At 37.4% G+C, this 253,129-nt stretch overlaps 1 protein-coding gene across 1 annotated transcript; it reads right to left on the reverse strand.

Moving 5' to 3' along the window:
• Positions 1 to 117,255: 117,255 nt before the first annotated feature.
• On the reverse strand, positions 117,256 to 227,835 carry WDR72 (WD repeat domain 72). The gene is made up of 19 exons (XM_086620265.1): positions 227,683 to 227,835; positions 226,471 to 226,577; positions 223,345 to 223,423; positions 220,190 to 220,364; positions 219,539 to 219,615; positions 217,744 to 217,863; positions 215,653 to 215,798; positions 215,197 to 215,293; positions 212,029 to 212,170; positions 211,302 to 211,547; positions 210,547 to 210,767; positions 209,010 to 209,205; positions 192,837 to 193,042; positions 172,201 to 173,021; positions 167,466 to 167,554; positions 165,032 to 165,114; positions 158,507 to 158,618; positions 123,147 to 123,245; positions 117,256 to 117,311 (listed from the first exon to the last, which is right to left on the reverse strand). The coding sequence occupies exons 1-19, from the start codon at positions 227,833 to 227,835 to the stop codon at positions 117,256 to 117,258; spliced, it is 3,225 nt and encodes a 1,074-aa protein (XP_086476391.1).
• Positions 227,836 to 253,129: the final 25,294 nt, after the last annotated feature.

The following is a 253,129-nucleotide window of genomic DNA, read 5'->3' on the forward strand; positions in this document are numbered from 1 at the left end:
ACCAGCCAAAGCTTAAGAAGCTAAATTTGATGAGATTGCACATTTGATGACTCATTTGTTCGATGGTTTTAGTCTTAACAGGTACATGGCTGAACCTGAAAGGATAATTTCAAAATAAATGTATAGCTATTAGCTTCTGGACACCACAAAAGTCATACCAGAATAGCATTGCAAAGTCAAACAAACTAAAAATATTTCGAGACACAGTGACACTGCCAGTGACTGCAGCCAAGAAGCTTTTTATCTGCTTTGGATGGAGTAAGATTTTAGACTTGAAAGCATTTCTTGGCTCCTTCAAATACACCTATTTTTTTTTGTTTTTAAGGCTGCAAGCCTGTAGACACAATGTGTAATGTGCAGCTGCACAGGAATCCATTGCAACGGAGTGTTATTCATAGCCCCCCAGCTGATATGACAGTGCTGTTAATTATGTCACACTCACTAGCTAGAATGGGACCACAGAGATGCTTCATGTAGCAGTGCTTAAAACTGCACATGGGCGTTAAATGAATAAACCATATGCAACACAGATACTACTAAGAATGCACTTCTCTCACACCTTCATGTCGCAAAGGCTCCCCCCTGCCGCATCCTCACCCCTCTATGATAAATAAAAATCTTCATGTTTACTACAGGAAGTGCAAACATATAGAACTTGTCAAGTAGCATTTAGCCCCGCTTATGCTACCACAATTATTTGGTTACCTTCTCCTGTCTGCTTCCTGTCTGCTAAGTGTGATGCTTTTTTTTTCTGCCTAATATCCTGTGAAGGTGCCAATTACCCTGCTGCTTATCAGCTGAAAACTATGCTTTGTGCAAAGGGAGCATCAATTATTTGTGAGCAGAGAGCAAAGCCTGTTTGAATCATAATGATAGGATGCTGGGGCTTCCAGCAAATAGAACATATCAAAAGGTAACATAAATCTAATAAAGTGTAGGTCATAAGGGATCATCTCAGAAATCCACACTTCAATCTTTAATTGTTAAAATTGTGTTAGTTTTGCAGAAGGCAAGTCTATGAATGTACATGAGTTTACTATAGCTTAATAATGGAAAAAAAACACAACAGAAAAAAATATTTTTTTTAAGCAACATTGTCCTTCAGATGCATCATTTCTTCCACTCAATTCATTCGAATCATTAGGCTTTCTACTTCAGTGCTGTTGTTTATGCCTTGATTCTACACTGATAACCATTTTGCAGCAAACCCTCCTTGGTCTCAGCCAGACATAAACATGCTGCAAACCTGTAATCCTCTGCAGATTGCAGAGCGAGGCTGTAAAATGATTTTGTGGGACACTGGTCTCTTTATTTGGTATCAACATCGCCTTTACAAGCTTTCCCCTCCTCCTTTCAATTTCAGGCAAGCTTTTGTACATGGGGCGATATGGGACAGAAAGATTAGGTTATTCCTTGAACTACCTCTGTAAGGTCAACTCTTTATATGCTTTTGAAACCCAATTTGAAGGGCTTGTCCCTACTTTTTCCTCAAGGATTGTGATTCACAAGGGTTACTACAAGAGACCATTATCTTATCGTAACACCTGCTCCAAGAGGTGGGACTGCAGGGTAGCTCCTGCGAACCAGCTTCTTTTCTATTACAAAACTGCTTACCTGCTGACTGACACAGTCTCATTCAAATGATGTACAAGCGCATCCCAAGCCTTTATAGGATTGTCGTGCTCTTCTTTCATGAGGCAAGTACCCACCCCCCACTCTGACTCAGGTCGGAAACCAGGAGATGGTGCTTCTGTGGAAGATCTAACTACTCAGAGTTGTAACACGTAAGGAATAAATATCACACTGGTTTCCATACCTAGAGTGGCATGGGAGTCTTATTTTGGATTATTACCTTGTTACTAGGAAAGCAGCAATGCTGCTTCCTAGAAAACTGTTGAAACCTAAACTATGCAGTGCAGAATACTACTTTTAGGCCACTGAGCCTTAAACAAAAAGCTTCCTAATTCCTAAAAAAATTCCTGCTTCCTAACGAGTGCACAGAATATTGTATTGGTACTGTAGGAGAAAAATAGCGGTGTGTCAGTCTCAAAGGGCTCATCTAAACCACTACAGCATTAACAATACGCACATGCACACAGACATAAAGACCAGCCTCTAGTGAGGGTCATTGTCTGGCAATAGCTGTCACACCATGATCAGAGGTGTGGGAGATGCTTGAAAAACCCAGGGCAGCAGATGCGGCACGAATGGTGTGATGGAGAAAGAAGCAGAACGAGGCAGCTGAGGAACGGCTGCTTTTTCTGCCACATCTCTGCACATCTCAGACCAGCCTACGATGTTCCGTGATCAATTATTATACCTGCAGGTCTGCTTAGGGATCTAAAAAATTCAATACTTTCAGTTGCAGCCTTCTTCCCAGCAATTGCAGGCCTCTGGCTTCCAGAAAATGCACCCCACACACCAGTTTGTAATTGTGTGCCTCTTGCAGCTAAGAAAACGCAGGCACTCTCTGTGCTAGGAGAAAACACTGGTACTGACACTCACTAGTCACTGGAGTTCTTCAAAGGAATGGATGGAACAGTCTCTTCCTCATTTCAGAGAGTAGCCACCATTTTCCATTTCCAGTGGTTACGAGTGAGAGGGGCACATGCTTCCCTGTCAGAGCACAGCAATTTCCCATCATTTGCCCAATACAGCCAGTTGTTCCTCTGGCACAGCACTGGGAGCACAGCCATCGTCACTATTGCCATGCCTTCACCTCTACTCCTCTGTGTTGCCTTTGGAGGAATTTACCAGGACATGGGACTAACTCCTGCTTAAGTCACAGCCTGTACCTTGAGAAAACGGCCCCTCAAGACAAAGTGCGACTTGCACTATAAACCCATGCAGGACAGTAGAACGTGCGAGGCTCCAGCCTCCTGTACCTGCTCCTCACAGTACACAATCCTCGCGTGGCCCCAGAGACCCTCAGCTCTCTCACTTCAGGAAGGATTTGAGAGGCCTGGGCAGAGTCAGGCTGACAAGTGCACGGGATGGGACGTTATTTCCTAGAAGTGAGCATCCATAGAGTCACAGATTCTTTCTGCTGTCCAGTAGACAAAAGATGGGAGGAATTGCATTTCTCTGAGTCATAACTCTCTCTCTGATGTGCCCTGAGGATAGCTCAGGTCCTTAGTTTGCAGCCTGGCTGGGACAGGCAGCTGCAAGCCAGTAACCTGTGTCACAAGGCACCCCAGTCATCAGACAAGCTATCAAAGCCAACGTTTCCAAGGCTGCAGTACCTAAAGTGATATTCGAGCCATTTCCGAGCGGTACACAAATAGTCTGTGGACAGCTGACTGCTTTCTCCTGGCATTTACACAGCTTGGCCTAGGACCAGGACTAGCAGTTATTGTTGCCACAAGTAGGCATAGCCAAGAAAGCTAGTTAATATAAATAATAAAGATACAAATTAATATCAACAGTGAAAACCACAATCTTATCAGAGAAACAATTCTTCAACTTACAGAGCCTTATTCAATTCACAATTTCTGGGAAAGGACAGAAGATTAGACAGACCTTGCCATGACTGTGAAAGTCAGCAAATCTGAGCAAAAGAGGGACTTGTAAGATACAGGGCATCACAGCTATTAAATACGAGCGGTACACAAACACAGCTGGGCAGCCTGGTAGAGTTCAAAGCACCACCTGACCCATACTAAAACCACTTGTAAACAGAGCATCAAAACTTGGACAGCCTTTCCAATCGCAAGTGCGTGGTCTGTTGGCACACCCCCAGATGTGTCCTGTTGTGCCCAGTCTGATATTTTTGCTAACGCCGCACTTAGTTCCGCCTTTAACTAGAAAGCAGGGAAGTAAAACCGCACCACCGAGGGACAATGAAATAGAAGATCTAAATACAAACAGCACCATAATCTCCACATCTCACCTAAAAAGCACGTTGACTACAAGAGCTTCAAAGGAGTCAATCTTTGGGAAGCTTGGCTTGATTTGTGCACTCCACCATGACATTTCAGTAATTCATTTTGGGAAAGGCGAGTTCACTTTGCACACAGGTATAATGATGGGCTATGCCATTACTGTATCCGCTGTGACAACAAGTTTCCTCTCACACCCTGCCCAGGCCCTTCTCTGCTGGTGAAGGCTGAAACTCTGTTGCTTTGGGGACTCTGGTGAAGTCGTGGCAGATCTGACATCAAGCAAAGTGATGTGCCAGAGCAAGCATTATGTGACTCTCCCTGGACGCACACAGGAAAATCTCTCTTGGCCTCATCCTCAGCCTTTGTAGGGACAGCATTCAAAGGGATAAGATAGGAGAGAACCTTTGCTCCTCTGTGGACAGGATTCATTTCCCAAGGATGACGTTAATCAGAAGGGCAAGAATAATTCAAACATTAATCTGCACTGTGGACGGTAGGGGATCATGGAGAGCCAAGTTAAGAAAACAACTGAATTTAGAAGCCTTTGAGATACCTGAAAAAAGTGGCCACACAGAAGATTTTGCCTTATCATCTGCCCTAGTTAATTCTTCAGGTGATTCGGGTAAACCCCTGGAAATGTTGAAGAGACACAAATGAAAGAATGATGTCTTTTCCATCACAGCCCTCCTTTTTTCCACTTGAATCCAGGCAATTTCATTTCAAAGCTCCATCTGCTCTATCACAGAGTTTGAGGATAAACTTAGTCTTCTTGGCTGATGGCTGGTACAATTAGTCCCAGATTGACAGCAAGTGTTTATCAGGCTTGAAGTATTCTGTTTCTGCTATTTCTGAGGTACAGTAATGAAAAGTTTCATATAATTTTTCTTTATCTGAAAGATCATCTAAAGAGAAAGAATATAAAAGGAAAGCAGGATTAACCATTTTCTACCTTTATTCCAGAGCATAAACCTTCCTGGCTACCTGCAAAGAAGATTATAAATCCTTCTCATCAGGTTTACACCTTCCATTCTGCTGACACTCCTTTAAGCAGCCCTGCGGCCCTGGAAAGCCCACCGAGCTAATCCCTTTTTTTACTCTTCCATCACCAGTAAGTGTGGACATACCATTCCTCATGTCTACTAGATGGAGTAAGGAAAAGAAATGCACACACTTGGTTGCATTTCACTCTTCCATACCGTTTTGTGGAGGATGATATCACTGGTTGGAAACAAAGACGGACACCAGAAAGGAAGGGTTGCTTTTGCTGTTCGTCTGAGCTGTCTTAAGATCTCTGCTCTTGCTGACCATCTCTGATCATGTAGTGAGAGAAGAGAGAAGCTCTTCAAGGAATTGAATCAGGTCACATAAACTAGACATTCTCAGACTTGTCCTTTGCAGGAGCCTCTCTATTCCTCTGTAAAAATCTTAGGAGACCGGCCTCATAGCATAGACACTTAAGATAGGTCCCTATGAGGGCTTATATGAAAATCCAAGTGATATTTTCTAATACACGATGCCTTTCAGTTACGACTGATGCTTAATATTACAGCAGTCAAATGGCAGAGAAATACCAGGGAAAATATTTATGTTAATGCAGTGGCTGCTAGCTTGAAATGTAACATGAAGAAAATATTCATACACAAAAGCCAATAAGAAGTTGCCCCTACAAGCAAACCAGCAATGTTCACCCCAAACCCTGGGGCTGCGAGCAACCTCCTTGCTGTCCTGCCACAGAGGAGGAGGAGGTTTGAGCACTCACTCTGTGCCTGCTGAAAACGTCAGAGCTGGAAAAGTCACTACTTATCCCATTTTCCCTCTGCAGTAGTTATATTGAAGTAAATCTGGTCTTCTGAGGAGGAAAGGGCCCTCATTTGATCCACTCTGCCCAGAGGATTATTTTTCAGGAAAGACTCAGAAGTACTCCCTGCCAGCTGGCAGCCACATCAGCGGCACTTGCTTCCAGTTGACACTTTTGAATTCACACATGTGGTTTCTCAAGTTTATAGGAGATTTGGGGTCCCAGATGAAATTGCAACCAGCATTATTAGTGCTGAAACAAAAGCTCAGGCAGAATTAATCTAAAAAAATATATCAAGATGTGTGGGTAGTTTTTTATTTCATCTGCACTGATTTCCCCATCTCAAGTGTTTTGTACGGTGTTTTAAAAACAAAGGTTGAACACATCATAAAATGAGACTCTGGTTAGATTACATTGTCCAGCACTTCCGTTATAACTGTTTACCCTCTCATGAGTTGAAAATTAATTAAAGGAGATTTATAAATAAATATATAACAAGTACGGGTGCTTCAAAATATAATTTATAGCTGTCTCATTACTGCAGGTGCAAGTCTTTCATATAGTGATCCGTAGTACTAATTTCTACATTTTAAGTATTGAACATTTTAAAACGCTAAGATTTGCTTATGTTTAAGAACTCAAGAGTAGATCAAGATAATACATGCGGGTTGGGAAAAGTTATTTTCCTGAGGCACCGTTCTGTCTTTGTCATGGATCCTGGTGACCCTAAGCTAATCACTACTTATAGTAAGAGCAGTATATCTGGCTAGCCAGTGAAAACAGAAACTTTAAACTTTATAGAGTTTGCAGACAGTCCCTGGAGTGTTACAGGACACTAAGGATGAATGCCAAAGAGGAATTTTTTATCTCTCCTTTTTCCCTTCTTCCACTCTGAAACAATCATCAATTACCCTTATCCACTAGCACCATCTCATCTAAGTTCATTTTCAAGATGAAGTTTCCTCGTTGGATGGTGGCTGTCCAATCCTCTTTCTGTCCATCATGGACTGCTTTAGCGCTGTCCCCAGATTGACAGCCTGAGAGCGAATCAATAATAATTATCAGACTGCAACCACAGAGAGCTGTGTAATTCTGTGATGGGATAGCACTGAACAAACAGCCCCACATCTACTGCCACAGCTTTAAATATGTGGTCCAGGGCTGTCCATTTAACTACTCTGATCATGTGGTTAGTAGTAAACTGTTGGCCTTTTTTCATCCCAAACATAAAACCTTTAAAAATTGCAAACTACTCTAAGATGACCATACCATCTCCTTCTTTTTGCTATGTAAAAGCTATTTGCCAGCAAACGTTAAATAAACCCACGAAATAGAGCAACACATAACTGAAAAAGAATAGGCCAGATTTCCTGGATATGAGCACATACACTGCACTATGTTAAAAGGGATACGCATTTTGCATACTGTGTGAATGACAAAGGTCTAAGGGGCTTTTCCAGGTGATGACAGTGTTCCTGGCTCAGCTGGGATACTGCAGTCATCTCAGTCTCACTGGATGTATGTACACACATCAGGTGTTGTCCAACTGTCCTGGCAATGAAGCAGCTGGACTAATGGAGAAACAGGTTCATATTTTCCTGGGGAGAACATCCTAGGAATCTACAACATAAGGAAAGGCATATGCACGTTGTGCAATATAACCTCTAGGAAAAAAGAAGAAATGAGTACATATACATTCAAATTGGTACTGCAACGATTCCCAAGTCAGTTTTGATTCTTAAGAGCAAAACTAATATTATGGAAGCACTACAAGGTATGAAACTCAGGTGTAGGAGAAGGAACAATGTGAAAAAGGCACTGGTCTAAAATGAAGATTTTTTCACCAGATTCAGAGGTATACTAGAAATATAAAGTAGCACAAGATAAGGAGGAAGAATAGCTTTTCTATAACCATCATGTGGAGCAGAGATTGGTAGGCTTTTAGAATGAAGCCCAGATACTGAAGACAGAAGAATTAAAAGGACACAAAAAATAATTATTATAAGAAACACCATCTTTAACCAACTGTAAGAAATGTAAAATTAATAAGAATTCTTTGCAGATAACAAGACAAATTTCCTGACACAAAGAGCATAAAATTCTAAAAATGCACAAATACACGGATAAACACTGTACCATACTGTTAATAAAATGGAATGAGAGATTCTTGATGCAATAGACTCACCATGGTGTTTATAGAAATATAGAGTAAAAGAATTGCAAGTTGATTTTATACTGTATTTCTTCAGGTTTACTTCAGTATAATTCCAGATGTTCCCTGCACTTTCAACAAAAAACTAAGCCAAGGCATTGTAACTTGACAGACCAGTATGAGGACATCCGAAAAGGCTGAGTGCCAAGACCAATCTATATTATTGACCCCACAAATGTTAACACATAGCTGGTTAGAAGTGGAGATCTACTAAAACGTTAGGCAGGAAACAAGACATCTTCTAAAATATATGCGCTTATGAAAGATATTGTATGTTAAATGGAGAAACTTCATCACGAAAGAAGAAATTCAATAAATCTTAGCTAACAACTTGCCTCCTCCAGAACTAGGATGACATGTTGAGTGTGTTTAGGATGTGAACACTGGATGCTGGTAGAGTTAGAAGTTATTAAATGCAAGCCAACAGTTGTGAGGAAAAGAGGACTTCCAAGACAAGCTTTAGAAGCAATTTAAGCATAGCAGCGTGATCCGTATCAAAAGTACAAGACAGACCAAGGTAGGCAGTCTCAGTAGATGACAGATGTTAAAAGAATGTTACAGACTATACTAGAAAACGATCTGAGACTCTCATCAGTATGTTCTTGATCCAGCACCTATTAAAATGGATGCTAAAGCTCCCCGCACCTTCATTCTTACAAGACCAAGGGTACAGTGACATAAACAGAATGTTTTACTAATGGATTGAGAAAAATTACGTTGTGTAAAAAGGGGCCAGTGACAACAAACAGGTCTGAACTTTCAGTATTTGTGATAATTATTATGAATTTATCAAATGGATTATGAAGAGCTCTAGCACATAAGGGTCAATAAATAGCTTAACACAAATAAAACAGGATTCGAACTGCAGTTTGAATCCCCTCTGGTTGGATTTCCGGCTTTATGCCTTGCTGAAATTCCCTGTTTCTATGACCAAGTAAGCAGCTAGTTGAATTATTGCCTGGTTTGCAATCAGAATAAAAACAAAGGCTGAGAAAAAGCTTAGTGCTTCACAAGGACGCAAGGACAGTGAAAAAACGGCCTAGTCAGTCATAGAGCTGAAGGTCAGGATGCGGTCTTGAGCGTTATCTACCATTGCTAGATATTGGAAATCCTTATAAAGAGTCAGAAGGGTGTTGCATATTATGTGAGAGGTTTAACAGCAGTAAAGCTATTATTGCAGGAGCAATTTCTGAAAGCCTAACAGAAAATCTAACTCTTTAGTTCTAAACACAAAACAAGCTTATCATGCTTATCATTGAATTCCCACTGGAAGCTCCCCAAATTCTACCTTCTCTTGTGTTTTTTTTCTTTTTTTTTTCCAGTGACTTTTTTTATTTTTTTCCGAGAAGTGCTTACTGCCTTCAAACATACATAGCTCCTTATTTTCTACTGGCAAGGAAGAAATTAAATGAAACAAAGCCAGAGGCAGGATATTAATGCAGAGTGCATTAGAAGAAAAAAAAATGATGGCATGAACAGGGTAGTGACTGATTTATAAAATCAATCACATACTTTTGGCTTGATGTCATGTTATAAAAAGAAAAATAACCCTGTTTACATGAACAGGATGATTAATCTCTGTTTTCCTACTACTTAAGATAGGTAATTTTTATTTCCTTTTTTCTTTCATATTACTTGTAGGCAGTAACAGTTGTTTTATAATATAAATCTAACAATTGTATTCTGATTATAGTGAATTTAATGCGCTTCTGTAGTTAAAAGGTCTGTCAGCAGCAATTCTGAAACAAACTTTCAGGCATTTCTAAGTAGTCATAAAAATTCAATATTGGATGAAACTTGACTTTTATCAAGTTTTATCAGAGAAACAAATATTACAAACTTGGACATAATATCTGTAGATCACATTCTATAGCATTAGATTTCAAGGGAAGCATTTGGAGCTGGGTTGTTCTGTGGCAGATTTTTTTCCTCTTCACATGCATGGAAACCAACTGGCAAATTTTCAAGTCATTTAAAATGTGACCGCTCAAGGTGCAGCTGTTAATTACAGATTTGAAAAAGTCCATTACTAGTGTAAAAGAGTTCTTTCCATACTTTGCCAGCTCTGATAATTGCAAGATAACACACATTACTGACATTGCAAATCAACACTTTAAGCCATTTTACATTTTGAAAGTCAATAAACGTACAAATTGTCATAACTAACACCTTTACTTCTAAAGACATCTATTTCCTGGGATACATACAAAAGGGAAATTAGAGAAGGAAATACAGAGAAGTACTGTGAAAAATAACGGCCTTAGAAATTTTATCAAGACCATGGGGTGTCCATGCAAAGAGAGTCTGATGTCAGAGTTTTATAGGTCCTACCATACTATTGCTGTAATTAATAGCTGATAGTAGACATAATTCTCACTCTGATCTGAAAATGTATACCTATGTCACCTGCACCAGTAAGGAGGTGTCCAAAGTAAATACGTAAATATTGTAAGTGTGCAGTAGAGATCCTTTGCATACTGCTTAATGTCAAACCTACAAAGGATTATAAACTTCATCTATTGCTTGAAGAAGAGACAGTAGATATGTAAAAAATTCACAAAACCTTGAAAGTAACAATATCTAAGGAAAACTATCAAAACTTCAAAATTAGGTACTGTGGTCTCTTCTTGGGTTTCTTTCCTACTCCCATATCACAAAACTAAACACGCTTGTTTCTTACTGTACAACCTTAACATCCTCTATTTTGCTAAATGTCAGCCTTATATTCTGAGCATTCTTTCACAGGAGGTTTTGTTCTAGGTATACCCTCTTTGAAATATTTTAGGAGACTAGCTCTTACAGGGAGCAGGAATTAGTGAACCAATGCATCTTAGTCTGATGTACTTTGAAACACAAAAAAGATAATCCCTGAGGATCTTATAGATACCCAGGATGAGGACAACCTCCATGAAATCCATTTTGACAAGTAACAAGAAGTGCTGAAGATCCTTCTATGGTTGGTCCAGATAAGAGAAACAGCGACTGAAAGATTAAGAATTGGCTGTGAGAAAGACCTAGAGACCGGACTGCAGGCATGAAGGGGTCTGAAAAGTCAGTCTTTCCTTTTCTTCCCTGGAGAATTCCCAGATGACACTCAAGAAGCATATGAGAACCTCTTAGAGCACATGAAAGAACAAGACTTCAAACCTGCAACTGTAGCAAAGATCCAGCGCACCATCTCTAGTTTCTACACCACAAAGTGATAAGCATTAAGGAATTAGATGAAGCTCCCCAGCAATCCTTGTACCACTGAGAAACAGAGACCCACAGGGTGAGAAAGTCTGCAATAAGTGCAGGAAGATAAGAGCACGTGGACCACAGTACTGTCTGCACTACCTCTTCTGCGGTGCGATGCATGGAGGAAGTTCAGCACTTAAAGGTGAGCTGAGGAGCAGTTCTATCGTCTTATTCTTATGTATGTAGTGTGGAAATATACCTAGAGAGAAATTACTTACAACTGATTCCAACTCCTCCTTTGCATTTTCTAGAATTTCATTTCTTAGGTTGCAAATAACTGTATGGAAGTGCTTGTTCTAAAGGCAATATTCTAAAAGCATTTAAAAATTATTTCACACAATCTGGGAGAAGATCCTGACATAAATGTTGTTAGCAAAAATTATTTTTTTTTTAATTTCAAAGAAGATTAAGTAAGATTTAACAAAATAATCAAGTGGTATGATATTCTAATGAAGAGTGTTATTTTCATAGTGACATCTTCACAGAAATTTTTACCAATCTATGAACTGCTGTCAATCAACAACCAGTATACAGATGTACTTGAACTTCTTGATGGGTTTTAAGAGTCAGATATTTTGAGAGAAAACTCTTAGCTATGTTTCAGAATCACGCACAATTCATTCAGGTGGTAGGACAACAAAGGATTATTTCCTAGTCATGAAGAATACAAAAACTTAATTAAATTCTTGTCAGTGGTGAAAGCACTCTTTTCAAATTAAAGATCATTGACTGCCAGCCTATACTCGCATATTTAAAATTACAGCATATTAAAATAATTTATCAAAATAAGCACACAAATACAATCAAAGTTAACTGATTTAAAGTCCATTGATTAAACACAGGCAAAATGTTGTTAATATAAAGAAGAAACATCACCACTTATAGAAAACCTGTATGTTGCCATTTAGGACATGAGCTTCTGTTGGCAGAGGATTTATATCTTTTATTATCTATTGTTGCCTTTGAAAGCTAGCTTTATGCTATATCTGTAGAAAAAAACATTATGAACCTAATCACCCAGATTTCATTTTATTCTTCAATTTCCTTTAATTTCAAACTTTCAGAGTATACAATTTGCATCCATAACATTACCTCCCTCCCTGTTGCTGATAGTGCCATATTATTAAACAAAAATTATTCTCCTTTTCTATTAGAAATATTCTTCACTTATACTGTTGCTTAGAGTTACCTGCGTATACTGCCAATGCAAATGTTATCAAAAAAGGGGATGATACAAAGCAACTCTCAGATCTAAGAAAATGATACACATGTAATTGTGAGCAAAATCCATTTCCATTTGAATATTGCAGATTCCTGGTCATCTCAGCTTAGATGGCAGAGATGCAGCTAAGGAAACATGAATATCAGTTAAAACTTCCACCTGAGAAAAACAAGCTTCGAGGACCTAATCAACTCCAACAGGTTCCTTTTGATAACATTGACCATGACTTCTGTGGTTAGCATGAAGCATTTGATTTGGTGGTTTCAAAAGGTTTTCTTTCTGTTTGAGGCAGATCTAAAGGGATACCGATCCTCAATTACTTCCAGTGAGATTTGGAGTCATCAGTCAAATACAAGCTCTGCATTCATCAGTTCACAAACTATGAAGTTAGAAAGTCTATGCTCACGCTTTTCTATTCTACTAATATAGAAATCTGAAGTCAGATATCATCATTGACCTTCACTAAATGCTTGCATTGCTTATATGTTATTTCTCTTCCCTATTTCTGGGAATGATCTGCTCCTGGAATAACCTTTGGGACGAGTACAGCTTTATCATTTCATGTGATCAAGCATCATCTTGAAAGACAAGTGCACAAGGTGCAGCTTTGGTTGCATTCTTGCAGATTTCACTTACACGGACACAGTCTTTATGATGCTTCAACTTTACAGTGGTGTATAGCTGAGATGAGTGTGAATAATTTCTCATGATAGCAGCACAGAATTACTCATGGCAAGTATTTCACTATGTTACTTCAGGCTCAATAAAACTGCAAATTATCTTTTTTAAATTCAGGAAAACATCCTAGATTTAACCTAAACTAGGATCTCCTATCAAGAAGCAAGTTGGAAGATCTTATTCAAAGACTTATAAAAAGCAGAAGCTGTTTAGAACTTTCAGGTTGAAGCAGCAGCACAAGATCTGATGTAAACACCATTGCCTCTCTTTCAAAACATGATATTTTATGTATTGTTTCATTTGTTGTCTTGTCTGAATTATTTTTTATGCTCATACCAACTGACAAATAGAAAATGCAGTGAAAAAAGAATAGATGAAATTGTTTGGACAGAAAGAATTCCATTTAAACATAATTCCCCTGATGGCATTAATTTGGTAAAAGCCCTGGTACATGACCCAATCCTAACCTTATATTGAGCAGTCAAAGATAGCAAAAAAATTCATTGTCAATTCCAAGCTGCAATTGCACTTGTTTGCCACCAACAAAGGCACCTTATAGCACGTGTGCAAAGTAACTAATAAGTGCTTGATTGAAGTTTTGACTTCTATTAGTCTAGCCAAGGCCACAGCAATTTTCTGGGTTTGAATGTCCAGGGTTTAGTTAGATTCCCCTGAGGATGAGCAGGAAATACCACTAGACAAAAGATGCTCTGTGCCTGAACTGCTTCTTCTGCATTCAGTGCCGTTGCACTGCTCCAGCTGCTCTGGCCTAGCTACTAATAACATTTCTGTATGTCAGCCCTGGCTCCCAATAAAGACAAGGACATTATTCTTAAATGACATATGAAAGTGTGATAATCAAGAAACCGCATTCAGTCCTGGTGTGTTTTTATGAGGATTTTGATAGTACCACTTCTCCTTATTACATCACAACCTTTTGTTCAGGTGCCACAGTAATCCTTGGAGTGTAATTTGCAAACAGGCAGATGAGGACTAACAAATACCATCTGCGATGCTGTTTTTAATCGTATTTGGGAACCAGTGGAATTATAACCGTGCTAACACAGGATGACTGACAATTCTAGAAACCTTATGCTGATCAGTGAATGCACAAACCACCCACCTGATTCAAAGTCTGTGTAACAAGCACTGACTTCAATAGGGTTTGAACCAGACTTTCCAGGTTTACTATGTTAATTATGAATTGCCTGCACTGCACTGGCATTGAAAAGCACAGTCATTTTCAGCCAACCTTCTCTCTCCTTATACCTTGCAGGGTTTATGCTGTATTGCAGGTTATTACTTGGTTTTATTAAATCCATTTTGAAGCCCAGGGGCTAAATCCTAAAGTCCTTGCCCAGCCCTTCCCTCCTTCCCCCAGACAAACGTCCCCCACTGCCTGCAATGGGAGCCTGAAACCAGTGGAAGTAGAAACGATCCAATCAGCTTAAATTTAACATTAGCTCTTTGTTAACTAGTTTATCATGCAGTCCCTTCCTTTATTCATCGGATAAGCATGCTCTATAGTAGTGTTATCCTGTATGAGCGTTAACAAGGAGGGAAAGGATGATATACGGAACTTTTTTACTTGCTCTGTAAATTTGATCATGAAGTGTTTCCATCAGAGGAGATTTTATTGAAGCTATTACTTATCTGGTGATTCAGTCAGTGCAGACCTATAAGATCTGCAAAGTTTACAAAGCCCTAAACAAACCCCTAACCAACCACATTAAGTGGGATAGATTTCAGGGTATTATTATATGCGATAATGCCATCTACAAAGAATGAGTCCTGAGAGTTCAAAATGGAAGACAATGTTTTATATTTAGCGGGTCAGATAAAATCAGATTTTGCTCTTCCTTCATGGAATCAAAATTGAATAGGAATTGTTTATTAAGGTTTGAAATCCTGGATTAAACAGTAATTCCTCTAAATTTATTTGAAATCATTATTATTAGGCTATTAGCATATGCAGTCCTCCTCTAAGAAAAGGGCTCCAGTTGTAGGGAGTGCTGGAGAAGAAGCTGTTTTCTGTCCCATGCAGGTGCTGTTGGAACCAAATGAGCTAGGACCCTCACATTTTCCACATCTATTACTTTAAAATTATTTCCATTACTAAACTCCTTGCCATTCTGTAGTACTTTAAAACCATCTCCTTTTCATCCATCATAGCCTTGTGTCCACTTCATCAGCACCTCCCTGCATCTGAGTATGTGAAACATCTGAGGACTTATTTTAAAGAGCAACACCCGTGCATGTAAAGCAGGACAGATAGCTCTGCATTTTCTCACCACTGAGGGTGGTGCAAAGAAACTTGGTAACTTATCCCACAGCGCACAGAAAGTTCCTGTCAGCACTAAGGTCTGCATGGGGATCTCCTAGGTCTTTTTGTCATAGGGAGACCATTCTCCTTATGTGGGACCAAGGAAAGTGAGTGACTTGTGCTGCATTTTTTACATAATCTCTTCCACACACAATGGGCAGAAGGCTGCACTGGTGGTCCCAGAGTTGCTGTATGCTGCCATGTGTAGTGTAAGAAGATACACGATCTTAATTGATTGTTTCCCTTGCAAACAGGGGGGGCAATGACACTGAAGGAGGCTGATTTCCATTGGAGAAGATGTTTTCTTATGCTGAACATAGTCACCATTTAAAAAGGGACAAAACTAGGATGAGGAAATTGGCACAAGTCTACTTTGGCTGAAATAACACTCAACTGCAACAGTCACAAAAAAAACACTCCCAACTGAAACAAAACCCCCAGTCTTTTCTGTATTTTAAAAAGAAAATTCTAAGGTATTCTTGAGCCTAAAAAAAAGCTGTTCATATTACCTATCAAAAATTTGCTCCTGGGTATAAGGGAAAGGTAGGACCCTTCATGTTTACAGTCCGTGTTAAATGGAGAGGGAATGAGGGAGGTGAAGTTACTGCATAAACTTCCCTCCATACCTGCTGCAGTTACATCCAAGCTGTAACAAGAGAATGGACACACATTGACTCACAATTACCAACATGTTTTTGATGAATGCCAATACCTTCAGGGAAAATCAGAACATTCTAATAGAGAAAACCCTTTCAAGTCCAGTGTAGTCACTATAGAAGTTCATCACTTGCATGTCTATCACAATGTTGGAAAGCTTTTTAAAGAAGCAGCGATAAGTGAAACCGTGAATAAAATTCGTTAAAATTGAACCTTGTCAATCAGCTGACAGAACAGAAACATGCCAGTTAATTTCCAGAAGCCTTTAGGCATGCATTTATTACTTGATTTCTAATCAAAATTATATACGGAACAGGAAAAAGTGCAATTACTGGTCTGTCGCAATACAAAACAAGTCCAAAAAGCTATGGATAGCTGCAGCTGCACATTTATAAACTAATATACTTACATGCTGCCAAGACTAATATACTTTATTTGATTTCTGGCTGCAAAAACCCAATGATATATGTTAACCTGAATATCTGATTTTCAGCAAGGATACCTAAGTACTATTTAACATTGACAGTTATAGATAGCTTAGCATTTAACTGGAGTCTCCCTTGACCTCAATTACCACATTAAAATATTGTTAACAAATTTAGAGTCAAATTGGCATTTATTACACAAGATTAGGTTCACTCTGAGTAATTTACATATTGTCACTAGGACTGCCAACTGCTTACATCTTCATGTAGCGTGGGGAAAGCAGCCAATGTCGATATTAGTAGGGAGATGCAATGACAAATAATAAAGTTTTACTCCCACGGCAAACTGGAATTTTCCTTTTAACAGCAATGGACAAGAATTTCACCCACAAAAGCTATTATTCTACACACTGCCTACATCCTTTATACGACAATTTAAAGAGTTCATATATACATAGAGGAAAATTTCCATGATTTTTGACCCACGTGAACTGTTTTTCCATAGTTTTAAGTGGTGTATGTAACACTGTACACCTGATGCTTTTGGGGCAGTGGCCGTTTTGTTACGTATTTCAGCATTAGTAACTCATCAACATCGGCACTGCAGATGACATAATACTACATCTGTTTTCCCTGTTTTCGCATGCTTATGTGTTCACGGTGACACATGGAAGATGAGAATGAAAACGTGTGCATATTTAGTCGTGTATGAAATACATGAAAATAAAATACATGTGCATATGTTTCACTTGTGCCTGTAAGATTAACAGCTTCCAATATTTTAGAATTGATGACTGTCTCCTGTTTCAACCTATTTTTGTGCCCTTTAAATTTAGTCATAACGGAATAAGTCACACAGCATTTGTAATCTAACTTTGATCAGCCTTCAGAGTCCCATGAGGAAAAGTCATGAAGCCTCCGGTCAGTTTACAGTCGATCCCTAATCACACAAAATGCCTAATGATTTCAGTAATGATTTTATAAGGACTCCAGGATTTGTCCTACTGTTAAGCTGCAATGCAGAAGAGGAACCATATAGTACTTTCAGTTTGCTCTCAATCTAAAAGGGTATTCAGTGCATTAGGGTAGATCTCATCAGAAATGCTTTCTTAAAGGCAGATTCTGCAGTGGAGGAGATTTCTGAGGTATGTAATCCCTTTAGCAGAAACATCAATTTATCTCAGCATGCTGTAAAAACCATAATAGCAAACAAAACTACAAATCCAGAGATCAGTTTCTGCCTGATATTCAATTACAAGTGGTTTCTGAGACCTGCAGACACTGACATTCTGTGCAATTCTTTGGTTGCTTCTGAAAAAATTATTTAGCTTAGTTTTATTGTAAATCTTTGGAATTGCATGCAACTATATGGCCAGTCCACTCAAACTGCTTATTTTATTGGTTGCATATTTGCAATGCTTTCATTCTAGCTCACCCAACTCTGTAGACCTACCATTTCTTCATCTTGCCTGTATGTCCTTTTTTATTAAAAAAAAAAAGGTTTTAGAGTAAACTAAAGGGAGAAACTTTGTATGGAAGTTCATAGAGGTTGTCAAAGAACTTCATCTGCCTGAAGACATTTTCCACATGAAACAGTCAGAATCTGATGGTCTTTTTGAAGAAGAGTTATCACAGGATTCCCTAAAGACCTTTTTTTCTTTCCTACTTGGAAAAAACATGACACTTCTACTCCTGAACTCCTACCAAAAGACAAAATTAGGCACATTCCAAACTCCAAGTGAGGTTCGGACCCTAAAAGAGACTCTGTAAATAGGATCTTTGGCTTTAGAACGGGAGTCATGTAGGAGTTTTGCATGGGTCAAATCCAAAATACTTCTCACACATAGAAATAGGTCAAAATAACTGTTGTTTTTATTTTTTAAATAAGGAAAACTAATACATTTTGAAATAGTTACTCCTGTACTAGATGTTTAAAATTAGCAACTTTACACAAAAGACAGATTACATGAGTGAAATCAGAAAATTATGCAGACTTATAAAAACAGGTAAAAAACTGGCCTTTTTATTTTAACAGCATATTCTGTTTATAAAGAATCAGAACCCTACAATGACCTCATCTCAAGGGGCTGTTTAAAGTTATGCTGAGGAAAAAAAATCAGAAAAGATTCCAAACAGGGAAACTTAGTTCCTATGCACAACGTTGGTAATTCTTGAGAAATATTTAACTCTCTAGAAATGCCTCAAATACTTCATGTTCATAAACCAAAAGAATTTCAGTCAGAATGAGTCAGACTGTCAGATTGGCCTTATGACTATTTTTTCAGTATTCCTTTATCTGAGCTTTAACTTCAATTGCTAATTTAACACATGACTGCACTTTCTTTGTGTTTTCACTTTCCTCATGCTCTCCTTCATGTTCATTTGTGCAGCCTTAAATTTAAAGCAGGAAACTAGAACATAGGACTCTCACTTTAGATCCAAATTTGTCGGTATTTGCTATGGGCCACTGGAAGTCATTCATTATTATGGAGGTCAGTTTGCTCTTTCGTATTTGTTGTGAATGCCCTCCCATGACAAGGGCAAAATGCACAATCATGTGAGTATGATTTTACTTAGAGATGTTATGAAACAGGTCTTAGATCATGCTAAGTATTATTGCAATGATGGTTTCCAGTGGTTGTAGTGAGGAACAGAGCAAGGCAGGAGCTTAACTAAACATCTGTTGCCTGAAGACCAGACTGGAAATCTCTGCAGATTTCTCACTATTGCATTTACATCCAAGCAGGATGCAAGGGAATTAATGGCTTGTTCCAGCCAGGAATGCCCGGTCTTCTGGAGCCTGGGAGACTCTGATAACTTTGGATAACACGTTCTACATAGCGGCTTTTGTGCAAGTACTGGCCAAAGGCACAAACAAGATATACTTTTGTTTTGAATACCTACAATGAGGTAAATTTATGTATAATATCCAGAATGTACTATCTATGAAAAGTAACATTAAAATCAAATAGCACAATAACTGCTGTCCTGGAAGTATTATATACTGACTAATCACTGGTGACTAGATTGGCATGGTAAATCTAGCAAAATACATATATCCATCCACATTAAGTGTACTCTGGTACTGAAATCCACTCAGTAGACCTTAATGTCACCTTCGCCTGGACTACTAGTGCATTATTAATCCTACTACTAGCTGAAAAAGGGAGACAGCAAATATGACTTGGCAGAAAAATTGCTTCCTATGAGCTGAAATACCAACTATGGCACATTACAAGGATGTGCTGCTCTAAAATACCTTATTGGATGGATCCCCAACAGAAAGCACAAGACCTGACATTTTCAACAGTTGCCATCCTCTCTGCCTAGCAGACAGCTGACTGAGTGCCAAGTTCACAATCTGCAGGTTTCTCTCGCTACAGCCTCATGATTTAAATTCTGTAGAAGTGAGATCCCGTTGGTTTGCCATAGCACTCAAGTAAACTCAGTTTACAGCAGAGTTTGCCAGTGGGTCAGTATTCACCTGCTTTATTCTGGGCCCTCTGCTTCAACTACACATTTTTCACAGATTCTTCATCTTTCTAATCCTCAGGAAAGCAGATGTCCTTATACGCATCTTGAGTTTTTCAGTGGAATGTAACATGCTTGATGAAAATCCTTATAAAAGAGTATAAGTGCCAAGTCACTACAATATGGCTGCAGTAGCATTGCAGTAAGATTTATTGCTTCCCATTTGTAACATGAATGTGTGCCTCCATACAGCCTCTGAGGAACCAGACAGTTCCTACACAATTACAGCGCCATTCTATACACCTCAGAGTCAACCCTCCTATAGATCAGCAACTCTTACTATAAAATGCTAGTAACCTAATAACAGTACATTAGTTTGTGAACCTCCTCTCACTCTTTAAATACATCTTGCAAAAGGAAAAGGATCCTAAAATATGCCCTATAACTTGACCACTTCACGTCAGGGCTAGATGTCAAGCTATTGCAGCAATCTATGGACTGAAAGGAAGACAGCTGATTTTTCTTACCTTTCTATTTAAAAGACTTCTGTGTGCATCACAGAAGCTTTTCAATTTTATTATAAAGCCTCATTACTTCTTTTTATTGCAGACTTAGTGGAGCCTTCTTGTAGAAATTAATCATAAGATTAATTGTGAAATGGTCTTTTAATACTGTATAGACCATATATTGTTAAATGTCCTTCTTGACCCTTTATTTGCAACTTGGGTATTCTCATAGGACAGAAAATAAGAGACAAATCAATGCAATAAGATATTTCATCCAGGGCTTCCTGTCCTAGCCTAAACTCACTTTATTTTAAATCTTATTATTCAAGGAAGGTATGGGATCAAATTCACAACTGTCAGAAACCATTAAAGTCAGTGGAGCTCTACCTGCTTATTTTAACAGGAAATCTGGCCAAGATGATATATTTTTTTCTTGATTACCTTAACACCTTAAACAGGGGAAGTTTTGCAATACAATGGTGACAGAGAAAAGAACCTCTAAGTTAAAGACACCATCCAAGACAAGATGCACAACCTTTGAAGGCAATGAGCCTTCACATAAGGCTGCAGATAGAGGTTATCAAGAGCAGAGATACTCAGAACAGGCAAATGAGGAAAGAAACTCATTGGCTGCATTACCCCAAAGACTTGGGGAGACATTTAATGGAGGTGGAACTCCTATATCTATGTGCGAATCTACAGCTGCACAGAAACAGCTCCTTACATTCAGTTTGCCTTTTAAGCAGTGAAGCTGCTGTTGCCATTTTGGCAGGAAATCCAATCTGCAAATTTGAAATGGAGCAACAAATGCTTCCATCTGCTTGAGTTTTTTAGAATGCTTCCACCACTTATTTCTATTTATCTCTTGGAGGAGTCACAGTGAATGAGCAGGTCCCCTTCCTACATTGCAGCAGCTGCCCCAGGACCCTCTTTCTTTCTCAGTCCTGATCATTATCACAAGGGTTGGAGCATTTGTCAGCCCATTAAGCAAAGCAAATGCCAGTAAAGATGTCTACAACACTCGAGAGCTTTTTTCACAGCTTGAAGTCACAGCACATGAACCGTGCTGTGGAGGCTCCAGGGGCTCTTTGGGAAAGAGATAGCCTTTTTGTTATGTATTTACACTTCATCCTGGGTCCCAGGCAGTGATGCTGCAGCCTTGCCACTGCAGCATCTTCTCTGTGCTTAAGGTAGGCAGATTTCACCTGAGCACCTGAGGCTTGTGGTAACCGAAATTCCCTTAGAATTGCAGTAATGTTCTCAGCCAAGGTGAAACCAGCTCCACTAACCACAGCCTGAGGTTACTTTTCACTGTTTCAGAGGTTGTACAAGAATCTACTTGTTCTGATCTGTAGCTTTGTTTAATGGCCAAAAGCAGCAGTCTATGGGCAAGAAATGAAAGAGTTCTGAGAGCTATTGAATACTTTTCAGACTTTTCCAGTGGGTCAGCACAAGAACTTTTAGGTTTTTAGTGCTTAGTGGTTTAGGTTTCAGTTTTAGACATTTTAAAATAGAAATATTTAGTGAAAGACATACAGGTTGTAATTGTAACTTTAGTTTATGCTGCTGTCTTAAATATTTTAAACAAATATTTATATCCAGCATGTTCATTTGAGGATTTATACTGCCATATTTGAAATATGATTTTTTAACTGATCTTAGTATTTGTAAATATTTGTAGACTAGCCACACTAATCAAAGGTATGCAAGTGCCTGAGAGGGCAGATAGGTGTCTGGTTAGACATTTGTGCCAATCTACCATGGATTTTCTATGACAACTTCTTAAAATGCCTACATTCTTTCGTAAACCTACCCTAGAGACTGGAGTTCATCACTGGTCAGCACTGACTGTGCCTGGAAAAAGTATTTATAAAAATCCTTAATATTTTAAGTTGGCTATCTCTGCTGTTGATGCAATATTTTATTAGAATCTGCTATATGCAAAGATATTTAGGCGTTCCAGAACAGCGTACGGAAAAATCAGCAACACTAACTATTTTACAACCAAATAAAATACAAACTGCTAAATTAAAATACTTCCTGCTAATCCTCTACCACTTGTACATTTTCATAGGACTGCAGGATTAGACAGGACTGAAATGTAGAATTCATAGCGGGTACTGCAGAGAGCTGAGACACCCCCAGAGAGGCTCAGCGCTTGGCAGGAATAACAACAATGTTCAGCATGTGGATAATGGGAAAAAAATTGTTGTCTCGTGAGTGGGATTCTCTTCTCACCACAAGTATAAATCAGGAATAACTCTCTTGAAATCAAGAGAGGTCGATCACAGAGAAAGGAAAATCAGACTTTGATATATCTAAATATAAACCCAACAAGTACTACATTTACCAAAACCTGGCTACCATTACTTCCCCCCCCCCCCCCCCCCCCCCAAGATTGTATCCTTATCTGCAGCTCACCCTAATATCTGTTACATAGAGATGTGAAAGCTGATGCAAGTGAATATGCATAGTCCTGGCAATCTTCTCTAGTTTCTTTTGGTGCACTGCAAGACAGCCCAACATTATCCACTTCAGTATAAACTTGTCTTTTCAGCTATTTCTACAGAGAATGAAGTTTGTGCCCTCTACTGCAGTTCTACTAAAATCCATCTATCATTTTATTGACCTGCTGGGAAAAAAATTCCCCTGTTTTCTAGTTCACAGACTGAGGTTCTTCATGATCACAGAGAAGAAACATTTCTGAGTTTTTAAAAAGCTGTAGATGCTTTCCCTTTGTGTAAACGTGTGATGCAAAAGAAAAAAAAAAGGACAAATAAATGCCCTTACAGTAATTGTGTCTTGCAGAAAAGAGTCACTTGGTTAACAAATCTTGAGTTCAATGATGAAATCCTTACTGTAGATTAAAAAAAAAAAAACCCACATAGAAGGAATCCAGCACTGATGGAGAGCCCAGCATGGGAGCTAAGCAGTATAGGATTTGCCGATCCTTTATTCTAGAGCAGCTGTGCCTGGATCATCCCTGGCATAAGGCACCTTTGGAAGAGCTGCCCCACTCTGTATTTGCCTGGTTTGTCTATGGCCATAGATCCCTGAAGCTCAGATTCACCCCAGCTCTTTCCTGGCTGCTCCCCTCCATCCCAAGTCAGCTCAGACTTTCCTAGGTGAGGCTCTATGGCCAGGGACTCTCCAGGACAGTGCAGGACTTTCTTCTCATGAGAGAGACTCTCCTCTGTGGGTGGAAGGGAAGAGGTAGAAGTCCCATAACTCATATTGTGGCAAGCAGTCCATAATGTGCCTGTAGGTCATGAAGCTCTGCCATGCAGAAGAAATGAGTGATCAGGGGCAGTTCATGGCTTCAGGACATTTAGACATCATATTAATCCAAATCATCTCTTTTATTAATGCAGTATAAGAAATATCAGTTGGATATAGAAGATAAAACCCCTCTTCAGTATAGACCAGTTCATTTACAAAAGCAGACAAGATGTTGCACTTCATTGGCAATACAGACCCTCTTTCAGTTTGCTCTTTGTGCTCTTGCTATCCACACACATTCAGATGCTTGCTCCCTGTTATGAATTCTGCACTACTGATGGTTTCATGAACCGAAACCATACCTCAGCTGTTGAAGTGTTGTCAAGCTACGAATGCCATTTATTCTCCCACTGTCTTCCAAGCTTGGTGATGTAGGTTAAGTTTCTTGCCTATAAGCCAGTTGGCCCTCGCCTGTTTTGTTTGAGAGATGGATAGGGACTCATGACAGAAAGAGCAGAATACAGTTCTTTGATGTTATCATCATTAAACCTGTACCTGTGCTTTCCAGTCATTAAATCCTTTGCCCAAAAGGACACAGCAGCATTTTTCATAAGATATTGGTGAAGGAAGACTGGATATTAGTCTGAGTAAGCTATACCATCACAATTTTGCGTGTGATTGTGTTCACACCAGTTCATTTTTCCATCCACTTTTCCAGACAGCAAATAAGGAAAAATAGCATATCAATACTTCTGAGACCTGGATATTCGTGTTTGTAGAATGTTCAGATATTATTGGAATGAGATAATTTTATTCCTAAGATTGATGAATATCAAATCAAGAAAAGAGCTGGATAGTCAGATTGTCTATACTGATTTTGTTCCTTTTTTCTTGTTATAAAGTCCTGAAATTCCAGCTTGTCTCATGGTATGAAAATGCTGTTCATCTCTTTAAAGCAGAGATCTTACATTAAGCAGCAGTCCTTAAACTTTAATTAAAGACCTTTTACACCTTTTGTTTGATCTCCTCTCATTTGCATTCTCGGTACCCATCTTTGTGCTTTTTTCTAGCAACGTTCCTCTTTTCTGACAGAGAGCAGGTAGCCTACGGCTGGGTGAGGAACTGTACTTCACACAGCAGTTCTTTGTACAGCAGGGAAACCTGAGCTATCTTCTCACTAGTGAGAGAGTGAGAAACCTCAGTTCTGGGTTACACTTCTCTCGCTGTCTTTGCTAGGTTTGCAGTTGAAAGAAAAGTACAATTTGGAACTTAATGATCAATGGTAATTGGTCTTTGTACAAATTCACTTTAAGTGAAAGACTCAATTTCATGTGATATCATACTGACTGAAAACTACTTTTTGCCAGCAAAAAACGTTTCTAGGCATCTCACAAAATCATTCTTAAAGATCTGGATCACAACCATGTTACAGGACAGAAACAGTTCTCTCAATATACACAAAGATTCTGACATTAAAACTTCAGAAAAATTAAAAGTGAAATGTTGATGCAAATGCCCAATCATTCAAAGCTCATTTAGCATCTCTCCTGTTGCAGATTTGTGAAAACAGAACAACAAAAAAATCAAATTGAATTGTTTCAAAATCTTTCCCACTACAGATAAGGTACAGCTGCAACGCAATACATCGTGTAATCTCACTCTGAAAGGAGCAACGGCAGCATCACACACACATCTTTCAAGATAAAAAATGTGTGGCTGGCTGGTGCACGCGCCTACGCGCCACCGCTGCACGAGTCTTCACAACTGCACAACACATCAGGGAGCTGAACACACGAACCTGTCGGCTCAGACTCTGCCTCCTTTGCATTTAGCTGAAGCACAAGCAGAAACCAAACGAATTGCTTTGAACGCAGGCTCTTAGCCAGCATTGTGCTTCTTACAGTCACACTCAAATATTGCCATGCTTTCTAACTATCTATTTGGGATCCTACTTCAAGATCATTTTCCATGTTCTCTGACCTCCTCTGACACTCTTGGTTTGGCTCCACCTTCTCTGAAGTATAAAAGAAAAAACACTTTTTCCTTTCTTATTTACAAGGCACATCCTATTTTCCCTACATCTGCTGACTTTCACTGCCAGAGGTCAGTTCCTGCCTCTCTTCATCTCATCCCATTACCTTCTTTCTGTCTTTTTTAAAAAGAGCGCTTATGTGCTTCTCTTGCATTGTCCCTCTCAGTTCTGTTGGGCTTTCCAGGGACCTCTGGAAATCTACAGAGGGATTTCATCACCCTCACCTAAAAGCCAGTTTAAAAGTCCCGGTCCCTATGATGCCAGCCAACCCTTGATAAAACAAGTTCAGGCCCATGCTTAGCTACTGCCTTGCGTTCTGATCCAAGGTACCTCACAGCTCCCCGTTTCCCTGCCTGCTCCCTGGCAGGGAGCCAAGCACAGGATTTTGGATCAGCAGTCATCTGCCTTATGGTAACACAGTTCATAGTGGTCCAAATTAGCCTCAGACATGCCATTGATTTGGTGATGCTATATAATCTGTGTGGAACTAGAACATAGATCTATCTTCAGTATTTTTTTCCCATACTAGTATTCCTCACTCCTTCAAATGTTTTTTTCCTCTAACTTACAGAATACAGGTTAGGTCAATCTCTCTTTATAAGCCCTACTTTCAAAACCCTAAATCATGCATTTGTTTGCCTTCTGCTGCAGTTTTACAAGCTCAGTCAGCAATGTCCTTCCTATAACACATTGCAGAATTGCAGATATTCCAAATGGAGTGACTAGTGATTTTCAAAGTGGCAGAGTAACTGTAGTAGTAACACAAACTTGCTTGCATTTGTACTTCTGCCAATGTTTTCCGTTCAAGACCGTATTTGAATCTCTGGTTTCCCGGAGCAAGACAGGCACTGATGCATCTCTGAATGCAAAAGCAAACAGCCTAGGCCATAATGGTAGGGGTTCTTTCCATATTTCTCCAAAGGTGAAAAATCCCTTTTGGAGTAATTCACATGTCTAATCCTCTACAAGAAAGCTTAACACACTGAATAGGTCCACAGAAGTAATTGTAGGTGTTGTAAGAAGCATCAATATTAAATCAGTAACATTCATACCCAGTTAATCAAGTAAATGCAGAGCCAAAACCTCAGAGTGACTCTATGGGCTTCCACCCTCTTTGATTTCCTATTATTTGGATGAGATGCACGCCACAATCTCTTTAGCAAAAATCCCTTGGAGAACTTTGCAAAACCCTTTGGTACAATATTCTGGCTCAAATCCATCTCCTACAATTATATTTCACTATCAATAGCCTCTCCCTTTCACAGACTTACCCTTCCATCCTGAAATACAGTCTAATATAAAATGCCTAGGAACTGCTGCATTATATTTTGGAGGGGGCATCATTTTAACACTGACGATATTGATTCCAATTTAAAATTTGTTCAAATGGATGCTTTAAGACAAAAGATACAACATAGAATCACTGCTAATGATCACCACCTCACCCCCAAGATTATCTCTGTTGATGGGTTACTGTTTGGATCCGTCAGAGATTACTTGCTCCCCATAACTCCCAAACCTGATACAACTAGGGGTTCTTCTACGTATGTTTACCTGTTGAGATGGCATGATGCATGGCTGCTCACAAGTTGGTCAGACACTTCCCTTAAGACATAAGTTTCCAGGGAATATGAAAGCTCAGACAGGAGGCCTAGATAATATTTAAGTGCCATCACTTTTACAGGAAATCCTTTCCACTGTGACAGCTCTGCCACACTGGTGTCACATCCCTCTTTACACTTCATCACGCCTGTTCACACTTTGGTGCATTGATGAATCAATTAAAGCATTTTCTTGGCTTTTCCTCTCTCCTTTTTGCATCACTATGGGACAGTTGGCTCACAGCATGACAAACTTTCACATCTAGATTTTCAAACTTTTCCTGGAACCCAGTGGGAATACATGTTCCACATGTAAATCAACCAGTATAGCAGAACAATAGTGGAATACTTCTGACTTTATTTTGTTTTCTTGTGAAATATACAAAATGGTGGCTCTGATCTCCCAGAACCGGTATACTGAAAAGGAGGATCTGGTTTGCTTCTTATGAGTATAGGGCTTGCAATAACTACTACCATCAAAGCTATTATGTTTGGACTGTGTGGACAAATACTATATTCTTGAGGTCTGGCCAAAATTTGGAAATCTTATGTATACACGTTACACTCGGAACCTAATTTGGGTTCCTAACAGAAGTGACTTAAATTTTCAGGAGTGATACATGTCCATGAATCCCATTGCAATTAGAGAGCACTACAGGCACTTGACAGCTTGGAAAATACAGCTTCTTCTACCTAGATGTAGGAATATGGGTTACAACCTACATTTAGGTACCCATGTTTAAACAAGTTTATCTCATTGATGTTACCATGTACACACCAGTGTAATCCATGGGCAGCCTTTTGAATATCAAGTCTACAAAAAGCCTGATTTTCAGAAGTACCTTTTCAGACTTAAAAAATGTAATCACATTCTAAAAGTGTTCAAAGCTGTTTAAACAGAGTAACCCCAGAGAACTCTCCCTATACTTGAAAGTTTGCCCACTTTTCAAATTGTGATATGGAACTTCCTCAAACGGAATCAAAAGAGTTTCAGACCTGCTGCTGCAGTCCTGGCCTCACACACTCTTAGAACTGACTCTAGAATCAGCAGGACATGGAAGAGAAGGCTGCTCTTACGGATTATATCTACATAAATACATACACATAAATGTATATGACTTTATATATATGTACACACATATATGTACACCAGAAAAATAGTGAGGAAAATAGATTTTCTTGAATTATAGTTATGCAAAATATTTCTATGTCCAACCAAGTTTAGGATCATGGAGGTCCACTCAAAACAATTTAAGCCCTTCCCAAAGATTTATCAGTGTCACTCAAAGCTAATAGCAAACTGCACCATTGAGACCATAGTACTCTTTTAAAAAAAATATGCAAAGTAATCAACTTTAATGACTATTTGATTGTGAAGTCTTTTACTAAGTAAAAAAGGAAACTAACACTTGTTCTTTGAAGACAGCTACTTTGTCCATTAAATAAAAAGGATGTTCAAGCTATACTCCCTACCATATGTGAAGTATATGCTCTTCATAAAGATATGATGTTTAATCCCACAGTTTCTTTCTTATGAAAGTTGTCTTTACAATCCACTAGTAATTTTTCTATATAGTGTTTGCATGATGAGTCCAACCTATAAGATACATTTTTATAACATGGATTTTGAGATACAGATTTTATCTTAAGCGTGATTAAAATCACGCTACCCATTAAAATGTTTCTTAACCTGTTGCAGTTGCAAAGAGACATTCTGAGCCTTTCTCACAACACTTTTTCAAGAAGGTAAGGTAAATGAAATTTGTGTTAAAGCTTCTGTAACCTTTAATTCACTGAATTAGGGATTTCCCAATTAGAGAAGAAAGCAGTTTCAGGAAAAGCGACATGTGAGTATTTACTTTCTGTTTAAAGACATTTTTGATTAAAAGATACTGGAACAGATAACACAACAAAATTAGTTTTTGCTGTGATGGCGAGGTTAAGGTTTCTGCTGTTGCTAGGATATACTGCCCTATCACAGCCAATCTTGACGGTGAAAATTGGTGCCTTAATTTCCCAGTGGTCCATGCTACTTCTGACTTAGGTCTCATTCTGGTTAATCATGCTGTCATTCTCACTACAGATTGCCTTTTGACATCTTCATCTGCAAAAAGATTCTACAGTCAAGCCTGACTATGGTAAGTCAATTCAGTGTTTCACTGGTGGTCAAGACTGAAATCATGGTTGAGTTTCTTGTGAAAAGAAGAGCCTCACTAATGGATGAGGAATATAGTAATTGAATAATTATTTTGCTTGGCGTGGACCATGTCTGAGCAAAATGTAATTGGAGCAGTGAGCACATTTGGCTTCTGGAACTGCAGTGTCAGGAGCCATTTACACCATTACCAGAAGAGTCAGAAGACACAGTCTTCCCTTGCTTGTGCTAGTTTAAATAACAAACCAGAATAGAGCTGCTTCTGATTTACACTTGAGAACCGAAGTGTGCATTACACTTGGTATTGTCTTGTCTCAGATGACAGATCCTGTTGAAGACACGTCTTTACACAGTTTAGACAGCTTTTTTCCTAAAAATTGACACTGTTCATACTGTGTAATAGATAGTTCATAATGTGTGATCCATTGGGATAACAAATCATCTGTATTAATTGTCTCACAAAGCTGCAATTCATGCCCTCAGCTACCTACGAATTTGCCCCTTATAAGGTAGTTTCATAGTATAGTGACATATAATATACACCCAACAGAGCATACCCTGTGAAGACTTGGCTGCTGTCAAATGCTGCGTAAAAAGCCTTTCTGAGGATGGGTGACAGGTGTCTGACTACAGACTTTGCCCAAAGAGCAACATAAAAAACCTGTGAGATCCAAACAAGGTGACTTCTAGCAGGCTGAAAAGTGGGCATCTGTCTGAAGAATAAAACTAACCTGTATGCTATACAAGGTAAGAAATTCATTCATTAGAAAATTAAAATAGAGACTGTACTTTAGACAAAATTATAATCCAAACTGCATGCTTTTTTTTCCCCAAACATGTTATTGCTTTCACTGCCATAAGTTTAATGTGTCCACAAACTACATTAGAACCCGATTTCCATCAGAGAATACGTTCAGATGTCAAAGTTATACCAGTAGAGAAATGAAACAAAACACTGTGCTCTTTTGCTATAGGTAGGAACAAACAGGAAGCATTTTAGTATTTTGAATAATTTATTGATGCTTTTGAAAAGCAGATGTGCTCTCATTAACACTGCCTCTCTGACAACTTCTGCCTTTACTACCAAGATTTCTCCTGGTGCCAATCATCTACTGGTTCCCCCCCCCCCCCCCCCTCACAAATACAAAAGCAGACCACTTACTACAGAAAACTATGATGAAACAGTGCAGACAGTCTTGCAGTAGATTTCTCAACAATTAATATTATATTTTATTAGAAAAGAGCAGAAAGATCATCTGGTGCTCTTAGCACTTTCCTTGATACCAGACAGGTATCTCAGCTGTGAATGTATCAACTGAACTAACGAAGAAAAAAATTTCCTTTTTCCTAGTAAATTCAATAAGCTACACTCAGCTACTCTTGCTTACAGTGGCTAATAGTTTCATTAAGGTTATCTAAATTTAAAATGATATTTCTTACCTAAAGAGTAAGCAATACTCAACATAACCTAGTATAAGATTCTGAGGTTTCTAGAAGACAGGATATCCCAAAATGAATCTGGCTAACATAGTAGCTAAATGGAAGTACATACAGCTGCAGGGCACTAGAGCAGGGAAGCAAGCAAGGAGTTGCTTGAAAGTGTGGCTAATGAGGTAACTGAAGTTGTCTGCAGTATATAATCCAAATCAGAAGGAAACTCAAATCTCAATATAAGATTCTGCTTTGCAAATACACAAAACAGCAAATAAAAGGCAGATGTTTCTAACAAAGCATAGAGGTCTGCTTGGACAAATAGTTTCCAGAAAGGGTTTCCAGTTAGTATCATTACAATTCCTCTGCTAATTCATACAATCTTACCAGCAAAGACACTACTTCCCTTTACAGCAAGGCTAAAACCAGTATTATCCCTCATATAAAATAATGACACATACCAGATATGCAGTAGTGACATCATGTACTAAACTCCAAAACCAAGTGATAAATTGCAGTTCTCCAGCACCTCTGACTGCCTCACCTGCACTCTGCCCACTAATCCATCTTTGCCAGGACTACCTCTAACCTTCCAAACCTATCAGCTGCTTGCAGACAACCATCATTTTTTTCAGATAATAACCTGCTAAAAAAAAAATGTTTTCTTCCTCCCTACAAATGAGGATTTTGCCCCCAAAATGTATTGGTCTGAAGTTCAGGGCACTCTTAGAGCACTAAGAAGTTTAAAGTCCAATATCTCAGAACACTTGAAGGTTAGAAATGAGTACTTTACATGAACAGGGAAGAGCTATAGATTCACTCCCCTAATTGATCAATGTAAGCTTTACTAGATGTAAAAGTTTTTATTTTAGTCCTGGTAGATCATAAGATGTCAAATTTCCAAATTGCAGTATTGTGAGGCACAGAAAGTCTCTCAGCTCACACTTAAATGTTCTAAAGTTAATTATTCAGGTTTTGTGCCTTGAAAGACCTGTAAAAGTAACTTCACAACTCTGAGGAAAGTTGGTACAAAGGAAATAAAGAGAAAGGTACACACACACGATCCTTAAAAATTGCAAATTGTATCTACCGCTATGTAGTGTGTGTGTATATATATATATATGCTTTACTAGTCACTTAATTCACGTCAAATCAGCTCCAAGTACAGATGAAGTCCATGCAGTCTGTCATATCCTTGGATTTTTTTTCTTCCATGATGTAAGCAAAACACCAGGAGATGCTGTCAACATTTCCAGTAGCTGGATGCATATATAGAGAACTACTGAAATCAAGGTCTGTGTTCAGCCTCAACAGAAGGCAGACGTGTCTCACTGTGAATTTGGGCTAAGCAGCACATCCCTCCACTGTATGCAGAGAAAACGTTCAACCAAAACACCAGTGAAACCATCTCCTCCCTTCCACCTCTGTGTAACACACTGTGACGGAAGGACATAGGACACTGTAAAGCAACAAACTGCCATTATGTATTCTGAAGCTCTCACGCACACTCCTGAGGAGTCCTCATTTCCCTGATGTACAACTGGCTAGTTAGCATGATCCAGCAAATCGTGAGACCTGGGGAAGAAGCAGACCTTCCCATACAGTGCATACCAGCAGGCTACTTGCCCTTCTTCCTTGTTGCCCTATTGATTGCCCTCTTTCATTTACAAAGAGGGCAGCACTTGGGAAGGAAGACAAATGGCCAAGAGCCTGCCCTGACCACCCCCGCTCCTCCTAAAGTAGCAGGAAGCAGGAGCCTGCAGAACATGACTTTGGGCCAGTGCCAAGCACACCTGCCATCGAAAAGCCACTGGGTGAACCTGCACAGTAACTGAGGGGAAGGGAAATGTGCATGTGCTGTCCCTGCTGATGCAGGTCACTTCACAAGCACCTGACATACTTGTACTTCTGCTTTACCATTTCTTACAAAACTCATGTTTTGTGCAAGTATCACATCTTGTCCTTCTCCATCAAGGGAGCTAGTGTATCCTTCTTCTATCAAGGGAACTGATTTTTTTTTTTTTTTTTTTAAATCTTCATATAGCCAGGGATACTGTTAAACAGAGCAAAATAATCTAGCCACTTCTGCAAGAGTTAGATAACTATGTAAGTTATCTCCTCCAAATAGCTGTGCCATACTGACTGCTATCTGCAAACACATGAGGATTCTTGTTTGAGAATTTCCTAAAAACCCTAACATTTTCCTCCCTCCTTTATGCTTTGGTTTGTGAAAAGTGAAGAAAATTAGTTATTCTTCCTTCTCCTTAGTAATATTTCAAAATGGCTATGATAACACTTCAAATAATTCTATAATCATTATTAACTTATTTGCATTTTAACAACAGTAATCAGAGCGTACCAATGTGGCATTAATGTAATGCTGACAGGTTTCTAAAAAGAATTTTAAAAGATGGAAGATCAAGGAATGATATTAATAGACTAACACTGAAGACTGGAAAGAAATACTATTTTCCATTAAAAAAGTTTCACTGTGACTGAAGTACTTCAGTTAACTTCCATGCAGATTGTTCCTGGCTTTGAAGTAAATACAATTTGTAAGTATCATCTATAATAAAGAAGTGTTATTTTATAATAACTTATGGAGTATGGACAGTCAAAATCCTTGTTTTCCAGTGAATTTCAAAGGGTGCTTCCAGCTAACTGTGTTTGTGACCAGAACCAGGAAATCTCCCATGTGCACTCTCAGGTTTTTAATCCTTGGATTCCTGCAGAACAGTTGTGATTGATTGTTGTTTGTGTTTGTGGTTTTTTTTTTTTTTTTTTTTTAACCATTTGCAAGCTATACATTCCAAAAAGATTTGGAATACGATGATTTGCTAACTGAGTATCCTGGTTTTGGATAGGACAAAGATAGTTTTCTTTTTAGTGGCTAGAATAGTGCTGTGTTTTGGATTTAGTCTGGGATTTGATACAAGAAAAATGTTGATAACCCACTGATGTTTACAGTTGTTGCCAAGACAGCAAGGACTTTTCAGCTTCCCATGTTTTGCCAGCGTGCAGGTGCACTACAAGCTGGGAGGGAGCATAGTTGGACAAAGGACCCACAACTTCTAGTTTAGGATTTGAGCTTAGACTTGGAATTGAGGCCCAAACTGGCTAATGTAATATTGCATATCATGCAACGTTTATGCCCAGTATATAGATGGGGGTTTGGCTGGGAAGTTCTGGGAGGTGCTCTCTCTCTGTTTGCATGATCTCTCTTTTGGGCTCCCATTCTTCTGAGACTGTGGACTTCAGGTTTGGAATTGCTAGCTGGGATGGGTGTGGTGAGCCATTACACTGTGCATCACTTGTTTGTACATTGTTATCATTTTTATATTATCATATATTATAATTATTATTGTTATCTTTATTACTTTTTATTTTATTTCAATTGTTAAATTGTTATCTAAACCCACAAGTCTCCTTCCCTTTTCCCTTTAATTCTCTTCCCTATTTGCCAGGGCTGGCAGAGGGTGAGTGAGCAGCTGTGTGGTGTTTAGTTGCCAGCTGGGTTAAACCATGACAGCAATTCAGAAAAACTTAAGAGAGGTCATGCCTGTTAGGTACCACCACAGATACTGTCCTCAGCGTGCTTTGTTTCAATGATCATAGATTACAAGACTGCAGTATAATATTAGCTCCTGAATTTAGGAACTAGGCTTTGCATGGATGCAGTTCGTAGCACCTTCACCTCAAGAAATTTCCAGAAAGTCTAAGATGGCTGCTTGCCAGGTTCTTCCACACAACCACACTGCTAAGAGCAATACCCCATCACCATTTGTACTTCTGGACTTATGGCCCCACACCTTCCTTTGTGTTACATAGAAAATTTTAACTGAACATGAAAATCATGAAAGCAAAGGTAAGATCCAGCCCTTACATGTACGTAAGCATCAGCTCGTTCACCACTGATGACACAATCCCTTCTGGCAGCTCCTTAGGCCACTGTGACAACAGTAGAAAGGATGAAGCAATTAACACTATTCAAAGACTGAAACATGAAAAAAGCCATTAAGGGCCTGAATCAAGTTCTCATGACAATATTTTAGGTTATACATAGCCAGCATGTTTGAACCATACCTATTTCTACAGAAACGGGTGAGAATAACATACAGATAAATACCTACTGGGCCAATTCTACACCGTTATTTGGTTTTGCATAGAGTTAATTAAGAACTAATGTAAGTCTCAGAAGAACATAAGAGTGTTGGTTGATATGGTTCTCTCCAAAAAGACTTGCACATGGAGCTGAATTCTACAGTCCTCTGTCACTGTGAAAACAAGTTTCCCTTCAACTTTAGTGAGAGCTACATTTCCACAGGACATATGTTTCCATAAGACACTGCACATAGACCTTATTTTATTTATCTTGGAAGGGTGAGCAGTTAACAGAGCTGAGATTCACACCTTGGGATCAAAGGAACCTAGTGTAGTGGAGGGTTTCCCTGCCCATGGCAGGGGGGTTGGAACTAGATGATCTTTGAGGTCCCTTCTAACCCAAACCATTCTATGATTCTATGATGTGAAATCTGATGCTTCTACTACTAAAATATCTTCTCTGGGACATGCTCTATATATTTTCCTGCTTTCCTCTCAACTTACATTCTGTAATAAAAACTTTATATTCTCAAGCTTTCTGAATATCATAAATTTACCAGAAAACTGCATTAAAAGAAAAAATCTAATATGATGAACTTTGGGTGGTACGGATTGACTTTTAACAGCTTGTCCTGGACATCCATGTGATAGCACATTAGGATTAGTCATAGGGACAAAGATACATTTATGCTCTAAAAGAATTAGTAAGTTTTTGTTGGTGGCAGACCTTAAACCGAACAGAAGGAAGAAATAAATAAGAAATAAGTGCCAAAGAAGCATTTTATTTGTTAGTTGTTTAAACAATGATTACCTAAGTTTTAATGGTTTATAAGCTTATAACTACATAAGTTTTAATAGTTTTCTAAAGCAAACTGAACAATTTTTAGCTAACACTTTGCTCTGTTAGAAGTGAAGAGGGTTGTAAACACACCATACTACTATCTGTGCCTTCCTTCATATGTTGTGATTATTGTGTTCAGTAAATAGCATCCAGACTAAAAAGACCTTGTTGTGAAATCAAGCAACATTAACTCATTAAGTCAATAATTCATGGATTCTTTTATCTAAAGTGGCAACATCACACCATCAATTCACAAAACAGCCACTTCTCCGAAGTGTATGTGATGATAATAATGGATTTTCTAACAATACACTCTCAGAGCAAGGTCACTGCGCACAGATGCGGTGGACGCCATGATCTGACCTAGGTCAGCAAAACAAGCTTTATTATTGAACCTAATTATGAACTATCAAGATAATGGCTTAGACTAAACTGTTTCCTAGGGGATATTTAGAATCTAGTCAGCCATTTTAGGTTCAAATCTACTGTACAGCACCACCTTCAAAAGTAGAGCAAACGCTGCTAGTATATACCGTATATGCTAGGTACAGTACTTATACACACATACTACACATCCTTTTTTAAATATCCCTGTAGTTACCAAAGATAACTCACACATGCATAGCAGATCTCCAAACCAAGCTGAACTGCATTTTTTATACGGACAGTCTCGTCAAGGGAAAGCACAAAGAAAAGGGAGGTGTACAAATCTACATGGACATCCACTAAGCGGTAACAATCCAAACTTTGTATTTGGTTTTGCTTAGGTCTACAGATAAAAAACTTCCAATACAATAATAATTTAAGACAGCTTGATCATAATACAATGCTAATAAGTGAAGAGAAATGAAGCAAGAACTGGGATACCATTGGCTGCTTTCAGACCAACCACAATAAAACTCATGACATTCATAATGTATTTCAAATTTATTCCTTAAGAGAGCTCATGTAGGAAAAGTATTTAATGCTTCTTACATTTCTCTGATCAGTTAAAATTAATGCATGAGATCAAAGCTGCCTAGTGTAATTTTTGCTCAGCTGAGGGCATTTTTACTTTTTTCCTCCCCCTAGAAAGATAAAGCTTTTCAGTTGAGTTCACCTCTCCAGCCAGAAAAGTCATTAAAAACTTTCCTTCCCTTATGTGTCTCACACTGTAATTCTCCCAGGTATATAGAACTGACTCATTATTATTTTATATTTCAGCTCATGTAATTATACCCAAGTTTCAGAAAGGAACAGTTCCTTGAGATCAGAGTTCTTGTTGTGTTAGAAGTAAAGCCAGCCTCTGAGTATTCCTGGCAGGCAAAGATTGATTCCCTGTATGATTCCCTCAATTATTTAAAATGATCTTGTTCTTATTTAAGGTTTTGATTCATATGGTAATTAGAGACCTATTTTAGAGATGTTTGTTTTTCTAAGATCAGAGTTCCATTGCTGTGATAAACTTCTCACCTTTAATCTAGCTTCCAGTCCCAGTGAACCAGTCAACCTGTATGAATTAACATGATGTGATTGACCCTGTACCTTGCCTGTGGGTTTGTAATGAGATCCAACCCATGGGAAAATGCGTAAGAAGGGAGGGGGGTGGCTCAGCCTGAAACCTTTCCTTTAACTGGTTGGCCTGTGAACCCACATGAACCGGATCTCCCACAGAAGTTAGGATTTGAAAGTAACCCTTTCAAATCACACTTGGAAAGGTTCACATAGCTCTAGTGCTAATACACTGGGGCAATTTGCAGAAAATTTTGTATTCCTTCACTCCATACTGACAAAGTCTGAAGGTTCACAAGCTTTAGGCCAAAAGAAGCCATAAGGGAAAAGCAGTTTTTCCACTAAAACAAGATAAAAGAATGACTTAGTCATACATTGATGGAAAGAGTCTTTAGGAATAAATGTAAGAGGGAAGAAGGGAAGAAAGCCTACTTTTGCTGGGTGCTGCTGAAAAAGCTATCTTCAAGAAAAAGCTTTCTCCATTTCATGTCTTGAATTAGCCAGGTTGCATTTATTCTGTATTACATCGACTTCTACAGCAAGGCTTCTGATTTTTTGAATAATCATTTAATAAAGTCTGGAGCAAATTAAGAGTTGTTTAGCAGCACCTACTTAGGAAAACAATTCTCAACCATGTAAGTTAAAGGATGTTTTAAAGTATCTTTGAAAAATTTTCTGTAATAATTCATGTACGCTTTCTATTAGTACGTCAAGGAAAAAGAGCGGAAACTTTCCAAATAGAATCAGAGGTGTTGGTAGCAATATTGTCACAAAGCACAGAGTTAGACAGCAGACCTGTATACCATGTACCAACAAAAGCACAGAAAAAATATCAAGCATTTTCTCTAAATCCTAAAGGACCCCAAACCATTATTTTAGAAGGAAAAACAAAAAACAGTTAAAAACCATGAAAAAATACACAGAGAATTGGCACAAAAAAAACCAAACCACACAACAAAAAACCTAAGGCCCTGAAGCCCCAAGGAAGAAGTCTGAAACACCAGCAAAACGCTCAACAACTGAGAACACAAAAGGGCAAAGAACCTTAGCGAGGAAAAGAGGTAAAGTTGCACAGGGTTATGGTATAGTAAAGAAAACACAGATGAAATGAGATCTTTTGAAAGTTTTGAAAAATCTATGAAAAAATACCTAAATATAAGGACCAATTGTTTCTCATCTGGAAATAAGTGAAACTACACCATTTTACAACAAAAAGATCTGGCTCTCAAAAACCCCTCAGCTAAAAGCACATTGTTCTGCTTTAATAGCTCTATAAACACAAAGACTGTCGTGCTATAGTCTTGCTTCTTCCTTTGCAACAGCAGCTCAGATACCTTTCAATGAGAGACTGATAAATTTGAGACTGAAGTCTATCTAGGCCTCCAACCTACAAAATTATTTTTGTACATGCTGTACATTTCCAGTTCTCATGGATGTTGGGGAAGCAGGGAGCTATCAGATGATGTTCATGTTGATATCTAAATATGATTTTAAACATCTAGTGGTAGGCAAATGCAATTTCAAAGTGAACACTCTCTGCAATTCAACCTTCTGGAACAACCCAGCTAAAAGTTCCACCTCTTACTCTCTTGCTTCTGCCCTTCACTTCCCACCTTGCCATCGCAGCACAAGCTGCTGTATTGGCTACGTAGCAAATGACACCTGAAAATGAAGGCAGCAGAAAGCTGGGGAATTGAACAGCAGGGAGCCAAAGGGCCAGTGCTTAAAGTTTTGGGGCACAAAAAATGCTTTGCTTCTATAGGAAATAGAATACCCAAGTTCTGCACTCTTGCTCCTGGAAGCCATCTCAATACCTCAATTTAAGACAAGATGATGACACTCATTCTTTTGCACAGTGTCCTACTTTCAGCAAGCTGCACACCGCTTCCCTGCCACAAGCTGCAGGGAACACAGGCTCTGATCAAAGCGTCACAGAAATTAGCAAGAATCTTCTCATTCATTTAATTGGACTTCAGCGTGTGCTTGTGGAACAACATGAAAACACTGGGTGTGGAAGGCGCATAAGTTACGGCATTGCTAACTAACATTTCAGGAATCTTTCTACAGAAAGCTTTTGAAATTGAGACATCTCTTAAAAGTATCGGGTAGAGCAAATTTCTAAGATTTAAATGACAGTGGGAAACGTTGAGCAGTCTTGTGTAATTTGCAAGCATTTTAGTCAATCTAATAGTCTCTTTTTTTGCATGTGCTGATCTGTTTTTACATACACACCCCCCTTCGGTAAGTAAAATTAACCTTTTCCATAACCTCATGATACATTTGTGCTGAATCAGGCCAACACATTGCTTCATACATAAGTGCAAGCAACAAAATCAATTGTCTGGAGCATTATCTGATGTAGTCAGCCAGTGGACGGCACTTTACATTTTGTTTATGCCTATTCCTGTTCATTGTTTTAAAACAAAGCATCTCAAAATGGTGTTAGGTTTTCACTATAATTCTACTACACTTCTAGATTCCAGACAAGGAAGAAAATGCAGAACAGACATGACTACAAAATTTTAAAAGGCAGGATACTTTAACACATTAAAAACTAAGTGTTATTTAACTGAATTTCAAGGAACATAAAATATCTCTCTCCTAGGTTACCTTGATTTCAGCACTAGAAAAGTAGAGGTAAGATGGAAAGGCATCAGGTCAATCCTTCAACAACAGCAAAGAGAAATTTCTTGGCTGGATTATACTTCTAAAATTGTCTCTAGTTGTTGCCCAGATTCTGGCTAAAATAAACTCTTTTTATCTGATTGTGACTGTAGATAAGCATCGGAGTAGTAGAGTCACTAACTACAATAAGAGGATACACAGCTTTTGTGCTAATAAGCACTTCTTTTTAAATGCTAAGAGCAATTAGTCCTTTTGTGTCAACTATTGATTATGCAGACCGATAGACAAAAATCCCACACAGCCTCATTCTTCTTCCTCCTGGATTTCTAAAGAGCAAAACTGGCTTAAAGCAATTGTAAAGCAGAGTGATGCTCCATCTTTGAAAATCAAGAGAAGCTTAGCTGTTTTACAGAGCAAAAGTGATGGGTCTGATTATGAGTGAGAAAAGCAATTTCTGGTGGGTTTCTTTTTTCAGCACTATTTTGTGAAAATATCCATTTTTAATATTTGCTTTCTAGACCAAGTATGAAGAAGGTTCTTTCATAAAGTTTTAACTATGAATAATTAAAAGTTTTTTTTAAAATTGACTTTTTGCACAGTTAATCTACATGCATTCAATTTAAAGTTTGCTTTCTAAAGAATAAACACAGTTTTAAGTTTGTGCATTTAGAATCATCTTCTGACTCAGTTATGTAGCTCCGGCATGACAATATCCCTAACTGCCATAATCCATGCCCACGTGCTTATGGGGTACACTACATGTCAAACTGCTTAGTTTACTCAAAGCTTCTAGCTTCAATAAAATGACTTTAGAGTGTCCTTTATACAATAAGTTTAAATCATAAATAACTGGTATATTGCAACAGCACAAATGCACATTCTTTCTAAAATGTAAAAATGCTCCTGTATATTTATGAAAAGATACTTCTCCAAAACAACATTTGATTCTTATCATGACATCTTACTTACAGAGACAGTGCTAAATCATCACCAGGTTCTTAACACATTTAAGCTAGATAGCAGAAATAGTGAAAGAGTAATTACCTGGCGTAATTGTCACCTAATTTTCACTGGTAGCAGCAACATGTAAAGTCAAGAGTTACAGCAGGTGTTACAAGTCTATTATAGTATTAAGTGACTTCAAGGGCTTAATAGTCCTATGATTATTCCTTTAGGCATATTTTCATCAATATGGGAATCCTTGAAATCCCAGAGCAAGAAAAAGGTGGAATTCAGTATCTCCAAATTTTCAGCAATATGTTGAGGCTTTCTTTTCAAGACAGAAATATGTTTTCATATGTAGATTAAAAGAAAAGCATAACCTTTTATAATTTCATGTCAAAAGCAGCAAGGCATTTAATTTTGTATGCAACTGCAGCTGCATTTTCTTAGTTTTTCTATCACTACACTGCTGCTTCGCACAAGTGGCTGTGAAGCTATTTCATGAACTACTCATTGATCTCTATGAATTTATTACAAACGCTCTGGACCTTATTATAACAGCATCCTTGAAAGAGAAGCATTTTGAATGTCACAAGGAGATGTTGCTGTAATAAAGGAGAATGTAATAGGCCTTCATGCACAGTATTTGAAAGCCAGAAAATTTTCAAAGAGAATAAGTGAGTGACTTATAAGGAAGGTGGATCCTATACATATTGCAGTTTGAAGATTTCTTGATATAGCACACTAAATCCATAGAAGGATTCTATTTTCAGACATACACATGAACATACTAGTCTATATCATATTCACGCTTTGGAGATAGTACACAATTTGCCAAGACAATTAATACACTTTTATTACTATTTTCCTTCCATACAGACGAACACAGAAAAATGAAAATCATGTACACCAAAACTGATGATATCATTAAGTTCATGTTAATGTATTATAAAAATAGTACAAATTGATAATAATTTATATTTCAGGGGTAATTGTTTGATATTTCTGCTGCTAGACCTGTTTAGGACCTCTGTTCTAAATACAATCTTAGGTGCCTAAAATCTCTGACTGCCAGCATCTGGGCCCATATCACAAGTATTCATGCAAAGAAATTACAAGCCTAAGAGCCAAACATCTATCCAGCTAACGCATAAACGTCTTCAAGGTCATGGGTATTTGACACATGCAAAAGCATTGCAGTGTATTTTGGTGAGTGCCTATTATCACATTCATTTATGAAGTCTGAATGTTTAGTATTGGGTTATTAATATCTGCATTTAGAAACTAAGTAAAGTATTTATATGAATCTGCCTTATCTGATTAACGCTTCGTTTTGCTAGGATTCCTTCAGCTTGAAAATACTTTCCCTCTTGTTTCGCCTTCCATGAGCACTGTTGATCCCATTATTGAAATCTCTACTCAACCATTAGGTTACTTTTTCTAAGTGCATGCATTGCTTTTGAAAGCTGTTGAACTTCCAGATTTATGACACTGAAAATCTAAGCCATTGATCCACCGTGCAAATACATTACGGAGAACGCTCACGGTATACAGTAGCTACTTCACTGAAGAGCTATTTCTACATGCTTCAGCCCTGACCTGGGGCCCATCTCTAGAAGGGCAAAAAGTTAAGTCTTCTTAAGTCATTGAACTTCTTGGACAGAAACGGAAAATGTACAACTAGCATCTATTGCTATGGTGATGTTGACATTACTGAAAGCGTAGCATAGTTCTGTCTGTACCAGTCCTTCTGTTTCATGTCTATGATCTATGGAAGAGAAGCTCTACACCTCTTCTGAACTTCACTACAAGCTTACAGCCTTTATAAAACAACTAGCAGCCTAAGCATCACTTAAATGACTAAAATGCCGTACAAGTCTATTGCTCAAGACTTCTGAATTTCAGAATAAGGGGATCTATAAAATTTATTTTAAAAATCTAAAAATAAAATCTAAAAAAATCTGATTAAGGAAATGTTTGTAATCACGCCATGTAGCTGGTCCTGCAATTTTTAAAAAAATGGCCAATTTCAACAAAAACTGATAAGGCAGTAGAAATCTGAAAAATATTAAGTTACTAGCAATTCTTTGAAAGTAAGTGAGCAGATAGAGGAAAGAAACCTGTATTAGTGCTGCACACCAGAGAGGAGACATTCACTATCCTGTTCTAATTTCTAGCCTGAGGAACAGCAAGCACTTGGCTAATCCCCATACATACACACTGGCTTTTTTAATCAATATGTATGTGTGCAATTCTGAATCAGATGTAACAATAGCTTCCAACAGCCAAACAGGGAGAGAAAGCTGGGACTGGGGGGATACCCAGCATTGAGAGATGGATGGGACTAAACTTCACAAGAATCCAATCTTCACTAGTTTCACCACTAATAGAAAAGCAGTTCTTGCTTCCTTACAGAACACAATTATTTTCAATGATTAAACAATACCTCATATATGTTAATGCTTCTTCACAGCTCACAGACTTGGGTTTCTGAAAATAATGTATTAGTGCAAAATAAGTCTTAAATTTGAGTCCAGGTTCTAGTTTTTAGATGAGGTGCAGATAGAAAGGAATGTACTTATGTGACTTTTTTAAACTGGTAACTTGTGGGTTCACTTTTAAGCTGACAGAGAACAGTTTAAGAAATCACAGAGCATGTTTACCCTTTTTCTACATTGTAAGTTACTTGAAAATATACCTCATTTAACAAAACAACAAATACCCCACTTAGGCATGTAAAACTGAGCCTGAAAACAAAAATCGTGATAGCAAGAGTCACTGAACACCAAGTAAGAAGGCTGGATACTGCAACCTGCTTGAAAACTCACATCAGGCTTTTTTGTTTAATTGAAAAAATGAAAGAGTTGAAACAAAATTTTAGATCATTCCACTTTTTCTTCTGTCTATTCATCTGCATTAGATATTGTTTGTCTCAGAAGCACATGTCAATCAAATACAGTAATTCTTGCTGAACAATGATTTCTATGCACCCTGTAAAGTCCTGTTTCCTTTAGCTTCATTGCTCCATTTTAGAGGTCTCCTAAGTGACACGTTCAAACATCAAGCCAGAGTCTAGTGTTCGGTATAAGATCATGACAGCTCCTCACTGGCCACAAAGCACATTGTTCTGGTCCATTTATGTTGTTTGTCCTAAGAAACCAGCTGAACTGACCAACTCCAGAGGCCAATCTGAGCTGAAACACTTACACCTTTCTTCTTATAACAATTATTTATTTTCCCCATAAAAAAAGTATGTTAGTAGCAACATTCCTTTGGATTTAAAGCAAATGTTAAAAAAGTTGATATGTAGAACATAGCCTCATACACCATGTTTATAGCATAATCGTAGTTGTATAAAATTGGAGAGAAAACTTTAGCCTTAAGTGGAGCCGAGATACGTTTAGATGAAAACGTTTAACTGCAGAAACACCACCAGCACAGACTTCCCAGAACCTGAACTTCACTTCCTAATGCCTTTAATCAACACTTTAGTATTAGTCTGACAATCAAATTCTGAAAACAGCAGCAGTGTACTCAGCTCATTATTAAGAAGCCTGGTTAGATCTCAGCATTTGATGCAGCCAAGGCATGAAGACTACATTTGCAAGATGTATACATTCAAAACACTGGACTTTAATTGGAAACATAGAAGTCCTTTTGTTGAAGATACACCACGTATAGTCAGTCACTTAAGCAAGCTTTTAAATAACGCACTACTGGGGCACAATTCTGAAATCATACTATTTCTGAAACAGATGCTGAATGGGACTGCCTAAAACAAGTACTTATCCTTCAAGGACAACAAATATGGTGGCTTTTGAAAAGCTTGGTGTCAGAAGCAACGACATAACATAAGACAATTTAGATAAGTCAGTCTTGACCCCACTGTTACTTTTCAGTGACATTACTGCTTAGATGAACAGTAATCTGGAATGCAACAGTTAGCTGAGCAGCAAATATTCATTAACTGAAATATGAAGGTTTCCAAACAGATCCTAAAAGATACAGAGAAAATTAGATACATCTCTTGAGTTTTATTAGTCCTTCATATTTTACTTAATGCATAATGGTTCCTGAAGGATACTTACCTGTCAAGCTTATTTTTATTCAGCTGCAACTGAGTGTTCAGGAAGGTACACGTTCATATCTAAAGGGAAGATTCTTTCCCAAGCATAAGTACTGTAGCAAAAGGTATTGCATTAGACAACAGAACAAACTACACTTAGTTGAATATACCTCGGGGTAGGAATGACACTTGTCAAGCAACCTGCTTGAAAACTCACATCAGGCTTCTTTTGTTGGCAGCGTCAACTACATTTGATGTAGGGAAACAATTTCTGCTGGTGCAGAATTGTCTTGATGTTCTACAATAGATGTGTGTGCTTGCATAAGCATATCCTGCATGAAGAGATGATAGCCAAGAAATTACTCTAAGTCAAAGACACAGGAGAAAAGCAGAAACTTTACTCCTAAATTATTCAGCTTCTCCAAAGAACTACACAATTGAGAAAAAGGCATGTACCTGTTTCTTTCTATTCAGGCAAATCAAGCTAGAAAGGGTTTGGACAAAGGATGAGATACAGACATGAAGCATATTTCTGATCATCTGGGAAGGGAATCAGACCGAAAACTTAACTGCAGATGGACTTTTCAATATGGGTTCAGTTTACCAGTGTGTTCAGGAAAACATGAAGTACAAGCCAGATGACTGCTAAGAGCAGACTTACAGTACAATTTATGAAAGGAAGTAAGAATATTCACATGGCAAATTTTGGAAGACAAATGCCATGAGATACCTGTTTCTCAGGACAGTGGTTCTTCAAGAAGAAGAAACCTTCCGAGAATGAAAGTGGTTTTTTAAACCAAAAAACTCCTAATCACATATAAAACAGTTAAAACGGTATTTAACAAAAATGTATTTGCAGTGGATACTTGTATTATTTTCATGTCCTAGCAGTTGGAATGTGGTCAGAAAGAGGCAAGATATAACATTTAAATTAAATTTGCCACTTGAAAGAGATGCGTATAAACATTTAGAAAGAAATATGCATTTCTTATTTAATATTAGATAGGAATACACTAACAATTTCCTGTAAACTCAGTAATCAGAATGAATAACCGCTATTGTGGCAAACAGATAAATTTATAACTAGGATTAGATTATTCTCAGAATGGGGATATTTTTTTTTTCCTGTGAAATTTCTTAAATACCTGGAATTAGGTGTTGGCATTTTTGATGGGTGGTTGTTTGTGGTTTTTTTTTTTTTTCCATTTAATGCAAGTGTTCTCTTGGTTTATGCAATTGGTTTACTAAAGAAAATAGTAGCTTCTATATAATGTAATTTAGAATAAATTAGAAACTTTGAAATATGCTTTTCTGTTGTGCAAAACATCTTAATCAATGTTTACCACTAATATATTGACAATAATAATGTCTGAAATGTTTTCCTGGAATGAAAGACAAAAATTCTCATTTTGATAATGTATCATGCAACAAAAAAAGATTTAATTGTGCTACCACTTCTGACCATTACAGTTATTGTAGTGACTTCTGGAGAAAGTTGTCTACATTCATCAGCTTTCTAGAGGCCATAGTTCCTGGTCTCAGTAACGATTTCAGTCCTGTTGCTGTGAGAAGGCTGATGAAGGAGTGTTATGGAGCTCACCTGGAAGTGCTTAGAGCCCCGTCCCTGTCCTGCCACCACATGCAGAGCCACTTGCACACTCTGAGTTTATAAGCACGTGCTTTCAGAAAACCTTGTTCAACTTTTCAAATTGGTACAATTTATGAAAGTAAGTTTCTACTCAAGGGCAGAAGAGGCACTGAGTAGCTGTCTAGCTCAATCCTCAGAGCAACTTTTTTCCTTAGGAATTAATTAACTTAAAACATTGTTCCTGCAGCCAAAACTTGATACATTGATGCAGAAAGATTAATACAGCTAAGCATCATAGAGATGAAGAATTTCCTTCTAATTAAAACTTTCTGGCAAGATAACTGAATTGCCCTTGTATTAAAGATTAATGCTTTTGATAGGTTTGATGGCTCAATATCCCCTGTAAATCATAACGGAAAGATGCTTAAAGAATTGATTCAAGCTTATTAATTGCAAAAAAAAAAATAAATATCACATCATCTGCAGCAACTATAAAAAGCTAAGTACTAATAACTGCTAAGTTAAATTTATTTATTTATTTTTATACACTGCATTAGTGGAATAACTAAAGCATTGCTGCCTCAAGGCTGCATTTTGCAGCTTCCCTTTAGGTATTAGACAAACAGCCATTGGCCCATGAGGCATTATAGAAATGCTACCTTTACAAGAATAAGCTTCTTCCTTTCCCTTTGGCTGGCCTGCAGCTGGACATTAACCTGTCCTTATCCAGTGCCACTCCGAGAGGGTACCTGCCAACTGGAAAATCAGCTTCCACTGGGTGATGACACAGAACCTCTCCAAGGTTAGGCCCCCAGGATTTCCTTGTCCTCTCATTTCAGACTTTACCCCTTGCCTCTGTTTATTTGGCATTTATGGGCTTTTCTGCCACTTAACCAATAAAAGCAAACCCTTACTCCACATAAAGACCTCTTCATTTCAATGTGAGCAATATAATTTATCTCAACATGAATTCAGACATTGTTAGTTTTATACACTGCTCTGCCAAAAGTCCCATGTTAGAAGCGCTTGAGTTTGTGTTTATGTTGTTTTTGACAATATTGACCTTGAACTCCAAGCGTCTGTTGACTGGAAAATATCACACACTTAGATATTCTTTTATTTTTATTCTTCAGAGGATGAATGACAAATCAGATGAAGATCTGAGCATATCAAAATTCAAGCTAGAACTTGTTTAAAATAGTATATTGGTCCTTTCTAATTACCTGCCTTTGGACAGACTTAGATTAAGAATGAATAGAAGGTGGAGAGGTATCATCTACTTAGGCATGTTTCCAGTTCACAGCCATTAAGAAGCTTCCTAGAATTCAAATCTGTTCAACAGAACTAGTAGAAGCTTTGTCCTCCTGAGGCAGGTGGTGTAGAACACTTCCAGCCTTTCACAAGTGCCACTTGCTAAAAGTTTTTAGCAATTGAAATTTAACAGGAAAAATCTTGGTAGTCCCTCATACCTCCCATATTTAAGTCTGCTCATGGAAAATTTACAGAGGCAATGCCAAAAATACAATAAAACCAGTCCATATTTCATTATTAAAACACTGCCTGGAGATAAATTTTTTTTAACCAAACTGCTTTCTCTTTATTCAGACTTATTTTAGTATTCATTTTCTATTCCAGTGTGCTATATGCTTGTAATATTTTATATTACTCAGCTTTAGAGGTAAAATAGAGCAAAATTTAATTATGTGTGCTAAAGAACAGTACAAGAGGCATCGCAAAGTTCATTTTCTCCTGCAGGATCTGGAGAAGTGATAGCAGCTTGTGCGCATCAAGCCAAATTCTGATTCCACGATTCATAAGAAAACTAAAGTTGATTGCATGTACAAGAACTAGCCCATCATTTTTACTTGTAGAAAGCCTTACTAGTTTTTATTACTGTTTCTCCAGTTAAATCAACACAAAAATATCTCATTTACTTGTCTGAAGAGCTAGTTGCTTTGTTTTGAAACTAATCAGTAATACAGAAGATAGAAAGAATTCTTGGAGTCAATTTTCTGGTCTCGTTAAGAGACTTGGCGGCCTGAGATAAAGGAAACCAATGAAAGTCTTCAAAGTTGAACCCAGTAACAGGGACTGATATTTATTTATACTTTTATTTGAGCACTCCATGTTCACAATCATTTCCACATCAGCTATTATAAGCTTGAATTCGAAGGCTGTCTGTATTTAATTGCAGAAGGTACAATAACCTATAGCTTGAGCCAATACAGGTGACATTTGCCCTGTTCACTAGGGAGCATGTCTTTAGTGTTTGAAGGAGCAACTGCCTACCAAACTAATTTAATGATTGCTTTGGAATAAATCTGTAGATATAGTTATGTCCACCCTGGTGCAGGAAAGAAAAAAATCAAAAGGGGTTAACACTAAACACTGCATTTGTCATCGTGAAGCTGGTGTGAATGGCTCCCTAAAAGCTGTGCTATAACACTGTCTCTGCAAACAACTTGTTTTAAACACATAAGCACAAAAAAATTGTTTTAACATTTCAATTTTCATCTGAAAAGGGAGACTCCAAACACATGCATTTAAATAGAATGTTTTCTTACTTTTTTTTTTTCTCAAATACAGATAGGATTCAGCACAGGCCACTTTAATAATAAAACCCCAACACATTTTTTTTTAATTTTTTATTTTTTTTTAATTTCAATATTTGCTTTCATATACAGGTATCCCCAGGCACTTCAAAGATGCTAGAGCAACAGGCTACATAATTTAACTTAAAGTGAATTAAACACCACTGAAAGAATTCAGGAGTACTGTCTTTAGCTTTTTAAGTTTATAGTAGGCTTACCACAGCCCTTAGGGATTCAGATTCTGCACTCATTGAGCTGATTGGAAAAGACTATTTCCTCAGTGGGGGCTGTGTACGCTTAAAAATTGTGGCAAATGCTACTCCAAGAGTCCACCTTGCAGGATAGTTCTTATTCTAATAAGAATTTCATCATCCTATTGCATATTTTAAAACTGATTTTTTCCTGTTTCAGGTGTGACGATACCACTATTACAGAGCACATCTGAAAGCACATTAGAAGTCAATGGAGTAACTCCTATTGCATTCACTAGGCTTTGAAATCAATTTCTTCACACTGATTTCAAATGGAGCTGAAAAAGGACTTGTGTGTGCTTATGAGGTTGGAAGAGAGGAAAAAATACTGTATTTCCCCTTATGATAAATAAGCTCAACAAAATGAAAATCACGTCATTTTTGCAGCCAATAGCTCTGACAGGATAGTATCAACAGAGATTTACTTATTTGAAATTGAGGTTAACAATGAGCATGTTTAGATACCTGAAATTCTATATCCCAAGCAAATACATGCAAAGGAGAAATGGAGATGAACTTCACTGTTAATCTTTTTATCAGTACAGTATTTTAATTCATTGCAAGAGTTGAAAATTGTGCTTACGAAGCAAGGCTTCTTGAGAACAAACTTGGTAGGACCTTGCAGTGTGACTGGGGCTTTTGTCCTTGTAGAATTCTCTCTCCTGGGAGATGTTACATGGATACACAGCATCCACTAAGAAGCAGGGAGATCATTGGAGCCAAAGACATACAAGGTACCAGGTCTGCCCATGTACCTGTCTAAATTTTTGCTTCTCCCACAGTGTGTTCTAAAGCAACACCTGCCCTACAGACTTTCTTAATTGGGTTAGTCCTTCTCGGGTTCAGACACTTCTGTATTTTAGACATTGTCACCCTTGTCTCTTTACAAACTCTCTTTACAATGGGACATCATTTTCTGAAACTACAAAATTAAAAAAGGGACTATGTAATTGTGCTGGGTTTGGCTAGGATAGTTATTTTTTTTTTTTCCACAGTAGCAAGTATGGTGCTGTGTTTTGGATTTGTGCTGAAAACAGCCTCGATAACACCGGGATGTTTTCACTGCTGCTGAGCAGTGCTTACACAGAGTCAAGGGCTTTGCTGCTTCTCACCCCACCCCACCAGTGAGGAGGCTGGTGGTGCACAAGAAGTCAGGAGGGCACACAGCTGGGACAGCTGACTAAAGGGATATTACATACCATATGACATCACGCTCAGCAGTAAAACTAGGGGGAGAAGGATGTGATGGATCTTCAGAGTGATGGTGTTTGTCTACCCGAGTAAATATTACATGTGATGGAGCCCTGCTTTCCTGAAGATGGATGAACACCTGCCTGCCGATGGGAAACAGTGAAGGAATTCCTTGATTTGTTTTGCTTGCATGTGTGGCTTTTGCTTTACCTGTTACTCAACCTATGAGTTCTCTTTTTTACTCTCCAATTCTCTCCCTCATCCCACTGAGGGGAGCAGGAGCAAGTGGCTGTGTGGTGCTTAGTTGCTGGCTGTGGTTAAACCATGACAGTAACCACTGCATTTCCTGATTGAGAGGGGTTTATCACTGTCGAGGAAGGTGATAAAAACAGATGAAGGAGTCACACCTTGAAAAATGAAGATAGTTATAATATCTCATCTGTCTTCTAGTAAGGTGATCATTAAAGAGGGAAAGAATACTCCTTGCTTAGTGCTTTGAATCATGCAGAAGACATCCCTGGCCTACCCATGAGGCTGGAGATTATGACAGGGAGGATATGAGCTCAGCTAGGGTGCAGAGCTCAAACAGCAGGCATGATGAAGGCTCTCATTATGCTGGCTTTCCAGGGGCAGAGAGCTTTCTGGAGAAGTGAAACAGTTCTGTTAGCAACTATGTACATTTCTCAAGCTACCAGAAAAAGGTAGAAAAACACAGTTTTAATTTTAACAAAGTGAAACAATCAAGCATCCCAAACTTCTTTATAATTCACAAATAGGACATTAAACAAAAATATTTTCAGCAAAGTATTCCAATCGGTTGTAGGAACAGCATCTATCAAACAGCAGATTCAAATAGCCAGCACCCTCAGAACCAGAGAACTGTCCCAAAAAAGTATTTTAGCACACTAAGAACCAAACAAACAAACAAACAAAAAAAAAATCACAAAAGTTAGTACTGCTGCCTTTTATAGAAATACCATAGAATGGTAAATATCCAAGTGAAGCTAACACACTAGGCTGACAATCTGTGTTCTTCTGAAAAATAGGTTACTCAGTCTGTAAGAATAATCCCCAGAAACTATATTCTTTTGAGGCAGAAGGATTATTATTGTTTCATCTTTATTTCTTTCTAGGAAGAGGCAATTCCTCTGCAGCCAAAATTAAAATAGTGGGGGAAAGTGTTCTATGTCTAAAGTAACAAGCCTAGTAAGGCAAACAGTAATCCTTACAATAAAAGTGAACTTTCGCAGGCCATAGACATGAAAGCCTTCAAGGTCTCCAGTCAGGTAAAGCCCTGAAGACAAGTGGCTTTAGTCCTATGGGGAACCTGGAGAGCTCTAGGGAAGCAGCCAGCTTTGTAGACTGACAGCAGAGCTCTGGGGAAGCATCACTCTCCTCAGACAAGAAACTGGGCCTGAGGGAATCAGCAAGATTCTAACAAAGGCAGAAACTTCCGTAGGCAGCTAACAAAATCATCGAGTGTGTACACATAACAAAATTTAGTCTGTAAAAAAGACTCAATAAAAAAGTAGCATTAGTCAAAAATCTTTGGAATAGGATCTTAGATGCTTAAAAAAAACTTAAGAACTTCCCCTGGAATTCTCTTTCCTCTGTTTTTCTTAGAAACAATTAATTCAAGATCACTTTCTTTAGTTTCTAAAATATTATACCAAAGTTTCCTGAAAATAAAAAGCACTATAGATTGAAATGTTCCATGTCTTCCTATTACGGTGTCTACTGCATGCTGCTTATTTCTATGCTTTGCTAGTATTCAATTACACGCAAAAGTGTAAGGTCTATTCACCCAGTTAAGTATTGTTCAATAATAATACACCACACTCTCCCCAGTGCTGGAGAAGAATTCAGAGGCAGACAGTATCAGGGTTCACCAGACTCCTTGGATCCACTCCATGAATCTTTCTAGCAGGTTACAGTTCAGTTGTAAAAAAAAAAATTTAAAAAAATCAACAATTATGTTCAGGCAAACTTGTTCACTGATTATAAAGCAGGTTCATCTGGATTGAATACAGAGTAAGAAATTCTCATTATTAGCTAGTAATAGGTACACAGGGTTAAAATGCAACAAGGCAAATTCATGGAAGGAAAATCCATTGAGAGCAACAGAACAGAAAAAGGTACGACATAAGTCTCTGTAAGCTACAAATCATAGGATAGGTGCATTTGGTGAAGTATGAATACATGCTTGCCCTGTTCTGGTACTAGTTCTTAGGTATCTGCTTTTGGTTCCTCTTAGAGGCCAGAAAATAGAATCACCTCAAGGCCATCTTGGTATGTCAACTCTTACATTCACCGTGCCTCAGTTAATCTAAATTAAATACACAAGAAAACAGTACATTCTTCACTCACAAATTGCAAATAACCATTTGTTCAGCCCATGGTTGTGCAAATTAACCACTTTTGCTGGTAAAGCGCTAACAAGCTCTTTGGTATTATTCACATGACTACTATCTAAGGTGAATAATTGTGGAATTGGGCCATCTGCCAGCTAAGAAATTCTGTCACTTTTACCGAGTATTACTTTACTTTGCAAGTTGACCTGTAACGAGATTCTGATGGGTATAGATAGAAGCTTGTCAGCCAGCATAATTCAATGATGAAAAATGATAGATATGAAATTGTATTTCCTTCATATCATTCTCCTGCTCCTTCTACTGCATTCTGTAGCTTCTTTTTTTTAAGCTATAGTTAAGGATTATATTACAACTTAGGGTAATATCAAGCAGAAAAAAATGACCATCTGAGCAGTAAGACTTGTGGCACTCAACACAGGAAGATTCCTCTCCAAGCTTTAATAAAACACATTTTCTGAAAGGGCACTGTGCTCCATTGCCCAGTTTCACACAACTCCCTTAACATACCCAAAGCCCTACTTGCTATCACTGCCCAGTGCACAAAGATTAAAGCACACACAATGAAACTCGGGGACTTTTCAGAGAAGAGTATGTGTTGGCTGCTGCTCGCTCTGTTTCTGCTCAAGGTCTGGTGGATCTTCATGTACCCTAGCAACTGACACAGATAAGGATGAGCAACATCAGATCAGTTCAGCACATGCTTCATGTTAGCAAGGAGTCATCTGAATAAGCAGCCTGACACCACCATAGCACTTGCTTTCCTAAGGCACAGCTGACTCAAAGGCCAGCTACATATTTATTGTCAAGGTGGTTTAAAACTGCGGAAGGAGATTAATTTTCAGTCCTACTAAAATGTTAAGTAATGCAGAGGAGAAACGTGATTATCAGCAAGAGGCCAAACTCATTTTCTTCTAACCATTACCAAGCTATAGAAGAAGCTGGCTTTGAAATGAACTGAGGTGAAAATTCTTGGCAGGTAATTTATTTTCAGTTCTCTTCCAAAGCCTAAAATAATTATACACACAAATCAGAAAATTTAATTTCCATAGATCTGAAAACCACAAATTCTATCCTTTTTCTTCTCATATGAAGAGAAAAAAGATGCACCATAGACCATAATATACAGCAGGATATGACCCATCAGTTCTCAGAAAGTCCCTGCCACAATTAGTGGCTTTTCCTGTTTTTCTGGAGTAGTGGCCTGGACACCCTTTCTCCTGGGCACTGTTCTCACTAGTAGAAGCTGACCAGCATACGGAGTCATATACCTTTCTCTTTAGAAGTCAGATTCTAAAATCCACAACAAAAACAAGTGCAAGAATTGAATGTAGCTGGTAAGAGGAAATAGGCAAGATGTTATGGAAAAAGGTTTACTCAGGTTCAATTTTCTGGAAATAAGAATACAGGCAATAGGTCAGCCAAGGTGGGAGCATTTTCATTAATAGTTGTGTAAACAACAGCTACAACTGCCTGGTTGTCAGGTGGGTCATTATTAGCTTTTTGCTTCAGAGCAAAGTGAGGTCTCCAGAAAAAACAGTACAACAGCAGTGTGACCTTTTGTAGGAGGGGGAAAAACAAGGAAGTTTTGGGGAGAAGACAACTTTTTTTTTTTTAAAGCATAGATAGATCATCTTGGGTCCCTTGCTTATTTCAGAGTAGTTCCCCTATTCCATTCTTCGTCCAAAAGGAACACGTTTGGGCTGACTGCCTCTACATCTGTTCATCCTCCGCTCTGCCAAAAGTTAGTTTTGTTCTGTAAGCAATGGACCTCAGAGGAACAGGCTATCAAATAATTGATTTCTCAGAGCTTGTGTGGCCTCTAACAGGTTTAGAGAGTGCTGAAGCAAGACAGAGTTTAAGGCTGTCCCTAATTCTGCAGCTCAAGTCAAGATGAGAGGCAGCTTTATTGGCATTTACTAACATGTGGCTCTGCAAGCAGCCAAATGTGGGGTGGACTCTAGTTGAGGCCTTGAAGAATATACTCAGTATTGTCATTCGCCACTTGTGCTGGAAACAGTTTGTGGCACAACTTGTGCTGTCTGGGCATTTTCTACTTCCTTTCAAAACTGAATAAACAGCAGGAATTCCCTAAAACCTTATTCCTTTGAAAAAGAAAGTCTGGTTTTTAAAATGCTAATACAAAACACATTATCTTTCTGTCTCCAAGACCAATGAGTTCTGTGACTGATTTTCATCGTCTTCAGGAAATCATGACAGCTCTAAAAATTTCTCAATACAGGAAAAAAAAAGAGATGGATTTCCTCACAAAGTAGCTATTTTAAAATTTACCAGTTGATTTAGCAAAGTCCTTCAAAGTGTTCAGTTAAAAGTTTTGCGGCTTAGTTTTCAGAAAAAAAAAAAATCACATTGCCAACACAATGCTGTGTTATTACATGCACTAGCAACACTGCTAGAGGCTGCTCTGACAGCACCGGCACCAGTGACCTAAAGGTACACCAGCTCTCCAGTTTGTCTTTAGCATACCCCCGCCGTGCGGGACAGCAAAGATTCACCTACGGAAGCATTTTTGTGTCTATTGCTCAGAGGCATTTAAGAATATCTCTCTCAGTATCTCTAGGTTCTTTTCCAGCTATTAATGATTTCAGTAAAACATGAAAAAAATCTGCAAGAGCTCAAGGCTCTTGTGATTGATAGAAATTTTGTTAATGTACAAATTAACTATACATGTGGTTTTTAAATTCAATTTAAGCCTGAAAATCTAACCTTGGGGGTTTGAAATAATGGGACATTAACTTCACTGCCTTTTACAAACTACCATGAAACATAAGTAAGTGACAAAAATGAATAAAATCAGAATGATAAATGTTTTATAGTTGGTATTTTTTTTTAAATAATGTTATTGCCATTGAAAACCTAAGTGAAATGAATTCGGTCATTTCAGCTTAGTCCCTGGTGGACAATAGTCCACATTTCAAAAGCATCACACATAATTTGGCAAAATTGGCAGCTTCGGCTCAGATGTGGCTTAGGGCTGAGTAAGCATGCAATTCCCCTAGTGAGAGTGCCCCTTTCCTTCAGGGTTAAGGTCAATGGCTAGTCACTGTGGGGTAGAAAGGCTGATATTGTCTGCTTGCATTCATCTCAACTACAGGACACAGAATTTCAGCTGCTGGTGATGCACAGCCTTCCAGTGTCGCCAAATATATTATGCTCTTCCCTTAAATATACATGCACCTTCACTCTTCCACTCTCCCAGATAAAACACACACCTTCGCTTTTCAGGACAGACAGCCCTTCAGTCAGTTTTACAATCCTTGTCTTCCCCCTCCTCCCTTTCCCATGCCACAGTCATATTTCACCTTATACTAGATTTAAAAGATTGCCCATTCTTGACCCAGAATACAGCTGGGCAATATACTAGTTTAATGGCAGGAAAACAGGGGCATCAATGGAAATTATAGAAAATCAAATTGAACAGATGTCAGGAAGCACATCAAGCATTGTAAATGTGAGGGATGCCCATCAGACAAGGTTATGGAGGTGAAGAAACAGAACACGTTAAAAAAAGCAGAGCAAGAAGAAAACCAGCCCTCCCCCCAGCTGCCAGTGACATGCTTTAACTGATTCATTGGGAAGGTTATTCCGTGCCACCCTTCAAAGTGACAATGAAATCTACTGGATTATGTGATTATAAAATAAGACAAACAAGTGTTACAATAACATACAAATATTACAAAAAATAGTTTTGAGAAAGCCTTAATCTCATTAACAGTTAATGGAGATTTATGTCCAGCCCTGAAAGTATTAAGACATCTTAGATTTCACAGGAATTTTCCACTGATTGTAACCTACAGAAGGCCAGATTTTTTTTAAAGGTATTCAAACCTCTAACACAGTAGATTGTGCCCAGTGGGATTTTGAAAAGAGCCTAGACATCTAATTCCCATCAGTGACAGAGTTTTAAAAAGCCCCCTGTCATCTCATAGGCATTTAAATAACTGTACAGACCTGGCTCAGATCAGAGCTTTTTCTGCCTTTACGGCTACATTTAAGGAAAGTAGTGGAATCAGTTTCAAGGATTAGTAGGACACATGAACTTCTGCCTTCCTTCAGATCAGGTAACTCCATTCATTGAAATGGTATCACACTAGGTCAAGTTTTGCTTCTCTTCATCCTAAGTCAAATTTAACTGGAACAGTAGTCATTTTAGGTCTTGAGAAAGAACAAATAAATCTTGCTCTATCTTTCGAGATAACATATCTTACTGAAAGTAGTATTTAATTCACACGGTGCCTTTTTTTTTCCCCAAGATTGCCAATTCACATATTATTGTATAGAACTTTCTTTTAAAAAGCGTGAAAAGTATTACCAAAGTATGCAATGCACATGAGACTATCTTGTTCAGTTTGTGCCAAGAACTGTATTAATACACATACATAACAGACCAATGATTTTAAAGTTGCTTTAACAAGAGTAAAAAAAATGTCTTGGTCTAGTAGCTTTTAAAACATTCTTCTGTTTGTTCAGATGTTTACTTATTTTTAAAAAAATAAATAAATAAAAATTGCAATGTTTTCCTACTTTGTGCTGGCTATTAAAACCTGAACAAGCTGTTCCCGTAACAGTGGGCCATAAGGGAATGAGAGCACGAGCATATCACTCCACGCAAGACACAGAGTACCCAGCTGGAAGGCAGGTAGACACAGGACCAATGGCCCTGATGAGCTAAGAGCAAGCAGGGCCAGGGCACTCCGCCACCTATATAGGTCAGGGCTGCCTAAATGGATCAGGAAAATCTATGTCTATTTTAGACTATAAATTTGTACCTGGAATCCATAGCACACAACTACCTGTTGCTTGCAATGAAGTTCAGACACAAGAGATTAGAAGGATTCTGTGGCACCGGGCAGAGTAAGACATACTGCTTGAAAGCAATGTCACTTATCTTGCATGTGCTTAAAAGCTCTCAGATCATACTTCTGCCTGGAAGGGTATTGCCTATTATCAACAGCCACTCCAATGTTACTATTGCTGAAAATCATTGCGTAAGGCATTTTAGTTTTTTTCACGTATTGAGCAGCACTGAGTACGTGCTCCTTGTTTCCACTGCATATAGTCAGCTGCCCTTGACCATGACTCAAACAGTTTTAACCAAGACAACAGTTCAACAAAAATGTGTACTTCGCTAGTTTCAGATGTTTCAGAGAAGTGAGAGACAGAAAATTGAAGAAGGAAAAATAACACAAGAAAACTTGGCCAGTAGGCTCTGAAGCTAACAGTTTCAAACTTTTTACTTAAAGTCAAAATGTTTGAAATTACTAATAAAAGTTTCCCTTAATTGAAGATATAAAGTCAAGTAGCATGCAACTCAGACCTCAGCAGGAAGTGATGGTGCAGAGAATATCAGGGTTTAAGTGCACTAAGTTATCCCAGAATATTTCCCACTCTATCTGCCTACAGCAAAAACTAGCTTCTTTCTAGAAATGAGACTTGCCAAAACCAGGCTGTCTGACAGATCTCATCTCAGAGACTAGCACAAGGAAAAGGGTTCTCAGGAGCATAACTTTTTCTCTGTTATCAGGTTCAAAATCTGCAAAAACACCTATTTACCATCACAAAGTTGAATGTTGCTATGAAACCACCTTGCCTATCATATTGTTCATTACTTCCAGTTCTTAATTGCTTGGACCAAGCCAGGCCAGCTCCTCTTTAATTGGAATAAAGAGTTAATCTTTTATACAAAGGACCCAGCTGAGTCTTTGTATGTGTTTGAATGTGTAAAGGGCTTTTGGCAGTTTAGAGTGTGTGTGGTGTTAGCAGGATTTAGCTCATTAGCAAACCACAAAGGCTCTGCTGACACTGTACTCTGGGTAAAATACATGAGGCCAACCTACACCCTGTGGACATGTACAGCATAACTACATAATAAACAGGCATTTATTAATAATTTTATCTGTCACACATGCAGAAGGAGAGGGTGAGAAGTCAAAAGCTGTCATATGTTGCAACTAAAGAGGCATAATTAAAATGATAAGTGTCATGTGATTATAACCCTTGAAGAATTAATCTAGCATGAAACAACAATGGTATAAATACAACAGCATATGTTCCAAAAATTAATTTCACATAATAGGCAGCTGATGTAAGCACTTAGACCCAATTATATATGGTCATACAATAGCAGCTGATGCATGGAAAATCCCTTCTATAATGTACACTAGAATAATCCCATTATAAATGAATGAATAGAAAGACTCCTTTAAAGTCTTTGCACTAGTGCGTATTTACAGACAAATTAGAATTTATGGAAATATTATGTAGCTTTAACTTCTCCACTAACGTGTTTTCAAGGTTTAGCTTTCCAAACCAGATACTGCTTCCTCAGTATCTCAGATCATTAGCTGTTCTGCAGAAGCAGAATTTGTGGTGGCAGAAGTTACAACCTACAGATGTGTTTAACCTCACTTTTAAATGATTTTTAAAGCTAATTGTTTCATTTCATAATTTCCATTTTACTCAAATAGGACTTGGTTCCTAGTATTATTCTATCTTATTCTCCCTCTGAAGTTAAATGAATTAGAATACTGCATACTCCAGAGATCAGAATTGAAGATGTATATCCTGTAACATTCACTGGTTTGTTAATCTGGCTATTTTGGCTTTATTTATATTAACATTCATTTTAATACTCTGATTAATATTTTTCTCATAGTGAAAGTGTGAATAGTTTACATAAAAGTGCAGCATGTTGGTGTTTCAATTTACACTGATCATGTGCACATGAGCTTTGCTGTGTTTGTCTATTGACCTCAACTCTGGTTGCGTGCAAGGCAATGTCACATCCCAAGTTTCAGCTTGAGAGCACAATGTGCATCCAAAATTTTAAACCTGGAAGCACTGATAAGAATTCAGATGCACACAGATTACCTCCTGACAATGACAGAAATAAACTTATTCTAGAGAGAAACTGTATTTATCGATTAAGGTTTGGCCCTGAAATCGCTTCAGATGCTTGTAAGGTCAATCAGAATGACCTACCATATGTTTCAATAGCCTTCAGTTCTCTTTCAAATTATGGAACTTTTAGTTATGAAGCTCTGAACATATCTACTACTATCGCTGACCAATGGCACTTCATATTCTTCTGCTTAGAAAAGCTAGAAGCAAATTTCATTCACTGCGTCTCTAGAGTCAACATAATAAACAAGAGGAAAAGCAATGGAAGTATTACAGCACTGTGACAGGAAAACAATGGTATCTACTCCCTGGAATTAATGTTGAACTGTAAACCAACAGTGTTCTGGGTGCCATGCTAGGTAAAACAAATTTGGAGGTAGAAGCAGACAGAATTACCTATTCAGCTGATCACACAAAAGCGTACCTGACAAAAAACATTTAATGAACAAAGTCTTCAGCAGAGAGAAAAAACGTACGACGTGTCTCAAACTTCACTTGCAATGTATACTAGTAGTTCTTTCTCCTTGGGTACATATTTTATTCTTTCAGTGTGCTGAAAAATGAGAAGGAAAACATATATCTTACTAAACTGATATGGTTTATCAGTTTATGGACTGAAGACACATGTGGACTTCAAGTAGAAACAGCAAGAGGTGGCCAAGATTTTAACAGCAAACAGTATTTGTTTAGCGGACAAACTATATTATGGCAGCAGTTGGCCAATGAAAGAGTTACATGTCTTTTTTAGGAACACAAATTAAGCGTTATCTCTGGAGAACACAATGTTTTGTTGGCATGTAATGAATTTCCAGGTGGAAGCTGCAGCCTGGACCCAGGTGTTCTTTCACCTGTTACCTAAGTAGAGCCAACCCTTCAAATTTCACAAGGAGGAAGCAACAGCCATTGCACTCAGGGGGTGCACTGCACCAGAGAGCAGTGACTTACTAGCTTAGGGACAGGTGGATTGAGACTGAAATGAGCAAAATTAAATAAAACTTTAACAAAGTATCACGTCTTTATTTCAAAACATGATAGACTTCCTATCAGCCAGAAAAGGAATTTTAGAGAGGAATAAACACACTTGAAAGAAAAACAAAATTAGAGAAGGCCAAACACTAATTGCTTACCTGAAATAGGAAAGGAGAGCTTCTGATTAAAGTTAATACATTTACCCAGATTTTGAAATTTCACTTGACATTTAATTCCAGCCATTTGTAAACTACTGAATAAATTAGAGTTCTGAAAACACTGACACACAGGCAAATGAGAGACTACTACTTACAAAACCAACCTTGCTTCCTGAAGGGAACCGTTAGCACTACATTCTTATTGGAAAATACCCTACAAATGCCACTTGCCTCCATTATGAAAGTGTTCCAGCATAACTGCTTCTGACAAACTGTGCAAGTTCCTTTGAGGCAAGAAGCCACACATAAGACAAGGTGTTCACAAAAGTAGCCCTTTAAGGCTTCGTTTCTCTGCAGAGCAGGCTAGACCACCCCAGCCAGTTCAGTCACAGGGCTGGGCTCTGCAACCTCATAAAACACAAGATGAGACAGTGGATTGCTCTAATATATGTAAACTGGACTGGCCTCTTGGGGGAAGGGATTACTGGACTTTGCTAATGTCCTGCCTACTCCTGGACATGCCTTTAAAGAGCAGAGCTCTACAAAGGCTTGTGTACCAATACAGCCTGCAGTCCACCAACTTGTCTTTGCATAGGAATAGGATGTCCCCATGAGTGGAATGAGAAAATTCACTTCAGCCAAGGATCCATCTCAAGTCCTTGAATTTTCAGCTAATTCTAGTTCAATAGACTCAAACCAGTTCATTACCAAAGGGAAATGGGAGTTTTTCCCTATTCTGCCATGTCCTACTCAGCATTTAATGTATGCCATGGTGCACTGGATGGCTGTGTACACATGGTGCATACAAGTGACCTGGCTACTGGCTTGATCATTTAGTGCTTCAGCTACAAAGTTAAGGAGAAACTGCACGTAGGTTTTCCTGAATGAAATCTTATCTTTACCAAACAAGGCCACACATTTGGGCTTGGAAGTAGTAACAGCTGTAGCTAAGCGAATGTTATTAAGAAAGGAAATAACGAATTGGGAAGTATTTGAAGTTCTGACCTTTCACCCCTAGCACTATGATTCAGGCTAACCCTGAAGACCTGACTATGATCTATCAATGATTTCTGGTTTAGATCCCCAATAGTTCATTTGTTTCATGCTGGGAGAAGTTGCTTCGTATGGTTTAAAAAGTAGGCTATTAGGAATGGCACATTACTTATTTGTGCATAATCATGCACATGAGCTTGCCTTAAGAACTGAATAAAACAGTAATATAAACACATATTACAAGATTCTGGAAGCACTAAACTGAAGAATAGATTTGAATTTTGAGAGTATGAGCTATGCTAAATTATTTTCCTCTCAGTACAGAAGTCTTGAGCGAATGAGCAACAGAGTATTACTGGACTTCATGCTATTAAAATGAAAATAAAGTCTGGTGAATTTACAAGTACTGGACACTTCAAAGGTCACTTTATTATATCTTTCAAAAATATTGCTCTATTAGAGATGCATTTCATCAGGTAGAAGGGTGACATTACTCAGTATTAATGAAATATTGCAGACACCTGAGGATGTACATATCTAATTTTAAATGAAATAATTTTTTATGTTTTCATGGATAATAAAGAACATTCCCTCTGAGTGGGGAAAAATGCTAAGGAGCCAGAGGTTACAGGAGGATCATCCAGTGATGTTGTAAAATCCTGGCAGCACGAAAGTGATACTAAGTAATACATGTTCCGTTCTTTCTTAATAATTGTAGAAAGGCCACACACCAGAGCTTTATTCATGCAGTTCACTTGATCTGCGTTCAAATTGAACAGATTTTCTTCCTTGCTTTTGCTCCAATTTTGGAGTCAAGTAAATATTTAAACTTTTCTTCGGCTATGTCATACAAAACTTACAAAAGATCTAAATACAGTAGCAAAAATGAAGGGATAATGTTTTATCAGCAGTTTTCCCTCTTTTAACTGTTGTTTGAGAACAATCCTGAGATAAAAAGGAAAGGTTATTACACTCGGACAACCTTAATTCTTCAGGGAAAGATGCACAGTTTAATAACAGCAGTCAGCCATCTGCTGCTCCCAAGGTCTGCATGCAGATGGAGCAGCCTTGCAATTGTATCACCCCCTGTGCCAGTTCAGAGGCAGAAGATATCCTTTCTAGGGCTGTGAAAAAACCCTGCCAGAACATAATCCCTTCTCACCAGCAGCATGGATCAAGCAGCAGTTGGACGCTGAGCGCCACTGCTGCAAACCCCTAGTGTTCAATTCACTAGTGTGGCTTCATCCAGGCTGTAATCTCCCATTTTAAAAGACCGAATAGGTTGGATTTTCTTTTTCATGCCATGAGTTTAAAGATAAGTTAACAGATTAAAGGTTCTTATTACATGCTTAAGTTTAGCAAGTAAGTGTCCACGTAGCTGAGCGCATGACAGCTGTGAAGAGAATGTTACAGAAGACACAGGTACCTGTTTTCCTACAATTTATGAGTTGCTACAAGGAAAGGAGGTGGCAGGCTGGAAGCCCAATGATGTACAGGCAGATATTGGCCAAGTGTCCAGGAAATGTCAAGTTAACACAGTGGAGATACATGGACATACTGAGATAGTTCAAGGAAGGGCCATGAAGATGATTGAGGGATTAGCGCATCTCCTCTATGAGGAAAGGCTGAGAGAGCTGGGATTGTTTAGCCTAGAGAAGGGAACGCTCAGGGATGATCTTATCAATCTATATAAATACTCGAAGGGAGGGTGCAAATAGGACTGAGCCAGCCTCTTTCCAGTGGTGCTCAGTGACAGGACAAGAGGCAATGGACACAAACTGATACACAAGAAGTTCTGTCTGAACATCAGGAAACGCTTTTTCACTGTGAGGGTAAAAAAGCACTGGCATAGATTGCCCAGGAAGGCTATGGAGTCTCCAGTCTTGGAGATGTTCAAAAGCCACCTGGACATTTTCCTGGGCAACTAGCTCTAGGTGGCCCTGATTGAGCAGGTGGGTTGGACCAGATGATGCTCAGAGTTCCCTTCTAACCCCAACCATTCTATGATTCTCAGAGTAATATATCAAATTGTTATACAAGTTTAAAGTTTATATTCATTAGGAAATCAATTCTCAGGAACTGAATCTTACGCACTGGATATCATATTAAGAAATTGCTTATCCAGTGAGGAATTTCAAGTTTACCCATACAACCTCCCAGAGATTTCAATACCAACATTGCCAGCCTGAGTACACACAGCAAAAAGATCATATGCACTCTGTAGCCAATAAGTAGAAAAAAAGGTTTAATTGTGGTTTTCCTGAAAGCTCTCAACTGGAATCAGTACATATTTCTGAGAACATAAGAGCTAAGGGTCACAGCCTTGCTCTATTTCCGCTTCCTACAGATTTCCCACAGACATACTGGAAACATTTTCTTGTCAGGTTTATACATGGTGTGAACTCTGCCAGTGCATCAGTTGAAATGACCAGTGCAGTGCGGGAAAGTGGAGCAAAGTCTATTCCTTTGCTTATGGAGCTGACACAACAGCTGTTTTATTCACTAGCAGCAACACTGTTGAGGATGGTAAGGGAGTAAGAAGTTGTTTTCTGTTTTCTTACATTTGTGCTCAGTACGTATTACCCTGCATACTTTATCATTCAAAGGCAAAGAAACTCAGGAACATCAAAATTCTGTAAACAACTCAAAGGAAAGGGGAGAATATAAGCTATTCTCATCCTTTAAGGTTTTTTCCTAGCTAACATCAAATAGAGGTTACCACAACAATGCCGAATTTGGATCCGAATTGACTGAGGTAACAATAAGAAGCTGTGGTACTTGTGTTTTCCTGAGGTTTGCTCTAACTCTGACACATGTTTTGTAAAAAGGATTTGGAACATGCTACTGTATTCTCATTTGCTGTTTGAAACAAAAAGGCATAAGTGAACCTCCCTTTCTATAGAATCACAGAATGAGTTGGAAGGGACCTTAAAGATCATCTAGTTCCAATCTCCCTGCCATGGGCAGGGACACCTTCCACTAGACCAGGTTGCCTAAAGCCTCATCCAGCCTGCTCTTGAACACTCCCAGGGATGGGGCATCGATAGCTTCTCTGGGCAATCTGTTCCAGTGCCTCACCATCCTCAGAGTGAAGAATTTCTTCCTTAGATCTAATCTAAATCTCCCCTCTTTCAGTTTAAATCTATTCCCCCTTGTCCTATCACTACACACCCTTGCAAAAAGTCCCTCTTCAGCTTTCTTGTAGACTCCCTTTAGTTACTGGAAGGCTGCTATAAAGTCTCCCTGGAGCCTTCTCTTCTCCAGAGTGAACAACCCCAACTCTCTCAGTCTGTCTTCATAGGAGAGGTGCTTCAGCCCTTGGATCATCTTCATGGCCCTCCTCTGGACCTGCTTAAACAGGCCCCTGTCCTTCTTATGTTGGGGGCCCCAGAGCCAAATGCACTACTCCAGGTGGGGTCTCAAGACGGCAGAGTAGAGGGCCAGAATCACCTACCTTGACCTGCCGGCCATGCTTCTTTTGATGCAGCCCAGGATATGGTGGGCTTCCTGGGCTGCAAGAGCGCATTGTCGGCTCACATTGAGCTTCTCATCAACCAACACTCCCAACTTTTTGAGATATGGATGCCAATATGAAATGTCACATTGCAACAGATTAAAAACCAATTGCTGCATAAACACCAGATAGTCAGTTATCTGTGAATATTGGGTCAGAAACTGTGAGCCTAGCCACTTATAGAATAGCAAGCACAGGGGTCCAAGTAGTAACAGAGGCTAGGGAAAAGTTGTAATTAAGTGCTTCTTTAAACCTATGACAAAGCACTGGAACACCATCTTCCTTTAGATTCAGGAAAGGACCAAATAAAGCCTCCCTTTATTTTGTGCTGTTGCTCTGCTATAAAGTGCTGATGATTACCATTGTCTCCTGTAGACCGGAGCGGTATGAACTTCATCTGACATTCTGAGCTAGTTTTCTAAGTCAATATTACCATTGAATGGGACCCATTGATCAACCAAGTGAAGCAGTAAAAAAAATGGATTCCAGCTTGAGAAAAAATTCACTTGAGAAGCTGCAAGTCTGGTTTGACCTGGCTTGGCAAAGCTAAATTCTTTGTGCTTTGACTGGGTTATAACTGCAGCCTGCACAGCCAAATAAACCCCAGACAATTACAGCCTAGATTTAGCAGCATGCTGCAGTTGAAATAGCTTCCAGACCAAGATTTCACTTAGTGAGGTCAGTAGATGAAGCTTGACCTGGCTTGAGTAGACCAAGCCAATGACATGGTTTGATATAGTTATGCGGTCAAACAAAACCCTACTTAATTACAGCCTTGCCAGGCTTTAGTTTCTAATGAGAGGCTGGTTGTAGCATTACTGTTTCCCTAACCTCTCCTGCCTTTTGGTTTATCACACTTTAGCAGAAAAAAATAATAGATGAGAAGGAAGGATGGGAACAGGTGTGAAGCGAAGGATGGGACTACATCCCAGCTGGTCCAGCAGAGCTCACAGTGGTAGAAGTATGTCCTAAAACAAGAGCTGCTCTTCATAATAACTGTCTAGATCTGCCTTTCAGACAACACTGTAAACCTTTTTATCATACCTTTATGGTACACAGATGGCTTGTTTTTTCAAGCAGCAGGGAAAAAGGTCTATAATAAATCATCACACAGGGCTCCTTTAAGGTGAGTATGTGATAAGTATGGTGAACTACAGCTGAATTCTGGATAATGGTGGCAAGCTGGGAAATAGAAATAGTTACATAGCTCAAATTATTGCATCCCTTTCTGTAGCTGAAAGGGCACTATAATAATTCATTAGGAACATGTATATTCCTTTTTATTGTTTTCCTGCTGCAACTAACTTTGACAATGACTACTAATGACCAAGAACTGTTCTCAGGTGAAGCTATTCATTAATATCCCACTGAAAAGCATTGTAGGCCATTTATTATAAGTTAATCAAAGGAGCTTTTCAAAACCATCTGTAATTTTATCCCTAACTAAAAAAAAAAAAAAAGACCCACACCAAAAAACCACAAACCCCAAAGTGTTCTATTTTCAGCTTTCATTTGAGTTTGCTGTACAGCAGAAGGAGATTTCAAGCATTATCAATACTGTAGGTCCCTAGCTATAACAAATAACTACCACTAAAAAAACAGACACTGGACTAGAGATGTTTTTTCCATTTTGTATAGCCTACTATATTGCCTTCATTACTCTAACATGTTAATGAAAATTGCCAAGATGCTAAGTGACACTCCTAACTTGCCACACGCAGCTAGCTCCTCTAAGCATCTCCCAGAAGAAAACCGTATATTCAACACGTGTATGCAACATGACTTTTTCTGGGTAACAATTTTCTGTTAGTCTGCATTCAAAAATATTCATAATAAAGTATTTTATCAAGATTTCATCTCATTAAAATCTCTGCTTTAGCAACACACTGAAAATTCAACCACATTTTTCAATTGTGCCCACTGTTTTAAAGATATTACCCCAAAATTTAACTGGCTCCTCTAGAGTCAGCCAAGGTGTCCTAGATTCATCTTTAGATGTTTCTTGTACTGAAATAACTGCAGTAACAATCCCTACAGATAAGGGTGTGTAATTCACATCTACAGGCTGTTCAAACACTGCCAGCATTAGATAAAAGACAGCGCGTGCTCGCGGCTGTACAGGAGCCCCAGCCCTACGTAAGGGGCCCAAGTCCCACAGTCTGATTTGGCTTCGAGTCAAAGCACTGCTGCACTGACTTCATCCAGGAAAATATTTAAAACACACATTTCAATTTTGGGCACTTTATTCAAATTTGAAGGAAACTACTGACAGAAGCACCCTAGAAGATTGATACGGTTTGAAGCATGTTATGTATGGCTTTGCTGTTCAACTTGCAAGTAATTTGTAAAGCGGGTCTGTCCTGACTATGAAACATTGTATCAGTGTGATTGGAATCAATAGTTCCTGCACTGTCATTTGTCACATATTTACAAGCCTGAAAAATAGTTCATTTTGTCCTGATCCTATAACTCAAAAGATTGAATCAGAACCCTGGAGGGATCTTCGAGTGCGACACATTCATTACTGGTCACTAGTCTTTGGTGACGCTACGATCGCCACCGCACCAAGACAGGAACGCGACTTCAAATCAAAACAGGGGTATCCCTGTATGTGTTTTCTGCTCAAATATATTTAAAATCTGCTGGTAAGTTGTATCTGTACTGATTTATTGTAGTTAACTTAAAAATCTTATTTGTATTGTAATTTGCTTTTCATTTTTAATTGCCCTTTTCAGAGGACCTTTCATATGCCTCAGCTTTTTAACATATTCCAACTACCGTAACAGTTTTAAGGAACAAACCTGAGCCATGGAATAGTCAAACTTATTTACATTTTCTCTTTAAGCTTTCCTTTCCCCCTTCAAATCAACTTTTGTGGAAAAAAATTAGTTTAAAACCTTCCTTCCTGAAAGATTTTTTTCTGCAAATTGTACATCTCCCCCTAATACTGTACTCTGAAAGCATGGCCCAGCAGTTGAACTTCCTGTTACCTCTCCAAGACCAAAAGTCATTTATAGCCTTAAAGCAGACCACAGTCCAAGTTAGCAACTCATTGCCATAAGGTAACACTTGCTTTCTCAGAGGAACAACCTTAGATTCCCTTTCACAGACCATCTCCGTGCTCTACCAACTGTCAGGATCTCTACATAGTAACTCTGAACAGCAGGCAGAGACGTTCTGTACCAACCCTAGGTTAAAGGGTGAAGACCGATACCCTCTGAGATGTCTTGTCCTCCTCCTGCTGCTGCTCAGTCTGGAAGCCACCCTCTGCCCTCCTCTAGCCCCCAGAGCAGGAGGGATCAGTAAGTCCTGCCCGTTACAGATGGGGACACAGCTTCCCACAAGGTCCCACATTTATCCAGCTAAACCAGCCAGCACAGAGGAAGTAGGACTCCATTTCCCCCAGTCCTCTCTCACACCGCATAATTGGCCAAATATTGCTTATTTGGCAAAAAAAGCCCTTAGCATATTCAATAATGCAAATACCAATGTTATCAAAGTATGAAAGGCAATACTGAGAGGCTCAGTGCTCAGTCACTGGCTACACACGGTCTGCATATGCACATATGGCCTAGGGTGAAAGCTCTTCACTGTTACATGTTCTGGTAAGCCACATTTTCTGATAAAATGGTAATTACTTTTAAAACATTCAATGAAATTTAGTAACTTGAGTATAATGCAGCAAGCCAAAGCATCATATATACCTAGGCAAAACACAGGCTATTAGTTGTCAGATCAGACCTAAAATAAGAGTTCAATTCATTTTATCAACAAAGAATCCAGTCACCATTTCAGCAAAAAGTTCCCTTGAAACCATCATCTCTGCAAATTAACAAAAGCATCAGAGTTACTTTCCAGGTTATGCAGCTTAAGACTGTATAAGAAACTCAGTTACAATAGTTTTCTTTCTCAGCTAATGTGTCACACAAGCATGAAAAGAGGTAATACCTGAAGAAGCCGCATTAACAGAACCAAAAATACAGTTTCAGGAGGGAAAAAAAAAGGAAAGCATTACTTCACTACTTAGTCATGACCGACAGTCTACAAATAAAGAAGCAACATTTCCAATGGCATCCCAGGAGAAAATCTCTGATCAGCACTGTGAGCCAGGACTCCCTGACAGCCACTGCTGGGGCCCTGCTCAAGTTAGGTTACACCACAGGATAAACCAGCCCTCGTTGCCTTAAAAAGGTTTGTGAATTCAGTTGTAACAATCTCCCTGGTTTTCAATTTTTATTTGTTGTAATCAAGGGGTACATAAGGCTGTATAACATTTTTACAGCATACTATATCCCTGTAGTAGTATTTTGAGTGCAAAAAGGGAAAAGCAAGCAGAAGTGAAACCTAGACAAACAAGAGGACAACACCTCCGACTGCTCACACAAATTTAATTCACTTTGCACTTTCACAGACACAAAAGGACACTTCAGGGATGGGGGCAGGGGGGGCACTGAGCAAAAGTAGTCAGAAGAAACAAGCTTATGACTAGCGAAAGGGTGGAAAGAAGCCTGTGCGACCCTTGGGCCCTTATCAAGAAGGGCAGACTATCTAGCCTTGGAAAGGAGAAGAAAAGAAAGCATCAGGAAAACCAGGTTTGTCATTTTACTCCTCTTTCCCTTCCATGAGGATAGGAGAGGGTGCACTCCCCATTTCCTACGCAGCATTTCACCCTGCCTTGGCATTGTTTATTCTCCTACCAAAATATCCCTCTCCATTGGATTTCAGTATTTTTCATACAATAGCCCAGAATTTACTGCATGCTCAGCCCTGCCACGGGGCTGCCCCCTTTCCCTCTTCTCAGCAAGATTGCTAGACCAATGCCAGCACTACAATGGCACCAGCACCTTCCCACTTTCCTCACAATAGTTACCAGCTCACTACTTGCAGCTGCCTTTTTCTCTTACCTTTACAGCCTTCATCTCCAGGCTTGGTGGGTGGTAGATGAAATTCCTCTTGCCACATACATTATATCTCTCTCTTTTATTTCAGGCTTTTTATCTCCAAGCACATATACTTGCCCAAATTTCAGAAACTCCTTTCTCTTACAACCTCTTCCATTTTTTGGTCAAATTTCAAACAAGGTCCTCTTAGCATCTCCCTGCCACCCTCTGTCATCATCTGTATGGTTGAGTCTTCTGCTTTTTCTTTCTCCAGAGGTGATAGAGCAGGTCTCAGAAAAAGGTGGGAAGACTGTTACCAAATATTAGTTGTAGGAGTTCTCAGATGCTAAGATGCTTCTAGATGAATAGGCAAGAGTGCTATTTTCAAACACAGAAATCCTTATATTTCTCTTAGTTCTGTAAAACTTCTGCCATACTTTTATGTTTTACACTGACAACACCGATTTCTTAAAAAACACATTATGTCCACCTTGTAAGTCCTTTTTATCCAAGCTGAAGTAAGAACAAAGTGCCAGGACATGGCACTTATTCAGAAGCCAGACAACGCAGGTTTACCTTTCAAGTTTGACTTTATGCAGTTTTAGGCTACCAGGTAATACCCTACAGGCCACAGAGTGCTTCTCAACACTGTGCAACCAGCAGTAGACATATAATGAGCAAATTCAGAGCTAATAGGTCACAGGAAGAGAAGAGGATAGATGAAGGGCATCTACAGAACTAGGAGTTTGTCAGTTAATTTTATTCCTGTAATGATGTTCATGGCCCAAAATCCAGCCAAGCAGTCCTCGCTCTGCCTGTTTCCATGCCCCTTCAAACCACATTTACACATATCCTTCTTGTATCACTTGTCATTTGTCAGAAACATTAATAGGGTTTAGAGTTTGTAAGCTTTTCTTAATCATCACTCGTGTTAATCTGCACACTTCCTAATTCTTCATCTGTTATCCTGAAACATCTAATGCAGTTTAAGTAAATCTCCACCATCTTCATTTGTAAAACCAGATGCAAAACAGTTAATATCTCTGCTGTTTAATATCTTAACCCTTAATCTGTACTATAGCATCAACCCCTAAGAAGATCAGTTTTTTTTAATATTTGCCTCCCGACTTTGCAGTGAACAAGAACTCTAGCAACAGGTGAAATGCCTTACTTTAATTCTGCCCCATTGCTTCCGAGTTTCCTAGCCTTTGATTTCACAAGCCAAAACCCCAGAAAGCAAAACAAAGAAACCAAAGCATGAGAACGGTACTGGACCTAGACATGTGGTAACAAAGTCCTGACCCCTGTATTTCTGCTACGTTCTCTGTGTTTGTAAATATTTTCTGTCATCTTTTGCCTCGCTGCTTACAGCTTTTCACCATGGAGTTGCACATCCTTCAAACCAGGGGGTTCAGAACAGGATTACGTGAACCAAAGCAGAGGCAAGTGCCCGCAGCACCCAACGGGTCTCTTACCTGTGTCTCGACTGCTCTCTTCAGACAGCCCAGCAGGAACTGCGCACCACTCCAGCTTTCAAGAGTCCTTTGGAGTCTGCCATGGAAAGGCATAAGATGCCTTTTATCTGTCCTCTTTTGTCAGTGCAGCTCCTTGAAGTATTTCTTTTTCTGTCCCAGAGTCATTACAGCCACTATTGCAAGCTCATAAGTTACACGGAGAATGCTCTTTCTGCAGGACGCAGGAGACAAGAGGCTGCTGTTCACTTCAGTCACGATGGCCTCACAGGGAGATGAATAACCCAGGCCATCACAGGGCCCTGCAGGAGCAAGCAGGAGAAGCCGGGTTTGCCCAGCCCTCCGGAGCAAGCCCTGGAGCTTACTCATGTATGGGCACAATGGCCACCCCTCACCCTGGGAGCCACCAAGGGCAGGATCCTCACGGAAGCAGCAGCAGCCGACCTAAAGCACAAGGCTGCTGTGTGCTGTGAACACAAGTTGTTTTTCCATGGCACAAACCAGCTCCTCGAGGCCACCATCAGCCATCCTCCGGCAGCACAGCAACACCTTCCCTCTCACAGGCTTTGGCAACCTCAGGAGCACACAGCTCTGCTCTCCTCAGCCCACCACCATGCTGCAGCCCCAGGCCCCCGACGGGGCTCCTCCTTGTAGCCTCCCTCAGGTGCTCAGGAGGAGACCTGATGAGACCCATTAGCTCGTTAGCATTTTCCAACATCTTTTGCAGAAGCAGGATATTATCCCACAGCCACTTGAGGGAAAGAAATTCCTGTCCCTGAGAACGTTTGGGGTTTTCTGTCACGGTTCAGACAGGATTTGCTGCTGTGCTCCTGTAATCTTTCTCAAAACCAGCAGCTGGAGCAAGCCTGGCTGGCCCCGGTGTTTGGATTTAGAGTACCTTTTCTCCCACCTCCACAGCCGAGGCCGTTGGCCACCTGTGCAACGCCTGTGCCTGGCAGAAACCAGATCCATGCGCTTCACTGCAGCGGGTTGAAAGTGTTGTCCCGCTGAGGGCAGGCTGTGGCGATGGGGCAGCTGAGGCTGAGGGGGCTGGCGGCCCCGGGGCGGCAGGCTGGGCTGGGCTGGGCGGGAGCCCCGCAGGGCTGAGGCAGCGCCAGGCTGGTGGGCATCCATGGCCCCTGGTCAGCGTGTGGGGAAGCTGTTCAGGGGCTCATGGCATGTTCTGGGGTGAGCCGGGTCTCGGTCGTGTCCCCTCAGTAAGCTGTTGTAGCAGCATCTTTGTATCAGCTACTGATATCACACATAAGCTCTGTCTTAGATGAAGCGGAGATTTCATGAAATTAACACCGTTCATTCAGCAGGGAAATGTTTTCGTACCTAATAGTGACAACAGATTTAGCTAACTTTAATAATCACATTTTTTTTTTTAAATTTTGCTTTCAAGTAATGAACCTTTGCAAAATATTTGAAAGGTAGAAGTGTGTTAATGGAGGGGCTCTGGCTGCGCCTACAGATGAGGCCAATGAGCACTGAGTAAGTGCTGGCTGTCTCAGCAAGGCATACTTTATTCTGTACGTAGCTTTCACAATATAAAATTTTCTGTTCCACCTTCCTTGAGAGTGTGAATATTTTTAAGGCATCATTTGTCATCACTATAGGACTATATGAGCAGCTGTTGCAAAACCATTATAAAAATTGCTGAAGATGGCTGCTAATATTCTCTTCGCACATTCAGAAATAATTTCCTCGTTCATAAACTCTTGTCTCTTATTTGGGATCACTCAACTAAACTAAGCAAGTAGAAAAGAACATTAGATTTGTCTGAAATTGTCAAGAAATCTGGAAGTTCTTGACATGAGAAGTAGCCTAATAGAGATTCATGCATACCCACACACACTCCCCACAGAAGAATGTCATCAATTCTTGACACAGGAAAGGAAATACTGTTGACTACAAATAGCTTCTCAGACTTACTACAGACATAGAAATCACCTAAGACATTTTTTTTTCCCAACTGAAATGTGTTTTCACTAATGTCTGATCTGGTGTTTTGGACAGGAGATGCTTGCACCAAAGGAACATCCTAGCAGCTATGTTCCATAGCACTGATGTATCTGCATAAAACTTCATTTTACAAAAAAGCAGAGCACTCACATAATTCATCAAATCACAAATAGTTGACAGGTCTTAACAACGGCAATCATATAGCCAGACAGCCAGAAAGTCTACATCCCCAAGCAAGCTAACACCAACCTGTGAGTAAGATGTATTACTTATATCAGTGCTTTCTCTCTGCGTGAACCATTTTCTTTTACTAGCTCTAATTATGATTTCCTGTTCTTCACATCTGTGGAAGATTTTATAGAATATTAAATGATACCAGAAGCAGTGGCATTGCTGTCCCCTTCCCATGCTCAGTCTGGGAGGAGAAGGAGGCTTTGACTAGGCTGGGATGATGGGAGGAGGTTGTGACCACTCCTTCATCGGTCCACTGCAGTCCTTCCTGACTTTAGATTCTGGTCACAAGCAGCCCCTCAAGGGTGCCAGCAAGGGGTATTTTGTTTGCGCTTACTGAACCTCCATTATTTTCTTGTGACCACAGTGATAAAGCCATGATCACTGTCATCATGGTGTAATTACAAGTGGCATGATACATGCTATGGGATGTCTAGTATTTGCAGAGGTAAAGAAAAGGTTTTCTTGAGATGACCAGATAGGCTAAAACCAGTCAGGTATTTTTTCTTTCTTTGCAACATGAATAAAAACAGAGCCAATGAGACTCAAAAGCTAAATTTTGTCACATGTCCTAATTGAATGATATGTTTTAATGGGTAAAGGTCATTTTCAGTAACAAAGGTCAATGTGATTGAGTGGCCTATGGCCACATGGGTAGCGCGGTCAAGGGCCATTGCCACAGTGCTAGATGTTAAGATAGACCTTGAGGTTTGGAAAAAGAGATGGGCAGCTTTAAGGCTGTGTCCACCTAAGGTCAGAATATGCTATAGAGCTCTCAGTTCAACCAGTCTACAGAGGAGTGGTACCTGCTGAACTACGAGGTGCATTTTCTACATTTATCTGCCTTCCAGACAAGACCACGCATCATGGCAGACCCTCACACTCTATATTGCATTAGCACTAAACAAATTCCCAATCACTGCTTCCAAACTGTGGATTTAGTTAGAGAATACAAGAAGTCCAATGGAGGGGGCATTCGCTCTTGGGTTTTGGCAGCAGGAGAGGAGGTGCCTGAGTGGATGAATGTCAGGACTCAGAAAGCAATTTTTCTTCATATGTAGTAAACCAGAGGGGGAAAAAAAAAAAGCAGAAAACAAAAGAAGGAACAGTGTACTCCACAGCAAGAACACATTTTATGAGGAGGAGCCCATAACACAGTGGAAACCAAAACAGGTATGCCACTTTCTGATCATCACTCACAAATACAGTGTGTAAAACAGGTGATTGACATAAGCCAACAGGATGCTGATTGCTGGTAGAGAAAGGAAAAGATGAGTCTACCACAGAGAGGGCACAGCAGAGAACTTCCCAGGTTGTTTTTGAGACTGGTGTGTATATAAGCCCATTCAGCTTCCATTTACCTATTAGTAAACCAGAGGTTTCCAGAGCTTAAACAGCTAGTTCTTAGAAAGGTTTTTTATATGAAAAGCTCTCCAAAGGAGGTAAGCAGAAAATAGAAAAAGATATGAAGAAAAAGGGGTTCATTCCAAGCCACATTACAGGAGCTGAATGAAAGCTGGAAAAAAATTTGCCAACTGTAAGAACTATTCCTACTCTTGCAGCCATCATTCTTGTATTATCTAAGCATTGCTACATTGCAACTTGAAGCGGGAAAAAGTAACTCTCTGTAGTGGGTAGGTTTATTAACTCCAAGACCTCAGGAGTAAGTTGTGACAGAGCCAGCATTCGCATCAAGGCTTGCTTAGCTCCCAGGCAATGGCTTTTTCTCAAGATTATGTTTCTAATGTCAGTGGAGGAAGCAAACTTGATACTTATCTTCCTGTTTCCCTCTGCTTTGCAGCTTTCTTTGGGAGTTTGCATTTCCCTTGCATATCACTTGCACAGTAGCTTGCATTTTACACAGCAGGGAGAGATTCAAACTCTTTTTACAGTGCTGGCAGTCTGTTAGTCAAACTGCCTCTTTGAGTCAGAACTTTGGAAATGGTGTCTGCTGATGATGGGACACTCTTTTCACCACCACCAGGTTGATGACGAAGGTGAGAGAGATCCTTGGATTGTAAAGTTAGTAATGTGAAAGAAGTTGTTTATGGATTAGTTTTCATGTAGAGCTCAAGCATCTGCAATACTGAGGTGTTCGTTAGTAACACACATTATTAGGTTTCTCCTGAGTAAATAACATAAGGGAGAGGTCAGGAGTATCTTCCCCTCCATGAGGGATATCTTCCCCCTACACTCCAGTTAACATTCTCCAAACACATTCACAAGGGCCTAACACTCCTGTTTATACACAGTTCCCCACTTTAATATTTGTCACTTGACTATTCACAGTGGGGATTTTGATACAAATAGCGATGCTAAACAACACACGTGTTTTAAATAGACATGTGCTCCCAACAGAGTTGCAGCTAGGAAACTGCAGAGAGCATGTTAACTGAATTTTTATAAGCACATATCTCAGCTGAACAAAAAATACAAGGTCAGTTATCTACTGTTTCTGAATGTCCTCAGTCTTCAAGTTAACCATTTACTGTTCAGATCACAAATGCAGTTCCAGCATCTGTATGCACTGTAGCTATTTCTCTCCTCATGTGTATCAGACTTCAGCACACTGATACTCAGACAACTATATCTTTCCGCATGAAAGCGGACTAAACATTCTAATTAAAACATTTTTTTCCTCCAAAACGTGTGAAGTGTTTCATAAATTTATAACAATTTTAGCAAATTAATTGGAAAGAAAAAAAGATAGTTTTTGTAAAAATGAAAGTATTAAAAAACCTGAAAGCTAAATATTTCCATTTAGATCAAAAAAGAAATCTTAAACATGCAGAGAAGTGGCAAAGCCTGCAAATCTGAATAAAAAAGTGCTTCCATATTTTCACTGGAAAAAAAAAATATCTGAACCAGTATATCTTTTTCATCTCAATTCTTATTTTGTTGTCTTCAGTCTGCAATGATGTAACGGTTCAGTGTACCAGCTCAGTCCTGGGCCTTTCCTAATAGGAACTGCCAAATATGCCAAATAGTGGCCATTACATGATGGCTTTGTGATGTGGACCATTGCCCATTAGGGACTCATCTTTGACAACCAAACTGATTTAACTTAGGACCTGAGGATGGATTACACAGAGCTTCCCAATACAAAGGCCTCTGCTGTTAACACAGTTTAATTGCTACTATAAACATAAATACAGGCTTAAAATTGGTTATATCTTCCTCAGGACTCAAAACACACAGGACTCAAAACATCTTGAGTATCATGACTGCTGGCTTAAACTTGAAAAAAAATCCCACTGACTCTAAATGTTAAAATCTAAAAATATTAAATGAGCAAGATATTTACTACTTGCCCTCTTTATTCAACTTTTATTAAAACTATAGACTTCTCACTTCCAAAACTCCTGAACATCTCAGAACTCAGCCATGGACTGCTAGACTGATGTTCCTCACAGAATGCACCCTGGGTTTTCTAGTTGTCGCATATGTTTAATTTAATTACAATTAATGAGTTACAATTTACCCTAAGGGAAAACTAGCTTCTGTTGACAAAGAGGTGTTTAGTGAATGGCATTCAAATTCATGACCTAGACCTCAAATTAACAGGCTGTCCATTAAGAATGCATGAGTAGCTTTAAAGACTGCATTTATCTGTCATGCTCCTTTAAGTTCTCTGTGATGTCTTAAAAAAGACAATCAAAACTGTGCAATACTAAGAAAAAAGATTCAAATATTACTTTTGATGGTACTTCTTTCAGTGTGAAATATTATTGATATTCTGCAGGATTATAGTCCATAAAGAGACCACAATGAATTAAGGTCTTACTTTTAAACCCTGTTCTGCTTCTAGTACAGCACACCTAAATACTGATGCCACTTTCCTTCACACAAGAAATAAAACGCTCAGACTCCAACAAAGTAAATTATCAGACACACTCGTCCCTGTCACCTAAGCAGTAGGGAACTACACTGATGTATTCGGAAGTGTGGGCTCAAGTGTGATAAAAAGGTGAGTCAAATTTCACAGCTAAGTTAAGCAAACAATTAAAATAACATGTCCTTGGAGACTTTCATTTTAACAACTGTACCACAAAACTACTTTCAAATCTATTTTTTTAGATGTTAATTGGGTATAAAAGTTTACCAATTCCAAATGAACTGGGAAAATGTTTTTTACAGTATTTCAGAAACCTATATGATTAAATAACAATGTCTGAGAGTCTTTATATGATGCAGTAGAAGATACAGTCTAGTTTTGAGAGTTCAGCTTACATTTAGCTAACCAACACCTGTGTCATTCACGTATTATTCTCTTATTTCAGGACTGGGTGAGACAACCTTTAGGATCACATTCAGCAAGCATAGCTGGAGGTACCCTAAGACTGAGTAGCTAACTTTCCAAATTCTTTGGATTAAACTGTTAAGATTATTAAATTGTAGTTTTATATGGCTTAACAGTAACTGCAAAATCAGTTCAAAATGGCCAGCCATGTGCCATTGGTGTTTTTATCCCTCTAACCTATGTCCAGGGCTGGTGTATACTGTTAAGTTTCTCAGAAACACTTCTATGTTTCTGATTTTATTTTTAAATATTAGTTCATTAGCTTGTATTATTCAGTGGTTTCTCAGAGCCAGAATTTCTGACAGATTTCTGCTTCATTCCGCATTTTATTTCTCAGTTGAATACAGTAGTAAAATATAAAAATAAAAATAATCATTAACACAGCAGGAACACCCACATAGAGTCAAGCTAATGTACTATGGCAAATTAATATTTCAAAGAGTTGCTGAATTTGTCCAAATTTGGTTGAATTTCCCTGAGAGAATATCCTAGACCCTGCTGATGAGGTTCTCTGTGTTTGATTGTTAGAAAACTAAAAAGTTAATTATTGTCACGAGGAAAGGCTTGCAGGGAACAGCCATGGAGTGTTTTTACCACAAGTGGGAAGCACCTCTTTCCTATCGCATGCTATGCAACTGCCACAAGAACAGATCCCACCTGGTTGAACTGAGAGTGGCCTTTGCTTTTTGATTCTACTCGTTCAAAGGATTCAAGTTTATCTGATGCTGGGCACTTGTGTGTGCATGCTGGCTAGGACAGGTGTGAGCAGCGGTGAGGGCAGTAGGCATCGCAAGGAGCTGGTGTGCTGAAATCTCTTCTCGCAGAGTGGTGCTCTGAATGGGCACTGCCCTTGCTACAATTTATCATCTGGACAGAGATTATCACAGAGTCTTGACGTGCAAGTTATTTATTCAGTCTGGATCAAGGGTTTTACTGGAACTCTGTGACAGTAGATGTACATGTGACACAACACACTTGATTGTGCCAGGTATAAAGTTGATCCTATGTTTTCAGAAAAAAAAAAAAAACCCACTTTGGGAAGCAGATGGATCTTTTCACTAGTATTGAAGTTCCTTTCAACTTGACTACTTTCTGAGAGTTTCACAATTTTAAAAGTTAATATTACTAAAACCAAAGTTAATCGTGAAACTCAGATATATTCAAGTCAAACTAATAAATAAGGAAGTCTGAGATGCTTCTACATCAAGTGCTCAACATAAGGTATTTTTGCCCTGATATTTATCCCTAAGTGTAAATAATTTTCCTTTACTTTGAAATTACTGTAAATTAACAGCATTAACTGTAAGTTAGTTTTTGGTAGTAAAAATTAGGCTAATGATGGATGAAAGTAAGAATCACAACAAAACAACAAAAACTGAGACATTTTTTGACACTTTTGTCAAAGCGTAAACACTTAAGAGTACAACACAGATCTTCTATCAATATGTAGACCAACAAGTACTTTGTGAAGCCGGTATGAATGGCGAGTAATAATAATACAGGAAAATGGCATTATAATCACCCTGGGCTAACTGGAAAGAGCTAGGCAAGAAAACAGAGCAAATTCTGATGCACGGGATCCAGGAATCTATGTTCATCAAACTGCTATACCTAAGATATGTCAAATCTTTCCCACTTTTTGTTTCCCCCTGGAAATTATCTCAGTTTTTATTGACTTGTTAAAATACATTCTCTGATTTGGATATTGCAGAGTATTAAAGAGGTCTATGGAATAAAATTCCATCAGTTCACTCATATTTCCTTCCTAATCTTGCTTAGAGGACTACAAATTAAAAAACTATAGTTCAGAAATTGTTCAGTATGAATTTAACAATCTTTAAGAGTGCACTTTGTTTTAAGCTTGCACATGTACAAAGCTGCTGTCTATACTGGGGAACCATTCCAAGAAAGCTCAGGTTAACTGTTCTCTCAAGATATTCACTAAGAATCTGTAAGTGTCTGAATGGAAGCCCTTTGCTATTTAGATAGCAAGAGATAAGATTTATTCTTTAAATATTAGCTGTCAAACTGTGTTATGTCTTATTATGTTTCATCAGATTGGCATTCAGCATGATGAGGTTTAACAGCACATGCTGATAACGCACAAATTGTGTAACATAACTTAGGAATAAAATTAAAGGGCAGTAGACTATTTTCAGCTCAAATACCTGCTTATCAATGTTTTGAGAGAGAACACAATTCAACCACAACAGGAAATGTAATTCATGTTCACAAAACTGGCAAGGTGTTCTTTTCACCAGCTAGTTAAATTACAACGGCAGCTATTTGGACTGCAGTGGGGTTTATGACTATTTTCAATCACCAGAATATTTGCACAGTACATTCAAAGTATGTCTGTTTTGTAGTTCCAAGAAGAAAAAACTGCCATTTGAGAAGGATTCTTTAGGTTCTATGTTTTGGATGAGTACATAAGGGACATGTGTTCTGTGTCCAGTACAAATAATATCTGCTTGAGAAGCAGCAAAGGGCAGTTTCTAAACAGTGCAAACAGCCTACAGAGTCTCTCTCTTATTAAACATGCTGAGCTCATTCTATGCAACACAGATTATATACCTTTAAACTCCTTTCATCAAGAAGAAAGGTTAGCACTCCACTGAGATAACTTTTGAAACTGAAAAAAAGACTCACTGCTGATTTTAATAGGTTACTCAAGTCTGTAGCCAAATTCTCTCATCTAAACTTGGGTTTCAGAATTGTAAGATCTCAGCTGGACTCAATTTTTAGTACACTTCTTCCATGCAAAGTTTTATTTTCTCCTAATTTTGACTGCTAATGTATTAATGTCAGATAATTTTTTATCTCCCTCCCTTTCTTCCCTAGACCTCAATTACAGATTGCATTCTAAAAGATGAATATTTGTGCGTGGTTGGGAATTAAAATGCTGACCTTCAGTAGACTTTTTTTTCCTCAGTGTTTTTCCGACTATCTGCTCTGTACCTGACAAATGAGGCAGTGAGGTCCCTCCATATTCTGTTTGGGGTCTATTGGCTGAGGAACTCTTGGTCATCCTACCTGCCTGACGTCTAGGATCATGATGAATTGTCTCCAACTCTAGCCTCAGATTGTTTTTTAACATTTAATTTAGTTTCTTCCTGTGCTTGGATGAACATGGCCATGTTATGGATTTCTGCTCTAATGTACACCAGCAGGTTGGAAGAACAAGCCTCAGCAAGCTGTGGAAATAAGAGAGGCTGGATCAATAGTCAAGGTCACGACCCTGGCTCTGATTTTGTACACTGTCCTGAGATTTTCTCCCCTTAAAAGCCTCCGACTGCTTCTAATGTGGATCCAAGTGCATATCGAGAGAGAAATTCTTAACAATCAACCCCCCAAAAGGGAAGGTGTAGCTGGATCCTCTTACTTTTTGCATCTCACATACAGAGCTTACAAGGAATGTGCCTCTCTGCATTTGGTCTAAAAAAATAACTTATTTTAAATGTTGTCCTAGGCAATCTTTTTGATAAAGAGACAGGACATGGTAAATTTTATCATCTGGTGCTGAAACACATTCATTCCTTCATTCATTTATTTAGAGTAATTCAGACACTACTAGAAAAAATTTCAGATAGATATTAACTGCAATATGCCATTTTAATGAAGATGTTTAATTGTTATATAAGCTAAAGAGCAAAAAATATTCATTTCACAAGTATACCTTGATTATAACAAGTGGAAAATGCTGCCATAAAGTGTTGTGATAAAGGAACAAAGATGCTAAGTCATTTGTTGAGCTTGCCTTTGTGCTGCAGAAAGGCTTTGAGTTTTCAAATATATGACCGTAATGCAACAAGGCACATTTCTGAATGGGTGGTAATTTTCCACTGCAGGGTACAGTCATGCTGAGATTTAGTGCTTAAAAAAAAGAAAGAAAGAAAAAAAAAATGATTGCAAAGGTATTTAATGTATCAAAACAGCCCCCCAATCCTTGATACAGATAAATTGTCGTATCTGTTTAAAACCCAGCCCACAATGATGTACAGTCAATACAACAAACAATTCAGTCTCCAGTAGAGATGAGCAAAAGAATTTCTCACATAAAGAAGCAACCTTTTTGTTGTTTCTGCAAAAGAGTGAAAAAAATCACTTTTCACTTGGCCCCTGTTTCTGACTTTCACTTAGCAGAACAGAAAGCTGTATACGACAACGGAGGGAGAGGGCTGAAGGTCAGTCAAGAAATTCAGCTTGTTGCATCATGCTATCTTGATCTGAACCTGATCCGCATGCTCAGCAGCGGGATGGCTGCAGAGAACTGCAATGAGTATTAAAAGCAAAAGAAAGCATTGCTTACAAAGGTTTCCCATAATAGCTGAAAATTGTCCACATGTAAAACTGGCCTTCTAATCAAGGGAACAGGAATTTGTAGTGTTTCATACGGTAAAAATCAGGAGTTTGCACAATGTGAGAAGGAGGAAGATAAGTGAGCTTTATAAATTGACACAGTAAGGTTGTCCAGAGGTATTTAGGTGTCTCACGGGATCTTCAGTCAATGTAAATTAGATGTGTAGTGGTTTTGAAAAATCTCACTCTATGCTTATTGCATGTTGAGGTGCCAAATCACTTCTAATAATAGTCACTGAGCCCTGTTACCCATTAAAAAGCAAAGGTACAGGATTTTGCCTCAGCTTTGGAATTGCCCTTTTGGTTCCAACCTCTGGCTTTGAATTTAGGTATTTCTCTCCTGTATGGTGAAGACCAAGTAATCAGACTCCTCTTTTGTACAAAAATTTGTACCTACATACTTGATGGTAGGACCACCACTCTAAGGTCCTGAAGCAATAGTTTGACATTTTACTTGCCCCAAATACACCATTTCTATTTGCTATCTGTAGGAAAAATATGCAATAATATTTCGCCAAATCTGATGCTACAGAATTATGAGATATGGCTGGATGAGATGACTGAGGAGAAACAGAGAGGAATCAGTTAAAAATCATGAAAGAAATAAAGCCTTATTCCTATAAAATGTACCAAATTCTGCACTGTTTAAAACAGATAAACAAGAAAGTATACAGTCTGTACTACTACAGCAGGATACAGAGACATAGGTATAACGTTATTACTGCTATGGGGTTAAATTTTCTCTTCCATTATGTCCCATTTACACTGCTCCATCAGCAGAACGGGCTTAGTAACCTAATAGATACGATCAGCTGCGACAGAAAGGAAATAATGTACATGGATGTGCAACGCAGTCTACTGCATTGGTCCACACTTACTCTATAGCCCCATGATGTTCCAGGACTTCCAACAGAAGGATGAGAGGGAGAGGACTTGTGTCACAGATGGAGTACTCTACTGCAGTAAAGCACACCTCTGCGAGATCTGGAAAGAGCTTTGCCTTAGTCTATCAAGTATTTTCTGATGGTTTTTCCTGATTCTTACCTTGGCTGTGCCAACCATTTCCTCACCATGGTTCAGGGTAGCTGTTGCGTTGCCTGATGGTTTGTTTCTTATTGGCCAATGTATTTTGTCTCAGTCATTCACGTGGCTACTAAAAGAAATAATATTTTCTGGTAACATTATCCCATGCTCGCAAACTGCCCACTAAGAAATATATCTGGAAGAATGAAGCATAAAACAGGGAACTGAGAAATTCTGTTTCTTGATTCTGGCTTGGATGATCTATGTTTTAGTCAGAATCAAACTTTCAGAAGCAACCTTGTTGGGTGGGGCTTATTTTTGCATCTGCTATGCTAAATTTTCAGGACTTATTTCCGAAAGGAGAGAATGCCTTGGCAACAGCCACAGTTACATATCTGGAAATGATACACTGCTCTCTTTCTCTAAATATACTATTTTTTTTTAATGTAAGTTTAATTTAGGGAAGTAAGCCTTGCAAATAAAAAGACCTTGGGAAAAAAATTCTGTCATACCAGCTGAAATTCTTATTGTATGTCCCTGAAGATCTATGCAATTTGAAAAACAATGATCTAATACACAAAACTTTCATGTTATCAAATTTACATGATAAAAGAGTGGTTTTTACTAATTGCTTTGTTTATGATTAACCCTCACTTATCATACCTTTCTGGGTAAAATCCACCTCTATACGGAGAACTGCAAGACCCCAAGAACTCCTTGCATCCCAAATAGAATTGTTACTATTTGGTGTGCTGTCTAGCTAAGTTTTTAGTGAAAAGCAGTTAAGATCTGCCGTTTTCCAAAACTTGAAAATCTCTGCAGATGTTACTAAGGCAATTATCAGCTGTATCTGCTCATGGGATTCTCAAACTATCACCATGTAGATGTGGATTTGATCCGTAATAAATATCATTTTTTGTTTTGTTTTGATGATGGAAAAACGTCTGAGAGAGAAAGTGGGATCTGGGATCTACCAAATTCTAAATCTGTAGAGATCCAGGGAAATATGCAGGAAAGGAAAAGAAAAGGAAGGACAAATAATAACCTTAGCCTAGTAAAAATGATCCAGGATTTAGGAATGGCAAATGTTTTTACTTTCCTTCATGGAGATAGTGTAGGATGTGAACTGAAGTACCGGAAAGCAGCACTTTCACATTTTTTTTTTTTTTTTTTGCATGAGCATGTAGCGAAATGGTTTTTTACTCTTCCAGAATGTCAGTTTCTTACTCTTTGCATTCAGACCTTTTTTTCAGTGCATTGGTCCTATTTTGCCTATAAATACCAGCTATTTATATCACAGTTATATGCAAAGAAACAAGGTCTTTTGTAAAACATTTGCTAGTTGAAATTTTGCTCCTGTGAGGGCTGTTGGAATTTGGCCAGACAAATCTGGGATCTAGGTGAATTAAGGTGGTACATTTGAGCTGAATTAGGAATAACCAATGACCTTATTATTATTTAACATGGTACATATTCATCAGGGGTTTTTTTTGTTTTGTTTTGTTTTGTTTTGTTTCTAAATTTGCCTGCTGGGTGAAACTGGGTAGTCTCCAGTGCTCCAAGGCACCCTGAAGAGTTGCAGTTTGACAACTACATTCCCTATCTTTTGGAAAAATCTCTAGGAAATTGTTTCATGTAGAAATGATCTGTTAAAGAGCCAGAGTCCAATTGGATCACAAACACGTTTATCGATTTCCATATACGAGGCGGTCCAGGTTCCATTCTCAGTTACATATGTATGAGCTCGCTGAAGCAAACAGAATTGCTCGGATGCAGCTGATGGTAGAACCTGGCCTACTCAGTACTGAAACTCATTTCACATTGTACATGATTGGGCTTACACTAGCCCATAATGGTTGTGCATTTACACAAGAAAAGATGCTGCAAGAGTATCCCTTAAAATGTTTGGAGAATAGGAGGATAGAGAGTGTGGCCTATGCATAACCATGTAACCCTAAGATATCCAAGCATCCTTGGCCCTGTGTACTCTTTTTCTGGCTGATTTCAGCATTCCAGCAGACACTGTCAGCTGCCTTTTGCCATCTCATTTCCCATCATCCACTCTCAGCTGTAATGCATGATTGCTCCCAGTGTACCATAAACTCCAATTCACATTTCCAAACAGTTAACAGAGAGTGGCAAAACACAGTCCACGTAAAACACGTTTGTCGGCTCTCCAGGAACATTTCAGTATGTTTGAGTCCTTCCTTTCTCTGAGGGAGGACAGCTAAAGTCATCAATATTGTCACTGCTGGTATCAATGTCACCTCAGAGCCTAACTTTTTCTTTCTTATACTATTTTCTGAAGTAACAGTTAAAAGAAGAGCTCAAGAGTTTGTCTATTCTAGGAAGTAAAGGAAAAGCCTCATTCTAGCATCTGTTTCTGCCTCTCAAGTGCCTTCTTTTTATGCTGTAGAGCTTGCTCTATCTGATGAGACATAACATCTCACTAAACTCATCTACCTCTCTTTTGCTCATTCCACCAGAAAGTAGTTCTTGCTTTTGATTGCACATGCTCTTTCCATTTTATCGGTGACTCTTTCCAAACACTTCTAAACACAGTGCAGAATTCCGTTTGTCCTTAAGATGTACCTCCTTTCACTCTGTATATTCTCCGCTAGTTCAGAACGCAAAAATCATACACAGGGGAACCTGTGTGCTGTACCTCAATAAAAAAGCAAAAATCAGCAGCAACCCAGACAACTAGTCCCATTTGTTCTCTCATACACCATGCAGAGAATACAACACGGAAAAGTCCTCTTACAACTATACCCTCCCAACACTAGCTATGTAAAAGATATGGCCTTTCTTCTTTTTCAGTGCTTGCTGCAATCTAATCCACTGATGTTAAAGAAAATTGTTGAAACAATGATTTTATTAATAAGATACTAATCAAAACGTACCTTCCAAGTCTAAAAGAAAGAATAATTACTTTTCTTGGCTTTGTGAAAATTACTGTCTCAAAAAAAAAATTGTGAACCTTTTTTCTACATTACCCTTGTTTCATGACTTACTGCCTCTTGTTTACGTCCCTGGTGAAATGATCACAACCTACCCATCTGAACTGACCTCTATCTCTCTTCCCTCTGAGTACACATGAAATAAGCAAAGAGATCACAAGATTAACTCTTCTGTCAAGTACACATCATCTGGTTGTGGGGAACAATACATATATAACATGCAAGGACAAGCCAGACTTTCAAACCATCTCTTTAGATGTTAGCAGCACCTCAGCATCTTAATTAACCTTTGCACTCCTTCCTTCCTTATATGCTAGATTCTTGTATATATTGTCCATATCTATAAGCAGAGGAAAGTCTGAAAAATACTGATTTAAAGGATATCAACCTCTTCAATTTCCACTAGCTTTTGAAAACATGGAGTATCATAAATGTATGAAGAAATGCAGCCAAATAAAAACCATCAAGACATCAAACTGAGTAAACTCTGTCTCACTTATATGAAAGCAAGAAAAAACTTCATCTGATACTTTGTTTCAGTCAATATAATAGCTATTCTTTATATCTGGCTCTAGGTACTGGAATTAGATCCAAATCATAGGGAAAGGATGTTCATGCATTTTCTCATGTTCAAACACTTCTTCACTGTAAATTCTGGAAACACAACTTTGATTGGGCACAATTCCCTTGCCACTCCACAAACCAAACTGAGAAGAGGCCAATTGTGGAAATCTTTCATCTTGTAGAAGTGAGGTATCAGAGAGTGTAGTTTTATAAAGACAAAAACTTGTAGTGAGACATTATCATGTGTTACACTCACATATGGGACTATGGACATAAAAGATCTATGTAGAAGAGTACCAAAATGTTAGTTTTCAGGATTTCCTGAATATTCAAGGATTCAGCATGTATTTTGTTCAGATTGTTGAACAAATCCAGTTTAAATGAAAAAAACGCTCCTTGTGGACTGCCAGGTCAACTTCCCAGACCTTCTCTACTTATCAATGTAGAGAGCCAAAGAAGAAACAAACTTTTAAAAACATGTCTATTATATACTTGAAGCCTTAAGTAGCTTTTAGGTAATCTAATAAACATAACTACAGAATTGTTTGAGGATAGAAGAGATCCTTCTTCAGAAAAAAAAAATTGTTTATTTAATTTTCTTTTTTATTGGTGTATTGTGATTATAGACTATTAAGAAATATTTTTTACAATTTTATTCATATAAAAAATTTTCAAAGCTATTGTTTAAAATCATACCAGAAAGTTAGGCAATCATACCTAAAAAGAGGTGATTGATAAGTATGGCTTTAACTATTTTTGAATCATAGAATCATAGATTGGTTAGGATTGGAAAGCACCTTAAAGATCATCTAGTTCCAACGCCCCTGCCATGGGCAGGGAAACCCTTCACTATACCAGGTTGCCCAAAGCCTCATCCAACCTGGCCTTGAACACTTCGAGGGATGGGGCATCCACAACTTCTCTGGGCAACCAGAGAAGGGGAAAGCTTGACTGAAAAAAAAAAAGGGAAAGCTTGAAAAGAGGAAGCTTGACTGAAAACTAATAGAGTCCTAAATTTTCCCTGAGAAAACAAATGTTTGTGTCCAGGAAGAATTTGTAGATTTGCAGAACTTCTTAAAGCAACTTCAGTCTTTCCAAAGCTGTTTTTTGCCTCCTTTCACTCTCCTTTTCTCACTGCCACGTATTCTCCAGAAACACACATACGCACAGAACAGACAGGAGAGATGTTTGCAAAAACTGCAGTTTCCGCAATCAAAAGTACAACGTTTACTATGGCTTTTATCAAAGATTTCAATTCCCTCATCTTAAGGAAAATGACCCTTTTATTTTGTTGTGGACATAAAATTATGGCCCAGGGAAAATTGGAAGCATTTCTGTTGAGGGAAATCAATTTTCTCACTGCCATATATGATCAACATGTCACAGCCATCACCTAGATAATAATAGTAAAGTACAAGTAAAATGGCTGGTAATACTGGCTTCAGGAAAAGAAAAAACCAAAACAAAACAAAACCAAAAAGAGCAAGATAACACCTTTTTTTTTTTTTTTTCCTCAAACATGTTTGCAATAAAAAAAGAAGAAGGAATGCAAAGGTTTCTCCTGTGATCATGGCCTTTCAGAACAAGAGTGTTTTATTTTGTGTATTGATAGTCTGAAGTGTTCATGAAGCTGATGAGAAATTTGGTCTTCCTGGAAAATAATCAGCACTTTGTGTAAGCTGTGCTGGGTCCTTTTCAATCAGCTTGTTAATGGGTGGCTAATAGTAAGGAGATGTGACCAGCCTGAGATTACCCAGGAGTATGTTTATGCAGAGGCAACACTCAGAGCACAGAAGAATCTTCTTAATTTGGATACTACAAACAAAGGAAACATCAAATCTGACCTTGCTGGGGAAACGTTAATGGCTTCCACTCATCCTCCTTCTGCCACTTAGCATCTCTTGTGCCCCACCTTGGGAAGCTTCCCGGCAGAAGTGTGCATTAGCAGAACTCTACCCTTACAAAAGCCTGGCCCAGACAAGGAGAGAACATTACAAGTGATTAAATGGTCTTTTGATGTTCACTTCAACAGACATAATACGTCACCACAGTTAAGGACACCTCCAGTGATGCCATAGTAGTATATACAAGGTAAATCAGAACTCTCTTAAAGAAAAGGAACTGGTTTCGTTTTTCAGGTTAAAATTTAAATAGTGTCAAGTAAAAATGAAGAAACTACAGTTGAAAAGGTTAAGGTCTGCAACACTGGAAACGAGAACAGATATCAATTCTAATTTTAGTTCATTAAAGAAATTTAAATGGAATAGAATCCTTCAAACCCTGGTGGTAACTGATAGTAAATAGTTACTAGGAAATTAGACTATCATCTTCTCCAGCTCTTCTACCTCAGTTGTACTTTGAACTTTACAAAAATTTAAAGAGGAGATGGTGTCATTCATATCATGCTGCAAGAATAGCAGTGGGCTTACAGAACAGGTTGAAAAATGAGGTTTGTCTTAAGACAGAGAGGGGACAATAAGAAAATTTGGGCTGCTCAATCTCTTGTAGATTTTGCTGATGCTTTTGGACTTTGCTACTGTTCCTAACTGCTAAATTCTGAAAGATCATTCTTATTAACCAGTTGCTATAACATCCACACCTTGAAATAACTGTTTTTAGTGTTGCAAACCTAGTAGGTTGTGCATTCCTACGAGCTTATGTGGGACCCAAGAGCAAAATCAGTGGTATCAGATTATCAAATGAGTTAGGCTCTTTGAAGCAAGATGCATCAAAAGCAGATTTTCAGGGCTAGGTGTTTAGAAGCAGTTAAGCACTGTCTGGTATAGCACATGGATGAATAATGACAGAAGATTGTTCTTGGTTGTGCTTGACCCATAACCTCAAACTACCCCCTCTGAATATGTCCAAAGTGGCATGATTATGTGAGGTGTTGTAAACTGGCATGACTGTACAACAGGATATGAAAAAGAAATGAGAGCACCAGATAGTGGTCACTTGAAAGTATAGCTCTCCCTGACATGTTTGTGTCTAAAATTTCTTTTGGAGAAGCCTCTGTCGTTTCTGAAAATGGCATACTATTGTCCAAAAATTAGCAGCGATTTGCAGGCCTGGGGAATAATGCCATCAGTGTAACTCCAAGCACTATATTACCAACAGCCATTCTTTTATAATCTTTATACTTTAAAAAAAAACAAACAACAAACCAAAAAACTTCCATAAAACTAACTCCATGAAGTGACAGGCATTTTATATCTTTGAGCTTCTGTAATACAAGAGTATACTGGAGGTATACAGCCAGTATTAACAAATGCAATGAACAGAACTATCACTTCCTTCTTGCTGTACTACTGAGGTTTCCCCTAGTATAAGAAGTAGAAGCAGATCAACGCTGCAAAAACTCATTCTTCTTTTTTTATCTGTTTAGCTGAAGAGTGATGATTTTTTTAAAGCCTCAAAACTAGCCTCCCCCTGTATAAAACACGCCCATGCTCCACATGCAGAGCACTTCATAGTAACAAGACCCCATACAGAAATACGTAACACAAGTGAAACTGGTGCTTTAACTGTCAGATTCCCATGAGAATTCCTGCAAGAGGTAGTGAGAGAAAGGACCTGGTTTGTGTTCTCATTAATGACAAAAGTGAGGAAGAGTTTCTAGTTAGGTTGTCAGGCAGCAGAAGCATCTAATTTAAACACTCTTGTAGTCACATTCATTAGTAATCTGCCTAAAACAAAGACTATGTTCATATTTTTTACAGGACTCGTGAATTTCATGAATGTCCACTATGTCTTCAGTTTGGCAAAGTATTTAAGAATAAAACTAGTGTGGCTACTAACATGCTTAAAATCAAGCACTTGCTTTGTTAGATGAGGACCTCTATGTAATAATTGAGTAAAGTTAAACATTAAATTCTCCAAGCCTATCTGATCATTCTAAGAATATGCAATGCCATGACATGCTTCAAATTTAAATACAGTCTGGAAGTGTGCTTCTAAGGAGTAAAAAGTACAACTGAAATGTGCTAAAAATGCAGTGAAGACCTTTCAAATCCTTTTTTAGCCTTTAATCCATTATTTAGCACTTCATTCTTTAAAAGAAACCTGCAGAGCTATATCCTCAGAAGCACAACCTTGAAACAAAGTGTTTTTAGACATGCACAGAAAGCATTAGCAGCTTTCATTGCAAAATGACACCTGTGCACCCATATGTCCTGATCCCTGAAGTCATACCTCAGAGTATAGACTTATTCATTCAAAAACACTTAATCTGATTTATATCAAAGTACCTGCTCCTGGCTACACAGACTAAGTAAATGTCCAGCTCAGATAGCAAACACTGTTGTCTTGAAATCTTTCATTCTGGTGTATTATCATGCATTTATCATTATGGTGTTTCATACCCACATACCCATAAATATTTGGTTTTGGTTGTAGGCAGACCTGAGTGTCATGGAAATCTGACCTCCAAGTAAGTAAGAGGAAAAATCTTATCTGTGGCCTTCGAGAAAAGGAGATAAAAATGAAGGGAAAGTTTGAGTAGTGTGAGCAAAACTTTTTTTAAAGCTAAATTAAGTAAATGTCCTGTAGTCAGTTATTAACTTCACATGGTTAATGTGGCTGTTTGGTCTAGAAAGGTTATCTGCTGTAACATTTCTTAACATTTTCATAATGTTATCAAGAATTAAAAAGGTAACATTTATCAAACATTCACAGTATCTGTGAGTCAGAACAAAGAGCAGCTACACAGTTGTGATAACGTCCAAGCTGTCAGTTAGAAGCAAGTCCAAATACCCCGGAGATATTTGCTTTTGGATGATGCATTCTTTGTCACGTAAAAATGTAACTTTTCAAAGTACACATGTTACTGATTAAGTTAAAGTCAGAAAATCTTATTTCCTTCTAATTATTTCTAAAGCCCTATGCAAAAGATGGAGAAGGATAATCAACAGGATGATCCAGATAAAAGAGAGCCTTAACATGAAGAGAAATCAAAGGGCCCAATCCTCCAAATCCTTCTATGATTAGTCTTTAATCTGCAGTGAGATTGCTCATGTGAAACAGAATTTACAGGATGAGATTTTAAATCTCCCAACTGCATTTTTCCTAAGAAAAGAGGTAGATTAAAATCCAGACCTAATGTCTCATTGTGTCTGGCAGTATCAGAGAAACAGTGGCAGCAGCCATTGAGTCTAAAAGACTCATACCATTCCAGTAGGCTTCAATTTCATCAGATAGGACTAATCCTCAAAGCACTGAGTGAAAAATTTTGGTTATAGCACTTTATGTTAGATCCTTTGCTCATGAAGCAAGTGAACCCATACAAGTGACCCTGCTAAAAGCATCTGAGAAGCTAGGATTCCCAAACCTTTCCTCTACACCAAACAGTATAACCTCTTATTGAAAAGCTTACTGTCATTTCAAAATACAAGAACATTTCCAGCAATGGCTATTGTTACTGCCAGGGTGTTAGAAGGGGCTTGGGGCTAAAACATTGTGTTCTGATTTACATTTGAACAATTATACTTATGTGGAGACTACTCCAAGAAACTGCAATGTGCAAGTTAGAAAATGGAGAGGCTTGGAAAACGTGGAACTAAACAGCCTTGACTACAAACCAGATCTGTCTAAGGTTCACCTCCAACCACTCATTCCTCCATTCAGATCTAGGCAGTATCTGGCACTTCTGAATTAACAGCTCTCATCTAAACCTGTTTCTGGTCAATAATAAATAACTTGGGAAGAGTCAATAGGTGAATAGAATTGCTAGTTACAATCTCTAACAAATGAAAAGGCATCAAATCAATATTACGTTTCAGTGGGACTCCACACTTTCCAATTCACTCAATACTTCCTAAAATTATCATTTCACTAGTTAATCAGGGATTATTTAAATTATGTGTTAGCTATGGCTTTGCTGTCAATGTGTCTTCCATTAAGTCTGGTAAATCCTGTATCAGGAAGTGGGACTGGACGGATGAGAGGCACCAGTTTGCATTCCTCTGTGCTGTAGGTACACACAAAGGCTGCAGACTGGTTTCTGCACCTCTCTCCTTGGCTTGCAGCCCCTCTTATGGGAGCAGCGAGCAGACAGGCTGGCTTTGCCTCTGCGTCAATGGGACAGGAGGCACAGACAAAGGGAGGATACGAGAGCTCCTCTTACTTCTAGCTGTAGAGATCCCTAGGACTCACAAATACCCCTATTTCTCAGAAAAGAGAATGTACTTCTGTTCTACATTTTTCTTCTTTCTCAGACTTGCTAATCTCTTAATGTAAAATAGATCAAAATGATAGATGGCTCATTGTCTTCATTCTGCTTTGGAAATCATATTACTTTGCTTTCTGATGTTCTGACTCTTCTGTAGAATATAACAGGTCTTCAAATAAACCTACTAATCAGATCTGTACATATTACTGATTGTGCTTCCCTTCCTGATAAGCATCACACAAATACCTTCTCAAAATATGTTGCGGGTTTTACAGCAAAATGGATTGTTAATTCATTGGGGTTTTTTAATTATGCACTTGAAAATATTTTATGTAATTATTGTGTAGTATTTTGTATTAATTACAACCATTGATGTTCTCCTTCGAGAACTGTGGTTAGAATTACTAAGGCTAGTTCAGGACGAATAACCAATTCCAGGTCAAATTCTGATCCAGATTCTAACCAACAAGTACAGGATGATCTTTTGATTCCAGTGACATTGCTCTAGATTTATTTTAGTCTAACCAAGATCAGAATCAGGCTTTCTTTAAAGACATTGTTTTCTCTGATGCCTTTCCAGATTAATTGGCACAATTACATCCTTCTTTCCCTCCTCCCCCTCAGGTCAATCTATATGTCAGAGGCTTACAAGCTCTCTTGATTCAGACTTGAATGAGTGCTGTAGGGAAACGAGTTACAATGGTCCCCCTCATCTCTAAAGGCCCAAACTCTTTTGGTTTTGATGTAGAAGTCACAAAAATACACTAACCTTTCATTGACTCAGACTTCCTGTTCTTCATTTGAAGAGCAAGAGACACTTCCACAATTCAACGGGCTGTCTCCCTTCACCTGTGAAGCACTTCATGAAACCCTTATATGCACTTACTACTTCTTCAGCTACCACAGTAAAAAGGCTATTGGCATTAACAGTCAGAAAGTAATCTTTCAACTGGAGAATGGCTAAGCCAGAGGGGATAGCTTAGTGATCTAAACATCTAGGATCAAACTAAGCCTTGGTGCAAGAGAAAGCAACTTGGCTGACTTCAATGGAACTGTGCTCATTTACAGCAGAGGTGAACTTGTCCTATAAGACTGCATGGAAACACAGATTCAAATCGCAGCAGCCAGGGACCAGTTAAGAGTGGTTTGTCAACTCAGCAATATGAGAGAAGGTTTCTTATGAATGCTAGGTTAGGAAGGGCTATTGTGAATAAAAACGGAATCTTTATTTTCCTGAAAGATCTGGTACACCCAGAAATGAAGAAAGCTTGGCTGAGAAATGTGCTTGTAAATACATAGCATTTCATACAGAAAAAAAAAAAAAAAAGCCCTGTCCCTTTCTTTTCAAAAATTCTAATTTCTTTACTTATTTCCTCCAAATATTATTTGAAGACAACATTGGTTTTCAAAAATGCTCATCAAGGTACCTTACCAAAATATGCTCAAACAGTTGCTTTCATTAAGCAAAAAATTATTTCATCTAGTAAAAAACCCCAACAACTAAACAACATGAAATATAAGACAAGTTTACAGTTTGCCATGTGTTTACCTAAGATCTGGACAGTAAGATGTTTCTGTTAACTTTTTCCAGAATCTGTTAGTAACGTGCTGGTAACAATAGTGTTTTGTCCTATTCTATTTTATCTTTCAAAATCATTTGCTCAAGTGGCTGACAAATTTTCATCAGAACAGAAAATGCTGCTAAACACGTTTCCATTGGCTATCCCACATGCAGTATGAATAACGTCACTTAAAAATCCATTAAATAAGAATACGCAAATTTTCCCCTCTTTTCTGCACTATTTCTCTGTTCTTGTTTCCATTGTGTAAAAAAAAATAAATTTTTTTCTTTTAGACAATGGGGGAGCAATTAATACTGCATTTTGTTTTTTTTTCACTGCACTTAGACTATATATTTTCATTATTTCATCAAGGCTAAGTAATCAATATTTTCATTTAAAAATAAAGACAAAAATATTATTATTAACAACATAAATGTCATTTTCAGACCTGCTATATTGCACTTTCACAGGGAAAGTGGAAGGGGAAATTGACAGCAGCTTCTGTTCACTCCTCTCCTGTTTAGACTTCCAGGGGAAAAGACTGTGGGTTAGTAGCGTGCAAAGACAATGTTCCAATATTAGAAATCTCCCAACCAGAAAGTTGTATTTTGGGCTTGTGTTCCCCAGACCTCTGCAATAGCAAAGTCCCTAAGTGCTGTTAGATGGCAATTACACCTTAAGCAAAAAGATATTGCAGATCATTGATTCCTGCAAATCTCCTCTCCTTTGAAGTAGCGGCACTTGCTTATGAATGAAGATACACACACTTTCACCTTGAAATCACATGAACCTATTTTCTCTATTTAGTCCTGGAAGCACATGAATTAGATGTTCCAAATTGGATACATCTCATCTTAAGAAAAGAGGTTTGATCCTGAGAACCTCACTTTAAGCAGACAAGATACTTGTGTGAGTAGTCACAGCAATATGAGTGAGACTATTTGAGGAAGTGAGAATTAAGAATATGAAGTTTGCAGACTGCAGTTCCTGTTTGTCTTGGACCTAAATGCCTATAGCTCCACTCACGTGAGTAAGATCCAAGTCATGCCACTGCTTCCTGCCTGAATCTTTCTGTGTGCAAGGATTCCTTCAGGGAGGAAGGCTCCTAGAACTGCGCTGTTTGAAACTACACAGTTGATTGACGGAGAAAAAAATAGTAGAATTAAGCTCTTCTTTGATTTTACGGAACATTGACTTCTGCAAATGTGACCTTAAATTCAAATTGATTTGATCTTAAATGCAGGAGATTTCATCTACCTTCCAGGCAAATATGCTCCATATGTTAAATACCAGTAAATATAGTTAAGTTCTCCATTGTCTATGAATGGAATACAGAACAGCTTTTCTGTAAAGACCAGATTCTCCCTTAGCAGCAGAGGATTTAAAAGGTCAGAACTAGTAATGATCAGCTGAAAACAAGGGCTTGCCTGAAAGCCGTTAGAGCGTTTGCATTTCCAGTAGGTCCTAAAGCCCATTGCTTGACAGTCATTACAGAAAAATTCAGGTGAAATAGCGCCTCATGTTTTTTTCCTGCTGGTGATGCTTCTTTCTGTACCTTCTGGTGATGAACAATAAAACTTGAATGTTATTTTTAGGAAATATATCAAAAGTCAGATAATTCCTCAGAGTTACCCTGTGAAAACTGCCCCCGATTCAGGATTTAAACTGACCACCACTGGGTGCGGTAAGGAAATAACTCATTAGTTACCTCATAATTGCTCACTATAAGGTTTTGTATTTTTCCTTAAGTATATTGTACAGATCACCACCTGAAGAAGATTTCTTCAACAATTTTGGCTACTTATTTTTTATGCAGCCCTTTGATATTGTTCGGGATAGCCTCTATTTTAGTTCGTGGATCGTACATCCTGGGGAAGAAGAGCAATGTTATTCTCTCTCCTAAAGATAGATTGCCCCGAGTGCCAAAAGCTGGCAAAGGAAAAAAACAAAAACAACAGCAAAGTGCTCATGGCAGAAGGCTTGATGGAAGCTTTAGGGGACTAATTCTGATATGTTTACTTTATTTTCTTTTTAATGGGTTGTCAGCTTAGGAGAACAAACAGCTCTTCCTGCATCCAGAAGCATAAGCATTTACTGGTCCAGATAAAGCACAGAGAAGAAGTATTATTCAGAGTGTACTATAAGTCATCACCATGTCTCTTCAGGTAAAATGCCAAAGTATTTCTGCTGTACAGTTTTCGCTGTGCTGCTCTGTGCCACACAGATTGGAAGTGGGATGTACTCCTGGCCATTGGAACAGTGCAAAGTTTAGTCCTGAACATGATCTTAATCTTACCCTGTAATAGCCTCTCAGGTCAAAGTATTTCTGATATCATTAACAGAAAAAGCAGTTCCCTTGGGAAGGATAGGGATGTACTTCAGTAGAAGGGTATACACTTATATGCATGTTCTGAACCCTCCAGAAGCTAGGAGGGGTTTGGTAAGGTTTGAAGAGTTAAGGATTGCAGTGTCCTAACTCTGATAAACATACACCGGGAATCCCTACTGTCTCTATTCTGCTTAACCAGTCCTTCTTCCTGGGCAAAAGGCGCTTGCTGTATTTTCTTCTTCTCAATCCACACCACAAGAAAAGCCTAACTTTTTTACATTGTCACTGGATTAAGTGAATGGTACACATGGAAATCACTTCATAGAATCATAGAATGGCATAGGCTGGAGGCCAGAACCGAAACCTGGGATTTCCCAGGTTTTCAGGATATGGACCTTAGCACAAACATATGGGAACATTTTCAAGTGTCTGGGAAAGGAAAACACATTGATACTGTTCAGATATGTTTCAGAATGTTGTCAACGTAAAGCGTAAAAATACATCTCCCCGTGCTCACACTGGAGTTGGCTGGTAAACGTACTGCTGAGCTGGCATTCAGTGTCCTTGTAATGAATCGAGTCTATGTCTTCACACAAATCAGGGTTTACAGTGGTGTACTCTGGGTTTAACGCACAGAGTGGTCTTACAGATTCACACTTCCTTTATGTATTTCAAATGGTTTTAAACCATAAGCTTTTCTTTGCAAAGATTTCTTTAGAAAGCAAACCTCCTGATCGCCTTGTATGTTCTGGATCAGCTCCTCAAGCTCTCACACTAGATTTCATTATGACTGCATCTGTGTTGCTGTGTAAAACTGCCCAGAGGGAGATCAGAATGGCCAATAAATCTTATTTCCCAAAATGAATACTCTTCTGGTCAGCTTTGGTGTGACTCAGTAGAATTTGGCAGGGAGAGAACTTGCGGGTGCTGGTTCTTTTTATGACCTTCAGTATCCATCTACTTGGCAAGTCAATGAGTCAAACACTCCAAGCAGCCTTTGGCTATCTGATTTGCCTTTGTGGTGACAAAAACATTACCCTCAAAGGCAACCCGAGGACATTCCTAAGATTGTCACTAGTCGAGCAAACAGGTTTTGATGGTAGCCTAAACACAGCTGGTGCCAAGCTCTCAGAAGGAACAACAGGGATGTCAGGTGTCAGCTCTCAGAGGTGCTCTGGAATACAGGGAATTGCTGGACCCCTGTTAGACACAGTGGGAATACAGTCAACAGGTACCAGTGAAACAAAAAAACAGCTGGGTAACTCTTGCATTCCACTGTTTTATGGATATAAGAAAGCTAAGGTTCCCACTTTATCAATAGCATCTCATTTATAAACTGGCAACTTACTCAGTTTAAGCAAATTACTAATGGTATCATTTACACCTTTGAAGAATATGTGCAGCTAGTATACAAATAATTAAAGTCCCAGATTCTGCTCAGGCATAATCATTCATATGTATCAGTTAACGACAATTTAATTGCATATCCTTATCATCATAAATACTGAAATATTTGTATCTAATAATATGTGCTAAAGAACACATTGAATTTCAGTTTGCCATTAATTTCAGTTTACTATTTATATACAGCATATGGATTTCAACTTTTCCCTTGACACTGGCATTGTTGAAACAACCACTTGATCTATTAAATTTTTTGAGTAGCTCTTTAAATTATAAATAGTGCCCAGTTGTTTATTTCAAGTGCTTTCAGTACTCCAAACGTGGTTTAATTGTATTTGAAAACTGCCAAATATCAATGAAGATCAATCCTGTCCCATTGATCTGTTTATGCAGTTAAACATGTAGAATATCAGATTCAGGCTCTAACATATTTAAATACTCCTCTATTGATCAGCCACTGCCATGATCCAGCACAGATGATGGCATAGATGATTACAGGAAACTGCCTGCTCTGGTTTGCTCAAGTGACACCTCCGTCTTTCAAAACGTTTCATGGAAAAACTGATCTACAGCTCAAAACCAGAGGGTGAGTCAGACAGGCACACAAGCTTGCCATACAAAAATGTTCAATCCACGGAAAGACTTTAGCAACTGATGTGGGAAACCACAAAAGCACATACTGAAAACTGTGGGAAAATACATTAAAATCCTGCACCTTACTGCCTGAATGTGGCAAGAGGTGAATTAGGAAGCTCAGACATCTTTGTTCCTTCACAAAAGCAACCAACTACTCTCGAGGGCTGTTTGTCCAGCTAAAGGATAAAGGTCTAAACTTATGACACAGAACTGTCTTCTGTAGAAGATTATGGGACAAAAATGCAGAAATCCCACCAACCTGTGCAATACTATGGTGAAAGCAAAGAACAAATACATATAAATGGCTCTGTGGTGTTGCAGGTGAGTGAAAGCTTGGAATGCAAGCACCCATCATTATTATTATTGCGCTTTGTCAGCTAGTGAAGGTAAGTAAGAAATTGTCAAGTTTTCTTCAAAACTGAACCTTGCTTCAAGCCTTAAGTAAACAGCCTTCTCTGGGAACAGGTGCATGTGGTACAGTCAGTGTTATCACATATGTACATTTTCATGAACTGTACACAAGACGGTGTTTGAACAAAGTCTAACTGTTTTTAAACTTTTCTGCATATGCTAAAATAAGACTAAATCTATAGTTTCAGATAACCTACATACATGTTACGAGGTCTGAGATTAGCTTCTGAGATTAGTTCATATGATACTAGATTAAAGGAAGAAGACTTTTTCTACATTAGTGGTAATTATTGTAACTATTTTGACTTACAATAAGTTTTGAGGAGAATATTGCATCTGTTTTAGACTCAGGACTCACTTTATAGTTGATGACTGTGGCAGGACTTGAAGATTTCAGCAGATGGTAAAAATGAAGTTTGACAGACATATAGTAACAGCATTTTGCACATTAAAAAATATGAAATAAGGACAAGTAAGATTGTGTTGAGTGTAGAAGACTTCCTTCTTAGAAGGAGTCAAGTCTTGCAGGTAATACTCTGCTGGTAACAGCCACTTGAACTAGCTCTCATCGATATTTCTAAATTACTAAGAAGAGCCTAGCTAATCATTAGTTTCTTTACACTTTCAGGCAACCTTGTAAAGATTGCTATGAGTTAATATAAATCCCATAAAGTTCACAAAATGTCCTATGACTACTGGAACTTTGTGGGAAACACTAATTTAATAAACAACTAAGAGGTTACAATACAAAACGTCTGTTGAAGGTACCTTGGTATCTGAGTGAGGCTGACAGTGTGATGAATGATGATTGCTGGGCTAGCTTTGAACAGGCGTTCTTCCTCCAGCAAAGTCAAACAGACCTTGCAGAGGAAGTTACGGAATTCGCTTTTTGTTAAGGAAACTCAGAGATCAAAATCCATATGTCAAATCTTTAAAACCCTGAATCCAACCTCAGGAGTGGATGATTCTTCCCAAAAGATCTCTCTGGAGTGCTCCTGTCATTTCTACACATCGGCTAAAGACTCTGATATCCCTGTGCTTGCAAGAGCAGAGACTTTGCCAGCAAAGCCCAGTGCAGCATTCAGAGGGCAGCGTGCCACCCTGTCCTGTCTGCCAGGCAAATGGCAAAATATCTGTCCAGGATTGGAATAAAGTATATTTATTGCGTGAACTTGGCAGATTCTTTGCAGAGTGCTTCAAAGCAGGCAGAGAGCAGTAAATGTTGTCTTTGTAAGTGTGAATTTGAAAGCCTCTGTTAAACTTCACCATCTACGTTTAAAAGCTTAACATTCACACAATCCCTCTTCTTGTCACAGACAATACACACCATAGCATTCATTCACAAATGCAAACCAGTCTCTCATATAAAGTGGAAAAAATAAGGATGGAAGGGGTAAAATATGCAGGAAGCTATTCTATCCCCATATGGCCTGAAATTTGCTCAGAGTATTATACATGTGATTAGCAACTGTCTGTCAACTAAAGGAAAAAAACTTGGAAAATTTAAGGAGGCTTTTACTGAACATGCAGTAGTCAAATGATAAATATAAAAAGCAGAATTATAAATTTCTGCCTCAAAGATGAAGTCTTTGAAGATAGGGAAAATAAACGGTAAGATTCCTTTATTTTTTGTTTGTTGGCATGTTTGCTAAGACCTGCCTTGTAAGGGGTTAACATTCCAAATGTGGAGCCAAATCTATCAATTGTATTGTTCTGGTCCAATTGTCAGGACCAAAATTAGACCCATTTATCTTTAAAATATCTTTAAGAGTGCTAAACGTGTATATAAAAGTAGAGAAGAGTTTGATGAGGCGGTGTTATTGATTATGAACGGACATGGGCTAATACACGCACAGATCCGTGCGTAATACATACGTGCAGTGGGAAGAGTTAAGCGTTGCCACATCCATTCTTTCTGCGGTGCTACAGCTGACATTCCATAATGTAATTGCAATCATCACATTCACTTTTAAAATAGGACTCAGTATGGAATATACAGTAGAGGACATAAATAAATACATATACGTACACATACATATACACACATATATACAAGACGACTTAAAATACTTTAGAATCAGTGAGCCTGTTTCAGTGGGGTCACAGCAAATAAATGTGCTGGGTTTAGTATAAGTTTACAACCTTAAATTTTAATGCATTTTAAAACCTATTCAACATTTTAATTTAGTATCTCTAATAGGAGATATTTTGCATCCTATACATATATAATTTCGTTTCTCTGGCAGTAGAATTTTTTAGATTTATGTGCAAGATAAACTCTGATAGTGTATTTTCACACCGTGCTTTGTTAAGACACCACTCAGAATATCTCATGGTGGATTCAGAGATATTGCTGTTACTTTACGCTTCACTCTACAGTTTGTCTCTATTTTAAAAGTACAATGAAGCTTCCTGAGAGAAGAAAAATTACATTTAAGCACTTAATACAACGTTTCTCTTACTGTTACAGTAATGAGTGGTTGATAGCATCTAACTCTGATAATTATTTATCTACATACTTACATCACTCCCCTCCGCTATAGTCTCTAACTGATGCACAAACAGTAATGAACTTACAAAGTTCCCATGAAGCTGGAAACTATTCCTCAATTTATGTGAGAGCAGAAACTTACAGAGATTCACATGGCTTGCCCAAGAGCAGATGAGAAGTTTGAACTTGCATCAAACTCAAGTCTTCTAAATTTCAGCTCAGAAGAACAGCATGTCTTTATAAACTGTTCTTATGCTCAGGTTACATTTGAAGTGACTTGCTACAGTATATTACATTCGCTTCAGTTTTGTCCCTTTTATTGCTATATAGCTACCAAGCAAAAGCTGTAATGAAACATGCATAACTTTCTCATCTGTTATTTATATCAACAATAAAAGCTACCTTTACCAAGTTATGCAGCGTGTCCGATCAAACACAGTACTTATGTTTACATACAGAATGAGAACTTACAAGAATCAGTTTACCTGCATTTGCTCTATTAAAAAAACGTAACAGCTTGGTTTAGAAAGGTCAGTAACTTCTTCTGAAACAACACTTTCGACTCTCTTCCTCGTCTGTAGCTGAGGAAGAGCAGAGACCACCATATTCTCAGCGGTAAAATGGTTCTGTCTACTCAGCTAATTTCCCCACGCACTCTGTAGCTCGGTGGTGACAAATGTCCAATGTTTCCCCAGGCTTACAAGGAACTCACATTCTGCCAAAGAACAGCCAAGACTATAGAGGAGATGAAATATAAGATAAAGTAGCAACACTGCAGTGGAATGAACCCATATGGGATCTTGATTTTTTAAAGTGACGCATTACAGACATAAACCTGAGTTGGAGGAATCAAATCTGTATCAGCAGCAAGCGCGAAGCTCTCCAAAACTCAGCAGGGTTCAGATCTCCTGCCTGGGCTTGCTCCCATCCTTCTGTGAGATGAAAATGTAATAGGAAACTCTAGCAAGAACATGTATTTTCAGCTCCATGATTTGATGACATTGGTAGAGCACTTTCAAGATGATTCATACTGCATACCATGTGTTTCTCTTGAAGAGGATTCAATCCACTTTTATACTAACTTTTATCACATCCAGGAATGCACAAATGCTACACTTCACATACACTCTATTATTCTGTACATACCCTATGTTCATATACCTGTAATAGCAAATTAAATGTGCCTAGGACTGTTTTCTGTCCAGTGCTAGAGGAAGACCTGAAACAAATGTTGAGTGAAAAACGTTTCTATCCTCCAGAAGTGCATGGACATGTGCAAATGCTTCCTAGCAGGTATGGTCATCAGGAGTGTATTAGTTGTTGTGGATCAAGAACATAGAGGTTGTTCAATCATTTTATCAGTATTTATGAGCTCCCATGCCTAAGAATGTTCCCTTACTGTAATTTACCAGTACAGACAGAGCACCTGTTTCTACAGTCACCTTACAGTGAGGGCCCAGGCATACATATTATATAAATACATAGACATAGTAATAAGACTGTGAAAAAGAATATAACCACCTCATAATGAAAAACAGATTAGCACTTAATTTCACAGAGTTGGGCTTAAACAGATGAAGGTTGTCAGAGAAGCACAGTTGTAGATCAGCTATGGCCATATTTTTCCTATATACTTTTAAACATTCTATTTTCACTTACTTTCCAAGGATAACTCCAGGCACACAGGCTTACTAGTGTGATTTCATTAGCAGAACTTCATTCATTAGTAGTATTTCAACCGATAGTCATTGCTGGTAAAAGGTAAGATAAGAAAAGTCAAACCTGGGCACTCAGTATATTTGCAGCTGCCCTTCTTGTCATGGGCATGGTGTTCTGAGAACAGAAAGAGAATAGGAGTGTGTTCGCAGGGAAGGAAGTGTATGAGAGCACAGAAGGATGAAGTATCTGCTGGTTTTTGCTCTAGGTGCCAAACCAAAGGTTTAACCACTGTCTGTCACTGAGGATCCTACGATAGGTTTCACAAGAACAGTTCAATGCATTTCACTTAGTTGTCACTTTTTTCAAAAACACCGTTGTGCAATGGCATTGGTGTGGAATAGAAGTTGAATTTCACCATAGAGATAGCTACATTTCAGCGGTGGGTGAAGTGATTCCAGCAGACTTTGTAAAGCACTTTGGGATTCTTACAGATGAAAGGTGCTATATAAATGTCAGGTATTGTTATACACCACTTAGGAGAAATGCTTCCATTTATTCCTCTGGATTTACTGTTGAACATTTAGAGATAATTGTCATTGCTGATAATAACAGTAAGAATAGCATCTTGAACGCTGCAGACTGCGTAGATTATTCTGTGTTCTGCTCGTCTGTAACAGGAGGTCGCATACTGATAAGAAGGAGGAATTTTTTGACAATGCGATTACAGAGAACTAGCTATTTTTCATATTACATGGTCAAAGTGCAACTGTCAGAGTCATTTACATGGCTGCAACATTTACAGCCCAGGATTATTGAAAAGATTCAGCAAAAAGGTAAGCTGCTTTCACGATGATATTCAAAACAGCACAGTACGACAGCTTCCTGTAGGAGCCATTTGTTTTACTGCATTACCTCTCTATATTTGTCTAAGTTCTTCTCATTCATTTTATTAACAGATTTTATTCAAATGCATGACAGATGTTTCTAACAAAGCTTCCCCAAGCATTAGTTACAATTTGTTAAGAGAGATTCCTCTGTTTATCCTAACATGAGTGCCTTTGGATTTTGGTGTTTTGCTTGGGGTTCGGGGAGGAGGGGCACAGATTTTTAGCATAACAGAGTTCCGAACATAGTCCAGTATTGGTTTTAATAGGAGTGTAAAAGCAGACTGTTTTTGCCAGGTAGACGAGTAATTTCAGCTATGGTCTAACACATCAAACGGTCTTTATAATACTGGAAAACAATCCTGCCCCAGCAATTCTCTCAACTGAGTAACACCTGAATATAAAGAGCCTCAAATTGCCCCTTCTTCTTCTGCTTCCCAAGCCTCTCCTCTCACATTTCTGCCTTCCAGTTGGGGTATCTCATTAACCTGCAGGCTCTATCCCTGCCTCATTATCTTCTCCTGAACATCTGAGAGGGGCAGAAGCCAGGCTGGATTAACCCACTGATTGCTGCTGACCAAGTGATGCCCCTGAGCCCTTTTGGAAGCAGCTTTGGCTGAATAAAAGCTGCTGGAGGATGTGGTCCGGGACTGAATACTGGATAAGAAAATACGAGTAATCTACTGCGGGGATTCATTTTGTCAAAACCTTGGCAAAACCTTTGTGTACAAGGCAGCTGAGTCCATCTCTAAGGAAGCCATGCAAGTTTCCCTCTTATTCTCAATGTCTTTTAGTACAGAAGCTGTAAAAGCATTAAAATGTACAGAACTACCTCCTCCCCTCCCTGCTAGCCAATAAGGGCATTTTCCTTGCTAATCCAGAAAGATTATCCCCAGGAAAAAGGGCTAAATGCTTAAGAAAACTTAATGTTTCTTGGATTCATTTTATAGTCCCATCTCCCTTTCAAGAATGCCACATGCAAGCTCAGTGCAGTGGGTGCTGTACCCAATACCTGCAGGATTGTTGTTATGGCTATGTGTCCTATGCAAATTCCCAGAAATTCTCAGTCTTCCTAGAGTATTGACATTTACATCTACTTTTAGCAGCTGTGTTTAGAATTACCATAAAAGATCAGAGTGCATCCTGGAGGTCAGAGTGATCATAATTTGGCCGTACTAGTACATTTACTCTTGCTAATAGAGTTTACTTCTTATTTTTTTTCTATTCCTGCTTTTACCATGTTCTCTCCCTGAGAAGTTTGATCATCGCCTATCACGAGAGGAAGAAAATCAGAATTTTGGGAAGAGTGTGACAGATTTGTCTGACACACGAGGAAGAAAAGAAACAGCCAAACAGCAGAAACATAGACAAGCATCTGTAGATTTAGACATTGCAAAAAAGTGGAGTAACACAGGGTGCTCCATGTTTTGTGGGCTAAGCAAAAAGTTAACACCAATAATATCTGCTTAAAGGACTTAAATAACAGAGAAGGCATTTTTAAATAAAAAATCTAGAATGAAACCAGTGAAGCACTCATGCAGTTAGTTAGAGATGTGACTTAAGACTTGAGGCCAGATGTTTCTGAAAACTTCTATAAAAAAAAAAATTAAAGCTGAAGGTTTACCCCAACAGTATCATAAATTCTCCTCATCCACAGGGTTAGCAGAGCAGAAACCAAAAGCATGAAATGTCTTTCATATATCAATTCTTCTCAAATGACAGAATATTCTTAAGTATTTAGTTGAATAAACATGTAAACATAACAAGACACATGTTCATGATATGATTAATGGTGGATCCACCTAACTCTTCCCAGAGATTTCTTTATGGAAACCACCAAAGAACCTCTGTAATTTAATCACTAGCCACTGCAACTGGCTGACTCCCTGTTAATTGCTCGGACAATACCCAAATTGTCAGACCAAAAGACCACCCAGTGATTCATTGGGCTGTCACTCCATATAACTAAAGCAACAAATACAAGAAACAGTGCCTGGGAATGAGTCTTAGCTTGTGATATCTTCTCTAATGTTTTCCTCAGTATCCAATCCATTAAAATTGTTCATCAATTTCTTTAAAATCTTGAAATCTTATTGCTGCAAAACTCAAGTTCCTAAGGAGCAGTTATACTCCAAGCTGATTCTGAAAAAATATTTCTAAAGAAAGTCATGTTTGGTAGTTCTTGGAGCTTCTGTATCATATTGCTCAGCTAGTTTTGTTGATTCAGCCTAACAAGTGTGAGCAGGGACAACAAAAATCTATCAATCAAGCTTTTTATGATGTAATTTTGATTGTGTATTTTACTTACAAAATGCTGTGACCAACCACATAGCCCTTGCTATATCCTCACAAAACAAGGTGGGGCCTTGCAAGTATTTCCATTCCACAGACAAAATACTAACACAGCAGAAAGTTGTTGTAAGTTTTCAAGAGCTTTTTAAATATGTATTCTTTATAGGTCATGAACAATCAGCATTAATAAGAACCTTGTTTGAATTTAAATGCATTTTTGGTTGCAAGGCACAGAACCCTCCCACAACTACACTACGTATACTACCACTGTGACAGAGGAAAGGTGAAAAGATACTTGTATTACTTAAGCACTGGTATCATTTTGAAAATATAAAAAAATCCCAAACCATATGGATTTGGGAGACCTTGGAGCAACTTTCTGACAAATATCTGCTCACTGGAATGGCATCTAAGATTGATTTAATGGATGCTATGAAGTGGAAAGTAAAAACCATCAAATCTCCAAAACATACCCTATAAGCAGTTAAAATATATTTGCTTTAGGCATATATTTATCTGGAAGAGATTTAAGAAGGGAATTGCTTTTCCCATTAGCACTGTCTGATGTAGCAGCTGTAGCATCATACAGAACAGTATGCAGGAGAGACAAAAGCTGGCTATCCCAGTGTTTTGATGAGACATATATCCTGTTGGCTGCTCTTTTCTCATCATCATTAATTCTACTTTCACCGTTGTCACAACTTTTATCAGCCACAAATCATACCTTCCCTTTGTTAGTCTTTTGCCTGAAGGACTAGCTAAGCAGGAGGAATGCTATCACTCCAGGACACGTATCACGACATCTGTAACAGCTTTTTGGTCATAGCCCCAGTAGGCATTAGTTTGGTCACAGATTGCCCATTGAGGGCAGCTTGGAGCTGTAATGGACTCTCCAGTGTAGAATACTGTCCTCTGAAGATCATCTGCCTGACTGCAAATGGCTGGATGAGATACTGGGCCAAGGGTTTCTACTTCAAACCACATAACAAGGGCATCAGAGGGATAGAAGAACATAGAGAGGAACAGAAAATCAGATTTGATTAACAGATGGCTCAGAGGCTGGTGCCACCGACGGAAATTTGGTTTCTTTGATCATGGGGAGGCTTTCCCTGAACCAGGTCTGATGGTACCGGATGGAACATGCCTTTCTCAGAGGGGAACCAGGGTCTTAGCTCAAAAGCTAGCAGGGCTCATTGGCAGGGCTTTAAACTAGATTTGAAGGGGGATGGGGGGAATATCAAGAATGATAAAGATATGCTGGAAGTACCTGTAGAACAGAAGAAGGGAATTCCAGCCGCTCCAGCCAAGAAGTCAGATTCATACCGCTGTCAGCATGGCACCAGTGCCAGCACCGAGGGTCCAGAGGCTGAGGAAGGATCGCAGGTATGTTCAAACGAACTTACACTGCCATCCAAGAGAACCCCTGTCACTCCAGCCAGCGAGTCGGCTTTGTCGGAGGCCCAGCTGAAGTGTATGTACACCAACGCACGCAGCATGGGAAATAAACAGGATGAGCTGGAGATGCGTGCACATGAGCAGGGCTACGACCTTATTGGCATCACGGAGACGTGGTGGGACGACTCCTATGACTGGAGTGTCAACATGGAGGGGTATAAGCTTTTTAGAAAGGACAGGAAGGGGAGACGAGGAGGGGGTGTCGCTCTCTATGTCAGCAACCGGCTGGAGTGCGTGGAGCTTCGCCTGGGGTCAGAGGAGGAGCTGACAGAGAGCTTATGGGTCAAGATTAGAGGACGGGGACGGATAGGGGATGTTACGGTAGGGGTCTGTTACAGGCCACCTGGCCAGGAGGACAGAGCAGATGAGGCGCTTTATAGCCAGATAGGAGCAGCCTCGCGGTCACAAGCCCTGGTCCTCATGGGGGACTTCAACCACCCTGACATCTGTTGGAGAGACAATACGGCAGGGCACAGGCAGTCCAGGAGGTTCCTGGAATGCGTGGATGACAACTTCCTCCTGCAGGTGATAGAGGAGCCGACAAGGAGGGGTGCCATGCTCGACCTTGTGCTCACCAACAGGGAGGGACTGGTGGGTGATGTGAAACTTAAGGACAGCCTTGGCTGCAGTGACCACGACACGGTGGAGTTCAAGATCCATGGGGCAGCAAGGAAACCATTCAGCAAACTCTGTACCCTAGACTTCAAGAAGGCGGACTTCGGCCTCTTCAAGGACTTGATGGGCAAAGTGCCGTGGGAGGCGGCCCTGGAGGGACGAGGGGACCAGGAAAGTTGGTCCACATTCAAGGAGCACCTCCTCCAAGCTCAGCAGAGGTGCATCTCGATGAAGAACAAGTCGGGCAAAAAGACCAGGAGGCCTGCGTGGATGAGCAAGGAGCTCCTGGACCAACTGAAAATGAAGAGGTTAGCCTACAGAGGGTGGAAGCGGAGACAGATAGCCTGGGAGGAATACAGAGAAGCTGTACAAGTGACCAGGGATCAAGTGAGGAAGGCTAAAGCCCTGAAGGAATTGAATTTGGCAAGGGATATAAAAAGCAATAAGAAATGCTTCTATAGGTATGTAGGGGACAAAAGGAAGTCCAAGGAGAATGTAGGCCCCCTCCGGAAGGATACTGGTGTTCTGGTCACCCGGGATATAGAGAAGGCTGAGGTACTCAATGAATTTTTTGCCTCAGTCTTCACTGATAAAGCCTCTTGTCTTACCACCCAAGCTGTGGAAAGAACTAGCAGGGACTGTGAGGATGAACCACCGCCCACTGTACTTGAAGAGCAGGTTCGGGAACATCTGAGGAACTTGAAGGTGCACAAGTCCATGGGACCTGATGAGATCCATCCACGGGTCCTGAAGGAACTGGCGGATGAAGTTGCCAAGCCACTGGCCATTGTATTTGAGAAGTCGTGGCGGTCTGGCGAGGTCCCCGAAGACTGGAAGAGAGGGAACATAACCCCCATTTTTAAAAAGGGGAACAAGGAGGACCCGGGCAACTACAGGCCGGTCAGCCTCACCTCTGTGCCTGGCAAGGTCATGGAGCAGATTCTCCTGGGAACCATGCTAAGGCACATGGAGAGCAAGGAGGTGGTGGGTGACAGCCAACATGGCTTCACCAAAGGCAGATCGTGCCTGACCAACTTGGTGGCCTTTTATGATGGGGTGACAACATCGGTGGACAAGGGTCGACCAACGGATGTCATCTACCTGGACTTGTGCAAAGCTTTTGACACTGTCCCGCACGACATTCTTCTCTCTAAACTAGAGAGGCATGGGTTTGATGGATGGACCACTCGGTGGATAAGGAATTGGCTCAATGGCCGCACTCAGAGAGTAGTGGTCAACGGCTCGATGTCCAAGTGGAGACCGGTCACGAGTGGCGTCCCTCAGGGGTCCGTGTTGGGCCCGGCCCTCTTCAACATCTTTGTCGGTGACGTGGACAGTGGCATGGAGTGCACCCTCAGCAAGTTCGCCGATGACACCAAGCTGTGTGGTGCCGTCGACACGCTGGAAGGGAGGGATGCCATCCAGAGGGACCTCGACAGGCTGGAGAGGTGGGCCCGTACCAACCTCATGAAGTTTAACCAGGCCAAATGCAAGGTCCTACATCTGGGTCATGGCAATCCCAGGCACAAATACAGACTGGGCGGAGAATGGATCGTAAGCAGCCCTGAGGAGAAGGACTTGGGAGTACTGGTGGACGAGAAGCTCAATATGAGCCGGCAATGTGCTCTTGCGGCCCAGAAGGCCAACCGCGTCCTGGGCTGCATCAAGAGGAGCGTGGACAGCAGGTCGAGGGAGGTGATTCTCCCCCTCTACTCTGCCCTTGTGAGACCTCACTTGGAGTACTGCGTCCAGTTCTGGAGCCCCCAACATAAGAAGGACATGGACCAGTTGGAGAGGGTCCAGAGGAGGGTCACGAAGATGATAAGAGGGCTGGAGCACCTTTCCTATGAGGACAGGCTGAAAGAGTTGGGGCTGTTCAGCCTGGAGAAGAGGAGGCTCCGGGGTGACCTTATAGCGGTCTTCCAGTACCTCAAGGGGGCCTACAGGAAAGATGGGGAGAGGCTGTTCAGGAGGGCCAGTTATGATAGGACAAGGGGTAATGGTTTTAAAATAGAGGGAGGTAGGTTCAGGTTGGATATTAGGAAAAAATTTTTTACTATGAGAGTGGTAGAACACTGGAACAGGTTGCCCAGAGAGGTGGTGGATGCTCCATCCCTGGAGACGTTCAAGGCCAGGTTGGACAAGGCCCTGAGCAACCTGATCTAGTTGGAGATATCCCTGTTCCTTGCAGGGGGGTTGGACTAGATGACCTTTGAAGGTCCCTTCCAGCCCTAACCATTCTATGATTCTATGATTCCCAGAGAGGTGGTGGATGCTCCATCCCTGGAGATGTTCAAGGCCCGGTTGGATGAGGCCCTGAGCAACCTGATCTAGTTGGAGATATCCCTGTTCCTTGCAGGGGGGTTGGACTAGATGACCTTTGAAGGTCCCTTCCAGCCCTAACGATTCTATGATTCTACGATTCTATGATAGTGGCTCCTGTTTCTCTCCCAGCTTCTGTACAAGGCTAGAACAGACTTGTCCAAATCTGCAGCTGTGGCAGTTGGATGAGGATGGTTAAGTGCCACGGTCTGCCCACTTTCGCTGTTACCTTAGCTGATTCCATGATTAAACCTCCCCCAAATGCATTTCCAGCCAGGACCCTACGGAATGAGAAATGCTGTCCATTGGATATTTAATCTCCCTGTTACTTCAGGTGCTACTGGTTAAGAAGTATTGAGGGACTTAGTGCTCATCTACTTCATATGACAGCTTACTAAAACTACCATTTGCCTCCAGCATTTAAACAGTATTTCCTAGTTCAAGGAACTACCATCATCGTGCTTTTTTTGTACTATTTTTCTTCCTCTGTGCACAATCATGTGTGTAACACCTGCTTTTATCTCCCAGGGCCTGGAGATGATCCCACAAAGCCTCCCTGAGGTTTCAGCTGATGCTGCAGAGACTGAGGCTGCCAGACAGCTTTGATTCTGGGTCTCAGCTTTGTTGCTTCTCTTTTAAAACCTCTCTCTTCTTCTTAGCCAAAGTAAATGTCAGAGTGCAGACAATTCCACGCTATGCTAAGCTAAAGGTATTTGGACCTTCAAAATGTTCTTTTCCAGGATAATTCACGATATTTTTCATAAAGCACTATGATTAGTAGAGCCCATAGCACAAAATCCTACACTGCGTATCTCGCTGCCTTTCTCTGTCCTTCCTCTTTGTATCATCGACAAGGATGTCCAGAGTGAACAGCTTTCCTGCCCAAGCACCTGCTAGCTGCTTCTCATTCTGCAAGGAAATACATGTGGGGACTGTCCTAGTAAATCTTAACATTTTTGAACTTTTAGAAACACCGTGTGTGTCCTGAAATCTAGTGCAGTAGAAAAAATACTAGGAATTTAATTTACAGAAAGAAAATACATCCTAATGTAAAAAAAAACCCCAATAGTGGCATCTATATTCATATAGATATGACACACTGTCTTTAAACACTGATATTATGAAGTTTAAAGTAATCATGCTTTCAGTTCATTCTCAACAAGAATATTCTTAAGCATGGTGTTTTGGAATAAACTCAAGAAAAAGCTGAAGCAAATTTCAAGGCTTGAGTGCTGCTGCCATCTACATGGCAGGAAGACTATAAACCAAAACAAACAACAAAAATATGTACGTTGCATTTACTGGGCAGAGCTGTAAGTCTGTTTGCCAGCATGATTATAGAAAATAAAGTCCTGAAACTGAATAGAATCTTTTATTACCCTGAGTTTCTGTGTGGAAGATTCACAACGATTTAGAGTACAATTTCCCCAGGTCCTTATTATCAAGAAGTTTACACATTATTTAGATAAAATTTGAGAATAAATAAGGACAATATTAATATTTTACTAGTGCTGGATATTGTTAATATTTTTCTGCTACTAAGCTTTCAAATTTAAAAAAAATAATAAATTAATAAATCTCTGAGTTGCTGTAAAAACAGAGGGAGTAATGCACTTAATGAAATGACATCTACAACTTACTCCAGTGACGCTATTTTTCACAGCTATCCTAAGAGAGTATTGCCAGAGAAAGCAAAAAAGCTTTTATCCCTATGTTTGCAAGATACAATGTAAATTCAGGCTGCACAACTCCTGTCTTCTTAAGCTAAGGTTTCTAGAAATACATGAAAGAAAAAGGTAAGTGCAATTAAATTTGTATTGTGTAAGAATTTTATCAAATGCACAGTCCACTCTAAAAAACTCTGCAGATGTTTGTTAAATTTCATAATGTTTAATATTGTTTAGCAACTTGCACTGCTTCACCTTGACAGCTATATTTGTACTCACCCATCTTACCATACCCAGGACATTCAGATTCATCGGAAGACGGGGAAGGCAGTCTTTATGTGATGTGCCTCTGTCCTGCAGCACTGCTCTTGGACACACTTTAGACTTTCCAGCAGGTGTCATTCAAGAAACAAACTTCCCATGGTCCCCAGTAAGACAATTCTGGGTTATTGTGTGACTTTTATGTTGCATCCAAGTTCAGTATTGCTTCTTCAAAAATAAGGTTGATGAATTTTCACTTTGGGGATCATAATTCAAATTATAACTCAACTCAAACTCTAGCAATAACTCTAAGAGCTTTGCCTAGCAGCTCAGACTGCATCTCCCATGAGGAAGGAAAAAGGTGAAGACCAGCCCTTGAAATTCATCTGCATCCTTTTCTCATGCAAGAAGAATGGCCTGAAAAATTCAGCAGAAATATCTGTTGTGAGAAGCAGGACTTTGTCTTTACAGATCCCTCATCAGGAACGTGCACGCAATGTGATTCAGCACCGGCACAATGACTTTGAGATTTGTGCTGGAGCTCACTGCCCTAGTCTGCCTTCAGAGTACATGCTCTGTCAAAAGGAGTGAAAACATGGAGAGAGGTAACGTTACTTATTGTATTTGTCCCATTCTTTTCTGAATTCTCAACATTTCAGCTCAGACTTGCAAGACCACTTCCCTTGCTAGATTTCTGGTGTTATTTGGAGCTTGTAGCTCCCATTACATAGTGGTTTTGTTAAAGTGTTTCTTTTTTTAAAGAAGCACTGAATCTCATATATATACATTTCAAGTTCCATGCCAATTTGCTTTCAGAACGTCTTTCATTGGACTGGGAAAGAGCATTGCTCAACAAAATACAACCCAAAAATGAAAGCCGTTGATTTCAATGATCAAATTTAAAATACATAAACAGCACAACAGATTTCAAAATATAATGTTTTGATTTGGAGCCAGAAATCAACAGTTCAAAGTTTAGGGATGTTTCCAGGCAGGAATCTAGATCAGTGACCATTTAGCAAGTATGAATCATTTGGAAAACTCAAAATTCCTCAAATCAGAGAGACGCTAATGAGTTTTGGTTTGGGCTTATACTAAAGGACGAGTAACTTCATACTTCAGATTTTTTAATAATATAATGAATTACGCACATAATGTGAAAAATTCCTATAGGATCTGAAAGCTGAAAATCTATTTTCAAGAAAGACCCCTGCATATAGCATTCTAAACCTCCAATTTTGTGCTGAGATAATGCTGATGCATGTGTGCATTGTCTCACACTTACACGATATCTCTGCCTTCTTCCTACCCTGGCTTGCTTGTTCCTCCTCTGCTCTTTGCACCAAGGCCAGCGCCTGTCTTGACATGGCCTGGTCATACAAGCACTAGTGCAACCATAAGTGAGGAGACATAGAAGCATACGGCTTCCTTCTTCTAAGAAAAAAAAAAAAAAAAAGACCTTGCTCCTTAAGCAGTTTAGGTATTCACGATTTTTTTACCCCATATCTAAAATTTAGACAACTTCTCTAAAACATTATATTACTGCTTTTGGCAGGATTCCTGCAGTGTGACATAATAGAAATATATATTCTTAATTACCTTGCAACTTCGTTGTAAAATTAATCTCCATAAGCATGAAAACAGTGGTACATCAGACTGCATTAGTATAGAAAAGTCTCTTCAGTTACGGCTTACAAGAAACAATTGCAAGAGGTTAATATGTATTTTTGTGCACAGCTCTAAAATTGTCACTCTGATGCAAAAAGATTGTTCTAAGGAAGAGTTCATCTTGAGCATACACTGTAAAGCTGGTTGTTTGAAAGACATCCAGACACATGGGAAATATATTTCCTTTACTGGGACATAAACGTAACTAATAAAAAAAGTTCCTGCCTTACCTTACTGATAGTGTAATTATAATTAGTACAAAGCACGCATAAGCATGTGCCAAACACCCATCATCACCGCACAAACCGTTCCAAAGGGCTGCCTGCATTGGCAGTCTGCTGATGTGCACTGCTTTGCAGAATTAAAGACAAGCAATCAAATATTGTGTTGCACAAATGTAATTGCTACTACAGCAGTCCTGGGTGTTGTGGACAATGCCAATACCTTGAGCTATGAGACCTCTTTGAACACATCAGTTTTAGAAATATCTAGTAGAAATAGTTTTAAGGAGATTTGTTACCCTGGTAGTAATAACAGAGCTGGCCCAAGTGAGCAGATGGTGATGCGAAGCAGTAACGTTTTTTGTGAAGGGAAACGGACTTTTCAATGCCAATGGAAGACTACTGCAGTGAACTAGAGGTGATTGTTGACAAGGAGATGTGGCAAAGCAGATAGCAAGGTCCATCCTTTATCTGCCATTTGTTATACTGTCTGCAAGATTCCTGTACTGTTAGTAAATTCCTGTACTTACATTTGAAATTTGAAACATGAACCTTCTTCCTGTTTGCAACTCTGATTTAACCATAACAGTTAAGAAGAGGATATATGTGTTAAAACCAGTGATTTTTCTGTCATTTTTCTGCATGGTATTTACAATTACTGAAAGATAACATTAAATATCTTTTATCTTTTCTGGATTACAGCCTATTTTAATGTCATATTCTTTAGTTGAATAAAAACTGAAATATTACTTTTCAGAAGGCCCTTCCACTCAGTGTGCTGGAGACCTCGCTGCCATACACTGCACTTACAGATACAGACTCATGGGATATAAAAAAGCAGAAGAAAGAAGGTTTCGTGTCTGTTTCATGTTGAACCAAATTCAAGCCACAGAATCACAACAGAAATCTGGTTTTGTCACTCCTACAGCCATGACATTTTCCCACAAGTAAGAAAGAGATTCATTGCCAGCTGATCTTTCCATACTGAAGAAATCTTCACTCTCCTAGTTAAGGCAGCTTATGGCTAATGTGACAATTAGGAAGGATAACATCAGATCATTATTTCCACCATAACATATAGATCCAGAAAAGCACATCCTCGAGTCCCTTTGACTTCATCAGCACTCTGACTACTGGTAACAGAATCTGAGCGTCCATTCTTTGTCAAACTGGCAAAAATCCCCCAGAACACCAGATGGTAAATGAGTCTAATAAGCTGCAAATATTCTCCAAACATAACAATGTATTTTTTAAAAAGACAAAAATGTATAGTTGGTTTTCCCAATGAGCGCAAACAGAAATTCAGTGACATGTATCATTTCAGAAGAGGATTCCAATGGGCTTCTACAACTTCATACTGGTACTACATTTCTACAGATGATGGCGACAGCAATATTTATAGAAAAGGAAAATTTACACCCTAGGCATGACCAGATTTACAATCAATTTCCCATGTTGTCTTATGCATACAATGGTCTTTATATTTTAGTTGTTTCTAAATATTCCATGTTTAATTCAAAATGTGCATTGTCCTTTAAATTCAAACAAATTTCTAATTATTTCAAATGCATTTAGTTTTGCTCAGTGTTAAAACGTTATTGGTAATAAAAGTCAGAAGCAACGAGAGAGAAAAAATTAAATTTGATGTATGTGAAAGAACATTAAAATTGATGCACATGTTTTATGGTCAAAGTTGTAAGATTTTGGATCACTACATAAACTAGTGAAAAAATCTAAAAATAAAGAGTTGATATTTTCAATGTGAGAACTATCTAAATTTAATCAAATAAATGTAAATCCATCAGTGATGGAAGCGTGAATTGAAGTCAATAAATCAGCAAAAAAGAAGCTGATTTTATGGAAGGTATTTCTTCTGCAAATGAATTGTTAAACGTACACAATAATAAATACGACAAGCCATTTCACGTCCACGCTGCACAGGTCCTGTTTCTTGACTGTTCTTGTGCATCTTCTAATTCTTTCGGCTAAGCAGAGTTTTCTAACACAGTTTACAGGAGCACACCTTAGATATCCAGGGATGTGACTTCATGTCATCTGGAAAAGAAATGCATTCATCTGTCTTAATGATTTTATGGTTTGAGGTACTAGGCAAGATTTTGTTTTTGAAAAATGTGTTATTTTACAATCCTTTTATAGAGTAATAAATGCTATAATTTTTGTAACAGAATGAAAACTTTCAGCACCAACATGCTCATGTTAAAAAATATCACAAATCTACCTCCAGAAGATGGTTTACATTATAATTGCTGTACTACAAGAGGCAATATGGAACACAAAACAGCTCAAGAAAATGCTTGGTGTTCCTCAAAACTTTTCTCATGAACAGCCGCCTTCTTTCTTTTTTGTTTTAAAGGAAAACATTCCAGTGGATCAGCAGAAAGATAATTTGTTTTAAATTAATAGATTGTTTACGCTTCTTCTGCAAATATAATTTTCAAATTACACATATTTCCTTTCAGCAGAACTAATCCTACAATAGCTGTAAACAGAAGTAATAGGAAGTTAAACTAATGAGGCATTATATTTTAATTCTGTCACAGCTTATTAGAATTCCACAGGAAAGCAGTCTCAAATATCAGTTTTTAGTTTAATGATTTCTTCGTATTCAATATATGGTGATATTTACAACCTGAATTTTAAATATTACTTGTAGTAGGAACACTGTTTAAACAGGTACAACACCTTTCACGAGTACACGAACAATGAGAAAGAAGCACATGCTATTCTTTTGCAGTCTTAATGGATATCTTGTGTATTTATCACATTATTTATCATCTTTTTGTCTATCTGTGTCATAGACACAGAGAGATACAGATTTTCTTGATGCCCACTATGTAGTCTTCTGGTTTTACAGTTTGATTTACTATTTAAAAAAACCCAAAACAACAACCTGTGAGTCATGATATTAGTAACCCAGACTGCTGATAGGATGTCACACTACATCTACTACAGCGAAATTCTTATGGATTCATCTGTGCCTCCATTGGAAATTCCAGAAAGAATTCCCAGGCACTAACATTTTATACACAGTCACTGAGCAGTATGGGCTATCAGTGCTTGTGCTCAGTGGGCTGCCCTTATGTTGCATCCTCTTCCTGCTTCATGTATCATCATCATCATCAACAACCTCCAGCACTCCATTCCTGAATTAGTCCTCATTTAGTGCTACATACTTTTCATGATAATGCAAACACAGAAAAAGAAAATCATGCTTTTCTAGGGTGCTTCATGCTTGGAAACTTACTGAATACCTACTTTTACATTCTACTTTTACATTCTGCCTGCGTACTGATCAATAGCCATATAGGTGACACAGTGCTGACTTAAAGAACATACTCTCCAGTGGATGGAACTTGAAGCTGTAAGTGAATATTCAAGAGAGTAATTGTAACTTGCCTGATAACAAGATTGTCACAATTTTAGTGCTGTATTTTTAAGCACACTGTGGCTAATAAGAACCTGTTGCTCTTGAGGCATGTCCTTATTCTCATTTCCATTTACTGCAGATCTGTCTCTCATGGACTGTATTTCAGGGACAGTCAGAGATCTTTCCCATCTCTGTGCCAAGGTCTACCTAGGACAAACAACTAAGCAAGACTGTGAAAACTGCTCAGATTTTCACTATTATCTGCTACACACCCAGAATTACAATCTCTTTCAAAAAAAAGTCAAAAAATGAAGAGGGGGAAAAATTTAATGTGGGTAAAGTTTTTGGAATGAAGGGATGGGAGAGATCATGAGCTGCAGAAGGGACCAGTTGACTCAGGCAGAGACTGGCTACTGAAGGCCATAAGCACAGAGGGTTCATAGTTGGTTTTCATCCAAAAGATAGAAAACACTCTGCAATTTCTGTCTACAGCTTCCAACTCCATCTTCCATTAGGGAGCCTCAATTTCCCTCTACTACCAAGTGAAGTAATAGTCTACTGCCTACTCTACTGCAGTATCTCTGTTGGGTGAAATTAGAGGGAAGGGGCATCTGTGCCTATGTTGTTTCTCATGACTTCAGTTCAAATCTATTCCTTTTTCTCACAAGAGCTGTACTTGCAGAACCGTCCTTAGTGGGACTGCACCACAGATGAAAGCTAAGGCACTTCACATTGTGTCAAGTCCTGCTACATTCCTCATAGATTTTGACTGACAAAATGCAGAGCACTTTCAATCCCCTCAAAATTCATCTCAAGCAACTCCCTTTGGACAAGACGATATGTCCTCTGGAGTTGTCAAATTTCCACTGTTGTTTGTTCAAGAAAACTCAGGTGAATCTAACTTATACATCCATGTTCACTCAGTTTCAGTCTTTTTCTCAGTTTCTCTAAACGTGGAAAATTTCTCTGATAAAATGGAAAACTGCTGGGAGTATTTATTTATATTAAAGAAGCATTCTAAGCAAGAGTGAATTCTTTACAGGTAGGTTTCATATGTTTAAAAGTCAAGTTCTACAAAAAGCTGTTGTACTTCTTATCTGATTATTATGTTCAAGGCCAGAGAAGAGACAAGTTTGAAAAGCCAAGGCTTTGCATGTCAAACAGAAGTAGTCCTCAGCATGTGGGGAAAATGGCAGTGATAAACCTACTATTAGGCATCTGGGAGAGAAGCCCAGCATCTCCTCTGTGTGTGGGCTAAAATAGACACGAGCCACTATCACAGATAATGGCAGCTTGTAGGCACATGAAGGGAGCAACTAAAATCCATTTCACTTAGACAAGAAACTGCAGTCTGATATTTACCTGTGTCCATCACATGTGAAAAGTGTTTGCTGTGAATTATCCAAGAGAAAAATGCAGGTTGAGGGGTTTCATTACCTATCTGAGAGTAGTTCAGATCACACATCGAACACAAGAAATCACAGGTAAATCTCAGATTGGTGTCTTGGGTAGTCAAATGGATTCCTGCTATTCATCTGAGTATATGCCTTTTTCTACAATTGCTGGAGGCCCACATCCAGAGCAGTGAGAACATGTGCAGACACACAGAAAATGTGAAAGTAAAATACGCAGAATAAGCATTATGTGATTTTAGAAAATTAAGATCGCTTTGAAAATAACTCTCGGTCTAATGTCAAGGTTAGGGAGTCCACCTTTCACCATGAGAAAACACAATGCACAGATACGTCTGTTAACGGCTGATTCTGGTAGAAGCTTTAATAAAGAACCCTTTCTAGGAATAGTTGGAATCCCTTACAGGTATATTGTCATATTTTCACCTTTTTCTCATCAGAAGAGATAATAAAAGCAATATATTTATTAACATTACTGTTGCACATATGGCAACATATTCTAAGTGAAGCGCAAGAGACTCTGTAAAACACATATACAGACTTTTAATAAAAATCTATAAATGAAGTTTGTAAGTTTGCCCAGACTTCGAATAAGTGTGAGAGAGATTCTAAAGTCACAGTTTTCAGCAAACCAAATTCTGACCTCCCAGGCACTCTTGAATTCCAAGAGACAATTCAAAGCTAAAGCACCTGAGAAATACTAGAGAAAATCCTAGCCAACTGAATGTCACATCATCGCTTCAATGTTTGCTACTAAAAGTAAGTGGTAAGTTTTAAGTAAATGTATTGTGTTACCAAATCTTTCCTTTCAAACAAGAACTTCTGTCAGAAGTGTCTTAATTTCTTATCACAGAATTTCATCCACACAAGGAGCAATAAATAATTCATGTTCCTCGCTCTTTGTTGTGTGTCCCTGAACTGCACAGAGCTGGAAGGCTGACAGCTGTGTCAGGACAAGCACCGAAGATCTGACATGACAAGTGACTAACAAGTTTCTTTCAGTCTACAGTGAAAGAAGACAATGGCATAAAGTGCAAAAACGAAATCCTGAAACAAAATGAAACTGTTTCTTTCTCTTTACCTAAGTGTTTGCTATGAGCTTATTTCCGACCCATAACCTCTGGTCATTTTATAGTACTGCCCAACCCCCTTTACTCCTCACATTCGCCTGGCCATTTACGCCTGTCCACGGATCAATATGAGCAATTCTTGGAGAAATACGATGTCTCCATGACAACCAAGCCACAAATTCTCAGTGGAAAGCAGTGAGACCAGTAGTGAAATCTCCTGAGGTTTTCAGACCTATAAGACAAGATGTCTTAAAATGCAGGAATGGACAGAAACAAAAGCCAGAGTAATTCATTGTTTATTACTAGTTTAATGATGTCAGATGGACCGAATGGAACTCAGTTTTTAAGTTTAGATGCTTTATCAACATGTATTTTTGCCAGTCAATATTCACCTCCTGACAGGCTTTTATTCTTTCCATTGCTTCATATAGATATGCAGAGTGCAGAATTGGATATTCAAGTTCCCGTCCAAAAGTGTACACTTTGCCACACAGAATTAATTTAAGGTTAAAAGTAACGTTATCTTTAAGGTTTATTAATTCTGACCCAAACATTTTAGTGCCATCTTGTTTTAATTCTTTCTTACTTCAGAACAGATCAGAACTTGGACAATCCACATTTTTGCCCATAATCATCACTGAAGGGACTACAGACAGTTTCTGAAGGAGGTGGCATGCACCACAGATTGCTGGTGCGGTAAGGAATTAAATCGGGCTCCTTCCTGAGTAGATTATCTGTTTCCTTCTAAATTTCACACTGGTTTTTGCTGTACAGCATTGAGTCCAAGCCTATGTAGCTTTAAAATGAATACAGATTTACAATTCATTGGTTTCAATTATTCTGACATATACTGGTGTTCATGTCTGTGGAAAAGATGAAAAGGGAATGTAGTTCAAATCAGGTATATGACAGTGGCTGAACTCCCAAGGAATCTTGGAGGAGTGGAGTGTGCTGAAATATAATCCCCCAGACATGGGTCCTATCTGGGTTCTGAGATGACTTAGGGGACCTGACATGGATTTCAGACTGCACCCTTTGACTGAAAATTAAATCTCAGCAGCGTTCCTTGGGGAAGGATCAGGGGACTGTTGGCAGCTGCCCCCTGTCAGCACAGGCTGCAAGATTTGGAAATCTCTTAACTAAGCTGACAGGCCGCAGAGACGATGAATCAAAAATATGATACACGGATCAGCACACAAAGATGCAAGAGGGTACACAGAAACCAGATAAAGCAGGGAAGGAAAATACCAAGTGAAGAAAGATGTTTAACTCTTTCACTAATGAGGACTACGTGCAGGTTATGTATGCAATGTAAGTGGGTCAAGCTCACAGTTTGCTTAAAAGAATTTAGTATTTAGTCAAACAGAATGTTTTTAATCAGCTGTGACTCGATATATTTTATATTTAATTGTTTCCCTTTGGGGTTCATTTAATAAATTTCATAGATGTTCCATAACGAGAAAGATAATGAAACTACATGAAGATAAATCTTTTAGTCCCCAAAAAGAATGCACTTTATGGATGTTCCTGTATTTAGCTGAATCAATGTTAAGAGCCATTAAAATGAAATAATGATTGTGAGCTGATTTAAAGAAAAGAATCAAGCTATTTAACACTATCAATTTGCTTTCCTCCAGAGATACTGAGTTTGAATGTCCACTGCTACATTCAACTGCACTATGCACAGTTCTTCCAATTTTTCATAATCTCATGGTACCTTCAAAGGGTCAGACATTGTACATATATTAAGTAAGCAGTGTAGTCCAAAACTAATTATAATGAACTAGTAGTGTCAGCTTTCTTTTTGGTCATAAAGCCTTTATCCTTTCTAAGACCTGAATTCTTGATGAAAGAGGAAAGGATAACAGCTCCACACTGTGACCCCTGGAGGTGACCATTAATTTGACATTGCAGCTGCTAAAAAGGAAACAGCATTACAATGTGCTTTTTTTAACAGACCCAAAAGCTGTGTCAGATTTATCACTTGATACTTGGTGACTGTCTTTAAAATGCTTCTCACCTGGACTCTCGGACTCTTCCAAGACACATCTGTCAGGCGTATCCTCCACATCTTGGAAGTTTGCCGAGTTTGAGCTCTTGTCATGCTTCAGCGCGCTGACTGGAGCAATAAAGAATAAAAACAAGGGGAGGGAGAAATGCAATGTATTCAGAAACAAACACTTCCTGATTTTCTGCAGAGCTTTCAATGCTGAAGACATAATTTGTAAACACAAATAATAGATCGAAACAAAACAGAAACTCAAAGTACTTATATGTAATCGTAGCACAGTTAAAAAATCTACAGACAAGAATTCATTCAGGGAGAAGTTTGAGGCGTCAGCTTAAATGGGATCCCTTTGAAGTAAAAACCCCATTTTTTTCCTCACAGAATCCTAAAATAATAAAATAATCTAGAAGCCATAAAAAGTGCTTGTCTGTTTCATCAAAGAAGCCAGTAAACAATATAAAGGATCAATTAGGTGGTTTTGTAATTACTGAAGTCATTCACCAGGGAGAGAAATAGCGTTAGTTTTAGGATGAAAATACGTTCTATATAACAAGTTAGAATGTGTAATAAAATTAGTGATAATTCCAACGTGCAGTAAAAATCAGACTGAGTTGCAGTTTAGAGATCATCAAATTTGATTTCTTCTTTTACTCAATCGCTAAAAACATTTTCATTTCAGAGCAGGAAAATGTTTTCATGGAAATAACTATTTGTCTGTATATGACTTTTTAATTCACTTGGCTTTTGAACAAATCCAACATAAGTTTTCCTGAACAGAAGAGATGTATTTCCCTTGTCAATGTCCCTTTCCTTCTCTTCTGCTCCACATCTCCACATGGACTCACAAATATAGCTTGAAGATAAATACAATTATTAGAATAGCACAGTAGACTAGTCTCAATTTTTCAGTCTCATTAAAATTCTGAGCTGATCCCATTTCCTAGGAAAATAGTGGTGACTAGAAACTATATGATTTTTTCTAATATCTAGAAAACGAAGCAAGGTTCCAAAATTCCATGTGGATAGGCATACCAATGGCTATACACAATCTCAGTGTCGTTTTCAAAACAGGAAATTTCTTCCCTTATAACTTTTGATGGAAGTTTTTTTTTTTTTAAAAAAAACCAAAAGAATATATGCTGAAGGATTACTTAATTTAAACAATCATTAAAATTTTCCAAAATTATGAGTGAACCAATAAGGCCTCAGGACATTATTCAGAGAGGAAGAGCTCAAAAGACACATATTCCACTTCAGTGCTTTGCACTTTCCATCGGTTTGCAGCTATTGATCTCAGGTCACCAAAAGGTTCCATCATTCTTGACTCCTGCATCTACACTGAGTCCCTTTGAAGCAACCAGGACTTCAACACCATTGTGGAATTAGATCCTTGAAAATGCAATATTAAAACATAATGAATAATAAAATCTATGATAGTGATACTGTGCATTTCACCTGAAAAAAGGAGCCAGTAAAGCTTTGGATGGCAGCTAACCAGTATATAAAACCCTGCCCAGGCAGAGTAGGAACACTGGTTAAATTTCTAAGCTCACTAAATGCCAGTAGACTTATTTCGACGGTCAATTTATCCACATGAAGAGGAGTTTTAGTTCTTGTCTCTGCCATGGAAGTGCTGACATGATAATCTGCATGAGGTGAGTTGACACTGAAGAACAACTTACAATAAATAACAAATGTTCTTGTTATGGTATGTGCATGAAAACGCTATGGTATGTGCAGGAAGAAATGTCTTCAAAGATATCTGTGCTTTTCTAGGATTTTCACAATATTTAAATAACTTTCAAATACACTAATTGAAGGCCAGGACTCTCACTTCCAAAAAGAACAACTGGAAAATACAAATGCGTATATGGTATTTTCAAAAAAGTTGTTTCGTGCCAAATTTATTAGAACGTTCTTTCTAAAACAGTACTTCTTGTTAAGCAGCCAGCTCCACTGTGCTGAGTGACAGATAGAGTCATTACAGCCACATGAATTTAAAAGTCAGAACTACTCTGAAGTGGAGCTATAGGACAATTTCCAAAGGAGTATACTGTGATAATATGGAGAAAGCAAAAAGTACAGCTATGCCTTTGCAGAGAAAGAGAAAAATCACGAGAGCTGACCTCTCTTAAAAACATAGCAGTAACCAAAAATTCAGGCTCAGCCTTTTGAAAACAATGGCATATTTTCACCCACTGAAGAACTCTCACAGTGAGCCAAGGAGGGGAGATGTATTCGCAGCATCAAGCATCGGTCCCAGTTAGGAGACGGCAGGTACTTCCCTTGCTGGAAGTCTGTGCTGCAATTGCTCTTGCATGGTACGAGGACAAACCTGTTCAAGTGCCCCTCCTGTGTCCCAGACTGTGTCAGCGTGTAACTGAAACCAACCTGTGTGATTTTACAACGAAGCAGAGCTGAGCAGCATTTTTAGGAACGGCACCAGATCCAGCTGAGAAGTAACTCAGAACATAATGAATAAAAGACAGCTATTTTGAAACACCAGGAGACAAGCTGGGACAGGCTGGATCGGGTCACTAGTGCGAGTGAAGGATGTGTACCTCAGCCTTGTCACTTATTCAGAAGTACACATACCTCCCTAGACAAAACTCAGGCAAATAAACTTCACAATAGCCTAGTTTATGAAGTTACATAACGGGTGTACACAATCAGCAAGAAAAGGACCTAGGCAGAGACCTTCGGATCTTTCTTTTTTAAAACATCACGTTATATGCTCAATTTGAAGAGGAACGTTCCTTAAAAATATCATAAAAGAACAAAGGGAATTGAAAAGTTAAAAATAAGAAAAGAACAGTCTGGCCTAAATAAAGAGTGAAAGTAAAAAAGGGCATTACGCAATCAAGAAAAAAATATAAAAAAATCTTAACACTGCCACCTACTTCACTGTATTTTCCCTTGGAGGAATAAGATTTTACGTTCAAATATCAATAGGGGAAATATTGTTCTGAATTGCTTATACCTAGGATGCTGATGGAATTTAAGTTAAACATGAACAGTATGATCTTTATTTATTCTGAGGATACTCTGTCCTACTTTCGGTTTAAATGGACCTTAAAATTACTTTTGCTTCTGTTCGAAAGCTAATTTATGTAGCCAAAGTGATGTAAATGTCTGGAGTATAAATGAGCCCCAAATCTACAAGTCAGAGAAAAAGTAAAGAAACAACAATTTCTGATACAGTAACTTTTCTTTCTATTCAGTGCAGTAATAATAATTAAATTATTACATGGACAGTAGAAAATACCTTCGTTAGCATGGAAGTAAGGTAAAAGGACAGATTTCATTGAGGCAAATGACCTTGAACTTAGCATATAAAAAATGACATAAATCTTCATTGTACAGGATCAATCTCGAGAATTGCGGTAATTTTTTCTGATACATCTTAATAAGCTCTTAAGAGCTGTTTACTGAACTTGATATCCATTTTCTTACACTATTGAAACAGAAAAAGACATTAAAAAATAAGTATAGAATTTAGAATAGCAAAGAATGCAAAAGAATGTCATAAGATCATAATATTCAATGAAAAATTTATATAAATAGTTTCAAAATATTTCAAATTCCACAAAATAAGCCCAAATTATTTCCAAAAAGAGATCACTGACTGATCCACTATCAGTCCATGAAAGAGTCATCTTTGTGTGAATGAACTGCTTAATGACAAGCTGTTCTTTGTGAATTTACACTAATCATTAATTACAGCAACAACACATCATAATCATTTATTTCTGTTTAAACTCTGAAAAGCCCTGTTCCACTCTGGAAATATCACACACTAAAGTCTAGTTAACCTGCTCTGCATACCAATTTGCAGAGGGCAGACACATTGGAGAAAGACCTTTGCATAACACAGGTGAATAAACCAGGCAGTGTTTTCGGCTAAGATGCCTTTGTTATTGACAAGGTGCATTAGTAACTTAAAGACAGTCTGTCTGTAGAGAAAAGAACTCATTTGTCATTCAAAACTAGTGGATAGGGCAACAAATATTATTTCTCTATCAAAATATTAGGCAAGATAGGCTATAGGTGATAAATATATTTAAAGTCCAATTCAGAACACAAAGCAACTTGAACCTAAATAAAACTGCATGAAAAAAGCTGTAAAGGAAAACAAAATGCTAGTATTTTTTTATTTTCGTAAATGCATGAAACAATCATGCTGCAACCTGTGGGATCTACAGGCACTGACCGTATTGTACCTAAACAGCTTGATGGAGAGAGCTGGGCAATAAATGCTTTGAGTATTATTTTACAAAGCACATTTCACAGATATCATAAAACGTGTAAGAACAGCTGTACCTGCTGAGACCAAACATCAGCACTGTAAGAGTCCAACGACCATAGAGTGACAGTTCACCAGAAATTTCTCCTTAACTCCAGTTTGAAACTTGGGGAATTCCAAAACTTTTTTAATAATAACTCACAGTAGATTTCTGTTTCACAAACGTCTCCAGTTTTTCCTTAAACACGTAGAATTTTTGCATCCTTAACATCCTACACCCTAACTTGCCTTAACATGGGAAGCTCCATTGTTTTACCACACAGGTAGGCATCTCCTGTTGTTTTGTTTGTGCACGTCCCTATTAGCTGAACGTGAAACTTTTGTTACGACAAAAGGCATGTGTTCGAGCCCTGTATACTCTCTCCATGATGCCTGTGATTAAACAGTCCTTTGTTTTATCCTCTTTCAACCATCTGTTTTCCAGGTTGAGGATTACTATCCTACTTAGCTTTTTCCATGTATTTCGATGCCAACCTAAAAGGACATGATTATTTCACTACTATTATAAGAAATGCAGAAAACGGCATGTGAAATATTAGCACACTCACCACAATCATCGAGAAACAGAAAAAGCAGCTAACGAGGTTACACCAGCCTATGTGCAGCACCCATCCTTCCATCACGGAGACGGCACTCCGCACTGAGCCGTGTGCCAGCAGGCAGGGAGTCAGGCAGGACGGTGCTGGGCACATCCCCGGGATTGCTTCGCAGGCTTTATGGAGCCTGCTGTGGTGTTCACCTTTGTCACCGCAGCACCAGCACTGTTGGCTCATGCTCAGCTCGTGATCCAGATTCTTTTCTGAAAAACTGTCACCTTGCTGTTTCTTCCCCATCCTGTCTCTTTGCAGAAGATTAATCCTACCTTAGTCTAGATCCTTGCTCTCTTCTTTATTGAATTGAATCCTATTTTTTTTCCAGATCATTTCTCAGCCCATATAAACCACTAATTCATCTCACTGACAGAAGATATCAGTTGCTGGTCATTTCATAATTTTTAGTGTCATTAAAAAAACCCTGTACTGATGTATGTATTTGTCATTTAATTGAGAATGGCTGATTGTTATCTTCTGATGATTAAACATTCCATTGGCCCAGTTTCCAATACGTTTTAATTTTAAAAAGAGATTAAGAAATTAACCTGGAGAAACACATTATTATTCTAAAGTGAATGCTGCAGCATATGGAAGTTGGAACTGTCCTTGAAATAAGCCAGGAGGGAACAAGTCAAACTGGAAGCCACAGTAATTTAAATCCATTACATTGACTGCAGAAGTAGGACCTAATATCACATCGCAGAGCTCAGTTTGCAGAATTACTAACCCATGCACCTGGGGAAGCCTGAGCTTGCTCTTGCACTCTGAGAAGTCACATGCAAATGAAGCTCATTCCACTCACTAAGAGAATTGCAACTAAAGAACGTTTTTATTTCTGTAAGTGAGAAAGGTTTTTATATATTTTAAATTAAAAAACTCCCGCAACTCTATTTTCCTCCCTCCCCATATCTATGAGGACAGCATTACTCCAGACGGGAAAACTGAAATTTTCAGTGATTCTTTTCCCAATATACCTTGAAGTTTTATTCACCCAGAGGGACTTCCCTACTTCTCTCAACTAAAATATAATGGCATGTAACAAATTATGCTCTCAAAGGACATCCCATTTTTGTTTCATTAGTGCAATGAAACATTCACTCAATTTTAAAGCAGTTGTCTTGATCTTAGTTGTGATTTATACCAGAATCTGTCCATGTATCCTGTGTAGTATATATAATAAAACACCTAACTAGTTAAATTTGTCTCAGTGGGTTCTGCTGCAAGAAATAAAATACTTTCCCATAAAATTCCACACAACATTTACTGCACAGCTCTGAAGTACATGCTTCTGTAAAACTTAAGAGAATCTTAAAAAGGAAAATGTAACCCAAACTGTCTTTAATGAATTCTTCTATCATTACACATTGCTTTTTCTTCTCAATGTCCTCTCTGGCTAGAAAGCCCAAATTTGTTTTTTCCAATTTCCCCAAATGTGTAGTAGTGCATAGTTTAACCAAACATGATGTAAAACTGAATTATTTGATCACATTTGATCAACATTATTTATCCCTCTAATTATTTTTTTAACCAGTAACTGGGAGGCAATAGAAAAACAATTTTTACAGGAATTAGTAAAGAAGGACAAATTTCAGTTCTGGTAGTTACTAGATAATCAGTTTCTTTCTTTTAAAGTATATAGCATCTCCCCACCTGTTCCAATTTTCTAAAAATACATTGCAAAAATCCCCCAGTTTCTGCACATTAGATCAATGGTGTGGGAGAGCACATACTGCAGATATGACTGCCTATCAGTGTATCAATAGCTTCTATAAAAACAACAAACAGATAAAAAAATACTTTGTATTTTTAAAATCGTATTGACAGTATTGACATTATTATTTTCATGACAATAGATTGATTTGTTATTCTAGTCTAAAATCATCCTCAGAGGATTCTGGTTCAGTCTCTTTCTATAGAGGAATTCTAGCTGTAGATTGCCCCGATTTGCTTTTAAAACCAAAATGAAACAAAAGTGTACAGCATATTTACGACACTAACACATCCCTGCGCATAACGTGAATGCTATAGCTTGCGTACTCTTCCCTTCTCTCCATCAAAGCTGTCCAAATAGCTTAATCCATGGGAAAAAAATATACACAGAGCCTCTTTATTAACCTCTTCTGGTCAGATTATTGTTATTATTTTGCATTATGGCCTTGAAGATGTATTACTGATGGGGAGGTAAAGCCAACTGCAGCACAGCATGACTCTGCTGAATGGCTGCTGTAGGAAAGTGGAAGTACTTATTTCCAAGACGTTTCTGTGATGCTCCCCACTGTTAAAATGTTATCTGACTTTAAAAGATTTTCAGTTCAATTGTAAGCAATAAGTAAACTCGGGCAGTACAGTACTGTATACCAAAGAGTTTCACTATTTGGTCAAACAGGCATTATTCCAAGAAACTAATGTTGTATAGGACTGCTTCCTGGTGGTTGAGACCTCTGATTGGCAAAAGACAGTGGACTTTTCAGTCAGCAAGCTAGTTACCCATGGACATGGCTCAGGGCTGACACACAGATTGACTGGTTCACACTAATTTACTTCACACAGATTCCATTTATCTCCTAGAAGATCCCCTGGCAGCAGCTTATAATGGCATATCCTAGGATGCCTGCCTGCATGAGTTTTTAAAGCGGCAGAGCTTGATGAATCTAAGTCCAGAAAACAGTTCACAGATTGAGGACTAGGTGCAATCAAAAACATCAAGTAGCACAGCTGGGACTTGCTAGCTTGCTTGACTGGTTTGAGCAGCTGAGCATTAACTACGCTTGCTTTCCTGCTGGCAGCCCTGTGTCACTAGGACAAATCAGAGCACTACCCGACAGAGGAAAAGAAGAGAGAGAAAAAGAAAAAGAAAAAGAAAAAGAAAAAGAAAAAGAAAAAGAAAAAGAAAAAGAAAAAGAAAAAGAAAAGAAAAAGAAAAAGAAAAAAGAAAAAGAAAAAGAAAAAGAAAAAGAAAAGAAAAAGAAAAAGAAAAAGAAAAAGAAAAAGAAAAAGAAAAAGAAAAAGAAAAAGAAAAAGAAAAAGAAAAAGAAAAAGAAAAAGAAAAAGAAAAGAAAAAGAAAAAGAAAAAAGAGGCAAAGCTAAGTAGAGGAGATTACTGTATTGCATGGATACTATTAACAGATGCAGGAAAAACTCATTAGAACATTTAATCTTTATGCAACTCCAGGATTACTGAACTAAATAATGGTCTGATTAGCAAGTTTTGAGGCTAGGAATCTGGAAAATTTCTTTTGGTCATGCTAATAGTTCTGAAGAAAGAGATCTGAATAAATCTAAAGCTCTTGCCATTTCTTTCCTATTGAAAATAAAACTGTATTCAATCTAGTAATACATGTACAATGAAAAATAGTTACCAATATACTGGGTTTTACGTTTTAACAAGGTGAGGTACAGGTCAATGCAATTCCTCGCCTCCACAGAGAACAACAGACTTCAATAGGTACAAGCTTATAAATTATATTTTTAAAAGGACTGAAAACACAGGCTTACACTACAGCTCTCCAAATTCAGATAGACAGAGACTATTCTTTAAAGTCCTTCTCAGAAAGGAAGCAAAAATTAATATTATTAGATGATAACATTTGACAGCAAATGTATTGTGAGAGATCCAAAGCACATTTAGTACTTAGGAGGTTAAAGACTCGCTGTAGTGCTAGTTGATGAAAAAGTAGGATTAAGGCTTTAGTATGAGTCTTGACATGATCATGTTGTCTGCCTGCTGTCTTAAGCTTCGAAAAACAGCTGGGATCATCTTCTTATAAGCTCCAACTCAAAGATGTTTAAGCAGTTCCCAATCCAATTAAACAGAGGTAAATATAAGGAAGGGCCCTACTGAGCCAAATCATCTTATTTTTTTAATGAAAACCAGCATAATTGCAGGTTACACAACTCCTTAATCTCACTTTAAACCTAACAGACTGCTGCCTTATAGTGCACATGGCAGGCCCAGTTAACCCAAGCATTCTGTATTGGTGTGCTTAATTTTTGATCATTATCCTTTATTATGTTACTTGTAATCCTAAAAGCCTATGATTGTGTCCAGATATTTAGCAGGGATTGTACCTGGATATACAGGGATTCCTCTTCTAAGAGTAATGGATTAATTGGATAGTACTGTATGACTTGGAGATGGTTTGCAGTGAAACTGCTGTGCAGTTTTTAATTTGTGAAGTCCATTTCCTTCTTCTTCTGTTCCTGCCCGTTAAACAAATAACTTTTTTGAATATTAGCAGTGCTGACGTAGTACTCTACCCACTCTCACCACGGCACTATAGAAATAACACTGCCCTACAGCGTGGGCTGCTTACTAAAATCCTCTTCATAAAAATTAATAGAAGATATAGAAATGCTATTTTTCAGATGAAATCGCATGTTCAGTTTAAAAGTGGCTCTCTCACACACAAGATCCAATCATATTATTATTACTTAAAGGCTTAGAGCATTAGGCCACTTATTTTCCATACAGCCAAAAGATTTTCGAGGTGTGTCTATGTGATCATATTGTACCAAGATATGTATGTTTTTAAATGATTACAGTTAATACCATACAAGCAAAAATCCACGTACATAATCCTTCTACATTGTCCTATAAATATGCACAAGGACATTCTCCAAGGATGTAAAAGCAAAATCTCATCAGGGACTACTTCAAATACAGGCTCTTCATGTCTGTAAGAGCAAGAAGGAAATTTAAATGATCTGGAGCGAACTGTTTGCAGTAGCTGTGCTACATTATGCATGATTCTTGACTGCACAGGATTTAATTAACGATTTTCAGTTACATGGTTAAGATTTGTAGTGAACTGGTGTTTAGGGCAGCAAAGTAGCATCTCACAAATTTGTATTTTGTATTTTTTCCCAAACAGCAGCTACTAGGAGTTGCTGTCCCTTTCTTGCGTAGCTGGAAATCTACAGATAATGATTCTGGGCTGCGTTACAGAAGCATAAATCTAGATTAATTTTAAGGCAATTGATACAATTGAGAACAAAATTCAGACTTTGCTATTTTATGAATTAATAAGCAATATTTGTTGATACGTGTAAGCCTCAGAAAGGTGCACTGTTGAACTGATGGATGATACATCATTATACTGTAATGAATGTGGACCATCTGTTTCAGTTACCACAAAGCAGACACAGATTTGGGAAACAGACTCTCCCCTTTAAGCACCACAGGATACATCTCCAGAAAACAAATGCGGCGCTCCCTCAAATGAGCAGATGAGCAAGGAGCTGTGAAGTACTTAATGGGTAAAAGATCCCTGTCTCATACTGCACCTTCACTCCATTCACCTACGCTCAACTTCATTCTTTGGGCCATCAGCAATTTGTATCTGTAAGTCGACAAAAGACCTTGGACACTCCAATTTGAGATGGGTAATAAACAGGTAAGAAAGACACTACAGAGACTTCCACGAAAATGGGCATCTAAGGAGGTGAGTGACAAGTATCTCTGTGGTTCAGAAGCTGTGTGAAACCACACTGGCAAGGAATTAAAAAGCATGGTTCCAGAAAATGCAGACGATCTGCTGTTGATAGATGAAACACGGTACAAGATCATGTTCTTACTGGAGTCAAGCACCACAGGGGAATGAAGAGCCAAGGGGTAACACAAGCGTGAGCTCTTCCATGCTCTCTTTGGTGCATTCCAGTGCTACACGAGAACATGAGGCAGAAACAATCCAGCTGGAGAAGCGGCAGGATTTTTTTAAGATGTCAAATTCATCACACTTCACTTAAATAAAGTTGGTCAAATATATCAGGAGTATGCTGCTCAATGTAGCCAAACTTAAAAAGTTTGCAATGAGTTTTGGTACCGCTCACTTTCAGCATAAGACTCAAGTCTTCAGAAGTATGAAGTTTAAAATAAAAAAAAGTTTTATTTAGGTTCTTTTTCACTTTTTTTTTAAGTGTTTGTCTTTTTGGGTGTTGAGCCTTTATTCCCCAGGAAGATATCATTTTCTCTGGGTTTCTTTTGCTTTTAGTAAAAGTTAATACTTTCATATTATCACTTCACTATAAGGACTAGGACTTTCAAAACAGAAACACAGAAGGTACCCTAAGATTTACCATAAAATTATGAAGGTTGATGAAATAACATTCCATTCACTGGATGTATTATTATGGTTGCCAAGTCGCTGGTTAGAATTTGGTATTTGATTGATGTCTGATCATTAGTTTCTTGCTAATTCTGAAAGCAAAGATTTCTATTGCTTTTTGCAATATACCTAGTCAAAAGTATCTGGAATATCTTTATTTAGGTATTCTGAAATCTATCTGTTCCAGGGTGTTGTTTATTTGTGCACATCTATATTCCAGTTCACACATAGAAAAGGTAGGCATACACTGGCTATTTGGAAGTGATCCAGTCCTCAACACGAAATTCCATATAGAAGCGTCCTACCTGTCTCCTGCAGGTACTCTGCATTTTATTGCTGGTATTCTTCTCTTTTACTGGTTGATTTGTTTCTATCCCTATATATCCTCAACTACCAGCTTGTCTACACAATCAGAGGTGAATCTAAGGACAGTCATATGTATCCCTCTACATATGGAAGGATAAAAACAGATTTAGTGTTTCAGGAAACAAAACCGCTAGTTCAGAAGATCACTAAAGTTGCACTGGTTGCACTCCAGCTTGTAAGATGAGTGAGATGAAAATGCCATAAGAGCTTCTGCACCAAAAAAAGGTACAAATGTGCAGCAGGACCTTGATTGCAATTTCAAAATCACAGTACAATAGCTGTGTAATAAACAGAGAACACAGCATTCTTGTAAAATAAATCACGGAACGCTCACTCCCTGCTCAGGGTGCTGAGTTCATCTCTGTGTTAACTAGCTGCACTTTCATAAAAAGCAATGGAGCTGCTCTTGATTTACCACAACCCAAGTTTGGCCGAGGTGGCTGAGATGAAGCAAGTAGTGCGGAAATTCCAATGGATATGTAAAAAAGATTACAACAGATATTGTAGAAGTAAGTTGACTTTGCATAACTGCATTCAAAAGAGCAGAAGACAAGTTCACTTTCACCAGAATATAACTGGCTCTCTGGAATCTGCCTAATTTTTTCCCAAATAACCCAAATAAATTCCCAGCTCCAAAACAAAGCCTCAGTCTTCTTAGTCCAATGATTTGAGACGCCACAGCTGCAGCACAGCAGTATACTGATTTCAATGATTAACTAAATGCACAAAGCCCACTGACGCTCATAGGCACTCCAGTCTTTGCAGATCCTTTATCACAGTCAAATAACAAATGCAGGTGAGCTCCTAGCTATAAACTGCTCCCATAGCTCAATGCTTTTCCAGAGGGAAACAGCCCACCTCTGCCAAGAGAGCTCCACTTTACATTTGTGCATTGCTACAGAATTACAAGAATTCTTGTTGCAGCATATGCAAGAACATCCACAGTGCATGTGGCCTATTGGACTTGAAGAGTATGAAACAGATTTGCTGTTTGTGTAAGGCATTTATTACCCAGGTTTGTTAATTCACTTAGAGACGTTCTTCGTTCCTAGAAAAACTGCAAGGCTAAAGAACAGCTTAAAATAATTCTATCAATGTGAGGAGTTAAATTCAGATTTACAAAATTGGGATCACAGCAGTATTACCATATTGTACCATTATAAAACACATTATCCGTATCTATCTGACACTTTTATAGTTGCATTCACAGCTGCCACTTCAGGCTCTGTTCCAAGGGAATCTCTCAGTCATTCAGAGCTAAAGGGAAGTGAAAATGTGGCTCAGAAGAACCAATGACTTGGTTTGTTTTAGTTCATGGAGACAGCTGCTGAGTGCAAACAAACAGCCAGGGCTTACTTTCCTTGTCTTATTTTTTGTTCTTACAACGCCATCCACTAAAAAGCAGATTTTTTTAAAACTAGTTTCTTCGGAACTGCACACTCTTTCGGATGTATATACATCTTCTTTCCTTTACTTCTAACTTCTTGTTTCACTTAACGCTCAATGTAAAGACAACAGATGGATTGTCCTTTCTCTCTGTTCATTTATTCTAGCATTTAAACCTACTCAACAATAGGAATAATGATGGATACATGTAAAGATATGTCCATCTCTGAGCAGTCAAATGCTTATTAAACAAGGAAAACTTTTTTCACTAATCTACTTAGTGCTGTTTTCTATACATTTTTCTTTTCATTTGATCTCTGCAGTATTATCGTACAATTGCTTTTGACTTCTAACTAGCAGTCTTAGTTTCTTTCATCTACAGCAACGGCATGCCGTTCTCCACATTTCTCCAACCAAAATTTTAGAATCTTTGAAACATTTTTATGATACTATGAAATGTATCCTCGATCTCTCCTGCACACACACACCTCCTGCAAAGTATCTTTCATGGACATATAACATTCATAATATGCCGAAGGAGGAATGACAAATGCCTTTTTTCACTTCACTGGGATATGTGCTAGGGTGTTTTGCAAGCATTAAGATAGAAGGTGTTTCTCAAACTGTTGCATATGGTGAATATTTATTGTACCGTGATTATAACAGAGTTTGTGTAATAATAAAGGCTGGAGTAGGACCTGGGGTTAACTCACATGTAACAGTACATGGAGATGTCTCTAAAAGATTCAGAAATAATACTGAGAAGTCTCAACACAGCTCGTCTATATTAGAGATAGACTACTTGTTTGGGAGCATGGTGTGTAGTTAAACACAAACAAAAACTATGTATAGAATTACAGAATACCTGCAAGATACAGATATTACTTATGAACAAGAGAAACTCTGCACTTCAAACTCTGCACAGGGCTAAGTACTATCCTGTAATGTTAGCCTCCATTTCAGTAATATTCAATAGCTTTGTTTAATTTTCAATTAAAAAAAAACACAAAAAACTTTGATGTGCCATTAAGACAGCTATAAAGAGTACTAGACTGTTCTTAAAGCTAAGGAATTTGTTAAAAATGACTGCTATACCCCTCATTCCAACCAAAAGTTATGTACACCTTGACATCTTACCAGTACAACAGTATTTTTTCCTGCTACTGGAAATACCAAAAGAGAACAGCTGATTACCTTACTGAATACTGATCTATGACAGAGCTGCACTTACTAAGACAACTGACTACAGGTATTTGAAACACTGAAAATAAACTATTCGGAACAATTTGAGTATCTTTATGAATACAGATGCTCAGGGCTTTTGCATAATTTTGATTTAGTACCTGCTTGTTTAAAGCACTACTCTTAGTTTATATATATGTATAGTTAGCTGCATTTCAGGTATGTATACATTCTGTTACTTAAAGAATATGTATTTTACAGCAATATTTAACAAACCATAAATTTACTACAGGAAATCCATTTCTATGAAAGCTGTATATTCACAATATATCATTGAAGTATATATTGCATTAATACTTCACTGTGCTTATAAACGTTAATATAGGTTATTTGTTTATTACTACATCAAGGTTATTCATCATATGCAGTGTCAGAAAGCACAAGCTGACATCTCATATTGTCTGCTTCAAGGGCAAGACCAATGTGACCTTTGACTTCTTCTTTTAAAAAGGATGAAATCATTCCAGAGGAATAACGCTGAACTGCACAGCTCCCTGTAAGAATCAATCTACCATTTATGGTTTCCAATTTTCCATACTGTAGCACGGCTTGTTAAGATCTGATGGCTAATTTTCTCTTCAAAGTTGAACGTTCCAAAATTCCAAAAATATTTTTCTTGTTGTAGTGTCACCTATGCTTCCTAGTTCTTCACCATAGAATAAAAATTTCAAATCATCAGTTCTCTGTTAATTTTGCCAGGGTCCTTCTCGATTCTGTTTGGGACTGAAATGAGGCTGGCCAGTGATTTCTGGATCTAGATCGCATCTGTAATCAGAATATATTTTTAAAATATTTTGGACTCTCAGTGTTTTTTCTTTCCAGAATCTGTTATAATCTCCAAGAAAACCATCTTTGTATTTATTGGCTTTTCTTCCTTTACAGTTCTTCTAAGTTGTTCTATATTCAAGTGATGCCTGCATGCAGCTGAAGGGGGAGATAGTGTTACTACTGAAAATATATTGAATATGTATATTGAATATATAAATAGCGAAACGGAATCTATTCAGAAGAATGGGAGTGCCAAAAAAGAGGGGTCATCTGCTAACTCTGGAGCTCTGCCTTTAGCTGTCTCAGTACCACAACAGTGGAAAGTAGGTGCACAATTTGCAGCATGAATTAGGTGTGAAGCTACATGTGTTATTTCACAAGGGTGACAAGGTATACACGTGGTCTTCAAGCACACATGCACTTGTGCAGGCAATTCTTCGAACTTCATCAACCTCAAAGTGAGTACATTTTTGGAGAGAGAGGGATGAGATTCACTTGAATTGGTAATTATATTATCTGTGCATGATACTGATTTCACTATAAAATTTGACCAAGGAGAATCAGCATTCTTTGACCTAGCTGATAAAAGGTCAGAAAGCAATTTTGAATAATAAATGAGACCTGCTGACCTCATGACCCAAGTCTGGCAGGGTCAGCAGCAGCCCTCTCACCAGATGCTGATGGCAGATATACAGACGCAGACAGCTCAACTAATGAGCTTCCCGGATAAGGGTTTTAGATCCAGTGACATTTAAGTGCTATGCAGTATATAAAATAAACTTACAAATAATCTGTGCCATAAAAAATTAAAGTGATATTTACAGTGAGGTGTAATATGACATACTTTGTAACCCTCACTACAGCCATCATTTTACTGCTTCTCCTAGATGGCCTTCGACCACAAAATATAATACCTGCCTAACATTTCCTTTAAGGTCTTTCCTCTTCACATTTATATGGTTCCCATTCAGTGGATGTATTTTGAAGAGATATACTTTGATAGTGCATTTGTTTGGCACCTCATTTAATACAAGTCAACAAAAATCACTTTTAAGATAAGTTTAAATTTATATTATTTGAATTTAAGCTAACATATTTCTTCCTCAGCGAGTAAAAAACAAGCCTAGAGCATGCAAGGCCAAGAACAACTTTCTCCTGATCGCTTCATCAACTGTTCTACTCGGCAAGAGTTACAAAGCAGATGGTTCATGAAAAATAAAGAGCAAGTATACTAGAATTCATTCTCAGCCACTGTTAAGATGTCACTCCATTCCAGACCCTGGGAACCCTGAGTTTTGATTTCACCCTGCGTGCTGGGTCTGAGCTCCACAAACTGTCATCTCATTCCTCAGGTGTGCCACAGCTGCTTATATGAATTTGCAGGAATATATCTACCTATTTGCTTATGTTCTGCGTGAATTAGCAATGTAAGGCCAAATTTCTAAATACTGTTGGAAGTTCTTTGAAATCTGGTTTGTAAGGAAAGATAACTGCTTGGCTTCTTCTAGTATTTAAATACTTCACTGTGAATACAATTAGTTACAGGAACTACAAAAGCCATAGGAGCTTTTCTACGTCTTTTTAAAGTCACCATAATTACTTTTATGGAGAATGTCCTTTAGACACTGAAGTCTAGAGACTACATTAAAAACTCGACAGAAAAGTTATTGTGCTCTATTCAATTCTGTATTACTTTGTATAAGCTGATTTTAACTTACATAGCAACTGGTGCGAAAGAACTCAAAAACTTTCATCATTTGGTGGAGACAGAAAAAATGCTGCCCCACTTCACTGAAGAGGAATCTGAGACTAGATCTAGGTATCATGAAGAAACATTTTCTTTTAAGCTTTTTGAACCTTCAGCCTTTCATGTTCTTAAATTATGAGAAAGGATAAAGAAGAATAAGTAGCTGATTTACTTTTGCCAAACAATTTGTAATTCTGTATACTTCTCTAACATTCTTCCATTTATTTCCTCTTTAAACTAACTCGCTTTTAAAATTACACTTATACAGAAGCCTGTTAATTTTTCTCGCCTATCTTTAAGCTCACCTCTATTTATGTCAACTTTTTAGAGAGTCAGCAAAAAAGAACACAACCTCCACAAAAGGCCCCACAATCAATGTACATAATAACTTTGTAATATTTGCAGTGGTATTTACATTCTTCTTACACCTTCACAGTGTATAAGCTCTTTCGAGTGCTACTGTACAACTTTTGACTGAAATGTTACCCCTGACATTTATAGATGGAATTTACCTCCACAGTGGTGACTGGCATACCACTAGGGAGAGAGCATCTGTATCCTTCTGAGCCAGGGGCTGCCAGGAGCCATTTAGATCTTTTTAATCAGTGCTGTTTAAGGCAAGTCAGATGACTACCCTCAAATTTATCACTGCCTCTGAAGACCTTGTAGCAGCCAATAGCTAGGGTACCTAGTGCAAGGGATTGTCTTGACCACACGTCCTCCCTCTGCACTTGTGAGGACTTTGCAAGGGGAATTACACACTGTCTCTACATAATCTATCCCAATTTTTTACTGAGTCAAGTGTGTGCCCAGAATACAATTTTGGGACTTCAGTACTCTGTGTAGATACCAATTAAACTCATTGTTAGTGAACCCAGCTTCTAAATCTTAGTGCATTCATCTAGGGAACCAGTAACAGTAATCAGCTCCTGTGCTCCCAGCTTGCATGGAATTGAAATAAGATTTGATAACTAGATTAGATTATAAAAGTTGCTCAAAAATCTGCCTGTATCTTTGCTTCAAGTATTTAAGACAGTAGTAGCCTGTACAAGGGAAAGAATTTCTTACTGCATCCAATGCATCAGTAAAATGCACTTAGTCTTGGCTTTGATTTCTTCCCTGCCACTAGATAATATGTGTACTTTTGTAAGTCTTCTAGATTTCCTTGAAAACATTACATTCACTCTTCTTTACAATCGACGTGAGCTCTATAGTGGGCAACCAGCGTATAATATACAGTTGTGCTCCTAATTTAACCCCTTCCCTGCTTCCCCTCTCCTGAGCAGTGATTAGGTATTCCAAAGGCACCTCTCTCTTCAAAAGGAATATATCAGGGATATTTGGAAAATATCATAAAAGGAAAAAAAACAGCCAGATCATTTTATGGCTACTCTATTTTACAGAGTACAAGTCATTTTGGAAGTCAACAGAGATGTTCACAAAAGCTTCATATCCATTTTCCCACACAAAACCCTACAAGGTTGTGCACCAGCAGAAGCTTCCACCTAACAGAGTAAATCTTCCATTACATAGATCAGCTGGGCTCACATTAATCATTCGCTGATAAAACAGCGTGAAGCAGAACAGTGCAGTCTGCAATTAGATTCACAGTTTTGAGATACATCTCTTAACCAACATCTGAAAATGCTTTAATCAGACAGAAAGTCAAGAAGCTCAAGAGACTGGCCTAGTGGGATCACCTATAAGCAGAAATTCTATTTGGCTTTGCTCAGCAGGAGGAAAAAATTCGTACTACTGGGTGGATCTCACTATGGGCTTGCATGGGTGTAAGTATAGGAAAGAAGTCAGAAGGGTTACTGTACCCACTGGCACTGTAGTAACAGGAAACAATTCTCTTGTAGAAAATCATCCCAGATAGGTCCTACACGCGAGATTTGTTAAACAAATCTCCTAGCTGTGCTCTGATGTACCCTCTGCCCTGTGCCATTGTAGCAACAGCTAATGCATGGTGAACTGCTGTTTTTCCACCACTTGTCCTGCTTTTCATGCAGTACAACACTACTATTCCATTTTATTTTTATTCTGCATGTTTATGCAGCAACACGGACAATGAGAATTGTCCCAATATATGTATTTTTTTACTACACCCACCGAAGGATCCATTTTTCGTATTACCTCTGTGCTCCAAATGAGGAATGTGTAAATTAGTACTGTCAACTAAAAATCAACATGCTTTCCAGAGTGTACAATATTTATTCTTCTGAACCCGGAATAGCGTATTCCCAAAAGCAATTAACACACCTTGTGCTCTTTCTTCTTCTCCTCCTAAAACCGCTACAGAGAAAAGCAGAAAACTAGTTCTTCATTTTAGTATGTTTTATCTAACTTTGGGACAAATTGAAGTCCTGGATGTCAGGTTTTAGCACAATTATGCTCGATAGGAGTCACATTTGTATATCCCAGAACAGATTCTGCCATCTGTGGCTTTTATTTCTTTTAAGAAGTCATTTCATACACTATTTTCCCCTGAAAAAATTATGTTTTACTTTGATGCTGAATGCATATTACAGTTTTGCAAGTTGCATGAACTAATCAGCTGAGAATTTTCTACGTAGAACTTGCATGTTATCACAGTGACAAACATACTGCAATCATTTTTTTAATTTCAAAGAAACAGTTTCTCTGCTTATAAGCTCCACGATGTTTAACAACCCAAAACAAAAGGTAACTTGCAATCCTTACTAGGACCTTAATGTACTATAACATAATTTTACCTGGTTTTTTTGTGTGTTTTTTTTTTTTGTCAAAATCATTGTACTTTCTCAATCATTAAACTGCACTTAAACTCAGTCTTCTCTTTTGGATTTTGTAAGACTAAGTTATAATATGCTAAGATGTATAAGCTACACAATTGCCTGTGGAGTTTGTGTTCAACTATGAAAACTCTTCTGCCTCCCCATATTTTACATATTTGTCCCCATATCCAGTTTTTAACCTTTACCAACCTTGAAGCCCTTTTTATATTGTATCAGGAGTGAAGCTCATTTGCAGACAGCTGCAATATGAGTTTCCTCACCCTGCCCTGCCATTGACCTACAACCTGATCTAAAAGAATCACGTTCTTTCAGAGAAGTTATTCATTTGCCATAATAGCTCTATTTTGGACCTCCTCAGCAAAAACAGACAATTGTGCCCAAATAGCATGAGGTTTTGTGATACCAACCTTGTTTTATATATAAACTGAAAAAACCCCACAAGAATGTTTCACTTTGGATTGGCTCAGGTAAGAAAATTTAGATTTAAAAATGGGCTTAATACACATATGTACTTTGCTAAAAAAAAGGCACTAGAAATGTATACTACTTGTTCATACAGGTTCACTTTAATTTTATTCTTTAAACTATGCAGCTTATTCACTGAGTAAAATCTAGTTTTCCAGCAGTCCACTTTATGCAGGGCAGCCTTCAAATGTTACCACTGTCAGAGAATAAATGAAAAAGAAATAGTCAGGGACTATGGAATAATAATTGGAAATAAATAAAATGTTTCTAACGAAAACAATTAGTCACAAGCATTACAAGTTGAAATTCAGTTCAGTGTTAAAGAGACAGTTTAGAAGCACATGGTACATTTATCACAGCTCCACAGACAAGTTATTGAGCTGTCTGTGAAAAACAGAGCCAAACAGGAAAGCTTTCAGCAGAAAGCAGTGGTTGAGGTGCTTGATTGATAGAGTTAGATGATGCAAAGCTGTCTGATGGCCTTTCTGCAAAATAAAGTGAAGGAACTCAAGGTCTTTCATGACGATCCCTGACCACAGATGAACAGCTACTTTATTACAGCACAGATTGAGGTTGCACCTTAGTCCATATTCTGCCACTTTTGGATGCACACGGTTAACTTTACCAACAATCCACTGTGTTTAACATAAGTGTCTGCCATCTTTACAGGATTTTAAAAGGAATAGCAGATTGCCGTAGTTGAAAGCTTCGCCTCCTTTCTGTTTCACTGCACTGACTGAAAAAAATATAATCAGTTTTATCACAGGCTGCTTATCACAATGATAGGGCTGATTGTTCAGGAAGATCCTCATTTAAAAGATGCAGAAAACAACCCCTTGTGCGTAACAGCCAAAACCTACCTGCTGTGCTGTTTCCCTCAGAAATGAAGTTATTTACTTTTCCCAAAAAGTAATCTCTGTCTTCCTAATGACTTAGGTGTGGTTCCATTCTTCACTGACATGATGCTACTGATTTCATAGAATACACACTTGCAAAACCTGAGGATTATTACATTGCATTTGCTTTTAGCAGAAACCGAATGCTTATCTCCATGTTTGTGATCTCCAGGAAACATTCCTTTTAAGCAGAGAGCCAACACTGCCTGACAAATATAAAGCCTTTACAGTCACCTAAACAATCCTGACTTGTGGAGCACTTAAATTCAGGTGAGAACAGCAACTTATCTTTACTCTATGAAACAAGGATATTTTGTTCAGATTTTAAAAGGTATTTAGCTGTCCTCTATGGCCCTCTCTCTCCACAAACTTCACTCTGGATACCTCAATCCAGTTTTAGGGGCCGGTTTTGACTTCTACAGGGTACTTTCAAATGAAGATGTTCAGTATGTTCTCACTGTTATCCAAGTCCAGATAGTCAGAAAGAAAGAAAAGATGCGGGGACTACAACTGTTTATCCTGTAGACATTTTCACATTGACTGACACTTCTGATTTTAAAAAGCAAAGAATTCCACCAAGAATTTTGCAGAGTATATGAGTTTGACTCTGATTGTGCCCTACTGTAGTTAAAGTTCCTGTTGCATACCTAGCTCATAAGGGTGCTAAAGCAACTTTCCAGAAGTTGCTCTCATTCACTCTCATCAACTCTCCTTTGAAGAAAAACATGCGTTCAGATATTTAAAGTTCTTTTTCCTTAAGTATAGGTTGGTCTCTCATTGAAGAGGCCAAAACAGTGGCCTGGACTAGACGATCCTTGTAGGCCCCTTCCAGCTGAACTACTCTAGTCTAGTGCATTTTATATTTGAAATGCTTTCATTCATCCTTGCTTTCCTTTGTATACATCAATTTGGGTTACTCTCAGCTCTAGTGCGCTCCAGTGCGAGTGCAAAAGTTTAACTGGGAACATCCTCATATCAGAACAAGTTACAGGAAAGCCCAGTAAACTTATCTCTCCTCAGGAGGCATCTCAGAAAGCAACCAAAGTGTCAGCAACTGCAAAAAGCACAGTTCTAAGATAGACAGGTTCATGTATTCAATGTCTAAAAGAACTGTTTTACTCAGCTAACAATTTCTGCTCTGCGGTTATTTGATGATTCTTAATAATATCAACACATTTCCTCCTCACCTCTTCGATGGCCTTGGTTTTAAAGTCAGTGTTAATCACTGTTCCTCAAACTCTTTTCCTCAGAATAGCTTTTTCCTTCCATTATCTTCGTTTAATATTTACTTTAGAGGCTGCCACCTAAATTGTCTCCGGTTATGGAATGCAGTGCCTCAGCTACCAAAGGACTGACAGAAGGAAGCCTGCCTCGAAATCCTGACTTTGGAGTGGCTCGTTTACAAATGCTTTTTAAACTATATTTACTAGCACTTTTCACTAACTGCACACTTCAAATATAAAAAATGTATTTATTTTGGTGTTCACCTAACTAGGTCCATATAATAACCATGAAACCAGTAACTCATCGAGTAAGGCAAAGAAGTTGAGACAAAATTAAAAAATAACAGTAGAATAGCTGCCAGAATTTAGTGTTCAAAATAAACAGTGTCTGTTACTTCAGGGAAACATTCTATAATTCTATGAACTATTTAATCAAAATGCATGCAGTAGCTATGCTTTTTAATCAGAAAAAGCATACACAAAGATATGTTCATTAATGACAGCCTATATGAGCATTTTACAGAGTTCGAATTCACAGAAGTGCTAAGCTTCTTTTTCATGGTTGATGTGCTAGATACTTTGGCCTATGCAGTCGGCTTTTGACTCAGTTATTTTACAACAAAAAAATACCCATTTATACAATAACATGCACCAGTAGTAGTTTTAAACTATAACATTTTAAATACTTCACTTGATATTATTTGGTTGGATTAATTCTGACCGATGGCATACACGCTGCAAGTCTCGCAGGGTTTTATGCAAAATGAGATTTAGAGTATCATCTAAGATTTTCTTCCTGTATCATATAAAGGACTCCTCATCACAGCACAAACCGACAAAAAGGAAGATGCTCTCATTTGCCTGGGTTAGATACTGGTCCAATGGAATCAGGGAAAATGAAAACATTGACTGCTATCAGTAGAGATAGGCATTGGAAAATAAAGATTTCTGTCTTAAATTGATGTTCTGTGTTTCTAACCACAAAATTTTAAACAAATATCTAAAGCATTTAAAATTATTTCAAAGCAGCATTTCTCTGTGATTAATATCGGGAACACTATGTTTTGACATCCTAAAGGCTGAACGATGAGAAGCATTGCATTATTACATCTTTCTGTTGCGTAAGTTCAATCTTGGAACAGAAACCCTTTAAAAACAAAACACCATGTCTGGTTCATATAAATAAAGGTGTTTTAAAAACCTGTATTGACTTTTCCATGTTATTAAGCTTTTTAGATGAATCCAGTTGTTAAATGGTTGTTCTAGTAACTGGCCTGTCATCTGGAAATGTTCTTAGATTGTTTTTTTGACACAATGTCCCTGCAAAAAGTTGGGCAGTGTGACATAAAGAGCACAGGTTTGCCTATCACGCTGATTACTTGATGTAATAGTAAGCAAGCTTAAGTGAACTGTGTGTCTTCAATCTTTCCAATCACTTAGGGATGGGCACCAGAGGATACCATCCATCATCCATGGCCTGAAACATATGGTGCATCAGCAATCTTAGGCTGACCTAAATGATAGTAAAAGCTGCAATGCTGTTCACAATAAGAAATTGTTGTCCACTGAATTACAGGTTTGTGATTAGATTGCTAACATGGCCAACTTGATGTATAAGTGAAGTGCCCAGGAAAGATATTCCCTAGGATCCTTTGAAGATTAATTTATACCCTTGAAATGTGCACCAATCACAAAATGAAAAAATATGTCAAGATATTTTTCTTGTGAACAAAAAAAGCACTGCAGTGGTAACAGCTATTAATTTATTTTGGCAGTTTTAGCCACAGAATTCAATAAACAAGGTTCTTAAAGGTTTTTGTTTTGTTGCAAAGCTTTTACTGCTTGACTTCTAAAAGCACTGAGTGCTACAACAATATCTTTTACAAGAGGGACAGCTCCCCCTCACATTCTACTCAAATCTCATAATTTCAAATATCACACACAGACAGCTGGAAAAATACTGGGTTTTTTTTAATTATTGTATTCCTATTTAATGGATCTATAAGTGTAATATAATATTAAATATCCACCTTAAAGACAGAAAATATACTGTAACATATCTGACCATTGACTCCAAAATTATCAGTCTTGCTTCTCCATAAAGCAGATTATGCTCATCATGTTATTCATTCCTCCATTTAGGAAAAATGCATCCACATCACACAGTTAAGGTTCAAACTGCAATATCAACTTTGGTGGGACCTGGGAGGCAGGGGGCATGTGGGGCAGGCAGTGAGGGAAGGGGAGGTTGTTATTCCATAGTAGCCCTACCTCTTAAATCCTCTTCAGGTAGCAGAGTGCAAATAGTGAAAGGCACATTTTAAGAAGCACCAAGAGTGAAAATGAACACTGTCTTATAATATCTATGAGCTGTATTAGAGCATAACTAAAAACCAGCATATGTTTATGCTGACCATTCACGATCCTTCACAAACACCAGCTTACTCCAGGCTAAGGGAGATTATTTGCTTATAAGCCATAGAACATTAGAGAAATTGTTTTGCTAATATGGCTGCTACATACTATCATCACGAGAAGATGGGAAACAATGGTTCTCTCTGCCCTGCCCGTCAGCCTATTCTTTTTTGTGACATGCCTTGCTGTCCCTGTACACGTGAGGTAGATCTGCTTGCTATGCCTGTTAGATTAGACCTTCTGTTGATGCTTTATTTCTAGCATGCTTGAAACTGACATAAGTCCTTAACCACATACAAGTCCTATTTTAGAACATTCCTAACCATGCAACTAAACCATTAAATTTCAATACAGAAAGGCACGTTTACCTCACTCATTGCTATTTCTTAATATAGTCTATTTCCAGCAGTATAATTCATATAACATACCATATATCAAACCTCAACATGGATAACAATGGTCACGAGTGAAAGGGGCTCATTTTGAACCTTCCAAGAGGCACATACTAATTAAATAATTCTTTTTTGTGGGTTGAGGATGGCCTTAATCTGCTAAGATCACTTCAGGCACATCTATTTGAAAAATCTGCGTAACTTATATTAAAATGTTACTATTTCCTGAAAACCCAAATTAAAACCAGTGCCTGCTTCATTTACATCAAAATAAAAAAACATTGTCTTTTCACTCAAGACAAAGATTTATGTTCATTGTCAGCATTAAACTTGCCAGTCTAGTGAGATGCAAAACCTTGGCAGCACTCTATTTCCAAAAGAAACAGAAAATTTAACAACAGAACACAATCAGTACATAAAGCTGAGCAGGCACGCTTTACTTACGTCAGATATGTTTTGTTTATTTCTTTTCAAATTTACCTCCAGAGCTTAAGGAAAAAGGAAAGCCAAAACCTATCCTGATATAAGAGTGATAGAGAAGAAAACCTGAACCAGCTATTAATTATTCTACAGAAAATACTTCCTGGATTCAGGTTCCTACTTCACCCTTTTCACTAGGCTATCTGAGCATCTTCGAGTAGTGCAGCAGGTGATGTGACTAACATTCATCATATGAGAACAATACAGGCATCTAGTCTTTAGGGAATCAGTGATAGGTATCTTAAGTGTGATACAAGTTGAATTTTTCTGAAGTGGGGGGGAGGGAATAAAAAAAAATCTGCTGAGATGCTTTGAATTTAAGAAAAAATTTCCTCAGATATACTGGAAAGGTTTCTGTATTCATTAACATTTGAATCACCAACTTTATTAGTAAGTACAGTTGAAGAGCTAAAAATACAATGCTGAAGCAAGATAGGATACTTGGTGGATCTAACTTGGGGCCTTAAAATAAAGCATATGCTGAAATACTAAATATGAACCAGGAATGAGAGGAGAAAATACTGAACAATATACTTACTAAATTTCAGAATTTGGAAGTCATCTTGTGCTGATTACTTCTATGTCCCATCTAAATATGAAATACTAGTTCTATTAATAATGAATATCTGCTTTGAAACAACAATTAGCTCATCTTTATACAAAAAGCAAGCTAGATTCTGGATTACATAGGAGATATGAAATGCAAATGGATGTACTAAGACTTCTAAAAATGTGTGAAGGTGCAGAAGCGCACAGATGAACACATTTTCTGTCCTGAAATTTAACAGTTCTGTTCATGCATTTTCTACATAGTGATGGGTATATATGCATCTTCAACTAGTTCAATATTTTCTTGATAAGTTTGATAGGCAAGAAAGGTTCTTCTGAGTTATTTCATTTTTTGTTTGCTGAGGCAGATGTCTTGCTCTCTTATTATTAGAGACAAGCACTGTTCAGTTGTGTTGCTCTGCTGGGTGAGTATTAGCTAGACTCAACTTCGATACTAATACTGAAGACTTGTATAAATAAAGTAGTTCTACCTTCAGGTGTGTTTTTCACAAAACACACAGTGGAAAAATCTCCATCTTACTGAAAACTATTAGAAAATATCCTTCTCTCTTTCTGCAAGGATTTTTTTTTTTAAAAAAACAACACTATTAAAGCATTTAACTTGTCTTACTGCCAGGTAATTACAGTACTACTGTTCAGTTTAATATGAGAGTTGATTTAATTTTATAATTTCATTTTGTGTAAATTGGAGAAGTCAGATATTTTGAAATTCAAGGACAAGAGCATTTCAAATACAGCTATAGACTAGGTTCAGGAACCAATCCTGTATCTTCTAAAAGATTAAAATATATGATTCAAAATTGGGACGTACGTAGCCACTTGCTTCACATATCCTAAAAAAAAAAACCTAAATAAATGCTATTCTGATCACATAAAAGAAGAGTAAGCAAAGCATGGGAAAAATTGGTAACTGCACACTGCAGACTGGTCTGGCTTCCCAACAGCCCAAGATAATACAAGCCATACCTAACTGCAATCAAAACCTCTCAGCAAGATTCTATAAGAAAATAAAATAAGCAAAAGCCAGGCAACTGAGCCCAAAGAAGGTAAAAATACTGCCAAACTCTTGCAAATCTTTTTCAAGTATGGCAGCCGTATAATTACACAATATGGAGAAGAGAATTCTTCTAACTGGGGATCATTCCCTTTTATCCATCATTTTCTGAACTGCTCCTTCCTCAGAAAGGCATTCAGATTTCCAATCCTTCTAGAGTAGGACCTAATTAAGTCTTTCCTGACCTTTATGTACCCATAACGCTACACATGAACATTGAACAATAAAGAAATTTTATAGGAAGAAATTAAGAAAAATAGTTTCAGGAGATTACAGAACATTGATATTGCCCAGAACAATTCTAGATGGAGTGTTATTATAAACGTGGTATTCTGATATTGTGGTCTTCTGCTCTATTGCTACTAGCACAGGGTTAAGTTTCAGTACTAATAATGGACTATATATAGAAGTCCTTATCCCTCCCCAAGCCTGTTTCTCATAATAAACCCGTAATAGAAAATCTCCAGCTTTACAAGAATTATTAGAACAACAAATTCTAGAGGAAGTGTTACACTTAGAATTAAAGTTGGGGTTTTTTGCTGTTTTGTTCACAAGCTTTTACAGAAGCTGAGTGGAATAAGGAGAAATAAAGAGTGAAGCAGGGAAACACCATTAAAGCCTTTGAGTTACTTAACAGTGTGGAGAATGGACAGGAGAGAATCTGGGCAGTTAAAAGATTGTGAGTATTGCCAAGTTAAAACAGTATAAGGACAAACTTCGAAACATAACCTAACCAGGGTGAAAAACAATAGTTTTTGCTCTCTCTATGTTTCTGGATGAAATTAAGATTGATGTTATACAGATACAGCTTGACAAAAAGTACGACACAAGAAATTAAAGCATTACATCATAATTTACACACTTATTTTCCATAGTATATTTACATCTCTTCCAACTCTAAGGGAACATCAGGAGGCTTATTTGACCCATGGCTCTGTATACTACTAAATCAGTCATAAAAAAAAGCAAGGTTCCAACTAAACTATAAGGATTACAAACTATATGATATTAGCAAGTCTGAACACTGTGTCTGACTAAGAACAATAATATAGGCAAGGAGACATTCAGAATAAGGAAGCAAGATGTGAAGGAGCGTCTCTTCAAAAAACCAGTAGAACACGGAAGAGACTAGTCTTGCTCCCAAAAAGCCGGGGACACTGCTTTAAACATGGAATACTTATAGTTCCTTCCCTTGTTATTTTGAAGGCCCAACTTAGAACTAGCTTTCAGATTTTTGAAAGACTTGTGCTGTAACTTGTCTGTACAAAACCTCCTATATAAACAGTAGAGACTAAAAATGAAACAATGATGATTTTATGTCTCTATTAACAGTCTGAAAAAAAGACAGTGTTTGAAGACCTAAAAAGAAGGTATATTAGAGATTCTTTCCATTCAGTAAACACTGAAAAAGCACATATAAAACAAAATTGTCCAAACTATGTTGTGCACTTGAATTTAGAATACGTCTTTACTGCCTCCTTGACCAGTGAATCCTATCGTTCCTAATGTTTTGAAGGAGTCTGAGATGGCGCCTGCACAATTTGATTTTGTGTAAAAATACACACCAAATCTGATTTCTGCTACATTAAGCAGTTCTCTGGTAAAATATATGACGCATAGAATGAAATAAGCTGTAGGCCTAGAACGAGTCTTTAAGCTTACTTCCTTTAGTACTTGACCACTAATATTAAAGACTACTGGATCAAAATACAGTTTTAATTGGATATGTAGGACATGATACAGTGGTATAGTTAAACCGCAGGTTAGACGCTAAAATACAACATTGATTTGTATTCTTTTACTGGAAATATCTGTAATAAAAGTAGGATATAATACAGTCATTTTTAATGCATATTCAGTACAGAGGAAAGCTACTGCTGTCACCAGCTTATACTCAAAGTCCATTCATCAAAGAAATGCTAGATTAACTGGTTTGCTGTTTCACAGACTAAAATGAGATTACAGATGAATCTAATTCTCATTAATAGTGATGAAATCTTGATTATACAATAATTTCTTTCGCTTCTTATTGCTAATGCACATACACACAAATTTGGTCTGCCAGAGAATTTTTAAAAACAGCCTGAAGTACGTCTAACAGTTTAATGAATTGTTATGTTCACGAACTTGTCCAAGAGCACAAAACTTCAGTTCCATCTAAACTTGCTGTTCTTATTGGTCAAAATGTTTGCCTGCTAAGAACAGAGTGGACAGAGAAAGGAAATTTCATTTTGTAGATAATTTTTAACATTCTTGTTTCTCAGGAAAAAGAGGAAGTGGAAGATGGGAATGTAAAGGAATAAAACAGCCTGGACGAACCCAGGTGGAAGATGTAATGTGCAACAGAAGAGGGTTAAACTGGAAAAATGTGAGAGATGCCAGATGAAGCCGGAAGTCAAACCAGTTGAAAAGTAACAACTGCAAGAAAATATGATTGCAGTGTTTGGTACAGATTTTGCTCTAAAACTCAAGTTTGGAAATACTTCAAAGTACAAAGAGATTACACAGGAAGGGGGACAGTTTTGCTCAATTTCCTCAAGGACTACATGTCACAGGTACCGTGAGGCTCAGAAGGACATTTCAAGTTTATACATTTTGAAGGATCCATAGACGAAAAGAATTCCTGAAGTGTAAAGACTTCATTTCAACATTCTTACTAATTTTTACCAAAACCTATGCTTACCTCATGAAAACAGTGGTCTGGTTTCAGATTTCAGCTTCTATGAACAGGACTGACCTAGCCAGATCATCTCTCACCAAATTTTTGACAGAATTTTGATATAATGTAGAAAGTTTATGCTGGAAAATAATTTATGGTGAGTTCATACAAATGCAATTTCATCACTACTAAGAGCAATCTTAGTCTTTTTACACTTTTTGGCCAGTGGGAACAAGCTCTGGAGACATACTCTAGATCTTCATACGCTAAACTGAAGACACTTAATCTCAATATCCTTGAAAAATTGAACTAGTCTGAGAAATCATCAGGAAGTACTATTGGTTCCTCTAAAGCAATAAAATCTTTAATCATCCTGCATAGGATAAATCACTTTACATTCCTTCAAATATCTACATATTAAAAAAAAAAAAGCAGTAAAATCTGTGAGTTTAACAAATAGGTTATTAAAAACTAACAGAAACTCTTCACTTGCTTTCCTTTGCGATATCTGTCATTATGAAAGATGTTTCTTACTGTCTTTGGTTTTCTTCCAGACAACTGAATTGTCTGTCTGTCATGTGATTTGAATGTGCTAAAAGAGGAGCATTTTCTCTTATGGTCTTCAAAACCCATGCAGAATCCGGGATACGTGGATTCTTAACTGCTTGTCCATTTAGTGATGTCTCTTCTCAATTTCTTTCAATTCAAAATAATGCACACTGTCAAAATTTCCTAATTTCCTAACTCAAACTAAACTCAATAACCTTTATCATACCAGAAATGAGACCAAAATCTATTCTTGAATTTTTTAAATCAGCAACCAGTTTCCTGGTCGTGATTTCCACTGGAAAACTGGGAACTTTATGTACATGTTCACACTGCCATGCTTCTTCTATTATAATTTTTCTTCTCCATTTTCCTACACTTTTTTCTGTTTACCTCCAGATCCTTTGTATCCCATTCTCCTCTTCTCTTCAGCCTTTTCTTCTTTTGTTTATCAGAGATGTTCCTATGAGTTCCCGCCCGGCCCCCTCCACTGACTTGATTCCTGATTTTACAAGTAGTCAATCCAGAAGAGATGAGAGATTTCTCAAGAGCTGCACTAATAGCTTTTCTTTTCTGGTTACGTGCATTTCTAGGACTCCAACGCATTTTGCCTGGACACCTTTATCCAAATTTTGCTTGATTACCTGATTCATGTTGGATACGGAAACCAGCCACAGCAAGACATGCAGTTTCAAAGACTGAACACATGACATACATCACAAGCTCAAATCCAAACTTGAAACTAAGTTTCCTAAACACAGTAAGGGAAATATAAGGCTATGAGGAGAGACGTACATTTATCAATGTAAAACTTTAAGCCAGAAATTGATTCTTCAGATGTTCAAGTTTTCTGGGCATGCAATACTTCACCAGAATACAAACAATACAAATTACATTAACGTGGTTACAGTAAATAAGAGTATCAATGCATTTTACACCCCTAAAAGTTATTTCCTCAGCAATCAGGCTACCAAGGCCAGGCTTTCATTGAAACCCTGCGTAATCTTTGTGGTATCAATGGTCTCCATAGACTAATGCCCAGTCAGGGTTGTCTTTTGGGTCTTTTTTGTTCGTTTAAACACAGAGTCAGAACTTATATTTGGACTAATATGAAAAGGCAGTAGGTTGTAACGAGATGACAATATGAAAGAAAGTATGAGAGAGAACAACCCTACTCCTTATCTACACTTCCTTGACAAAACCTTAAGACTTTTCAGGCAGCAAGAAGCTTCATTTGCTATACAGAAAGGCACTGTGACAGAATAACTTCAAGAGAGTTAACAAAAAAGTTGTCTGCAACTGGACAGATTTCTGAAACCCAGACAATAAAAGTGTTTGAAACCCTCTGCTGCAGGACACTTTTCTAGCGAACAGAAGCTGTTACATCCCACCTTTCATTGATTTACCATTACTGAAAGGATTCCTCATTTTAACAAAACATATTGTTATATTCTAGACAAGTCTTTGACAATTCTTTACACTAACCTATGGAATTCAATTGCCATCATTAATTTCACTCTGGTATTTATCAGCAGAAGCTTTTTTCTGGAAGAACCAATTTATTTAATTGAATAGTTTAAATAGCTCCAAAACCACATACAAAAGATGAGGTTATAGCTAATAGCTTTCAAATACACTTAAAAGCTTGAATCATTAGCAGTTTCTTAAACTAGGATTTTTAAAGTCCAAACCAGAATTTATTGCAAGCTGGTCTTGGTGTGATTTTTCACATGTAAATTTTTCATAAATCTAAGAGACAGTTAAAATAACAGCCTGTATTTAGGAATAAAGACTGTACTTTATGCTTTCCTTTAACTTTTCCAGTTTTTGGTATTCCTCAAATATCACATGCATCAGTTCCTCAATTTAACATCTGACCATGAACATCTTAAACACATCTATCCTCACAATTTTCTTAAAAGGTAAATAAATACAGTTCTTCACATTTTACAAAAAAAAAAAAAGAGGCACACAATTCCAGAAGAACTTGTATGCTATAATGTTGTTTCAGATGAGATAGTTTTGGCTCCCTATGCATTAGAAGAGATGTATCCAAGGAAGGAATATAGGAAAACGCTTCTGTGCAGTAGCTAAAAGGAAATTACAGTCCTACACACAACAGACTTGGAGGTGAGAGAATCTCATTTCTAACTCTTACCTCTTGCAAATACTTTGAGAGTTCCATGAAAAGCGAAAGAATTTCTGCAGATGACTCACTGCAGAATGCCCTGAGGCTAAGCAATGAATTACTGTTGAGGAAGATATGGGTTCAAATCAACTACAGGAGGGACTATCCAATTTCGTTGTATTCAGTCAATGTGAACAGTGGCATTACCACCATTTTTCCTCCAATCAAAGAAGTTCTGCACATGGCTGTGTATGGACTAGGTATGCATATCATAAGATCAAATACTGCAAATGAAAAATGAATGAAGAATGCCAAACTTTGCTCCTCTTAGCTCATGCAAATCAAACTGGATAAATAGATTCTTAAGATTTTAAAATCGCTGCCTCTGACTCACATGGCAGTCGAAAACAATACCACACTGCCAACCTGTTAAACGGTACCATTAACCTGAGATTATCGTATTTAGGAAAAAGGCAAGGGATTAAAGTGCAATATACTTTTCCAGAATTATGATGAATGTAAAAAAAAAAAAGAGGGAAAACCTCAGCTTCTTTGAAGAACTGAAGTAAAGCTTGCAGAAATCAATGGTGAGATGATAGCAATATGTTTGGAATAGGTCCAAAATTATTATCTCTGTCATTAACAAAGCAATTGCAACTGTTTGCGTTTATATTTCCTTTTAGCAAGTATGGGAGAAGGTACTAGGACAGAACGTAGTTAACCCTTTCTCTGGCATGCTTTACATGAAGACCTTTTTTAACTTCTTTATCTTTATTTCTGGAAAAATATATTACTTTTTTAAAAATTCAATTAAAAACCAAGTCTGTCTGTATGGAACCACAGAGAAAAATACAGCATTTTAAATTATTCAGCAAGCGAAGCTCTTATCTAAATGCTATGACCCTTAACATTGAAGAAAGGATGCAAGAGCTTTCTAAGGAGTAAGGAGTTTTCTGAAAAAAGAACTATAATATACTATAAACTTCAAAGATAATAAAAACTTAAGGTCAAATCATGAAAGTTCTATTTGTCTTTTTAACAAAAACTTCTATTGATTTGAGTGGAAATTTGTTGAGTTAAACAAGGTTAAACATCTCCAGATCAAATCTATTAATTCCAATTAAACAAAAATGCAATCCAATCCAACAACGATGGCAGCCAAGATTCAGATACTTTTACTTTGGGTCAAAGTGCATGATCTCAGTCTTGAATCATGACTTAAAAACCTGAAACAATATTTAATCTTTAGGTTGATGGCACGCAAGATGACAGCTATGGTACAACCCATATAGGCAACCCAACCATAAATACAGAGTATTTAATAAGATATAAGACAATATAACTATCTCATGAATGACTAAAACCAGACATAATTACTTTTCTTAGTAATTAGACTGGTTGCGGACTTACTCCTGGATGGATTTTAAATAATTTCTGTGTATTGTTATATGCCATGAATAGTTTTACTCTTTAACATATTAGAAATCACAAAAAAATTTGTTTGATTCTGAATAAATCCATATAGTCTAGTAGAAAAATAAAAACATACAAACCAAAACAAGAATATTTGTGCTATTTACATACTATGATAAATAATGCAACAAGCTAAAACATGAATGAAAATGAGAAAGAAAGCTAATATATTAAATACTCATAGTGTAACATCTCTTTCCCAGTTGTCCTGTATGCTTTCTGTCTATTTCAGAATACGTTCAATTGTTAAACAATGGTACGTCAAAAAATCTATCTACTCTGCTTTGCAGGATATATTTATGTAGTTCAGATCATGAAGATAAAGTCCCAGCCAGTATAAATGCTTATGAATACTGTGCCCATTCTAGCAATTTTCTGGCTATTTGTTGAATAATCTTCAAATAACAGGGTTAAGAACAAAATGACAGTAAAAATCTTTTACTAGACATACAAACAACCAAATCTCCCTTTCAGAGAGTGGAAAGCTGAAGTAACTCCCTGAATTCATAACTTGTGCAAGCCTTAATACTTAATTAGATTTAAACAACAATTGACTTCTAGACTCTTGTAATCATTCCAGCACTTTTTACATAACAGAAGTGTTTTTTCATCTAGTATAAAAGGTTTTGAAACAAACCCAAAGACCTAAACACCTCTGGAGTTTGCAGATATCTGCATTTGCAACTTCCAGTTGGTCCTGGTTTTTTGTAACCCATGTCAAAATACCACATGGAAATACATACTGAAATTCAGGAAATTTGGAATCCAATCTATATATGCACTTCACAGCTGGCGATATTTTAGTTACAATGCATCTTATCCCAAATCACATAAAAATAAAATGATTCAAAGTAATCTTCAGTGTAAGCAAAGTATAAACCTTTATATGACAATTACTCAAAGTGTTTGAGTTTCATTATATTCCAACAGTACAAATTATAGAGATACCATTTTGTTTCGTGTCCTGAAGCAAATATTACTGATCATTTTTAGTACCCTGGAACAAGCAGATCGGTAACAAATTTTCATGACAGACACACACACACTCAATGAGATTATAAATTAGTTTCCCAAGAGAAGGCTCACTAATAAGATTGGATCTAAAATTTAGGTCACTTAATTTTAAGACTCAGCTAATGGGCTAAAAAAAAAAAGAGTATAACTTCATAACATAAATTCAGGTTCAATCTTTTTCACCATAAACATTAGCACCATTGTAAAGCTGAAAAGAGTAAGCTTCTTGTAAAATGAAATGATCTAATTGTAAAATGCATTTGATATCTCCATGCATGGAGGTTATTTCTGAAAGAAAAATAAAATATTCTGTATTACATTATGAAGTTATAAAATTTAAGCAATTAATTTTTAGTGCTGTATAAGTTCTGATGTCATTGAAAAGATAAATTTGTAAAACTTCTTCTCAATATGGTTTACTGACTATTTCAAACACATTGTTTCCTTTATTTGCAAATGTATTTACAATACTAAAGAACTTTCATACAATCAAAGAAACTTTACCTTTTCTTTAATGTTCAGAGATGATGAGACAACGTGAAATCCCTGACAATCATATGAGAAAACTCATAGCCTGATAAGGTCAGAAATAGGCCATTTGGCTTGTCTTACACAGAAATAATTTATTACGAACTCATACTCCTAACTTGTTCTGAGTACTAGAGAAAGTTCTTTTGAAAGAATATACCAATAAATTTTCTACCTACATGGCAAATAAACATTTTTAACATATTGCAAATCCCTCTCAGTCTGGCAGCATCCACAACTTACCATTTCCATTCTCTACTATGGCCAATGGCTCTCTGCAGATTGCTGTCTTTCTCAAGGTATTCATAGTCCTTTGAACTTCTGCCAGCAGCACTGCCTGCATTGCCTCAATAACCTGTCATAAATGCAAATTATTATTGGATGATATCACTACTTCAATTATTTATCTTGGCATTTGACAATTTTAAGACTGTTCCAGCGAATGTCATTAGAAAGTAAACACTTACCAGTATCTTTCAGATGGTGATAATCATGTCTCTACACACATACTGAGAAATAAATGTTAACTGGATAGCAATAAAATGGTGCAAGTTGTCAATCATGACTGCTTCCCACTAATTAAAGATTCATTTTCTTTAATCTCAAAACTAGAAGCAGTTGTTTACTGCCTCCTTGATTTCAAGGGGTCATGACAACATACATTAGTAAAGCACATGGTGAAAACAGCTAATAAGAAATATCTTCATTTCTATGATGTGTGCAAAAATGCTTCATGGACTAAATAAGGACCTTGTAGTTTGGCTTCTTCAGACTTTTTGGTTTCTAGTCTCCCTCTAAAAAGCTTCAAGAATGTTTTGTTACTAGTGGTGATCCTCTATTCCTCTAGCTCAAACATGATAATACTGTATTTTTTTTGTCTACACAAAGAGAAATACCATTCTCCTCAAACACCTCTTATCCAAAAGGAACATCTGCTGGAATTATGAACAGACTATAAATGGCACTTGCAATAGCTGATGCACCACATATGGGTGTTAAGACAACGCAGTGTGGGGACTGTACGACAGAATTATTACTTTCCTTCTCCTTACTTTAGCAGAGAAGGCCTGGGAGTACTGAGAAAGTTTAAAGACCTAAGATGCTTGTAGAGCATATGAAGACCTTATATAATGGAGCCATACTTTTGCAATCCATACTCAGTTAAATTTTGGCATGACGCAGAATGGCAGCATGCATACCTTCTCTTTGTTTGGTATTTCCTTCACAAAAGAAATACAATTTTTCCCCTTCAGGAAGGTATTTTTTCTCAAGTACAAGAAATTTCCTGAAAGACGAAGAGAATCTAAAGTTTCAGGACAGTGCACTCCACCTCAACTTAAATATGAATTTAAATTGAATACAAAAATTTTAAGTTAAATATGTTTACATTATAAACATTTCGTTTATAGGATATTTATATTATAAACTATCTATTAAAATTAAAGTTTAATATGAATTGAGGTTGCTATGCAGGCTCCCTCAAACTGCCTGGAAGAAATACAGTTTTATCTCACTAATCAAGTACAGTGAATTCGTGGGCTGTCCTCAATCACATTTCTAGCTGCCCTTGTAAATTCAAATCATTAAGCAGAACAAAGGCTGTAGGTGTCCTTTGTGACAAAATCCTTTATTGTAGACAAGTATACCGTAGCCAGGTCCACAGTGTGAAAGTTCACAGCAAGTGAACCCAGCCCTATGTGTTTTGACATAGCACAAACCTTCATCTTGTAATAATAGCACTTTATTTTACAGGGGAAACCAAAGGCAGTTTCCAATTCCTCACATCCATACAACCCCGAGCTTTGGGGATTACAGATCCTGACTTTACAGCAGACTCTTACAATATATCTACAATAATTAAGAAAAAGAAGGAAACACAGACATGTCATTGTCCTGGGAAAATTTTTGAAAAAAAATTCTTCAAGTAGTACACAAAAGAATCACATACATTTGTTTTTCATGGTGTTCTGATGTGCTAAGAACCTGGCACTAATCTGGATCAGATATTCATTACCTGTAGCATTGCTGTGTGTGCCAGCCAGGCAGCATTTGTAACATGTAATTTCCTCTAACATCTTAAAACAAAATAAAAAACCCATAGCAAATGGCACAACATGATATGTACATCTCTGCATGCTATTTGTCTATCACTTTGTTGAATCTGCGTTTCCACAGTGCTCAGTATGGTTTTGCATGTTTAGTTTTGTCCTCTCACTGCGTCTTCCCCAAGAATTCATATACCTCATCTATCATTATCACCATGTTTAAAAATCTCTAGAAGCTTTCCCTGTTTCTAATCTACATGAGCACCTTTTGGTTTTATTCTGATAGTTTCTGCTTTATCTTTAGTGTCCTTTTAGATTACGTATATATTAGCTATCTTGTTGGCTACTAACACGTGCTCATTTTTTTTCCCCCATAATTGTATTGTAATCACTGTTGCAAATAGTAGCTGCTTTTTAGCTGGGATTCTGAAATATGACAGAAATGATGCTTTCATGCCTGAGAAAGTATAAATAGCATATGTCCCACTATAAATACAGATATTAAAGAGTAAAAGGTAATTGTTTGACTCTGCAGCAGCAATACTAGAGAAAATTCAAAAAGACAAGCGAACAAAAGTTGAGCTAAGCTGTACTGTTACATCTGTACTAAGTTTTACTGGCTTTCCTTTCTACACTTTATCAATTACTTCCAAGGATTACTATTCTCTTTATAATGAGTGGGTCTAAGGCAAGAAGTCAATAGACATCACTCCTGGTTATTGCTCAGGCCATAACCTCTACAGGGCTGAGCCTTGCAGAAGCTGCCTCCCAGATGCCTCCATAACACAGTCACATCAGGGAGCAAAAAAAACACAGATCAAAACATCAGACTTGTGTTATCCAGTCTGCTTTCCTCTAACTCTGGATAGCAACTGTCAGGAGAGTTATCTAGACACTTATACTGAAGTCAGTTGGCTTCAGGTAGAGTCAAATGCTGTAAAAACAAACGGACTCAGAGCGTGTTAGAGAAGTTACTGTAATCTTCGGTATCAGTAAAAGAAGGTACTAGCTTATTAGCACTACCCTGTGCAATGGCCTTAACATGAAGTGGTTTATGCTTTCAAAGTCAAGTCCTTTGTTTGAGTCCTTTTATTTGAGATTCAACCCACCTTATTTTAGATATTAACGGTAATGTAGAAAGTGAAGTGAAAAAAAATACAGGTGCACTGCAGGAATCAATAAAAAGAGGTAAGAAAGTCTTGAGATCGTTCATTCATCCTAAAAATCTCAGCAGTCCCTCCAGAGCATCTATCTTTTTCCACTGGAGAAAGAGAGAGGCTAAAGCAACTGCATTCCTCGTGCAGACGATTATGTCAGAGATCTAAACTGGCATCAACAGTTTTCCTGACGGGAGACTGTGCTGAGTATCTAGCTGATAAAGAGGATACAAAGTTTCTTGTACAGGAAAGGAATATTGCAACATCAGGATGGCAGTAGAGGACTTCCAAATCAGGACCTAAAGGTTGTACGCTGAAGCTGTATAACTTTTATTTATGATGATGCTCCTGAATTAATAAATCCAAGTTCTAACACAGTCTTATTACTTGGGATTATACAACAGGATCATTTCAACGTTAGTGCCAACTCATGTCCAGGTAACTCAGAACTAGAAGCAAGAGATGCATGACTCCTACTGATGGCAAAGGCATTAGTAATGAACCTGATAAAGCTCAGATATTTCTATACAGGTGTGCCACATCACAGAGCTCTGATACTGCCACACATAACAAAAGCAAACTACTGAAGCTACATAGACTGATGGGCACCGTGTGAGTATGACAGACTGTCTGCGTGTTGTCATGTAACTCAAATCTTTGACCGTAGATGTGATGATGACTGTACGCTTAACATTTTGTTAGGGGAACTACTGACCTAATAAATTTTCATGCAAAACTCACTGCCATGTTTAATATTGAATTTCTTTGCCAAGATTAGCCTTGAAAACAGGAAGGCACCTATGGAGACAGGGTTGTTTACCCCGTTTTAGAAATGGTTGTCCAGCCCAGGGAGTAAGACATATTGGAGAAGGAAGCTTACTTGGTCTATAACCATTTTGTGAAGACATAAAGGACTTCAGTCTTCAGAAAAGTCACCCTAACAAGAACTAACATCACTCAATGATATTTAAAAAGATCTTAGAGCAGGAAAAAAAAAGAAACAAATTACTTATTATTGTATGTTTCCTCTTGAAATGCCTGAATAAAGGTATAGGGAGAAGGCATTTCAACATCATTTGAAGACTAAGAAGCCAGGAAGAACAAGGAAATAATTATCAAAGATATCCTTCTGGTGGAAAAAAATATCCTTATATCTGCTGGAGTCAACAACAGGCAAAATGTTTTGATGGCACTGCAGTTTGACTATTCTGGTAACTTTTTTTAATTGAAAGTTTTATAGTTTTATTTTAATGTTCACCCTTTCAGCCAAAAAGTTTTCATGAAGCTGCAATAATATAGTGTTATTATTAAAAAAAAATATAACTAAACACTTATCACATATAACTGAGGAACTGGCTATTTTAAACACAGAGTAAGGACAAATAAGGGCAGAAATGCAACCACTGTTTCCTCATATTAAATGTTTCAGGATAAGCTTTTTTTTTAAAATCTGAAAAGATGAGGACACTTAAGTAGTTTCCGCACAGGACTGGAGTGTGTCAACAACAAGCTATAATTTACCTGAAAGAACAGCAAAAATGCATGAAGACAACCTTTGCTTTAGAATCATCTGTGAAAAAAAAATCCTAGAAAAAACATTTTTAATATATGCATTTTTAAAATTTAAGACAGAAAAAGACCTCCCTCAGCCCTTCAACAAGTCAGGAGACCCCTGATCAATCATTTGCAGCAGTTTTTTTCAGTTTCCTTGTTTGCACAGAATCTGTTACAGTACTGTAAGGAGATGAGGAATCAATAAATGGCAAGTCCTTTGGGTCATGTCTGAGAGTCAGTATCCTCCACTGAAGACAATAAAAAGTTTTTAAAAGCAGGATAACTAGTGATGGTTTGGGTAAATGTACATGAGTGCTTAATCAGACTGCTGAGGATTAATAAATTTGCCATAAATCTGGGTTTGTATAAAGAAAGGTTTAACAAAGCCTCCCTACTATCAACTAAAACTAAAATTTTGTATAAATAATTGGTTGCTGAATACCTACGCTCATCACCAACACCAAAAATTATTTTGAATATGAAAACGTTTACACCAGTTTGGCTGCAAACGACCCAAAATCTGCACTACAAAGCAGATTAACAAAGCTTATTGCAACTACAAAGGTATGTCTGAAAAACGTTAAAATTTGAGAAGTACTGATAGTCTGGTATCCGCAGTACTTCACAATTTCAGTGTCTTAAAGTCTTTTCAGATGAACAAAGTGTGAGGCAGCTTATTCCACATCATATCTTCCTGCACACTAACCTCCTATGGTAGATAAGACTGTTATCATTGTATAAACGGATCAGTCACTAAATTAATTGGAAATATAAATACTTAGATCTCACGTAATCAGCTATGCTACAAATACAAGTTTCATGGCTATACAACTCCACTCTCTAAAGACTTTCAGTGGCTGACCAGGTCGGCAAGAGATTACATAGCATTCACATGACAACTGCAGTTATTGAAACTGAGGCCCAGTATTTGATTTGTTTTATTAAAAAGATTCAAAAAAGGAAAAAGTCTTATTGTAAGAGAAAGGGGGACAGTTTGTGAGGGAAGAAGAATGCTGAAATAATATGGAAGATGGGCAGACAGAGAGGATAAAATAAACAACTGATAAGCTCAAGATAAAATGCTGAATTCAATTGGATGCGAATATTTTCAGAAACCTTTACTGTCTAACACAACAGGGGTCTATCACTGGAGTATCCCTGCACACCTCAGCTCTGGAAAAAATCCTTTGCATTTGAAATGCACCACAGAGTTGTGTTCGATTTTAAAAGTGACATCATAAAATGAACTTGTAACAGGTATTTCCCTTTTCTGGGGTAAAATCGTTTGTGGTCATAGTATACTGTCTTGAGTTTTGTACTCCTGAACATTAACTCACTCAAGCAACCACACAACTTTATTTAAATGCATATTTCCAAAATGAAAAATGGTCTCTAGATTTCACTGTTCAGACTATTTCAGAGTTACCTGTCAACTCTCAAGAAACAGTAATTTATCTCTCAAGACATCAGACTCTTCACTAACAATAGGCATGAGCTTCTTCTGACCTGGGAACCCATAACTTACTTTTCTAAGTCATTCTTGAAGAATGTTCTAATGAGTAAGGACTCGGGATCAATTCTTTATCCCTTTAAGAAGGCATTTTCTGTTTCTTCTATAATAATACATTCGTATATGATACTTCCCTTATTTTGGGCTTTTTTTTTTCCTGGAGCACAAAATGGCATTCGTAACATGTTATATCTCGCTGTCAGAGAACAGGTAACTCATTTTTTTTAAATGCATGCTATGAACAAGATCACCTAGATTAAAGACTAGTAGGACAGTTACCTTCTCACATCTAAACATGTACTTTAATGGAAAATATTTCATGAATAGCGTATTTCATACTGAAATAATAATCTGCTTTCCATAAATCTGAATGGCACAATTTATGTAATAATTTCACCATAAATGCATAACTACTATATCACATTACAGATTCCAAATTCTAAATTACAGCCAACGTTACTTAAGGATTACATTGAAAGAACTGACACAGGCTATTTCCTACCTTTATAGATTGGTCACTCCAACAACAAATGAGTTTCAGCAACGAAGCACTCCCAAAGTCCGGGGAATTATACCTACTTTTACCTGAAAAATACATACATAATTTATGAACTGACAATATACACAGAAGTACACAAATACAGAGATATTTTCCCACCAGTTTACAACTAATTTCTTTAGTATGAACCTATTGAATTTGCAGTCCAGTTCCCCCTGTGAAGAAATCCTGTGGGACAGAACTAGCTTTCCAAAATCTTGGATGTGAGGAAAGGCTCAAGCAATGCCGATGTGAATTAATAGCTTTTATGGTTCTTACTGACTCAAAAGCTAATCTGAGGCTGCTCTGGTCTAAATACAAAACATTCAGCAAGTGTCCCCATTGATTAAGAATAGTACAGCCAATGCGACCCCTACCATCTAGCTTTGTCCTCTGTTGTGGTACTTCAGTTTCACATCCACATGCACAAAAAAAAAAAGCACTAAAGGCTCCTGTTTTAATTTGGTTTTGTTCCCCTTTCTTTGCACACATGTAAACATATACAGAAAGTTCAGAAATACTAGCAGAATCAAGATTTAACATTGCCCATTCTGCTGTCCAGCATGTCCTTGATGCTAAAGGACTGGTCATTCCTAAAATGTCTGCGAGACCTGCAAGTCTCAGATAAGATTTTAATTTGCAAATCCAAATGATTGGGTGAAGTAGGAGATACGGGATATGAATTAGATTACCTTAGAAGTTTTAGGTCACTTTGTAAAACTATTTTTATGTACACAAACATTTTAGTCATCTATACACCACTTCCATGCCTTTCAACCACTTATTTTCTGCTGTCACTTGATTTTGTTCCATCATTTTCCTCCAACAGGCATTTCTGCTGTCATCACAAGTTCTACAGGTATGGTTCATATAAGAGTCACAGAAAGAAAGGAACACTAAAAAAATATTTTAGATAGGGATATTAAGGCTTATTTAACATAGCAGAGTGTCAAGATTTGACTTGAAAGAATTTGTGTTTTCAGTCTACACAGGATTTAGTCTCTAACAGTGTCCTGGTTTTGACTAAGGCAGAGTCAAATTTTTCTTTTAGTAGTTAGAATAGCTCTGTGTTTTGGATTTAGTATGGGATTTTTTATGAGAAGAACATTGATAGCGCACTGATGCTTATAGTTGGTACTGAGACATCAAGAGCCTTTCAGCTTCCCATGTTTTCCCAGTGTGCAGGAGCACAACAGGCTGAGGGGGAGAACGGCCGGGAGAAAGGGCGCCTAACTCCTAGTTTATAATTTGAGTTTAGATTTAGGAGTGAGGGCCAAATTGGCCAATAAAGTATTCCATATCATGCAATGTCATGTCCGATATATAGATGAGGGCTGACCGGGAAGTTTGGAATTCTCTTCCGAGAACTCTCTTGGAGACCTGGTCTCTTAGAGTTCTTTCTCTCTCTCTCTCTTTTAGGGCCTCTCATTCATCCGGCATTGCAGTGTCAGGACTTACCTGTTTCGGGATCGCATGCCTGGACGGGACGGGTGTCGGTCACCAAGTGGTGAGCAACATTCTGTGCATCACTTGTTTGTATCTATTATTATTATATATATTTATGTATTATTATTTTATCACTATTACTTTTTTATTATTACTACTAAATTTTTCTATCAAATCCATGAGTCTCCTCCTTTTTTTCCCGTTTAGTTCTCTTCTCTATTCCCCAGGGGGTGGTGGAAGGTGAGCAAGCAGCTGCATGGCATTTGGTTGCTGGGTGGGTTAAATCACAACAAACAGGAACACTATATTTTATAGGCAATGTATACTGACAAATATCCATATTCTGTTTAGGATTTTATTTAAACATTATTTTGTTGGTTGCATACTGTACAAATAAACTTAGACTGGCTTGTAAAGCCAAGATTGGCAAATAACCGCCTGTGGGACATTAAGGTGAAGAGATTACTTTATTCCACCCGAAGTCAAAAGTCTAAGGGCATTATTGAACAGTCAAGATGACTCTTGTATTACTAAGGCAACAGTTTGCTTGAAGGGCTGTATATATTATTGGGCAGGCACGTAATGGTGATGAGGGAGATGGAGGAGGGGGGAGACAACACTGCCTTATTACATTTCTGTTTTTCAGATTGCTAGAAAACATCTTTAGAAACTCAGCTGAATGTTCCGTCATCTCAGAAAAAATATATCCTTGATTCCAGTATTACTTAACAGGCAACATTTTGTTTACATGCTTTTGTGATATTCACAGAAAACAACAGAATAAATAATCCAGCTTCTGTATTTGCAAACTGGACTTACTTGCAGCTAAAGAAGATAAGCATTTTTTTTCATTATTGAAGTCAAATGATGTATTTTAACAACAAAAGACAAGCAAAAAAAACCCCACAACAAACAGTTAAAAGCAAATATTGCCATTCCTCCATATACTTACTACTTGGTAACTCTCCATAGAAACTGGGGAACGAAATTGTTACTTCTGTATTTCGACGTTTGTAATGTCCAGATTCTGATTTCTGTGGACTAAAAGAATATGAAACTATTAAACAAAACCTGAACACACTTACAAAAATCTTACTTCTTAAGGTAGGCTATTTAAGGTATGTTCTCTGCTATCAGTTACTATCAACAACAACTTAGTTTCTCCTCAGAAGTCACTTGCATTCTTTTGCCCACAACTTGGTATTAAAACATTCACATGTACACAAATACTGAAAAGTACCATCCATATCCAGGAACTTTACATTTGGCTCACAATTCATTATAGATAACTTTCATATTGTATTAAAGAAACAAAATCATATGTGAAGAATTGAATCAAAACATTTTCACAGAAGACTTGTGCTGTTTTTCTGTTACATGGGAAAAAAGTTCAAGGAAAACGAGCAGTTTTACAAGTTTCCATTTTTTCACAGTGTTAAATAACTTAGAATACTATTGCAATACTTGAGATTTTAGTTGATGGTTACAATTTAGGACACTAGTCTGTATATTTTCTGCTCTTGAGTACTTTGTAACTAACCCAGTAACCTTACCCTTGAAGACAAAGGATATGGATGGAGGGGAAAGTATGTGAAAAACCTCTCCAAACACTCGTGCTATTTTAAACTATTTCTTTTAAATGCATTGCTATAGTGACCCTGCACAAACTATATTTAGGTATAATTTAAAAATCATATATTTCACCTTTTGAATTCACTACTATCAACAGTAAGTCATAATACTTCAAAAGCCTTGCAATACTGAACAACTCCGCAAGCTTTCATCTTGAGAGCTTTAAGTTACAGATATAAATCTCAAAAGGCAGGAGAAAAATTATTTTAAGATCCTTCCTTACAAGCTTCTTTCTGTTTCTGTCCCATTTTTATAACTAACACATTTTACTGCAGGTTCCTTTATTTTCACAGGCTGAGTCAAGTTGCAAAATCACAACAGTTATACAAATGCATTTATGAGCAACAACTTAGAGACTCAGGTCCAGTTTTTTTCCAAAGCATGTTATTCATACTTTATTCTTTTTTGGATTATGAACTTTTATTCATGAAATGTTCAAATTATGTTAAAAAACACGTTGTTTTTTTTTTTAAAAAAAGAAAACACCACTCAGATTAGTACTAGTCTGGTAACAAATGCTTAAAGTTTCATTTATCCAATCAAATAGCTAACAGTTCACAGAAATACTATAACTTGAAACTTACTGATCCAAAACATAAGCTGAAAACTTATGATAGCAACTACTGAAAAGTTTTTTCAGCCAAATGTTTATCATCAGGGAATGGTCTGTCATACCCCTAGTTCAAGCAGAAACATACAGATAGATACATACTGACAAACACAGAATTTCTGCTCAAAATGAGAACACCAGACTCATCCAAGAATACTTTATAGTCTATAAATTGACCAAATGCATTTTTCTGACTCTCCAGATTAAAAGTATGTATATATATGAATTTTATTTAACAAAAAAGAAATTCCTTTCCCTCTCCCATAACAGCAAAATCATCTGATATGACAAAGAACAGAGATTTAAACTTTATTATTGCATTCCCCAGATCAAGGCCATAGTTGACTGACACAAAAATAATTCTCCTTACAGCCCAATGAATATTTCATTGTTATATGCAGAGTGGGCCAGCATTAAGAGAAGAAAGCTGGAATCCCAAAATTATTATTAAACCAGTAGTTAGACACTGTGCTGCATTGCAAGGAATAAATATACAAGTCCATTCTGCAGCATCAAAGCAGGCAGAACTATGAATATCAGCTGAATATCAATTAGGCAAGTGTCCTTGTCACTGGATAATCTGCTTAGATATTCTTTCTTCTGTTTTTAATTTAAAAGTTTAAAAGTTTTGGAGTTTGTACCAGTATGCTAATCGGAAGTAAACTTTCACAGGATGGAGAAACATTCATGGCTCTGCAAACAGATAAGCTACTGAAAGGAGATCAAAATGCATTTTGTTTCTCATATCATTAACTGAATGAGTACAAGTTGTTTGTACTGCAGTAATACTTAGGAGACCAGGACCCTGACAAGCTGTGAAAGCTGTCCTACCAACTCCTTCTGCAAAAGCTGCGGTGAATTAGAATTCAAGATTTTTCCCTTGAGCATGCTGTAGTTTTGGCTAAACCAACTGCCCAAACAGGTGTGGCTCCATACTGTACTTCTAGAAGGCAAACTAGACAAAATAGCATTTGCTTGGTTTCTTTCAAACTTCTAATTAGAGAAAAGTGAATTAATTTAATAGCTCATCATAACATAGAAAACTAATTGCAACCCTGAATATAGAGTAAATGATGAATAAGGATAAATCATATAGGAAGATGAAATGAATACAGATGACTATAGTTCATTCAGACACTAATTATTTGTAAGAAAAAGAGGTGAAATGAAGGCTGAATCTCAAGATTGTGGCATACAGGCCAACTCCTACTCCTTCTATGCTTATTACTGGGGAGGAGGGAATAGGGAAAGGGAACTTTGCAGGAAAGGGGCTTTTTCTCTAGGTGGAGAGAGGGATAAGAGTGGTTTTGAGGCACATAACAGGTTTTGAGGCAATACAAAAAGTACAGATATATTCAGATAGCAGAACTATGACTAATACTGAGACACAAAGAAAGCATTATCACACGAAAGTACATCATGTGTAGAACCAGTATATATTTTTTAAAGTGTCTGAAGCATCAAATTCTTTCCCATGGCTCTAATCCACTTCTCCTATTACTGCTGACACAGTAACATCATCTCGTTGATTCTACCCACACAACTTTTGTGACTCTACATGAAAATGAAGGTTCTTGACTGCACTGGGTCAATCTGCAGCTTTACAGAGGTTAGGAAACAACAGAAAATCCTTTACACATCTCAACTGCTCTTATCTCTGGGGGGGGTGGGGAGTGAATTATGACCAACATGTCTAAAGTTCTGAAACAGTTCTTGGAAGGGGAAAGAAACTGTGCTATTATGGGACAGAGTCACAATGAGGAAAAAATTTCTTGTCACCAGCAGTAAAGAGGAAAAAAGTCCAGGAGATTAAAACCTCTGAGGTCTGTGTTGATAAAAACGCAGCAAATAGAGTCTAGTTCTGATCAAGTTCCCTAAGAGCACTTTATCCTTCAATAACACAGAAAAATTGTGGCTACTTGTCTGTTTGTTTTCTGAATGTGTACGAGATGAAGAACAAAGAATATACAGCACATCACAAATAGCACCAAACTAAAACCTAGCTACAAGACAGCTATAAATAGATATACTACCCAGACCTGGAAAAAGTAATCCAAACCAAACTATGTCAAAATCCCAAATAAAGCATTTCAAAGTCTTTGAACAAAAATTCATAATTTTTTGTAGCCAAAATTTATGGCAATTTTTTGTACAAATTCTCCGTTTTGTACAAAAATTCACCTGTTTCTACAAGAGATGCTAGCTTTTATAGCTTTACATATCCTGGAGAAAACTTTATATAGTATAGTTTTCACAAAATCGTGTAATTTTTTTCTTGCAATAACTTTAATACTTATAATTTTCTGGGAGATATATTCCAAAGCCAGGATGCGTATGTCTGGGAAAAATGTTTGATTCTGGTATGATGACTAGCTTCAATTACACAATGTCTTTCCTACAGAATACTGTAGGACAGAGTGCAAGCATAAAGTCATTTCTTGCATGGACAGGAATTCATGTTCAAGCTGGAATACTGGAAACAACCCTTCATATAAAAGCTTGTGTTGAATATGGACCAGTAGGCAGTGTGATTAGCAGTAAAAGTAACTGAGAAATGTGCGTTTGTCCTGCGGGATGGTCTATATCCCCTGGGATACACTGAATGCCTAGGGCTTTGTGGAAGATTCAGATACTTGCAGCATCAAGATCAGTATTTTTTGTCCTCCTTCTTGCCTCTAGGGCCACAGCATCACCAACACTACAGTTGATTGTTCCTAAAACACTAAATACAGACCGACATAGGTTTGCTGAACAACAAAAGTCTGTGGACAACATCCACTGCCTGATTAGTATGCTTTATTTGGCTTGGTCAAATAACTTTGAGCATGCTGTTTTTCCTTTAACACTGAAAAAGCATTTAGTCAATAAATTTGTTTTGAGTAACATAAATGTTGTTTGGGATGGTTCTCAGAACGTAAGGGCTGATGAGGCATTCATTCCCAGTAGCTGCTATTATTACTGGGGGGGTTATACTTTAGAAAGTGTAACTAGGACAGATTGTTCTTGTCTCTCATGTTTTATTTATCTGTGGAGCCAAGGGTTTCATGGTAAAGGAAGCATATTGCTTACAGGGAGTGGAAGTTGAAACAGCACAAACATGCTAATGCACATCTCAAAACGTGCCTGAAGAGAACTCATTATTTTGCTTAGTTTAAACTGCAAGGAAAAGAGTGATCTCTGGAAAAACAGGGTGTGAAGCTGGATAATTCAAGTTCTTGTTCTCTTGAAAAAAATTTCTTGCATCAGTTCTTATCTGCTAAACAGAAAAATATAAAGATACTTAACTACCTCAATCTCCTTTTGTTCAAAGAATATCCTATAAAAACGCTATAAAGAAACAATGTAAAGTCTCTCGCAAAAGTCCCTATTTAAGAGAAGTGTTTCATATTTTTTACTTTTTAACCACTATAAAGTAAGAAAAGACTCATAATGAAAAGGTTCTTACCTTTCAGTTTCACCTGTAACTGCTGAAGGTATGTTAATTATCCTGTTGATTAAAGCTATTCTGCTAAATAAGAAGAATACTGTTTCCAATCCCTTTGTTCCATCAACATTATTCTCAGGTCCATCCTTCTTTCCAGTTTGTCCTTCAGTTGCAGCAAGGTACTTGTTTGATAAATCAAGCACTCTTTTTGAAAGGAAGTTGATTACTACATGTTCTTCTAGCGCACCACTATCAGTACGTTTCCATCCTGGCAACATTAGTGATAGGTGGTTTTCATTTGACACAAGTCCAAAAGAAACAGGACGCTGAAGCCTCAAGATATCCAAGTGTCTAACACAAAGATCGTCTATTTCTTTATCTACACCCCACGGTAAGAGACATGACAAAAGCAGTTTAGCTGCATCAGTGGCGATGTTCACATCAATGTTTCCTGATGGCTCCATTCTAGTCTTTCTTGAATTCTTCATTTTTTTCTGTCTTTTCATGCCACTACTTTCTTCCAAAGGCCTAGCTGCGTTATTATCCCTAGAGACCTGGTCTGAACAAACAGTATCTACTTGCCCATCCACTGGAGATATGGAGCCAGCAGTTTTAATTCTTTTTAATGTCGGTACCCTTTTCTCGGTAGTACTTTTGGCTCTTTCTAGAGTTTCAAAGTTATGGAATGAATTCGATGACTTTAATCCATTGAGTTGAGATGACAGTAGAAGTTCCTCAAGTTTGTCCAGATCAAATAAGAGAATATGAAAGTTTGCATTGTTCCATTTTGTTTTAACTGGTAAAATAGTAAAGGGTTGTTGGATGCTGCTGGTATCAGTTAACTGAAAGAAAAATATTAAGTGTCCAAACACAAATCCTAGTATTTTTTAATTTTCAAGATATTAGCATAGAATTGCGTATGGATCTAGTAATTCCATTAAGTTCAACTTAATTATATTTATTAACTTCTTACCAAGGAAAAAAGTATTTTCTTCTAAATACCTTAAGATACAGAGACATAAGCAGGTAAGCACTATAATACAAGCTCCTTAACATCTTCAATTATACAACAATACTGTAGAGATTGCATACATCTTTGCCAAAACTCTAGGCTGATATTTCTTCTGCTAGGTCTCATTTCAAGCTGAAAGGCTTTTAGGAAAGTTTTAAAGAATACAGCTTTTTTTTTTATTTTTCAAAAATAAAGCTAGGAAAACAAATCCTGTGATGTTGAAAAATTCTTGCAAACCTTGAGAATCTGTATGCCTTGCAATTTGATATATGTCTGAGATAAAGACCTATGCCTTTTGCCATTTCAAAACATGCAAAATATCTTAAAGTTGCTTCATTCTGAGTTGTCACACGCTTTATCAGCAACGATAAAGAACTTCTGTAATGAGATATCCAATTATAAAATTAATTACCTTAGATGAAAATAATTGAGAGAAAAAGGCTACAGAGCTACTACAATATTTGTGAATATCTGACTTTTTCTGCCGTCCTATTTCCAATCTGGATGTTTCTAAAATTCCCCATACTTCATCCCCAATTTTAAAGATCATTCACAGCAACGGATTTGTAAAGCACCATTGCAGTTCCACATACAAAAGGGATAATCGTGCTGGTGTAAATACACATCCCTGATTACTACTGTTAGTAAATATCCTAATAACATTGCTTACAGATCCTCCTAAAATCTGGCAGAAAGGAATATTTAAGAACAGCCACACTTATTCACAACTTTTGACTGAAATACAAACTATGATAAGAGTAACCTAACAATGATGAACTGTAATACAGTGTCAGCTGAACAACACGAGGAAATATTCAAAATCACCTGCAAAAAAAAATTTTTAACTCACTTTTATTCTTGTAGTTTCACGATTGAAATGATAAATCATCATTAAGAACAAGTTTTACATCTTTTAGAATTAGAATTGATTTTTATTTTGCCAGTATCATTAGCGTAGGGTAGATACTATGCTGCGACAACCTCCTGAGGAGGGGATGTCTCTGGACACATTCAAAATCATCTCTTTATACAAGTATCACAGAACTTATGCACACAAATGCCCATCAAAAACAATCTCTCCTGGACATTAGAACCTTAGACAGAATGTAGCCTAAGCATACAGAAAGAATACAATATTTTAGAAGATAAACTAAGATAAGAAAGTCTTCTCTATTAGGATATAAACTCTACAGATTAGACACTAAGTAGAACCTATAGAAAGAAGGAAAGCACAACAACAAACACAAGAATGAAGAAAAATTTTCATATTAAGTCATTCAATTGGAGGATATATGCAGGCAGGAATAAGATGCTAAGGAAGAACAAGTCAGGAGGGGGAAATTCAAAAATCTGTCCTGCAGCCCTTAGGATACTTCTATATATGGAAAACATTCCATACTTGCTTTTGCCTCACTCCCAATTTCCTATGAGTACTTCAGGAGAGATGTTCTGTCTTGGGATACTGCACCACCTAATTTCTGAGAGTCTTTAAGGAGAAGAAACACAAGTCACATCAGATCCCATGTTCCAGTCAAGACCCACTCCCAAGAGTGGATTTCCTGCCTTGCACATCTGCAAATTCAGAAGAAAAACATTTCACATTCCTGCTGCCCTTTTCCCCATACAACTTTCTATGCCTGTAAATTCCCAGCATGACAGAATTTTTATGACAGAACTTCTGCAGGCTTCAGAAAGTGGAAAAAACTTACTGCGGGCACAGTAGAACATCAGCCTCTCTTGCTGCTTCCTTACTCCTTTTTTTAGTTATTATAAAAGGACTGAACCTACCTACCACTCAATGAAGAGTCTGCAATAATAATGCTACCAGTGACAGTTAATGATGAGTATTTCAATTTTTAAAAGGATGATCCTAATGTTTTAATAAAACCTATTTTCCTCTAGGATTTAAAAAAAAAATTTTAGATTTTTAAAAAACATATCAGAAACTGAACTAAATGAAAGAGTTGAATCTTTAAGAATATCGCAATAAAATTCTATTATAGAGACAAAACTCTAAATTTTTGTCTGAGAGAGACTCCAGACGGGTTTGTATAAGAGCAACTACCTTCTTTCACAGGAATCCTAACACTGCACTACCAAGCAGCATTCCATGAAGGTACAGGGAGGATCATCCAATGTTAAAGTTAAGTTATGAGATTGTGACAGAACATCTTATATCAGAATACTGCTGTATCTATTAAAGAAATATCTTTTACCTTCAGGGGAACAGCAGACATAAGGGAGTATAAATTCCTCGTTGATGCTCTTGCCCTTTTCTTTAAGTGCTTATGACTTGGATGTTTTTATTGTCCTGCACGAGTCTATGCTCTCAGCACTGTGTCCAGTCTACCTTTTTCAGCTTTACAAGCAAGCACGTAGGAGCAAAAAGATAGCATCAAGAAGCAGCTTTTCAGTTCAGTGATACTTTTGCAAACAATCATGCCAGCTTCCATATCACAAGTGATATAGACTTTTCTAGATCACTGTTAGTTTTTAATTTTCCCATGATGATTATAAATGTTTCACTAATGTAAAGAACTGCTTCTGTTGAAAATAGCTGCATCTTAAAAGAAACCATCAAGTGTTAGTAAACAGGGCAACAGTTGGCTTTACTTTGAATGCAATGTTGACTAACTCATCTTTCTCAAGATTTCTCCTTACCTTACTTGCTTTTACATTACAAACTATGATTTCAGAGGATTAGCTATTTTTAAACTTCAATATTGTAGTTACGAATAACAAAAGGAAAAAAATTTACTTTCTATAACCTATAAGTTATTTGACTATTTAGTTGTCGGTAGTGATATAATTTAGCTTTCTGTTATTTAAAGAATGATGCTCCTACCAGATGAGGATGCACTCTAAATACATAAGCTTATTTAAAGATGCCCATAGGGAGTCATAAGTAAGATTATAACTGCTTGTTTAGGTTTTGTTTTTATCCTTTTCCTTTTTAAAAAATAACACATTATAGTTAAGCAGTAGGATTATTTTAATCTTTAATTATTCTGTTTTCTAATACATAGGGAGAACCCCATGGAATGCAAACACTGGAATTCACAAGCTAGCTTTGACATTAATAGAAGCTATTATTATTTGGCCTATCATTTTCTCTGTGCTAAATAAATATATTTGATTAACATTTACAGGTCTCCACTGATCACCAATGGGCCACCTACTTTTATCATTTAGCTGAAAAATTGGGAAGAATTTTTTAATTACCTATTTTAAAAATCTCTGGAAGCTATTACAGACAGGGTAAACTGTATGACTTTCCACATTTAGGAAAGCCACCATCCAAACAAAGGAAAATACTGTGACAATGTCAATCTGTTGAGACATCTGGCGATGCCACTGTGTGTGAAGTCACAATAAATGTTTATTGGCAATATGAAAGCTTATTGACATTGATCCTAAAAGCATCTACCAAGTTATCTTAGCGCTCTGCCATAGACATTTCATTCCAATGAAAGAAGGTGGACATCTAAAGCTGTAGACATAAAACATTATTTAGGAAATATAGACAAGCTATTCTCTGTAACAGAAGATGACAGAAAATGGAAGGAAAACCATAAAACTAACTATGAACTAGAGATCTGGGAATAGTATTTGATGATGGATATTGAAAAGCAGATTAACAGATATTTACATTCTGTACTGTGCCTTTCCTTAAGTTCCAGAAGTCTTTCACAAAAATAAATCCCACTACATTCAGACAAGTATTGTCGTTACCTTTGATTTTTTTTCCCAAATGTACACATTAAGAGTTTAGTAACTCAGTGTCAAAGAACTGGCTAATAACAATCGCAATAACAAAGTATGACTTGTCTCTGAACCACACAGTCCAACTTTGAGGCCTCCCAGTTGCCAACACACAGGTTTCCGCAATGAAAAGATTCCTTTTTCTTTCTTTTCCGACAATTTTTTCTCAACTCAAACTCAGTTATCAAAGGATTGTCTTTCAGACTCAAACTGCTTAAGCAGATAGTACTGTACATATCCAAACATCAAGCCATTCAAAGCCTTACTATTCTCCCAGTGAATTTCAAATGATCATGTCATAAAAAGAATTGTCTTCAAAAGATAGAGGCTTCCTTCAATTCTGCAAGTTAAATGACCACCACACTGATGTACTGAACAGAATCTACAGATTTTGATAATCCTCATTTTGAAAGACAGTAAAGAGGCATCTTCTCTGGTTTACTATTGCTAGTTTTAAATTTTATTTTTGACACGGCCAACTTTCTGATTCCCTATTTACAGGTCTTCCCTGACCACCAATATTCCATCTACTTTTATTATTTGGCTGAAAAATTGGGAAGAATTTTTAAAATTATTTATTTTAAAATCTTCTGAAAGCTATTGTTAATTTTATCCAGATTTTCAAAGCTGATCTTTGTCCTCTTTGTCATTGTCCAAGTGTATGAATCTAAAATAATAAGTGTTACGGTTCCCAGCTGCAGTTCAGTTGTGGAAGTTAGCAGAACGTGCTACCTCTTTTTTGTGCATCATTAGCACTATGTCTAACAAGGAGCTACTTCAAAGGAAGCGTATGTTAGTCAAGAAAGAAAACTTTAATAATAAGAAAAGTCATGTTTTCTTAAAGCATAAAAGTTGCCATGCTCAGCACTAAAACCAGATTTTTATTGTCACAATACAGTTTATCACTTATTGTTGCTGGAAACTGAGAAGTAGGAAGCAGTTTTGTACTTTATGCATGCATGATCTCAAAATTAATCTAATAGCACCATCAGACATTTCAGTTAAAATATTGGCTAGTCCCTAACAAAAACTCATGAATAAGTATCTCATGAAGCTTCTATAATTATTAGATCTTAAACATTTCCAAATCCCAAACTAAAATAGTCTACTTATTTTTTCCCAGAATTAACAACTAACTATTTGAAACTGAATAGTTTAGTAATGATCTCCTTTGTTCAAAATAAAGCCATTTATGTGTCAATAACATTCCTGCTTCACAACCGGCACTTGGAACATTTTTACTGCTTGGAGAGTTCTGCATTGCTTGATAAGGCTCCCTTGTGAGGCCTTCACCTGTAAGCTTTAAAGAGGCAAGAAGTCTGGCTACAGACCAAAATGTATCACCTCTGACTGACCCACAGCAGAACAAACTTTCTGCATCCAGGAAAGAGCAAGACTTAGAGAGGCTTTGAAATGACAAGCTATACTCCATGCATGGCAACTATCACCTCTGCAATAGCTCGCTAGTTTGCCACTGAAGATGTTGTCCAAGACAGGAGTTGGGGCAAAAAACTTTGTGGGCTCAGTTTAACTGATTTCTTCTGGCATGGAATTAATTCCTGCTCCACAACTTAGAAGACTGCTATTTTATCGCTTTTCTTCTCCCTTTACACATCTCTATGAAACCACCTTAGCACCCAAGGAAAAACCTACCCGTGTCTACAAGAAGACGGAAGCTGAGGGCTATCCTTACTGTTGCCCCCAAATACATCAATACATGCCATTATCTTTAACAGGTTTAAGACAGACATACCACATCAAAGTTTCATGGGAAGTACAATTCAAGTGTTATTTTACCTAGCTGTCTTCTCATCTCTAAAGGCCTTTTTCCGCTGGGATGCAATTTGTTCTAGGAATGCTTTTCCACTTAAAATACACACTTCCATTAGCTGTCAGGGATTCCCATATTGTTTCAACTCTTCATATACATGTACTTTCTCCACACACCAGCTTTCTTTACCAGATGCATCCTATTGTGGGTTTTGTGCTAAAAACAGATTTGACAAGAATGGTCTTGACATTCATTTTACATAAAGGAAATAAAGTGGCAAAATCACGTGGTAGATTTTTAGAAGGCAAACCAGACTCAAAATATACTTAGATGTCACTTTGATACACTGAAAACAAATTGCTCAGTTTTAACAGCGCGAGTAGTACCAACTTCTACGTAAAACAAGTCCTGAAGTACTGAATGTGACTTTTTCTTACAGACTTCTGGCCTTCTTTATCCATTGTACTCTCACTACATCCCAAACATAACAGAACAAAAGCAACAGAAAATTTCCTCCTAAGTTACCAGTGCCAGGACAATGAATCATGCCATATAAAGCATCAATGTCAGTTATTTTGCTGATTCTAATCAGTGTTTGTAATTATGTAATATTCCAGGGGGTTAACAGTATTCCTTTGAGCTTTCTCTTGTGAGAGAGTATATTTTGATCCATTAACATGGATGAAACAAGTCAGAAAAAAGATCAGTCCCCTCCTTTATCCACACTACCTGCTGCCTGCAAAGGCTCAAAAAAGTATTAGACAGAAATTGAACACGTTATTTTTAGATGAAATTTTAGTTAGATTTGGGGAGCTTGGGGGTGTGGGTGAGCTAATTGAAGTATTGTCAAAGGATACTGGAAGATTCTTTCATTAACAGAAGCTGCATTGCTGCTGTTTTTTTTTTTGAAGTGAGGGATTTTCTGTCTCTCTGTCCAAGGGTTTTTGGCAAACACACTTTTCTATTTTGACAGTCATCAGGACCATCAGCTTTTAATACAGGCCCAATACAGCAGCGCACTTCAGTACATGATGCAAGTCTGACAGATAAGCAAGACTTCCTCTTGTAAAGAGCAATTAGTTCATTACTAAATATACTTACTATAAAGAAATTTGCTAATTTAATCATTAAAATATCACCATCCTACTGTCTGCTCATGTGCATTTAGCGCAGACATCCTGTAATCAAAGTATATGTATCTTCACCCTTTCAAACAAGTATTTTTAAACAAAACTCAATATAGAATCATTAAAACCACTACATCTTATAGTCTTTAAGAAGTTTCTTGATATGATAATTTCTGAAATATCACAATGAAGTTTGAGAATATAAATATACTTATTTCAATGAAATCAACACTTTTGTCATCTGTCTTTGCTGTAATATGACCTTGAATTACACTGCTAAGACAACAGAAACTTTGAAGAGCATTTACATGGTTGAATCACTGTTCATTACCTCTGTGACAATAACATGGACAACAAATAGGATTATCTGGTTTTAATAAACTAAAGCATGAAGAACCTCAGTTACAGAAATGGAAGAGGAGGGTGGGGCAGCAGAATTTGCCAACCAAAATGTACTGAGGGCTAAGAATCTTTTGTGTCTTCATGGTGCCAGTCACTGGGATGTCAATAGAAGTTCAGAGCTCCTAATTTTCAGAATCACGTCTCATCATTGGTTTGGCTCTAGGCTCACAAAAAATAAGCATGTCACAAAGCTGCTTTTAAAAGTTATTTAGCTACTCCTACCCTGTCTCTTAGGTTTGTACTTCATGGAGCTGAAAGAACTGTTTTAACCAAAGCATGGCTACCATACCTAGGGATCTTAAATACCCTTACCTCAGGTTGTCATTGGCAAATTATATTGACAAAGACAGCTGTATTCTACTCTCCATGATGCTTTATCCTTGATGGTAGGAAGCAATACCCATGTTTGGTTTTGTTTATTTTGAGTTTGCACTTTTATTTTTTTTTTTAAATACAGAATAGCTTAGTAAATAACTTTACTTACATAGACAATTTTTCTCTTGAACCTTTCAATGTTAGTAGCATTATATATAGCATACATAAGAGAAAAAAACTATATTTTGGGGGCATGTTTGCAGGTGCTAACACACAGTTTTGCAAAACAGGAAACCTGCAATTGTCTCACAGAATTACCTCAGAAAAAAAAAACAAACAATGCACAAAATGGCTGGCATAGTGTAAATTAAAGCATTAAATTCATTTCTAAATCCTCTGAGCCCTCAGTTGCTAGAGATGGTAGTCGACAGTAGTAAAAAAATTGCCTCCTTGAAATGTGCTTGGTGGACAGCAGCTTGATGATTGGCAGCACAAATAGAAGACAAACGAGAAAGCCTTCAATCTGCAGCTGATGCACAGGAAGAACATGGGGAGCTGAGTTTACAATAGAGAAAACATTACCAAGCTAATGGCACAGGCAATCATTTGACCACCATGCATCTCTGATAGCAGCAGGGCATCCATTTTCAGTTAAGTGTTAGAGTACCTTTTTGCTTTCTCTGACCACTGCAGGGGTAAAACAACCCAGTGCGTGAAACCCACTGACTGGTAATAAATTACTATATTGGATACTTTTTGTTTTCTTTCAGCAATGACTTTACTGTGTACTCCTGCTATCATTACCAATTAAAGTGGAGATGGCGTTAGCAAGCTATATCTAACTGTAGATCAGTCCCTACGCTCCAATTGCTTTGGCGAGTATCACAGGGTCAAGAGGCTCCTTTGACCTTTATCAGCTAAGTCTCTCTGACCACTCACTATTTGAGGCAATCTCAGCTGAACAGATGGACACTTTTGCAGACTCTATAAAGCTTGGAATATAAAGATAAATGAAATTGTGTTCGGGGCTTCAAATTGGTTTATGAGCATAAAATATTGTTAGCAAGTTCCACAAAAATCTCAGGTTTCAAATGGCACATCTTAAACCTAAGCCATGAACACCACACCTCTCTATCTACTGGGAAATTGCAAGTTTTTGCTGTAGCTTCTACAGATAAAACTAAAAACTTGATATAACTTGCACGTCTAGTTAGTGCAAAGTCACTTGTGAATTTCAAAAGCCTAATTTAATTACTTTAAGCATCCTTTTACCATGACAGTCAGCTAGAGCCGCATACAGCACACAATCAACCAGATCATTCAGTGGACAATACTAAGCCAGCTGGATACTACAGAGCATTGAGAGAAGGCCTGGACCTTCATTTTGAATTTCCTTAAGTTTCTTAAAAGCCCTTACTCCTTAAATGGCTGCACAAAAACTGTTGTTATACAACACATAAGAGAAAGCTTCAAATTCCCCAGGTGATGCTTGAAGAACTGGTAATAATTAGATATAAATGTGGTCTTGCAATCGTATTTATGTATTTGTAACTGAAAAAACAATCTATTGTTCAACAATTATATTGAATAGTCTTTTGTTTGAGCAAAATCACATCAGCAAACATGCCTTGTTAAGTTTATAACCTTAAGTAACAAAGGTTATAAAGGCTTAACCAGATTTAGTGCTGAGAATTTCTTAAGTTGGATAAAACCATGGGATACTGTTTCTTTTTTCTTTCCTTTTTTTTTGATTTAGCTTTGTTGTTTTTCATTTGTTTGGTTTTTAAGCCTGACTTGGTTTTCAGAAGAATAAATTCCCAAGAGGTAAAATTCTGATCTGCATCTTTCTGCAGGATGCCACAGATGTTTCATAGGAATATTTCCCCAAAACATTTTTTAGTCCTTCATTGTAATATCATTCCAATTCAACCAACAATTCAAAACAGTCTTACTAACAATGAACCCACTGTCATTTGCAAATACACAACTGTCTTACATTGTTGCTTAGCTGAAAGGATGAACAATCCAGGACACGGGCAAAGATGCCTTTAGTTAAAAATAGTTACAAAAAGCAGGTATATAATTGAAATAGCTCAAACATACACCATGCACCATCTCTAGAAGAACCTGCATAGGAAGAAAGGATGCAAGCTATCAGCTACACTTTCATCTCCATGTGAAGACCACATGCACGTTCTAATCCAATATAGACCTGCAATCCACACATGCACACTCCAATGTCTAATCCTGCCTACCTCCTGGAGTTTCAAATTTAGGGAGCATGTGAACAGTTCATGTCACTAAAAGTATCCATAATCTCTCAAAGTGGGCAGACAGGTCAGGCCTACTCTCTCCAAAGCAATGCTAGCCTTATACATAGGGTGAGGATCACACAGAGTAAAGGTTACTATACCAAGGTCATTCATATTCCTTACCTTCAGACACTTGCGTTAGTCATGGGACAGACGATACTCTTGAGCGGGGCATTCAAAACTTTTCTCATTTACCCTTTTTAAACCTCAGTACTCACAAATATAAAACTAAGTGTAAAAAGCCTGGAGTCAATAGTGGTGCCCCAGTCTGCTTTCATATTCAATCTATGCTTGACTTGATGTGTCATCATTTGGACAACACAGTCTCAAACAAAGGTCTCAATTCATGATGAATTTTCCCATGTGAACTAGTTTGAAGAAACTGCTCTGAACTTGCCTTACGTTACTTTTATATCATTCATTACAACAACTCTGGTCACTTTATTGAGGATGCCCAGATCCTCCTAAGAATGCATCTCCCACACAGAAAAGGCTACAATGTTTTTTGAGTTTACATCACCACTGTTTGTCTATCAATTTAACTGCAGCGCGTGCAGAGAATGTTACTATCTTCTCAGCACTTTGAACAGTAATTGTGGCATCACTCCTGATAAGTCTATGGCACAATGTAAGTAATTAAGCCAAGGAGTCTTCAAGCTCATAGACTAAGCAACTGGATAAACTCCCCTTTTTATCCTGTATGGAACACCATCATCAGGCAGATTGTTGGACAGATGGATCTACCAGGCACAACAAATTTTTAATTGTTCAGCACGAATTGCTAATGCATCTATTACTCAATGCAGAGAAAATTAAACGTTTCTCATTTTGTTTTCATGTCCACGCTGTCTGTCTGTGTCTCCATCACAAATACCAAACCTGAATTTTTCATTGGATTTAATGCAAGCGTACATATAAAAGTGATCCTGGAGACAAATCATAACATGATATCAAAGAATAACTGGTAAGTAAAGCTAATATACAGAATATTCTTCACATTAGTGTTCAACAGCAGGAAACAAGTCTACATTTTGTTTTTCAGGAAAATATTCGAAGAAATACTTGTGATATATAGACAACTTTATACAGACAACTTCATTTTGCTCTAGAATTCATAACACTACCTGTCTGAGCATACTATCAAAAAGGCAATTCTAAACACAATGCCTTTGACAAAGTCTCTTCTAACATTTTTATTACAGAAAGCATGTAAAAATGGAGATCCACTCATCCCAAAAAAAGATTTGTCTTTGACACAGACAATCTCTGCACTATGAAAAGCATAGATTGAAGGGAAGGATAAGGTGTTTTAAAATGAAGTCTTATTAATTTATACACTCAGTATTCAAATATACTGTCTATATGTTAATATACTAACTTACTTGAATGTAGAAGTAAATTCCCTAACCATATCTTTAGAAATTATATAGAGTTCAGTGATGGGTGGTAGCCAAAACATTTTCAATCCCACCCACCACTTAGGAAGGAAAGCCATAAGATGAAACATCTCCCATGTTTCCTAGATCATCAACCAGACAAACAATGCTACAGCAATCCACAAAACACAGACTACTGACTCATGGATCCAGGAATTACTATACTGAACTATTTACGGGATGAATGAACATCCAAATATCTGTGAGAATAATGCTGAACACAGAGATACTGTCAACATGACCTCAGAAGGGGGGTAAAAGCATGAGAATATTGCTTTGTCCTAAGAAGGACTGATGCATACAAAAATTAAGTTACCAACCCAAGGCTCACTGCTGACTCCAACTGAAATAACATATTTGCTCTGGGCTGCTCTGATAGTACGCTTCCCATATTGGATTATAAAAGTCCCACTCAGAAAATTTACCTACGTAAAAAATACTAGATCAAATCCTAAGCAAGTGACTTTCTATTAAAAAAAGAACCAAAAAAATCACGGGATTAAATTCTTAAATATTAAAATCCTGTCCTAGAAAATGCCATTCTTGAAAACTCAGGATTAGGCAAGTTGGACTTTCTTCAGATCCTGCATTGTTCTATAGGATGTATCAGGACAGTAGCTAAGTCTTCATATTGTTCTTTTCTTGAAAGCTGTTCAATCTTATTGAAGGCAGTAAAACTGCATAGGCTTCCAAGAGGACAATATTTGCAAACAAACATTATCAGACATCTCTGGCTGGCTGATTCATCCTTTCCCACAAGTATTGCAAGAGCAAAATCTGACTATTGCAGGCCTGAGGAAAAGGACTTGGGAGTGCTGGTGGATGAGAAACTCAACATGAGCCAGCAATGTGCACTTGCAGCCCAGAAAGCCGACCCTGTCCTGGGCTGCATCCAAAGAAGCGTGGCCAGCAGATTGAGGGAGGTGATTCTGCTCCTCTACTCTGCTCTTGTGAGACCCCACCTGGAATATTACATTCAGTTCTGGAGTCCCCAACACAAAAAAGACATGGAGCTGCTGGAGCGAGTCCAGAGAAGGGCCATGAAGATGATCTGAGGGCTGGAGCACCTCTGCTATGAAGAGAGGCTCAGAGAGTTGGGGCTGTTCAGCCTGGAGAAGAGAAGGCTCCAGGGTGATCTTATTGCAGCCTTCCAGTACTTAAAAGGGGGCCTACAGGAAAGCTGGAGAGGGAATTTTTACAAGGGCATGTAGTGATGGGACAAGGGGCAATGGCTTTAAACTGAAAGAGGGCAGATTTAGATTAGATCTAAGGAAGAAATTTTTCGCTCTGAGGGTGGTAAGGCACTGGAACAGGTTGCCCAGAGAATCTGTAGCTGCCCCATCCCTGGAAGTGTTCAAGGCCAGGTTGAATGAGGTTTTGGGCAACCTGGTGTAGTGAAGGGTGTCCCTGCCCATGGCAGGGGGGTTGGAACTAGATGACCTTCCAACCCTAACCATTCTATGATTCTATGACTACCAGAACAAATCAAGGTTTGAGTATTAGTATGTAGAAAAACATGTCAAGAAAATGGAAATGTAATCATTGCTGTTGCTTTGTTTGTTTTAAATTGAACCAGTTTAGCATAGTGTTTTATTTTGTTAATTAACTGAGACAAGAGAGTCAATTAGTTATCAGCAGGAAGTTAGCAGATAGCAAGTCCTTCTTTTGTAGAGTAAGGTTTGGTGTTGCAAGTCCTAGTTCTGTAATTGGATTTAAGGTGCCAATGTATTTCTGAAAAAGTCACTGCTTTTTTTTTTGAACAGGTGCATGAGGCAGAAATTTAGGAAGTTTTCACAGATCTGAATTCCTGTTCATATTTTTCTTCACTAAAACAATACTAATTAAAGTACAAGAGGCCAGGAACTTGATGTTTAGAATAGAAAAGACAAACATCACAAGTGTAAAGATTCCACCATCCTCCTGTCATTAGCGGTGAAGAATTCCCAAGAATGTCACTGGACAATGTGAAAATATATAAGTTATCACAAAGATGATGTAATTTATCTATTAGGTTGATTTACAGAAGAAATTGCATCTTAGGGACTAGAAAGTAGTAAAGGTAAAACGTAAAATAGGAAAATTCAAACTGTGCAGTATTCAACATCTAGAACTAAAAGAAACAATCATACATGGAGAATAAGATATCACGAACAACACTTCAGTAGGATAGAAACTGCATGTTTCTATCCATAAAGGTATGTCTCTAAAAAACAAAACACAAGCTTTGCTAAAGTTTCCACAGGACAGAGAAGGGAATTGCAGCATGACAGTTGAGGTATGGGAGAAGACAAAGAGGAAAACAGCAACATCTAGGTTAGCTTCAATAAATGGTCCTTCAACATGAAATACTTCACAAGGACTATTGATATCGACCTTACAATTATTTCTAGTAGGACACTGTAGCACCTCCTTTAGCTTTAGCACAGGATCCAATTAATTGTCTAAGCACAGAAAACAAAAATTTTAAGTCAGTCACCATCAGAAAAAAGATTTGTAGAAGTATATAGAAATAGCATCCGAAGTGTTGAAATAAATAGTTAAGGTTTATTCTCAGATTTCTGTCAGCCTGTGTTACTTAAAATCCACATCTGCAAGAGTAAAACATGCCACAATATCACAATGGCAGGTTTTTGCTTTCATTTGCTTTGAGGTAATCAATGGAGAAAACACTCATATCACAAATTCTTGACTTGGTGGGCCAATTCAAAAAAACTGTAGTAACTTTCAGCAAAGCTGACATAGTCCAAGCTATCAATATCTCTCAGGATCACGATGCTTTTTAGCTGGTACCAATTTAAACTCATAGCTCTAAAGTTATTACTTCACTGTAGTCATGTTGCTACCTTGGCCTCTTGATAAAATACTTAATTGTAAAGTTTCCCAGGAAATGTACTACTGAAATGCTTTGCATCTGATTTATGGGCTTTATATATTTATGAATGTATATATAGGTATATAAACACATGCACCTTTGTTTCTTCACTCATTTTCCTCTTACACTTAACTAATATACTACTAAATACAACTTCTGAACACCAGTCCCAGTAAAATAATAGAAACACCCTGGCAGCAACATCATAAAGGTTAGCAGCTTTAAAGAGAAACATTCTTCTACTATCTGCTTTGCTTTGTTCTTAATCATCCACTTCATGCACATGATCAAGATCTGTAATTCCTCATAATAATACTCTAAATGTTACCAAAGGAAACAAATAAAAGGAAGCCATGTCTAACATGTCATTGTTTATGGCACCACTCCTGATTTCGTGTTTGGTAAGTTTTATCTGGTATTTGTGCTTGTAACTTATTTCCATTTTTCTATCAATTTTTCCATCAGTAAGATTTAACTAGTAGTGATTTTCCAGGCTTCCAATAACAATTTTATTTTCAAATTGCATCCTTTGCTATACTAAACCAAGTAACTGCTATTGTCCTACAGTCTTCATTTCTTTCTTATTCTGTGTGGCAACATAATAGATATTTATGCTCTATTTATAATTTCTGTATATTTTTCTTTCTCATTTTAAGCTACTATAAAACTTTGGCTTTCCTACTAAGAAAATACCTCTGTTTTAGAAGCATCTTGTCTTTACATGTTTTATTTAAAGTAGAAAACGTATGCTATTACGTAAATTAATAGTGAGTTCTTTAGAACAACTAATACTAAGTACGGCAATTTAAAATGTTTAAAATGTGTTTACAAGTGTTGTAGTAACTGGTCCTTAACTACTCTGGTCAATTATTTCTAATAACTGCATAAATCAAAATGAATTTTTGCAGATGTGTAAACTCTTAGATACTTTGACTCTACTTTCTGCACCATACATTAATGCTCAAAGAACAGTTTTTTAAGAAATTGAGTAACTCAAGCAATGAATATACCTAACATTCCTATAAAAGTTCATATGTTAGCAAATACATTCCCCACCCCCCCATTTTTGTCCTGTTTGTCTTATACACGCAGTAAAAATGTCCCTTTTCTGGTCTAGCCCTTCAGTGGTATAATTCAGCAGTCCAAGGTATAGTGATTATCACACAAATTTCAGAAGCTGCTCCTCCTTCAACATTTTTACCCAGAAAAAGCTCCAATTATATTATTAAAGTCACTAGAAATATCAGTGCATGATAAACACAGATTTATAACCAAATTATTTAAGTTAAAAAGCTAGGAAGCTTTCTTACATGAAAGGTTTCTGGAACATCAGGAAAACAATTCCCAGACATATCCAGCTTTTTATGTGCATCAATGAAATCTTCATATGACGCACTGAAGCATTTCAATTTTTTTTAAAACCAGCTTTTCGCTCAGCTCCAATTTTCAAATATAACTATGACTTCAAGGTATAATGAGAGCTAGTTCTATATAAACATCACGAGCACACAATCTAGCGTGTAGTCTATTGTAATTAAGACCAGTGATTCAATACCTATTGCTACTGGCCAGGTATCATAGCAACCTTGTGTCACTGAATACTGCTGGAAAACTGTTCAGCACCAGCAAGACTATGCTTCAGGAAAACCTACAATGGCACTACCGATTGTCAACATCTGTGGGGTTTGTTACAGAGAACAACAAAGAAATCTGCTTTAAAAAACCTTAAGCTTAGAAAATTGACAGGGATACTACAGTAGCACCACAAAACTGAAAAAATACAGAGGAAGGAAAGACCATTTTTTGTCATTAGTTACATAACTTATGAACCCACATCCTAATATTCATCCATATAAGCTGAGAGTTGAAATAATGCCGCATTACCACATTGTTTATGTATACCCACAAAGTACTGACTTTTTTCCTTACTAAACACAAGCATCATTCATCACCAATCTGAAAACAAAACAGACCCACTTTAAAAATAATATTTAAACTTCCACAAATGAACTCTAGATAGTCTTGTATAAATCTGCAAAAAAAGAAAAAACAGGTTACTATGAACAAGAACCCCATATTGATTTTTCTGCGGTGCAGTAAAGCATCTCCATTCTATTTGGCTGCTGTCAAAGCCACTCTTTAACAGCTGGAGTCAAATTGCACTATTTACAGCAAGAGCCCTTGTCAAGTGGACCATAAGTATTCTAACAATACACTATTCAAATGGCACTTTGCCACACAAATTGCTGACTTGATGAATACCCTATGTCAATGACTAAGGCCAATATAAAAGTTTCATTTTTAAGAGAGGTTTTACATTCACATATTAAGTAAAGCTTTCTTGAAGAACTATTACGCTATATATTTTGGGTCTTTTGACATTGAAAATAATTAAAATCTGTTTAAATATATCAAGGGGATTTGACAACATTAATATGGATCTCGTGTTAACTGCATTTGTCACACTCATCTATTATTGGTACTCCCACTGGCACGTGCAGCACAATAAAAGAATTAAAATGGTCAAAACACCATGAAATCAAAGCATTCTGCTTTTGTATCTATGATTTACATGATGACAAACGTTCTGAAAGAAAGCCTTTGAAGCTGGACTGCTATGTGAGAATATTTTTGTTCTTCCTTCTTAGGACAGAGTAAAGAGAGACCCCACTACTTTGCAAGTGTTATTTTGTCTTCAATATTAGTGATAAAATATCATAATAATAAATATTAAGAAAAAATGCCGAATCTTATTTGCAATCTTCATGGGGATCATCTCATTGTACAAAATAAGTATCAATCACAAGTGTTACACCAACAGAACAGAAAAGCTACACCTCATTTTTTCTGTTAACATAAACCTTCTGAAATGGAAATCTTAAAAAAGACACTAAAATTGACACATCATGTTGTGTTTTGTTTTGTTTTTAAACAGACATGTTATTCACAATTTAGTGTGTTGTTAAATTTCTAATACACAGTTTGCCAAAGTAGTAAATTGATAATGACATACTCATCGTATACATGCAGGCTAAAACCTTTTGATAATCTGAAAGTTTCATGATAGTTTCATCTGTGTGGTAATTATACACTTATGAATACGGTATGAAATGTTGAACTATTTCAAGATGCTAAAATACAATGACCCAAAAGAGTCAGTACAGCACTTTTTCAAAAATGTGAAAAAAAAAATCCTGTATAAGAACTAAGAAAAGCAGCAGACTTCCTAACAAGTCTTCATTTCAGCAACAACAAAACAGTGTTAAGAAAAGCCGCAGTTTCACTCCTTTTGCGTAGCCTGCATAGGGCTTCTGGAATAGCATTAAGGGGACCTCCATTGTTATATTCTTCCCAGTTTCAGCTATGCCGTATACATTTATCCTCCAGGATCTCCCACATCAGTCTACTGAGCATGCTCTAATGGGGATGGAGATAGGCAGAAGCACTGGATGCAATGGATGACTTTGTTGATGAATGAAAAGTGGTTTTGCAAGTACAGAACTTCATTAGTTAGGAAATCAGACTAAAATAACATGACTATACTAACAAAAAGAAGGTGAAATTAAAAACAAAGATATTTTGACGGTCATAGGGAAGTCTAAGACATCACTGATATTCTCTGAATAAAAGGCTTTCATTGGGACAAGATAATTAATGAATAAAGTTTAAACAAGAAAATGGAATATTTTATTGAGGAATCAGAGCAAAGATGTATGTCTGAACAAGAAAAGTGCTAGAAATTATTATTACAACTCAATTGCTGTCTATTATGATATCACCTTCCAATTTAAGACCATGATAATCCCCCAAGCATATTAAACACCACACTTATATTTACCAAAAATTATTATCCCATATTCCATGAATATATTTTCTTTCCAGTAATGCTGCTAAATCCATGCAATTTTCAATTTAATATATGACCAAAACTATGCTCCAAACACAATTACTGTAACTTTTTTTGTTGTTCCTCTTTAAAAAGGCAAGAGGAAACCATTCCTTTTAATAAACTAACAGCGAGATCAGATTCTGTGTCAATGGCCAACTAGTGCACCATCTGCCCCACAACATGCTCAGCAGGATTATGCTCTAATAAGACTTTTCAGAAAATGGGATCAAAAAGAACTTTAGAAATCTGACTAAGGTTAGTAAAAGGTCAAAGACAACTATTAAGAGTTAAGCAACAATCATTATAGACTCAAAGTTCTATGTAAATTTGTAGGTACAATAAAGAAAAAGACCAGAAAAGAAAATTCAAGAACCAGGACTTGGATTAAGCTGTACTTTATCAGACAGAATTTTGAAATCCAGTATTTCATTTATCATAATTAATACAGCCAGAAAAAGGCCAGAGACCATTCTGAAGGCTGTTTCCACATGTGAGTTGAGGGAAAGCATTTTTCATCTTCCCATACTTGTGGGAAGATTTTTTTTTTCTACATTCAGGGTTGAAGAATAGCAGACATGACTTCCTCTGTTTATTGCAGAAAATGGAATTCCCAAAACCCATTAATCAAAAAGTGGTAAACATGAAGAAACTACAATGAGGCCTTATGAGTAAGATACATTCGCATCAAGAGCTCAGTGAATATATTCAATCCTGATATACAAACAGGCTTTTCAGAAAAATATAGGTACCATTATCTTCCAACCTGAATAAGGTAATACCTACCTCATTGAATTCGAGTTTGTATTAAATTGAAGAGATTTTTAATAATTGGTTTTAGGTTTAGCAAATACAGGTTTTTTAAATATCTACAAATAACTGACAAATATAGGTATATCTAAGGCCACAATAAAATTATTACTGCGTTTTCAACCTTGTATCTTATTATATGGTGTCCCTGTACTCATTTTCACAGCTTTAACAGCACATTAACACTAGTTTCAGTATGGTATTTCCTTCCATTATTTTTTCAAAACAAAAAGAAAGAGCACATCTTTTCCTTCAGTCACAATTACTTGATTGAACAACTTCTGTAAAAAATTGTTAGATAAAGCTAAGTACAGTGCCTGGCCAAATCTTTCCTAAACACTATATCATAGTTTTTTTATCATATCTATTTGCAGCCCAGCATCTCGCAAGGTACATCGCCATTCTCTTTTTAGCTAACAAGGTGCCAAATTTAATTGCACTAATATAAACATAAGGCACTTGCATTCTGTTCTGTGATACTGTTAACAGAAAACAAACACCCAATAAAAACTAGCACTGAATGACAACAGACATCTGTCATTTCATAGAAAAGCAACACTGGAAAGGCCCGTAGCATTGTACCATGATATGCTTTTTCTCAACACATGTACAACTGAACTGGTGGGTTCAATTGTTCTGAGGGTACTGCTAACAGATGCAGTCATAAGCCAGAGGCATAAGGAAATAGGGTCTACTTATGGGTGCTAAGTTTCTGAGAAAATCCTTCTAAGATCATCTACTGCTGACCTTGCAAAAGGCACCCTCCCCATCTTCCCCATTTGTTCTGTGAGATGAGGTCGAAGGCATAAGGAGTGAGCAAGTCAGTACAAGGCTTTATAAACTTAAACCCAAACCTCCACACCACTTACACAAGGCTACAAATCAGTGAAGGTGAAAAGAATTTGGATCAGAACTCATTCCTCTTGAGAAACACTCTACTTTTCATTCTTACCTTATCTGAAGATTTTTCTGTATGATTAAGATTGTAAGAGACCATGCCATGCTTGTAAGAGCTAGAAGGTTTGTATCCAGCGTTTTTATTTCTTTTTGACTCTTGAGATACAGGAAGTAGAGTATCTGCCACTAAGCATTCTGAATCTTCAATGGACATAAGAATTGCTTTTGCTGTTTCACCTGTTTCATGTCGTTCCAGTGTGCCTAGAGAAACACAATAGAAGCTGTAATTTTTTTCAAGGAAGTACACTATTTTAAATTTTAGCATAAGTATCATAGTATCAACATAGTACATATCATGTGAGCAGATAAATCATGGAACATTTACAGATGAGCCAACTAATTCCTCATTTCTGGACCTTAAAATGTAATTTTACACAAGGGTCTATTCTACAGCATTGTTGCGTTAAAAAATAAAGTTTAATTTCTAAAGAAATCACTGCAACAAATACCTTGGATTCGGACCACAAGAAATTTAAAGATATTTTGTATGATGTGTAAAGACAGACAGTTTTCAAAAGGAGCAAAGGAAATTCAGAACACCACTTGCCCTAACTCTGCTCAAAAGAGTCATTTGTTTTTTCTCACAAAGCCCTCACAGAGCATCGATATCATAAACAGCGTAAACAATAACACATTTATGTAATATTTTAGTGCTGTCCTCTAGTGTTCTAGATTACAAATAGCAAGGGAAAGCTCAAATTTTTCCTTCCATGCCTAAAACCCATCTTTGCCTCTGACATTTTTTTTAAACACCTGAATATACTACATATAGCTTAGTAGTCAGGAATACAAGTATAAAGTTTCAGAGACTATTTCACCACTTGCGTGGCTCTAGGCAACCTGATTCTTAACTGTTATATCCAGTTATATTTTTAGTAATAATTCTATTTAGTACTAATTTAGTAATAGTGCTTCATTTATAACTAACATTAAAAATATCTAAACTGAGCTTAAATGTATTTGAAATGAGCTCCTATTACATACTATGCATTTCCTATAGAAATTAAACTCATAAGAAATTGCTGGAATGGCATGTTTCCTACCAATATCAGAGAGAAAAGAAACGTGAAGGATTTTAAAAGTATTAAATATCTTCTATAACACAAAATGTTTTTTTCCCTTAAGTTTGAATTCTTTGTAGCCTCAAGTAATAAAACATGAATTTTCCCTTTCACTACTACCAGGAAAAAACATGTAACATTGAAGTTTTATCAGTAACACCTGCTAAAAATATTGGACTGGGATTGAGGGATCTCATATGTAAGTGCGTGTGTATGTGTGTACAAAATCTCTTTATCTGAAATTATTTCTCTCAAACTCACCCATTTCTATTCACTGTAGTATCACCTCTGTTACTTATATGGCCAAGAGTCTTTCAGTTCATAGCAGAAGAAAGTAATGCAACTGATTTTTGTACGCTACGATATCAACTGAATACCATAGATTACTATAATTTTGCACCGAAAAAAATAAGGACCAGCCCCAGTGTTTTTTCATGAGTCATTTTCTTCATCTCTCCCCAGGATTTGCAGCCAGTGTCAGGGATCATTAAAGAACTGAATATTCACTGGAAGGAGAGAAAGTTGCCCAAATATCTTTATGGTTGGACTCTATACAAACACTTAAAAACAATACAGGCTAGAAAGCTCCCAACATTGCAGCATTTCAACGTTTTAGGAACACAAAAACTCTATTAAAAGGCCTACAAGGAAAGATTATACAACTTATACCGGACATGCTAGCAAACATACACTCTTAAAAGTATTATAGCATTTGTAAAGTTAAGAAGTTTGGAAATAACACGGTCACTCAGATAATGTTATTTTGGCCTCTTTATATATGCAATGTAGTCTTCCAAGATTCAAGCATGTCCTATTTCCCCACAGAACTCCCTGCATCGTTCAGAGCAAAAGATGAACGAAAGTTACCAAGGAAGTAGTTGTTCTCCCTTATTGGTAAGAGTGAAGGACTAACTTTCCTCTACTACCTTCTGCAGAAAGTCCGCTATGCAGGAAATATTTATATGTATACACACACAGACGTATCCATCCTTGTTTTCTCTATCACTTTTGTCTACTTGAGTTTTTGTCACTACCAGAGTACTCAAGTGCTTCAAAAAGACTATTATCCTAATATCCCCGTGAAATTACTGGATATCACATTATTTTTGTGGACAAGTAACTAAGGTAAAGATTACAATAAATTTTTAATAAATTCAAGAATCCACCACCAGTCATTCCTCAGAGCCAGACTTTTCTGTGGAATAATCTTGTGCATATATAATAGATTACAATCATTTAATTAAGGCTATCATACTACAGTGGTCAATAGGATAAAACCATGTCTCCAACAAAAAAAAAAAAAATCAAGATACAAGTTGCCTGATATTTTACCCTCCTATATATGCATATAGACTCCGGAGTAAAAATGAGAATATATTTAAGAATTGTGTTATTTTCTGGATATCAGAGCTTCTTCCCTAGCAACAGCTTCAGAACCAGGTTTTCAACTTCTGGTTGAAGGAAAAAATCTTTAGTTGAAAGAAATAGACTGCAAGAAGTGGTAAAAGTTACAGAAGGTGGGGACAGCAGCATTTCACCTTCAAAGAAAAGGTGAAAGTAAATTGCTATTTTCTATTTTACACACATAGACATATATCTTATTTTCAGCTGCTGACAGATGTACTTCCACATATTATAGACTTATGGATGCAAACTGAAAAACAACTGAGCAGGTTGTTGGGTTACTGAACACTTCTGCTACCTACCTACCTACTCTTTTCTAAGTGTCAGTGTCATGCCATAGCAAATATACCATTTTGTATGTGTAGTCTGGAAAAGAGAAAATTAACTTCTTACCAAGTGAAAAAAATCCCTTCTGGGCAAGAAATACAACTCAGCCTCTCACACAGACAAGTTACAATATTTTTTAAATTTATTTTAAAAGCACATTTATAGACACGAATACTGAACAGAAAACAATGCCCTGGACAAAAACAATGCCCTGGACAAAAACAATGCCCTGGACAAAAACAATGCCCTGGACAAAAACAATGCCCTGGACAAAAACAATGCCCTGGACAAAAACAATGCCCTGGACAAAAACAATGCCCTGGACAATCAGCTTAGTTCCTTACTGACAGAAAACCATGATATCATAAAATCAATTTCAAAAACCTAGAGTTCTATCTTTAAATAATTTATATATCATTCATAACAGCTATCTCAAATCCCTTATAAGTAGCATCTTCTGGTAGACATTTCCTTTCTTAAAAACATGCTTGTGTGCATATACTTCTTAATCATGGATCTCTGTGTGTGCATATAAACGCGCACTGACTTGTGTGTACATCTAGAGCTGCAATAAAAGGGCACAAAGTGCATCAGAAAATGAGTGTGGTGAAAGGGGTGAGTGATCATGAAAGTATCACAAAGTATATTTTATCCAGCATACTTTACAGTTCTGAAGAGTCTAAAATACTCATTTGCAGAGTGAGTAGGTGGCAAAGACAAAATAAAGGAAGAGATCTGTATTCTGTGATTCTTGAATACATCTTTCAAGAGAAACAAAGCGGGGGGGCGGAGGGGGACAGTTAGCAGGAGGGAAGGATGGGCAAACCTGTGTATGTGACAAGGACATTCTGACCACTGCAAACAGTCAAAAGAATATTGGAGGTAGGGTGGTTGTTCCAGAAACAGTTATTTGTTAGGAATATGCTGTCTCTGATGTTAAAGGAAAATAAAAATAGTGAGAAAAGACACAGCCTGTACATGGGAATGCAGGAAAGAGGACAGAATAAAGACAACTCTCAAATCTGAAGTATTTTAAACAACAAAGCTTTTGATTAGGGAGTGTAAATAACAATGGATGAAAGGGAAAAGGTACGATTTTCTACATAGCAACATCGCTGCTATGACCCCCTACTATACATACAAAATACAGGAAAAGAAAGTCTTTCTCTCTCTAAAGCTGTGACCATGGCAACCAAGTCTCAGGAACCGACAAGAGTAGAGTATTTCACTCTCCTGGGCAGCTTTGGACCACCAGACGTGACTGGCTAGAGATGTTACAACATCTTATTCTTCTTCTGGACCAAGTACTACAAATTGTGTCTCTTGGTGTTAAGGCTACCCACACAGTTCTCCAGGTTCTGATCTTACTGAATGTTGCATTTTTACTGGGGAGGTCACACAAATTATCCTGCCTCAAGACAAGGTATTCACTGACATCACATGACCTGTCATATCATCAGGCTCCACTGCTTTCTGTTTGCTGTCACAGCTAAAGCATTGAAAACCCTCAATATTGCAGTGCTGCTGTGACCTAGTAACTCAGCTGAATCTTACAGCGTTAACAGTGATTTGTGAATAAAAAATGGTTTCAGAATTGATTTTATTTAAAAAAGAACACATGGTCAAGAATAAATCCTTTTCTTTACTAGTAGCCAAAACAAAAAACTCACCTTTCAGAACAAGTATCATTTGTAATATTAGCTAGTTTATTTTCTATCAAGATCTTCCTTTCTGTAAATACGCATTTCATCCAAAAAGAAACTCCCACCCACTTTCTTCTATGCTGGTAGAGTCAGGCAAACAGAATTTTCATGTTCATCGCTAGAGGATTCTTGAATGTTACAATGTTCCTGCTCCGAGACAGTAATCAAGCACTTTACCTAAAAAAATTTCTCCTAACTGCTAGTGCTATCACTCTAGTATCAAATGGCCCTAAAGAGATGGAACAAACATTGCATTAAGTAAGCATATATATTTCCAACCAATATCAAAAGTAAACACAATCTACAAATCAAATGAAATAGATCAAACAAACCCCAGCCAATTAAAACCTAATAATCTCTAGAAGGATGTTTTACATATAGGAATAGATTATCAATGGAGATGCTCTGTGACTACAGCTCTGTATATAGAAGCATGCAGACACTCCATAATAACTTTTGCATTTGGAAGATTTCTGTCATGTAGTCCAACTGCTGTACATTACTAACGTTCTTCAGAACATACATTTTCAGAATACCATTAGCAAACTATTGTTAGAATATCCTTCAGCTAAAGAAAGCTATGAAGAACAATACAAAGAAAACTACTGGAATATCATACACAATGCACGTTTACATATGTAGGTAAAAAGAGCAGTTCTCCAATGCAGCCAGCCCTCATCTCAGGATTTCTGCTGCAGACACAACACCCTGAAAGAAGGGACATGAAAGCTCCCCTGTTCTCTCCCTGACTCCCAAACTACTCTAAAAAGCAAAGGACAATAATCCTGTACAGGAATTGTTGAGATGCAATAAACGTGCTAAACTGGGCTGAATGAAGTGGACAGCTCCAAACTCAGAAGGGTTGTCAGCAGTTTCTGTCTATATTATTACCATCTGAAACATGGAATGAGGATAAGAATTCATCCCTTAATGTCTGGAACGAAAACTCTCCCTGATATGAACTTCTCTGCCTGACTGCACTAACCATGTCAACCAGTTTTCATTTCCACTGTTTGTTTTGGGTTTGGTTTTTTTGTGGGTTTGTTTTGTTTTTTTTTTTTTCTTGTTAAATACACATATAATCTTACTTTGCTATTAATAAGAATTAAGATAAACTATCAAATGTAAGAAATGCATCCTTTTCAACAGAGACATACAGCTAAATTCCATACATGTTCCATCTAATATACATAAAGTACATAAAAGTACATGTGCATATGTACACATATGAAAAAGATACTTGACTATTCTCAGTATAAAAGAATGTGCCTTAGCTTCTCCAGACTAGGGAAAAAAATTATATTGTGGGTTGTTGTTTTTTTCTGAGACAGACTTTTGAAAACTCCACTACTTTTAATTATTCTACTATTCTATTATTCTGTGAGTAGTTACTGAACAGTGACTCAAATTCAGATAGCTATGAAATATTCAAGTACAAGCTACAGACTGACCTGAGGCTTACATATATAACATATAAGATGCCATAAAAAAGGCAAAACATTAAGTTGTAACTTAAGGCTGACAAATTAAAACAAAAAATCTCAACACTAAACTTCCACAAAGCATGTATATTCATGTTTATGACTTATTTTGAATCATTCACATTTTCAAAATATGCTAAGCGATGTTTCCTCATCCTTTGTCTTTTAGAAAGGGACTTAACTGACAGCATAAGATGTGCAGAGAAACTACAGTAAAATAGCAACATTCCATCTTGTTGCATGTTATCATTTGCATCACATATGATCTTCAACATACTTGAATTTCTTCACAGAGCTGCCACCTTAGAGAAAGATTGTCTAAACCAGAAATTGTTTAATGTTGCATTAAGTGTTAGTTGTTTAACATTACAGCACTCAGCCAAGAAGTTATCTTGTCTCAGTTCAAGCGTGCACAGCTGGGTTAACTCACTCACTGCAGGTTCTCCCTTTCTCTAAGGATGCCTCTTAAGCATGAAGGTGGAAGGCAGAGAGAAATCAAGAAGGTCTCAACCCACGTGGTGTCTGCCCCAACTATTAATGTTGAAGGTCAGACCATGACCTAAGAACACATGAGCTAAATCACCAGAACATTTTTCCAAATATGAAAAGCTCCCTTCAGGGAAGATACAAGCCTTCCACAGTCTTCAATTAACATGTAATGCAGCAGGGTACTTAATATTTGAGTCATAGTTTTGTAAGGGCTATTCTTTCTAGTTTCACAAGGGATGATTAAATTAGGTGCAATATAACTGCTATTGAGATCAGTATTAGGAATATCAAATGAGACCTATCTGTCCTATTATCAGAAAAAGCATGCATGAAGTTGTTTTTTGTATAGCAAAGCTGTCTTTAGGGCCCATATTCTGGGTGCATGCACAGATGTACCTGACTTAAGATCTGTTATTTAAACAAATTGCTTACCAATATTATATTGTGTAATTCTAAAACAAAGGAAAGCAAAGATATTGTGTGGGTGTGAATTAAGTATGCGTAGGATTTGAGAGTGTGTGTACAACATTAAAAAAAACTGCCATTCAATCAAAGCACAGAGTTATACTGAAACAAGAGAAATTTTACTCAAACTTCAAAGTGTCTTGGAAAAAACCCATAAAAATTAATGAAGCAATTCATTTTCTTCCAGAAAAACTTGCAACTCTCCAAAAGCCTTCAACACTTGAATGTTTCTATTCCCACAAATTACAGCAATTTTATCAAAAGTTTAATTTTACTATCCAAATGTCTAACAAGAGTTCATTAAACAACTCCATAGGCGTTTCTATCACGTAACACTTAAGATAATTTGGCACTTTTGAAGATTTATGGTTTTATCATCAATTAAACATGAAGTTCATTGCCCTACTCATATGAACTACATAGAGATTGACCTGGTGTCCACAAAAAAATTTCACAGTTACTGCATCTTACTCCTGCAAATATATAAAAGACAGATTTCTGACCAGGGCACAGAACCCTAACAGGTAAACTTTGTTAGCAAGGAAAAAGTGAGTTAATAAATAGACTACACAGAAACTTAATATTAAGAGGCTTTTTTACTCCCAAACATGTAAAAAAATACACTTGTAGTACGCATGTAGTGTTTCACAAAAGACTTACCATAGATATAGTTACCAAGGACTGTAAAACTGAGTTCTGCATCAGCACAGATCTTTAGGCTATGCAGAGTTCATTAAAAAAAGAAAAAAGTAGTGACCGCTATGACTTTGACCCCAGCTACACCACAGCCTCCAGCATATGAAATGCAACCACAGGATTTATCAGCTAGGCCATACTCATCCACTCAAATCTAATTCTGACCAACGACCTGAAGAGAAAGAGAGAGAAGGATGGAGAGACAGAGGGAAAAAAGGGAAAATGAAAAAGATAAAGAGACTGTAAATCACTAAATTATGCACAGACAAAAGGGTCACAGGAGTGTAATTATTGTTGCTTCTACAATTATCTAGGCATAAATAGATAGTAAATTAATGACCAAGTTTTACTTTGATACAGTTCTGTTTCACTAAAAACATACAACTTATTTCTTCACAGTCACCTGATGAAACTGAACCGTTTAGTTTTCTAAACAATTTAATAACTAATTTATTTCTGAGATGAGAAATGTTGACAGACCTACTAAATAAGGTTCTACTTAAAAACAAACCCAAACAAAACCCCACAGGTTCTGCAACTCATACGGTACTTGCACAGAGTTTACCAGAGGTTTAGAAGACTTATTACTGTTGGCTCCAATTATAAAAATGTTGGAGCACGTATAACTACATACAAATTATCTTTAAACAGTGTTTGAAAATGTTCCAGCATGTTTGAACACCAATATGATCAAAAGTTTAATCTATAACACCACTACATGCAGAGTAATTTCATTTTCTCCACAGCAAGGATGCTTCTGAAATAGAGGATGCTTTATGTAACACTTTAAATTACTCAATACGGCATTAACATAGCAAGAAATACTTTCAGATTACTTCTGAACTAGTCTATTTTTTTATAAAGATTTTTTTTTTGGTGATAGATGTGATCAATACAGATGGATTTGACTAATGTTAGACACTGCATGTTTTATGAGGGCTGCCAATCTCATTAAAAGCCTGTTTTAATTTACCAATAACTCTGTAGTTTTTAAATACTTGAGCTAAAGTTTTCTATGCTTGACAGCCACCTTAAGCTGGTGGGATTTCTTTCGTTTGTTTGTTTCTCAGCAAAAGTGTTTCAAGCCATTTATCATTTATGTTTAAGTCATGAAACACATGCGTGTTTCAGAAAATCTTCATGCCTTAAAGTATAGACTCGAAGTTGAATATCGCACTTCTGTAAAATACAGTGTCAAGGCTGATGTCTCTTTCCCACCACAATGACAATTTTAATTGAAGCACCATTACCTTTACTGTTTGCTCAAGCAAGTGAGGTCTATACAGAATCCATTCCACATGACCACAAAGTCAATCTTATTACAGTGAATGCAAACTTTGGTTTTAGAGCTCACAAACCATTTTTAAAAAACAGCTTTTAAGCAAGCAGTGAAAAGTTATAATGGCACTACTACAATAATGTGTGAAAGCACTCTTACTGGTCCTCTGAAAAAGATCAAAGAAGAAGGTTTTCTGCATTGTGGACAGATTTCCCTCATCACATGGGGTACTGTTTACACTGATACTATGAATGTAAGCGAGCCATATCTGTACTTGAATTTATTATAATACAGCACTTAAGCAATAACAGTAGTGGAAGTGTCAGAGACCAATGCAATAAGACATCTCCAGCATATTCAGGTAAGAAGCCTGTAAGCTAAGCCACCATGCCTTCCTCAAACTGAAGTGCAGTAATGCTCCAACAGCTCATAATTCTTTGCCTTAGTTATCTTACATACTCTCTATTCTAACTATTTCATCTGCCACCTGAATGACTTAACTGGATACAATCTTCCAAAAACATGGTTAACTACACAAATCTAAACTATTATTTATTGATGATTTTGACCTTTTTGAGTAAGGATTGTAAGCATACACTTAATTTTGACTACTCAGGAGATCTGGCCTTAGCAGAAATACTATTTATGCGTATGCTTCATATTTTTTCTGCGTTGGGGTGAGCATCATGCAAGAAAGTACTCAAAATTTGCATTCCCTGGTAAGCATGAAAAATTCAGCGTAGCCAGTGTAAAGTTAGCTGTGTATTATTACAGTAATTGAACAAAAACTTTTATTAAGTGATGTTATTCTATTTTTAAACTCACTCTAATCATGTCATAAAACAATAAACCAGAACAAGACTTGCACAGCAGAAGAAAGTAACAGGAAATTAGCAGATGATTCACTCTGCAAGCATGATGAACTTTGAGGAATAAATTCATTTGAAACTAGTACTAACTAAAAGACTAAATCTACCTCTGATAAATGAAGGCTGCTACCTCTGAGCAAGGAAGACCGCTCATTAAAGTCTACCCATTCTTTCCTCACTCTCAATACAAATTAGAAATGTGGCTCAGTAGACATGCTGCCATATGTTGTATTCAGCAAGAAAAAAGCACGGATTCTTTTATTACTACATCTTATTGTACTGATATTTATCTTCTTTAAAAAAAGCAAAGATACCAACTGCTTAGGAAAATATAAAAGCGATATATATAACAGCTAATTTCCGTATTGATGTGGATTTCAAGTGGTGGCTATTGGAAGAAATATTCTGCGCTTTAATTAGAATAAAATTTGTTATTGATTTTCATATTTGTCTTCTAGCACACAAGTTTGGAACATATCCTGTACACTTGCTGTATTAATATTCCAAATGTATTATTAAATCAATATTTATTGTCATGGAAAGATACTCCACTGTAATGGAAAGCTGCCATATCCATATATTAAAATTTAGGCAAAATACATTAAACTACACAGATACTAGTTCACAGCTTCTGTCTTGTTTTCTATATCACAACCCACATGCATGCACAATAAAATCATTTAAACTTAGACTGGAATAATTTTACTTCGTTCTGTAAACCAAAGGACTAAAAGAATGGGATTCAATTTATTTTATTCTAGACTTGTAATAGCAGTAGGCAATCAGCTTTTGCTCCCCGTCCCCCACCTCCCCACCCCTTTAGACTCCCCTTGTAGTCATTGAGGAAAAGATAGACTTTTACTTATTCCTACTTCCTCTTGCTCATTACAAAACCTACATGAACTACTATCTTATAGGCAGAAGGTAAATCCCACTTGAAGTCAACTATACTCATCGTATTTAACATATTTCAGCATAAACTATGCTGAAGCACTTATTTATTTGGAATAAAGGCAGCCCATTGCACTCATGCAACTTCCCATCAGTCACAGAAAAAAGGTATCTTTGGCAATCTCATGAAGAGAGGGTACAAGTTGTACATGAAGTAGTACTGGCTTAGATTTTAATTCACGTGACAATGTTTTTCCCACTCCATAAAGCATAAAAAACCCATTATGAAAGCCTGCTAAAAACCAATTTGTTTATAAAACTTCAGAATGCATTTTGAAAAAGTTTGTCAGCTTCTGTCAGAAAATTAGACAATGAATTGTTTTGCATAATGAAGTCTTCCATCTGCTTAAGGGGTCATTGTCTTAAACGACCCTGTGGAAGGACAGTTTTGGAGCTAAACTGGTATAACTGCAAGACCGTCATAGGTACTAGATGCCCTAAACTTTTGTAAAGTCATCTGCCAAATTCAACAGAATTATTGCTGACTCTACAGCAATGTAAATATTGAAATATTCATGGAAATTCCTTAATCCACATCTTGAAATTATAAACAGACTGGCTGTTTTCCCAGTTATCCATTAAGTCTAGTACAGTAAACACTGTTAAGATTTTTTTTAAATTTCCAACAGTGATATATGAGTCATGAGTCTGACAAAATCAGGTCCTCCACTGACTTCCACTTAAAGAGGCAAAGCCTCAGTCACGAACCTAACTGCATAGCTGGAAGAAAAATCAAGACAACCACTCTTTTACTGTAGAAACAACAAAAACTTTATCTTATGTTCATTTCCATAATGGAATCCAAGCACAAGGCTACCACTTAGACTTTATCCTACTTAACTGAGTCAGAGAACATGCTCACAGGTAACTGTTTAGGCAAGTGGTACTATGCATGGCTGCCCGTTCATTTGCCAACACATCAAAGTCATAACGAAAGGCTGCCATGTTTCTGCAGTTCTGTCTGTGATGCTGCAAACATCCATCCCATACATCAGAACAATACTTTGCCTGCCTGAGAGCACTGAAGTATCCACATAGCTCTTGATCTAGGTCAGGCCAATTTCAAGGATCAATGCCATGACCTCTTGTGTTCTCCTGCAATACAGATATAATTCACATTAAACCAACTACAGTATATCCTAGTAGGCTTTCCCAGGTATTCACCTAGATGGCAACTTTTAGTAATCAATGTGTACCAGGAATGAAAAGATACTGAAAAATTTGATTTGTTAATTGCTATTGTAGCAAATAACTGCATCCCTTCTTGTGTTCCAGCTATTCCTCAAGAAGTGGTGACTGTACCTCTCATTTTTTGCTTGATACTAGTAACAAAAGATACAGAAACAGCAAGAAACATTTTTAAACATGCGCACCCTTCCAGAACATGCAATCTACATAAGCAGTGACATCTATTTTACTTCATCAGTAATTTTGAAACAGGCAGCATTTTTACAGCTAGAGAAGAGTCAGTTAAAGTATACAGATTTTTGTCTCTATGGCACCATTGTAGTCCCATGCTATTAAATCTCACTGATTTACAAAGAATTCACTATACTTTAGCGTGAAGTTATCTAACTGTACTAAAAGTTGCACCCGAGATGTAATTCTGTCTCCAGACTCTCAACACTTTTGGGCTGCCCTGGGCATTGCACAGTGATAAAAACTACTAATTCTCATATTGTTGAGTGCAGCAATTTTCATTTTGGCCTAGCATCTCTATAGAATGAGTCAAAGTCATTTTCCATGTTGTTTAAGCACACACAGCAGCAGGCCTGAACTCACTCCACAATATTTACTGTCCAGAAATCTAGGAAAGAAAGAATTGTTTGGTTTGTTCGGTTTTGTTTTTTTTTTTTTTTTTTAAACTAAAGAACCACCTCATTGTACTACACTGGGGATAAAAATATCCCCGCTGTCAGGAGTTAATTCAGAGGCATATACTGCCTCAGCATCATTTAATCCTTCCAGATACTTTTCTGAGCAGTGCAGACTCAGCCTTCTCTACCACCACACATGCAACTGCCTTTTCTCAGGCCTACACAGGTGACTTCTTTAAACCAAAACCCAGAAGTTCCGATTTAAAAATTAGAAAGTGAATTATCTAGCAATTATTTACATAGCCCCAGAAGTTTGGAATACCTATGACCTGTCAGCACTATTTCTAGTTAATATCATACATTTCATGAAGTAATAAGAATACTGAAAGGCTGATGAAATAAAAAGCTGGAAACTTGCACAATTTTTTTTTTCAGATGAGATATACTTAAATCTGCAAAATTTTTACTGGAACATACACTTTCCATGAAAAAATCTAAAACAAAGAAAATAAAGATGTTATATTTATCTTAGAAGTGAGGAAGTTAAGTACAAAACATAAGCCCCTTCTTAGTGCACAACACAAGAACAATTCTGTTGTACACTGCTACGCTCCTGCAACTCAAGTCCTACTACAGATACGCTTTGATATGAACTGTTGTATTTCTCCATAATGCTTCTATAGGTCTAGAAATAAGCTTTGTTAATAATTCAACTTTCAAATTAACTTTTTGTGCTGTGATGGATTAAAATTACACTATTACAAAATAGTTATTTTGGCTTAAAGTTTGGGGATTGTTTGTTTGGTTTGAAGTTCGGGGTTTTTTTTGTTTGGATTTTGCTTTATTTGTTTTCTTTTTAAAGAAGGGAATTAAGTGTTGCATTGACATACTATGGAGTCTGAGCTCCCTTAGAATTCCTTGTCTTGGGCACATTAAGACTTGTCACTGTGTAAGCTTTAACCTTAATCCACAGCATTGGAGCATCTTAAGGAGCTGTTACACTGTATCCTACAAATAAAACAACAGCACAGACTATGATGGATCCATAACAAATGCATCATAAAAGTATGTATGAAAGTGATCACTGCATGCTCAACATCAGTGTATTAGAGCTTTAATATCTTGCCTATTTCCTTTTTTAAACAATGTGATTAAGTGCTGACAGAAAATAACCAATGCAAATCAGTTAAAAATTATAGCTATGACAACAGATTTATAAGGAAATAAAATATTCTGTGGTCATTTATTACATTCATTTGCTCCATTTTATCGCAAAGTTTCAAACGCACACTAATCCTTTCGTTAAAAGGCAACTCTAGAAGAAATGCTAATAAACATTTAGGTATAACGAGCTTAAAGGACATCTCACTTAAATTGGTATGTACTTCGGAAACAGCCTACCTACACAGTTAACTTGGTTTTGAAAAGTGTCATTTTTAGCTGTGAAATAAAAGAAAACATTCTATATTACGATTCCTCCACCTAAATATCTCACCTGTTTTCTACATTAGTTTTAAGAGCAATGAAGATGTAGATAGAACAGGTGAAAACTGGTAGGATCTTTACAAATTCCTCCATAAAATCTTGTGTCTTAATGATTGCTGAACATTTAGACTCCTGCTCTAGTATCCCTTAATTAAAACAGGGATCTAGTATAATATCTTTCCATTCTACCCTTTATGTTTTATGACTAGTAAAGGTGACTTTCTGGCAATTGCTACAAAACAAGCAGTTAGGCAATAATAAGAATCCAAGTAATTTCTCATTTTTGCTGTTTTATTTACTTTATGCTAACATATGGGGCAGATATAGCTTACAGCTTTTACTATTAACAGAAATACTATTTGCATAGACAAAGCACATGATGCCAAGATGGGAGTAAATCATGAGATTTAGTAATAACTTTAGGAATAGAAAAGAACACATTGAAGAGGAAACATTCTTTTTACAGGGAGGAGAAAAGAGGAAAGGTAAGTAAATTTGCAATATCGCACATGTGCTGACAGAGACTAGTAAAATGAAGGTATCAGACAAATCACAAGACAGGAAGAAGGATCCCAAGACAGTACTGTTCCACACACCTTCCAGAAAGAGGACTGAGTAGAAGTGTAGAATCCATGCCCCCTCCTGACTGGTGAAAATGCACTGAAAACTAATATCGGGCATCTACATAAATAGCAGAACACACATAAGAATCTTAGATAGTTACCAGAAAACAGACTTTAAAGTTACACAGGAAACAACAAATAAAAACAGGATAACAAGTTTAGAGTACCTTAACTCAGAGTCTAGTATTTACTTTCGAAAATTTGACCTCAAATTGTTTTTTCCCCAGTAGTGCAACTAAAGCTAAAATTCTAAGCAAAATCATCATATAGTCACTCAGCAACAATAAGACAGCAAAGAAAAACAAGTACAACACTATACGCAATCTTTGAGAGACTTTTGTCTCCTAAGGTCACACTTTTTTTTATGGTTTATTGATGTTTTTGAACTAGAAGATGTAAAAGAATCTTGAAATCTCAAAATACAAAGCAAAAATATGAGAACTTTGTAAGAGAACTTCATATTTTTGAGTAGCTGTAGGAAAAACACACCAGTGTAAAAATCAGGGGTTTTAACTGATTATAATTGTTAATTCAATTAAATTTTATTCTAAGCCTTTTTATTTTAAGTAACTCAGTACATTTGGGAAAAGAGTAAGTACCAGAAAGCATTTACTATGCCAGTAGCTTAATGATATTAAATAGCTTACTAACACAACAGGCTTGTAATTTATGCTGTACTCATTTTGCCAAGTCCTTCATTAAACACAGATATTTTGTGCTTTAAGACAAGCAACTTCTTTTGTCCAAAGCAGATGGCCTAGACAGTGTGTTGCAATAACTTGTCAAGTAAATACTGATCTCAGTGTTACATTAGTAAAACTACATTTTCATATGCTATTAATATGCTGTGCATGTATCAGTGGTTCTAGATTCATTATCCCCCCCACCAGGACACATAGCTCTGAATTGCATGGAAACACAGTATTGTAGTGTCTAGTACTATTATAGCTTCTGATACTTCTGCCTGTCAAAGTTCAAATACCTACATTTATTACCCTTGTGGATCAGCATGACATGCTCAAATCACCTGGGAATCTACAGTTTAACTGAAATGCTCAGCTTTAGTTTTCCTGACTACACAGTTGTGTATTATCTTCCACTATAAACTGATTATCAATTAACCCAAAAGGTTTCTCAGATTATGATTTTGCTGCAGAAAGCAAAACTTCATGCTGTAACTTGGGATTTTTAGGACTGAAAGTTTCATTCATTTTAATAACTGAAGAGAATAACTTACATTTTATTTATAGCTTCCAGAAATACTCCACTTAATTCACTGCAATGCCAGCTAACCATCCAAATGTCAGGATCTGACCTACATCACTAAAAAAATACAATAGCTTATCTTGAACCATACGAAAATTTTATTTCTTACTTGTTTATATAAATGTTTAAACTCTAATATATTCTATGTGTTAGTAGTTCTGCTTTGATGTTCTATAAGTTAGGTTTGTATAACACCACATCACAGACAAACAAAACTTAAGGAAAGTGAACAAGAGTTCTCTGTGTTATTACCTGTTTCTATTTCCCAAATATAAACTGAATCATCTTCACATCCAACAATTAGCAGATTTTCAACAGGGTCAAATTTTATCTTCTTCACAGGAAACAGATGCTTTCTGGCATGTAAGAGACACACTCTCTTCTGAAGGTGTAGAACTGCTACCGAGTGATCACTGCACACACAGCACACGATGCTGTGATCTTTTAACTGCAAAAAGGAAAACTTCAGTTGCAACACTGTAACCAGTATCATAACCACATCATTTTAACAAGCCTAGTAAAAGTTATCCAGTGTTTTTGCCCAGAACATTTTAGCAAATGATGTTTTATTTCAGCCTACATCTCCAACTTTTTCACAGGCTAACTGTACAACTGACCTCCTGAACAGGAAAACATACCATCTCCTCTGATTTTTCAATTTAAAAAAAATAATAATTTAAATACCCTTTATTCACAATACTTAGCCTATCAAAGCAGAGATTATATAACAAAATATACAGCAGTTGTTTTAGAAAAAGTTACCTCAAACCAAATTGCTGTTCATGTGATACAAAATTATGTTAGGTCTTATGACACCAAAGTCAAGGCAATGTATTTCTAATAAAAAGTTGGTTATGTTACAATTTCATTTCACACTGTATGGATGTAATTCTGCAAAGCCTTCCCCTTCCTGCAACTAATTTTTGCTGAAACATGGAGGAATTCACCCTATAGAAAAATTCAGCCCTGTAAAGAGAGCTGAAACACCATCCAAGTAGGCATTAAATCCTACCTACTTTCCAGAAAAAGGGCTAAAGAGAACCTTACAAGCATTAAAAAATTATGCCATTGCAAAACATCTTTTGGATTACTTAATGTTGGCACTTCAGTGAACTCCGAGTCAGCCATAAGCATCAAACGTGTCTTCACACGCTTTTTAAGAGGGAAAAAGACGAAATCCCAGCTCCACAGAATACAATGGGGACAGGGTTTGTTCAACAAAATTTCAGAGTGTTCAGTACAGCACATCTTCTAATTTTTTAGTTCAAAATTCATTTTGAGAAACATACAAAATTATTCTAAATCTCTTAAAACACAAAAGTATACATGCAAAGGACCACAAGGATGTGCCAGGAACCAAAATCAAGCATACACATTTAGATACAAATACTATTGGTCCAAATCTTTCCTTACTATGTTCAAACTCCTAAACTTACCGATTACACTTGTTAGCTTCAGAAGTTAGGACAATCAGATTAATGCACAGATTAGCAATCATGATATAATAAATGATGAATAGAATGTTAAGAGCTTCAGTTTAATATGCCACTGGTTTAGGATCATTTCTGAATCACTGCAATTACAAACTAACAAGAAATCAACCCCCTGAAATTAAAAGCCACTTTCAAACAAGACAATTAAATGAATGTAAGTTAAGATTGAAGTGCTGCAGGATAAAAGCATTGCCAGTTAGTTTTCTCTCTCATATATATAGATGTAAATGTATATATACACATGTATATATAGAGGTATCTTTTTTTGAGACATCATTTATTATGCTCTTACTTACTCTGTAATTTTCTGGAGATCGCAAGAGCTCCACCACTGGACCAGATTGCAGACTAAATTGGTGTAAGATGCCTCCAGTAAATATATCCCAGCAGATCACAATAGAATCCTGGCTCCCTGATAACAGCCAGCTTGGATCAAATCTTACCGATCTATCATGTGGATATAGTAAACAAGTGACTCTGCTACTATGACCGTCCAAAACCTTATAAGGCAGATTATCTGAAACAAGATGGTACATAAATTATTACTGTTCTTTAAGAATAGAGATTCTATATTTTACAGTACATTTGCTAAAAGTCAGGAGATTCAAAAGATTAATATAACAATCTTCTACATGAGATCAAAGAATTTTGGACACGTTCCTAAAAGGGAGAACAAAGGTCCTGCACTCAGCTCCACCTACTGAGATGTACTCTTTTTATTCCTTCAGCAGAATGATCTTTTAGGGGGGAAAAAGACAAAGATGAGTACTGTCCACACCATGACACCCCATGTCTCACTTCTAAGTGACTTAGTCACAGTCATTCCAGGACTCCTAACAGTGCAAAGCATCTTGGCAGTACTAAGCTGTGATCTGACAGATGAGCTACAGAGGGAGAAAGAAGATCAAAATCTTCCATCTCCCCATTCAATCCCTGACCCTCACTCCAATTGTTCAGAAAATTTTTACAGCAATCGCGGGACAGAACGTCAGAAATATGTAGTCTTCTATGCTTTGTTGAGATGAATTTGGACAAAACTGTTAAAGCTTACCTTTCAGCAAAGATCTGTTTTCTAAAAGTCTTGCTCTTGCAGTTTTTAAACCTTGTGTTACAAGAATTTTCCCATTTTCACACCCACACACGAGCTTATCAAGACTGGGTATATATACAGAGGAACTGACAACTGCACTTCCGATTCCATCTTTAGATGCACAAAGATGATCAATAATGCCCTCTGACATCAAATGGTATTTATCGAAATTATCCTGAAGAGTCCACGTTGCTGTAATTGGGATCTCTAGAGAGTAGAGGAAGAGAGTCACAGATTTATTTTTTTTCTATTCAAACCAAAATAAAAATCCAAGCAAAGCAAAATATATATTTTCATCTCTTCATCACTTCCCCTAGCATTCTTTCTGCAGCCTAGTGATGGAAAGTCAACAGTTGCTATTCCAACACTAGATCACATCTCATGAAATCCTTTCTTTTATATTTCCCTATGAACAACCATAAGCAGGACCAACTAAGGAAATCTGGTAAAGAAGCATTTATGGGCAGATGATAAGGAAATAGGAACATTTACTTGTTCAGTTCCATGAAGAATTTCCACACACTCATCTTAGTGTCTTGCTCCTTCTAACTACAGGCAATCACCACACAATGAATGAATGAGCATCACTTTATATGTGAAAATATCTTAATGATAATTTAAGTTTTCATAAAAATTGACTTAAAGACATAATTAATAAGACCGTATCAAGAGCACAGAATTGCCAAACCTCTTGGAGAACCATCAAGTGTTGACACAAGGACATCAGGAACATGCCACAAAGTGATCCTTCCTGAGGCTTCACCAGAAAAAAGAATCTTATAGAAAGGCTCCTTTCTTTCATTCATGAAGCCCATGACGAAAGGAGAAAACTGCCAAAAATAACAGTAAATCAATGTTCTGATACAAAAGAGCTGATAAAACAATTTAACAATTAATTGCCAATTCAAAGTTTTTTTACATCAAAAGCTATTGAAATATAAAACAAATAATGGTTGAATCTTCACCTGTGACTAAATTCTGCGCGGATCATGTCTACTCTGCATGGTGCAAGCCCTTCAAACGTCCCCTCTGCTTTGCCAGTATCCTTGGCTAAACCTGCATCCCAAAGGGGGAAGCTGACTGGGAGGCTTCTCTAGGTTTACTGTCTCTAAATGGACAATCTACCAATAGTATCACTGGTGTATAAAAAAAATGGCAGCATAAGCACCAAGATCAGGCCGAAAAAACAGCAGTGAAACATTCATAATCTTCACATCAAACCAAATTCAGTAAAGCTTCAGTTATGATAACTTACTACAAATAATGAAAGGTAAGAATTATGCTTTTACGTAGATAGGTAATCATCTGTAACACCATCATTCAGTCACCTGGAAAAAGTTAGATATTACAGAGGGATAATATTGACAAACAGACTTACTGACATCTACCTAGTTTCATTTAGTTAACGCTAAAACTTATTGCAGTATATTTATCTCAAACAAACATCATGTTTTTATACTCCCATGAAGACTAGAAGCCTGTAGGTTTTCTTTGCCTGTAGGCATAACACCACAGATAATTCTGTATCACCACATCAGTAACACTCAAACTACGTGGTAATCTACTGGTGACTTGTCTAGAACATCCTGTTTAGTTGTTACATAAGCTTCATTCTCAAGTATTAAACCATTAAAAACAGGTAAGGTGTCTAAGGGTAAACTTCTAATTACTCAAAACCCCTGCAAAAGTCAAAAAAATTGGGAATCTCCAGGTATGCCTACATTAGTACGTTTGAGTTTACACCAGGCGTGTGCTTTGGAAGAGAATGCTTAGGCTTGTGTTGTGAAGCTGTCCTGGAGCACCAAATCAGGATTCTTTTTGCATTAAGGTAAACTGGGAGACATGTGCAAGAGCACACAAAAACCCACACCAAAACACCCCAAAAGCACACCCTGGACTGTAGATAGTGTGGATGAAAGCTCATCAGCATGAACTGTTTTGTTCCACCCATCACCTTTGTTTAGACAGTGTAGACGTTTTGACTCTGCTCCTTTAAGACATTATAACAACATCCCCATACTTTGGATAGATTTTATTTACAACACTGCAGTTTGATAGTAAATTCCACAATAAGCAACTGCACTGAAATGTGGTTCATTTTATAATCTAACAATGGAGATCAAAACAGATCATCACATAGGCAGTTTTGCTGTCTCACAAATCTGCTATTAAAATTTTTCAGGTAGCAAGGTAAATATTAAAGGAAAAATATTAGAAAAGAGCAGGGGACCTTACTTTAAAAATGCATATGTTCTGAGGGAACCATACATGAGCTTCCTACCACCACTTGAACCCTATTATTTGCTAAGCCATCTATTTTGGCTATTTCTTTTCCCTCACGATATCTGACCTTTTGGCATCCTTCAGCAGTTACCTTATCTGCTTTTAGATCACAGTGTTTGGGGGGAAAGCTGAATGGCTTGTGCTTTGCCCTTCAACTGAAAATTAAATCTGTCAGGCTTCACAAGAGTATGCGACAAAAATGCTTTCTAAGAGCCTATAGTTGTCAACAGAAAGAAAAAAGAATAGTAGAAAATTTCACATAGGTATATATTTGACAGTGTTTCCAGTCAGGTACAAAGGAAAATATGTCTCCCTCACGTATCTTCAGAAACTGTTGAAAGACCTGCTTGAGTTCTAATGCAAATGCACATCAAACTAATGCAACTGCAGGCAGGAATTAAATCCGCATCTTCCGATAATTACTATTTCATAAACAGTATTAGCAATAACACTTAGCAATGAAACCAGAACCAAAGCTACACAGAAAAATCTGTTATATTTGTTTTGGTTCAATTTTGACCAAAATAAGAATCCTTGCCACAGATTTTTTTTTTTTTCCTCTTTCCTACTTCCTAATTCTGATTAATTATCCTACCTTTTAAATCAACTGATTTACTTTCTGTTTCTTTGTGATCACACAAAGCACTCAAAGTGAGTCAAGTCTCAGGTTTTCCAACATAGCTGAGTCCACTTGAGCTACTCTAAGAAGCAACTTAAATTTGAAATTGGTGTGATGCACTTTGCTAAACGTGAATTCTCAATCAGAAGTATAAAGTTCACCTACTTTTCTAGCTTCCTCTTGTCTTAACCATAGAGGCTTCTTCAAGCAGAGACCATGGTTCGGAAGAAAGTTGTGTCAAATTTTATGCACTGTGGGTGCTGTCAGTCTGCCCACAGTGTAAGAAAGTTAAGCATGTGATTATGCCTCTGAAGGCTCAAGATAACAGTATTCTGGATAAAGTGTCACAGATTCAAACCCTTTCTCTTTAGGATGGATATACACAGGAAACAAGCAATTTATTTATGTAGCTACACTGAAACATGCATACGTTTCTTAACAAAACAAGAACTAAGCAACTTGCTTACATTTTGCTTGCGGGTTGGCTTTCTTGTTTGTGATTTTGGGGTTTGTTTTCTGTTGGTGGGGTTTTTTTTTTGGCTTTTTGTTTTGATTTTTTTTACTGGTGGTTTTTTGTTTGGGTTTTTTTTTTTTTTTTTTACAGATTTGAAAGTAAAATCTTCTAAAGACCACCCTTAACTCAAGAAAAGCTCTCTTTTTTGCCAAAACTAGAAAAAAAAAATCAATCACAAACAATTAGCCTATCTATAGCTGAAAATACAGGAATTATTTTCCCCTGTGAAAAAAAGTAAATATTGCCAGAATTCAAGACAAAAATATAGTATGAGTATCTACAAGTTTGTAAGTACAAATAAGGAATAAGTCTTACTCATTGTTTTCATAGAACAATTAAATTTGTTGATGAAATCAATAATTTTTTAGGGATCATTGAGGCAATTGCAAACAAGTAATGAATGAACTTTTGAAGCTTACTGTAAACCTTTATGAATTTACCTTATTTTCCTCCACACCAGTAAAGCAGAGTATCTGAGGATAAACAGTTTCTTTCAGCACCTTCCCATCTGCAGGATATGTGCTTTTAGAAAGCCCGCTGCATAATTTGGAAAAAAAAAATTAAAAGCTTTAGGAAGTGGGGTTTTTTTTACAAAGCAGAACAGTAATATCCAAGATTCACAAGTTCAATTCTAAGTTACTGAATAAGTAATTACAAGCGACTTTTGAAATCACAGCACCAGCTGCCCAAGTTCTACATGGCTAATCTTATTCCTGGGTCCCCTGCTGTGTCAAACAAAGACTGAGGGCTGTCAAACTCAGGGTAAATCTTTGAGTGCCAAAGTGGTTTTGTTCTGGTTTTTGATCACTTGCAACATGCAGAGATTTTCCATAATAAAAATCCCAAAGTTCAACTTGTACCTGAACTTTTTGTGTGAATTTCCCATCTGAGCCCACCTGTTTAGCAGCTGGTAGATGTAACTGTGGCCATCTTCTGTCCAGATGATAAGCCTGTAAGCCGCTAGTACTTCTCCACCAGCAAAGCACTGACCGTTTTTACAGAATTCAGTACAAAGCAAGGAGAAATCACAATAATCATAGACCTAAGCTCAGGAAAAAAAAAAAACACAACAAAATATAAACAAACAGCATTGGCACATTCACTTTAATTTCAGCTGGTTTGGGGCAATGGATCAGTAAGTAGAATGTTAGCTTTACTCTTTGTAGTTTGGCTACCTCTTTTAAAGCCAAAGCAGTTTTCATTCTGTCAAACTACTGCAAAGTCAGAATATACTTTGAAGATAAAGAAACTGACAACAACAAAAAAAGCAGCATTAGAGCCTTCTGTTACATTAAGGGATTTTTGATGGGATTTACTTTGTTTTGTCTTGCATTAATTTTGAATATTTACTGGACTATTAATTTCTTAGAGGTAGGTAATTAATTTAGTACATAAATATAATATTTAAAACGTTGATAGAAGCTATAAATGCTTCTGCCTGTTCTTTAAAAGACAACCTGCTGGCGTAATCACAGCACGTATCTTAAAGCAGATTTTTTTTCTCTTTGGGGATAGAGAGATATTTTTCTTTTTTGCAAATTAATTGAAAGCAAAGAACATACAATCCTCTTTGCTTGCAAGATTTCTTCTCTATTCCATTTATAGAGCTGGTAAAAAAATATATTACTTGTTTGCTTCCTTTGACTTTCCCATTTTAAGCTGAAACAGGACATGACTAGGGCAACCTAGGATACTCTCTGCTTGTTCATGTTCTTAGTGGGCTCACAAAGAGAGTATTCATAGCTACGTTTTTATAATTTATTCCAGCAGTGTGAGGAAACAGTTTTCAGAACGAGAATTTCTAGTATTATTCATAGCTAATTTTTATTCATTAGCTAACTTCTAGCAAATTAGCTCTTTATTTTCGTTACTGCACAAATGAGTTAAGGAGCCCCTCTAAACACATATGTGAATCTCTCCGATACTACATATTCACAAACCTTTCCAATTAAGTAGTAAGATCATCATCATCCTTTATTTTAAAGCTATATGTTCATTGAACTATAAAAGTTGAAAATCCAACATGACTTACATATCTAACACTACTTTAAGCAGTGAAATATAAGTATTCTAATGTGGAAAGGAGATATTGCAAGAAACTCCTGTTGCGGAAAAACATCATAGAAATTAATAGAAAACAGTGCATGTTACATGGATTTTTTTTTTTCCATGAAAAGCCTATCCATTCTATACACGGAATTTCTTTATAAATGCTTTTGTAGAGACTTTTTTTAAATAGATCAAAAGAAATCTCAAGGATACCCTAAAACTGTATTATTCAAAGTTGACTCAAGTGCATGTGAAATTTCCACCACCACCCTCTTCCAACAGCAGCAGTGGTGTTTGAGTCAGGTACATATGTTGCACTAAGAGCTCAGGATTATTTTAAGAGGAATGTCATAACACTGGGGAAAAAGTAATACAGAATTTTTACAATAAAGTTCAGTTTAACTCAAATTTAAAATAAAATGATAACAGTTTCAGTAACTACACGATGCATTTTTTTTCCTACTGCTACAAGAAAAAGTGATATAGTCTGAGGTCTTTAACTTTGCTGGCTTCTATTAGCAGAACCCAGGCTATTGGCCCTGATAGAACAAAGGCCCTGGGTTACCAAGGACTTGCCAACTGTGATTACTTCTGTCATACTTAAACAGTTTTTGTGAATCTTTGTCTCCTTTTGAAATGCACTGTGAAGGGGACTATAATGCACCCGGTGCTCTGATACTTAAAAGCAATCCCCGTTCTAGTCAGCCAATTTCTTGTTAAACTTTTAAAGCAGAAATTCATTAATAAAAACCAAACACTTTATCTCAGTCAGGCAGTAAAGATAAGCAGAGAAGGGATATAGTGCACTATTATATCTGGCAATTAGTGAACACTTCTTCCAGCTGTGGAGAAAAACAGTTATTTGTATGTAAAAGTCACATTAGCTTTTCAAAATTATTAGCAAAATCAAAAAGAAAGTAAAATGCTCAATAACATACCTGCCAGCATGTGGAGGACACAACTAGAAGGAGCCTTTCTGTGTAAGTACAAAACCGTACTGCTTGACAATTTATACACTCCAGAGATTTTGATTCCTTCTCACACACACTTTGTCTCTCCTTTACAGCACAGAGAAAAAAGCCCTAAGAGTTATTCTAGGTATCTGAGCTTTTACTTTTAGCATAGAAACAAATCACTGGAAATAATTTCGTTAACATACACTTTCAAAATGCAAAGTGACATATAATTCTTAATTAAAAGTCAGATAGGAAGACAGCAGAGTTCACAAGTACCATGTAAACAAGACATTCAGCATGGCTCAGACCTTGATCACACTTAAAGAAGTGATAATGAATATGGAGAAGGACTAAAGGCAGGTCATAGATAGCATCTGCTGTAATGAACAACTGCTAAGTATTCTTCAGGCAAAAAAGAAGCTTTGTGTTGCTGAATGTATGGATGGTTTAAAAAAATTAAATACACATTTTCAGCCTTTTTGTGTGCATATCAGACTTATCAAGGCCATCATGCTCAAATTATTATTATATTAGAATTACTTTTTTAAATTACTGATTAAATCACTGATAACTGATGTTTTCTGTTTTGAAAGACACCATCAGCATCAAAACCTCTCAAAAAGGGGTATGCTGGTCATGGAATCATGGCTATCAAACTGCAAACAATTCCCTTGCCACTTGCACCTTGCCACTCCAATTAATTCTAATAATGTTTATTAAAATACTGTTCTTTAACATATGAAGTAGCCAGATTGTTACTAACTCTGCGCTCCTCCCTTCACGGAAGGTGGCCCCAGGCAGTAAAAGGATGGCATCATACCACATATGCTTCTCTAATATCTGTAATCAGTTGTTACAGTCACCAGAATTTCTACAGTGTGACAGCATTTTTTCCCCTAGGAACATTGAAAAAACACCCTGCCCCCCAAAAAACCCATTGCAGATAAACCAAAAAACACATCACAAAAACATCAGTATGGTATCAAACTTGACAGTCTCCTGAGGGGTCTGATTCTACCCGTTATCAAGTAGTGCTGCGGCATGCTCTGCAGTTTGTCCAGTAAGGCAGTAATGTATTATGGATGTTCAGAGAAGACTCTTGACATTTTGCCATTTCCATTGACAATTCACAGTACTTCGCTGTGATACTGAGGCCCCTTTGTGAATCTAGCTCCCCGACTTTAGTTCAAACACAAAACATTGCATTCCAATTCTAACTTGTGCATGTCAAGCGACACTTGCTGAGAATATTAACTCAGGAAAGTTGCACAGAATAAGCAAGTTTGAAAATGAAGAAATAGGGTACTTGACACAGCAAGAGTCTTTTCCAAGTGAAGACAGCATTGTGGGAGGCAGAGGAAAACAAAGTCTAAAGGACCATTTTGAAGCAAGTAACAAGGGTGAAGAGGGAGTACGAAGTCTGATTTTGAAGAGCTTTGTGTTTGAAGGAAGGAGTGAAGGGCTTCAAAGAATGGAGTGACAGTGTCAGGACAGAAGGAAAGCATTACAACTTCAGCATCGTGGAACATGGAAAGACAGGAAGCCTGGGCAAAAGACATTGCATTTGTCAAGGCAAGAGCTCTCCAACAGCCCAACTAATCTTAAATAACAATACGAGGGTATGCTTAGAGTCTTGTGACAAAACTAATCAATGTTACATGTATATCCAGAAGATTTTTATTTATTCATATTCTGCTTCAGTGTATCCTTTACTTGAGAATATTACTACATCCATGTTATCGTTCAAACCGCTGTTTCACACCTCATACAAACTAACCTGTACGCAATTCAGAGACGAAGACAGGTCCCACACTTTAAGAACTCCAGTTACAGACACTGCAACCAAAGAGTCTTCTGTAAAGAGTTAACAGTGAGACAGTCAACTTGAAATCATGTTCAAACAGTGCCTAACGCCGAAAGAGAACCTTGGCATAGATAAGACAGACACTGGTGTTCTGTATAGCATGAAAAGGATTCTGCAAGACACCATTTAGATGAAATACTAATTTTACACAAAAATAACTAATTGGCATACAGAAATACGAAGTATGCAAGCAAATAGCAAATACTTATTTTGTCCAATCAGTTATACAATGTTATCTACAGAATATAGAATCAGATATAGAATAGTGGTTTTGTGCCTTTAATTTCCCTGGTATTACAAAATTAATCTGTACTTGTATCCAAGAAATAAGTTGCTTACAACCAGTGTAGAGGCTGCTTGTCTTCTCTGTAAGAAACTTATTAAATGAAACATGATCAATGTTCGGAGTACTAAAAACACCTTCTTAGGTGTTGTCAATGAAATGTTAACATCTTGCATGTAACAGCTCTAAAAAACATGATAGATATTAAATCTAGTAAGACTGTACTATCTATACAGAAATATTTTATTATTTATTTGGGCTAAACGCATCTAAATGTATACCTTGAATTCTTGCAGAGTGTACAATACACATGCAATTTATCCAATCAGAAGACTGAGATGAAGATAAAGCGTGAAGAACATCCAAAGACTTTGCATCTATAATAAGAACATCTTGATATTCTCCACAACAAAGAAGCCAGCCTTCGCCTGTCATTCGGAACGAGCAATGGTAATACTGTACACATGGGAAGAAAAGAGTTAGTAGCATACAGACCTACACAAATATGCACACACATTTTTCACATTAAACATGTCATACTTAGAACTGTAATCAACACTCATAGCATTACTAAACATCTACTGCATATGTGAGACCATACACAACTTAACTAGCGACAAGCACTTCACATACATTTATAACAATTTAATATAGGCATACAGCTCAGTAAGAGATGCCTTGTACTGAAAGCAGTATCTGCCTTGCCTAAATACTAGACTTTTTGGAAGTAATCAATGTTAATTTTTGTTATAAATTGCTAAACAGTTTGAGACTTGTTTCTCTGAGGCCTCATGTCTCTCCAAACATTTGATAAAGCTCCAGTTATCAAGAGGTACATAAAGATGAAGAAATCAGATGAAAATGCAGAAGACTCAAAAAGAATTTTCCATTATTTTCCAGGAAGAATTTCTACTCCATGAGATGTTCTTCATTATAACACTAAACGCCTTAGAACAAATCTTCTGAGCACTTTCTCAACACTCACGTAAAGAAAAAACAGACAGATAAGAAAGTACTAAGGAACAGAGATGTCAGAGGCGTAGAGTGACTATGAAGATTTCTTTTTTACTAGGTATTTTATGTGTGCAAGGACATCTGCATTATGTAATATCTATCTGTAATTGTACATAATTACTATAAATGCATAAGCAGCCACCTCAAATGGAATTTACAAATAAATAGTATCCTTAAATAAAGGGAACAATCACGTAGTCAGAGGAAAACAGCAGACGGACCCACAACATCACACCTCATGTACTACAAGTTCTCTGTACATTCAGATTTGCTTAGTTAATAATTCTTGGTCTATCAGTTAACTATTTGAAGCCTGAAAACAAAAGAAGCATAAATAACTGGGAATGGGATAAGTATTACCACAGATATTATGAATGATCAGAGGCAGAAATGCTTAGCAGTAGGAACCATTTGTAATTACTGTTACTGTTAAATTAGGCTTGAACTGGAAGATTTGTATAGTCAGTCCAACTGAGAAAATCCCACACCAGTTAAGATCCACAAATAGTTAAGAGTTGACCCTGGTGTTAAACTTCATTTCAAATAGCAAATATTCAGTTTGCACTGCTTGACATCTGCCATTTATAGCTGAATCATCTATGCTGAACAAAAGGTTAGTAATGACCAGGTAGGTTAGTAATTTAATTAAAACCTACTAAAACATTAGCTAAAAAAAGCAATAATTTTAAATGGTGATGCTATCAAAATCAGCATGCACTAAACCTCTCAGACAATAACATTCTGCAGAAAGTTAAAACTCTCAGGTGCTACTACACCACAAGCAATCATTCCCCATGGGACAAGAAAAACAAAACCTACAACAAAATAAAAAAACCCCACCACACCAGGAAGATCTCAACTCAAAAAAAATCCTCACAAAAAAAATCCATTTGTTAAAAATATCCGAAGGTTGCATTTTAAGAATAGTTTCCCCTCCTAGCAACATCTATTCTTTGTCCTAAGAAAATTTTCCTGTTAGATGTTCCTATTTTCCTTTAGTCATCTTGCCCAAGTTACAGAACAAAAATCACTAGCCAAAATTAGACTTAGCCCACTTCTCCTAATAGAGTAGTAACAATTTGCTAAAAGTATTTGTTTCTCCTCCCTGAAGAATAAGAATGAAGATTCCGACTCTGATCTTCACAATGCAGATCTGTCTACTCTGCAGAACTCCTCCATAACTTTAACTATTAAAATCTAATTAAGCAATACCACAAAGCAGATCATACTGCAGCTCTATGACATTATAATTGAGGCATTGCATTGTGTGTATATACATACATATGTAGAAAGAACATATAGACTTTAAATCTATACAAATAAAAGTTATAGAACAGCAACTTTTAAAAATCTATGCTTTTATGTATACATACACACATATACATGTAAAAGCATATATTAACAAGTTATTCTTCTGGTTTTATTTGGTAATTTACCCAACCTTTTTCTCTTCCCTTTATCATTAACAACCGTGTGTGAATTCATCATGTCAATGAAAACAGTGTCATGAAAAACAGTGTTTTTTCTGCAAGCTTTAAAACATTTGAATTCTGAATTTGGCCATAGTTTGAATAGCATGAGGTCTCACACTCCCATCATTTGGAGGCTTAGTTCCACCCTAGACTTCCTCACTGAAGAACAGCAGCATTTTAATTAACCTAGGAGCCCTAAGCTCCTCTTCTACTAATACATCCAGAAATAAGCCATCTCTGAATCAAATCCGTATGTGCTGGGCTCCTCAATCATATACACAGATGTATTTCAAACACATCCTCACACTCCAACATCTAGATACTTTGTGTACCTGGACAGAATTCAAAGCAGACACTTGAAATTATCTGCAGTAATATTTAAAGCAATTTTGCCTCTGAAAATAAGTGATCTGTCCTGAGTTCTGTGATGAATGAAAATATTTTCATATTGGAAGTGGGGCAGAGCAGTCAGGCATCAAAACCTTTCAAATGTTTAAAACTAAGATCTTCAGCAGACTGTCTCTCAACTTCTGGCTAGATTGCCTGCGCTTCTAAAACATGTCATCAAAAAGTCAATTTAAAATTGCACAGAAGCTTCAAGTTTAACACAGGACAAGAGTAAAGATTAAGACAGTTTTCACTTTGTTACTCAGTGCCTGATCTTTACAACAAGTTAATTGATACTACAATCCAGACACTTGCAGCTTAAAAGAATCAGTTTGATTTGATTAAGTTCAGAGGAACATAGAAGTCTCAGTTATTTTCTTAGAAGAAAGTCAAAAAAGGAAAAATAACATAAAACCACTTATATTACAACCCGTTTTTTCCTCCTACTAAGTATGCTCTGACTTATGCATTTAAAATCGTATGTTTCTGAAAATACCATATTAATAAAGCAAAACTCTTCTTGTAATGAACAGATATATTCCACGGAAAGTTGCTGTACTTACATAGATTGCTGTATGCCTATAAGGAAGCTTTGCGTTCTCAATGCACTGTCCACTAGTGACATTCCAAACACACATCTCCCTGCCAAAGATAACTTTATATTATTCTCTGTCATTTCCACTCAATTGGCTGGAATAATTTTGTGACACCAAGTTTTTCTTTCATGCTGTACTTAACTGCAGTCTGGTAGTTTATGTGGCTTTTTGTTACAGATTACTGGGTAAGAAAATGTTGTGGTCATTAGCAGTGGATGACATACAGTATCTGTTTCTTTTTGTTTTGGTAATTACACCCTGCTGCCATGCAGCAAACCTGACTTTAAGGCCAACTCTGGTCTACAACAAATTGTAGGTATACTGCCATTATGGCTCGTCAACGTGTCACTGTAACTATCTGTCGTTGGAACTACATCCTCCCGAAAATGATTCATTTCACTGAACTTAAAACCACACGTTTTGAAAAATATAACGCATCTTCTGCTGCATCAGCCTTCAGTTCTTGAGAGGAACCGCAACTTCTGCTAAGAATAAACAGTGCCACCATGAGGCTGCTCCCGAAATCCGTTACTTGATCCACCACTTGTCTCTTGACAACCTAAATGCCTGTGCAAGAGTCTAGCTACACTTAAATACAATTAAGGTTAAAGTCTGAGAAAGACCCGATAGCCAGTTTTCCTCATTTAGACATTATTCAACATACTATGGGACTAGAGCACAACAGAAATACAATCAAATTAAATGTGTAAATGAGGTTATATGAGGTATGTTGTCATAGCTCAGCATCTGAATGTTAAGCTTCGATACTTCCAGATTTTATTTAAACAGTAAATACTGTTTTAGCTGCAGAAATAATCATTTTATGATTTCTGTATTTACACTCCAACACATTTTCTGTATGAAGACTTCAAGAACACATTAGGAAAAAGATTTTATTATACCAGAAATACTATTTAGTGATTTACATTTTAATCTACACACTTGTACATTTTATGGAAATAAAAAAATATTACTTTATTTATATTTTTCAGCTGAGCAAGAGTAGAGAACTCTATACATAATGTAGCATCAGAGTTGGTGGACCAAAAGGCTTAACTTAACCGGAATGCTTACTTTATTTGTTAAATATTTAAAGGCAGGGAATTTCTCCTTGTCTACATCAGAACGACAATTACAGTAACACAGCTAAAGCAGTAAATTTGATACATACATTCAAATATGCACAAATGAGACCAGAATATAAATTTGGCTTCCGCATGTTGGACTTAATTTACCATGCATACTAACAAGGAGCAAGCGATACCACATGTTGATAAAACTTTTCCCTACAGCATATGCTATATGCATGCACAGGACATCAGTGAGAACTTCTGAATCATTACAGATTAACTTACAGATTTCAATATAAAAAGTACAAAAATACTGTTCCGTACTCATCCTTCTAGGATAAGTCAGTTATACAAACACTTGATTCTGAATTGAGATAGGTATCATCTTCCATACATTTTCCTCCACCCTCAATATAAGGAGATGGAAGCTTGAAAATGGCAGAATTTAATGATTTACAAGTTCGAATGCAGTTCGACAAACCCTGCGTCTCCTGAAGATGAGGCTTCCTACTTGTAATTATCTCAACTTCATGTTGCAGCCTTCCAGGGATCAGTGATAGTTGCTTTGCCCTTATGTAATACAGATGAGAAGTCAGCAGTAATTTGATAAAAGTGAACATTTAAAGGGGCCAGACGACTATTCAGTCCTACTTATACACATTCCAAACAAGCCTGATGATCCCTTCAGAGGCAGAACCTTTAGGATGTGAACATCTCTGTGTATGGTACATCTACAGCAAAAGCCTCATCTGTTTCTCAGAGCTTTTTCAGCCCAGCCTTTGGGAAATACAGTATTTTTTTTCTCCCAGTATGATCTGGAAACAGTACAGCACTAACAAAACTTCAGAATTAAAATGGAAAATAGTTTCACCTCTGAACCCTTGAGTAGAATTGTAGGAGGCCAATAGAAAAATCAGTTCTGTAGACTTCTCACCCTCCTCTCTGCACAAAACAACCAGCACTGTTTACCACTACCTGTCCAGTGGGGCAGTCTAACCTTTGAAGATCGAGAAGTCTGAACCAGTTTGTTCAAGTTATCTCTTCCTTACATACTCATGATTGAAAGAATCAGACAGATCCTAGCAGCTGGAAAGAATAAATAAGCTCCTCAGTGAGAAAGTAGTAGCCTTAAGGTGCTGAAGACATAGCTCGAAAAAAGGCAATTGACAGGAACTCTTCATGGGAAGAGGTTTTAACAGAGCTGTCCTGTTAATTGGAAAAGATGAACCCAAACCAAGAGGAGAATATCATTAAGCAGCAAGACAAAATTGTTTAAGGAAAACCCTTAAGGAAATTAAGAAGCTGGCCCTAACTATTTTCAACAGCTGAAATCCTGAACAGATGGGCTTCAGACCCCAGCTGAAAATATTACAAAACATTCAGAGAGAGAAAAAAAAATCCTGAATGCTAACCTAGCAGAACTGCAGAAATTAGTTTGACTCAAGCGATGGGCCAAGTCACAGCAGATAGAAGAAAAATTGCAAGATCAGGAGCCTCTAAAAGGACGGATTCCAAAATAGCAAGTCAGATTTAAACAAAGACACAGATCATATATTCTTTTTATTCAAGGGCAGTCTTTCCTGTGCTTCCATACATACTGACTGAGCAAGCATAACCTGGATCAGAGTATATGAGGCTCTTGTACTGATTTGATTCTCAAGACTGAGCTCCAGGAAATAACAGAAAAAAAGCACTACGATATTAAAATGCTTCTGAACCTGCCGATTCCCTCCAACAGCCTGTTATTCTCCCTTTGAATGAGGCCTAGCTGAATCTGAGCAATTCATTCTCCTGACTATTAACTGGATATCTGAATCTGCCAAACCCTTCTGTTGCCCAAGAGATAAGCTCTTAGTTAGACTATTGTATATAAGCAACACAGTCATCACCCTAAGTAGCTGCTGTCCTTTTCATATTACAGAAGAAGTGAATTAAAAGCCTTTTTCCAAATGTAGAATCTGGCCTATACCTGCCATACAATTCATGTTTTAAGAAATGAGTAATTGAATATTCAGTTACCTACCCATTTTCAGTAGCGCTGACTACATATGGCTGTTTCTCAAACTCTCTTGCTTTTGCCAAACAAGTTACAGAAGCAGTATGGCCAAAGAGAATTTCTTTAGATGAAATCTAGGAGAACAATACAATGGTTTAACTTATACATAGTATTTTCTGTATAAACTAAGGAGATTTGAAAGCTAGAGAATACTATTTATAGATGCGTTAATGAATAATTGTCAGTCTGCTTTATATTCTTATGTTCTTCAGTCACATTTCTGGAACGTACAAAGATGTGGATGGATTATGCAGTTTGCATAAAGTACAGTCTTTGTACTCACCAGTCTAAAAATTGCACCTTCTGAAGAAGTTATGGAGCATCAAATGTTATAAAATAGGCAACGTGCAGAATACCTCTGGCCTTCACCAGAGGTATTCTTCACTACAGCATGCAGCAAAAGTGGCAGAATGAAGTAGGGAATTGCTATAGCAAAGCTCTTAAGCATGTGCTACATATGACATGTTTAAGTAATCCCTTTGATTAGCTTCACTGCATGCAAAGATCTTAACGGAAAAAGGTACTCCCATAAAAGCACAAACTAAAGTTTCAAGAGATATTTGAGCGCAAATGGGGAAGTCAAATCCAAGAGGAATAGAATCATAGTTCTAGGAACACAATAAAAAATTGTAACTGCTTTCACTCTGTTCCATTCTCATAAAAATACATTTGAAATAGTCAAAGTAATAGCAACAATATGCCAGGAGCCTTGTAGCTTAACCATACAAAAAATATGTATTTCATCTTACTTCTTCCATCTTTCTATGTTTTTCCATTGTTAATCTGGTAGAGCGCTCTGGTTTTAGAAATAGATTTTTTTCTCCTTCAATGACAGGCCACGCTCAGCAGTTAATTTTAAAAGAAAAAAAAAGACTTGACAAAATGGGAATCATGATAATTGCGTATGTGTGCTGTGAGTAATGACAGCAAGTAAACAATCTCAAAATATAATCCACAGGTCATGATAATCTCTGAAAACTTTATATAAAGTCTTCAAATAACTGGTTGCTCATATAAGCATTTCAACTCTTTTTGCTTTGTAAGTATCCTATAACAAATACCACACTATTTTTAAAACTTAATCTAAGTAAGTGCAGGTCTCAATAATCCCATTGTTAATAATAAAAGATAAAACTCCAATCTGTCTCTTTGGCAGACTGTAGCACAGTGGACACGAACCTTTAATTCTGATGAAAGATCCCAGAGACATATTTGTCCTTCCTGACTTCCTGTAACTATGGTCTGCTGGTCATCTGTAATCATGATAGCAGTGATGCTGTGAGAGGGAGCTATTTTCCCCCACACTGCCACAGCCTGTAATGATACCTTCATAGTCAGCACCTGGAAACAGAAACAAGTCATGATTCTAAGTAACATGAAATGTAAGAAAAAACAACATTAAAAAGGCAATTTAATCAACAACAGAATAGGAGAGCTACAAAATATTGCTGAAAAAAAGTTGACAAGGCATTGAAACATTTTCCAGCCTTTTCCAACATCACACTAACACTTTCACTAAGACAGCTACCAATAATCACATAAATACACAGTAGGACAGTGATGTGCCACTATATAAGTCTAGGCAGTGTCAAACAGGACCAGAGCTACCGGGGACCAGTACTATCACAATATGGAAATATCAGCAACAGGAGTCGTGCTGCCCCACACAGCCTGGCTTAGCTCTGATAGATCCATGTCACTGTCGTCTTCCTAATTTTGGTAGGTGGAATAGGCCATACCTCCCCTATTACCTCCAACCAGCAGTGCTGCTCATTCTCAGCAGCTAACTGATGGAACATGGCGATGGCACAGGAGCAATAAAGAGACTGTGGTTCCTAGAAGAATCAGGCAAGAGAAAGACAACAGGGCTGGAAGGAGAGAACAGGTGGTGGGTCAGGGATGAAGAGAAAAACGAGGCCCAGGACAGCAAAGCACTATACCATCAAGCATTCAATGGCATCTCCTAGAGATAAGACCCAAAAGAAATGCAGAGGCAGAGTTGCAAGCTGGGAAACAGGGAGAATGAACAGACACTTTTTGCTGCCCAACTCATGAGTCTCTTGTCCAAAAAATTTATCATATAATAGATTCTAGTCACTACTGCAAAAAATTATTTCATGGAATTGTCCAAAATGATCATTAGTTAATCCAATAGAGATTTTTATGAACTACATTTCCAGAAAACCATTTCAGTGTCTGTTCCAATACCAGTACTTACAAAATATCCTAAAATTCTCCTTATTAAAGAAGTTCTGCTTTGTTTGGTTTTAATTTTGATGTCTGTTCCTTTTAAAACCACCTCTGCCTGCTAGCTGGATTCAGTGCCTGTTTTGCTTCAAACAAAACTTTGAGAAAACTGCTTTCTCAGTTACCTCACAAGCCTTCTGTCACATTGTTTGCTTTGAATTCCCATGTTCACAAGCATCCAACATATTTCTAGAGTACTGCCAACAAGGCCTTCAAAATTAAAAAACAGTCAATATCTGACTATAAATAATTTGGCACTTATACAGCCAATCCACCTAAAAAAAAAATCATTCATGTCCTGTTAAGGCTTTTCAGGGGACCTAGTAACACATCCAAAAACTGTATCTCCTTTCAGTCAACTTATGTGAAAGGGTTCATTGCTAAAAACAGACACAGATGAGCAATATCTTCAGCATCAATGTCATTACATGAAAGAGCCCTACACTAAGCTACCAGTGCACACCTTAGCCCAAACGCAAACGATTCCCATATATATGTTAGCTGTATCAAAACACCCAAATTATTAACTTGAACATACAACAGCCTCCAGCACTCCTTCCCTGTATCCTATGACGGTTCTTCTCTCCTTCCCTGTATCCTATGATGGTTCTTCTCTCCTTTGTTTTTCCAGAAAGCTTGTACAGATGCTTCTGAAGCATTTCCGTTTACCTCCCCTGCCTTTCAGCTTTCTGGAGAAAATACCAGAAGACTGTTGTCACCTGCTTCCAACCATTGTCAGAGATGGAGAAGGGCATGAAGTTGACTGTTGCCTGTGAAGTGACTCCACTGGAAACTGAAATTCTCCTAAACTTAGTTCTGAAGGCAGTTATGACTACCACCAGCATAGAAGCAACAGACTGACAGCTGTCAGATATTGAGCAACATCAAAAATGTTTGTATATATCAACATGTTATTCCCAAGCATGAGTGAACAAGAAGAAACAGATTTTAAGCTCCTCAGATGTGCCATTGTCTAGGGTCACATAAGTAAACAAATATTTTAATTATTCTTTTCAAAATATTGTATGTCACCTACTTTTTATCCAAACAGGAGTAACACCATTGAAGAGATCCTTCAGAGCAGTTGCTCTAAGCAAAATTGATCTTTCGAAGATGGTGTGCTCCTATTTGTCCTTGAGAAAGGGGAGCAACAGAGCCCTTAGCACAGATATTTAAAATTAAACAGGTGGTAGAACAGTGCAGCTGGGAGAGGTCAGCCAAAAGACACAACAGCAAAGCTGAAATCTTGTAAGAAGAGACAGGAACTGTGTAGAACAAAATGCATGGCAGCAGGTAATTGCCAAACGAAGTAATACAGCAACAATGCAAAGTGACATGAAGAGTGGTTCCTGTGATAATTCAGAAAAGATCACAGGACAAAAACAGAGCTCAGAAGTAGCTTTTTAAGCTATGTTTAAAGAAACTTTAATACCAATCATCACTAAATCCAGCATGGTAGCAGCTGAAAACTGGGACGCAGACAAGAGGTATCTTCATTATTACTACTAAAAGCCTTAAATGACACAGAGCAAGAGGAATGGTCCTGCTTCCTGACAAGAACAGAATATGAGGGACTCAGTGACTGAGAAGAGCTGAAAAGACTGGTGTGACAGACTATGAAGGTCCTGCCGTACAACCTCAGCCAGAATGTCAAAGAGAGGAAAAAGAAATTAAGAGAAAACTAATTGAAGTCAAGAGTTTATTAGGCTAAATCATATTTAGTTTCATTTTAAAGTGCTTTGTGGGCATATCGCAAAATACTGAGACATGTTATTGATCTCAGCTTTAGAATTTTACTTTTCTAAAACTTATTTTTTAAATCTCTAGTCATGTGAAGTATTATGCTTACTGGTGAACGGTGAAGTCCTTTTCCAGTTTATACCCTGAACTGAAAGTTGTTCTAGCCAAACTATGTTTTTAGGCATTAGCTAAGCAAAGAAAATCCACCATTTTCACAGGGTTTATAAAATACTGGCTGCCAAGCTAACGGTTTGATAAGTCAAATCCTGAGTCTTTAAAGCACATTTTCTTGCATATCATGTAGTCATTTATACTTCTGCCATGGGAATGTTCAGTTAGTGTAAAACACCATAAGGCAGCAGAATTCAGGTTTGCACTGCATTTAATATGAAGTAATAAATTACATTTTCTTATAAAAGCAGCACAGAATCAAGATCAATATTCTTAGCAGAAGACGTACTGCTGACAAGCGATGAGTAGCAGAGAACTCACACAATTGACAAGTTAAAAGCTAAATAAATTGATAGAATTTGCTAATATATCGATGATCTATTTGCATACATTTATTTAGATCTCCATGAGTGTCCTGAATTAATAAACAGCTACTACTACAGACAAAACATTGGTTATATAAGAGAATTAATTCAGAATGAAATGTTAAAAGAACATTTTGTACATTTTCCTATACATTACGATTGAGGCATATGAGAAAGAAAACAGAAGATATACAAACTTCTGTGTTAACAGTCCTTAACTTTTTTCCTCTCATGCTTCTTGGTTAACTTTTCTTTTGGATTAAGATATTTTGATGCACAAGATAAGTACTTTGAATGAAAGCTTTGCTTCTGAGAATGCCATGACTTCCCTAGAAATACCGCGTACTCACATGCACACATCCACATTTTGTCTGACAATATTTAGCTTTATCAAAGCTATTTAGTGATGCTGATGGCACCCAGAGCAAACTTTTTTAATAAAATCAACAGATATTTATCAGACTGTTCCTTTAAAAAAGTTAAAAACTGTTTCTACAATGTCAAATATTGCCCAAGGCATATCTGAGCTGCATGTAGCTTATCAGTACATGTCAAATTCCTCCAGTTCTGCCCACTCAAGCATGTCTGATTCACAGTATTAACCCATAATTCGACTTTAAATGAAGTTCCTCAGTCCTACTCCCCATTTCTCCCTGCTTACAACCTAATAAACTTCTGTCCTGCCCTTACAATCACACTGCCAAAAAGAACTCTCATAACTGTAAAAAAAAAAAATTCCCTGTTCTTCGTTAAAATCACACCAGTTCATCCCACCACTAAGTTTTCACATCTTTACTATCCAGTATATAGTTTTATGAACACTTTCCACACTGAAACCACCCCACGAACCTCTTAACTTGGACGCTTATCCCAGTTTGCACAGCTTCAAGGACTTTGACTGTACTAGTTTAGCAGCTTCAGACCATTTGTACAGTATCAAAGTTTAATTTGAAAAGGTTAGTACACCACCTTTTATTCTACAGAAGACATGAGGTATTTAAAAGTCTAGTCAAAAGCTTTAAGGGGCCAGAGAGCAGGAGGTCTGACCTTGAATGCCTTTCTAAGCACATATTAATGCAAGGGCTTTCCTCATCACCCAGCTTTTTTTAACTGGGACTGGTCATGAACCAAGTAGAATAAAAAGGTCAGATTACACCATAAAGAAACAGTGCCATCATAAATCAACACATGCTTTCCCCTAATTATTTTATTAATAATATTTTTAAATAAATTTTATATAGTTTACTAATTCCAATATAGTAAGCATATCTTGACTCTGCCTCCTCTACTGACCTTAAAAAAAATAACAAAACCAAAAACATTTGTTAGCTTCTCTATTAGGCTCATCTCAGATCTTCCAATCACTGTTCACATGATTACTGCTTTACTACAGGCACATATCCCTGTGCTGCATTTTCTTAAGATAAAAATTACAATCCTAGAGCAAGAGGTTTGGGAATGTATAGGTTAGAACGGAAGAGTTGCTTAGGTCTTAGAAGAATGCATGCACATGTGCTCACAGTGATTTGAAGAGAAAAATCTGGGTTGTGTTTTGCCCCTGCTGAAGTCTGTGGCTCATATTCCCTATAGGTCTTTGCATTTACATACAGAATTTGCTTAAAAGCGTAAATGAAGCTTTCCAGCACAAAACATCCTGAACAATATCAAACTATTAACTACAGTTATAAGAACCACATTTCTTGATAAATAAAATACATATCTTGATTTTTAACTGAATTCAGAATCCATCAGTTCTCACATACATCAAGGTCCTTAGAGCTAGGAACTGAACTTCCCAGAGACCTGATATCAAACAGTTCACATAAAACACTGGTTGTGACAGAAACCCTCTTCTCATAGCTACGGCCCAGAACAAAAGCTACCAAATAGGAATTTATAGCTTATTTTTAGAAGAGACTTTGTACAACAAAAGATCACCCTATAGGTAACAGTAAACATGTCAGAACATTTTTCCTGAATTTATATTCAAACTTATTTCATGTTTCCTATGCATCCTAAATTATCAATACAAGATCAGTTGTTTCAAAGTCCAGTTAAATGTGTGGCAATCAATGTGGGCATAAAAAAGACACAAATTGGCTTATAGTCCTGAAAATGTTAAGATACTAGCAGCATTTAACTGTTCATTCTGAAAATACAAATATTTGGAAAAAAACAATAACAAAACAGGATAGACAGGCCAAAATGATTAAGAGCAATTACTGATAATTTTATAAGAGCAGCATATGTCTTTTCAGTCTAGCAAAATTGTATATGCCCAGGCTTCAATACTCTTGATGGCCAAGTAAAAGAGTTCTACACACACAACTCTTTAGATTCATCACCGTAATAAAGCTTTAGGAAGTAAGTTTTAGGCAGAGCCTTGCAAGTTTCCACGACAAATTCCTAAGGTTTGTGTGTTCCTAACCCATCTCATTCTCCTAGTCTGTCTATTCTTTGGCTTTATCTGACATAGATCATAAGAGAGACTATGTAAGAAAATTTTCTATTTTAAGAAAGAAAATTCTATTTTTAAGTAAGAAAAAGTTCTATCAATACTTTTTGTACTGTTAGTAAAAAGCTAATTATTCTCCTTAAAAATAGCTTTGACTTGCAGTCTACTGATCCATTCTATACTGTTTTCATAACTTTCTCCATTTACTTTATGATGCAAATGTTGTACTCTCCTTAAGGATGTTGTAGTCTCTGTAATAATCAGCAAAGATAAAACCTTTCCAGAACTAAAAAAATATATTCACCCACTGTCTACAATATATAGCAAGTCCATCTAAGAGGCATAAGTAATAAAATACATTGTATTTACAAAACACTTGATAAAAGTATCTAAAGTATAACATCTAAAGATGCAGAACTGGCATGGTGCTGTCTTTGTAAGCCTGCAGACCTACCACATTGATGCTCATGATGCTGCTCACAGATTTGCTACTTGCATAAGCTGCTATTCGGAAGCCTACTGTGTCCATGAATCTGAAAATACAGGTCAACAATACTTTGTAATTTGTGAACCAGCGTGGTACACACCCATTCGTATAGGTGTGAGCCATGAAATAAATTAGAAGAGAGAAATACAATACTGAGAAACATGCTTAACAGGGAAATGGAACTAGAATGGAGATATAGAGGCTACAGGGCAGAAGGCAGGGTGTGTAACAGAAAAAGGAAAAAGGAGATATATGAAGCTAGGTAAATGAAAAGGGAATGACAACCAGAGAAATGACACTAAACACAGGAAGACAAGACAAAGGTAACAAGACATTTGAAGTAATTAATAGCAAAAAGTAAAACAAAGATTTATCAAGAGATTTTTAAAACTATAATTAAAAACTAGTTCGTATTCAGCACATTGCACAAGAGAACTAATAACTGGATCCTTTAAGATGCCGAGTTTGCTCTCTGCAGGTGCAGCAGCAGAACCATGTCTACCTTTCTAATACTTTAGTTAATATATCTAATCAGAGTAGGCAAAAAGTTAAATACTCTAGTAATCATTTCCATCGTATGTCCCACTTCCTCATGTTTTAATATATTCTGACACAACCCTCAGTATTCCACAAGTTTTCCTCTACTTTGCTTTTTGTGGCTCCATCTTGGAGACCCCACCTGCCTGTCACTGCCCTTCCAATTTAAGATTTAATGGGACTTCCCTCAAGACCTGTCAGGGCTACACCCTAATCGGCCGGAGGAGCCACTGTTGAGTGACACCCAGATCTCCCCCGGGGTGCAAACACACTGCTTTTGCAGTCCAAGGGAGCAAGAGTCTGGGACCAGGAATCGATACAACCCATTTTAACTAGCAAGAACCACCTAGTAATACCTTGTTTGTATTTCTTGAACAAGTGACACAAGAAACACTTATTTCATTCCACACAATAATTCACCACAATCAGAAGGAGCACAGTAAGGGCAACACCATCTCCCAGCTGCTGATTACATCAAAGGTTTGCAGCACAAATTCAATTTTATGATGTTAATCTCAGCCTGCCACTCAGAAATTTTCTCTGAGGGATATGATTTTTCTCTGGATTTCATTTTAAGAATGATTTTCTTCTTCTACAATCAATAAAGATATGTTTTCATCAAAAGACTCTATCTTGGCAGAATTCAATTGGCCATCTCAAAACCTTTTGGTGACACAATATTAATTAAAATAGTTGATGTTGCACCTAAGCTGGAAAATGGGGCAGAGAAAACATCAGCAACTTCGAACACTTGTGCTTTACACACTGTCACAAGGTACAGTAGAATAATCTTCACCTCCTTGAAGTTACTGTTTTACCCCATAAACTGTTAAACTATTTTAAGCTCGCTAGAAAAGTGTCATGAGATGCTCTTTTGCCAAGTAGAAATTAAAAATGAGTGCAAAAACATAAATTCCCACTTTCTTTCACTGTAATTAAAGGCTTCAACGACAACAATCATCAATGACATAATAGCTGTTTAAACACGTTAGACAAAAATTAATGCATGTGAGCTAGCTAACTTGGTTTTAAATCACATATATCAAGGATCCTGTAAATATACAGAGTTTATCTGAAAAAGAAATACATTATACAAGTGTGTTTGGAGCCATAGAAGATGTCTTTAAAGTAAAAACAATCGCATCTGAAACACAGTGTCCGAATATCCTAACAGCTACAAGGACAGTTATCTACAGGAAATGAAATATTGCTGAGCACTATATGCAACTACGCATATGAATTATTTGCCACTTCCAAAGCCTAAAGCATACAAATAGTATCACTTAAGTCACCTTCAGTGGAGTTACACATATTCAAATGGTGAAATACTTTGCTGAAGCAGAGCTTTAATCAGGTCTCAGGACATCACTCATCTATTCTTACAGTAAGGCACACATGACAAAGGGGCCATCAGTTTCTGCAGAACGTAAGCTTTAATTTCTACAATATTGCATCCTACTGACTTAGAGACAGGTTTTAACCTTAGTTTTATATACCTTAAGTCATGCCTACCTCTAATTGAAAGTAACAGTTTTCCATGTGAGAAAGCTGTTTCCTTACACTAGTAAAGAGACAACAGCTCCTTACATTAACTGTCTTTTGAACAGAGAGACATTTATGTCCTTTGAAGAGTCAACGATCCCAACATAATCCAACCTGAATCAAAAGGTCTACTAAGGTGGTGTCATCTCCAAGTTTATCGCCTACATAACTTGGAAAGCATAGAGAGCAATAAACTTTAAGTCTGTGTCAAGACTTCCCACAGATGCAAGCAAAAGTCACATGTAACCTGCAGGAGCTTTGATCGACCTTCCTTTTTATGAAATACCACAGATTCTGTAATGAACTAGCCATAATTAAGCCTACAGAATTCATTCTTATTTACACTGCTTGAACACAAAAGATATAAAATCTGGTAAAGTCAAGACACAATGAAACCTAAAAAAATACTACGAAAATCTCAAACTGAGAGGCACTGAACACACATCAAGGCTTTAAGTCACTCATTTTGTCTTCCTTATATGACCTTGAATTCATTTAAGATTTAAAAAACCTGCCGATCAGAGAAGTGATGTTTTTGGTTCAGCTACGCTGTACACTGGAATGTTTAAATAACAAACAAAATTGGAATCAGATACTGGAAATAAAACAACTAAAACATTTCATCAGCCTTTGGGTTTTGGATAGTGACATAATAATCACTAATCATTGGTGTAATCAATTACATCATAACGAGGATTTCTAAACTCTAAGAACTCCTTATTTTTCCATTTTGCTCTTTGAATACTCTTAACCACCAAGCAGGCCTCTGTGCAATGTTCTTCACCACGGGGCATGCACCTGTTTAGGGTAAACAACTCAGAACTATTTATTGTGTGTGCACAGTCAAGTCTGCTTAAGTAAAAAGACACTCTTTATTATGAAGCAGAAGCAAAGTCCAAAACTGATTCAATGCACTGCAATGCCTGGATTGCAGTTTTCATTACAGTAAACTTTTAATTTTAACACTGAAAAATTTCTAACGAGAAAAGTCTGCTCATCATGTAATCAATCCTACCAACTGACATGAACCTTTGTAGCAGAACTAGCTGACCACAACAGCCCTTTTTGCAATGAGTACTCCCAAAAGATCGTAGTTCTGTACCAGTAGCACTACTGATACGCTAAAATTTCATGATACATTAAGAAAACACAAGCACTGCTCCTGGCAGTGACTAGAACCGTAATCACGACAGAAACACCACAAGCATCCAAGTGAGCCACCCTGATTAATTTCATAATTGAGCAAGTCTCAAAAAATCTCTAATGAGAACTATTTTCAAAAGAAAACAGAACTGCTATAAAATAAATACAAACTTCTTTATACTCTAAGGTTTTTCCATCTACTCAGTAAGGCATCACTAGAATAACCAAAGGCGTTTTCCCATTTCAATGGGGCAATATTTTGAACTCTGATGTGTCCTCACATTACTGCTTTTCTCCAAAAAGTCCAGTAAGTATACTCTAAAGCAACTGACAAAATACCTATAATTCACTAGATTATCTTGGAATCAGAGCTTTCAGACATCTAACACCAGATACCAAAGCTGATATATAGTGAAGTTATATACAACGCCAAACGTACAGGGACCAAAAAAACCTCCCAGAAACTTGGATGAAATTTGCCCAAGTAATACCCAACGCAGCACAAGTCAGAAAAGCTCAGCACCTGCCAGAAGAGCGCGGCGGGGCGAGCAAGCGGCGGGGCGAGCAAGCGGCGGGGCGAGCAAGCGGCGGGGCGAGCAAGCGGCGGGGCGAGCAAGCGGCGGGGCGAGCAAGCGGCGGGGCGAGCAAGCGGCGGGGCGAGCAAGCGGCGGGGCGAGCAAGCGGCGGGGCGAGCAAGCGGCGGGGCGAGCAAGCGGCGGGGCGAGCAAGCGGCGGGGCGAGCCCGGCCCTGCCAGCGGGACGGGGAGACCAGCACCAGGGCGGAACCCTGCGAGCAGAAGGGCCGGCGGGGGAAGGGGCTGAGAGTAGCCGAACAGGCGAAGCGGCGGCACAGCCCCTTACCTCCAGCGGCTCCCAGGCCGGCGAGCGGGGCAGAACGGGCCGGCAGCAGCGAGAGCGCTCCGGGGAAGGGGAGGGGAGGGAGCTGGGACGGGTTTTATGCGACTGGGGAGCGGCTGCACCCAGCCCCGCTCCGGCCGCGGCCGCAGGTCGGCGTCCGCCCCTTGGACCCGCCGGAGCAAGGGCGGCGCGCGCCGGCACGAGCCTGCGCTCCCCGGCGCCGAGCGCAGCGCCTCGCGCCGCCCGCCCCGCAGTCCTGTCAGCGCTCAGCGGCGCCCGCCGAGGGGGGGGGCTTCGGCGGCAGCTTTGTACCCCGGCAGCTTAAAGCGAGACAGTGAGGGGAAACGGGGGCCGGAGAAAAAGAACGTGAGGTCAAACCCGCGCTGCAGCCCCCCCGGCTCACCCACCTGCCTCTCTGCACTGCCCCTCGCGGCTCTGCAGACGCAGGCGGGGCCGTGCCCTACAGCCAGGGTGGGGCAGACACTCGACGGCCCGATGTACCTTTCAGAGATTACCCCCTACTTGGCACTGAGGAACAAAAAGCTTTGCACGTGTCCGCCCGGCTTTAAGCACGGTGAAAAAATTATTTCCACTTGCGGGAGTCGGGTGAAGGTGCAACTGCAGGTGGTGGTGGTTCCCGTGATGAGAGGAGGGCCAGGTGCGCCGCGGCCTTTGCTCGGCTCCAGCCAGGTGCTCCAGGGGCGGAGCGCGATTTCGCACAGGTGTGGGAATCTGCAGCAGCTGTGGGTGTCAGTATTTGAGGGCAGCAAACCCCTGAGCTGGGTTCTTCATGGTGTGAGGGGTATGTATTCTTGAGGATGTGAGTATCTTAACTGCAAGGATTTGTGTTTGAAAATAATGTTTCCTATAGTGACTTAATATAGTAACAACAAGAAATGTGATGCTTGTTTCTTTAATAGTCTATCTCTTTCTTTTTTGTTCAAAGGTCAGTTATAGAGAAGCTACAGCTTGCAAGAGATCCTTGTGGAGACCTGAGCTGAACTGGGTGTATAGCGTACACTTGAGGTCACTTTAGCTGCCGAAATGCTTAGTCAGAGCCACACGTAAGCCGCAAACAAAATGATGAGACTTATCATAACAAAAAAAAAGCTATTTTCTCTAAAATTATGACTTCTTAAAATATTTTCCTATGTGGTGTTTTGTAAAATGTATAGAGATTTGAAAGAATGTTAAGAGATTTAAGTGTATTTTCAGTGCCTGTGGTTCTTTAAGTTATTTTAATGTTAAGTATTCTAGCTGAAGTATGTGGGTTTTCTTGTTTTAGTAGTATTGAGTTTACATTTATACTGAGACTGTTTTCCTGAGGTATCTGAATCAAGATAAGTAGTAATATTCTGAAATGCATTAGTATAATTATAGTCTTCATCTGTGGGCTATGTTTTAGAGGTAAGTGAAAACAATGAAAAAAAACTTTGCAAAGTTACTGAAGAAACTTAGCACTTTGAAACACACTTCTCCGAAACTTTTTTGTTTTTATTTGTTTGAGTGGTTCTGTAGTTCAGTTCTCACAAGATTTTTAGTGTAATAAAATGAAAACCTTCAAATATGAGACTTCCTAAGCTACTTCACTTTATGAAAGACTATATGTAGGCAAGTTATAAACCCTAAAAATAGAGCTTTAATGGAAAGGATAGATTTCGTTAGGCCAGGTGAAGAACACTGAAATATGGTATCGTATGTGTAAACTTACTTATGGTTTCTTAGGTTAAAAAGGTGCTACTTTTCTGGGCTGGCTTCTGGGTATTTTAGTAGTAATCATACTGAAAGCAAAGTGAGATTATATAAATCAACTTCAAAAAACAAACTATTGTCTCTTTCAGAAAAGATGAACGCTGCCCCTTTAAAATCAATAGTGATAACTTGAACCTTAGCTAGAGTTTTTGTAGTCAGAAGATGCTTAGCAAGAAAATGAAATAATTGTATGAGACAAAATAACCTAATGCATAAAGTAGATATTGCATGTGCTTTTGGCACTCTATGTGAATTGTGAATTCTGCTTGTGAACCTAAATAAATAACTTTGACAGCCTCTTTTTAATCATTGATAGATGGAGGTTTCCATAAGAAAAACTGTCACATACATTTTAGCACAAGTTGACACAAAGGGAAGGTCACTCCAAAGACCTTAATTGCATCTTGTGCTCAGAGAGGATCATGGAACTGTGTGATTTCTATTTTGGCTTTCAACACCATTGTTGTTCCCTTGCTAAAATAAATAATTTCCTGAAAGTAATACACATATTAATACCACACAAATATACTTATGGATGCATGTTAAAAATACTAATTAGGAAAGCTATATGTATCATATATACTACTTATACTTCCAGATATTAAGACCTATTCTAAAAAAACCCAAGTGGTTTTGTGTCATTGCCAGTCTCTACAATATGAAGCATTGTGTTTAAAAATACATAGCTTTTCATCTGTTGTAAATGGTGAAAGTTTTAATATAAGATGGATGTGATAGCAACCCAAATTATACTCTTTTTTAAAAAAACACTGGTTCTACTGAAAAAGAAAACCTCACATATCTTGGGTAATATTTATATGAAGCTTTCATTTTAATAATTCATTTTGGAAAGAGCATTTGAACTGCTACAGAGCTGAAATAGGTAAATCATTAAAATATCATTTTTACGGTAGTGGCTTAACACAAAGTGTGTTTTTTCTGCACTAGTTTAATAGTGGTGATGAACAGATTTCCAAAACCTACAGCAGTTCTGTTTGCATGATTTAACTTTGCTTAAAAATAGTTTAACTTGAACCAAACTGCTAGAAACTAGATGTATGCCAGTGTAAAATGCCCACGTATAAATGTTGTAGCCGAGTTGATTTACCGCTATATCTTAAGCTAAACTGATGTAACTTATGTTAAAAGTACTCAGGTAAGAAAGATTTCAAATCACAGTGTAGACAATAAGTCTTTTGCTGAAAATTGTGATATTCACATGCTGCTATTATTTTAAAAATAATGTTTTAGTTCTAAAAATAAATTGCATGATTTACAGGTATCACAAGACTTTCAAGATAATATTTTTCAATTTTTTCTTTGTTGTAATTTCTTTTAAGAAATTATTAGCAAGTGAGATTTTGATGCATATTTCAAGAACAGAATCTAGGATTTCAAGAATAATGCCAAAAAATGGACTTGCCTTAAGCATGAGAGTGAACCAGTTATTGGAATCATTACCATAACTTTTGCGTGTTATTTCTGAGTGTTGATATGATCAGATTCACAGGATTTATCTCTCCTCTTTTCCTGTGAAATGCTCCCTTGCTGTGTCCCTTTCTCACTTTCTCTGGTTTTAGTCATCTCATTGTTTTCTTGAGCAAACAGAACCACTGGATGCTGCTGTGATGCTGCTGTTGAATCCCTTATAGGCCATAGCAGTGGTATGACAAGTAAATAGATGAGGTTAAAGACTCGATCCTTTAATTATTTTTATTATGTTCAGTGATTATTTTTTTAAATGTAAGAACTCTGATATTTTTATATATTTTAAAATATATATACACATTAAGTTGAAAGTGTTAGGGAAAATACAACGTCCGTACAGGAAGATACAACTAAAAAGATTAAATACTTGTATATATTTCTCTGTTTTATGGAAGTGGTTCTTCACAAGAACCTGCAGTATGGTTGAACAAAGAATGAACAAAGACTTACCAACCTACCTGCTATATGATATCAGCTAGTTTTGCGTAGGAAAACAAGCTATAAGAATTATCTTGGCTCAAAATACTTTTTTATTAATAAAAAAACTTGTGATGTTTACAGAATATTCTTGAATTATAATTCATAATGAATCATACTCCAGGTTAAATGTATCACAAGTTGAAGTATCACACCTGACAGTTAGTAAGGAAAGGGAAAATATGCACAAAGAAAAGTAAGTAAAACTGGTCACACTCTTGAGCTCAACAGAGATGCATCCTTTCTGCTGGAGCAAAAGGTGATCTGTCCTGAACTGTTGGACAAGGGAGGCAAAGGCAGTTCACAGATAAATACATACGTAAGCCTTTTGGTGCAGCCAGTGAATGATACAGGCTTGGGAAGAATCTCTTTTTGAAGGAAATAAGATTTCAGAACTGAGCTTTCTGCATCAAAGCTACAGTCATCAGCTGCTAGTTATGTTCTTTGGGCAGTGCTTTCATGTGCTGTTACAGAAGATTTGCGTTCTAATTCTAGTTCTCTTCCTAAATTTTGGTCTGACATGTAGACCACTTCATCTTTTCTTATCCAGACATGTTTGGAACAGAAGGGGTAAAATGAGATTTTGCAAAGTATTTTTCAGATTCTCTTGTTGGAGAGGATTAGTTTTGGCTTAGTGAGCTAGTGTTAGATTCACAAATGCCATGTTGCATTGCAGACTTGGGCACTACGTTAGACATTGTGTGGAAATTTCCTGTCAGTGTATTATTCTACTCATCTGTAATTTAATAAAAATGAGTTTTACTTCCGTTATGGAAAGCCTTGAAATCTATTAATGCAAATCACTTTAAAAAAACCTTCAAATGCACTTGTATAAATGGAAAAAGTTGGACCTGTTTCTTACGATCTGGGGTTGTGTAGGTACCTGTACATTCCTATTGCTCACTAAAAATAATGTCGGCTTCTTAATTTATTAGCCATTCGGACCATGTAATAATTTCAGTCTCTGTTGTGATTGTTGTCATCCAATAACTAATTTTCCAGCTTTCTTCTCTTCAGCTCCTTTTAAAGAATTTCTTTTTTGTTTGAGTGGGCAGCAAAGTAGCTTCAATAAGCTAAAATATTTATCTGGCCTCAATTAGCAATGAAGGCATGTTTTGGAGATGAATAAGAGCAATTAGTGGTTAACAACATTGTTGACAGACATCACATACTGAAATACGAAACAGCATTAGCTTGGATTACATTAGGGGATAGTTGTCAAGTACTGAGAATTTATTGTATTATCTTATGTATAATGTGATGAAATATTGATGAAAAAATGTCACATTTCATGTCAATGGAGCTATTGTTTTGCAAAGATAAGCTATGGGCATGTTCACCATTGGATATCCTGGAAACTTAAGAGTGCTGTTGATTAAATCAGTGCTTTTATGAGAATAAATGCAATTTCACAAATTGCTATTGGATAAAAGGGTGCGGTAAGTCTGTACTTGTTACATCCTGGAATTAAAGCAAGGCGATGTTTGTTAATACAGAATTCAATCTCTTAATGTCTGTTTTACTGCATTTACAAACTGTATTTTATTAGTTTTTTTTTTTCAGAAAATAGTAATGCTGTAGTCGCTAGGTCCAACAATAGGGTAGTTTAACAATATTATTGTTTTTTCAATATGGGTAATAAGTACGTTTTTGCTTAATTATAAAGTCGTGTAATATACCCTGTGAGACACTAGAGGGAGCAAAGGGAAAACAGAGGAAAGTTGAATCCTTTTAACTGCTTAATTTTGCTCAGAATGCGAAAAGGTGATCTGTTTATTGTTGAATTGCAGTTTAACGACATTCTAAGCTTATCGAAGTAACCTTCTTGCTTTTTCCTTATTGTAAATATCTTTAAAGGCACTTTTCCTTGCTATAATTATTTGTTTCATACTTTTGCCTTGCAAGATCATCCGCATAAAATGAGTTTAGTTTTTGTTCTTTGTGGTTTTCTGAGGAAAAGTGTGGAATACTAAATTATATTTTATAGGGGAAAAAAGATAAGTGAATTTTTGTAGCACTTCTTCCAAATTCTAAAATTCCTCATAATAAGCATCATGACCACACCTTATCTGGTAATCTTGCTTCTGTAAGACCATATAATATAAGGAATTATGGCAGCTATACTCGTTTTTAGGGGTTCCTCACTTTTTTCTTTCGTGGGACATGAGAGTCCAGGAGAAAGATATTACCTATTCTGTCTTTCTACAGAAGCAACATAGCAAATACTTGGGTTTATGATAGATATGTGTTTAGTATGGCTTTAGGGTATGAAGTGATATTTTTTTTTTAAGAAAAAACTGAAAGTGCTGAGCTGTTACAGGTATTTTACAAATATTCATTTAAGTACTTCCTATATGTTTATTAAACAGAGATATAGAAAATAGATACCTCATACTTCTTGACTTCTACTATGGTTCCATGGCTTTTCTAGATTACAGGTATTTTAATGTGAGCTGAAGAGAAGATTAAAATTTTAAAAATATGGCTACAGAGCTCATGCAGATTAAATGCAATCATTGAATGTCCCAGGAATGGAGAATTTTTGAAAGCATTAAGAAAAGACGCATTAAATTTGCAGCATGTGTAACTAATTGTAGACTCAGAAGATTACCAGGGCTGACTGGGTTAGAATGTGTTCTGCTGGATCACGGAGTGGTCAGACTAAGACTGTTAGTCTGTTTCCTTAGAAACTTTTTTGATGTAAGAGTGGCGATGAAAGAACTGCTGAGCCTTACCTAATTTCTTGATAGGGGCTTTATTCTGCCACCTGAAGTGTTGTGGGTTTTTTTGCATGTAGAACAATTCCACTGACACCAAGAAAGACAGCTAGGTCCAAGCACTCCACTAAATCACAAATTTAGAGGGATGATTGTATGCCTACAAACATATATGAAACAACAAAAAATGGCATCTGTTTGAGATTTATGTTTAGGCCAAAGTATACAGAGGCCAAAGTAACAAATCTGGTGCGTAAGATGAATCAAATTGAATGTTCTAAAGAAAAAATCAAGATACGTTTTCTATGGTAGTTTTAAAAGAAAGTACTAGGTATGTTTACTCTTCAGATGTGTATTTAAATTAAGAAAAAGGGGGCAAAGTATTGTGTTATCTCAAACTTTTAATGTGTAGTATGAAATACAATCATGTAATTTAGTTTTTTTATAAGTTGAATGTTGGCTGTGCTGTATTTTAAGAGACAAATAAGATCTGAAAACATCCAAGGTTCCTTTGGAAGTGAGAAGTCATTGCTGGTTTCCAGAGCAAACACCAGGTGTCTCTAAAGGTAAAAGTAGTCAAGAAGGCAGACAAGTCTATGTAAGAACATGTGGAACAGAGATGCAAGGGACTGGAAAACACTTCCTTTCATAGTTAAAAGTGCAGGTTTTTTCCCTATCAGTTACTGAGTGCACATGTTGGATTTGGCCTCTGAGCTAAGTTTCAGAAGAAACTTAGTCCTTCTTACCTATAATGAGCACAGTTGAATTTTTTTTGTGTGGTAGCAAGCAATTTTACAGAAATCATAACAATGGGCAGAGCTACTAACAATGAAATAAAAACTGTGGAAAAATCTTGATTAACTTAAAATAGTTGCCAAAAAGAAAACACATTTTTCTTTGAGATAAATATTTATTTGTGGTGTTTAAGGTAGCTTTTTCTGATCTGCCTTGCTATACAAAAGGAGGTGTGGTTTCTGGGCCATGTGACTTCAGTGGTCCAAATGATTCCATCACTGAACAGACAGAGGTTACAGTGAAGGCAAAATAGTACCCAAACTTAAGGACCATAATCAGACGTGTGCTGTCCTCTGCCCAGCTAGTGTAGTGGTACAATGACTGGTTTGTACATATTCAGTTTGTATTTATGTAAAATAGTGAATATATTCATGTATCTTTTCATAGTATTCTTCACGAGAAGATCCCAAAGGACTGTACAGATGGTAATTCCAACCCTGTTTTCATAAGACAGGTAAGTTTTTTTATTGTCTTTATGAAATTTGAGTTAAGGAAGGAGAGATGTGAAGTGACATGCAAAATCTGTACCCAAAAACCTTAAGATTAATCTAGACTAAGAAAAAATCTATTTTTTTTCCTAAAGCTTAGGACCAAATTAAAAATTTTACAAGTTTCTCATGAACTCCAGGTATTGAATTATTCAAAACTTAGAAATTTGTGGCACTTATTTACAGTTGAAGTACCACTTTTCTTTAACAGAATAAAAAAAACCCTGTGAGGTAAGTTTATTTTTGATCTAATCTACTAGCTCATGTGACTAGCACAAATATGACAGGTGGCATATGAATCTATGACAAGTTATTGTATATTTCTTAGTGTTAAAACTTCAGGATTTTTTTATCACTGTGGCTTGACTTTTTGTTATTAATCTCCAAAACTGTAGTGAATAGATATTTCAATTTTTGTACTTGTGTACTTGGTGTTTAATAACACATAATATTTCGGAGGAGGACCTTTCTTTTGTTTCTTGTTGGAAAAGGGTAAATGGAGTGCACTGAACTAACTTATCAAGGTGATTCTTGTGCAGCCTGGAATGCATCACCTATTATCTGTAGCCATAGTTGTGCCTATCTTTTAGAGGCAAGGACAAAACTGATCTAATTTGTAGTTCCTATCTTCAATATTGCTCATAGTTTCTCAGGGTCAGAAATCAGCTGATTGATTTTCTGCTTATCCTGTCGCTTTGATGATGTATCTCTTGATAGCATATTTTGTTACAGAGTTCATTATTTCTATCTTTTTATCACTTATGGAGTCTACTGAAAATTATAGTATACACCTGGGAATGCAGAATCTATATTTCTGAAAAGTAGAAATGAACTGACTGGAAAAACTGTCGTTTTTTCTTTTCTTGCTTTCCTGGTAGAATTCCTTCACATTGGTTTCAGCTTTCTGTTATGATCACAATAATGATAATATAGCTGTTTATCTTTGAATTTGATCTGAAGAGTGTGTAGCTTTTTCCCCCATAATAGATGAAAATTTTTTTCTCCCAACTAACTCTCATTTTAAGCCAATGATTGACTTCAAGGGGAAGGCAAAAAAAATATTTATCTCCTAGTCTTCTGAAGTGTCTGGCAATTTTTTTTATGTGCTCTTGTAAGGAGATACCAATGAATGTTCATCTGCTGAAAATTTCACTTATTTATTTGCAAAGAAGCAAACTGCCTTTCTTCTGAAGGGGAGAATTTTAGATGGAAGATAATTAAAACATTGGTGTTCCAAGGTCAAAAATTCTTTAAAAATACACATGGGTCAGCATAAAATAGCCAAGAAAAAATGACTTCATAATCTTCAGATAGAAGTGTACAGGGTGCAAGGAAATGTGCTATACTCTTTATTTGTAATAACAATCCAAATTTGGCTATTTTTTTCCCATCAAGTTTACTTTTTTAATATTCTATTCTGTAATTAAGATATCTTAAAACAGCAATCGGCTATGTCTTCCTTCTTCTGTGAAAGTTGAGAGGTTATATTAAGTACCAATTGCAAAAACATGTGGAAATATGCTCTGTTCTTGATTTTCCTTATGCAACATATTATATTGAAATCTATGAGTTCATGACCATAGTTGTTGAATTACAAGTATCCTGTAGAAGAGGAACTTCCTGAGAAGAACAATATGTAGTTTTAATGCCAAGTAGGTAAATCATCAGACTGAAATCTCCTTGCTTTTGATGAACTAGCTGAAAGATGCTGGCAGGCTTGAATTTGCTCATATGTGCTTTGTAAATGCGTATAAAGAAAGAGAAGTCCAAAAAAAAAGCGCAGATTCTTACTAAGAAAAGCCTATATGTAAGCTCACAAATGAAAAGAATTATATCCTCCTTATCAGTTGAGAATTTGGATTGAAAAATGATTACATACATCTTTTGGAAGCAGATCAGTCAACAGGTATTAGATAATACATCTTCAATAACAGCTTTGTACCCAGTTACTCTATGCTGTTGAATAGAGTGGAGTGAAAGTGTAGACTGTTTTGATACAGCTTTAATGAAAAAGCAGTGTAAACAATTCCTTTTGTTTTTTTAATGTATTTCTAAATTCTTGTTTCTGCATGTAGATCTGCAGTGTTGGAACCTTTTAATTGAAGTCAACTTAGAGAACTGAAATGTATTATCAGGCATTAAATAAGAAATGGTAATATGGAAAAGAGAAAATATTGGGGAAGGCATGAATAAGTAATAGGATAATTACTTGAGGTACTGAAACTATCAGTTTGTGAAACATGCATATTGTACTGCAGCTTCTACTCTTATGCCCTTTAGCCAAATACCATCCTGGCAGCTTATTCCAGCTCAGTGCTTTTTCACTATTCTTTTGTTAAATATAATAAATGTTTTTTCCAACTGAAAGAGCATTTGCACGTGCCCTGTTCTCAGTCTACAGTGACCTTCTGCCATTCAAGTATTCTCTGCATATTTCCTACCATAAAATCATAACATGTTTCCCAGTTGCATATGTAAGAAACAATCATGACATCAGTAAAGTAAATGTATTACAATGACTGTTGTTGCTCCTGGAACCCAAGGATTCAAGGAAAAAAGTCAGTATTCCACATGAAGGGCCTGATTTCTGAGAAGGTGAATGGAAGAAAGGAAAAGGAGGCAAGTTTGCACAATATCAGAAGGATACAGAGATGCAGCTGTGTAACTTTGACTCATGCTAAGGCTTATTGTGGACTCTGTTTACTGAACCTTATGTCAGTGGTGATTAGATCTTTGTTTCAAGTAAATATTTTTTTTGACCCAAGTGCACACTTGGGGTCAGATTCCCAGCCAGCATGTACCAGACTAGCTCTGTTAACTTCAGTGGAACTCCATTGCTTGCATAAGGTGGAAACCTGGCTCTAAGACTATCAAACTGCTGTGGGAGATTTGTTCAGAATAAATACAATTCAGAAGAGATGCAAATATACTCATCTAAAACACAATATCAAAAAGTAGTATGTTAAAAACTTCACATGATGACATAGTAGCATGATCCTAAAAGAACATGAGTACTAGATACTTTGGGGGGGAGTAGGGAGATGCAGGTGGGATCAAGATTACATGTATTATGCAGAGTGACTGTAGACTTTCATGAAATCCTGCTCTGAATTTTCTTGTGTCACAACAGATTTTTGACTTTGTGGGCTATCACAAGATCACAAGAAAGGAACCTCTCAACCTAGTCCAACATCCCTGCTCAAAAGCAGGGTCAGCAAGAGCAGGTTGCCTAGGATTGTGTCCGGTCAGGTTTCGAATATCTCCAAGGACAAAGACTTCACATCCTCTCTGGACAATGTATTTCAGTGCTAAACTACTCTCACAGTAAAAATGAGTTCAGGTGAAACTTTGAGTTTCAATTTGTGCCCGTTGCCTTGTCACCTGTTATGAGGCAACAATGAGAAGAGTCAGTCTTGTTTGCACCCTCCCATGAGGTATTTATAAAGATTGATAAACCCACCCCATCTCCCTAACTTTCTCTTATCCAGGCTAAACAGCATCAACTCTCACCTCTTTCTTGTGGTGTGGCCATAATCCAGACCCAGTTTCTTGGAACTGCAGGTGGTCACTCCTTAACTTGGAAGATATACACACTCCCCTCTGCTCCAAGGGCACTCCGCTGCTTGAATTTAAGTCCTAAGACCAAAGGCTACAATGATAGTATTATGGAAACAGAAAAATTTTAAAAGTAAAATAGTATATGTATTTCCACAGGCATATAATATTAACCACAATTAAAACCTCCCAAAATAGACGCCAGTATTAATCTGAATGAGTAGTCATAAACAGCACAGTTTTTATAATGGTTTCAGTGTTTTGAGTATTGTAAAATATTTTAACATTGCATTAGAATTTTTATTCTACAGCAAAGTGCTGCAATAGAGTTAGAAATTCATGAATATTAAAATTCAGCTTATCTTTTTGTACAATATTTATTCACACTTAGTTTTATAAAAGTAAGCCTACTTATGCTTTAGCTATAGGTAATACAGTAAAATAAGTCTTCTGCCTATGTGAGCCTGTGTTTAAAAAAAAAAAAAATCCACAAAACCCCACAATTAAACCTTCTGTATTCCCCTTCAGATGCTTTGTGAGTATTAAAATCAAGCTTTAAGAAGTCCCAAAGTATGTTCTTAATAAAATAGTTGCACTGAGTTTGTTATTGCTGGCAAAAAATGGCGTTTGGAAATGTGTTTAGACTAGAGACAGCTGCATGGAGCAGATAGAAGTTGAGGAAATTAAAGTGAGGAAACGGTTGTAATATTTCTCCTTTCCTCTTCCATCTTAGAGTGTGTATAGAGGGACAAAGAGTTTGTTGTTGGTCTTTCACTGCTCCATCAATTGGCTAGCTTTCCTCCATGTGAAATGTGGGAGGAGCATGGGAAAAGTGAAACACACTTGCAGTGAGGAAACAGGAGGAAAAGAGTAATTTAGTCTTCAAGCCAAACTAATTTTTTTCTAGTTTGTTAAAAAAAACCCCACACTTCAGTATATGTTCTTTAGAATATTTTTCTACTGGAATGGAACTTCTCTCTGTAAAAGGTAGGTTTTTTCTTATCATGCAAGCTTTTTCACCAATGTGACAAATATTTAGGAGGTGGCAATAAACAGCCGCTTGACAAACTGCAGATGTGCATTGCTCATTTAAATTGATGGGAATATTTCTTGCCGTGCTTCCTTCAGGGGAATTCACTAAGTGCAGTGTGTAACTTCTGCACTCTGGCGGTGCAGCTAAACTGCTGTAGTGTTTGGACTCTGCTTGTGGCTCAGTAACAGTTTGGCTTCTCCCCATTTGTGCTGAAATGGAAAGTTTTCTCAGTGAGAGAGACGACGGAATTATTCAGGCTGTCAGATGGACGTTCTGCAAATATGATGCAGTTCCATAGAATGCTTAGGGGATGTTTAGGGATAGATGAAAGCAAGAATAAGGAAGAAGGTAGGTGAAGTTAGGCAAGTGGGAAGGGAATCAGAAAACAACAGTGAGCTTTTGGAGACCTTCACAGTGTAAAGTTGTAGACAACGTTTTGTTTTATTGCAATTACTAGGTCCAATGTATGGTAGTGAAATATGATACATATAAGCATATTCTTAGAACAGGTTTAAGTTTTGTAGGACTGCAGTGATGTTTCATTCAAATTGAACTGAACTGTCTTGCATGCACTGATACGGCAGGAAAAATTAAAGATGATATATTGTTTAAAAGTCTAAATTGAATGAACTTTAGTAGCAGACATTTGATAGAAAATTATGAGCAGGTTAGATTTTCATAATTATGATGACTGTCTAAATCACAATCCTATTAGCATCAGGGCTGTTGAACAAAGGCAGGATTTAAAATGTTCACTGTTTAATTGGTAAGGTGTTTACTGCAGTGTGTGTTTTCTAACAGGCAGAGTAAATACAATGTGATAAAGGATTTTTTGTAAGATGATAGTAGCTACTTTAGATTATATAAAGTCTGTGATCTTTCTGTGACTGTTATTGAGAAGAATTTTGACTAGCGTCATGAGGTGATGGATAGTATACTACCCTCCCTGGTCACCTGGTCTGCGTTCTGCCCTTTGTGTTGTATCCATGTATTTACTAAGTTTCTTAAGCTGCAAAGGCTTTCCACATATTTTCTTTCCCAAAGAATTCTGAGTAATGATATTATCTTACCACAATGGTGCTTACATTTATTTTTTTAAGAATACTTGTTTTCATTTTTTGATTGAGGCTTTTTATACTACAGAAATCCCTTAGTTTTTGTGGTTTTTTTTTTAATGTATTGGCAAGCATTGTTAAGGTATTATCTGAATATAATCTTTTCTTTTTATAGTGAAAAAAGGAAGGTTAGATGAAGCAGCTGGTAAGTCTGATTTCCCTTTTAATTTCTGCTTTATGTTTTTATTTCTTAGGCATGCATGTGTGTATCACACTGATGAATCATTTAAGTCTGGAACTAATCACATGCGTTTCATCAACAGTTCAGTACAAAACAAATGAGGAAAGAATTAAAAAATAAACATATGTTTTAAAGATCAAATTAACAAACAAGATTGTGGCCTCAGACAACCTGTAATTTTCATTTAATAACGGTTATTGTCTCTCAAACTAGTGGTATTTAAAGGATATTGCCACTAAAAAGAATTTTTACATAATTTGATTACTTAAATGGGTCATCAGTCAAGAGAAACTATAAAGAGAGTGCAGGATTTTAGCTTCACCAGGGTAGGGAGGGGATGGTGTCTGAATTTTTCCAGTGAGGAAATACAGTGTGAGATACTGATGGACTGTTCTAGAGATCAGGTATAGGCCCTAGGCAATAAACATGAGCAAAATCAAGATGCCCAGGACTCTAAGGCTGCCTCCAGGACCAACATTTAGCCAGAGTGGAACGAAAAGTTCAACTCAGTCAGAAATTTTTCATACATAAGCAGAGTATAAATTTAAGGCCTTCAAGATCTTTGTAAGTACTATTTCTCAGGAGGAGCTGGTGTACAACCTAACCAATACAGGAAAATTTGCCAATAGATGTCTAGCTAATACATTTAAGTAACCTCTGCAAATTTGTTTAAATTTATTTGGATTAAAGGAAGGTAACCTGCAGTAGCACAGGTCAAACCGTTTTCTGGGAGCATGACTCTTCTAACTCTCTGTGAAGCAGTGATTGTTCATGGTAGGCTGTGGAGTATGTATATGAAGTATAGTGAAGAATCATCTTTCTTTAATTGAAATCCTAATGCAATCAGTAAAATTTTCTGCAGGGCTCAGCAAACCTTGCATTTTGTTGATATTCAAAAGAGGTGATAATTTACAAAATATGATTATTGAACAGAATTATTTGATAAACGTTAAGTAATTTTAATTTTCCTTTGAATGCCGTTGAACACTTGTTAATGCCATAAGTAATGACGATTAAGTTCAAATGATGTATTCTCTGATAATTTGCTGTGTTTTCTTGGGCAGAAAAATTATGTAGGTGGTGACTGAGTAGTATTGAGGTTTCTGCATGTTTCTCAAAAACTCAGAGATTCTTTTGTGGATTCTTCTACTTTGTGTAAGCTGCCATGAAGCTGCTGTGCTCTGAATTGGGTTGAAAGCTGAAGATACTAGCAAGGGGATAGCCTGTTGTTTTTCTTTTCACAAGAAATTGCACTGGGTGCCTCTGGTTTTGACAACCAAAAGGTTGGGTGCTTTGTGGAAATAAAAATTCTTATAATTAGGCAAAATTTACAGCTCCTTTCCACTGCCAGGGTATAGTAATAACATTCAGTCTTGATGCTGCTGTTCTTCAAGGAGGTTACATATTTGAAGTTATTCAGAAGATGGAGTTTCTACATTTTCTTACTTGATATAACTCATGAAACCTGAAGAAGATGAAT

Source organism: Tauraco erythrolophus, chromosome 14 (assembly GCF_009769465.1).
Source record: "Tauraco erythrolophus isolate bTauEry1 chromosome 14, bTauEry1.pri, whole genome shotgun sequence".
NCBI lineage: Eukaryota > Metazoa > Chordata > Aves > Musophagiformes > Musophagidae > Tauraco > Tauraco erythrolophus.

Coding starts and splice junctions, on each gene's coding strand:
- WDR72 (XM_086620265.1), bottom strand. CDS start 227,835: ATGAAGGTATCATTACAGGCTGTGGCAGTGTGGGGGAAAATAGCTCCC. Junction 219,616..220,189: donor ACACTCTGCAAGAATTCAAG/GTATACATTTAG, acceptor AACTCTTTACAG/AAGACTCTTTGGTTGCAGTG. Junction 167,555..172,200: donor GTTACAGGTGAAACTGAAAG/GTAAGAACCTTT, acceptor ATATTCTTTTAG/TCCACAGAAATCAGAATCTG.